The sequence below is a fragment of the Eublepharis macularius genome, chromosome 10 (assembly GCF_028583425.1).
Source record: "Eublepharis macularius isolate TG4126 chromosome 10, MPM_Emac_v1.0, whole genome shotgun sequence".
NCBI lineage: Eukaryota > Metazoa > Chordata > Lepidosauria > Squamata > Eublepharidae > Eublepharis > Eublepharis macularius.
The window spans coordinates 56,668,981-56,912,773 of record NC_072799.1 but is presented as its reverse complement, the minus strand read 5'-3'; the positions used below and the strand labels follow the sequence as shown (position 1 = coordinate 56,912,773).

General features: G+C 40.3%; 3 protein-coding genes and 1 non-coding gene across 12 annotated transcripts in view; 2 read left to right on the top strand and 2 right to left on the bottom strand.

Moving 5' to 3' along the window:
- Positions 1 to 8,112: 8,112 nt before the first annotated feature.
- On the top strand, positions 8,113 to 98,923 carry SH3D19 (SH3 domain containing 19). 7 transcript variants are annotated; one of them, XM_054989992.1, is made up of 22 exons: positions 8,604 to 8,624; positions 38,579 to 38,618; positions 49,101 to 49,141; positions 52,535 to 52,577; positions 53,700 to 53,742; positions 57,641 to 57,788; positions 57,999 to 58,206; positions 59,468 to 60,445; positions 68,599 to 68,703; positions 75,539 to 75,648; positions 77,822 to 77,880; positions 80,618 to 80,876; positions 81,102 to 81,170; positions 81,255 to 81,395; positions 82,163 to 82,235; positions 84,282 to 84,412; positions 87,352 to 87,410; positions 90,551 to 90,738; positions 91,641 to 91,693; positions 93,660 to 93,846; positions 94,121 to 94,209; positions 94,630 to 98,923. In XM_054989992.1, the coding sequence occupies exons 4-22, from the start codon at positions 52,562 to 52,564 to the stop codon at positions 94,738 to 94,740; spliced, it is 3,027 nt and encodes a 1,008-aa protein (XP_054845967.1). In that variant the 5' UTR covers positions 8,604 to 8,624; positions 38,579 to 38,618; positions 49,101 to 49,141; positions 52,535 to 52,561; the 3' UTR covers positions 94,741 to 98,923. The 7 variants fall into 7 exon arrangements, 5 of the variants coding, with proteins under 5 accessions (XP_054845966.1, XP_054845965.1, XP_054845968.1 ...); XM_054989991.1 differs by lacking the exon at positions 52,535 to 52,577 and having other exon boundaries at positions 8,113 to 8,624; positions 81,258 to 81,395; XM_054989990.1 differs by lacking the exon at positions 52,535 to 52,577 and having other exon boundaries at positions 8,113 to 8,624.
- Positions 98,924 to 99,924: 1,001 nt separating this feature from the next.
- On the bottom strand, positions 99,925 to 104,116 carry RPS3A (ribosomal protein S3A). Its single transcript, XM_054989995.1, has 6 exons — positions 104,017 to 104,116; positions 103,106 to 103,209; positions 102,201 to 102,388; positions 101,890 to 102,098; positions 100,361 to 100,470; positions 99,925 to 100,083 (listed from the first exon to the last, which is right to left on the bottom strand). Exons 1-6 carry the CDS (start codon positions 104,076 to 104,078, stop codon positions 99,962 to 99,964), a joined length of 795 nt encoding a protein of 264 aa, XP_054845970.1. The 5' UTR covers positions 104,079 to 104,116; the 3' UTR covers positions 99,925 to 99,961.
- On the bottom strand, positions 100,241 to 100,307 carry LOC129337192 (small nucleolar RNA SNORD73). The gene has a single exon (XR_008597787.1). It is a non-coding gene; the product is annotated as a small nucleolar RNA SNORD73 (small nucleolar RNA).
- A 33,306-nt stretch (positions 104,117 to 137,422) lies between the features above and the next one.
- LRBA (LPS responsive beige-like anchor protein) overlaps positions 137,423 to 243,793 on the top strand; it is a 602,029-nt gene continuing 495,658 nt past the window's right edge. For all 3 annotated transcript variants that reach the window (XM_054990072.1, XM_054990073.1, XM_054990070.1), the window contains exons 1-22: positions 137,423 to 137,718; positions 138,132 to 138,529; positions 197,206 to 197,437; positions 197,566 to 197,666; positions 199,115 to 199,210; positions 201,446 to 201,567; positions 201,679 to 201,805; positions 204,317 to 204,436; positions 205,789 to 205,935; positions 208,052 to 208,249; positions 208,666 to 208,799; positions 210,997 to 211,105; positions 211,208 to 211,360; positions 211,677 to 211,845; positions 214,388 to 214,467; positions 216,919 to 216,981; positions 219,529 to 219,626; positions 232,262 to 232,354; positions 233,913 to 234,021; positions 235,248 to 235,329; positions 237,599 to 237,722; positions 237,991 to 238,183. In XM_054990072.1, the coding sequence (XP_054846047.1) occupies positions 138,290 to 138,529; positions 197,206 to 197,437; positions 197,566 to 197,666; positions 199,115 to 199,210; positions 201,446 to 201,567; positions 201,679 to 201,805; positions 204,317 to 204,436; positions 205,789 to 205,935; positions 208,052 to 208,249; positions 208,666 to 208,799; positions 210,997 to 211,105; positions 211,208 to 211,360; positions 211,677 to 211,845; positions 214,388 to 214,467; positions 216,919 to 216,981; positions 219,529 to 219,626; positions 232,262 to 232,354; positions 233,913 to 234,021; positions 235,248 to 235,329; positions 237,599 to 237,722; positions 237,991 to 238,183 (2,790 nt within the window). In that variant the 5' untranslated portion in view covers positions 137,423 to 137,718; positions 138,132 to 138,289. The remainder of the gene's footprint in view (positions 137,719 to 138,131; positions 138,530 to 197,205; positions 197,438 to 197,565; positions 197,667 to 199,114; positions 199,211 to 201,445; positions 201,568 to 201,678; positions 201,806 to 204,316; positions 204,437 to 205,788; positions 205,936 to 208,051; positions 208,250 to 208,665; positions 208,800 to 210,996; positions 211,106 to 211,207; positions 211,361 to 211,676; positions 211,846 to 214,387; positions 214,468 to 216,918; positions 216,982 to 219,528; positions 219,627 to 232,261; positions 232,355 to 233,912; positions 234,022 to 235,247; positions 235,330 to 237,598; positions 237,723 to 237,990; positions 238,184 to 243,793) is intronic.

Below are 243,793 nucleotides of genomic sequence, written 5' to 3'. Positions count from 1 at the left end.
GTTCATCACCTCTTTTAGGAATGGTGCCAGTTCATTAGCCATTGTCTTATAAAATTTAGCCGTAAGTCCGTCTGGCCCTGGCGCCTTTCCTAGATTTGCGGATTGTATTGCCATATTTATTTCCTCATCAGTTACTTCACTGTTCAGCTTATTTCTCCAAGCTTCCGAGATCTCTGGAAGTTTGGTTTTCTCCAAATATGATGCTATTGATTCTTTGTTTACTTCTTTTTTATTATACAGCTTAGCGTAAAATTTATAAAAGGCTCTGCTAATGGTAGTCTGCTCCAAATACGTTTTGTTTTCTTCACAAATTTTATTTATTATTTTCTTTTCCCTTTTCTTCTTTAATTGCCATGCCAAATATTTCCCAGGTTTATTAGCACCCTCAAAAGCTTTTTGATTCAGTCTTTTAAGGTTCCACTCCAATTCTTTGTTACTCATTGCTGTTAACTGTTCTTGAAGAATTTTGATTTCCTGATGTATTTTCTTTTTCCCTGGTCTCTTTTTTAACTGTACTTCTTTGGCCTTTATTTTCTCCTCAATCTCTTGTCTTTTCTCCTCTTTCTTTTTCCTTGCTCTACCATTTAAGTCCATTAGTATGCCCCTTACAACCGCCTTGTACGCGTCCCAAACTTTACTGGTTGGTACTTCTTTATTCACGTTGTATTGTATAAAAAACTTAGTCTCTCTTCTCAGTGTTTCCATATTCTCACTTTCCTGTAACAGGTCCTCATTTATTCTCCAGGCTTTCCTTTTTCTCCTTTTTCCAAATTTCCACATAATTGGGTTGTGATCTGAGCCTACCATCGGCATTATTTCTACCTCCTTAGTCCATAGCGCTAAGTCCTTTGAGGCCCAGATCATATCAATTCTTGATAATGTAAGATGCCTTGCAGAATAAAAAGTAAACTGTTTGGTTTCAGGATATTCTCTCCTCCATACGTCTTCGAGAGTTTCTTGTTGAATCAACTCAAAAAAAAGCTTTGGCAATAGTCCTCTTTTCTTTTGTGCTTTTGTAGTCTTTTTGTCTAATTCCAAATCTGTCACTCCATTGAAATCTCCAGCAAGAATTATCTGGTCATATACAAGATCATCTAGGTGCTTCCTTAAGTCCTCAAAGAAGCTTTCCTTTGCACCGTTAGGTGCATAAAGTCCGACTACCAACACTCTCTTTAAGTTCCAATTACATTCCACTGCTACAAATCTAGCTTCCACATCTCTCATAACAAATTTTGGCTGCAGCTCCTCTTTTATATACAACACCACTCCTCTTTTTTTCTTGTTGGAAGCCGCTACAAATTCTTTGCCCAATTTTCCAGATTTTAAATATTTTACATCCTGTTTTCTAATGTGGGTCTCCTGCAAACAAACAATATCACATTTTTGTTTTAGTAGCCAATGAAAAATATTTTTTCTCTTATTCGGTGAGTTTAGTCCATTTACATTCCAAGATAATACTTTACACTCCATATTCATGGTTTTGTTGGTAAGTCTTTTTCATTGTCCTTGATAAATCTCTCCATCTCCCGCTCAGATCTGATGCGTTTTTTTGCCCCTCCAAACTCAAAGGACACTCCTTCCGGTAACTCCCATCTGTATCTGATATTCATGTCCTTCAAAGTCTGAATTAGCACTCTATATTTTTTCCTGTCCAATAACACTGATCTGGGCAGTTCCTTCATTATAATAATCGTCTTGCCATCAATCTCCAATGGATCTTGAAATTGTTTGGTCACAATCCTCTCTTTCATATTTCTAGTTGTAAACTGCACAATCACATCCCTTGGTAGTTTCCTCTGGGTTGCAATTCTCGAGTTCACACGATACGCCACATCTAGGATAGCCACAATTTCCTCCTCCTCCTTCCCCAGGTAATCAGCCAACACCTCAGTCATCTGTTCTTGCGCTGACTTCCCTTCCACTTCTGGCAGACCACGAAAACGAAGCTGCTTCTCCATGTGTTTAGTTTCTGCAACTGACATCCTCCCCTTCACCAGCCTCATCTCTGTTTGTTGCGTGTCTATTAAATTCTCCATCGCGTCTTCTACTGTTTTAACTCTCTGCTGCGTTCCTTGTAATTCACTGCTAATCGTTTCCACACCTTTTTTCACTTCTGACAGCTCCGACTTTACTGTCTGTGTAACTTCCTTGACCTCTTTAATAAGCTCCAATTTCGTGTCCTTAAGTTCTTTCATCATGTCTATAAGTTTTTTGTCCAAGTTTTCTATTGCCGATTGCCACTCTTTTTTCGACATCGTGGGGCTTGCTTTAGCTCGCTCCCACGAATCTGCTCTCTTCCTCAGCTCCGTGGCGTATAATTAAACGTTTTCCTTTTTTTTTTTAAAAAAAGTCCCAATCTTTGCCAAAATTAATTTTTTATATCCAAAATGTCGGGCGTCTTTTCTCTATGGTTTCTCTATGTTATTATAATCCAAGATGGCCTACTTCCTCTTCCGCTGAAGCCACGACCCTTCCACTTTCAAAGATGGCGATTCCCCACTTCCTGTCCTTTGGCAAGGGCCGCTTCCCTCCAGCCACTCTATTGTTGTTACGCACTTCCTGTCTCCCGTCTTCCCACAGCAGGTCTCGCGATGGTGTCTTTTTCCCACAGCTCCAAAACCACAGGTATTCAAAACAATAGTCCGGTTTTTGTAATAACTTCTTTAAACTTAGTCTCTTTTAAAATACAACTCCTGCCGAGTCTTCACCTCCTTTTCGCTAGTCTGTTGCAGTTTAAAAGTCTACTTTCTTTCCTCTCTGTTTTTGTCAATCTGTCCCGTTTCAAGAGATAGCGATCTTTACCTTCTCTCCAGCTTTCTCGGGTTGTAATCGCTGTTTCGATCTTAAATTCTCCTCTCGACTTCCCTCCCCGATCGAAGCTTGGGTATGTAGGTCTTATGCCAGCCGAATTGGCCCCAAAATTGCCGCAGAGATTATAGCCGACCCGTCGCAAGGTGGGACCTCAAGGATCGGGGGGGAGACTCCTTGTGTAGAGCCCCCCCTCGTCCGAGATCTAACTCACCCTAGGGTCTTGAGCGTTCTTTGCCTGCTCCCCACCTGAGAGCAGTCGGCCGCGGGTTATTTTCACCCCTCCGGCCGGTTAAAACGGCAATCCGGTCAGCTCCACAAATGGAGCTGCGTTAGACCTCCATGAATCCCAAACCGGAAGTCGCATCCCTTCCAAATGTTGATACATTAATTTCAGCCTTAGGCTGCCTTGCAACCAGAAACTGAATTAATATTTAGGGTACATAAGCAATTCCTAATCAGTGGCAGCTCAAATAATTTTGCTGTCACTGCTAAATGGATCCTTGCTGCCTTCTGATTTTAGGTCAGCCTGCTCTATTTTTCTAGAAGGTCAATTTTATGTTCTTATGTTAAAGTTAATTCCCTGTTTTCCTAATCTCCCGTTAGCAGTCCTATTGGGTATAATTCCTGAATGCTTCACAGTTCTTGTGGCAATATAGCAGTCCTGGAGGGAGGTGGAGCTCTGGTTCAATATTCTAAGTTCGATCAGGTATATAATATGGTAAAACTTTAAATCGTAGCAATTTATGATTCCTAATATATACTTTGATACTATGGCACAGTGGTAGAGTATATGCTTTGCATATAGGTTCAGTTCTCAGCATCTCCAGATAAATCAGGTTTAGATGTGAACCTGAGACCCTGGCGAGCTGCTGCCAGCTTTAGTAAGAGAGCCAGTTTGCTGTAGTGGTTAAGAGTGGCAAGACTCTAATCTGGAGAACTGGGTTCGATTTCCCTCTCCTCCACTGGTGATCTTCCTAGGATTCCTAGGATCTGAGTGAGGGAATGTTTTTCCAGCTTAGATTTGTGTGTGTGCGTGTGCGTGTGCGTGCATGCACGTGCTGTTACTCACTTTCTGTGGTATACTTCCTTCTCCTTGCTTGTACTGTGTTGTAGGATGAACCTTTAAAGGATTGGTGGATACATCTGTCTTGTGACAAGTGGCTGAATTGCCAGAGGGCCTTTTGGAACTTCTATGACTCCATTGAATGTTTTATTTCTAAACATTTTTGCACAAATCATATCACTTAATGCAAACTATTAGATTATGTGGATGCATATAAGTGGCTGTATAGATGAATATGTATTAAACTGCACATAACAGCCTTGAACTGCATAGAAGAACTGCTTTGTGATTATAGATACTCATGTAGTTTTATGTGGTTGTATAACTCAAAAATCTTTGCACTTCTTCTGGAGCTGGGACTTATTCAGTCTTTCTTTAGCACTATTAGCAATAAATAAACATACCATATTGTATTTGCACTTCATCACACACATGGACAAGAGTAGAGAGTCTATATATGGGACAGGGAGGTTCCAGTGTTTGTTTCACACACACCCCATTTTATTAAAGTGAATTAAATAAGAAACTTTCTTCTGTGACTTCTCATTCATTTTTCTAGTATAGAAGAGTGGTTAGTGTGGCTGGACCTAGCGATATATTTAAGACAACATGCACAAAACTGGACTGCGCAAAAATTAGCAGAGTCCTCAACATGAGCTCAGCAGAAGGTGTTAGACTGGCCACTATTATTTTGCCTTCTTGTCCTCCATCTTCTGTACAACTAGGATAATACTTGCCAGCCTTACTGTCTTGTATATTCTGCCATTTATACTTGAAGTTGTAAGTAAAAGTAGTATATAAATGTGAACCTATACATTCATTTTTAAAAGCATCTCATGCTAAATTCAATAGGACTTACTTTCAAGTGTTCACAGGACTGTAGGTTTTTATGTTTCCCCCCCTATGCTTTAGCTTCCAGCACTTAGTTTTTTCCACCTCTCATTCTTCCATCTCCAATTTTCTTTGCAGTGTATTTTAGCATGAATTAACCCTATACACAACATCCCACTTAATTTGGGTCCTCATTTTATCTATCCTTTCTTCTTGCTTTCTAAAACTGAAAGCTGTTGTACCTTTAAAAGAAGCCTATTCTAATCGCCCAACAGCTGCAATATTAGAGAGAGGCTTAAAAACCAAGGCTAACCTCGAGCTCCAATCAGAATAAACAAATCCTTCTTTTACACTATTTCAGCCCTAAGTCCCAAAACAACATAGCTAGAACTTATTTGCATTGCTGCTCCAGGCTCAAATAAAGCAGAAAGGGTAGATGACAACATACGGACAAATGTCAATTATCAACGAAAAAGCTATACAGCAAGACAAAACATATTTGGCAACCTAACAATGGATTCCCATGCAGAGTAACTCCAGTCTAAACTCACTGGAATCAATGGTACGAGGGGTGTGTGTGTGTGTGTGTGTGTGTGTGCACTTGCACAAAAGAGCAATTAAAATGATTAGGGGGTTGGACTGAGTACTTAGCTTTTGAGAAAATGTAAGGATTGTGGCAGGGTTAATTTAGAGAAAAGAAGACTAAAGGGTAATGATAATGATTTTCTGTTTTAAGCTTGCTTTTGGACCTTGATTACAGCCCCTCCTTACTTTACCTTAAACTTTTACCTCAGGGCTCTGGTCACAACCAACACTCCCCCTACTCCATCCCAAGCTTCAGGCATTCTCTATTTTACCCAGGTTTTTTACCTTGAAGATACCTTCCCCTTGGGATTTGAATCCCACTGCTAACACCACCTATGAAGTTTTGCCCCCCTTGTTTGACCTATATATTGCTGCTTCCCAAAAGGTTTTCACTTTCAATCTCTTCTGTTTAACTGGTTTTATGGGAAGGCTTTGTTATAAATGGTAGTATGACAGAATGGTCAGTGCATGGGGGATGGCTGTGAGGTGAAAAAGGGATCCTTTTTTGTTTAACCAAAAGTAGAATTTATTTATAAGTACATAAGCATGATGATTGCAGAGTACTGATAAGCATATTGGTTTCAGAATAGTTCTTAAGCTTCCGGAGGAGTTAGCCATGTTAGTCTGTAGTAGCAAAATAGTAAAGAATCCAGTGGCACCTTTAAGACTAACCAACTTTACTGTAGCATAAGCTTTTGAGAACCACAGTTCACCCGGCTTGAATCAGGCGCAAAGCAGGTGGCAATGCCCGCCCTCCCCTCTTTACTTGGTCAGGATCAGGTGCTGAGGAGGTGGCCATGCCCACCCGCCCTGCCTTCATCTAGCTGGGATCAGTGATGGAGGAGGAGGGAATTCCTGCCTGCCCGTCCTCCCCTTTCTAGAGCCCATTGCATTTTTTTCTCACAACAGGATTTGTTGCTAGTGTAAGAATGTTTCTGATACCATGAATAGTCCAGTGTTGCATGATCTTGTATCTTTTTCCTCTCCTCCATTTCATCCTCACATAAACCCTATGAGGTAAATTAGGCTGAACGTATGTGACTGGCCCAAGGTTACCAGCAAGCTTCCATAGGAATTCAAATCCAGGTTTCCCATATTTTAGGCTGACACTCTAACCACCACACTGGCTCTTATTTATAACTAAATATTCTTCCTTTCAGTTTGCCAAATGTAAACTCATTAGTAAAATTCACAGTTGGTTAAAATTTGCTGACTTATGCTTACAAAAGTAATGCTTCTGATTTCAATGGGCTTAGGCTGGAGTAGCTCTTCTTAAGATTGCACTGTTAGGAAAACAGAGAAACATCCATAGTTGTTTTGCATATCTGTTGGATTCTAGGTGTTGGCAGCTGCTTTATTGGCTTGATGGAGAAAATTAGAGCGTGCTTTCTTTTTGCTAATGTCGCTACCTTTTCTGACTTGCTTGTGTGCTGTCTTGTGCAGATCTGTAAGTCTTTCTTTGATTTCTGAATGTAAGTAGCAACATACCTATCTTGCTACAAGGAATGACTATTAGAAGTGGCCCATTTGGATGTAGAAATAGGGAATTTTAAGCAGTACTGTCTGAGCTTTTTGATAAATTGCTACTGCTGAACGCTGCTGTGGAATATATAGAAAAGCATTATAGTTACAATTTTTATGGTGCTCTTACAACCACCAGGCACTTTGAAATGTGGCAAGTCAAAGTCTAATGTAACCTCCTTTTAAAAGGATAATTTCTATCTCTTTGATATGCATTTAAAGTACTAATGATTAAAAGCAAACTTTAATTTTATTATGCCACTATGTATGGTAAATGACTATAAACATTTGCACACAGCCAACTTTCCTGGGCACATGAGAATGGTATGCCCCTTTATACTAAAAAAAGCTATCACTTTGTTTTATATCTTTTATTCTCTTGAACAAGTACTACAACAAATGACTACTATGTTAAAGGCACCTGTATTGTGTTCCTTTTTCATTATTTGCAATCAACCAGTCTCATGCCGTATTCTCAGTAGTCTTGTCTAGGCTGCAAGGCCTTATCCATCAGTGTACCACTGTTAGAACTGCTCCCTGTTATGAACTGCATGGTGAAAAGAACAAAGCTCTTAATAATTTTACGTCACAAAAAAAAAGCGGTGTGCAGTCTGAAAAGTGTATGACAGGATTTCGTACAGAATGGCAAAGATTGTGGCAGTTGTGCTCAAGCATTCTCTGAAATCCTGGGGCCTGCTATTTGGATTTTGTTGTTCATCGCCTTTTAGGGTGGCAAAATGTGTTGGACTGGGGTAAGAATGATTCTGCTGGTGGTATTTGTCTCTTGTGGAAAAAATTGCTTACCTTTTGGGATTGTATACTGGATAGGCGGGAGGAGAGGTGTGTGAGTGTCTGTGTGTGTGTGTGTGAGAGAGAGAGAGAGAGAGAGAGAGAATGAATTTGCTGGATTGTTGGATTATAAACAGCATTGACTATGGATTCCTGCCAAAGCAAGAGAGACAAAAGACACACTTTCCAAGATTCTCTCATAACATTGCCCGCCCTGTCTTCTTTCAGCCAACTCTCTTTTAAATAATTGTTGGTTGTTGTCATGTTTTGCACTGAGAAGGGCATTTTAAAATCTCCCTCGTGCCTTTTGGGAAGAAAGAAAGAAAGAAAGAAAGAAAGAAAGAAAGAAAGAAAGAAAGAAAGAAAGAAAGAAAGAAAGAACCCAGGGTATTCTTGGGGGCCACTAGAACAGAAAACCAGCTGCGCCCAGCAATCCCCTTCCCCTCTTCTCCTTCTCCAGTCCTGAGGTCGCTCTCCCCTCCCACTGCGCGGCTCTGGTTGCTGCCTTCTTTGCCAGGTACCTCCCCCTTCTCCCTTTGTTTTAGTGTCAGGCAGAAGCCGAGTTTCCTGTTGATACCGGAATATTGTGAATGGGCAGGAAAACGCCACCTTCTTCTGCTCCTTCTCTCTTTCTTGGCTGTTGCTCGTCTCTCTTTCTCGCTCTTCTTTTCTCCACTCCTCTCTTCTCTCCAATTTCCCCGGAGTTGTTCTGTGAAAGAGAAAGCAGAAAGGCCTAGGCTGAGTCGGAAGCACATTTTAAACTTGAGCAAGAGAGAGCGCGAAGAGAAGCAAGGGAAGCAAAAGTCAGACAAGAGCTGGAGCTCTCCGCGAAATCGCCTGAGCTGCAGGTGCAGGCACACGCAAAAAAAAGGTCGGACAGAGCATACAATGAAGAGGACCGATTCCTAAGAGCATTTTTTGTGCCTGTCGCCGATGGCTGAAGCCTGGAGGCTGGAAGAAGACGAGGAAGAGCTGAAAGAGCTCGGCAGAAGGCACAGGCGAGGCAACTTAAACCCCGCGAACGGTAAGTAGGGAGCGGAGCCTCGGCTATGCTGAGGTGAGAGAAAGGAAGCTGGTTGCGTGGATCTTTTGTGACGTTTCGCACTCGGGGCACGTTTTCTAGTTGGAGTTGGGAATGGGGAGGGACGTGCTAGATACAAAGTTTAGGAAAGTATGACTGGGGCCTGACACCCTAAGAACTGCAGGCACCCGTATTTATCTAGGACTGTTCCTATTTTTTTGTGTGAACTCTATCCTTAATTTTTGACTTTTGGGATACATTATCTTGTCAGTATGAACAACTGCTGTTATTCTCCAGTGTTCCGTTCCCATACCAAGGGTAGAAGTGTCATTTCTGAGTAGGATGGTGAATTCATCTTGTTCCTAATGTACATGCCTAAACATGGTACGCGCATGAATACTAAGGCACTGTGTAGGGCAAAGGCTGTCATTTCAGAAGTAGAGGAATTTTTAAAAAAATCTGTAGTAGTACATTATCAGACAATATTTTCCTATGATATATTTAATCAGCAGAACAAACACTGCTTTGGCTTTTAAAATCAGTAGAGGAAAGGCTGTTGCAGAGTTCTAAGCAAACAAATGCCTCATACAAACCATAGAGCATTGCGTAATGAGGGAGGGGGCTTCAGCAGTGAGCAAGAGGTGTGTACAAGTGTGTCACTGTTTTCATCTCTGAAATGCAGGGGGCTGTGAGAGCTTCTGGTTTTATTTTTCTGTCCAGAAAGCAACACACTGAGTTGCATGGGTGAAACTACTTTTGAAACTTAAGGGTGTTTCAAAATTAGTTAAAAGTATGGCAAAGCTAGAGCTCAAAAAAAAAACCCCACCCCAAACTTAAAACTGAGTAACTCTTTGAAGGGTTTGATTTATACTTCTGAGTGATGAATGCATGTTTTAACTAAAAATTTATCCTTTGAATATGGATTTTTTTTACAATACTATGTGTGCGAGTAGATAATGGAATACTGGTGTAATGTGTTCCTGGCACATATCCAATCAGGGGAGAAAAGCTGGCATTCTCTGCCTTAGCTATATTCTACCAGTATAATGAGATCCTAGTGTTCTGGGGGGGGGTGGCTTTTAAAGCGAGTATTTCTGTTCATGGTACCCTCTGGAAGTCTTGCTATCAGACCATGCAGCAGTTTGACCCAATGATTAGTTTGGTTTCAAAGGCCTAGTACAGAAAGCTTTCAAATGGCCTTGTATGCTACCAGTACTAGTGTTTGACTAGTGGTACAAGCACCTGAGAGTTATGATACCTGTATTCTTGCCAATTGACTTCCAAAGAAAGGGGGGGGATCATTTTCTAGATCTCTTCAGTAGAATGCTTTGGAATCACCTTGCCTCTTATCTCATGGTGAGTAAGAGAGTACACGCATACTGCTGGGTCAAATTCCAACATGTTTTATCTTTCTAGGTGGTGTAGTCTCTTTTAACTGTATGAGTGGGAAATGGAATTCAATATGAGTGCATACAAAATGGTACACATTGGGGCAAAAAAATCCTAACTTTAAATATACATCAATGGGGATTGAGTTGATTGTGAGTGACCAGGAAAAAGTTCTTGGAGTGATGGTGCACTGCTCAATTACTATGTCAGTTCAAGGCAAATTGGATGCCTGGACTATAAGGAAGGAAATGAAAGCAAGTGGTAGATCTGTGGAATGTCTATATTTGGAAGACTATGTACGGTTCTGATCTATGTATGCCAAAAAGGATAGTATGTTCAAAAAGGAACAGAAAAGGCTAACCAAAATTATGAAAAGGCTAAATAGTTTAGGGCTTTTTAGTTCAGAGGAAAGACTACTAAGTAAGGACAATGTTGGAGATTTATAAAATAATTGCATGGGTTGGAAGGGGGTTGAGAAAACTTTTTCTATATCTCCCATGATACTAGAGCTCAGGGGCACTCAGTGAAAGTTGATGGGCAGTAAATTCAGGAAAGACAAAAGAAAGTACTTCTTTAGGTAACACATAATTAACTTGTGGAACTCACTGCCACATTATAGCCACTAACTTTGATGACTTTAAAGGAAGAGGCTATTAATAACTATTAGGCATAATGACTAACTAGAACCTCCATGTTCATAGGCAGTAATCCTCTGAATACTAGAGGTAGGAGGCAGCAACAGAGAGAGGGTTTGGCCTCCATGCTGAACACCACTTTAAGGTTGATCCATCATAATGAACCTAACTGTTGTTAATAAAATAACCAAGGAGATTTTTTAACTGCACTGAAGTGATCTACCAACTTAAAATAGATTTTAAGGGCAAAAGAGAGACGGTATATTATATCAATACTTCTCCTGAAAGGAATGCTGGCAAAAGAAGTCCTACATATTTGGAGAGGGAACAATGAAGAATCATCTTAAGTCTCAGCTTGTCATACTTGAAGCTTTGTACTTCCTTTGAGTTTGCTACCTTTGCCAAATCCCTTAAACTATCAGCTAACCCCATGTTTGCACAGCAATGGACTGTACTTCTGCAAGTCCATTCCAGGGCCAGTCATACCCTTAAGGTGGGTCTTCGGCAGCTGTGGTTGTAGGTAGTGGGTTCATCAGCAACTGTAGGGGCAACTGACAAGAAAGAAGGGAAGAAGTGGTTAATGAACATGCAAGGAAAGCAGGAAAATGTCTAAGGTTAGTTAATTTCAAAGGTGTTTGTGTAGACATTCCAGCAGGAATTCGTCCTAAGGTTACAATCCTAAAGAAAATTATTTCAGGCATAATCACTACCTTAAATTTGCAGCTGCACTTTCTGTTTTTTTAATCAACTGGGATTTAATTGTAGCATTGTGGTGACCATGAATGTTGCAAGTCAGGCTCTTGCTGAACAGATAATCCCCCATGCTATATTGTTGTTCAGGCCTGTTCCTTTTACAGTTACTACTTCTTTTTTTCTTTAAAGTGCATTAGTTGCCTTTCTATAATTCAATTTTGCAAGTATTAAAGTTCTGGCAGGCTGATGTGTTTTACAATTTGGGTCTAATTTCCTCAGAAACTACATCCAATGTACAATAGCTTTATTTCTTCTGCATTTGCACATTAAAATTTGTACCGACTTGTTTTGGATATTGAAAATGGTAGCTGGGTTTAAAGTAGCAAAACAAGATTGCATCAGAAATGTTAACTCAGCTGTCAAAATACTATCAAGGAAATTATAGGGGTGGAGGTAGGCTTGCTTAAATAAAATCAGGTTTGGATATGACACGAAGTCTCACCACACTCCCTCTGTGTTTGAAGATACTTTCAAGTTTCCATTCCACACAAAGCTTTGGGATGGATCTCAGAGAAACACCTTTGGAATGATAGGTCCCATTTTTCTCAAGCAATTCATTAGACCTGGATGTGTATATGTAGGAATGCTGAACCAAACACAACTTCTGTTAAAGAATTTAAAAGTGTAGTTGATGCTTTACTGTGGCATTGTATTGTTTCTTTTATTTAATTTTCTGATGCCTAATTGTGTGGAAGTGATGAGTGGGGGGGGTCCCTTCTCGCACTGCAGCACCCTCTAGCGTTCTGCTCCCTTGGTAGAGGCAGCCTCTGTGCAACAAGAGCAAGCTTGAGGGAGGAGTTTCAGACACATTTACTCTCTTTTTGGCTCTGCTTGGCTGGCATCTCCCCACCCCCCACTCCCTTTTAAGAGCTCCACCCTGTAATAGCAACGCCCAGAGCCTGTGGGACTCATTGCAGCAAGCTCACCTGGGAAACTCCCTGGGAGGCACTCTTGCTATTGGAGGAATCCCCACCCATCTCCCAAGGCCACAAGGCCCAGCTGGCTTCCTCAGAGGTGATTGTACCTCCCTTTTCCTTCCCCTCACCAGATGGGTGGGAGCAGCCCCTTGGGGACAAAGGTGCAGCCAGGTGTTTCTACTGACTCCATGCTTGTCACACAAGTCCACATTCCCTTGAGGAGTGGATCCTCCTTGCCTCACTGCCTTGGGGTGGCATGCCCTAATGCTTCTTAGGTAAGTCAAGGAGAGCAGAGGCAGGTTCCGGACACTAGTATTAGACAGCAACTTTTCTTTCTGACAGTAATATTAATCCAAGTTTCTGTTTTACCTGTTGCATGCACTAATGACTTGAATTTTTGATGGAAACATCTCACTTTCTAGCTAGAATGGATCTAGACTTCCATCTCTATGGGTCAGTATGTGGTATTGAAAGTTGGGTCCCTATTTTATTGAATAAAATATTGACATTTTGTTTAAACCCTCTTTTGCCTCCTGTTTGAAAACTAAACTGGTGTTCTTTGGCAGTTAAAAACCATAGCAGGTGAGAATCAGAAACCTACAATGAAACACTATCCCTAGTTCTGTGTTCATTCCATGTACTTGTTTCTCCTAGCAGTCCAGAAGAACATTTTCCTGGGATCTTCTACAGTATATGTATTAATTTTTTAAAGTTTCAGTTGACATCCTTCACCACAATTCTAACAAAGCATTATGCTATACCACAAAAATTGGCAAAAAGGACACATGTAATAAGAAGTACTGAGCTTGCACAAACAAATGCAGCTGCTTTAATTTGGTGCATATTGAAAGTAATGTAAAAAAATCTAATTATGCAAATGCATTTAGGAGTAATTATTGTTAAAGCTTTTCAAGGCCATTAGGCCCCAGGAAAGTTTGTTTAGAGTCTTATTTTTCACGGTACTATTTTAATTGTATTTTATTATTATTGCCTTAGAGGGTTACTTGCAGAAAAAATCCGTAAAAATAAGAATACAACTGGCTACTAAAAGTTCTGTTATTTCTGAAATTGCTATTATGCAAGCTGTTCTGCCATCCAGTCTCAAATGTCCCATTCTTGAGCAGGTTGGTTGAACAAGTGGTGGCTGGACAGCTTCAGGGATTCCTGAATGACAAAGATTGTTTGGATCCATTCCAGTCTGGTTTTAGGCCTGGTCATGGGACTGAAACAGCCTTGGTTGATGACATGTACTGGGAGAGGGACAGAAGGAGTGCTACCCTGTTTATTCTCCTGAACCTCCCAGTGGCTTTTGATACCATTCAGCATGGTATCCTTCTGAACCACCTGTCAGGGTTGGGAGTGGGAAGCACTGTTTTGCGGTGGTTTCAGTCCTACCTCAAAGGAAGGTTTTGGAGTGTAGTGCTGGAGGACTGCAGCTCTGCCCCTTGGCCTTTGGGGTCCCATGAGGTCCTATCTTGTCCTAATGCTTTTCAACGTGAGTGTAAAGCCGCTGTTAGTGGTCATCTGGAGAATTGGGCTGAGTTGCCACTAGGGGTGTACCCCCAAGAAAATTTCCATTTCAGTTTTAGTTCCAGGGGTTCTAGAATAATAGGGCAATGGCAGCAGGGTGCTTCCAAGCAGGAGCTCCAACCAGTGCAATGCAGCAACGTTAAAGAAAATCCTGCTTCATGTTTGCTTTTTTCTTTTTCTGTAGTGCCAATAACTTACCACTAGAGGTGGGCACGGTCCAGAAAACGGACCAAAATTTTGCATAGTCCGATCCGGTCTGTGGTTCATGAACACACAGTTCATGGGACTCACTTTTTTCACGAATGCTGGTCTGTTGGTCCTTGAGTCCAGACATCCTGGCACTGATCTATCAATTCCTTAGGCAATGGAGAGGACGTCTGCTTTTCCAGCCGTTAAAAACTTAATAGGCAGTTCTGCCTGCCAAGCAGAGAGCTCCCATTCTGCTCTATGGAGCAAGGAGCAAGAATGAATTCCCTAGGCAACAGAGGAGTGGACTTTCTGCAGCCAATCTTAGCCCTCAAAACCTTGATAGGCAGCTCTGCCTGCTAACCAAAGAGCTCTCATTCTGCAAGGGAGGGGTGGACGTTCTGCAGCCATGGCAACACCTATCTTAGCCCTCAAAATGTAGATAGGGAGCTCTGCCTGCCAACAAGAGAGCTCCCATTCTGCTCTATGCAAGCAAGGAGCAAGAATGATTTCCCGTTGCAACGGCTGGGAAGGTGTCTGTGTGGTGAGTGAGGCGGCTCTTCCCCCACCCTTTTCTGTTTGATTTTGCCTCATTGCAACTTTTTGGTGTTGCTAGCCAATGCTATCCAATTGGCATTTGCGACTCCAGTATCTACTGGAAGTTTCCTGGGACAGCCGCTTTGGGGGTCTGTAACTTGGATGTCTGAAATGCAATCTTGACCATACTTAGAGGGTGGCTGGAGGAGAGGCTGCTGAAAACTATTTGGTAGCTATCCAGAGAGCTGAGGATGGGATTTTGCAAGAAAAATCCACCAAATTTGCAGAGGACCTACTCATAACTGTCCTGAAAATATTAACCAAATTTCAGGGAGATTGGACCCCTGAACAGGGGGCTCCCAGCTACTCCATTTGTTCCTACTGTGGGGGGGGGGAGTCCAAGCTGACTCCCACTGAAGAAACACATGGACCAAGGCTGCCATGGCCAGAGTCACACCCCCAAATGCAAGTTCCATGCAAGACAGTCCAACATAACCAAACTGATGCCTCCCCCCAACCTCAGCAATCCCTGACCAGGCTGACCAGCCATTCTCCATTGTTCCCAATAATGAGCACTTTTCCAAGTTCTTTCCCAGGGGCACATACACACTGGGCAAGGATGCCACAGCCAACAGGAACTTATAAATGCAGGCTCATCCCTGGGGAAGCTCAACAGAACGCAACTGATCCCCCCCCAAATACCCATTGCCCCCTGACCAGGCTGACCACTCACTCTCCATTGTTCCCTTTGAGGACCAACATTGCACCAGATAATCACCCAAACCAAACTGAAGCAAGGGAATATAATCCCCCCAGAACTAAAAGGGAGCAAGGGGAGCAACTTCACACCAGAGAATCACATCAATTCCATCCAAACCAAACTCAAGCAAGGGACACACTTGCGACTTAGCCCAACAGAGCCAGTGTCATTCACAGCAGCCACACACTGAGTTCAGCCAGCGGAGGAACACCACAGAACAGAACCAAGCAGTATGTAGACACAAGCACAAGGCAACAGCGAGCATGCACAGTTGCATATGATGGATTCCACCCACCACCTCAGTCTGAAAGTGAAAGTGAGGTACTTGGAAACCTTCCCACCCTTGCAATGAGGAAAGTTAACATTAGAGCAACACATTGTATACATTATATTACACAACAGCATTCTTCATTTGGATGTTTCTGTGGGTTTTCCTCTGTGACACATGGGGTGCCATTCTCTACTTTCACTAACATCTCTCTCTGGCTTTTCCAATCCCTGTGTGTGGAGAAGGGGTCCAAACTAGAGTGTTCATTTGTTGTGTCCTTCTCCTGCTGGTTTTCTACCTAACTTTTAAGTCTTGGGAAGAGTATTTTTCCCCAGCTCCCCAACACAGATTTCCAAAGGATGCAGGCCACAAAGTGGGCTCACCTCATTCACTCTGGAAGTTCAGAGTTGGGAAATTGAAGAGCGGCATGTTGAGCTTCAGGAAGACCAACTGCTCAACTCTCCGGGGGACCAGGCAAGTGCGAAGTGAGCTGACAATGTTGCTCACATGGGAAAAGATACGGTCGCTGTGCACACTCAACGGAGGGCATGAGAGAGGCTTCTGAGCCTCAAGAGAGAGGTCTGGCCAGACCATCTCTTTCTTGATCTCATAGTTCAGCAGATCTTTGGAAAGCAACTCACGGGGCTCTTCAAGGTAGTCTCTGACTATTGCCTCTGCTGAATCCTGGCTCATGAGCCTCACATTTCCAGAAGGACCAAGGGCACGCCGGAGTATCTCCATCTCCATGGACATCCTAGACCAGGCTATGGGAGGAACGTACTGAGCAAGGGACAGGGGGACTAGCAGAACTGGGCTCCTCCCCCACCCCACTCCTCTGCTGGCAGGAAGTCACTCTTGCTCTGCCTACACTACACCTCTAAAGAGAGGTTGTGATGCCCTGTTGCCGCCTTCTCATGAGCGTGCACACTCCTGGAACAAAGACCCAGGGTTGCCATGTCAGACAAGACCACAACAGTGAATTCCTTGAAGGGCCTCAGGACCTCCACTGTCTGGGAGATGGTGAGCCAATCCTTTGGGCTGAACTCACCTTCCCCCCTCCAAGAGTTGCCAACCAAGAGCCACGCCGTGAGGGTGTCCTGCTGCTCCACCAAATGCTCAAGCATGGCATGAGTGGAGTTCCAAGTGAAAACATCAGAGATCTGGTGAAGCTCTGGCACACCTGTCTTAGCCTGCTTCTGGCACAGTAGGTGGGTTGGTTGAACATACACTTGTTAATTAAAGAGTTCTCTAGAGAGATGATTCCCCACATACACAGCTGAAAGAGCTCACTCACTACCCCCTCTTGCTGCCTCTCTTCAAATGCTAATTCCCCCAAACTTGCAAGGAGATCCCCATTCAGGTAACAACCCGCCACATCTCAACCCCTTCACCCTCAGTAATCTTCTACCTACCCTAGACATAGTGTGTCCTGCCCAAGCACCTCACAGGAGGCAATTCCTGGGGTGTCCACAGCTGCAGGACAGCATGGGCTCCCCCTTGTCCTCCAACGTCTGGGAACATTTCCAGAAGATGGTAGACCTCTGATATGCACAATACCAGCACTGTAGGGCCCAGGTCAGTCAAGGGAAGGAATTATCTCTCAACGTGCAGCCTCAGGAACCATATGAGGAAGCTCCACCAGATGGGAAGAGAGAGAGAGACTGGCACATGGTTGCCAGCAAGGGAGGGTGGGTCACCACACAACCCCCTCTGGTATTCTCCCCACCTCCAGGTTTCTTGCAGGGAAGGGATGGCAAGCATCTCTGCCAGAGATGTTTGGTGCACATGGCACTAGCATGCCAAGAGAGGGGATCCTGAGGGCATCTAGGCTTGTCAATTGGAAGATTGCAGAGATGATTGCCAAAGATGATTGCCTTTCTCCATAGCAGAGGATTTTGGCTTCTGAGGGCTGCTCCAGGTAGTCTGTCATTGGTACACACTCCCTGATCGCACCACACTGAGTAGGACAATGGTTTCCTGCCTTTACAGTATTGCCAAGGAGCACAATTGTCTCACGCTGCCATGAGCACTGTGCACTTCATGTCAGACATGAAGTGTCTGACCTCCATCACAAAATGCATACCTCTTGCTTACTGCACACTGGTGGCAACCTGATGATCTTCAGGGTGGGGGTTGGACAACCAGCACAATGCAGGACCAGATGGAAGACTGCTAGGCTGGCTACTGCAAGACGTTGCTCCATGACGAGGTTCTTGACAAAGTGCACACAGTGGAAAACATTGCTGTTGCCACTGAGAAGAAATTTGCGGACTGGGTGGGTCAGACAAGCATCACCATGAGATACATGGTGACTGATGATGGTGCAGACATGAAGACAGAGTGGGCCTCAAGCACATTTATTGTACAGCCCACAAACTTCACTTCATGGTGATGTGCTTGATCTGAGTTCCTCTGAGGAACCTGTAAAGGACCCTGCAGTTCATGAGTTCCAGTATCTTCTCCAGAAATGCCGGTCCCTTTATAATTAAGGGGTCTGTTGGGCAACATGACAGTAACATTAGAATGTCCCTTAGTGGGTGGATTTGTATAATTCTCAGCATCTTGCTGATGATAATTGAAATTACATATTAGCTAGAGTGTGTGTGTGTGTGTGTGTGTGTTTAAAGCCATTTTGATTTGTGTTTTGCTTTACCTGCATCATGTGCTTTGGTTGTCTTCTTTAAGTCATGTGGACTTGTTCTCTAGCAGTGGTGAAAACAGGCAGCCCTATAGGTATATAATGCAATCAAAAGATTATGATAAATTGGTAAACTGTACAATCTATAGTCATCACTGCTCAGCAGCTATCTTTACAGTACATGTTTTCTTTCCTTGCAGCACTCTGTGCTCAGGTATGCACAGGTTGATTTTGTAAATGACTGGTGGGTATATAACCTTCTGGTTAAAGGAAGGACTGATTTAAATTCTCTTTTATTCCTTCCACTTCTTTGATTTTATGATTCACAGTTCTGTGTAGTACTATGTAACTATACATAAGCTTGAATACCTGATTATGTCTGAGCAAAAAGATTCTCCGAAGTCCAAGGAAGCAAGTCAGGAATACTCCATTGAAGTCAACTGGCTATAGACCAAGCACTCTTAGAATAAATTAAGGATTTTAACAGAGGCTCTTTTGCTGTTATCTGTGGCTGCTTGTCCTTGGAAAAAAACCAACATTGCTAAGCATAAAGTCAGTTTTTATTTTTACAGACAAGTTCTTGTCTGGTGTGACATTTGTACCAGGGGACAAATGGAACTGTTAAAAGTTGTATTTTCTTAAATAACTACAGAAATTGAAACAAAATGTGATTTAGAAAAATGTGATTTAAGCTTTTAAAAAGGGATAAAGTTGTTCTTGAAAACAAAGTAAAGACCTAACCCCTGTTACAAATATATGATTGAAAGTAGTTTAGTTACCTACATACTGTTATTATCTGGCTGCAATCAGATGTCATGGTTAACCATGGTTAGTTTAAATTGCAGTTTATCACACTAACCATCATTAGTGCAGCTGATTTGCTCATATCTTATCTACTGCTAGTGACAGCAAACTATAACAACAGTGGCAAGGATTTTGTTTTTGCTTCTTTACAGTTGCCGCTCTATGCCTGTATGGTGGTGGTAACATGCTGGATAAATCAACCAACACACCAGGGTTCATAAACTAGGATGTAACTCTGGTTAAGAATCCCAGTTTGTGGCCTTCTAATAACCAGTGCACTGATGTTGTACTACACTGGAGTTTAACTGCAGTTTGATTAATGTGTTTATTTTATATATTTAATTAAAACATATAGTGCTTTTTCAGAGATATGCTTAGATAGCTCATCAAATAAGATAAAATAATTAAAATTCACACACATTACAAAGCCAGCCAATAAAAACCCAGAAACATGAAACCCCATCCTTATAACAGTACTTAGGCTAGAAGCAAATAGCAAAAATAATTTAAAAGGTCAAACTCCTCATTAAAAGCTTTGATAAAAATAAATATTTTGGTCAGGTGCCTAATTGAGAGTAGGAACACATCAGGTGAGTTTTAAGGTAGAGGGCATTCCACAGGTGAAGTACTACCGCTGAAAAGCTATGTCTGTCCATCTTACCTCTGCAAGCGGGTTACAGAGAGCAGGGCTTTTGAGTAAATCTAAGTTGGTGGGCTAGTTAGTATTAGAAGAAGTGGTCATTCAAATACCCTGACCCTGAAATGTTTACGGCTTTATAGATGAGAACCAGCCAAATGGTCTCAGAAACAGATGGGCAGCCAGTGCAGATCTTTGAGCACAGGAGTGATATGATCCCTCTATCCTCCCCCAATAATAGTCTGGCTGCCACGTTTTTGGACTGAAATTTCTGGGCATTTTCCAAAGGCAGCCCCACTCAGAGCTCATTACAGTAATGTAACCTGGTTGTGATTAGAGCGTGCATAACCGTGGTTAGGTCACATTTTTCAAGGACCAGCCATAGCTGACATATTAGCCAAGTCTGATAAAAGGCATTATGAACCATGGAGGAGACCTGAGCCTCCAGCTATAGGTCAGGATCCTGCAGCACCCCCAAACTATCAATCTGTTCCTACAGGGGGAGTACAATGCGCTCCAGGATAAGCTGACTCCTCCATCCTCAAGCAGCTTTTTCATTGACCAAAAGTAGGTCAGTAGTTCTTGTTTGGAATGACTTTCAGTTTATTGGCCCTCAGCCATCACATTACTTTCTCCAGATACTTTATTCAGGACTTCTACAGTCCCACCCAGCTTAACTGTAAAGGAGAAACAAAGCTGAGTGTCATTCATATATCCATGTCTGTCCCCTCGGGCTTGTTGGTGTCTGTTTGTCTTAGATCCAAATGGTCCTCTTTTGAAGGTTTGCCTGGGGAAGTTCCAAGAAGAGCATTTGGAGTCTTGGTGAGGTCTGGCACGGCAGACAAGATGGATCCCTCTGGGATCCTACAACATGAATGCCCCATGGCCGAATAGCAGTCCCCCAGCACTACTGTGGAATCAGCCAGTTAAACAAGAGCAGAACAACTGAAGCACAGTTCGCATTACTCCTAAGCCAATAAGCCTCTCCAGAAGGATACCATGACAGATTGCATTGAAAGCTGTCAAGAGGTTCAGGAGAATCAACAGGGACGCACTCCTCCATCATTCTCTTAGTGCAGGTCATCAGTTAGGGCAACCAAGGCCATTTGTATCCCAAAATCCAGGCCCAAATCTCAATTGAAATGGGTCTAGATGATTTGTCTTCTCCAAGACCACTTGAAGCTTTGCGTGTATGTGTTTATGCCATCAAGTCACGTACAATTTATGATGATAACTTCAAATTAATTACCTCCAAAATGTTTTATTATGAATTAATGACCTTTAAAACAACATGGGTCAACTAAAGGCCATAGCTTCTTTTATTGCAGGGATTCCCAAAGAGGTGTCTGTGGGCACTGTGGCACCCGCCAACATCTTTCCTGGTGCCCACCAAGTGTTTTTAGAAAGTTGGTAGTGCCCAGTGGTAATGTGGTGTCATCTGCATATCTCAAATTGTTAATGTTCCTTTCTACCAATTTTTGCTCTATCTCAAGCTAAATCGAATCCAGTTCTCTGTATATATTCTGCATATAGATGTGACATATTGTAGGGAGAGAAAATACATCCTTTTCTAATAACTTTGCCAATTGGAAACCATTCTATTTCCCTGTATTCTGTTGTAAAATTAGCCTCTTACTCAGAGTACAGGTTGTGCATTAAAACAATCAGATGTTGAAGGACACCCATTTCTTTTAGAACCATCCATAGCTTTTCGTGATCCACATAGTCAAAAGCTTTTTTTTGTATGTATGTTATTTATTGTATGATATTTGATACGTTATTTATTGATCTATTGGAAATGATATATCGGATGTTGGATTAGATTTGTATATTCTCTACCTTTATATTCTTCGTATAGCACTTTAGCACACTGCACTTTTCAAGAAAATATAAATTATAAATATTTTAATTCCATTATGAATGTGTAAGGTATATTTGTTTTACCTCGGGTTAGTAGTAGTTTGTGTTAGTTGGTAGCTCTTTTGATTCCAGAGGAGCCCTTCTGTGGTTTTTAGTTATGCCTAGGAAAGTAATGCAATAGTCTGATAGTTGCTACAAATAAACAACTGTTGGTGGTCCCTGGCCCAAGGGAGGCCTGGCCTCGACCAGCGCTAGGGCCTTTTTGGTCCTGGCACCCACCTGCTGGAACTCTGTCTGAGGAAACCAGGGCCTGGTGGGATTTGTTATCTTTCCGCCGGGCCTGTAAGACAGAGATGTTCTGCCAGGCATATAGTGAAGGCTAGGTTGGGCCCCCACTGGCCACACTAAAGTCCACCGCCCTACATATGAGCCAGGGCTTGAAAAGCAGTATTTTATTGTTGCCATCTGAAGAAAAGCTGTATTGTATAAAGTTGTTTTAATGTCATTTGTATAGTGTTTTATCTGTTTTTAACTATTATTTATGTAAATTGAAATGTTGTACTCCGCCCTGAGCCTTCCTGGCGGGGAGGGCGGACTAAAAATCTAATAAATAAATAAATAAATAAATAGAGTGATTGTTGCAATATTGAATCCTAGGTCTTAGCCATGGCTAACAGACTACAAGCTCTTTAGCTTCTGTTCTTTCTATACTATACTACTATACTTTCTATACTATACTACTGCAGGGCTGTTTTAAACATGTATATCACATGGTATGATGTGAGAGGATAATATCTGAGAAATAGGCTCTTTTAAGCTCAGTATGATAGTGTTATTTGCTCTTCCCTCCCACTTTCATCAGCGGTTTGCAGAAAATGGTACATAGTTCTTCAGTCTTAAAAATCTACCATGTTTCTTATTCCATCCTTCTGTTTTTGCATTATGGACAAATTTGGTTCCCATTTGGCTGCTGAACAGCATGTTCCATTCCACTTCAGGAATAGCATTACTGAGGAGTGATTTCACAGACTCAAAGTAAATGCTTTTTATAAATCCATTAGGTGTAAGAAACTATCTTGTTAATTGGAGCTAGTTAGGAGGTGGGGGAGTTCATCTTGCAAAATCTGACAAGGAATGATAGGCTGTAAAAATAATTATGCATTATGGGCCTATGCAACATCTTTTTAAAAGATCAATATTTTTACTGGACTTGTTTTATTTCTCCGTGTGGAAAATAATCTCTGCAGTTATGGTTTTACTAAGCTTTCCAGCACCTTGTTTTGCATACTAGTTTCCTCTCTCTGTTTTCTCACTCTGTCTGTAAAAAGGTGTTTCCTTTTCATTTCCTAGACTCTGTTGTACTGACAGAACAATTTTTCAAACTGTTAAATATCTTTAATGTTAGATAAATGTGTGTGACTGTAAATTCCATTCCAATCAGTGGAATTTCTTGAAAGTAAAATGTGTCAGGTACAGTTTCTAATACATTTTTCACTATATTTCACTATAATACATATTATAATACATTTTTCGCTATATTTTCCATTATAACTAAAAAAACCTTTAATGGTCAACAAAAAGCTGACATTGACTTAGCATTAATACAATACTCTGCACAGTTTATTTTATTTTTCCATAGCAGATAAATATATGATTATGAAGAGTAGAAAATAAATTACTTCCAGATACATGGTGTGTGTTATACTTAAGAAACATAAGAAATTCTTTTTCAAGTGGGTAGCCATGTTGGTTTATAGTAGAAAAACAAGATTTGGGTCCAATAGCACCTTAAAAACCAAGTAGATAAACCAACTAAATTCAGTTACATTTTTTAAAAAGAAATGATGGACTATTGTTACTTTTTCTGTTTATAATGTAATATTTTAGAAATTCTGCAAACTGTTGCAGAATTTGAATTGGTGTAATGGCAGTTTGTTTTTGCGATTGCTTACTGATTTTATGTTTATCTGTAAACAGAGACCCCTGTTTCCCAAGGTTTTTTTCCCATGTTACCATATTCTAAGATTATTTACCACTTCCATCAGAACTGTGTTGGCACAATATTTGAACAACTTCAGAATGACTTCTTCTCAAGTGATTCCAGCAATTCACACAAAGTAGTTGTATGCAATTGATATGATTATTTCCCATACTGTGTTCCACTCGTAAACAATCATGTCAGTCAACAATCCCATGTGGCCATTTGCTATATATTAGAGCTATGGTAGGAAGTGACCGCATTGAAGCTGCTCCCATGCAACTGATTAAATGAGTCTTACGGAATGTTTGTTTTGTGTTTTATTAAACAGGTGTCTAGTAGCACCTCAAAACCTTAACAAAATGTATTCCATCATAAGTTTTCATGAGTTAGTGCTCACTTGATCATATACATAGGCATCTAAATACATCAGGCCCAATTTATATACAAAACAGACAGGAAGGAAGAAGTTACAAAGAAAAGCTGGTTCAAAACAATGTCAAATCAAAACGAGTGATCAGTTCACTCAGCACTTCCAACTTTTGCTAGATAGTCAAAATGTAAAACCTAGAGCTGGATGAAATAGGATAAGTGGGTACAATAGGAAGTATTATACCACTGTTCAGAACACACATGCTTTGAAAAGCATGCCCAGGTTAAACAGTTTCCTGACAGTAGTGATCTCTGCTAGCATTCTCGGGAGTCTTTAGTGGCTGCTTGAACATGAAACAAATAGTCAACAATGGGTCTTGTTGGAGCCAGCTTTCTCCTTTCATTTAATTGAAGAGTCAATTGAATTCCATTAGATATAAGCTAAGTTTCAAAGGTCAGTATTGTTTGTTGTTTTTCTGCTGATGTATTTAGTGGAAAAATTGCAGCAATCCTGAAATTGTGGGTGGAATAAGATTGAAGGGCACAGTCCAATAAATTCTTCTGCTTGCTCTTTATTAATTTGAGTGGGAACAGCATTTGTCAATATATCTTGTTGTTTTAAACCCACCCATCCAATGTTCTGTCCTTTCCCTGTATTGTAGAGTTTATGAAGAAATGAACATATAATGGAAAATCTCAAAATTGCTTAAAATTAAAATTCAGAATGAATATAGTGTCTTCTTTATTCTGCCGTGTTTTCCACCAGTATTACTGGTTTAGCAGTTGGTAGCATGGGAGAGGCCAAGCTCATTGGTAAACCATGTAGAAGGTCCCAGGCTCAGCCGCTGGTATGTCCAGGATCTTAGAATCAGATAGACATTCGGTATGTTTTAAACATCAATGTTGTTTATTTGCTGTTGAGGTATGAGGTAATGTTTTTCAGGAATGCTGAGACTGTGGGTGGGGTAAATCTGGTCTGAAAATACCTCAGTCCGAGACCTTGGACAGTTCCTGGCAGTCAAAATATGCACTACTTAGCTTGATGGACAGTGGTCTGACTCAGCTTCATAGGTTCAGAGTATACAAAATGCAGATACTGCACTCAGCTTCCTGATGACGCTTCCAAGTTGTTGTCTGTACACCATTATTTTTAATGCCTCCTAATTTACCAACTCTCTTGCTGCACTCTAAGCTCTGATTGTCTGACGAAGGATTTGTATGATGTTTTCTTTTAAGCGGGCAAGAGGCTTTTGGAAAAGGTTCAAGTCCATTAGTGGCAAAAGAAACAAAGATTCTGAAGACAAGGGCTACTGGCAAATGGTGAAAGTTTTTTTTTTTTTTTAAAAGTCATATTATTGTACTACAAGATTATATCAGTCTATAAGACTATAGAATCTCCAAAAGCTTCAGAGGTCACTGAAGAGTATCCCATTTATATTTTTGGTGGGTTTTATTCACATTCCTTATGATTCATTTACCTTATTGTGTCCCTTGCTTCCTTTTCTCTGTATATATAATAGATAAAAGCAATCTATTGATGATGATACCGTTAGATTTGTGAACAGCTTTTGGCCTGATCATAATATTTTGGTGGATTGACTACAATCTATTTCTATTGCTTTCATCCTTTTCTTGCTGGCAGGAAACAAAGAGTTTCCATAGGACAGGGGGTATCAGCTAGTTGGGACCTAATGTATAGGGGGCCCAAAGAGCCCATTCACGCTCCAGTGCTGTTTAACATAAAGGTTAAAGCTTTGGCTGAGATCATCAGGAAGTTTGGAATGGGTCACCTGTATCTCTTTATCTAAACTTCTGGAGGCAGATGCAGAAGTCCTGGTCCAGTTTCTTGAGGCTATGGTCATGTGGGCTTTATCTAGATGAGACGGAAGTGATGTTGGATGTTTTCCTGGTGTTGATCTACCAGACCAAAATCAAGTTAATTTTCCTTGGTAGCTTTCTTCAAATTGAGCACTTGGGGATGAGCACTACTATAACATCTAGATTTGACTACTTTATGTGGGACTACCTTTGAAGACATGTTGGAAGCTTCAGTTGGGACAAAATGTGGACCAAGATTCCTGTCAGGACTCAAAACATTTAACTTCAGTGCTACGTCAATTGTACTTGTTACCTATTTGCTTCTAGGGCCAATTCAAAATGTTGGTTACTACCTTTAAAGCCCTTCCTCATCTCTATTAAACCACATTTCCTAGTATACTCTGATAGCCAGCTACATTCTTCAGATAGCCTTCACTTTGTAGCACACTGTTTTAGGACAGTTTGTATGGCAATAGTTAGGTCACAGTCTTTCTCTATGGTAGGTTAAATCTTCTGGAGTGGTCTGTCAGGATGGGTGCAAAGGGTGGCTATGTTTAGGAAGATGGGCAAATGGGTGAACTGTTTCATCAGATTTAGCTGTGTGTTTTTAATCTGCTTGTTCCTATTTTGTTAATGAACTCTTATGTTTTGTGTCCCTGCAGCTAGTTGTGCTTTTGATTCTAAGGTGAGCTACGAATATTTTAAATAAGTGGATGAGGAGCTGCAATTGCATCTACTCTAAATGGGAATTGTTACTTTCACAAAGTTGAATATGGGCTATCACAAATTGTATGCCACCCAGAACTCTTGGATCACCCATTGACTTCTTACGCTTACTCACCTGTTCCATGTACTATTTGCTTCTAGGGTTGGCGCTTGGAAGAGTTTAGAGGGGTGGGGACATGCAAATAGGAGTTGTGCCAACAATGTTCTGTGTCCCAAGTATTCACTATTCAGAGGTGTACTGCTGATTCCCTTTATCAGTCATGGCGGATGATACTGATTGACCTGTCTTGTAAGAACTATATAGTCCTTAATTTAAGCTATTATAGCCCTATTTATGCTAGTGGCCATCACTGATTTTATAGTGGAAAATTTTATAAGTTAATTGTGTTGTGTGAAGAACAGTTGCATATGTGAGATCTTATACTTAATAAGCCCTCAAGAACTTAACCCTGGTCATTAGTAATGGTTAGAGATAAGTTCCAGTACTAGAAATTTTATTGTTAGTACAAATTAAATATAATGGCTGCAGTCAGCTCTTCACAGGCGATTTCTTAGCTATAAATGAAATGTGATATTTAAGTACAAGTCTAGGATGATTGTTTAAGCCTGGTCTGCTCCAATCACATATAAAATGGGGATTGGGGGTGGGGGGAGAGATCCTTGTTTAGAGGAAAGGGTCCCTGTGCGAGGGCTTCCCTGCAGACACATTTTTTCTTCTCAGTCAAGCTCTCTTCCAGCATTGTAGCTTGGTTAAGGAGGAAAATGCTCCAGAAGTTACTGCAGAGAATTAAACAGCATGGAGAAGTGGATTAAATACTGTGCAACATCTTCCATCTTCTGCTTTATATCGGATGGTGATATACAGGGCTTTTTTTCTGGGAAAATTGGTGGTGGAACTCAGTGGGTTGCCCTTGGAGAAAATGGTCACATGGCTGGTGGCCCCGCCCCCTGATCTCCAGACAGAGAGAAGTTTAGATTGCCCTCCGCACTGCAGTGCGGAGGGCATTCTAAGCTCCCCTCCATCTGGAGATCAGGGGGCGGGGCCACCAGCCATGTGACCATTTTCAAGAGGTTCCGGAACTCCATTCCACTGCGTTCCAGCTGAAAGAAAGCCCTGGTGATATAGTTGAACAAACACATCTACTGCCATCATACCTAGTCACAAAGGTGCCAGTGGAAGTTCCAAGGATCATTATGTAAGAACTAGAGAATATTTTGTTTATAAAACATGACCAGCATTGTGGGTCCAAGCTTAGGAACACTGCCTTTAGTAGAAAGTGATTTCTGGGGAGACTCTTTGAGAAGTTTTATGAAAATGGGGTTTGGGTGAGACCTAACTGGTTCATTCTTGGGAGGAAGAGAGACACAGAAAGAGAACCTGTGAAGGATAAACGGTTTTTTTTCTAAGGAGCTTCTGTGATTTCTGCTGGGAAAGTGTGGTTGTTTCAGAGAAGCTGGCCAATAGAAGAGTTACCATGTTCTTAGAATCATAGAATCACAGGGTTGGAAGGGCTCCCCTAGAGTCATCTAGTCCAACCCCCTACAAAATGCAGGAAACTCCCAAATACCTCCCCCCCCCAAACAGTGACCCAGAAGATGGCAAAACTCCATCAGGATCCCTAGCCAAACTGGCCTTGGGAAAATTGCTACCTGAACTCAAGGTTTTGATCGGCCTTTTATGGAGTATTATGCTTTTATTACATTTTACTTTGTAAGCCAGCTCAAGCTGGATTTCTGGAAAAGCAGCATATTTCTTTATTTAGAAAATGTTTACGCTGCTTCTCCAAGGAACCTGGCTCAGTCAACTTAAAAAACAAAATAAAAACTAAAAACATTAAATATTGATTAAAAACTGTAATTTTAAAAACACAGCAATATGAACATGTAATTGAGCAGCTGGAAATATTCCAAATGAATAAAGTTCCTGGTTTGGAAGATCTAAACCCCAATTTGTTCAGGTGTTCTATTGAATGTAGGCAATCAGGAAATCTTTAGTCATGCTCCAGGAGCATGAAGGGAAAAGGAAGCTGGGACTGCATAACCATGGCCAGGGCTCATTTCGAGGGGGAATGCACAGGAATGCAGTTCCAGCAGTTCCCCAAAGAGGACACATGTCAGGTGGCCCTGCCCACCTGACTCTTGGCCATTTGGGGCCTATTTCGGCCTGGATTGGGGCCAAAATGGCATGGATCGGGCCTCTGATGGGTGGTGGATCACTCTCTCGCTCATCAGTGGCCCGATCTGGACCATTTTGGGTCCCTTTTCAGCCATTTTCAGCCCCTTTTTGCCATTTTGGGCCCAATTTCGGCCCTGAATGGCCATGATTGGGTCCAAAACAGCCAGGATAGGTGATGTCAGGGGGTGTGGCATATGCAAATCAGTTATACTAATGACACACTTCCGGGGATGGCAAGAGGTGTGGCATATGCTAATGAGTTATGCTAATGAGTTCCTCCCGCTCTTTTTCTACGAAATGATCCCTGAACATGGCTTTTGCCCATCTCAAACAAACAGGTTTGTTTCTGACAGATTCATACAGCCAAATGAGAGGAAACTTAATGCCTGCACACTGTGGCAATATATTCAAAATAAACCAGGTAGCTTCTGTCCAATTTGTAGTCATCTAGCCACCTCCTACCATCACGGCCTCTGTATTACCCCCTTGCTCCCTATGGGCAAACTTGTGACTCAACAGCAACTGCAGCCATGCTGTAGCACCAGCCTCTGTCCACACAGGTATCTTTTTGGCTGTGAATCTTTTCCAAGCAGAGAAAATTTCCAGTTTCCAACTTTCTTGTCTGCTACATTCCCGTCGCTTATTTATTTATTTACTTTCCATCTCAAGCATGACTTGTTTTTTATCATTATTTTTTGCCCCCAAACATGGCATCTTGATGATCTGTGCACTCTGCAATGAGAGCTGTAACTGCTCACTCCCCCACAGTTTATTCTTTGCCTGCCTTTGTGAGTGTAATGGGCTGGGACAGACAATAGCAGTAGCACAGCAGCTTGCCCACCTGCTGCTGTGCTATTCCTACTGTCAGAGCCAACATTTTAAACATAGGATAGGCAGCTGAAAGAATCAGACTGGCTATGCTTCTCTTTCTAGAAGGGAGAACCATAGTGCAGTACTCTCACAGTGGAGCATGCAGTGCCCTGCGACCTGGTATGAAAAGTACAATGAAAAAGAGCACAAGCACTGTACTTCGAGGTTGTTGGCAGGGGGGTCAGGCTGTCCTTGCAAGACTGATGTGACTGTGATAGTGATGAGAAAGAAGACGCAGGAGAGAGTGTGTTTTGATGCTTGTTAGTTCAATTTAATATCTCAGTTGTTCTACAGAACACTTGCATGATACGGAAATCAAAGAAATGAGGAAAATACGGAAATCAAAGAAATGGTACAGGCTTCATCTATACCATGATTGAGAGATTTGATGTGGGGATTTTCATTTTTGTGATATTACAGGTTATTCAAGATATGGGGTTGGATCCAGCTTTGTCACTCAATCTTGTCCAGTTCCTCTCCTTACTACAGCCTTCATCTCTCATGGTTTTTGTGCATTCAAGTCCCATGACTCCCAGCAGAACCTTTTTTAGTGGTCAAAGGGGACCTCTTCCTTTTATACCAGAAAGAAAGCTTCATGGATTCAACCCATTGTTTAGCACAGGTTGTATCATATACATGTTGCAGATTTTCAAACTAGCATAAAATATATGCTTTCAAAGCATATGAAAGGACTGAATGTTCTTGAACTGTTTGACCTAGATTCCAAAGTTTGTCTGCATAAGGACTCTCCATGTTGTTGGTTTGCGGGACCAGCCTGAACCGCAGGAATTCACCAGGCAGGAAAAAACACGCTGACGCTTCTTTTGGAGAAAATTGGCCACAACTTTATTGGTTATAGAATCATGGCTGCGTAAGGGCACGGATCCCAGCATCGGCTGACCCACCTGCCAGGCGATGACCCCTCACCCCTTCAGCCGACCCGCTGCAGGGGGAAAACCACGGGATGACAGTTAAGGGAGTCACACTGGGCGGTAGCCTCTGCGTGGCTCCCCCGTCACCTGAACACAGGCCTGGTCTGTCAGCCTCCCGAGCTGGGCTTACCACTGCCAAGCCTGGTCCAAGATCCCTTATGGGGATCCCCATCCATGGGAACACAGTGCCGGCCGGCACTGTTTTTCCCAATGGGATCGGTGCCCCACGCTCAAACCGCCAACAATAAGTTGTGACAATTAACGCTAACAAAAGTTTAATTTCAATGCTCATACATACGTCATACCGAACTAATTTTGTCCTCACTATTACATTAACCCCTAACTGTCCTTAAGCGGAGGGTGGGCGGGGATCGCTGCTCCGAAGCCGACTGAACTACGGAAGCCGGCCCAGCCCTATAAGCCTTTGGGGAGGACCTGAGGGAAAACTTCCCCTTTCAGGTCGGTTGACTACCTTCTCCCCATTGGCTCCCTGGCGGCGTCCCCGATTGGCTGGCTGGGCTTTTCAAACTACCCAGCTCAGCCTCCTCCGGAGCCGCGCGCCTGGGCTGGGCCGGCAAGAAAGCTGTCCTGCCTTCCTCTCCTGCTTTGCGGCCCCGCAAACGCCAGCGCGGGTAAGTTCCGCACCGGAGGCTTATGGTAGAATACTACACTGGAACTATGTGAAATAGTGATTCCTCAAAAGAAGGTTGTGGCATATATTCCCTTGAAGTGATTTGCTTCTAGCTCTCCTTGTCTGTAGTGAGAGAAAAAGATTGAAGGCAGGGCATGTACGCCTTGGGCTTGTAAAATATTGGATTTCTTTAATAAGCACATAATTTCTTTTTTTTAAAATCCCATGCAGATTTGCTGAAGCAGTGCCAAAAGGTATTCTATTTAGCCATAATCAGTTTTTTCAGCACGTTTAGGCAAGAGCCTTACGTTTTTGCAGTTCTTGGAAAGAAATCTGTCTCAGGTGATAAGTGAATCAGGCCACTGCGGCCTGTGGAGCGTACAATTCTTATATCTGAAAAGAGTTTGCAAACATGGAAACAGGCAAAATCTGGTTAAAGTACCTTTTACATCCCATCCCAGCATGGTAGCAAAGGCTTTAAAGATGTGTGCTATAAAGTTCCCTTCAGGAGAGGCTTTGTGTAAGGTTGCCAAGTAACTAATCCTGTCCATGCTGTTCAGATTAAGGTTTGAAAAAAACCCTGCTAGTGAACATCTAGTGTCCAACATGGCTTTACTCTAGCTTTTTTTCCTCTATGTGAAAGGGTTCCTAAAAATTATACATTCTAGGCTGAGGATGAAATGTTTAGATGAATCATATGATGTTTGCAATTGATTACAATAAATATTCATGTGGAATCCTTTTAGTATTTATTTTTATATCACCTTGCAATTTCTTATTTGTCAATTTCCATAATTTGCCAGACTGCATTATGGCCAAATAGAAATATCTGTTCAGTGCCTTATTTAGTTAATTTTAGTTGCAAGTAAAGTAACTATGAGCCTGTACCGGTGATACAGATTTTCTAGAAAAATTAGATTCCAATTTTTAAAATTTATTTTAAATATTTATTAACTGCCTTTCTACTTCAAAGCACTCAAAGTGGCTTACAATAATAAAAAAATACATTAAATAATAAAAATATATTAAAACAGCATTTTAAATCACTAAAACTAAAAACTATCAAATGTAATCCTAAACAGAGGTGGGCACGATCCAAAAAAAATTACCGATCAAGCTGATCGTGGATCCACTCCGGCAGCGACCCCAAATCACCGATCCACACCGATCATCTCCCGTTTCCGATCTGTGGATCGGATCGGGGAGGCCAAAGCAGAGGGGCTCCCCGCTGTTCCCAGCTATGTGGGAAGGTGGGTGGTGGTGGCGACCGCCGGGCCCGGTGGGCACGGGAAGGGGACGTACACACACACACACACACACACACACTTAGAGCAGAGGGGGGGGGAGTTTTTAACCCGTCCCTACCTCTCCAAATAGAGAGAGAGAGAGAGACCCCATCAACATGTTTCAGCCAGCTTTTAAAAAAAAACAGGGACAGAATCCTCCATTCCTCCCCACCCAATTTTAAAAGCAAGCAGCCAGTCTTCCAAAAGCATATTTTAAACACACACACAGAGCCATGAATGAGGTTTCCCCACAAAATACAGTGTTTTAAAAGCAGGTTAAAAACAGAGAGTGACAGACAGAAAAACAGCCATTCCTCCTACAAAGTCCCATTTTTTAAAAAAGCAAAAAACGTTTGGAGTGCCCACGGCTACAGAACACCCCCTTCCCCCTCCCTCCCCTGGGTCTCTTCTCCCAACTGGTGGTGAGTGTGTTGCTGCTCTGTGGTTGGAAGGAAGCCCTGCTGATCAAGGAAAGCTGGGCTTCCATTCGGGTTTCCAGGGCGACAGAAGGAGGGCAAACACAGCTCAGGCATTCCCCTGGCTCCGTTGCCCCGGGAATAGATTACTGGCGCCTGATTGTCTGCATCCCCGATCAGATCCTGATGGCCTGAATCAAGCCCCAATGACCCCCCCCCCGAATGCTGGATCGGTCGCCATGGACGGCACCAATCCGCTGGGTCCCAATCGCGCAAACGCCATTATCATGGGTATTTTTCTATTGTAATGCTGATCATGCCCATCTCTAATCCTAAATAAAGCTGTCTTTAACTGTCGCCTGAAAATTAACACTGAGGCGGCTAGACACCCTTGCTTGGGGAGCTTGTTCCATAATTATAGCACTGCCACCAAAAAGACCCCCTTTCATGTACTCACCAGAAGACCTTCTCTGGTTGATAGGAGGACCCCCCCCCCTCATATACCCAATGGACAAACTTCTCTGGTTGATGGGAATGCCCCCTCCCATTTACCCACCAGACAAGCTATTCTGGTTGACGGGACAGCCAGGAGGGCCTCTCTTAATTCCTGGGAGGAACATACGGGAATAGACTGTCCTTCAGAAACCTAGGTCCCATGTAGGGCTTTAAAGAACAAAACCCACACCTTTACAGAAAATTATACAGTGCTCTAAATAAGCGTGAACTGATTTAGCATGTTAATTTTGACTTGTATTTAGTGAACAAACTAAAAAGTATCTAATGTTAATTTAATATGTCAATAGCAACAAATGTTTGAACTGAACTATTTAGTTAGGGGAAAGAATCAAGAGTAGTTTAATGTTATAGTCAAACACATTCAAAGCTTTATTGGAACAATACTCAGAAAAATTCAAAAACAATATAGTATTGTGACTAACAGGTTAAGTTCCAACTTCTCCTAATGAACAGGTAATGAGAGCTGATAGAACGTTGGGGCTGGTGGCAGTTGAATTTCATTAGGACAGTTAGTTAGAGCGGGAGAAGAATGTTAAGCTTGTAGGAGAAACAGCCTGTATAGTCAGCTACTGCTGACAACTATTATATTATAAGCATTCACCGTTATAAGAGTTTGGGATTAGAAGTTCACATTAGGAACAATGTATCCCTGTGTCTAACTAACTCATTCCTCTTCTGTTAAACTTGTAAATAAAATTTTACTTTTTCTCTGTTTAACAATGGCTAGCTAGAAGTTGTTGGCTTAGGGATACAACACACACACAAACACTAATCATTCTGGTCATGACCAATGTGTCTAAGGAACTAAATGGTGGCAGCATATATGAAAATATTGAGTTCCCTTACTCCAACAGCCCTGGGTGAGAGGTAGTGAATTAATTGAACTGGTGGAACATCTGTGAAGAGGAGAGAGGGGACCCTGTGTGTATTAGGGCTAGGGCTTTTTACCTGATAAATGAAGCCTAGACAGGTGGCTAATTATGATTGCCCTGAACTGCTTGTGAAGCCCAAAACCTGAAGAGTGAGCTATATAGTGGGTGGCAGTTTGTAAGGGGTCACAAGCATGTACGTCCTTTGCAGTTCAGTCTTAAGTAAAGTTACATCCTTCTAAACCCATTGAGTTCTATGTACTTAGAAGGGTTAAGCTCTTCACAGAGTTGTACTGCTAAATGATTTAAATGTACAAGGGAAAATGAAGGCACTGAAAATTGTTGACACAATAATTTTAATCACTCAGAGAACTGTGAATGATATGCAGTGGATGTGGTTGTCCAGTCATCTATTTCAACAGAATTTAACACTCTTCCATGGAGTTGCTGGCTCTGCAATCCTAAACAGGGTTACCCATTCATTGAAGTGAATGGGTTTAGAAGTGTGTAATTTTTCTTAGGAGTACACTATGGAGCAGCTTAGTTTCACCCTTTGTAGCATCCCCTGCATTACTTTGTTATTCCGTATCAGATTGGAGATTGTACATAACACACCTCTAACACATAACACATATCTGTAATCTAACATTGGCCACTCTTTCAATCTACTTGAAAAAGAGAATAAATGGGAATAAATGCAAATGGTATCACTCTGAAACCAGTGGAGGAGCAATTCAATTTCTCTGGATTTTCAATAAGAAATTTAAATATTGCTGTATTAGAGTTTCAAAGAAGAACTCTGGTGAGAAGGTGCAGAGTTGGGGAATTGATGGAAGCTTGCTGAGTAAACTTGAGCTAGTCATATAACTCTTAGTTTAACCTACATCATGCGTTGGTTGTGAAGATAAAATGGAGGAGAACAATATGAGCTGCTTTGGGTTCCCACTGGTGAGAAAGGCAGAGTATAAATAAATAAAACAAATAAATACTATCAGACTTACATTAATGGGGACTTGGGGTGGTTCACGTTACAGAAGTAGTTGTTCCTCCTTACTTGTTTTGATTCAAATTCATTTTATTTTGCCAGTTCATCATTGTATGGCCTGAACACACTTATTCTTTTGACTGGATCTTGTTTTAATGTGTGTCTGTGATACAGTTTTATAGACCTTTTTCTGAGAAACTTAGCCTTCTGGGCTTTTTCTGACATAACCACCCTCCTCTTCCCTGCCCTTCTGCCGTGTGTAGCTTTTGATTTTAAATCTACAAATTTAAATTAAATTTAAATCTACAACCTACAAAGTGGGTTTTGGCTCATGAGAGTTTATGCTGCAATAAATTTAAGTATTTATTTAAAGTGTTGTACACTTCTCTCTGTAATGTGACAACCCCTCTGGGTTTATTTTTTTTCCTGTAATAGCAGAGTTAGGTACTAGTGGTAGAGATTTAGTTTGCTGCTTGCTAACTGAGTAAGTCTTGACTATGATCAAATTTCTACTGAGTCTATTGAGTTGAACATAAAACATCATGTTGGGGGTTGGACTAGATGACCGTAGAAGTCCCTTCCAACCCTATGATTCTATGATTATAGTTTTCATCATATACTGTCCTGGAATATACAACAAAATACATAGGTATATACAACAAAATAAATGTATGTAGAAGTTTCAAGCTTAATGAACTTTGTACACTTTTTTCCATAAATCCTAAATTTGAATGATTTGATCTAATTGTATGTATTCAGGAGAAATTACAGTTGCCCCTCTTCCCAAAAAAGCAGCTTTACTTTGAATTGCTTGAAATAATGCCACAGGTACTGTTTGTCCTTGTACTGAATGTATGATATTCCCTGCATCTTAAGGTGATTTGCTTCCAGTCCGCTGCGGTATGGAACAGGCACAGTCAGGGCTGGAAAAGCAGGCAGAATTGTAGGCCTGACTCACTGCTATAACCAGGCCCACAGGCATTCCCTGAAGATTGTGACACTCCTGCAGATAAGCTGGACAGCCTGGAAGGGCTTGGCTACTCTTCTGCTTGGTTCTGCTTGTCCCCAGAGTTTTCCAAAGTCATAGAGCTTTTCATATGCCCTGCAGAATGGAATCAAGTGTAATTTTGTGCCTGTAACGCTCTGAGCAAAGTGTTTGGTGCCACTGTACTAATTGGTCTAAAAAGATACTTGCTTTTCAGGAAAATATTTCAGATTCTTACATGTCAGTATCACAATTTTATATGTGTGTGACTTTTTCCAGACCTCTATTTATATATGTGGGAGAGAAGGTAGCATGGGATAGCCTGATCTCATCAGATCTTGGAAGCTAAGCAGGCTTGATATTCAGATGGGAGACCTCCAAGGAAGCTATGTAGAGGAAGGCAATGGCAAATCCCCTCTGCTTCTCACTTGCCTTGAAAGCCCCTTGCTGTGATTGCCATAAGTTGGTTGCAAAATGACGGCACGTACAAATGTATTTATATACATGTGTTGCATCTTGGGAGCAAAATAACTATACACCTTACATCTCAGTGAATCATTCTGCTGTATGGAGCTGGAGATCTGAATAAGTGGATCTCCTGTAAAAGTAAGATTTTTCTTGTGTGTCACCACTGAACTTAAGGAAAACTAATACGCATTGCCCTATATCAACCCATATATATTATGCAATTTTAAAGTTTTTGGTCTAAAAAAAAAGTGCTGCTTTCTCTAAAAGCTTTTATACAGTTGCGTGTTTGGTGCTATTCTTTTTCTTTTTTAAGCAGTGAATTGTGCAACTCTAGCTGAACCATTTCCTGTTTAAACAAAGAATGGAAGGGAAAAAGGAATAGCACTAACTTCCTGAATGACAGCATTCCACTTCTCAGACTGGCCACGATGCAGCTGCCAATCAGAAACAGGCCTAGGAGGGAAGCGCTTGGATGCTGTTTACATATTCTGAGATTGCTCTTGCTCGCTTCTGATGTTGTACAACTTGGAAACTCCTCTTTGTTCATTGCTGTTACATGCCTATGTGACAAGCCAAGAAACTTTAATCCCAGTATCAAATAGGAAGCAAACAAAGAGAAAACATCTGTAGTTTCAGGTAAGGTGACTAAGAAGAAGTTTTTTCTTATGTGTCGAGAAGCTTTTGTGGTTATAGCTTGAAAAGTTATGTTGCTGTTCCACAATGATTTTAGGTTTGAAGAACTGCAGTACAAAGCTCACTCCAGAGATAAAAGCTGAAGTATCATGTTGTTACATATTATAGATGCAAAGTTAACCTTTATGAACTGAAAATGTATTCATTGCTAGGGAATAATTGGGTTATAATAATACTGTTAAGCAACACACAAAGACTAAATAGCAATATGAATCTATTGTTCAAAGACTAGTATTTTAGCTCTTCATTATAGTAACTTAGATGGATGTATTCTGTGGGTGGGTGTTGTCAATCAGTGCATTAATGCTCAAATGCATGATAGTGAATTCCAAGTACAAATCAAATTTGTGAAATGGGACAAGATATTTTTCATTGAAGTTCAAAGTCCTTTCGGAAGGTCTGTTTGAATACAGATACGATGCTGGTTGATATATATTTTATATATAAAATATAAATTATATTTATAACTACAAGGAAGCTAGGAAGTACTACTTTCTATAAATAGATAAATATTATATTTTGAACAAAATATAATGTTATCTAGCTCTCTATTAGTCTTTGTGGATTTTCATGCACTTTGAAGAAACTTCCTATAGAAAAACTACATCCTTGCTACATTTTGAGAAAAAATTTGTTTAGTCATTGTGAATCACTTCTATTTCAATGACATTCTCATTTTTTTTAAAAGTATGGATTTTTAAAACTGCAAAGATGTTTGTTTTGTTGAAGAGTATTACTGTAGTAGCAATAAATCTGAAGGATCTCAACCTGTGCCATGTAGTTAATCAATATATTAATCTTATACCTTACATTACTAAAAGACTTTCCTGAATAAAGATGTTTTTAAGAGCATGAAAGGGCTTGGATGCCTATAAGTCCAAAGAAGGCTGTCAGTTAGTGGCAGAGTCAAATTACAGTCCTCCTGGTGTGTTGACAGAAATTGTTGCAACAACCAACTACTCCTCCCATCCTTCCAGAAGAAGCTGCCAGCTGTGATTCATGGAATGATTTTTATGTACTGAGTAATCCAGCGGTTTGGCTTTCCTTTGCTCTCACACTTTCTTTGCAAAACAAAAGTCTCTTCATTTTTTTAACAGAGTTACATCAATAATCACATACAAAAATGTTTTTCAAAGTGCTAACTTTTTTCTTCAGCAAGCTTATCCCTTGAAAGAGGGCAAACAAAATCTTCTAAATAGGAGAATCTAGCTTTTGCTTTTGAATAATCTTATTTTTAAAATGTGCTGTGACAGTGTAATTTTAGCATCCCTTAAGTATAAACCAGTTAACATGATTAGTTTTTTATGCTTTTTCTTTTCTAGATCGTACTGAAAGAAATAAACCTGATCACCGTTCTTCAGGGTGAGACCTCTGTTCTTATTTTTATTTTCTCCTTCTTCGGCTTTCTTTGTGTTTAATAGGAATTGGGAAATTAGGCAATTAACCCTAAAATTATGGTGATATATATTAGATCTGCTCTGGTAATAGAAAGTAAATACAGACTTTTACAATGGACCCAAACAGTTGTATTTTTCCAAATATATATAGGCTTCATAGGATCTAGATGTGTTCTCTTTCCACTGAATTTTACTTCCACTGTGCTGGAAAACAAAATATTTGTTTAAAAGTGTATGCAAAGTTGACCAGATGTACTGAAATAATTTGTTTAGGGCTGAAATCCCATGCATACTTAATTTGGACTTATTTCTGAGTAGACATGCCTAGGATTGTGCTGTAAATGTTGCCGTGAAAAGCATTCCAAATGCGGGTCACGAAAACCCCAAATTTACATCATTAAGCTAGACGGAGATCACATGAAGAATCTTCTATTACTCCAAGGTTTCTTATCTGAGTTTGTGTTTTACTTTGAATAAATCAAGATTATTGTTAACCCATAACATTTATTCTATCAGTTGTATTATTTCTTCTGCTCATAATTATCTTTTATCCGAATATATTTTCCTCTTCCCTCTTCACTTACCTGCCTTTTGATCACCTAACTTGCTGAGTCATAGGAAGTGTAAAGAATAAAAGGAACAGCTAGAATAAAGATGGTGCTTCATTCAGCTGTACTCCCCAAATATTCATTCTTCTACTTAATTCTGGGCCAAATAATAATTGGCTTCTTCCCAAAGTCCAGTGACTTGGCAGAGGGTGAGTGGGGGGGGGGTCTCATTGTGAACTTTTGGTTGTGGGAGTGAAAGGAAGCCCTAAAGATGCATTGCCCTTGTCACAGCTGCTGGGGCCCAGGGAAGCTATCTGTAGGCTGCCACCACTCTGGTACAAGTTTTCTCGGAAGGGCCCAAAGCACCCAACCAACCCCTTCTGTCTACTTTTACAAGTAAGATTGATTTATTATGTGACAAAATGAGGCGTGAGGACTCAGGCAGAATAATAAAGATTATACAGGTTACAAAAATTATGGTGCAGATAATACAGAAAATTAATACTGAAAGATTGCTAAACTTACTTGGAAACTGCAGTTACTTGGCATTTGCTTTTCCTACCCCATCTGGTACTAGCAGTTAGGTGTATGCATAAAAGATTGCTCTCTGGCTGTCATGCACAGCATGTGCGCACGTACACACAAAGGGAGAACAGCTGCTTCTCTATCTCCCCCCTTCCACATGTATAGAAGTTCCTGGCCATTCTGGGTTCTGAGACTGCAGAAGCCCACCAGAATGCAGTAGCCAATATTCAAGCAATCCTCACATCAGAGGAGCAAGATTGGAGTCTTAAAGACCAACAAGAATGGAGTAAAGCTCCCATCATCAGCTTCATCTGATGAATGGCATTTGAGTCTCAGAATGTTGTTGATCTTTAAAGTGTTACTGGAATCAAATCTTGCTCTTCTACTGCAGACAAACTCAGAGGGATTCCTAATTTCCCCTGCAGGATGTGAAACCGTTAATCTGGGAGAAATTAGATGTGTTTTAGCCTGGATGTCTGTCAATTGTGGTTCATCTCCATAAGTGACAGATTTTCCTGAGATGAAACCCTTCCTTCTGTATTCTTCCATGACAAGGGATACCCAGTCTGGTTTGGCTGGAGGTGAGAATTTATCATGGCTAATTGACTAGATTTACTAGATCCTGAGTGACAATTGCCTAATCAATTGGCTGGCAACAAGCAGGAGTACTTTGAGGGCAGGGAGCAATATTGCTCTATTTGTGAAATTGCTCCCTGCTGTTTGCCCAGCGCCCACAGGCAAATGGTAAGCCTGGTGTGACCATATACTGTTTTCATTGATGAATGCTTGCTCATAAAAGGGCAAATGTATCAACTGCTGTGAAATAGACTTACCTGTTTGGTTAAGGACTCTGAGTTGAAATTAGTCATATGCTTGCTTTTTAATGTCATGCGTTTTCCTGTGCTTTTGCAGGAAGTTTTCTCATTCTGGAAGTCAGCAAGTACTACCTAAATTTATTCATTTATTTATTAGTTTATAGTCTGCCTTTCTCACGGAGACTCAAGGCGGATTACACAGTGTGAGATTAGTTCAGTTAATATCAAGAACGTTTCCATAAACAATGTCATAGGGTAAATAGATACCAGTTCACAAAGACATAACATTAGCAGGAATCCAATACAACATAGTGGTAAAGTCTATGGTTCTTAACTCATTAGCGGATCAACTGAGATCCCCTCCCTGCAATATAGCCCTCCTATCTGAGTAAAAAGCCTTTTTGAATAATTCAGTTTTGCATGGTTTGCAGAAAGTCAGGAGAGTGGGGGCTCTCCTGACTTCATCAGGCAGGCCATTCCACAGGGTAGGGGCCACCACAGAGAAAGCCTGTGTATGGGCTGCTGTTGATTTATTTTACCTTTGTTCTGTAAAGTGGTAATTCTGGCCAGTATCTTAGCTCCTCTGTTGAATTGCAATGATCAGATTTAATATTATCACTACTGCGCTGCAGGTAATAGGATGTAAACCCTGTCATTTTCAGGACTGGCTGCCCTCTCAAGTTTTTATTTTCTAGATAATGGATTTGTACCAGTTAAAGACCCTCTTGGGATCAAAAAAGAGACAATTTTATGAGATAACCGAGGACAGGTGTGGGCAACACGTTCAGTGAGGTGGTTTGTCATTGTATTTTAGGGCATCCATCATAGAATCAAGCTTTCCTCTGCTGCCATTGGCTAAATTAAAAATAGGCTTATATCAGGATTACGTTATTCTTAAGAAGCATTCTTAACTCCGCTTAGGGGAATACATGAAGTCCATGACTAAGAAAAAGGGTCTTCCTGGCATCTCAGGATGGTTGGCAAACATCAGACTTTGAGCAGAAGTACTCTGCAAAAATGAACATAAAGATCAGAGCAAATGAATAATGATGAAACAAGGAGACACAAGGCAGGGGAACTACACAGCAGTTCCATTTCTGTCTGAAAGTCTATTCCATAAGATAGTGTTAGGGACTTCTGCTCCACCCTTGGCATTTATCTTATTCATACTGCATGTTGAATCTTGTCTTCCATACTTTTTAACATGAAGTTGTGTTCATCATTTCATTTCAAGTAACAGAGGGTTGGATTATTAATGAATTCATGATTGACCCAGTGTGTGACAGAGGTAAAGAAGGCAAACTTCCTCTCAGGAATTATTAGGAAAAGGATTGAATGTAAAACTGCCAATATTGCAATGTCCTTGTATATGGCTACAGTATGGCCTCATTTGTAATACTGTGTGCAGTTCTGGTTGCCACATAGCAAAAAGGATATTGCAGAAAAATTGCTGAAAAGCTAAAGAGGGCAACCAAGATGATTAAGGGGTTGGAGTATCTTTCCTATAAGGAAAGTCTGGAGAGTCTGGGGCTTTTCAGTCGACTACAATGAAGACTCAGAAGAGGAGGGAGGGGCAGAGACATGAAAAATGTTTATGAAATTCTGCATGATGTAGGGGAAATGGCTACAGAGAGCTTTTCCTCCCTTTCCCATAATACTAGAATCCGGGGCACCCAATGGAGTGGTTGAGAAATAGGTTAAATGCAGAGAAAAGGAAATATTTCTTTACTCAACAAGTAATTAAACTTTAGAGTTCACTTCCAGTAGACATAGTGATAGCATGGAGCTTTAAAAGTGGGTTGGATGGATTCGTGAAGAAGAGATCCCTCAATGGCTATTAGCCATGGTGACTAGAGGAAATTCCTTATACAGAGTCAGTTATCCTCTGTTGTTTGTGTCCAAAGAGTTGTGCGTTCATTCTGATATCTTCAGTAATGTTTGGTTCTGGCAAGTACTTGGTATAAAGCTCTTGACTGAGGTTTGATTCTAGGGGCAGAATCGCACATTCCCCTGCAAATCATTGAATGATATTTAACTGTCTCCATTGGGGGAACACTTTTTTAAAAATCTTAAAGTTTTGTTTGTGGAGTGTCATCTGTGATGGCTTTATTCCACACAAATCATTTATTTATTTATTTGATTTATATACTGCTTCTCTTCAATTAAGAGCTTGAAGTAGTTCACAATTACCTCAGTTAAAACCAGTACACTGATGACATTACATAGCAGCATGGATGTTCAGTTTTTGAACTCTTTAGTGGAGGAGGTCTCCTTTTCCTTCTAGAGGCTGAAAGGGACCCTATTTTTCTATATACTTGGCAGTTCCTATAAAATAACAGTGCAAGACTTATGAGTGCACAGATAGATTGCTTTCCTAGCCCTGGACCTTGGAAGTATAGTGCTGTAGCACAATTGCCCAGAAAGGCTGGCTCTTTAGCAGGAAAGCTGCTTATCTATTTTCCTCTCCCCTCACTGTATTTACATAGGTGAAAGGTAAAAGTAGTCCCCTGTGCAAGCACTGAGTCATTACTGACCCATGGAGGGATGTCGCATCACAATGTTTTCTTGGCAGACTTTTTTGTTATGGGGTGGTTTGCCATTGCCTTCCCCAGTCATTTACACTTTACCCCCAGGAAACTGGATACTCATTTTACCGACCTCGGAAGGATGGAAGGCTGAGTCAACCATGAGCCGGCTACTTGTACCTGGCCTCCGCCTCCGCCAGGATCTAACTCAGGTCGTGAGCAGAGCTTGGGCAACAGTACTGCAGCTTACCACTCTGCACCACAGGGCTCTTATTGGGGCAAGCCACTTCTTAATTTCCCTCACATGATCATTCTAGGATAGAAGTATGAGCTATTGCCCTGACCTGGAAGGCCTAGGCTAGCCTGCTCCCATCAGATCTCAGAAGCTAAGATGGGTTGGCCATTGTTAGATGGGAGAGACCACCAAGGAAGTTGGAGGTCACTGTGCAGGGGCAGGCAGTGGTAAACCACTTCTGAACACCTCTTGCCTTGAAAGCTGTACAGGGTCGCCATAAGTTACCTGCAACTTGATAGCACTTTCTACCTCCAGTATAAACTATTAGGCGCCAATTTTCCAATCCTTGATGATAAAGTGAAAAACTTCTCCTTTTAATCCTAATTCATCTGTTTTTATCTTCAAAGGATCTTGGATCCTTTAGGAGCAATGCTTGATTTCCTCTTTCCTAGGATACCTCAAGCTCAGTTAAACCTTGACCCTCCCCTACTGATTCTCAAATGCTGTCAACAATTTATGGATTTTGGAGGGTATGGAGCATGCTCAGTCTTTCCACCTCACTTTTTAATATTTTAAAATGGATATTTTTCTGTATATCTGAGCTGTTTCCTGAGTATGTAGAAACCTTACTTGGTCTATGGATATCCCTGTTTCATTGTATTGCTGCTAGGCACAGGTAGTCTCCCGTCCAATTATTAAGCAAGGTCAACCCTGCTTAGCTGCTGAGATCTGATGAGATCAGGCTTACCTGAGCTATCCGGGTCAGGACTCCCATCCATTAAGGCTCCTCCAATTCTTTAAGGACTCTTTAAAAAATCTGTTTTGAAAAGTATCAAAAACAATACTTTCAGAAAGCATTGTTTTAACAGAACCCTGTGGAATATCACATAATCTTTGGAAACCGATAAAAGAATAAATATGAGGTTAATTTTTAAGATCACTAATCTTAATTATGTCTGTTTAAAAACATAATTAGAAGTTTAGAAATTTTCAGCAACGGATGTTTGAAATAATGTTCAGTATATTCAGCTCCGTTATAGGAAGCATACTAAACAACACTATAGTCACATTTCATTTTGCTTCTAGCATATTATTAGATATGCATGTGGTTTTACAGAACAAAAATGAATTGTTATTCCTTCCCTAGTATTTTATCTTAGAATACAGTGCTGTATATTATTATCTAGTTGAGATGACATTCAAATAACTGCAATTTTGTTTGAAAAGCATCATTAAAATGAATTGAGAACTGTAAGTTTGGAATGCAGAATCTGGAGCAGAAAGGAAAGAAAATTTCTAGGTCAGATTATTTGATGACCTCCTCGCATCATGAAATAGAGGGCCTCTCACAGCTAACACTTTATGAATCTGTTTACTGCAGGCAATGTTACTTTGTGAGGACTGCATCAAATATACATCAAGTGCCTGAGGGCACCTATGCATTGTATATTTGATGCATGTAATTAACATAATTTTACATCATTGCAATTAATGCAGTGCATGTCAAGCTGCTGCCTGTGGGCATGTTGTTGCATTTGTCCAGAAACTCTGTATGTATGTAGAGAAGAAATAACACATCATATCATTGATGCAGACTTGGAAATTACTATGGATTTGCTTTTTTGTTTCTACCCACTCAGCATCATCCTGCCCTCAAATATATCTTTACATTCATAAGTGCTGGTAATATATCTGTTAGAATGTTTACCAGTTTACCAGTTCTCATATACTATCTCATACGTTTTGTAAAGTGGAATGTTTTTTATGAAGCTCACCAGGATTCATGTATTTTTGCCATTCACAGTTTCCTGTATATAGTCATTGGATTCAGTTATATTTTGATGTATATTTATTACATAGGTTTGTGTGTTCACTACTAATAGATTTTTCGCTCATTTTTCATTGTTTGTGGGTGTAGGTTTTTGTTTCCCTTTGCGTGGTTACATACTCTTTCATAGGTCCTTAAAGGGTTACCTTTTGTTTCACACCGCAACAGCTTTTGGCACATTAAATTGGTTGATATTTAAGGTGCCTCAGTACTTTTCATAATTCCAAATACTTATTTTCTTTCTGTAGTGCCTGAAATGTGTGGAACACCTAAATTTTTGTTCCATGATTTGTCTACTGAAAAAAGCCCAAGCTCTGTTTGTCATTACAGTGATGTTCGTGTGTGCATTATAATGCACTCTTATAGAATTATTCATGCAGAATGGAAACACCCTTGTGATGCAGAGAATCCAAAACGTTTATAATCCCAGTTGGCAATTAATGTTTAACTGGGATCATAGTCTGAACTGAGATAAGGTTGAAGGTTCAGGAAGCTATCCAGTGACTCATTCCTGCATACACCCACCACTGGCAGAAGACTGTTTAACCCCCCTCCTTTGCAATGTGAGCCGTGCCTTGGCTGCTGCTTTGCTGTGAATAAGCGGAGGTGCACAAGGGATGAATTATGGCTGAAATAGTGTTGACTTGAGACTAAGGAGGAGGCTAGGGGTCCTTTTGTATGCATGTCACATACTTACCTTTGATCTGGGGAGGCAAGAGATAAGAATACAGGTTTTTTGGACAAAGGTTGATACACGCCTAGCCCAGCAACATTGCCTACTTTCCATAATGGACTAACAGATTTTGAGATCAATTGATCATTAATACATTTTATTATGGTAGAATTTTAGAAGGAGACAGATACAATCATTCCAACTCTTAGAAAATCAAATTCCCCTTAGGAAAACCTATTCTTTATGAAAAGATGGCTTTACTGGCTTCACATGGTAGAAGGTAGAACCGTGGCTGCGTGACCTGACCATGGGGAGTGCCTGTCTCCATAAAGTCTAAGAATTGATTGTGTCATTTGGACTTAGAAGCACAGCATTTTTTTTGCATATATTCAGATGTGATGCCCACACATTAATATTTTTCAGATACAAGAGTGAACAGCTGGTTCCAGTTGCCTGGTGTTGTTTATCTGTGTAAGCAGATTATCTGTGACCATGAGAATCTGTGCACAAGATTTAAGGGCAAACATTTTCGGTGTTAACATAAGAAACTTCCCCTGAAAGCCTTGTTTCATCCATCTTTTTCTTATATAAGTGGCCTGTAGCCAATAAAAATATCAGTTTCTCAAATTCTTACATCAGCTTCTTGCCTACCTTTTGTGTTTCCCTGTTTTGGAGACTAACAACATTTTTCCTGTGTCCATCCCATCATCCTGATGTCAGACTGTGTGAAATTTATGTTCAGCCTCATTTTCTCACTGGTTATCAATATATACATACAAGAACACAAAAATTAAGCTGCCTCATACTGAATCAGACTTTTGGTCCTTCAAAGTTAGTATTGTCTACTCAGACTGGCAGCAACTCTTCTGGGTCTCAGGAAGAGGTCTTACCAACTCCAGTTAATTAGAGATGTTGGGGACTAAACCTAGGACCTTCTGTATGCCAAGCAGATGTTCCTCCAGAGTCCAGTATTAGAGGGGCCTGTCTCTTTAAAGCCATATGTGGATGGGGGACATGGTTTAATTTGTACACAAGACGCTGCTTTCTTTTTCCACTAGCAGTGCTCTGTCCTGGAACATAACCTTAAGAATACGTGGAGGTGTACTCCGAAGTTGCAGGATTCATTTTTTTTGATATCAAGTAGCAGAAGGAAGTCTTCATTCATCAGTGATTAAAGGAAGCCCTTCCAGATTAGAAGGAATTGTTTTCAGATAAATTTGGCACTAGCATCCCTGCTCCTAGAAATTAACACTCCGGCCAGGGAGAACAGTCCTTGGATTACCATTGCTAAAATAAGGTAAATCCTTGTTGATGAGGGAACAATGAATAGGTAACCTTGTGATGAGTAAGTGGGGAAGACTCCATCTTGGTGAGCTCCAGATCCACCAATTCCTGTTGTCCCCACTTACAATTGGTTCAATTCCTGTTGTCCCCACTTACAATTGTGTGTGAAGACTGTACCAAGATGTGTCTGACTGTCTCCTGGAAGAGCTCAGGAAGGAAAAGGGGAAGTGGGGATAGTTGCTTTATGTACTAGGTTATAGACCTGCCCTGGCAAGTGTCAGGAGGATTGGGGTGGAGGTACTTCTCCCCATTGTTTTCTTCACACACGTGTGCAGATTCCCATGCTTCTGTTGATGATGTCACTTCTGATGCAACTAGAAGTGACATCATCATGGCAGGACCAAGTCTTTAAGAATCAGCCCCGGTGAGATGTTCAGCAGCTTAAAATGATATCAATAAAACAGTCCTCTGGATAGGAGCAGACCATCAGAAAAAGATGAAACACCTCAGTTAAAAGCCTAAGCAAAAGTAAATGTTCTTGCTTGGCATCTGAAAGAACAGTAGAGGAAGTGTCAGGCAAGCATCAAGGGGGAGGTAATTTCTAAGGCAAAGTGCCAAAACTGAAAAAAGCCTGGTTTTATCCACCTAGATTTCCACTGGGACAAGGAGAGGGTAATTTTTGCTGATCCCTTCCTCCCATGGGATGCTGTTGCTTCATGTTGCAATGGAAGTGACATCATTGGTGGAAGTGTGTGTGCAGCCATTTCTCAGTCTGCCTGCCAGTCCTCCCACTGATCGCAGAGGCAGGAATCCCTAAGGGATGCTTGCCACTGGAGAGCACCTAGGAACCCTATTGTGCACATGTGCACACAGTATACATTTGTCAGGCAGTCCTGTGACCTGCCTGCCATGCTCAGTGATGTCTTTTATGGTGGGGGATGGGAGATGGATGGTTTGCATCTCTTCCCTATTCCAGCTTTCCCACTAGGAATGTCAGGGCAAGGGGCGGTGGGCTAGTTATACTCTCCTCTCTCCTCCCCCCTTTTTAAAGCAGAAGTCCGTTAGGCTTGGCACGCGTTTCCTAGTGTCTGTGATACTCATATTTGTGTGTGTCTTTTGTTAGCCAAGGGAGAATTAAGATCCTGTGTGTTGCAGTGGTTGGAAGGTTATACTAGGACCTAAGATACCCAGGTTCAAATCCTCAGTCTGCCTTACCTTGCTGGGTGATCTTGAGTGAGTCACTCTGTCTGAGTCTTACTTCACAAAATTGCTGTGAGGTTGAAAGAGATTAGGAGAAAGATAATGCATACCACCTGAGCTTCTTAGAGGAAGGACAGGATAAAAATGCACCAAATGTTGGGTTGGATCCTGAAATCCTTTAGTAGAAGGCATTGGCTGTCGCCAGCCTTCACAAGTTTTTTTCCTCCCCCAGTAGTCCTTTCCAGTTTTAAGAAAAGTTGTTCTTGGAGAAACAAGAATCTTGTGGGGTGATAGCCATGCAGGTTAGGAGGCTGCAGTGGGGAGGAAGGGAGGGGCAAAATTGCTCCCTTTCTTTGCCATCAGTAGAGCTCCACTCAGTGCAGCCTCATGGTCCACATGGTTATGACTTCATGAAGGGCCTTGTACCGGATACAACCCAGTAAATAAACAGCATATTTTCATTGTCCGTGTCTTATTCCAAACTGTGTTTCAACAGAACCCACAATATGAACCTTAACATACAATGAAAAGGAAATAATTGTACTTCAAAAGAATTGCCACTTAACTAGAAGTCCTTCAACTTGATAATGTCCTTGTTTCCATTGCAATGTGGATAGATGCTCAGCAGCAGTTCAAGGAACTTTTTTAAACTGAAAAAGCAATTTCCCTTAGCTATGAAACACAAAACAGACCATTTAACAGGTAGGTGGAAGTGAATGTCCTGTTTTTATAACTTCACATGCCATGAGTTACTTTGTCTACTTCTTCCTTCCTGAACAATGGGTACTGATGGTTTTTTCTTTTACTTTTCAAGCCAAGGTCCCCTGTCATCCATTAAAGCAGCCATCAAGAGGAGTAAGTATGCTTTCATACAGTTTTATCTACATTGGGGGCACATGACTAACTTTTATAAGCAAATAAAATTATTAGGTATTTTATAGATTCATTAAGCAGCCTGCAAATATATTTTCCTTTGTAGTGTTGTAAATCTTCTGGTTGCTGATAATCTCTTTTCTGTTGCAAAACTGTTTTTTCTTACTTTATGTTTGTAAATACTTCATATTTCAGAAAATCTCCCGTCATGGTTATACATAAGTATAGCTTGTGTTACTTGTATTTGTCAATGGCAAAACACTACATTACCTTGTTTAAATTAGTTTTTGTTGAGGGTTTTAGGGGTTGGAGTTGGTATGGTGTTAAGAACCAGTATGATGTAGTGGCTGGAATGATAAGACTAGGATCTGGGTGACCCAGGTTGGGTTCCCCTCTCTGCCATGGAAGCTCACTGGATGACCTTGGGCCACTCACACGCTCCATGTAACAACAGGGTTGTTGTGAGGAAAAAATGGAGGAGATGAGAATAATGTTAGCCGCTTTGCGTCCCCATTAGGGAGAAAGGCAGAATAAATGAAGTAAAATTTTAAATATACAAAATTACATTTAAAATAGGCTACTTATATGTAATCTAACCATAAGAGTAATAATATGCAAAGGTCTAGTCTAGATCTGTCTTTCCCCAACCCTTTAAAGTAATTATTTCTCCTGACCTCTTTTTGTTAGCATCTGTTGGCTTGAGTCTACATTGTTCATTCCTGATGTCTTATAGGCCTAGTATTCTGTAGTTTGCTGGTAGTGGTGCTGTATACGTGTTTTATTGTGTTTGTAAAGCCACTTTAAGAACCAGCATTTTGTTGAGGGAAAGATAGAAACATTTAAATAAGTAAGATCTTCTTCTGAGCCCTGGTCTCAGTGTCTCTTGCCTACAGAACTGAGGCAAACAGAGGCTTGGATCCTACCTAATGCTTACCTTTTGTGGCAGCCAAAGCACACCCTGCTCCTGTGTGCTTTGCCCCATGAATAGCTTGAGGGAGGAACTGGCGTATCCCATGGGAGGAAGGGATCAGCAAAAATTACCCTCTCCTTGTCCCAGTGGAAATCTAGGTGGATAAAACCAGGCTTTTTTCAGTTTTGGCACTTTGCCTTAGAAATTACCTGCCCCTTGATGCTTGCCTGACACTTCCTCTACTGTTCTTTCAGATGCCAAGCAAGAACATTTACTTTTGCTTAGGCTTTTAACTGAGGTGTTTCATCTTTTTCTGATGGTCTGCTCCTATCCAGAGGACTGTTTTATGGATATCATTTTAAGCTGCTGAATGTTGTTTTATGTTGTGTTTATGCCCTAGCTTGTTCTAATATTGATAAATCTTGTGTTGTTGCTTGCTATTATTGTGTTTTTTTCCCTTTGAATCACTTTGAGCAGGCAGCATAATTTTCTAAATAAACAAACAATGGAATAACAAAAATTGCAGTTTTGGGGTGTTTAGAGAATGATTTTGTATCCTAGCCTCAAACACGTTTTATATTGGTGGTTCTTGTTCTTCCCAAGTTTCTCTAGAATTCACTTACCCCACAATGTTTTAAAAGTTGATATTTTTGGTGCCTTACTAACAATATTTTACATGCTTCATAAGTGGATTTCCCTTGACTGTTTTTGTATCAAAATACTATTTTAATATCACTTGCCTGTGTATATGTGATTGAGTTTTATGGATTTTGGCCTTCATATGTTCTTCATAGGGAAGTTATTCATACAAATTAGATATTGGAATTACTAATGCATGCATAATGCATAAATGTTGAGAAGGAACTTCATAGCATATGTGATGTTAAAAAGAGGGAGAAACATTAATTGCATTACTGCAAAATCTTGCACAAACTTGCCGTTAGCCAAGTATTAAAAATACGGAGAACAATGGCGAGTCTCCTCTTTTTTTTCCCATGGAGATTCAATTCAATGTGGAAGTATGTGGCTCTATATAATAAAATCTGCCTGGTACACATTGATAGGAATAGATGGGTTTATAGTTCTGTTAAATGTTTTCCCAGTCTGTTCCAGAGAATCAACAGGCTTTATTATTTATATATATCATGTTATGAAAACTTTTGCTAGTTATGGATTGCTGTGCTTGTTATTGAGTCAACTAATTTACAAAAAATCATAAAGAAGAGCTCTGCTGAAACAGATCAGTGTGTCATCTACTCCATCAGCATGTTTGAAAGGCCTACAGGCAGTACACAGAGGCCTGTGTCTTCCCCTATTGTCTCTAGCAATTGGTATTCAGAAACACACTTCCTATTAACACGGAGATTCCATTTAGCTGTTGTGGCTAATTGGTACACTTGCCTTCAAAATGCAACTAATCTGCTTTTAAAGAGTTAATGGCTTCATATTTGTTGTTTTACTGCATCGAAATTAGAGCCCAATGGGGTACTTACCTCTGTTTGTGAGCACCCATGTTTCCCTGTTGTGCCGGAAAATGATATCATTTCCAGTGTGATGAAGGAGCTACAGGTTTCACTGAATACAGATTCATTAAAAATCGCTTCCAAACACACGCTTTTTAATTAATCTGGCTTCAGCATGACCTGCAACTGCAGAAGACCATGCGTGCTCCCCCCCACATGCCTCCCACCCCACCAGCCAGGTCAGGAGATGACGATTGGGGGCAGGGATTCCTTCACCCGAGAAGGGCGTGGCGGCAAGCCTACTACATCTTTATCTCAAGAATAATAAAAACACTACTATGAACAGTCCTTGAAATGGCATAATCATGTGTTAGCACTAGTGCACTACCAGATTCAACTCACATGGAAATTAAGATTATCACTAGATTTGTACTCTACATCTTCCCGTTTAAGATATTAAAATGTTCTACCCTTTGCTAAAACCCATCATTACCTCTGTCATGAAAAAAAAATAGCATCTAGAAGAAAATCTAGTCACCCAGATAACTGGAAACCAAAATACTTTAGGTTGAATTTGCTGCCATTGCAGATAATTTTTATATGTGATTTGCATGTGTACAGTGGGTTGCAAAACATACAGATTAGTATGAGTAGCAGAAAAAAATCTGTGCTTAAACACAGCATCTTGGGAAGATGGTTGAAGATAACCATCTCTATTCCTTTGGCAAAACTGGGTCAAGGAGAACTGGAGCTATTTATCTGTGTTGTTAAGATTAAGATGCTGATGTAAAACACATAAAAACTACATTAAAGTTAGTTCCATTTTTAAACAGGCATATTAAACAATTGCTAGAGTTTTTCTTGGGAAGAAAAATACTATACTCTCCTTGTGCAACTAACAACAGAAATCCAGTGATCTTAACTACTAGCATGGTTTATTCTTTTTCTCTTCCCCTTTTCCTCTTCCTCTACCGTCCATAACCCCTTCTTTTTCTCCTTCAGCACTCATGAATAGTGCACACATCAGATATGCCCCATGGAAGAGGTATGTCTGTGCTATCCTTTCCCGGCTGGCGCTTATACTGATTTTCACTATGAATCTGCAATGGCGTAATTATGATAGTTTGCCTCTGTACAAGAAAATTAGAGTTTCTAAATCATATGCTATGCAAACATTCTTTTACTTTACTTATTCTTTTAATTATAAAAGACAAATTGGAAAGGTTACATTCAAATAAAATGTTAATAATGCTAATAAAAATATACTGAGTTGAAGCTGTAGTGGATTCATTTTGCTTTAATAAAATTCCTAATATCAGCATCATCATTTAATGTTTGCAGTACTGCCCGAAGTACATTAGGGCTGCACTTGAGTCACTGCAGTGCTAACAGTAGTCTACCCATTCCTGGACTCTATTGGTTTTTGAAAGCTCAGGCATGGGGTAGAGGTCTCAAAAGATTAGTGCAAGAAGTAGATAATTCCTCCCCTTCCCTGACCCCCCCACAAACATTTTAAAAAATTTACTAGGCTGGATTAAAACATAAGCATGCCTAATTATTTTATTATAGGAATTGTGAACACATAATGAGATTCCCACACTTCTTGGGTTGCCTCGTTGATTTCAGTGGTAGAAGCAGCTCTATTTTTGAGCATACCATGTAAGCTCCTCTTCTTCCTCTTTTGAATTGAATAGGGCAGCTCATGAGGATTGTGCAAGCAATGGAGGACATCAGATTGGGGGTGCAATCTTCCCTGATTCTATATCTTGGATCAAATCCAAAGGTGTCATTCTGCTCACTGAAAGACACGCTCCCATCAATAGAAGGGCACCTTTGCATCCAGCCCAACATTTTAAATAATCTCTTTGCTGTTTGAGCACAGTCAACTAGATTTTGATGTTATAACCAAATCGTTGGATTTCTGCCTGTCTTATTGCCTTCTGAGCCAGACAGAATGCTTTGTTGAGCCACTGAAAAAATACCTTCCAAAGCAGAAGGTTTGAGAAACTTCCTGTGTTTTATCATTATTCTTATAAATTATTTTGCTAATGATCAAGTGTCAATTACAATCAAATATTTTCAATTATTTGTTAAGAATCTGAGAATTGAAATATTGCATTAATACTAATTCCAATTAACCGTTTGTTTCTTTTTAAAAAAAAATTAGCTTCCCGTACTTCCAACCAGAGTGAACAGCAAAGGGACAGAAGGTATGATGTGATCATTGCTATTTTATTTACTCAACAGTAAGAATGTGCACAGACATTTTGTTCTGGTTTTCGTTTGAGTCACGTTATTAATAATTTTGTTCAGGTTTTTAAATGTAACATTGTCATGGTTTGGATTAATCAAACCATTAATTGTTCCCATCAGTTGAAATGGCGCACTTATGTCTGCCTTCCCACCTTTTTGGTAACTTTTCCTTCCCACCTAATTGGGAAGAAATTCTTGGGGACTGTACTACAGTGCCCCCGCGCCATTTATATAGAAAATGAAAGGCACAGTATGTTTCGGGCTCTTCTTTTCCATTATCTATCTGGGACAAATGGATCTTCTTTCCAAACAGAGAAGAGAAAGGGTCCTATTTTGCAGGCTATTACAGGTCTCCTTTGCATCACAAACACGCAAAGGCACATGACAAATTCTTTCCTCCATACTTTTCTGTTACTGGGATCCTCATACAGTAAGAGTGAGGGGGGTCTATTTTTTAAAAAAGAAATGTGGACTCTAAGCCCCTGCATGCATGTTTGTGCGCACACAAAAATCTTATGCTATCATCATTCATTTAGCATTTTTCATCGAGTCCATGTCTAATTTAGCTTATTTCCTTGCCTCCTGTGACAGATCCTCCCCTTTACTCCCCCGCTGTGAGGCAGGTTTTCTCGCCAAAATTCAGTTTACCTGCTTGGGCTGAGCAGCCCCAGTAGCACGTTAATCTTTGTGGTTTGAAAGTCTGTTTGTCCCACTCTGACAGTCAGATATAATTTTGGCTTTTTAGCCCAGTCCAGGAACTTGCTAGGGAGAGGCAGGAGCCCTCTTCTTTTTTTGTGGGAAATGACAGTGGAGGCTATATAACGTTCAAAAAGAAAATAACTTTATTTAACAAGCAAGGATTGAAATAGTGTAGTCAGAGAATGAAAGTGCTGAGGTAAAATTTTGCTGGTAGTACAGAATACACTTTGAGTAACAGGCAAAATAACTTCTTTGAAGCTTAGTTTCTTATATTCTTGGTTCTTAGCAGTGAGAGGTGTTTTACTTAATACTTTAGTTACAGCAACAGTGTTTCTTCATAGAGTTTTCTGTGACAACTCAAGGTTTCCTGAAGTTAGTTTAAAACTGTTTTCCCTTCACAACAGACCCAGGGTCCTCCTCAGAGCCAACCCCCTTTTAGAAACTGGGCAGGAATTGATATTCTTCTTCTAAGAAGATGCACCCTTCTTCTTTTGACTTGAAAGGGAATTTCAACCTACTACCCCAATCACTCTTGCCAAAACACGCTCCCAGTTCTACAGTGTCTGTGTCAAATGGGCTTCAGTTTATGCTGATATTTAAGAATTCTTCTTCAGGACAGTGATGTTACAGTTAAGGCAAAAGATTCCTCTTTCCTCACTCTGGAGGAGAACCCGCCTGACCTTTCCTGTTAGACTCACTCACTGAAAACCTCTCTCTGAACAATCCTGTCAGAAACCATCTGTCAGCCCTTCAGCTGGGTTCTAACTGACCAATCAGAGAGGAGGGAGCATCCAGTCAATCAGGTTCTCCATTCCAAGCAAGAGTTAACTCATTCCCTCCCAGCTGTCTGAAGGTGCCGCGCTTAGAAAACCTGCTTTCAAGCCTAGTCTGTCACACACCCCTTGTGAAGCCAGCAGGTTTGTTGGGAGAAAATGAAATGCTTCAAACAGCATAGTATGCAATATGAGACTCAGAAAGGTGTGCTCTTTTCTTCCAATTTTGTAAAAAAAAATATATACACCCAGTGTATAATGGTTGCTTCAAGTTAAGGGGAGGTCTCAGATCCTTATTCAAGGGGGGGTGGTCTGTTACATATAGAGATTTACTCTGGTCATGGATATCTTTCCTCATGCCTGTGTGTGTGTGTGTTAGTGTGTTTCTTTTCTTTTTAAAAACTGTTAGTAGGGAGCCTTCAGCACAGCTCTGCAAAATTGTTAGGGGTATTACTATACAGAGATGAGTAGGAGTCCATTAAGACTGATCTTTGTCTCTTTGGCTGCCGTCCTGCCCCAGCAGCTCTTCCCACCTTACAGAGCAAAGCCTATTCCTGTTTCCCGGAATATGCCAGGCAACAGGCTGTAAATGAGCAGAAATTATATGAGACATTTTGTCTTCAATCAGGTCCAAGAAGGAACTGCGTGCTTGTAGCAAACATAGCAGACCAGGGGCCCATTTAGTCCAGCATTTAGTCCAGCACACAGCAGCCAACCAGTTGCCCTGGAAGGCTAACAAACAAGTCTTAAAGGGTAACTGCCTTCTAGCACTGGTATTCAGATGTTCCCTTAATTCATCGTGGTGAAGTTGACATTAAAAGCATCCAGAATAAACAATGGCTTGATCCAACAGATTTCTGCAGGTGATTTTTGCTAATTTCCCCCTCTTGTTGCAGACATGTTCCCAGGGTCCATTTTCCCCAGGAGCAGCATGGGCGGGGCGGGGCGGGGGGGATTTGGGTCTGCAAGATGAAAGATGAAGCAAGGAAGTTGCACTTCATGGACAGAAATAATTGACATTTGTGTCAAGAAATGAAGCCAGAAAATGCTCAGCCTCCCAAACTCTCTCGGTCTCGCTTTCTACCACCGTCCTCCAACACACCATATTAATCTGGGTTGAAAATATCCTAATTTAGAGCTCTCCATAATTTTTTGTGATATCCAAAATGACCACTTGAACAAATGGTAGTTTGTTTCTAGCCTGAGAACTAGGATTCTAAACTGCAATTGAACTCAGGTTTAGAATCTTGGTTTGTAAGCAAGGTATAAATTGCAGTTAGTTCATGTACTCAGTTGAGATGCCACAGCAAGTTGTGGTTATTTCTAAAGAACATAGTGTTGAATCTCTGAACATTGCATAAAGGGAAGAATCACCTGAGCTCGAGGATGTTCTGGTTCATTTTCATCAAGACGTAAAATTGTGTGTCATTTATCAAACATGTAGTATTTTTAGTGAGTAGGTAATTAGCATCAATGCAAGGAAGCAAAATGTAATTACAAAATTATTTAATGTTAATACAAACTATATTCTACTTTTTTTCCAGCCGTAGCCCTGCTATAGCTTGTCTGCAAATCACCCCTTCTGTCTTGGGCACTCAGCTGTGGTATGGTTTCATCCCCACTAGGAGAGGGAAGGAAAAGGAGGTGTCAGTGAGGGACCAAGCGTTTTTATTTTGCTGTTTCCTTCCTGCCCTATAGCTGTTGCCTTCTCTTGCTGGACATAAACACATTCCACTGCCAAATGCCAGAGATGGAAGAAGAGGAGACAGTAGCAAGTGTTGGTAGCATATAACAGTTACACACACACATTAAAAATACAACTTAAAGCATGTTCACAAGTACTGTGAACCTTTTCAGTGATCTTTTGTATACAGCCTCAGACTTCCTACATTTAGAAGTAGTGAAACACCAATCTTTCTGACTGGTGTATTGCAAAAGGAAGAGTCTTATATTGCAGGGGCACAGGATGTGTGTGTACACTACAAAGTGTGCCTATAAGTGATGTATTAACCTCTATGACATCTGTGTTATGCTTGGCATTATGTAAGTGCCATAGTCTCAGATGCCCTACTAACCATCCATCATGATCAGAACAAACGTTTGTGTTTCTTGAAGGGTGTGGGGGTGAGGATGAATCTTTGAGACTGCTGTTAACTTCCATATGTGTGCCTGCTAAAATACATGCCATCAAAATGTCAAAGAAACACAAGGCTGTGAATAATCCTGTTCATGGAGTTTCAGTGTTTCTATGATGGGAGAAAACATTGTTTGGCCCACAGGGGTTTAATGTCTTGCCTGAAGAGCTAGGAACAAATGCGAAGTGCTCTGGCTCCCAAAATACTTTAGCAGTCTCGGGCTTAACCTTGTTCATTTTTTCTTTCAGACGCCCGGAAATCACTATAGTTGCGGCTGAGCCTCTTAGGCCATCTTCCTGGTTTCCAGGTGGAAATCATGTCTCTCAGCAAGGCCTAGTTTTCCCGTCATCTCCCACCCCAGCTTCCTGGAGGACAAATGAGCTTGTTCCTGCTGAGGTGAGCAATCACAAGGTTTACTGCTTTGGGGGTGATTTTAATGCTTGCACTATAGTGTTATTAATGGAATATCAGAATTTCATCAGCACTCAGATCACAGAAGAAATTTGCTTTGTCTGTTTTTTAAAAAATAATTTCAGACATATTTCAGTTGTAAATGTACTGTATTTCTGATGCACACAAATTAGATGTCCGTTTTTTGTTTTTCAGCCACCTTCATATGAACAGGTAATAAAAGAGATCAGTCAAGTGCAAGTCAGTACAACCGGTAACAACAATGTTGCTGGTTCTACTAATTCCAGATGTACTGCTACATCATCAACACAGACTGACTTTCCAGAGGAGATAATCAGCAATTTGCCAGGAATTAATGTGAAAAGTAATCTGCATGCTCTTTGTGAATGTGAAACCGCTCCAGGTACATAACTCTTAAATGTACTTAAATGATATTTTGAAACAATTTGTAATTGGCATAAAACTCTCCCCTTTTTATAGACATGTTACATGGGTTTCTGTGATGCTGGTTACTGCTTAGCAACTCCAATAACTGTTTCATTGTCATCCAGGTTGAGTATTCACAGATGGTCTTGCATTTGGCAATTACTGAGTTCAAACTAGCACAAGGTTGGATCACAGAATTTCCAACCTTTTTTAGTTTTGGACAACAGAAAACTGGGACAACAGAAAGTGTCTGAAAATATCATTATGCCAACTTTGCTTTTTCCCAAATTTGTAACCAGAGAGGTGGGGAAATGTGACTATGGGTACTCATCATTTTCCTTGCCTATCATCTCCAGTGTTTAAGGTCCACAATCCTTGACATTAAAGACGTGGGAGTAAAAAGTTATTAAACAGTATTAAAATAAAAATATTTCTGGTTGAGGTAATTTCATAGTAATAGATTGTATCATACTGCTCTGTTCAGATAAATGTGGAACTGCATACTGGCAGCAAGGAAGGTCCATGGAGGTTGTCCTGCTCTTACCTGAGTGGAGTGGCAGGATACAGCCCAGTGATGGCTTTTAACTGTTGTTAAGGGACCTCGTTTTCCTGAGAATACTGTAAACTGAAGTTTTAATCTTAACTAGATAGCGAGTGTAATGAGATCTCTGAGATGACACGTAGAGTTCCCATGAATCAAATGTCTTTTCAGTCTTATGCAATGGAAAAGTGATCTGCTTTTTCTTTCTGGAAGTTAATGTATTTTGATCTTTGAAGATGAGAAATATAAAAATTTTGTGCAATGACTTTTGTAAACAGCCCCGTTCATAAATTTAATGAGTGCTTTGATGGTCACATGGAACACGATTGTGTGGGGGCCACTATATGTTGCAAGCCATTTTGTAAAACTGTTCTCCGTGTGTTTTTCGTGACTTCAGCTACATCAGTGTATATTCTGTATGTGTTGCTTTGAAATGACTGAAATGGCCGCAGTTGCATGGGGAGCTGGTTGATGCAATCCTTTTGCCAACCTCTTGCCATGTCAGTCAGCTCCCTGCATGGTTATGGCAGTTTCACAACTGGTTGTGTTTTAAACAGCAGTCAGAACAGAATCACAATTAAGTGAGGTAAATGAAACCACAGGGCCTTTGTCTGGTTAGGATGGGATGACAGGAAGCGTAAATAAAAGTGTTCAGTTAAGCTAACTACATTTCAAGCACATTTATTTCTTTTCTCAGCTGTACAAATTCCTCGCAAACCACCTAGACCATTGTCAGCTTTGCTGAACAACAATCTTTCCAAAAATGAGGACTTCCTAGTTGTCTTGGAAGAGCAGACATGTCAGGAGAAGCCTAATGCTGTTGTATGTCCAGTGCCAAAACCAAGATCAAAAGGCAATCTGAAACCTGTTGTTAAAGAGACACAAAATAATACCGAAGACAATCAGGAAGAAACAAGCCAGTCAAGAGACACCTCCTCAATTCAGTTGGTATCCCTACTAGATGATAGCTTGTTGGATAGTCATGTGGTGACGGACAGTATGGATACAGACAAGAACCAAAGCAGTATAGTATCACGGATCAAAGCTTTTGAAACGCAGGCAAATACGGAAACTTCAGGACTAGCAAAGAAACCAGAAATTTCTCCACGTTCATTAGCCCCCAAGCCTATAGTTAGTGTAAAAAAACCTGTGGTTGCGCCAAAGCCAGGAGTTATCAGAACTTCCGGTGAGTGGGATTCATGGGCAGAAAGCAAACTGAAGGTTGTTTCCCAAGAACGACACCTTCAGCCTCAGGAAGCTGGGTGCAACATTACAACCAAGCCTGAACTGCCAAAGAAACCCAAACAAGACATTGTAAAAAGCAGTAGCAATGGGCCACTTAATACAGGGAGCAAATTGACTTCGGAGAATACTGAAGGACAGAAAAAATCTCCCGTTCCTGCTCCTAGGCCACTTGCACCCAAGAAGTCAGTGTCTTTTGAAAGTCCTACAGTTCCTCCTCTTCCACTGCAGCCATCTAGTTCTGCTCCCAAACTCTCTGTAGCTGTCCAGGCAAATGCATTCAGGTCTCTGGGGGAGCCAACTGCAAGCAATGTCTCAGCACCTCCACGGCAGAGCTTGCCACCTAGGGAAGGAGATCTTATCAGCTTTGATGATGATGTTTTACCGTTTAACTCAGTTGGGGCTGTTCAAGAGTTAACCCATTCAGAATCAGGTAAGATCAAAAATGAAGAGAGGAGTTTGTAAGAATTATTACAATGGTGTATGTATTTTTAAGCACTGTATGAATTCATACTCACTTTTGGCATGCATATTAGACATGGCTGTGTATAATGTGGAATTAGGCAAGATTGGCTATCAAAACTTTAAGTGAAGGAATTGAATACATGATAAGTAAAGTAACTTTTGTGCTAAAGCTCAGTTAAAGTACATGCTTTGCATGCAGAAGAGTCCCGTGTTCAGTCCTGGCACCTCAGATAGCACCTGGTGGAATATTCTTTCTCTGACTGTCGTCCGCTTGCCAGGATCTTGGGCAGAATGGAATAATCATACGGCTAAACCAGCGACCTGTCTCAGAATAAGGCAGTTTCATATATTCAGATAAGTTTAACAACAGTAATATACAATACTCTATAATATATATTTTGACCTTTTTCAGGCATATGTATATGGATTTTTGCTTTGGGCACATATTGAAGTCTTTGTTTTTCTTACCCTGAATCAATGTATAACACACTTGTGCACTTTGAGTCTTAAATGTATCCATCTGCTTGCAGTGTAACCCTGGCTTTTAGGAACAGACCTCAAAATAGGGCTGCCTGAATACAAGAAATAGGAGCTGTGATCAGAAGTTTCTTGATGGGACTTGGTTTTGAATCCAGTGTATCTGTCATGTAAATTTGCATAAGATTTATATCTTAGATTCCATGGAAAATCTGCTAATGAAATGTGGGAATAATTTTCACCAATTCACTCCTCCTAGCTACAGACCTCTGACTGCCCCCCGCCCCAGGCTGTTCCTGACTGGGGGGCCTGTTTGGGGACTGTTTTGTGCTGTAACAGGAGCCTGGTCACAGTCTGTCCTCTTCAGCTCAGCCTCCTCTGCAACAAGAATGTCAGCAGTGCCTCTTATCATTCTTTTCCTCTAAGGAAGTATGAGTCAGTATTTAGGAGCAGGAGCTTGGTATTTCACAGTCTGAGAGCAGCAAGGATCAGATATGCTAGGCAGTTTCAAAAGGAACAGTTCACACCCATCAGCTTCCACCTATTCCCCTCTGTAGGGTTCAGGCATCCCAAACCACCTGTTTTGGATGCTGAACATAGCCACCCCAACAGTTGGTGAGGTTAGGGCAAGTGAGGTGCCGTAACCTTTTACTTAACTGGACCGAGAGCTCTGCTTTCACCGAGGCCTTGACTCTCCAGTCCACGCATTCATTGCTGGGTTCATTCATGTCTCAGTGAGCAATTCCAGACATTGCTTGATTAAAATACATTTTATTAGCTTAAGAGAGTGTTGCAAGGCATGAAAACACTCAGAGAAACAGGCAACAGATATTAACAAATATTTACTGTTGCTAAACTAAAACCTGCCTAATTAACACATTAAGAGCTTGCTAACTCAAGTATCTCTGCATCTCTAGTTGGCATCCAAAAACTGTTCATCTTACCCATCTGGTAGCACATGGGTCCTCTCCATGCTTGGTTGGTGCAGCATGAAGGCTTGCCAAGCTGAAAAGAATGGGAGGGGTTGGTAACTGTACTGAAAGGTCATCTTTCCTAGCCCTCGGTGTATCCACAGGCAACTCAGGAGCCAATCAGAGGCAAAGCGGTTAATTAGCGTTACTGCTATGAGAACATTCAGGGAGGATAGATGTCTCTGAGACTGGACTTCAAGGTCGTTTCACTGGAGATTCAGAGACCACTTGCAGGTGTTGTTGATGAGCTGAGCCGGCATGTTTCCAGCTAGGCCAGAGCCTGCAAACACTGACTGCACTGAACTATACTGAACCAATGTCCAGCCATTCCTATGAGAACTCTGGGCCTTGGGTGCAACTTCCACACGCCCTCCCCCTTCCCTTTTGAGCTTCACAGCAAGTCAAGCCACAGACAACAGTGAGAGGCTCCTGTGCTTCCCTCACTTTTCAGTGCTCCAGTACAGGTTGATGATAGTAATAATAATAAACCAGCCCCTTTTGTCGCTGACTGCAGATAAGGTAGAGAACTAGGTTTTTGCAAAACCAAGCAAAAGCCGGACATCCCTCATGCAATTCTTTGCGAAGACAGGCTTTTCTTTTATGTAGCTGCTGGAGGGAGCTGTTGGGTTAGGTTTTTTCCCCTTCCAAGACCCATGACAACTTCTGTCCAGAGGTATATGGAAAACAAAATGAGTGTTCAAGGGGAAGCCAGGTGTAGACTAGGGGGTGCCTTTTGTAGCTCAAAAGCCAGTAGGAATGCCATGCCAAAGGTAAGTACTGGGAGGCACAGGTGAGTCTTTCAGCCAGTCATTCAAAGATCTGGTTGCCAAACTCCAGGCGGGGCTTGGAGATCTCCAGACTACAGAGGCCAGGTCTCCTGGGGAAAACAGCTGTTTGGGAGGATGGATTGTACAGCATTATACACTGCTGAGGTCACTCCTTCCCCCACTATCCCCAGGCTCCACCACCAAAATCTCCAGGAATTTTCTAACCTGGAGTTAGTAACCCTGTTCATGTGTCTTGTTTTGTTTATGTGCACAGGCACGCCAGGTTTTTTTTTTTTTTGGCTTTTTTTGGCTAGGTGGAAGGAAAAAGAGGAGAACTGACTTTGGAATTGGTTGTGAAACATTTGATTAATCAGGAAAACAAACTGATGAAAAATAACAAGCTACGTATAAAATGTCTACACTGGATGGAGAGTTTTGTTGTTATTGTGGTAGTTTTTCTGTGCACGGCATTTGCACTTGTGATTCCATAAGAACATGAAATGCTTTTATTCCTCTGCCCTTGTTAACAGCTTTATCTCATTGGGAGTTTGTGTGTTAATAATAAATGATCAAGTAGATGCTTTGGTCCATAGCAAAACCCAAAACCAAAAGCTATTTAATAGTTTTTATTAAGATATACCAAAATAGCAGCGTGCAAGCTTTTGAGCTCTCCAGAGTTCTTCATCAGGCTTGACGTTTGAAAAACAAAGAAAGAGAGGATGAGAATCTATCCAAAACCATTTCTTAAGGAGAATTATAGCTTTACCAAAAGGTACTCCTGCAGTTCTTATGTGAGCACAGTTTGGTCTGCCCTCAATCAGAGCCAGTGTACATCTAACCCTGCTCAGATTCTGAGGGAAGCAGTGTAATAATACATTACAATCCATACACATAAAACACATAAAACAGTCTAACACATAACAGATACTGAGAGATTAAAATGATCTAGGCAGAAAATACCAGTCAGATAAAAGCATTGCTATCACTGGAAACAGCTCTAGCCTGAATTTTCTTGGCTGCTAAGGCGAAAAGAGAGACTCTATAAGAAACAAATGCAGCAGTATCAGGCAGGAGAAAAAGAAGCTTCTCAGAGTCTGAAGAGAAGTTTAAACCAATTAAAAACTCTGCTAGGAATTTATTCCTTGGCTCTGCATAGAGTGAGCAAGATAGTAGGTAATGTGGCCTTTGGAAAATATAGCCATTTCAGAAACTTGGTGAAACATTGATAAGAGATATTTTTTCTTTTAGAATGAGTAAAATGCTTCTTAAGACAAGGCTTTTCACACTCAAAATGTGTAACATGAAAAAGCTTAAGGACTCTTTCCATTTTTCCGGTGGAAGAATGAGGAAATTTTGAGGACCGCTGGAAAAAAATGCCTAACAAAGCATTTCTCTCATTCCCAATATACAGTGTGAAAATTCTGTGGACTTTCTCAGTTGGAAATTTTGGAGAGCATTGAAAAAAAGCTCTTATATTGTAGACATAGACAATATTTTCCAGATTTGTTTTGTTTAAATGTAACAATTTTGGCAACAATTAATAAGCTATAATAAGTTTAATGATAATACATTATTAAAGAGTTAAGTGTTTTAATAAAGTTAACATTCAAACATGATTGCAGTCTTACCTACATTTCAATTTCCCTCCAAATTTTTGGGTTTTTCTCTGGAAAAAGAGGAAGAATTCCTCCCCTCTTGGCTTCAAAATTTCTGAACGCTTTTTAAACATTTATTTCTATTTGATTTATATTCCTCCCTCCCCATACCAGCAGGCTCAGGGCGGATTACAGTCACATACAGGTTAAAATACATACAACTGTTTTGTCTCCTGCATCCCTTGCTTTCCAGTCATCCAGTAGTGCTGCCAGCTTTTCAGGTCTCGACTCATTGAGGGTTGAGAAGCCCCTATGTTGTGAAGTACTTGGAAGAGTCTTTCTGTGCATGAAGCAGGGAGCTCAGCAGAAAGCTCACCGAACCGCAGAATATCTATTTCTACCTGTTTGGCGTTCAGGGGTTCAAAAGATAACTGGTCGGGGAAAGAGGTCAGCAGCAGGAGGTTTAGAGCAAGAGCCTCTGACTCTTAAGAAGAGAGCAGTATAAACAGGCTGGTGCCTCTTGCCTAGCTTTCCAGGGTAAGAGGTCTGCCTTTCCCAGCAGGAGCTCTTGTCTTGGCTATTCCACAGTGATCTCTGGCTGAACTCAGGACTTGCTTTGAAACCAGTCTTCTTAGTTCTTGGATGTCTAGTCTTGCTCTATAAAGTAAGCGTGAATCAGCAGGACAGGAAACAAAGGCAAGAGATTTTAAAAGGGTGAGGCACCTCTCCTTGCCTTCATACCTGCATACCTATCTTTGACTCACTACTTCTTCCTTGAAGGATTTGCCTTGGGGAAATGTGGGTCATAATCACTTGCCACTGGTCTGCTGTGCCTGAAAGCTTCTCTCCTCATTGAGATTCCTAGTCTTGCTATGGGAGAATCTTTTAACTTCGATGGCAAGGATTGTATCTGAGAGCTTATGCATGCAAAGCATGTGCTCTGCCTCTGAGCAGTGATTGTTACTTTTTGATGGAATTTCTCTACAAAAACTTGATTAATTTCTTGTGTGTGTGTTATGTGCTATCAAGTCACCTCCTACCTATGACAACCCTATGAATGGACCTCCACAAAATGTCATACCATTAGCAGACTTACTCAGATCTTGCAAACTGGAGGACATGGCTTCTTCTATTGAGTCAGCCATCTCATTTCAGGTCTTTCTCTTTTCCTACTGCCTTCCACTTTTCCTAGCATTACTGACTTTTCCAGAGAGGCTTGTCTTTTCATGATATATAACCAAAGTACAATAGCCTCAGTTTTGTCATTTTAGCTTCTAAGGAGAATTCTGGCTTGATTTGATCCTAGGACCCACTTACTTGTCTTTTTAGCCATCCATGGTATCCACAAAACTTTCCTCCGGCACCACATTTCAAATGAATCAATTTTCTTCCTGTCAGCTTTCTTCATTGTCCAGCTTTCACATCCGTCCATAGTAAGGAGGAATACCATAACTTGGATTATCTTGGTCCCCAGAGAGACATCTTTATCTTTATCAATTTCTTAGAAAAAAGATAAATGAGTATTGGTGGGTTTCGTATTTTATGGGCCAGAAATCTTAGCGCTTTGTTCTCATTTAACTGAGCTGGAGACATGATAGTCCTACCTAAAGTAGGTAGGCCAGCTTAATATAATGTGCAACTGCACTGCTCGGTACCTAAAGAGAGGTTAGCTCTTTTAGTTGAGCCTTCCTCTCAGATTTTTATAATACTCCTAAGCAAGTATGCAGATAGATTAAACTGTATAAACAGTGTAGGACTGATGGTGGAAAACTTCAGACATTTCAAGCAGTATTTTGTTGTTGTCAGAACTGACTCTGATCATCATTATAACAAGGAGAAGAACTGGGGTTCAAAGTAAATATATATTAAAAGGATTCATGGGCCTCTGCTGCCTCCTAGAGACAGAATAACATCACTACAACATTTTTTTATTTGTAGGGGTTTTAAAGCAAATAACTCAGTCCTGCTACTCTAGAAGATACGTTGCATAACCAGGTTGCTATCTGGATGATACGCTTGGAAGCAGAAAGCCAGAATCTGTTTATATGTGCAAATAATTTGGGTAAATGTATGGTATGGAAGGGATTCCAAGTATATCTAGATAGTGGTGCCAAAAAATAGAAATAGGCTCATCAATACTCTGCAAGATGGTATAAGATACTCTCTGTCAAAGCTTTTGTGGGACAAGTTTGCCAAGTGCCTTAATAGCTAAAGGGAGGGTAAGAAAAATCTTTGGGGGAAATTCCACTTTGAAGAAATATCTGAAAGAAAAACGATTAGCCGCATGCAACCTGTCTAATCTTTCCCTTCCCTATAAAATCTTTATTTACAAAATTTATATCCTGCTTTTCTGACCTCATGAGGGTCACCAAGGCAGCTAACAAATTAAAATGACATAAACAAATAAAATAAAAACACATAATAATGTATGTTCTCCTTTGTATACAAGAGTAGGTGCTTTCAGCCTTACGAATCCCCCTGAAATTACCAAATTATCGCAGACAGTAAGCAGGGAACTCTTACATACTGAAGATTCTCTTGGAGATTTGTTTTCTGGAATGGGCAATAATTTCGTGCAGAGGTCAGAAACATTTCATAATTAAAGAGCAAACTACATCAAGAGAGCAACAAAGAGCCAATACAGGAAGGTCCATTTACATAACTGAAGGCATACAACTTGGTATTACTGATAACTGTCATGTTAATTAATAATGCACAGAATTTCCACAGCCCAAGGGCTGGTTGTTGCAAGTCCTTTATTGGGTAGTGGTACACACATGCTCTCACTGTGAGTAATAAAATATACATTGGAGCACACTGCTGACTACTTTATTGCACGGACATAAATCTGTGCGTGTTTTGCTCTTGGATTACTGGCTATGGCTGTCATTTCCCTTCCTGTAAAGCATTTCTAAGAATAAAATCTTTTCTGTAAAACAGTCTCCTTACATTCTGTTTATACACTGGTTATTCTAGCATCTCACCTACCCCTCCAATATAACGAATAGAGTTCATATTCTTTTAAAAAGTCTCATATTTGTTTCCATACTGAGCCATGTTTGGTTCTAGAGCTATAGATTTCAGATTCCTGATTTAGTGAGCATACTAATAGTTTTGCTTTCACATTTTTATGACTCATGCTCAAACTGTCCCTCAACTATGGTTTCAAAAGCATTCAACTTTTTTAGATTATCAAGATTATGGTACAAAGCAATTTAGTAGTTTCCAGAGCTGGGCAAGGGGTAGACATTAATTCATAAAAGAATGTTGCAAAATAAGTTTAAAGTAATCATGAGGATGCAAGTATTAAATGAGAGATGAGGACAATTAAATTTTCATATGTACTTTATTTAGCTTAATACAACACAAATGACTAGTTGAGTAGGACTCTCTGTACAATGCATTGTGCTGTTTGAGATTCTTGAAAAGTAAGTAATGTAGAGATGTTACTAGCTAGCAGCGCGGCTTTTTATCTAAGGACTTTGATGGGTAGAGCAGTGGAAATGGGGAAGTAGCTGACCTGCACAGATCTGCAGAAGCCTCTTGTAGACAAACAAGAGTTGTGATCCTGTTGAAACACTCTGACTGTTCTCATGGTTGCACTATTATGGCTGCGTTCTGTTGTGATTAATTCTTCCCAGATTATAGCAGAGGTTGCATAATGCGTATCTTCAGTTCTCCAATATTGAAAAGAGTCCAGTAGCACTTTTAAGACGAACCAACTTTACTGTAGCGTAAGCTTTCGAGAATCACAGTTCTCTTCGTCAGATGCAGCATGCATCTGACGAAGAGAACTGTGATTCTTGAAAGCTTACACTACAGTAAAGTTGGTTCGTCTTAAAGGTGCTACTGGACTCTTTTCGATTTTGCTACTACAGACTAACACGGCTAACTCCTCTGGATCTAGTTCTCCAATAGTATGACTTCTTAATAAAGCATTGATTTAGTTCAAAGGAAAGCAGGTAAAATAAATGATTCTTTCAGCAGACATTCATGAACAAAGGATAATGTGTCTGGTATTCTAAACAGGGTTTTACGTCACAATAGCTACAAAGTGAATGTACAGTAGAGGTATTATTCATATTTCTGTCTTACAGATTTTGTCCTCCCTGTAGAAAGCCATATTTTGTATAATGTCTGTGTGTATGTACATGTATCTGTATATGTATAATATCCTATATAATATAATAATATTCTATAATATATACAATTATATGCAATGTAATATAGTGTGTGTATGGTATATTTAATATCCTATAATCTATGTATCTTGAAATAAAGGCAATATGCTGAATTTTGTATTTTCCTTAGATCTAAATTTGGCTTCTAAAAATGAACCTACAAAAGAACAGGTAATCCAACCAACTGTTGTGCGGAAACCTACTGTGATCAGAATCCCATCAAAAGCAGCAAAAGGTAAGTTTCTTTATTATGCTTATTATGGTACTCCTTACTCTACAAAATGGACAAATTAATTTTCTCAAGATTTGATTTTGAAACAGGGTTGGAACCAAACTGGTCCTTGAACACAAAGGGCTTTATGTGTTCCACAGCTTTATTCCTCCAGCTGCAACCTTCTGTTTCCAAGGGTCCCTAGACAGGATCAGCTTTTCTGAAGGTGTAAAGTAGGTTACAAGAGGAGGAATTAGGTAGAATGTTGTTTCATGAGCAGAGCTTCAATTGTGATTCTCTGGATCCAATCCCTAGTCATTTCACTTAGGTGCCACAGCAAAGTACTATTGCATAAGTTTGCCTTGCTAAGAGATTTTTTAAAAAATTTATTAAATTGTGAAATAGGGATGTCTTGAAGAAAAACAGCTGGAAATTACATCATTTTTAGTCATTATAGTTGTTTAAAAAACTTGTATTCATATGATTACAGCCCATTTCCCCATGTTAAAAAATTCTTATTCCTAAACATATTATTTTTTTCTTTATAATTTACTTTTTAACCAAAAGGAAATTTTCAAGGAGGTCCAAAAAACAGAGTTGGCAATCCTGAAAGAACTGAAGCTGTCCTGTGTTTAGAACAGAAACATGTCCATTGAGTATTCATTAAAATGTTCTCTAAGCCAGTATTGAAATGAACATGCTTTTAAATTTGATATCTAAATGTCAAAGTTCTGAACAAGAATTTCAGTAGTTCTACTCTAAACTTGTGGATTGCTCTTGGTTGTATAAATGTTGTGAATTCAACAATCTGTTGAGGCTTGTTTTATTTCAGATGTATTTCAGTTCTGTAGTACATAAATGCTCCACTGCTCAATCTTAGCAGAAATCTGTTTGTCTCTCTGCAAAACTGACTGCCCTTGTCTTTCAGCACAGAAAAACTTCCACAAGGATAGGGAATTACAGATAAGAGCCACAAGAACAGTTTTTGTATTTGTTGCAACATTCAAAATGTAATTATGATTTTTCCTCCTTTTTCCTGTTATTTGGAAACTCTTAAATTAGACTAACCTTCTCTTGTGGTAGGGACAACACAGGTTATAGGGGAGAGTAGGGCAATTGGTAAACACCCAGGGGGACCTGTAAAGTGAGGAAAGGTTTTCCTAAATCAACATTTTAGGGCATAGGGAAATTGGTAAGGGGGCTCCTTTGAGCAGAGCAGAACTCTAACCAATGTGGGAGGAGGACATGCTGTCCGTTTCTCTTGGCACAGCTGTTGATATGCAAGAAGTGAAAACACAGACACAGAGTCACTTGTGCTGAGCTTTGACCCAGGTGGATTTGCCTAGCATTCTGGGCTGTCAGAGAGCTAATCCCCAGAGCAGCAGTTTTAAAACTAGGTTTTTGCTGCTTCAGGTCTTTGTTTATAATGTTAACCCTAGTTTATTCCAGTATGGAGACTTGTGTTTTTATTCTGGGATGCTAGGGCAAGAGCAGTTTGGGTATGCATGGTCACATTCAAAATGTAATTATTTGATTTCTCACTCCCTTTTTCCATTTTGCTAGAAACTTCAAATAATTTTATCAACTTTGCCTTGCTAAATTATGGCAGAAAGAAGCACTGATGTTTAGCATAATTGTAGTAAAAATGTTGGTAAAGGAAGTAAGTATTGATTCTAGGGTTACCAGTTCCCTGGTGGGAGTGGGGGATCCACTCCCCCACTCCCACCCTCCACCCCCTGCCGCAACTCCTGGCCAGTGGGGGAAGAAGGCTTGGGAACAGACCTCTCAGGTCCACTCCCAGGGCAGCACAATGATGTCACTTCCCGGGAATGACATCACTGCACTGCCCAGAGAGTGTTCCCACACTTCACAGTGGGCTGATTTGGGCCCCAAACAAGCCAGTCAAGCCTGTTTGGGGCCCAAATTGGCCAATTGCGAAGTGCACGCACGCTCTCGTGCCTGTGCGAGGAGCAAAGACTGTGCTGCCGCCCCCCTCCTGCCAGGAGGGTAAGGAGTCCTGGCAACCCTAATTGATTCCTACACTGACACTTATTTAATAAGAGCAATATTCCTTCGTGCATTGTAAGATTACTGAGTAAATCTGGAGATATTTGTTCTGAAATAAACAGAATATTATCCCTTGGCTCATACCTTGATATTATTTTACCTGTGGTTCTCTATACTCCTTGTTAAGCTCCAACCAAAAACTGAGCCTTTCTGTATATTATAGAAAATTCAAATAATTATAAAACCATAAAAATACACCAAATCCCTCTTCAGTTATTCTGCTGTGCCTAGCTTGTGCTCAGTAATACACAGACAGTCCCAAGATCTAAAAATACTCTCCCCCTGCACACACAAACCATAGGAAATAGAGAGCGTGCTATATTAATATGCTGCCACTCACACAACAAGGGGGCTTATGGCACCTAGAAGTCTAACAACTTTTGTGGTCAGGTGTGTTAAATATTGCCTAAGGGTGCATTAAATATTGCCCTCAGTTTTAAGGAAGATAGATACAAAATTATACACAGAAGGTCCAGTAATGCGAGATGTGTTATATTACTATGCAGAGCACAAATAAAACAAAATTAGTGTGGACCATTCCTAAATGGTGATGAATTCACAGAGGAAGATCATTAATTTTTGTATTGCACTAATCGCTTCCTGTTGAGCCCAAGTTTGACTGCATCAAATTTGCATATTAGTAATCAATAAACAGGGGACACACAGCGACTTGCAGGGGGCATTTCATTTCCCCATCCCCCACTATTTCCTTTTTTCCTTTCCTGAAAGACAGTGCAGCTTCCTCCCTTGTCTAGAACAGCTTAGCTAATTAAGTGCTTGCACTCAGACTAGGTGGCCTTGAGAGACAGAAAGCTTTGCTTTCTGCACGGCCTCTGTCTTAGTTCTCTGGCCAGCTAGCTTGATATCACACTGTGCTCTGATTGGTCGATTATGTTTTAAAAGCTAGCTCTTCATGTGTTTTTTTTTCTTCCTCTTGACACAGTCCGGCCCAGTGATAGGCCGTATGAGCACTTGAACCAGGGGTCATTTTGTAGAAAAAGAACTGCAAGAACTCATTAGCATAACTCATTAGCATGTGCCAGGCCACTTGATGAGGCCAAAATGGCCAGGATTCAGCTGCTGCCAGATAGGGGAGTGTTCCCCCACCTGGCAGTGGCCCGATCAGGGCTGTTTTACCCCCAATCCAGGCCCAAACAGGCCCAAAATGGCTCAAAATGGTCATTTTGGACATGTTTTGGCCTGGATCAGGCCCAAAACGGCCCAGATTGAGTCAGTGCTGGGCAGGGGAGGCCATTTGGGCCCAGATCACAGCTGAAACAGCATGGACCAGATCAGTGCTGGGCAGGCGAGTGTTCCCCCACCTGGCACCGACCAGATCCTGGCAGTGCTGGCCCCGATCCCGGCAGAAAATGGCTGAAAGTGGCCATTTTGGGCCTTTTGGGCCAGGGCCAAAAAGGACCGGATCTGGTTGGAGCTGAGTGGGGGAACCCTCCCCTGCCCAGCACTGACCCGGTCCAGGCTGTTTCGGCCCAGACCCGGGCCCAAAAGTGCCAGAAATGGCAATTTTGGGCCCATTTTGGCCAGGATTGGGGCCGTAACGGCTGGGATCAGGTTGGTGCCGGGAGGGGGACACTTCCCCCACCCGGCACCAACCTGATCCGGGCCATTTTGGTCCCAATTATGGCCGTTTTTGGCCCCAATTGAGGCCTAAATGGCCCAAAATGTTTTAAAATCAGGTGGGCGGGGCCACCTGACTTGGGGGAACTACCAGAACAGTGTTCCGGTGTGTTCCCCCTCGAAATGAGCCCTGACCTGAACTATCGGAGTATGCAAGTTAGTAGTCATTTGTCTAGTTAGATTAGATTTCTAGCCAGATTAGAATGAAGGTGTTTTTTGTTTTGTTTGCCAATTGCTTCTGCCTTGAGAGTGGCTACTGCTATCTTCTAAGCACTCTCTTAAGTTAATAAATAACTTCCTTTGTTTCATGCCTGTGTCTCGAGTGTCTGATTTACTAAGTGCAGGGTCCCCCACTTAAAAAACCCAGAGACTGGGGAGTCTCAAAGGAAATGAGGTTGTTCAACCTCCAAGAAAGGCTGCTAGGAGTTGGAGCGGCTGTGGCCAGCGCTGGAAACAATAGCTGGGGCAGGGGGGGGAGGGGAGGTTGAACTTCCCGACACCCCTTTCCCTACTTCTCTCCTTCCTACCAGCCAGCCTATCTTTCCCTGCACTTCTGTTTTCAGCTTTCCTATCTTCTCTCTCTTTGGCAGCCTCTACCTGGGAAAACTATGGCCCAGGCCCAGGCCCAGGCCAGGAATGGTGCTAGCCACTAGGCCCAGTTGCAGAGTGGGGTAGCTAATTATGCAGGGTTTTGCCCATGTTCTGATTGATCTCATTCTTTGATTGGAAAGAGCTTTGAATCAGAGATTGTGAACTTTTTTTTAACTAATAAGAAGGTTCTAGTTAGGGGCCAGTTGGGCAAGGATGGGAAGAGGCCTGGAAAAACTTTCAAAGCTGCTCATATAAATAATAATAATAATAAACCCATCAGCATCAGACGCAACCTGAATTTTAAGTAATGTAATTGAAAATCATTTTTGGCTGTGGATGCAAAATTCCTTGGAGTTAGAAGAAAGCAAAATGAAAACCAGCCGTAACCATTATGACTTTGTCAGGCTGTTGCCTCATTGATATCACTCAGTCAGTTAGCACAGAGGTCATCATCATGCATGCCAGGATCCTCATCTGGGACACTGAGCCCCACTCGCTGGGTCTCAAGCTCCTATAGAGCTGCCATTTGTTTCTCTGTTTCCTGGAAGTCCTGCAGAAAATGTGTGTGTGCGAAGAATGAGAAGGACTTTTATCCTGGCTGTTGAATGCGCACTGAGGGGAACAACAGGATGAGCAAAGCAGGTTCATAAGCTCTGGCTTTTCCTCTTTGTCACATGACAGTGATGTCATGGTTCCTGTCATGTGCTTAGTGGGACACATGCTGCTATGAGTGAGAGTTGGGTCCCAGATCTAGAAAGTAAAGATGACTGAATTAGCTCTCCTAGGGCTGAATAATTGTTTGCTAGCAATCCATGTGCATGTTTTCTGGCTGGTGCTCTATAGTGACCTGGAAGTTAGGAGACTGCATATGGTGGCAGCTCTGTGAACTTGAGGAGGAAGCCAATTATGTCCTCTTATCTTGAGGTAAAGAGTCCTTGCTCCAATTCTAGAAAACTAAGAAGGCTCAGATTTCACATTTGCCAGATGACAGAGAAAAGCTCACTTTTATTCCTTATAAAGGACCCGTGGACCTTCTGGAGCACTCTTGAGGACTGACAGCAGGTCCCCAGACTTCTGGTATAATCCATATAAAATAACATAACTATCATGGTTATCAACTTCTGGACTATTTTTTGTCAGGATATTGCTCATGCCAGTTGGATTTAGCTGATAGGATGAGACATGCGTGTCACCTGATTTATGCACATAAATTTACATAATTTTCAATTAGATCATATAAATTAGCTACAGACTCATTTTCTTTTTCCCTGGGCACCCTTGAATGAAGCTGTTTCCCTTCTTTTTCATCTTAAAAGAGAGAAAATATTATTTCTAAAGGTTTGCTGTACTGATTTTCTAAAGGAAATTACCTCACTATTGCTGTGTCAGGATGGAACTCAAAATTGTACTTACCTAAATCTCAAATTTTCTTTTCTTTTTTTTAAACACAAAGGCTAGTTTAAACTAAGAGCATAGTTTTTCTGCAATTTTAGGCTTTTAATTCTCTGTACATAGGCTTATAGAGACAACACAAACTTATACATTGAAGCGTTGTCTTTGTTCTGTTATGAATTACTGTCTCTAGAGTTCTCTCTCCAGATCTCCAGGGAAGAGATTTTAAGATGCTTTTTCTTATGAAGTCATTCCGTGTAGTAAACACTTGCTTACTACATGGAATGCCCTCATGAGAAAAAGCATGTAGTAAACACCTGCTTAGGGACATGCAAATATATGCAAATATTTTCGTAATGCCTGGTAACCCAAATAGCCCAGTTTAGCCTGGGCTCATCAAAGCCTGGGAGCTAAGCAGGGTTGACCACAGTCAGTACTTGGATGGGAGACTGCCAAGGAAGACTAAATTGGTTGCCACTCAACAGCACATTCTTCTCTTCTTGAAATAATACTGTATTTGTTAATATCCAGGTTGACTTAAGGAAATATGCAATTTGTTTGCAAAAGCCAATTTTAGACAAAGACGGACAATATTCTAACCACAGAAGCAAGAAATTTAGACTAGCACTAACTTAAAATTCCGATGCACTCCAACACAGGGCTTTTTTTCAGGGCGAACGCAGTTCCGGAACCTCTTGAAAATGGTCACATGGCTGGTGGCCCCGCCCCCTGGTCTCCAGACAGAGGGGAGTTGAGAATGCCCTCCGCGCCACTCAGCGGCGCGGAGGGCAATCTCAACTCCCCTCTGTCTGGAGATCAGGGGGCGAGGCCACCAGCCATGTGACATTTTCTCTGAGGGCAACCCACTGAGTTCCATCACCTCTTTTCCCCCCAAAAAAGCCCTGCATATATTGGAAAGACAGATACAATGCATCTTTTCCAGTGGAAACCTTAATAGAGGACCAAAGCTTGCATGCTTGACTCCTTGGTTTTATTCCAGTATTTTCCAGCATTTTTTGTAGTTCCTAATGATAGATGACCCTGGTCAAGATGAAGGACCAGTGGTTGCCAAGATGTGCTGCAGTTTTATTTGATCAATAATATCCACTGTTGTTTTACTACCCTTGTAGTCTATGTGGTAATATGTACAAATTACTAAAATATTTTTCAGTTTTAAATGAAGTTCCAGAAAGTCCTCCACCACTTCCTGTTGAGAAGCCTATTGGGAACACATCCAGTGTATCAAGCGCAAAGCCCGATAATATCAAAACAACAAAGAAGGTAGTACATCTATTTAAAGATTAAAGAGAATTGAAGAATATATTAAAATGTATTTTAAAAGTGATATTTTAAAATCACAGCTCTTAAACTATTTGGATTTATTTTCTTGAGGAGTCTTGTTTTGCTAGATTCCCAGGCTATGCAGTATAATACAATAATGTGCTAATGTGCCACAAGAAAGAATTAAAGCCTTCTTGGAGTCCAAAACTGCCACCCACAATTAGGGCAATTGCTGTATCTCTTCATGATTTACTGCACTGTTCTGGCCTCTCCTCCTACTAATGCAGCTCTGCTGGGCAAATGTAATTCTGTCACCTCTCTCATTGGGTATGGCTAGACCATTCAGCCACAGAGGCTGTTTGGGAGGGCTACATCTGACTTTCTAGAGAGTCTAAGAGTCTCTCTGTGTAAGACATCTTACACAGAGATGCTCAAGTGTAGGGAGATGCAACATTAGCCAGGAAGCATAGTTTAAAAAGACACAGCCTACGGAGATCACTCTTCAGAGGGCTTATTAATTTAATCTTCGCCTCCCCTTCAGGGAGAAGAAGGTGATTTCTGCTGGCTCTGTCTTTTTAAACTACCTTCATGTAGAGAGGTGAACTTGACATAGCCTTCAAGGAGGCAAAGATCTCCGCCATCTCTGTCTTTTTAACTTTGCGTCTCCCTACACTTGAGCATCCCTATGTAAGATGTCTTGTTTAGAGAGACATTCCTCTATTTATACTTCTGGGTGGGGGAATTGAATGTGTTCATGATCAGTTATGGATAGACAGAACAAATGAGTTCTCTGTGCCAGAAAACAATTAATGAGTTTTATCATTTGTAGTTTCTATGTTTTTTAGTGGTTGCAGCTGTTACATTAATTTTCAAAGCTCTTCATAGTACATTTTCTAATATTAATTAAATGAAGAATTTTCCATTCACCCTTTCAAAAATATATCGTCTCTCTCTTAAAGAATGGAAACATCAGTCATCTCTATGACAGGGAAGAATTTGACAATAGATTTTGTTCAGACTCATAGTGCCCTCTAAATTACAGTCAACAAGTTTCCCCCATATATCGTTCTATTGGGGGAAAAGCAATATTCTCAAATGTGTGGCCCATCTAGCAATGTGCTAGTAACACAGGAACAAAACAGTATTTCTTCTTGACAGAAAAAAATACTGTTTTGAAAAGATTTTTGGGGGGAGGAAATAATGAAAATACTTTGAAGAAATTTATTCTCAGTAACGAATATGTAGAATGCTAATATCATAGATGTGAATTAAAATGGTGACTAGAAAAGTGGCGCTATTGTAATGACCAAAGGATTTCTATGAAAGGATGTAGAATGTTGCAGTGTGTGTTCTTGAGTAGCTTTTTAAAAAGACTCTCAGAGCTGTTTACCGAGCTATACAGGTTCAATTTGGTTTGTTTGTTTTTTGGAGGTTGTCTCGGATCCAGGAGAAGATTCAAAGTTCACCTGTGCAGTCAGGCCATTGTCCTTTGGCAATTTTCTCTCTTGGTTCCCTGTCTGTTAAAATAATAGCAACTTGCCTCCTGTGTTTTTCATAAAGGCAAATGAGATAATAGATACTGAGGGAACGAGCACCTGTTCTTGGCACTGAAAACTCATCAAGCTCCACATGAGGCATACAGCTGGGAAAGAGAGTTCTAAAGTTCAGGAGCCACAACAGAGTTCCTGTCTCTTGCGATGTCCCACCTTAATTCAATGGGGCAAGCAGTCCCTTAGATACCCTAGTTACGGGCCATTTTTGGCTTGAAAGGTAATAACCAGGAATTGCACCTAGAAGTGAATTGGCAGCTGGAGTACTTTTTTAAAAACCAATGAAGTATGTTCCAAGTAGGCAACACTGGCTAGTAGTTTCATTGTCATATTTTGTCCTAATTGAAGCTTACAAATCATCTTCAAAGAACCATGAAGAACATTATAGTTATCTATAATTATTAATTGTTGTCAGAGCATGGATAAATGTGGTCAATTCCTTAAAGCCTTCTGCAAATTTTAAGTGCTGTAAATGTATGGGTAGAAAAGAATGGATTCTCTGATGGAAGTGAAGTACTGCATCTACACAGAGAAGGAAAATTTCTGTTCTTTCTTGACTTAAGCTTTTCTTTAAAGAATAATTATTAATTTTGAAATGTGTATTTCATTTTATGACTTCACAGGAATCTGAGTGTTCCAGTTTGACACAGATGTCTAAGAATGAACCTGTAATGCCCCCAAAGTGAGTAAAATATTATAGTCACAAAAAATATCATTGCTGAACTGTTATAAGAGCTGTGGGGTGCCCCTGCCCTCTTGCTGGTTGCCAGGGGGGACCTGGCAACTCTACTTGTACCCCAGTTGTGAAAAAAACCTTTATTTTCTTTTAATTATGTAAGGGAGTAAGGATTATACTACCTTTGAGGACACTTTCTCCAACTATTTCTGCTCAGGAGAATAAAAAATGTTATATGCTATCTCTTTCAAGCAAAACATAGAAAACAGCATTACCTTCTGGCAATAATTTAATGCCATACAAACACTGGTCAAAGAGTAAATCATAGAACCGTAGTAAATCCAGCAATAAACTAAAATGAAAAATGGCATGCATGAAGCTACTTCCAGTGTTATTCTGGTGCAGGCGTTCCCAATCTTTTTGAGACTGTAGGCACCCTTGGAAGTCTGAGACATGATGGTAGGTGCAACCACAAAATGGCCACTGCAGGAAGTGGAGGCAACTGTTAGGAAATGAGGTTTTAAATAGTCACTGTAGAGTTTGTGTAATGGGGATCTGAGTCCTATGGAAGTTTTTATGAAGTTCTGCTCTACAGAACCGTGCTAAACCCTATAAACAGCAGGTATACCGTAAATTGGAAATACAGTGCTGATCTTCGTAGACTGCTCGCTCTGTTTATGGAACTGGATCAGTCCAGTCTAGCATATTAGAAAAACAAAGCTCTTTCTTTTCAGTCGTTAAGAAGTGATGATAATAGGAGTAAGCTCTAGAGGGTTGTTTCAGCAAGATTCAGCTCATCTCAAAGGAGATGATTCATTATTCCTGTTTACATAAGAATGGCTTTTATTTTTTATTTTTGTATGCTTAGTATTACATGTTTGATGGTTTTCTGTTTAAGAGTCTAGTATATATAAACTATGTCCTATCCTTTTCCTCATTTAAATGCTTTCTGATTTTGTCTTTTAAAGGTGTAAAAACAAACAAAACAAAACAAATGTTTAATTGGTAATTTGCCAAAATGATGGAAAATTGCTTTTACAGAACCTTGCTATTTAATTGAGTTGCTTAATATGGGGGGGGAGGATAATGTGTGATGGGCATGGATATTAGCTAGAGAAATTTAGTGTGAAATGGGTTTTAGAAGGGCATGTAATAGAATGTATGTCATGGAACAAAAATAGTGCAAAAATATTTAAAAGGTTCTGATTATAATAAAAGAGGAAAGGTGGTGGAAAGCAAGACAGTGCAAGATTTCTGTGCAAACCAGTTGAGTGAGGGATTGAGGAACTGGTGTACAAACAGTAAGATATTCATTTGTAGCATAAACGGCACTACCTAGACAGTTGAATATCAGTATATGAGCTGCAACTTTATGTGAAATCAATTGCTGTATGACTAGGAGAATTACTGAAACAAAGCTTATCTGTACACAAGGCCGCTACTACAGAGCCAGCAACAGGAGAGGAAGAGCGAGCGGGATTCCATTAGGAGGGGGCAGAGACACATGTGGGAGTAGAGCTGTGAACTGTATCTTCCTTGGTCTTCTCACGAAGAAGTATGCAACACAAGAACAAAACAGAATGTGCATTCCCATCCTCTCACTCACAAAATTAATGTTTGGTAAAGTAACTGTGTTAGGAAGGTGAAGACGCAGCTAATACGGAGAGCGCTGGGAAAAGAGGACAGTTTCAAAACTCAACATGTTCTGAGCTGCTAAAAATGTGCATGCCTGTATAATCAGAGTTGGATCAAATCTTTTTGTTGCTTGAGGTAAAAAAAATTCCAAATCCCTCCGTCCTGAGGATTTAAACATAATCATTAAATTAAATGACATGATGCCTTTTAATAGTACCCCAAAATCTCTTGCTAGAAGTTGACTGCTTCACATTGCCTAATGGTAAGGCTGACCGTATGTTTTCCTTATAGTTTTGATTACCCTTTGAAACAACAGCAGCATTTAGATAATGCTTTCAGTGTTCAAAGGGCATAAAATACTGGAGGAAAGCCACGTATGGTTTCAAACATAATACAATACAAAAGCAGAAAGATTTTTTGTACAAATAGGATAGCAAAAGATGTTTCTCTCTGTCTGTCTACCTCATACTGCTTCTTAACTTCTTCTTAACTTATAATTTATTACTTATTAACATATTAACTACTGAAATGTAAAAACTAGACCACAGTTGAATGGCTGTGAAAATCAATCACAAGCACATAAAAATTAATAACTGAAAGAGTGATGGATCTACTATTATATCTTCTAATACAAGAGGTAAAAGATGTTTCTGCAGAGACACCTGAACCACCTATTGATCTTCTGATTGAACAACTGAAGCATGGAGCACTAGTATGCAGGCGTATACTAACCTCTGCTAATAACCACTTGCAGTGTCTTACTGCTGTTTTCACTGTTGTCTCATTAAAAACATGTCAGTACAATTTTACTGATTGTTTTAGTTACTCAATGAAAAGAAATGTGGGGAAATCACCTATTTGTTGTTAGAACTTCCATATTGAAATAAGTGGAAGCACAATTATTAATGTTGTGTAAATGGTTTTTCTAAAGCCTGTTTATAATTTCCTAATATTCTGTCCTGTTGGCTCCACAAGCCTTTAACTTCAGACAGCTGAGCCACTGCACATCCATCACCATAATCAAATTCTACATTATTTGTTTACATAAGTATATTAAATATGCGTTTGTTATATTATTGTAATTTTTTGATGCTTGGTTAACTTCTAGATCTGTTGAGGGAAAAAACATACCAGCTCGACCTCCTCCACCTAAAGGCGCCCCAGGAAGGCCACCACCACCAAAGTCCGCTAAGACCTCATCAAAAATGGATAACTTTTGTCGCTCATCATCTGACACAACCCTCCACAAAAAACACAGCAAGTTTGGCTTAGGAGTTAAGAGGGCAAAGAGTCAGATCACTAAAAATCAAGATCCAACATTACCTCCTCGACCTAAGCCAGGTCATCCTCTCTACAATAAATATATGGTAAGGAACGACAATGGTGTACTGTAACTGTAGAATAAAAATGTGGTTCATGAGCTGAGGAGAGGAAAACCATTGCAGTAGAAAATACTGGGTAGATTGTCTGACTCATAAGAGACAGCTTCTAATGTGTAAATATTCATTTATAATATTTGAATTATTTGGTAGATTTTGTTGACTTTTGGTAGTGCTTGTGTGTTTTAGTAAAATATGAATAATTGTCTTCAGCTTCCTGTGCCCCATGGAATTGCCAAGGAAGATATTTCTCCCCAAAATACTGGAAGCCTTTCATGCAAGGTAAAGCAGTTCTGTTTCTTGTGGGTGCTTGTAGATATATCTGCCTTATAATCATCTGCCTTATAATGATTTTGTATTTTAAAGCAGGGTGATGTCCTTGTGCTTCTGGATCACATTGACAACAATTACATTGAATGCCAAAAGGGAGAAGGAACTGGCAAAGTACGGTTATCTCAGGTGCAAATAATAACACCAATTGATGAGAGTTCAAGAAGCAGACAAAGGGTATGCATTAACGTATATGTCAAGAATTGCATCTAAAACATTGAACAGAAAGTAGCCACAACAGAGTGATCTGTTCCTCATATCTTAATACTAATTTCTATAGTGCAGTCAATTTTTCCTTTCAAAATAATTTTCATCGGAACAAAGCATCATAGTCTGAGGTTGCACTGAAGTAACAGTTGGTACATTGCAAGACTAATCCTCTTTTTGCTGACATGAGTATGGAACTGTTAGGCATTTCATGATTTTGGAACAATGTTTTAATTGTTCTTTCAGAAAAGTTCTAACAGGACTTATCTGTAATACTAAAAATAAAATGTATGTAGACTGATTCCTAGAAAAGACTTGGCAGTCTTGTGCTAAGTCTCTACTAGGAATCGGAACTGCTAATGATATTATAGAGTTAATACCTCCGAGAATTAGAAATCTTCCCAAATGTAGAAAAGCTTACACAGACACATATCTCATTTACAGTAACCAAGTAGCTGCATGCAATTTCCAAAGACTTGATTTTTCTCCCCCGCTGATGCATGTACTATGCTGGTTTAAGACCATTGATTTTGGATGAGATCAGGCAGTATTAAATCAGGATTAACTGAGAAAAGAATCAGGCCTACATTTCATGTCTGGCTGGCAGATTCTTTGAAATTGGCATTTAGAATCATAAATCAGTAAAGGATCTGTCTGTGATGGCTGCTGCAAACAGGCTTCTCGGCAAAATAACATAACATCAGGCATTATAATTTTTAAATTATTGTGTTTTTAAGGATTCACACAATATGCGGAAGGTCTCTGACACAAGTGCTCCTCATGCAGTAGTGCTGCATGATTTTCTAGCAGGTGAGTACAGATTAATTTTTTTCCATTTATGTGATTGTTGCTTATCATAGTCCTAATTTCTTCTTCTTCTTCCTTTGGGAAGCAAACCATTGGAATCTGAATCACTTGGCAATCTGTATCTCTGGTTAAATTGCATGCCAGGTGTAATGAGTCTCCTAGATAACCCAGGAGAGCCTGATCTCATCAGATCTCAGAAGCTAAGCAGGGTCAGAGACTTCCAGCGAAGATGGGAGACCTTCCAAGACCCGGGTTGCAGACACAGGCAATGGCAAACCACCTCTGTTTGTCTCTTGCCATGAAAACTCCACCAGAGATCACCATAAGTCAACTATGACTTGAGGGCAAGATTTCATTTTCATTTGAACATATGCTAGGAACCAGTGGAGTGTAGTTGAGATTGTTGTACTCTGATGCAGGAGATCTGGGTTCAAACCCCACTCCACCATGAAGCTCACCAGGTGATCTTGGACCTGCAACATATGTCTCAGCATAGCCTACCTCATAGGATTGTTGCGACAATAAAAATGGGAGGAAGAACAAGGGATGCTGCTCCAAGCTCTTTCAAGGAAGGATGAAATAAAAATATACTGTATAACTAGAGATAGAAACCAAGAAATGAAAGAGCTGAAGGAATGCAGGATTGCATATTAGAGTCATAGCAGTAGTTTCCCCCATGAAACTTCCATAGAAATCGTTAACATACACCATTGCCACAAGTCTGCTGAACCTGGGGAGATTTTGGAATAGGTTTCTGGTGGGGGTCTTCATCACCTGAAAAGAAGAACAATGCTTCAGTCAGATAACTTTTAGAAAATACCCACAGCTAGAGGTGGGCACAGACTGGAAAAACCCCATGGACTGTTGGACCATCGCGTTTCATGGACCATGAACCACAAACGTTTAATGGACCCACCCCATTCATGGACCAGTTTGTCAGTCTGTCACTTCCGGGGGTCCTAGGGGCCCCCCTTCGCACTCAGAGATGCCAAATTCGCAGCAAGACTTCAGCAGGCTCTCCTCCAGCCACCTTCCAAGTTTGGCAAAGATTGCATTTCAAAGGTCCGAATTACAGACTCCCAAAGCTGCCACCCCCAGGAAACTTCCAGTAGATACTAAGAGTCACAAATGCCAATTGACTTGCATTGGCTTGCAGCACCAAAGAGTTGCAATGAAGCAAAATCAAACAGAAAAAGGTGGAGGAAGAGCCCCCTCACTCAACATACAGATGCCTTCCCAGCCGTTGCCTATGGAAATAATTTTTGCTCTTTGCTCGCATAGAGAAAAATAGGAGCTCTCTGGTTGGCAGCCAGAGCTGCTTATTGGTGCATTCCCAGGGCTGCAGAACGTCCATCCCCTCTGTTGCCTAGGGAATTAATTCTTGCTCCTTCCTCGCCAAGAGAAAAATGGGAGCTCTCTGGGTGGCATCCAGAGCTGCCTATCAAGGTTTTGAGGGCTAGGATTGGTGTGTTCCAAAGGCTGCAGAAGGTCTGCAGACATCCCCTCCCTTGCCTCTGGAATGGATATATTGGCTCCAGGATGTCTGGACCCACGGACCAATGGACTGGCCCAAATAGACCAAAGTTTGTGAAAAATGTGGTCCCTTGAACCATGTGTTCATGAACCACAAACCAGGCTGGACCGTGTCAAATTTAGGTCAGTTTTCTGATCCATGCCCACCTCTACCCGCAGCTTTAAAGCAGCTTGCCTCTGAGGATATTGGAAAGGCCTGTATTGGCAAGTCAGTTCCATATCCCTAGACACAAAATCACTCTCTCCTTGGTGAAGTTGAAAGGGCTGTGAAGACTTTCGTGGCTGTATAGTGGGGACTGCATTTCACATCACAAGCTGTTCTCCAAACCCCAACACAACTGTCTTCCCAAGCTTTTCAAGGATCTTTGTGGAGGGGGTGGGGGGTTGGCAAGCTTGTGTTTGTTTTTGCGTATTAAATAAGACCTGTAAAAGAGATTTTACTTAGCAACACCTGCTGCACTAGTCATTGATAATAACAAATAGAAAAATTATTTCTCTCTGTCTCTCTCTTTACAGAACATTCTGATGATTTGGGCCTAAATTCTGGAGAGACTGTTTATCTTCTGAAGAAAATAGATGATGAGTGGTACAGAGGAAAATGCAAGAATCGCACAGGGATCTTTCCTGCCAGCTTTGTCAAAGTTATTGTAAGTAGGCCACTTCTAGTGAAATATAGCACATTCCATCTGTGTACACATCCAAATTCTAATTTAATTTCTCCCCTGTGCATTTTATTGAGCATGCCATGTAATAAATCTTGCCTGAATGCACAAAGCAGATATCAACTTGTTTGTGAGGTGCTGTAAGCCTGCTTAATCTTGCAACTCTGCCTGGCTGTTTATGGGCATCATTTTCATGATAATTTCAAGTTAAGTGAGAACCCATCCTTTACTTAATTCAAGAGTGCTCATAAATAACCTTGGAGCATATTGTGCTGTTTCTCACCCTAACAGTTTTCTTTTTTGGTTTTCTCCTTTTCTTCCACTTGTACACTTAATACAGTAAGAGTGGGTCAGTATGTTTCCTTGGTGGGTGAACACAAATGTTCTAATATTGTCACTGTGGAAACCTGGATTCCAAAATATGCAGCAGTGCTAAATGTCAGGGGAAATTCCATAAGAAATGACATGAATTTTAGGGTACTATTGTTGTGTATTTATATTTTGACACCCTTTTTAAAAAAGTTATAGAGGCAGGATTCTAAACAACTAGTGAAAAACAGGAGGGATAAGAAATAGCTGCTCACATGAGACTTCAAGCTAAGATAGAATTAATACGATATATCAAGATAACAGCTTTACTAATTCTTGCGGTGTGCTGTGCATTCAGCCTTAACATTCATGAATCCATGGAAAGAGTTCATAACATTAGAAACAGCTGGGTACATCCATTAGTATTTTCCTGGATTGATATAATATATCAAGAAAACAGCTTTACTAATTCTTGCCGTGTGCTGCAGTTCTTCTTGGATTAATACAGTATATCAGGATAAGAGCTTCACAGATTCTTCCTGGATAGATGCCTGATTATCTTCCTTCCTGCCCTGTCTCAACAAGTATGCGAAATTAGCCTTCTTCACCCAACAGCGCTGCATTGCCAAACTATTTAGCAAATAGTATCTCTTTCAGGCCATGCTTTCTGTTTAGAGCAAGCAGCAAAGGCCGTAGACAAAATACTTGGAGGAGGTTTCATGTGTCAGAGCATTCCATCTGAGAACACTGGAATTTGTTAGCCATATGGACCTGTATAAAACTCAGAAGAGCTGTGTGTTGTGTTTCAGACTCTTCTGCTCACATGTGCCTAGGAATATTTTAATTCTGACATATTCCTTGTTTGAAAGGGGGATTAGACATCTGTTCCCTACAATTTCCTTTTCTAAAGAAAAATTGTATGTCTGTTTTTGTGTATATAACTGATAAATATTTGTCTGATCAGAAATGAGAAATCTATACAGCAGTTTACAGCTTAAAAATATAGGATTGGATCCAGTGATCCATCAGTGCCAGAAGAAAAGATCTTGACAGTATTTTCCTCCTTTCCCTTCTGAGCCTGGCCAAGCTGATTCCCAGCGGTGTGTGATCTTTGTGGACTCTTAGCCACATTGTTTGTGGATGAATTTTCTGACAATGAGAAATCACTCCCTCTTCTGCAAGCACAGTTCCACCCATGGAAGATCAAGGAGAAGCAGTTCTGCCCTCACCCCCCTCTTCAGTGTAGTTCCCTGACCTGCAGACTGTTTATCTACTTGGGTCCTGTGGCCCTAGGAATACACTTTCCTGAGGTTGGAAGGGACTGCTGTTCTGTATTCAGTTGGCCAATGTAACCCTCGCACACAACTTTTCCATGTGTTGCAATGGAAGCAACAGTTTCATATTTAACAGCTATTTCCTCCATTGAATTGGAGTTATATTTTATATAAGCATTGGACTGTATGAAGAGCTATGAACTGAGAGCATTATATAGTATATAGAACTGAATGATCTGAAATACAATTAGACCTGCACGTGTTGGCACCATTTCTGGTCATAGCTTTAACTCTTTAGGGTCTTAGAAGACAAATTGTAGCGTGAAGTTGTCATGTGCCTGGATCAGCTTGCAGTTCATCTACTCACTGAACAGCAGCTCCATGATGAGAAGTTACAGTTGTTCACACACCTGTCTCCCGTGGCCTCTCAAACACTTGCTGTGTTTAAAATGATTCCTAAGCAGAATATTATTCTCTCTATACAACCACTTAGTTATTACATCTTCAGTATTATTAATTAATTCCTAAAACATTTCTGTCAGGCACATAAATGGTGTTATAGAGATGGGGGCACAGATATATCTAAAAGTAAAACAATTAAGTCCTTTCTAATGCTTTTATAGGAGCCTGTCCAGATTATAAACCTGCAATAAAACTTAAATTTACTCTTCTTCAGAAAACTAAAACGCAGCTGTACTGGGCGATAGGAAATATGGCACAAGATGGTAGTCACTCTTATTCAGTAGAAGTTTGCAACAGTCATTCTAATATTTCTGTAACTATTTCTAACACATCTCTGGATGATGTTATACGTTTGACATTAACATTATAGTAAGCCAAGTCCATGGGTGATTTACATTTACTCTGTATCTTCCTTCTCCAAGTTCTACTTTTGTATGAATAAAGTTTATTTGTTTTGGCTTGCAGATGGCTATATAGGAGTTCAAAGCCCTGGAATGGATGTGTCTGCATAATAATTCTGACTATTGTGACTTGCATTAGCAGATAATGGGCTGTAGTATCAATTAGGAGCAGGAGCCAAAGGCAACAGCATGTAATTACACTCAGTTCTGATTTCTGCCAGTCACACATGCAGCCAAGAGGACTGTTCATATGGAAATAGCTAAGAGAACAAAAAGTATAGAACACTGCAGAATACCAAGTCACAGAATTATCATCTGGGTACGATCAGCAACCAAAACGTTCTTAGTAATTGAATGTTGCCACATGAAGGATGACATTGGAACTGCAGTTTACTTAATCAGTTAATTTGCTTTTAAATTTAAGAAGAGCAAATATCTGTAAGTAAAATTTTAAATTTTTTCCCTATCTCTTTGCTAGGTAGATATTCCTGGAGAAAGTAACAAGACAAAGGTACAGTTTTCATCACCAATTGTTACGTAAGTTTTCATCCAGGCAACTATTGTTTTCTTTTGTAAAAAACGGAGGGTGTACACTGCATACACTGTATGTTGAGGATGTATACAGGTACAGAAACTTGGAGAATTTGCAACTGAATCATGCTAAACCAACGGATACGTTATTAGAATGTTGTAGCACTGCAAAGGATTGGGTTCAGTTCCATGGAGAGTTTCCATTAAAGGAAGGATTTCCACTGGTAGAGTTGCTAGCTGAAGGATTTCTATCAGTGGACTGGAGAGCAACTTCTTTTCCTCCTCCCTCTGCTGTAGCCCTAAATACTGCCTAGAGCTATTCCTGCCCCCCCCCCCGGGCTGTAACATTTGGGGCTGTAGCAAGAGTGGGGCGCTGAGGAAGTTGCACTCTGTTGATGGACATCCTTCAGTCAGCAGAAACACTTTCTTGGCTCCAAACTACAAAGCAAATGTGGCATGCACCAGCATTTTGAGCAGATATGCACACCTTATATGTTTAGGATTGGATGTCTCAGCTTGTCAAACAGCAATTCTGTTGGCCTTGTACTACTTGATATCTGCAAAGAAGTTTTTTTCAAAATACGACTTTGATTTCCATTCAAAATCAGTTTATAACGTAGGTAAAGAGCAAGACATTTTCTGAGTGTGTAATATAAACATTAGCTTGACTTGCTATGATTAAAGGAATTGGCAGATGGTTTCATCTCTTAAATGACTCTTCCAAGGATTGATGGTAATTTGTTCTAGATGTGGTGCTTGCACTTGTGAAATATAGGCAATAAACTATATAAAAGAATGGTAACGAATTTTGATCAAGATTACGATTAAAGAGTGAATTACGGAAGGAAGGTAACAACTGCAAACTTTTTCTATAGCTGTGAGGCAGCTGCTGAATCAAAGCAGTCATATATATTCACTTCAAATATTGCTATGTAGCATTTTTATGTTGCAATTAAAGTACTATATTAATTGATTTCAGTTGTGGAATGCCTGACTGCTATAAGATTACCATCCAGTATAGATCTGTGCCTCTTATTTTTCCCTAACTTAATTTATTTTTCTTCAATAGATTGCAGAAAATTAAATTAATACATACAGCAGTAATTCAGTAAGGTGATGGGAAAATTTGTCTTCTGTGATAACCCTTTTATTTATTACAAGTTGCTACTGTAGGGGGCAAAAAAACCTATTTTATCATAAGATTAGGCTTTTATGATGGATTTACATTTCAAAAAGACAGAATAAAAAGTGATTTAAACTATTCCTATTTATTTTTAAAATAGATATAAAGTACCTGCTACTACTTTGCGGTCTTTGACTGTCCCACTGATTAGCTTTGTGACTATGCATCGCTTTGGTGTTTACTTCACCTTCCACATCCACAGTATTTAGCTGCATTTCCCCAACCCCACCATCCTCGACAACATGGACTGCTTTTGCAGAAAGGGGTGATAGAAGCACTACTAGCTTCCCCAAGGGCTCTTGAGTTCTACTCTTCACTCCCATCCCCAAAAGACAGAAGTCTCTGCCCCATTCTTAACCTCAGAATGGTTAACCAAGTATATCAGTCCCAAGAAGTTCAGAATGGTGGCCCCCGTGTCTATCCCCAGTGTCTGTCCTTCCCCTAATGCTGCCTTGCTTCTGTTGATCTCAAAATACCTAGTTCCACATCTGAATCCAATCCTTTAGGTGGTCAAGGGAAACATCAACTATAAACACAAGTTGCCTGCATTTACCAAACATATTGCAGTAATAGAAATGCATCTCCAATGCTGTTTTTCCCTACACTGGAGACACTCCTCATGTCTTCATCTTGTCCGTCCCTTTGCCGTCATGTGTGAATTTGCATTCTTCCTTGGGCCTATATGTCAGTGGGAAGAAATCACACCACTTTCCCTATAAGGACCACCCAATTTAGAGGGACACTTCTGTATTGTTTCAGGCAAAGCTTATTTTCCCTCGGATAGGGCCACCACCTGGTGAAGTCTTTCCTGCAACATTTGCTACAGATCCTGGAGGGTCCAGTTGATGGTAGCCTTTGTAGTCATTGTCCAGTTTGCAAGGCAAGAATAAGACTTCTCCAGTGCTGGTTCAACCACAACTTTCAGCTCATTCTGGTTGCTTGGGAGAAGCTGCTGAGCATTCCATCTTTGGTGCTCAAATATTAGAGGGTCCTTGTCATTGTGTCATGATTTGAGATAATGCTCACAATGGATGCCTCATGTTGGGGGAAAGGTGCCACTGTGGCAGAAACACCCTCAGCCAGCTGTAGTTGCTACAGGAAACACAGCTTCACATCAGTCATCTGGCGTTCCTGAGTATCTCCAATTCACTTTGTGCATTCCTCCTTGAATTGCAAGGCAAAGTAACACCTTCTACTACATAATCAAGCAATATGGCACTGCACTTGCCACCTTGAACCATCTGGCCTGCTGGAAAAGATGTATTAAGAATAACATCTCTTCATCCAGTATGCCAACTGAAGACAATACCTTGGCAGAGCCCAACAGGTGCAAGGGGACAGTCAGACAGGAGTGGTCCCCGAGTGTCATGACTACCTTACTGTAAACAGAACATCCTGAGCTATGTATTACTAATAGTAATTTGCATTTTGGGTAGCTAAAGTACTACCAGTTGATGGCAAATGAAGGTGGGGGAAGATGCTTTTGCCAGTTCATGGAGGCAGGCTGTTTGTTCGATGTCATTCACAAGCAGTTTGCTCATAAGTACAATAAGACATCTACTTGTCTCGTATGAACTTGTTCATTTCTTGAGATCTGGTTCAGAGGCCTTATTGCAATTCTTTAGAGGGCTGGTGGTTGGCAGTTGAGGGGAGGTCCTTGCACCTCCCACCCAGGATCTCTCTTTCTGGGGACCCGTGTATGACACTAACTCTGTTTCTTTGTGATGCCAGGTTAAAACAGTTTTATTGTCCAATACGATTTGTGGCAGATTTCTCTTGTTGTTTGTGTCTATTGTTTTTACCTGACATATTTTGTGATACTGTATTGGTTTTCATGGAGTTTAAATAATTGTAAGTATTTAGCAGAAATAAAATATGGTGATGGTTGATATACAGAAGTTTGAAAGTATTTTTAAAAGAAAACCATTGCTTTTTAATTTGTTTTATGGTTTATTTTTTGTAGAGGCCCTAGATGTATAGCTCGATTTGAGTACATTGGAGATCAAAATGACGAATTAAGCTTTTCAGAAGGTGAAATTATTATTTTAAAGGACTATATCAATGAAGAATGGGCTAAAGGAGAGCTGAGAGGTGCTACTGGAATTTTCCCCTTGAACTTCGTAGAAGTTATTGAAGATCTCCCAGCACCAGGTAAAAAGTAAAAACGAAAAGCTCACTGATGTGTCTGGGTGCTCAGAACTCACATAGCCAAAAAGGTGACCTCACAAAGAAAAGTGTTTTCTTATGAATACTAAAATAAACTGAACTGAAGAACCTTGCAGCTGGAAAGAATCACATAGATTCACATAGTGCAGAATTCTCTGAGTTTTTGTATATACAACTTGAAGCTGTTTCAGAGATTATGATTAGGTTCATTGCAAATATATCCTAAATGTGAGAAAAATTAAAATTTATTTACACACTACAAAAATCTGAAGCTCCAGCTTAGTATGAACACACACTGTGTAAACCTAGTGAGAACATTAATTTATTTAGGCTTATCTGCTAATTTCATATAAAGGGATGCTTGATTGTGTTAGATATTTAGGGATTTTCCAGCCTGATCCTAATACTTGCTGAATCTCAGAATAAAACAAGTTCTAAGCACATTATGCAAAATAACAAACTCTAATGCCATGTCATGTTGTATTAGTGTTACAACAAATTTGGTGCCAAATGCTTATCTAACCGCATATGGGGTGGAGGGGTGGTGGTGGAATTATAGAGTTGTTTGACAACATAGCACGGTTGCAAACACACTGTAAACACACCAGTCCATGGAAATTTAACTTTGTTGACATTCACTAACATGGTAATCCTAAACAGAGTTACGCCAGTCTAAGCCCATCGATCTCAGAGGGTTTGGATTGGAGTAACTCTGTTTAGAATTGCACTGTAAGTATATGCCCTTGGTACACAGTTCTTTTTTTTCCAAACCAGATGAGAAACAAAAAATAGTTAAATAGGAATCAAAGAAAGACATCTAAAAATAGTTACCACTTTTCAATTTGCATTAGTATTACTGGCATTAAACTTGATCTCTTTTTATAAAGATGGTGGAGCAGCACTGAAGAATAAGAAAAATAACTGCCAATCAGTGACACAGGTAGGCTACTTAATAGTGGAGAGTGTGATGCATCTGTTTTTCAAGTGTGTTCTTTAAACATGTTGAAGGGCGCGCGCGTGCGCGCGTGCGCGCGTGCACGCACGCACACACACACACCCCAACCCAGTGCAGCCTGCAGTGCTCATTGAAATACAGTTCCTGGGGTCAGTAGATCCTCAGGAAGTGTGAGGGATGAGTAGTAGGAGGAGAGTGGATGGGAAGCTTGAGCAATCAGAAATGCCACTTGGATATGCAAAAGAAAATTTATAGTGTTGTTACGGGGAATGTATTTTTCTGAAATTCACTTTTAGGATATAGCCATTGATCCCTCTCATTCTTTTTCTTTTCAAATAGTGATTTGTTTCATGTTTCTTTGATTTGTTTTTGAAGAGAAATCCAGTGCATCCTTTTGTAGCTTCATTACTTGTAATTGTTTTATGTTACATACCACGAGGTGATGATCTTATAGAAAGTCTGGGGAAGACACTGCCTGCCTCTGAACATGTACTGAGTGAAAGTCAGATTTTTCAGACTCTCTTCAAATTTCTCTTTGATCAAAAAGGAATTTATTAGAAACAAAAGTCCAAATTCTGAAAAAGAAATAGAATGCAGAATTTCAGGGAAAAATTGGGTAAAGAGGAATTAAGACAATTTTTATTAACAACCTTGGAAAGTTAGGATCCAGTCCTTGTTTTTTGCCCTTCTTCTTTTTAACTTGCAATAGATGGAGTGGTGCAGCACCATTGAACGGTGAGGTGGGGGAATAAAAGGGGATTATGAGATGAAAGCTAATTCATGGTGACGTCAAATATTCAATCTAGTAGCTAAACTTCGATTTTCAGAAGACTATTTGAGGAAGCTTGATTTTTTTGCAGCAAAATAATTATTATGATGCACATTGTGTAATCTACATTGAGTCTCAGTGAGAAAAGCAGACTATAAATAACAAAAATAAATAAAATAATAAAACAAAGACTGTTGAATAAGTGTTTAGGTGAATGCTACATTATTGAGAACCCTGAGAACAGCCTCTCTCTATAAGCAGCTTCTATTCTTCCCTTTAACCTGTCATTTTACTGATCTATTAAATTTTGAGAATAGAAAGACATTTACTAATGCATGTTTGGATATTTTACAACTGGCAATGTTAAAAGGTCGTTGTAATGGGGTTCCATATAATGAACCTGTCGACCCCTTGAGATCAGAGATCCACTGAGGACCGAGCCCATATGGTTTTTGGTGCCCAAGAGTCATAGCAGAATACGAACAATATCTTGAGAATATTTTAGTACAATATCCAGGGAGCTCAGACCAGAATACACTTGTAATATTGCTTGCTGACAAAAACAAATGGGTAACATCACAAATGGCAAAGTTTACCACTTGGGTTATAAAGACTGTCAGAATCCTCTGTTGCTAGTTCAGCTAATGGATAAATTGTGAGTACCGTGCTGGGTCTGATGTGTGAGTTCTGGGTTGGATCTGATACATTAATATAGGAACAGTAAGTTACTATTACTTTTCCATTTCTTGTTATAATTTAAATTATTATGTATTTTAGTTTAATGGACATTTTATGGGTTTTAACTAGTATTGGGATTACCTTTATTGTTGTTTTCTTTTGGTGCTGGTTGCTAAGGCTGTGAACTAATGCTAAAGTTTATGAAGTGAAGTACTGAAGAGTTCAAGTTTCCACCCATTATGTTTCTTGTTTTTGTGTCTCACCAACCCGCTCAGTGCAGGGAGCTGTCTTTCAGAAAAGTTTAAAAATATGTTCTTCAACTAAGCTCATCATCTTTAGCCTGAGATATGGTCAGGCTCTTGTATTTCTCTATTGTCAGCAATTATTAAAGTATGTGTATGGAATTAATGGTTACTTTGATTTCAAAAGATCACTAGAAGAGCTCTTCCTCCTTCCACAGCCATGCTCGCTCAACAAGCCTCCTCTCCCTTTTTAACTTCACAGCAGGAACAGCATCCTGGAGAATGGTGTGATGCGCTCCATGATTTCACAGCAGAAACCAGTGAGGACTTATCCTTTAAAAAGGGAGATCGCATCTTGATATTGGAGCACTTGGACTCAGAATGGTACAGAGGGAGACTAAACGGAAAAGAAGGAATTTTTCCTGCCATTTTTGTACATATTTGCTCAGGTACAGAGCTGAAAGAAATATGTAAACGTGCATAAGAAGACTATAAAAGTTGTAATACACTTTATGCTGTTTCTTAGGTCTATTTCTTGCTTGCATCTCTATTTGCTACACCGCACTACCTTAAACTCAAGCCTAGTACTTCCTCCAGATCTCTCCCGCCTCTTCTTTAAACACACACTCATGTACACAAGTTTCTACTTTACTTGATGATTGTCAAAAGTTGCTTTTCGTTTCCAAAGCAGCAATTAAATTGTAATACAATCATGTTCTGCAGAAGGACCAAAACCTCCACATGGGAAGAGAAGAAGAGGCCAGGCTATGTATGACTTTCATGCAGAGAATGTAGATGAGCTCTCCTTCCAAGTGAGTAGAGCCAGCGTTTGCTCATTTGCCCATACTGGCATGATACAGCAGATGTGAACTTTTTTTTTGGCCTCTCTTCTTTAACAGTAAAGAAACTGAATGAATATACTAAGAGAATTTCCCTGCAGTTAACATCTGAAGTCTGTTTTTAAGTCATCAAAACTTTTCTTCTGCAACTCCTGACATGATCAGTTAGCACCCACACAATGTGGATTTGAACATCTCCATATACTCCAGTCCTACATAATTCGCTTTTTCAGTGGGTGACATTCCATTTTGCTCCATCTTCACTTCAGTCACCCCCCCCATATTTGTATTATAAACGCCATACTGAAGAATTTATGACTATGTTGTCAATGAGTATCAGTGATCTAATAGTTTAAAAGATATTCTATTAACTTTTTTACTCTCTTTTTGCAGGTTGGTGATACAATAACAGAACTAGACTCTGTAGATGAAGACTGGATGAGTGGAGAGCTACATGGCAAGTCTGGAATATTTCCTAAAAATTTTGTCCAGATTCTGCAATAATTCTAAAACTGAAATCCATTTCTTAGGAGCCTGGTTATACGTCAACAATTTTCCAGCACAAAAGCACATGATATTCCAGGCTGCAAAGTTTGCCATCTATGATCACTAGATATAATCGTTGACTATCAGATGCATTTTTGCACTATTTTTATAAACATATATGAGATTGTACAAGATCTTAATTTTTTAAAAAAGAAGTGCTACCTTAGTATTGTACCAAATCCTGCTACTGGGCAATATAAAGTAGGCCACCCAATCTTCCTAAAATACAGTGAACTAAATATGGCTCTCATTTCATCTCTTTATTCCCAGCACAAATTCTTAGTTGCACTCAACTGTAGGCATGCAGCATATTTAGTACAGACTAATTACTCTTAAAACAATGCATAATGGGTATAAGGCATCTTATTACTTTTAGTCAGTCCCTTGAAAGAGCTGGATTTCCTCGAGAGGCCTGGCTCACATATGCAAGAGGTGGCGGCAAAATGGACAGCACCACTTGTGACTTGCAGGTGAAAAATCGTTTCTCTGCTCTGCCCCTTGGAAACCAGCACAACAAGCAAAGAAAAAGGATATAACCTTTTGGCAAACCTTTAAAAGCTGGAATCCACCACTTGGAGTTATTTTATTACCTCATTTTGCTGCTTGTATGAGCTAGGCCTTGGTTTACATACTCATCCTTTTCAACTCTTGAGGAGGGACTCCACAGCTTCCTAGATAACTAATTCAGTTACCCAACATTAGTTCTCCAGTGTATCTGTTCATCATAAATGTATTTTATCTTTTTCTGGTATTTTTTATTATACCTATCATTTCATCAAGCTTTTGCTTTCTAGGAACAGGTATGGTTAAAGGATAGCATTTTAATTTCATGAAACTTCAGACATTCATCGTATGTGAATGGGAAAATGCAATCACCACCAATTATCATTAATGTAGGAACTGAACACAGTTGCAATTTGAATGGCTGCATCTGCTTGTTTTCCTAACTTTGTTGTCTTTAATTAGATTTTACTTCTTTCGGTCTCTCAAATTCAGAAGTGTATATTTAACACCTGAGCTATATATTGTCTGAACATAACAAGAGCTTGGTGGTTCTTTACTTCACACAATTCTTAGAAGTTTAAGAATAGCAAACAGATGGATACAATGTACCTATCATCCTGTTTGTAAAATAGATCTAAGTAATTTTTATTTTATCTTCTAATTAATGTAGGAAACCTGCATGTATGCGTTAGAAATCTTATTAAACCAGACAGTAAGAATAAATTTAGCCTGAACTCCAAAAGTAGTTGCATTATATGAACAAATTGGGATTAGCTACCATTCAAGAGTTTGAAAACCAGACTTCTACATCAGAGGAGTCTTCTCCATTATGTTTCTAGTGGCATAGTCAAATACTTTTTCTTCCTGCTATGCCCAAAGTTATGGTGGCTGAGAAATACACCAAAATGCTTCAGATTCTCTAGAATTCAGGACTACTTTTTGCTGCTTCCGAGTTCTGTAATTCCTTGACTACTGTCTGGGTAGTCAAGGAATTGACTATCCAAACAGTAGTCTGGGTAGTCAACTGACCAGGAATATCCACTAGTACTACTAGAAGAAAATAGTTCTGAATGAGAACTGAATAGGCTTGCTGCAGCATTCAGTTCTAGTTTGGAAACTGGCCTTATAAAGGAGTCTTACCTTCAGTGAAAATTTAAACCCTTATCAGAGCATTAATGAATAGACTAAGATGCAATAATACTAATATTTAACTGGACACATACCCCTTTCATTAATAAAGGTGGCTGTTAGTGTACACATAAAGCCAATGAAAAGCGAACTTTATTTTATGCAATAGTAAACATGCTTTGAAAAAGATGAACTTTTAAAATCCACAACTTAAGCATCATAAAGGGAACCCTTTTGAATGACAGGATGTCAATCTTCTACTGTCCTGTTTCCCACTGTGAAAACCTGATGTTGTGTCCAACATTTCCTGCTAAACTTGGAGATATAACTGTTCCTTTTATTCAGAAACTTCAATCAGCAAAATTAGTAGCAATTGCTTATTAGCAACAATTCCTGTTTTTTTGTCTGCTATACCCATTCTTATGAAGAACCCATGGGCACCATGTGGCCCTCTTCCAATTGGCTGGTGATGGATTTTTAAAAAAAATTTTCAGGAGCAGCCACCACCATACACTGTTGGTTTTATTCTCATTCTTCCTTCCCCACATTTTGTTAAATCACCCCACCTCCCTTATCCCCAACACTTGGGCTTCCTTTGTGTATGGCCATTTTATGGTTGTGCCCACCACCCTGTGTCAGAATTCCAAAGATGCCCGCAGGCACAAAAAGGTTGGGGACCCCTAATTTACAGCCAGAGCTGCAGTTCAGTATCTTTCCAACAATGGCCATTATAGAATACATCCTTCGTCATGCATATAATGGGAAATCCTATGGATTTTATATACAGGGTTCCCGCCGCCCCTATACACAACAGTAACTTCCAATGAGGTAGTGTGAAAGAAATCCCCAACAATTATCATGACAGGCAAGTTTCTGAAAACAACTGACTCAAAGTAATCCTGCAGGTACAGGAGCATTTTATTGCACTTAACACTGGCCTCCGTTTTAGGTACACAGTCTCACTATGGGTTGGCACCAATACAAAATTGCCACAGTGGAGCTCCTGCATATGCAGAAATAAAACAAAAACACATGCCAAGTCAAACTCACCATATCCTCACTTCTTTACACCATAAGGAGGAAAGTGCTAGGTGCTGCACAAGATCACGAGCAAGTAGATCTGTGCCTAAGTACTTTTGTTTCTGCTTGTACCTCACTGGATCCAAGTCTATGTTTTGACATAAAACATATGGATAGGACTGAGCTGCATCTGTCTACACCAAAACCAGATGTGTATCTCATGGAATACACTCATCTGCCTACTAGCTTCAAACAGTTGTTTCTAGGTACTCCATCTTCAAGATGACTTTCTTCAGTGCCTTTGCATGCATAGATACTGTTTAAGTGCCCACTTGCTTTTGGTCTAGGTATGGAGAAAATACTTTAGTGCAACATGTGGGCTGTACAAGTCGAAATTTGGGATTACTCTCCCCAGAAATGTAAAGGCCCTACAGCTAGTCCTAACCTTGCCATGAAGCTTTTAGATTTGCAAGACCTATTTGTGCTTTGTAGTTTCCCGTTTCCTTATGAGAAGTTTTGTTTGGTCCCTGCAACCACCACCACCTTGCACTACATAAAAACGTTGGTTGCTGCATCACAGCCTCAAGACTTTCCCAATGCATACTATTGTCTATATTTTGAAAAGAGGTATTGACACAAGTTACTGGAAGTTAGAATATTCCAGATTGTTAGAGTGCAATGTTTACTTATTTGTTGACTGTGTGTTCCAATGAATTCATAAAAGTACTCTGAGCAAGTAGTGATTTAGACATTTACGCTAGTGGAGAATTATTGTTTAGTCTTGTTAATGAATAAGCATTAATTACTATTGTAAGACAGACAATATGGATAAATATTACATCCATTAGCATTTCATACATTTAAATAAGCATCTGGCTGAGCAACCCAAGTATTCTCAATTTTGTATATCAAGACTGACAAACGCAGCAACTTCACTCCAACAGTGCCATCTAAAGGGCTCTTAATGTATGTGTATTAAATGTGGGCTACACTTGAAAAAAAACCATTTGTATTTAAATGTATTTATCTAGTTGACATCTTCCTAGAAAGAGAGCATAGGTTTGGGGTTACACACTCTAATCTTTGAATATAAAGACAGTTCTGTGGATGGATTCTTTTCTCAATTGGTTTATAAATGAATATTATGCAATCATGAATGTAACAGACTGTTTTAGTACTAGAGACTTTGTTCCATGTAGCAGCTTAGATCCAGAAAACTACAATCCTACCATCTCAGTGTGAATTTTCCAAAGGTCCTATCCCCTTCCAATGGTTTTGAGGTGGGCTACAGCAAGAAGATGGTGGTGAAAAATCTGCCGTATTAGTTTCAGATGTACTTCTCTGGAGCTAAGCTTTTTACTTATAGAATAATCTGTCCATCAATGATTTGTGCACAAATGCTATTTTTGTTTCCTAGAAATTACCATTTTACACTGATCTATTGCACCAGTAAAGTTTGTATTAAATCAATAAACATTTGTTTGTCTGATTCATTTTTGAGAAGAGTCGGGTATAGATCTACAGTGTCAAATTTATTATACTGCTATATATTCAGGACTGGCAACTTGTTGAGTAAAGGAGAGAGTGGCATTTCCTGGATTTCCAGGACTACATAAATACAGAAAGTGTGCAACTGCTTTCTTACCAACTAAAGTACAACAAAATATGACCTACAGCTTGGCTATGAAACAAGATGAATTGCAGGAACTGGTATTAAAAAACAACAAACCATTACATGAGTCAATACTCCAACTAAAAGCAGTTCTCTTCAAGCTAATGCCAACGCATTTTATTTGAACGTGTCTTATGAAACAACCACCCAAGTGAAGTGAAAACTCGTACTGGTAGACCTTAATTAGCTTTCACTGCTAATATCAAAACTTACGAATTTCTTCCAAGGGAAATAGTGTACTTATGCTGAAGAGGCACAGATGCTAGACTATCCACAAAACAGTACACACTTTCTGTGTAAACAGCAACAGGCACATTCATTCTAACATCTGACTGACAATAAGTAATCTTTCCTTAGATGCAAAAATGGCTCAAATGTATCCCCTTTTATTTTATTCAAGGTGGTCCATTTTAGTAATCTTGTGCTGGACAACAGCAGTTACAGAACAATATTACCTTGAAGCATCAAAGAACTAAGTCTATTTTAAAAGTTACAAGCAGGCTCTTAGCAAACCAGTTAAATCATTCTCAAACTTTCTGAAATGAGACCCATTTCTAAGCTTACTGTATTTTTGAACTTCTAAACTAATAGCCATTTGCTATGTAACTTCTTAAAGTACTGTCTCCCTCTCCAACACAGTTAACATTGGATCAGTTTATAAATACTATTATCTATAAGTCTATTATCTCATACCATTCATCCTGGCCTTGCAATCTGAGTCACAACACTGTTGGGATCTCAACCCAGTTTTGAGAAACACTGGCTTGATTTAAAAGTGTAAGTACCACTAAGTATTATTTACAAAAGCACACAACCACTTTGTTTATATTAAATCTTTTATTTTTGGGTACAGCTTTAGACAGATTCTTGCACAGGGGGTTCATACCCATCAGCTCGTTCTACCTTAGCGCCAGTTTCATCACCTGACGGCTTGCCAGCACCACCACCTTCACCATGCAGCTCCATCAGCTTGCCCACTACAAATAATAATGAAACAAATTAAATAAGTATTGTCAACATACGCTATTTTTATAAACTCAAACAAAAGTGCAATTTCTATTATAGTGCTCTCAAGATAATTTGTACCAAATCTTTTCCAAAACCAGTAAGAAGTTTCACTCTTTGATTTATGGGAATGTCAGCATTGGGAAAAATTAATCACTTTCTCATATGGGACCGAAACACGTTGTCATCATTCATTCCCACATCAAATAAAACACAGAACCCTGTTTTGAAAGACACAGGTGTGCTTACATTCAAACTTGGGCTTCTTAAGCATCTTGACTTTCCGAACATAGACATCATGAAGGGGATAGATGGACTGACATGCTTTCTCTATGTCTTTACCAATGCTGTCTGGGATCCTAGGATGGCAAAATTCAACCATTAGTATTCCTCAAATCCCTAAACCAAATGCAATACTTCCCACTAAACACCGAAAGGGCAGCGTACTATTTTCTGCTTCTGACGTCTATTAGAACGCAAGCAGGAGTATCAGAGTTACTTCACCCAACTACAGTCAGAAAGGATAGCAATTCGGAGACTGAATTTCAGTCTGAGCCAAGGTCAAGCTCAGTTACAGCGCTTTAAGTAAAATTCATGTTAAAATGAACTTGCAAACTATGCTAAAGAAAGTACACTTACGCTACCTATTTCAGAGCAATATCAGAGACAGTTACAGATAATTTGATAAGTCATTCAAGGAAGTGAAATAAAAATTAATCCAATGATCTAGTCAGATAGGTACAATGGTGTGAATTGATCTATCAGGACTGGAGAGATTGGGCAAGGAAAAAATGTATGGCAGAAGGAACATAGAGGTGAAGAAAGATTTGACTCTGTAGACCACATCTTTGACTTGTGCTAAATTTTCAAAACTAAGAGCTGAATTGATTTCTCCATTATTTAATCAGAATTCTCTCCAGAACTAAAATCATCTTGGCTACTCAGAGACAAAGATAAACAAAGTACTCTCTGTGTGGTGAAATTTTTGGCAGCTGTTAAGTTACACGATAACTACCTTTTAGGTTCTCCTCCCATGGGATGAGGGTTTGTTGTTTATGACTTAGGTTGTAAAAAGAGTAAGAAGTAAAATAAAGATTTTTGAAAAACTGTAAAACACCTTATGGAGTCCACAGAGCAATTAATATCCCCTGCATAAACTGGAAGTTCCTTGAACTTTTCTCTTCCATCCCCTTAAGTCCAGACTAAGTATGCACATCATATGGCATTTCTTAAAAAAAAAAATGCTTATAACAGTAAATAGTAAATACAACTAGAAAATAGATGAGCCCTTACTAATAATACTAACCAACTGTAAACTCCAAATACAGTCTTTTGTTTGATAATAAATGCCAAAATCTTAAGGACAAAGATTGTCTGTTGAGCACAACTAAAAATATAGTTCTGCCAGCATTAATATGTTTAAAAAACACAGTAATACAAGTGGGCCCTATTTCACTAAAGAAAATTAAACAATCAAAACACATTACTGTGGTTGTTGTGGGTTTTCCGGGCTGTAGGTGTAGGTGTAGCACCAAAGTCTTTGGTGCTACACCTCTGAAGATGCCAGCCACAGCTGCTGGCGAAACGTCAGGAACTACAATGCCAAGACCACGGCAATACAGCCCAGAAAACCCACAACGACCATCGTTCTCCGGCCGTGAAAGCCTTCGACAATACATAAAACACGTTACTGTTATATTTGTATAAACTGCTTATAAAACAAATTAATACTGAATGAAAACAGCCTTCTTTCAAAACAGAGACAAAACTCAACATACAGCTTATTGACAACTTCTTTCAGGTCATTTGTCTGTACTTCTCTTGTCATAATTTCCACCATTTTCTTCCGGATTTGGCGGACCTGCTGATGCTGAGCATAGGAAGTCTTGCGAATCTGGTTGTTTCTTTTCTTGGTGAAGCCAACACAGAAAAGGCGTAGAAGATACCCATCAGTAGTTTTGACATCAACATGGGCTTCAATCATTGTCTGAAAAATTTTAAGACTTGTAACTCTCTGCTCCTCTCTTATTAGTCAATCAGCAACAAATTAGTTTTATAGTATGACATAATGAAAACAGAGATTACTAACCTGCCACTTTTTGACCATTGAACACATTTTGTCACGTGTGAGATCCATGCCATGGAAATTTGTCAGGCAGTTTTTTCCTTGCACATCCTCTGTAATCAGTTTGAATTTACGGAAGGCAACTTCATCATTCTGTAGGTCAGCAAGACTCACTTCAAATACACGGCCTTTTAGTCCATCAGAGGCAATTTCTGTAAATACAGAACTGTGTTAATGCATTATAGGCAGTCTCTAAACTGCCCACTGATTATAATATCAAGTAAACATCTGGTAATCATGACATTATATTCAAAGTGACTTATTTCCAAATAAGCTTGCATAGTATAACAAACTAACAATGAAATACTAAGCAGGATTACACCCTAAAAATGGGGAACAGCTTTGCATAAGACCATACTTTGAAGCCTCTGAATAAATATTACGAATGGAAGAAGAGCCCAGCTGGATCAGACCAGCTGTCAATCTAGTCCAGCATGATATTCATTAGCGGCCGACCAGTTGCCCTCAAGAGCTAATGAACAGTGCAGGGGCAAAGGGCTTCCCTGATTTTGCCTCACAGCACTGGGTTTCAGAGGTCTACTGCCTCTGAAAATGGAAATTTATTAACCAAGTCCATTAATGGACCTACCATCCATAATTTGGACTAACCACTTTTAAAGCCATCTATACTCATGGCCTCCACAAATTCTGCTGGCAAATACCACAATTCAGTTATTCACTAGGAAAACAAGTCTTCTGTTTTGCCTATTCTGTACTTATTTTCCATCACCTTCATACTTTAACCACTCTGCAATTAAATATAAAATGTATGCAGGTATGCATACACACGCACACTTCAGCAAGTTGCCGACTTTAGAATAATGCCAACTGAGGGCAGAAGAAATTATATAGATAACAATATTCCTTACTTGTTCCCTGGGTCCTGGTAACCAATGTCTTGCCAATGTTTCGAATATTGAACATTGCTGGTGCCTTGACATCATACCAGTCCTTCTTTGAAAAGGGATCAACCCTGATTTTTGAGAGGGGGAGAGAAAAGGAGAGAAAATGCTTTTATACTGGCTCTCCTTCCTGCCTTAGATCCAAAAGCAAACTTATTCAAAGAGGTACAACTTTCTTAGTACCTGCCAACTTTTTAACACACACATTTACAATCCTCATTTCACTTACCTATGCAAAAAGCCATGTGAGCCACCTCTTCCTCCTTATAAATTATCATTAATTCAGACTGTGTTCATGCACTGGTTGGGACTAAAACGTCTAATTTCCAGGTGTAAAACCAGGACTGCTTCCCTCCCATCTCTATCAGTACAGCAAGAAACACTGAAATTCTGGCCACGTTGACCCGAACACCACTTTGCAGGAACAAACGATAGTATCTTAACGTTGTCCACCGTACTGCCCATAGTTCGGACGTTTTGTAAGCACGTTCTTATTTCGAGGGCAAGTGATAACACATCGTCTACCCACAAAAAGAAGTCTGGGCCTCAGTCCCAACTGGAGTCACTGGGGCCCTGCGGGGAAGCACCGCTCCGGATGCCTCCTCTCCAGCCAACTGCTCAAGCAATGCGATCGCGAGCGAAGCGCCAGCAAAACGAGCGAGGCGACAAGCGAGGATTCGGATGCGGGGGCCGCCTTTCCATCGCCTGAGCTAGGCGCGAGCCCTGCATACGGGCACTCGCCATGTCAGCGGCGCTCCTTCTCCACAGCCCCCCGCCCCGCAATCCAACCGACATCGGCGGCATCCGACACTTTCAGGCCGCGGCTCCCGCCCAGCAAGGTCCCTCTCATCCCCGCGCTTCCGCCTAGCCTCGCTTACACTTTCTTCTTGGCACCTTTCTTGCCTCCTTTCGTCAGGCGTTTGTTCTTGCCGACCGCCATAGCGCCGCGCCGGGAACCAAAGAGACCGGAACTTCCAAATCACGCGAGATAATACGAGAACGGGGTTCTCGCGAGAGTGCGACGCCTGGAAAAATCGCGAGAGTGGGGGCCGGGGCTGGTTTGGCCGTGTCTGCAGCAGGGAAGCCACAGCGACACCTGGCGCTCGCTTGAGCGGGAATCGGTTTTTGGCTTTCTCCGATAACGGGAGGAAAAGGCGGAGGCTAACAAGAGGCGGGGAAAGCTGAGCTCCCTTCAGTAGCCTCGCTCGGTGAAAAATGTGAAGCGTACAACTGCACGGTCTGCAAGTGTGAGGAGGAGGGGAGGGTTTCATGAAACTCTTGTTTAACACCGTATTTCCTTCATGACAGAATCAGGAGACTGGGTATCTTGTTAGTCTCTAAGGTGCCGCTGGCCTCACATCCTGCTGTTCTGCAGATCAGCATGGCAACCCACCTGAAACTGGGTTGATACCCCCAAAAGGTCTGTGGGATGTTTTATAAACTTTAATTGTTAAGGTGTTTTCTACACCGCCCCTTTCTCTTTTTTCTCAATATCTGGCAAACTTCAAGTGGTATCAAAGACTTTGACTACGTTAGACGGTAGAACTCCAGCATACAATATATAAATACTTTGCTACCGTCCTGAGTGTAGGCTGAAACAAAAGTAACATAAACATGTGCGGTGCTTCAGACACTCCAGGCTTAAAAAAGGATCTCCCAATTTGAGCAGCAGTGAAGCTCATGAACTGAAATAATTGCAAAAATCTATTGAAAGACAATTCATGTGAGCCCTCTGGGAACAGAAATTAAATTGATAAAGAATACCAAAAGTATCTCTTGCAAAGATAACATCTCCCCAAGCCCAGTTTATATGGTAACTGTAATGAAAAGCCCAAATACCAAAATCAATGCCCCCCAAGCAGGGGTCATTTCGTAGAAAAAGAGCTGGAGGAACTCATTAGCATAACTCATTAGCATATGCCATGCCCCTTGACATCACTGAAAGTGTGTCATTAGCATAACTGATTTGCATATGCCATACCCCCTGACATCTATCCTGGCTGTTTTGGACCCAATCCTGGCCATTCAGGGCTGACATTGGGCCCAAAATGGCAAAAAGGGGCTGAAAAGGGGCCCAAAATGATCAGGATCGGGCCGTTGCTGAGTGGGAGAGTGATTCACCACCCGTCGGAGGCCCGATCTGGGCCGTTTTGACCTCAATCCAGGCTGAAACAGGCCCCAAATGGCCGAGAGTCAGGTGGGCAGGGCCACCTGACATGTGACCTCTTTGGGGAACTGCCGTAACTGCGTTCCTGCACATTCCCCCTCAAAATGAGCCCTGCCCCCAAGAAAGAATTCACAATCCACCTTGCATAGAATTGCCAACTCTAGGTTGGGAAATGCTGGAAATTTGGGGACAGTGCCTGAAGAACTGAGGTTTGTGAAGAGGCAGGAGTTCAGCAGGGATGTGATGCTGTAGAGTTCACCCTTTGAAGCAGACATTTTCTCAAGGGGAACTGATAATCGTACTCCGGAGATCAGTTGCAGTTCTGGGAGAACTCCAGGCCCCAGCTGGAGATTGGCAAGCCTATCCTAAACTGGTTTTAGAATGGCACTTACAATCACTTTACATATAACCATGGTGTGAAAATGTTATTATAGCATCTGGTGACCTTAAAAGAAAAGTACACTGATGGCTGAACATTTTTTTAGAGCTATGACCTTCAGTGGTTAAAGAATTCATGCCATTAATATGATCTGGATTCATAAGAACAGCCTTGCTGAATCAGACCAGTAGTTCATGCTATCTTAACATCCTACCTTGTACAGTGGCCAACCAATTACAATGGAGGACCAACAAGAGGGAACAGATTGCATTTATTTAGAGCCCTTCCAATAATAATCTCAGATAAAACCTTTACAATTTGACAAACTAAAATCAATAGATTTATTGGGAACAGCAAAAAAAAACCCCCCCAAGGATTTCCTTTGAAATACTAAAAAGACCAGCAAATATGGGAGGCTTAGATGTACCAGACCTCAAAATCTGCTATGAAGCAATTCACCTCAAAAACATAGTTATGCTGAATAATTCTATAAAAAATGATTGGAAGGGCATATAGAATCAACATATACAGAAGGGAAATCCCTTCAGGAAAGCCTTTGGAACAAAAATACAGAAAGCCCAATCTGTTACAACCAATCAGTTCCTTAATAGTGATATTAAAATCTGGGACACCAATAGGGCCAGACTAGTCCAACTATTTCCCAAGTTTCACCCTTTGTGGGACAAAAGCGGTTTAGGCCAGCAGAAAGCCCAAGCTCACTCAGCTGGTGGAGGCAGAATAACAAAATAACAATCAGAGATTTGACTACAAAAGGCCTAATACACAAAAAAAGCACATTTTGTTGCCAGGGCCCCCCCTCCTCATGTTATGGGGCCTGCCATGAACTGTGTCAGTTTCCTGTGTTGCTGTTTTATGAATTCATCAAAGGCTCTGTTTTGGGGCAGCATTGTCCATGCCTGTTTCCTGTTCTCTCTGCTGCAATGGACTGTGCCACCTAAGCCTGTTTCCTGCCTCCTTGGGCACCTATCTCACCTGGACCCAGAGCCATGCTGCCAGCAGCACAGTGCCAGCCGGAGGGAATCTCCATGAGCCTGGCCAGGCACCCCCTGGTCAGTTTCCGCGGAGAGGCCCTTGCAGGATGGTCACTGAGTCTACCCTCACCACTGGGCAGCCTGCTAGGAAGCCCAAACCATGCCAAGGGAGAAGCCATGTTTCCCAGGCAAAGAAGAACCACTATGGACTGTGTGCTCTGCGGCAGCCATTTCCAGACCAGGCTCCTGTCACATCCACGGAGCCCAGCCTCACCCTGATATGCATATCTCTGGAAGCCACCCTGAGATGGAAGCTACATGCCAACTGAACATGCCAGCTACATGCCAGAACACCTAATGGATGCATATCAATACAGCCATCTCATTCCAGGCTGATCCCATCAAGACAGTTCCTGCTTCCTGACAAGATCCAATCAACCCACCTGGCATTTCTCCCCTTCTCTTTTGTCCCCTCCCTAAGGGTGTCACTATCACACAATTAGACACTAAAGTGGCCCATCAGGGATAGTTGTAGACCCATTAAGCCTTTGTTCCCCTTTTGAGAACCACAGGGAAAGGCACCAGCCCCAGGGTACGTTTTGGGGTATTTAAGCAGGCTTCCCCTGCCATGAGGTGCGCATGCCATTCCTCTCCTGATCCCAGCCAGGTGCGTGCCATTCCTATCCTGAACCTCCGTTGCCTCTCTCTACGGGTCTAGTGCAGGCATTAGATACCATCACACTTCGCTGCTACATCTTTCTTCCACGCCGTGACCAGGTGAGTATACCCAGTTCCATCGATCTCAAGTGGGCTCTCCTGCAAATGCAATTGGCTCTGTTTTTCCTACTCTGTATTTCTTAGCCTCTTGTGTGTACCTTGTCTGTGTGTGCTAGTTAGACATACGCAACATTATTAGTAAAAACACGTTTATTAGTCTCGCCTCTTTATTGCACGAGTGTTCTGAAAGAAGGACTCTGGTATAGCTGGTCAAGATCTCGCACTAATTTAAATCCAGACTGCAAGCTAATTCCCCCATTAAAAGAGCAGTTCTGGTAACAATTTGGAAAAGAACTCTGATTTTCAGGGTTCCATGGTTTGAATACTTGCAAGTAAAACACCTAACAGAAAGCCAACAGGCTAAATAATTTTTTTTTAAACACTTGCAGACTTTGAAAGACTGATAAACTGGGACATGGGTTGTCAATATTTAAAATATACTGCATTCTATTAGAAGTGAAACAGGAAAACAAAATCTTTTCTTACCAAAACATTTGGCAGAAAGAGTGCAACATTGACCCATCAGAGGATAACTGGAAAAAGATTTGGCACTTGCATAACTTTGCATCCAAGATTATCAATATCAAAATGCAAACACAGTCAACAGTCTTATGCACTGGTATTTGACACCTGTTAAATTACATCATATAAGCAAAATAAGCTCTCCTAAATGTTGGAAACAGTGTGGTGAAGTAGGAACTTTTATGCACGATGGTGGTATTGTAAACAAATAAGAAACTTCTGGTATAATGCAATTAAAACAATAGAAGCCACCACAGGGTATGGGGTACCTAAAGGTTATATTGTTGAATCTTTGGTCAGATCCTTCTATACCAAGAACTAGAATCAATCTTATCTTAACCCTCTTATCAATAGCCAAATCAGTTATTGCTTCTAAATGGAAACAAAAAAGTTTGCCCACTGTTACAAACTGGAAAGATCGACTATGGGACTATTTCATAATGGAAAAGCTGGCATATCAGATAGCCCAAATGGAACAACAAAAACACAACTCCCATTTCTTGGAGCAATGGCTTCCAGTTTTGGAATAGCTAACTAACAATGAATCCACAAACCAAATATCCCCAAGAATAAAATGGAATACTATCAAAGGCTGGCATATCTTTGACTATGTTAGAAGTAACTTTTTCCCCCTTAGAACACTGTATAGTTGTACATCTGTAAATACTTTGTAAGTATTGTATACTACTTCATCCATATTGTTACATTTATGTTAAGGAGACAACTACATTTTCAAACATTTTAAATCTGTTTAATTTTTGTTTATGATTGTAAAACTGAAAAATTACTGAATAAAATATAAATTAAAAAAGAGGGAACAGAAGTTGAAACCTTCTCCTAGCACTGGTATTCAAAGGTTTACTTCCCCTGAATGAAGAGGTCCTCTTTAGTCACTATGACTTATAGTCACTGATTGACTTATCGTCTATTAATCTGTCTAATCCTCTTTTAAAGCCATCTATGCCTGTGGTCATCACTACATCCTCTGGGAGCAAATTCCACATTTTAATCACTCATTGTGTAAAGAAATATTTCATATTTGTCCATCTTGAACATCAACTTCAGTGGTGCCCCTGAATTCTAGTATTTGGGGTGAGGGAGAAAAAGTTTTCTCTGTCCACTCTCTCTTTTATAAACCTCTGTTATGTCCCCCTTTAGTTAGTAGTCTCTTTCCTAAACTGAAAAATCCAAGACTTTTCATAGGAAAGGTGCTCTAACCCCTTAATCATATTGGTTTCCTTCTTCTGTACTTTTTCCAGCTGTGTAATGTACTTTTTGAAATATGGTGACCAAAACTGCACACAATATTCCAAATGAGGTTGCCACAGGGATATTGTAATATTGGCTGTTTTATTTTCAATCCCTGTTCTAAGAATCCCCAGTATAGAATTTGCCTTTTTTCACTGCTGCAGCACACTGGGTTGATATTTTCACTGAACTGGTCACTGTGACCCTCATGTGTCCTTTCCTCTCATCAGTCTCAGCAAGTTCAGACCCCATTAGCACGAACTTAAATTGAGAATTTTGTTCAATTAAACTGCTCTAGGTTAACAAGTTGTGATGTAACCCAAAGCCAACAAAACTACTTAACTACTTAGAAATAAATATTCATACTGAAGCACCTGGCATACAAGCCCCTAATTCTGTTGGTATTTTTAAAATTTAAGTTTATTTAAACAATTTGTATCCTCCTCCTCCATCCAGTTAGGACCCTCATGGCAGCATACACCTGTACCTTCAAAGCTTCAGCAATAGTTTCAGATGATGACTGTCCTCTTATTTATATGGTGTACGGAGCAGCTATGCAGCGTCACCAGAAACTTGCTTGAAGCAGCTCACTTAAAAACAATAATACGAAAAATCTTAAACACAAACAAAAATCAGAAATAAAACAAGCAAAGAGCCCACTAGGGACATAAAAGCAGCATAAGAACAATATTTAACAGCATAAAACAGACTTCCTAAAAGAGCCTTCAGGCTAGTAAAATAACAAAAAAAAGTTGGAACCTTTCAGATAAAAACCCTGCTAAAAATAAATGTTTTTGTCAGGCATCTAAAAGATAGTGAAATAGGGTTCAGGCAAGCCTTAAAGAATAAGGACATTCCAAATTAAAGGCACCACCAATGGAGAAAGCCCCACCGCCCACCCACCTCTTTTTTTTTTTTATAAAAGAATTTTTATTGGATTGTATGGGTTTACAAACAAACATAAAAATCATTATCATTTTCCATCCCATTACATTTTCCCCATCCCCCCCTTTTCTAGTGACTCCCAGCAGTTTTCCATACCCAACTTAAACTAAAGAATATATCATATACATTTTTTACTAATCTAATCTATTTACTTATCTTAACCATCTAAGCTTAATATACTACTTATCTTAATTAAGAGTGTAGAAATTATTTAAGTATATAGTAAGTAGATATACTAACTAAAAAAAAAGATACATATATATGTGTAATATACTATTCCTTAAATACTTATTATCTATATTATAGATCTTTCTATTACATCACTAAAATATCATATATACTCCCTATAGCCTATACAACCTTATTATACCACCTCTTTTAAAAAAAATTTTGCAATCATAGGTACAGAAAGCTGGCCAGAGTAGCAGCATTCTCTCTTTTATTTATTTCATCATTTTAAAGAATTTCTCACTCAGAAAGAGATTTGCACTGTAATCCTAAACAGTCACACCCTTTGACTTCAATTGACTTAAAAGCATTGCCTGCAAATCACTGAAAAGGTGAGGGAAATGTCATTTAGCAGGAATAACTTCTTTCCCTCAAGTTTCTTTTAAATGGAGAGAAAGAAGTGATATTCAACTCACAAGGTTACCATGGGCATACAAAAATATGCATGTTGATTAATTAACAGTGAAGAAGCAGTGTTGGTGTTTTAACTACGCACATCACTTTAATACATCTACTTAAAAATACTTGAAAATGTTGCTGTGTTTTTCAGTGTTTACTCTTTTTATTAGCTGAATTACTTTTTCTGTTAAGCACCAGTAAGACTACACTGATGCAATTAGACCTCATTCCCTCCCTCCAGGGATATGCATAGCATGAGTTTTCAGGCAAGTCTCAGTGGGCTACACTTATCAGTGTGGCTTCGGAAGATCAAAAGACTGCATGGAAAAGTTAAATTGCCATGTTACCCACCCATTCCAAAGACATTTCTACAGGTCACCATTCTACATATTTGACATATACTAACATTAGTATATCAAGTTAAGTAGCTCTTGTGGGGGCGGGGGGTGGGGCAGTGTTGTGATGGCTGGCCTGTTATGGCCACCAGCCATTTGATATGATACCATCAAATTCTGTCCCTTGAAAAGAAGGGAGTGGTGCAGAAGATGGATAGATAAAGAGTTTTACACCTGAGAAGCCAGAATTTCTGGAGAAGGGAAACTGACAAGTGAAATTTGAGAAGTAAATTCCTCAGGTAGCACATAATAATAAGCACTGTTAAGTTGAACAGAATGGTTTTCAGCGTAGTACTGAAAGAGATTATTGCCTTTGGCCTTCAAAACAATTTACCCTCACTTTGTATATGTTTAAAACTGTAATATATTCTTAGTTACAATATTACAAGTGAGAGTCTCCTCAGAAACTTGATCTACAAGATGAGACCAGCGGCCCATCTCGCCCAGCATCCTGTTTCATACAGTGGCCAACCAATTGCTTCGGAGGGCCAACAAATAGGGGATAGAGGCTGCATCCTATCACTGGTATCAGTGGTTTACTGCTTCTGGATGTGGAAGTACCCTTTAGTGATCATGGGTAAGTCTATCTGAGCATGTAGCCATCATTATATTCACCACTAGTGAATCCTGCAATTCAGTTACTCATTCGGTTAAGTGCTTCCTTTAGACTGTCTTGAATTTAAGGTCCATTAACGTCATTGGGCTCTGGCATTATGGGAGAGGAAGCAAAAAATTCTCTTTATCCACTTACTCCATCCAATTCAGAATTGTATAAGTCTCTATAATTTTCCCCAATGCCTTTTTCTAAACAAAACAGTCCCAAACTCTTTAGCTTTTCCTCATAAGAAAGTTTCTCTAATCCCTTAATCATCATGCTTGCCCACTTTAGCACTTTTTCCATCACTGAAATATCTTTTTTGAGATACAGTGACCAGAACTGCACATGTTATGTATGTGTAATGGGCCATCAAGTTGCTTCTGACTTCTGGCGATCCCATGAATGAAAGATCTCCAAAACATCCTATTATTAACAGACTTGCTCAGATCTTGCAAACTGGAGGATGTCACTTCTTGTACTGAGTCAAGCCATCTCATTCTGGGTTCTTGTCTTTTCCTACTGCCTTCCACTTTTCCTAGCATTACTGACTTTTCCAGAGAGGCTTGTCTTTTCATGATATAACCAAAGTACAATAGCCTCAGTTTTGTCATTTTAGTTTCTAGGGAGAATTCAGGCTTGATTTGTTCTTCACGGCCTTGGCCCAGCATACTTAAGATATGGCCTCACTTCTTTTGTCTCTCCATGGCAGCTTCACTCATCTGAACAGGGTCTCTTGCAGGTGCCAGCCTGCACATGGGCAAAATCAACAGCAGCCCGCACATGGGCTTTCTCTGTGGTGGCCCCTATTCTATGGAATGGTCTGCCTGAGGAGGTCAGGAGTAGAAATGGGCACGAACAGCAATACGAACCAAAAAAAGCCACGAACAGCCCAATCTGCTGTTCGTGAACAAGCTGTTTGTGAGACCCCGTTCTAAACGAACAGGTGGTCGTTGCAAGCCTCATTCATTGCTGTTCGTCAAGCCAGACAGTCTGGCACCTGCAATCAATTCCCTTGGCAACTTAGGCAGGGATTGTCTGAACTCTGTCTGAACTCCTGCTGTTGCTCTGGAAAACCCAATCTAAGCCCACTTTAGCTTGATAGGAAGGTCTTCCTTTCAAGTGTGGAGCTCCAAATTTGGAGCAAAGACCAGGGAGGAGAGGAGCTCCCAGCTCTGGCTTTGGAGAGGTAGAGACAGCTGCTGTTGGCATTTTGATTGGAGCTTGAATTTTCTTTGTGTGTGGTGGGATAGGGATCTACCCCTTCAAGTTCCAGGGCTGCTGCCAGGCTCTGGGGCCAAGCTGTTATTTATTATTGGTACCTTTCCTGGTGCCTGCTCAGGTCAGGTTTCTGGGAGTGGTGCAGCAGGGATCTTGACTTGGATGATGGCTGGAGGAGAGCCTGCTGGCCCCCAAGAACAGCCAACCATGAACATGTTCATGAACAGGGCCATGTTCGTGGTTGTTCGTGAATCCCTGTTTGTGGATGGCAACAAACAACGAACATCATGTTCATGTTTTTTTTCTGTTCGTGCCCATCTCTAGACAGGAGAGTCCCCGCTCTCCTGGCTTTCTACAAACTATACAAAACCAAATTATTCAAAAAGGCTTTTTACTCAGATAGGAGGGAAGTTTTGTAGGGAGAGCATAAGATTGCCATTGATTTAATGTTTCAATTCTTGCTTGATTGGAGGGAGAGCATAAGATTGCCATTGATTTAGAAAAAGGATTTCCAGTTTCACTGTCTAACTTTTACATCCATACATAGTAATGGGGAATACCAAAATGTGGATTATCTTGATCTTGGTACCTAGAGAGACATCCTTATCCTTAAGGAATTTTTCTGGTTCCCTCATGGCTGTTCTTCCAAGTCTCAATCTTCTTCTGATTTCTTGGTTGATGATTGAGCAAAGGAATAGAAAACGGTTAACAATTTCAGTTTCTTCATTGTCAGCTTTAAAACTACACACAGAATTCCTTAGTGCCACACCACCATAGAGCTACACAAGGGCATTAAAATATTGGCTTTTTATTTTCAAATCCTGTTCTAATAATCCCCAGCATGGAGTTTGTCCTTTTCACTGATGCTGTGCCAGGGTCATCATTTTCATTTCACTGTCCTCTACAACCCCAACATTCCTTTCCCTTTCAGTCTCCACCAATCCCCATCAGTCTATATTTGAAGTTAATATTTGAGGGGGGGCGTGTTCCAGTGTGCATCACTTTGCTTTTATATACACTGAACTTCATTTACCATTTAGGGGGAAATGGGGGAAACATACTGACAGCCTTATAACTTCAGCATAATGTAGACTAAAATATTTGTAGTGGTTTTGATGCACAGATTCTTTTTCTAGCAGCATAAAAGTTGAGGAAAACTGCTAAGTTTTGACAAAAATTGTAGGTCTTTGTTCTGGTCTATTTGAAAAACATTCAAAAGCAGTAGAGAATTTGAAAGCTTGCTCAACACTTTGTGAAATTGTGGCTGGCTCTCATAAATGGTGCTACACAACAGTTGTTTCCATTTTGTTCCAGTGACAAAATAAGCAGTTCACTATGTTAAAAAAAACTGACCTTACTGTAGCCTCATTGAAATAAGTTTGCTGTCTTTTGTTTGGTTTCAAAAGGAAAATGTTAAACAAGTACATAATCTACTCACTGAAAACAATAGGGCATAAAATCACAATTTTAGCCTAAATTTAATAGAAGTGAATTATTTTTCAATCATCCAAAAGAATGGATGATTGAAAATTGGCAAAGTGAATTAGTTTTAATTAAATTTTTTATGTGGTTTCATGGTGGAACTTGGTCAGTAATGTTCTGGTACTCAAGCCTCAATGTGCTTTCAGCCATATTAAAGGATATAATAGCTAGCTTGCCAATTGGTTTTCTTGGACCTATAACAACTTTGTGCCGCTTATTATAATCCAAAACCTTGATTATAAAGGAAGCAAGCTGCAATAAAAGGTTTCTTATTTAATTCTATTAGTCATGTTCCTATCAAATAAGCATAAGCAAAGCTACTCCAATTATTTTATGCACTGGTGGTGAGATGTGTACAGATGCTGCTGTTTCCATGCATGCTTTTCAAAGTGAGGAAAGCTTGTCTTGATTTGAGTGTGGGGCCAGTCTGGATTGGGCCTGTCACCAACCTACTCGAAAGGGGGGGGGAATCCCCTTTGAGTGCCTTGTGTGTGAACCCAGTTGGAAGCAGTTGGCATACAAGGTATTAAAAGAGAGGGAAACTTTAATCCCTTTAAATAACCTATGTGCACACCAGTTTGGATCAGACCTCTGCAGGAAGAAAGCTTTTACATGGTGCGTGGTTCATGCCACTTAGTAGAATTTTGCCTTTCAAGAACTGGCAACCCTACCCTCTTCATTATGTTTGTAAGTACAGTCATAGTTCAGATATGTACTTACTACAGTCAGATGTGTATTTACAACGTTCATGGCAGAGAACATTTGTCAAGACTCTCTGCTGTGCTTAATTCCGGAGGGGTTAGTAGGCGTATTGGTCTGCTACAGTACAGTTAGGCTTACTTAAAATGTTTTAAATAAATAAAAATAATTTATATTGTATCACAAAGTCTTAAATTACTTCTTGATGTTAAGAGATTAATTCACAATTTGTATCCATATGTAAAATCTTTCATCTGTACAGGGCTGCTCATCACAAGTAATTGTTTGTATGCCCCTGAGATAAATATTACTTGCAAAGTACAAAAAGTGCTTGCAGCTCAATGCCAAGTATGTTTGCTCAGAAGAAAGTCACAATGTTCATTGGGACATAATCCAAAACTCATATGCATAGGATTGCAGCCAACAGCTTTGTTTGGTCAGAAGTAAATATGCCTGATGTCAAGGCTTCCTGGCTATAGTTCAGTGGGTCATAATTATATGCAAATTTTTTAGTTCTGATATATTTAGACTCTTGTCACATTTAAATTTACTTTTGTCATTAGTATCCAAGTACAATTTGTTGTATATTTCCTATGCATACTTGCTTAACCTGAAATCAGATCTAATTTTCTCAAGTATATCCAACTAGTGTCAGATCACAAGAAAGAGTGAAAGCTGCTCCCAACTCCAGGCAAGTTCAGGTAACATAAGACATTAAAACATGCTAGTCTGCATACACATTGCAAGAAAATGACACCCAAATGGCATCCTGTTTGTGATAACAAATAATTAGAAATAAGACTGAAGACCTATTCCTATATGAATTTTTCTAACTTACTTGCAGGTTTATATAACAAACCACAGAAAGAATTCTCATATCACTCCACATCACCTTAAAAACATTTTTGTTTTAACTCAGTTGACCGATTTAAGCAATCAAGTGATGCCGGATCATTGGAGAACCAGGTCTTGATATAAGAATAATTTGCTCATGAAAGGGTAACCTCTTAAAGGAGTCTTGCTCCATCAGCAAGCCATCTCTAAACCCATTAAGTGATGCCTACTTTCTAATGTCCTGACCTTGATGGCAATCCTGACCTTGGAATCTAAGCAGGGTTGGCCCTGGTTAGTACTTGGATGGGAGACCACCAAGGAAGTTCAGACTTGCCATACAGAGGCAGGAAATAGCAAACCACCTCTTTTGCCTTGAAAACCTGATGGGGTTGCCATAAGTCAGCTGCAACTTGACAGCACTTTGCCATACCACCAATTTGGCATAGATTGGGTTTCTAGTAGTTCAGGTTTCATCATCTGTTAAGCAGACCCACTGGCTTCTATAGGCTCTTTCAGTTCTTTCAGGTCCATCTTTGGGGTGTGCAACATACAGTCCATGGGGTACAAGCAGCCTGACAGACCCACTCACCGTGACCTATATGGGAGTCAGTGTTTTGAGTCTAGGGTTGTCTGAGGGGAAAATGTCCTGCCCCCTAAATAGAGCCTTGATGGAGTGGTGGAGAGTGCCCTCAAGTCATAGCTGACTTATGGCAACCCCTGGTGGGTTTTCATGGCAGGAGACTAACAGAGGTGGTTTGTCGTTGCCTGCCTCTGCAGCCCTTGTCTTCGTTGGAGGTTTCCCATCCAATGACTAACCAAGGCCAACCCTGCTTAGCTTTGGAGATCTGACAAGATCAGGCTCACCTGGGCTATCCAGGTCAGAGCTAGTGGGATGTTGTTTACATTCATGCTATGAAAAGCTTCAGCTGCGCATTTCCACACATTAAGCCTCCAATAAAACAACAGGACATTTCCCCACAGCCCTGTTGGCAACCCTAGTACTCATCTCCCCCCACACAAAAGCTTCTTGCTGCATCTCAGCAGGGAGTGATCAGAATGCAGACATGCAGCTGGGCATTCGTATTTGTTTTCCTCTCTTCCTGCTTATCACTGCATCCCTCCTGGAATGTAAGAAGTGGAGGAGGGATCAGAACATGAATGCCCAGTTGTGCATTGGCATTCTAATCCCGCCCCCCAGCTTGTTCCTGAGCCCTGGCAGCATCACAGCAAACAATTTCCCCCGTTTGCTTGCCCTGGTCCATCTGAATAAAAGCAAACACTCTGTGTAGTATTTATTAACAAAGATATTGTCAAATCTTCAATACAGCTCTGCAGAGCTGGACTCTTCTGTATGCACATGTGTATGCATATGGAGGTGGCGGAAAGTGCCGTCAAATCATAGCCTACTTATGACCCACACACACACACACACTCATACTCTTTCAGTATAAGGCAGCTTCATGTGTTTATGGCTCTATTTTCATGATCGTAATTTTGGAAGAAGATAGCTTTAAATACAGGTTTAATATTTGTTTTAAAATATATGTACTCCATGAATTAGAAGCACTAAATGCAATACTTAGCATTGTTCTACAATCAGTTTGAGTGACATTTCTCTTCTTTGTTCCTGGAGTGGAAATGTTAGGGTGAACAGTAAATTTATATTTCTTTAATTGCAGTCTAACATCTTTTGTTTGTACGTTGATTTTTAATTATACCTTGAAAACATTATTTCAATAGTACTTGATGAGGACATAGAGTTAGTTGTGACTTCTAAATTGTTGCTTGGCGTGCAAACGAGTTTGGAGAGTGCTTTATTGGTTCAAATGTTACAGAAAATATCCTTTCAGAATTCTACCTCAGTACCCTATACCCATGCATTCTTTCAATCTTTTAAGAGATTTCAATTCATTTCTGTAAGTGTACGTGTATTCTTGTTTTTATCATAAAACTGAGAATGTATAGTTTCATTTAAAATTTATTTTGTCCTTTATATTGACACTCATCGATTTTTTCCAAAGGCCCTTTTGTGTGCACGCACATGTGCTCTTACTAATGTTGTTGCTTTATTTTGTTCTTTGAAACAGTTCTACTGTAAAAGCAACACTGTAAAAATGTCATGAAGTGTGATATAGCACATTAGAGGCTGATTCGTTTATTTTGGCGTGAACTTTTGTAAGGAACTCTATATTTCAACAGAAGCCCTTCCTACAGAGTGGTAAGATGTTCTATGGACTAGGGCTTACCTGGGTTTGTTCCTTGAAGGAGAACATACTAGAGAGTGATATTTGCTTTATTTAAAAATATACAGATAGCGCACACGTGGAGGCAAGGAAGTGTGCCAGTCGGTCTGTTATTCAACATCAGATCCCCAGAGAGAAGACCTGCTAGGTGCTTCTGCTCACTTCTGTGCCATGGCGTCCTGCTTCGCTTTGTGGCTCTCTTTTTTTCCAATTTAAAACCCATACATATCTGCCTTTCGCTAGAGATGAGATCACTTACCACTTCCAATCCTAATGGCTGCTTGGCCAGAGCCATTAAGGCACATTGTAGCAGGGAGTGGGGTGGAAATCTACAATCATTAAGAAGCATTACTATACCCTCTTTGTAATATAGGATAGACTGAGGGCCAAACTAGATGTGACATCCGCCATGAGCTGGGTCAGCATTCCATAGCCTGACTTATAGAAGAACATTACACTGAGGAACTAATGTTTCCAAGCACTTTGGGGCATGGTTTGGCTTGGGAGCATGGTAGCAGGGGAAGAATGGCTTCAGCGTCTCCCTCCACTTTTCCCAAGCCAATATGGCTGTGGGGAGCCACATTTATGCCCAGGTCACAGAAAGCTTGGGAACAGTAGTTCTCTGATGGAATATCTGTCTCGTGGCAGATGTAATGTCTAGTTTGGCCCTAAGTCACAACCAAGCTACTTACAGTTCCAGTGTCCTTCACCCTTACATGGGAATAAATCTAAAAAGATTTCCAGAGAAGCACGTATCAGTTTGCTCTGTGATGCTGCAGCATTTCCTCCGTCCTTGATGCCATAGACAGTTTTCTAAAATTTGATCATGTGCGCAGTCTTCATTTTAGCCCTTGCCCTGTCCTGTGGACATAATATTAAGGATTCTTTTCAGATTTTCAACACAATCATAGGCAGGTCTACTGACATTGTTACCCAAATTAATTGAGGAATTATCATTATAGAGGCAAGCAAGAGGGGATTAGAAATCTCCACCAATGTTTATGGGTATTATTCTGATAGAGAACTCTCTAATGAATCAGGCAGATGTTCAACTGGAAAGGGTTTTTTTTATTACAGAGAAATAAAAGGCAAATGTACAGAAGACCACATACGGTACACATGCAAGGCTAACTAAGAAAATCAGGGAAGATTATGGAAATTTGATTATGGAAATTGTGCTTATGGAATATGAGGAAGGGGGTTTATGATACTTCATCTATAAAATGCCCTCCTGCGTGAGGAGGGGTCTGATGGCGAACAACATGTACATCACATAATGGTCCATGGGGCTTACTCCCAGACCAGTTTGGATAGGGTTATTAACTTTTGAGTCCCATTTAGAGTTGCCAGGGCCCCTTACCCTGCCCCACCGGTGGGAGGGGATGGACCTGGTACTCACCTTTGTGGACTTCTTCACGCATGCTTTCCACACACTCCCAAGGCCACAGAATTATGTCACTTGTTTGGGACCCCAATCGGTCCACTGTGAAGCACAGGAATGTTCCCAGGCGGCGCAGTTACATCAGTGCCAGGAGTGATGTTGTCATGGTGCCCTGGGAGCATGCCCAGGAGGCCCATTCCCACACCTCCCCCCTGCCAGCCACGTGAGTGGTGGCGGGAGGTGGGAGTGGGGGATCCCTCGCTAGAGGAGCTCGGATACCTACATCTATTCATACATTATGTTCACGATGACTTGGTGCACATGGGGTAAACCTAGGGTTGCCAGGTCCCTTCACTCTCCCAGCAGGAGAGTGGGACACTGGCTCATACCTCCCCTCCTTCTCCTTATCTTCCTCTCACACGCGCATGTAGCACATGCGTGCTCCCAGCTGGTGTGATGTCACTTCTGAGAAGTGAAGTCCCTGAGGGTGCACCCCCCCCTGCTGGCCAGGTAAGTGAGAGAAGCGGGTGGAAGATGGAAGCAGGGGATCCCCTGCCCCAAGCAGGGGAATGGCAAGCCTAGGTGAACCTATGCACATTCTGTGAATGTCTATATGAAGCCAATGTCCAACAATGGTATATGTGTAATCCATGCAAGTTTTAGGTGTGGTGGGGGGACGGGACTTTCCACTGTGATCCTTCTATTCTCTCAATATGCATGCATTCACCAAAGATATATCATCGAAACAGTGCTAGCAGCCTGATCCTATGCATACTCAGTCTGCCATCCTGCTATATAAAATTAAGTTTACTATCACATAAGTGTGCACAGGATGCAAGCTTAGTTGCTGTATTGACTGGAAGTTCAGTGTTCACAGAGACATAAAAATCTCACAAGTATAAAAAGGGAACCTATTTATAAATTGGTGCGACTTTTAATATGCTAAAGAACAAATTATGGAAAAATGAGTAGCTTGAATCTGAAAATTCTATAGAATGGATATAATCCTACATTTATTCCAGTTTGCATAATTAATCATTGTGTTCCACAATTGCTAACTCCATTCAGGTTTGTAGTGTTCTTGTTGTTTTTAAATGCCATGCCCCATTCTCTTACTTGGATCCAAAATGGGTAACAAATCATCATCAAAATAATGCAGCAGGGAACTTCTTTTTAGAAGCTGAATGATATCTGGCCTGAGCTTCTGTTCTTCCTCAGTTGCAATTATTTAGCCTGGGTGTAGCTAGAAACTGGAGCAGAAGGGCTGTTGGCCCAGTGCAGATTTAGTGTACTGTGTTGATATTTTTTTCTGTTTGTATATTTATATTGTGATTTAAATAAAACCCATTAAATGTTTTAAACGCCAATTAAAAAAAGAAAGCTTAAAATTAGGCCTAAGAGCAACACAAAAGACCTGGGAATGGGTAACAACAGAAAAGGAGAATGATGGCCCCTGATGAGTTAACTTCTACCCAACTACTTTCAATTTTTCTTTAGATTGGAAAGAAAATTTTAAGCTGCGCATATTTAATCCTTCCACTTTTAATGTGATAGTTCTCTTGCGTAAGTATTCTGGACATGCCTGTTAAATTTATTCAAGCTACAATGCGTTAACTATATTTCTTTTGGAACAAAAATCCATCCTGGCAGTTTGATAACACCTTCCTTCTCCGCTACCTGCTGCATTAGCCTGTGTGCCTTTGGTGATCAGACTTAATAAGGAAACATCATTTAGCTCTAAGAAATCAGCAGAAAATCATAGGATTGAAGGTGGCATTGCTGTCTGAAAAGGTAAGCTGTGTTATCTAGCTACTGAACTGTGAAGTCTGAAAGACTTGATGAACATAGTAGGGCACTTGAAAGTCATCTTGTTTGTAAAGCTCAGCTTCTGAAAAGTTAAGAACCCGTGCAGTATGAGACTTTTTTTCTCTAGTTATATAAATTTATTTAGGCCTCAGTCAGTCATAGACATCCTGATCTGAAGGACTGCCTTCTTGACATACTACTGATGCTAGTATGACTTCCAAATGGCTACTTGGAATCCTATGCAGGGAAATGGTAGAATTAAATAAAGAAAAATCTAGGCCAAAAGAATTAAGAATATAGCAATAGCACTGGAGTCCATGACTGCCGGCACCAGTGACTGCCACTAAACATGGACAATTGCTTCTGTTTTAATCATACATGGAAGGAGATAGGCAACACTGCACACCTCTCTGATGTGCATTCACAAAACTACTAAACTTGGGGTGAACTAGGCCAAAATAAGACAACATGGATGAAAAAAAAGCCCTGGGCAAATCCAAGTGAAACTGGGCGTGGCTAGTCCGAGAGATGGGTACCATTTTTGTATGGGACATGACAAAAACCACAATCTCTATCTTTGCCCTCCATGAGACTTAATTATATCACCTTGACCTAGGTTTAATGTGCATCAATTTGAAGCTGGGTCTCAATACCAGAACTGGTGGTAACAAGAGAACTATCTGGACAGAGTGCAGAGAGGCACAGGAAGAATGACAGCAGTTGCAATAGACAAGACTGCATACATGGTGGTGGGTTACAGAATTAAGTAGTGCTCAGTTGATATTCTTCCTATGCTTCCTATGCTTCATCCCTCTTGGTGTTACCTGCATTTGGGGACTTATCTTTTGGGGAGATGGTTGCACAACTATTGCATTCACGGGGCCAGTGGTCACCTAATCCCCGTAGGGAGCTATGCTGGAAATCTGTCTGCAGTTTCTCCTGGTGGCACTTCATGGGACTAGGCTCTGATCCTGCAGGCAAAAGGAGTGATGATGAGTAGCAGCCAGCAGTGGCAGTGATCAGATTAAAGTGGCTGGTACTGATCCAGAAAAGTGGTGGTAGCGTTCCTTGCTTCCCTCAGTGACATTGTGTTGTTGACGCCAAGATTGCATTACCCAACTTTGCTGTGATGTTTTGCCAGCATATTCCAAGATTCACCTTTCTGTACTTTCTCTGCTGACCTATGCCTTTTGTGGGAGACTAAGGCAGTAACTGCTGAAGGATGAAGGGCTGCTAAGCAAGAGCACAGTAACCCCATATAAAGAGGGAGGGGAGGACACCATGAAAGACATTTGCAGTAGTCCAGCTTTGCAATGTGGAATCTTCCACTATTGTGTAAACACAAGAATCTTCTGTGTGTGATGCGTTCTCCTTTGATCCCCAACTGGAGAACTGGAGAAGAAATTCTTGTTGGTGTCCTGTAAATGTTGTGAGGAAACAAGTATTGGCAATATGCTAGCAACGCTTGTTCTCATCTCTGGCAGTTTGTGCAAAGTGTTCCTTTTTCTGTAAAGTGACCTTTATCCAGAGTTCCAGTTACCCAAGTTCTGATGTATTCGATAAGAGTTTAAACCATGAAGCTGGAGATGTGCCCCTGTGCCCTATGAGCAGAGATATGAGTATTCTGGCTATTGTTTATATTCAACTTCAGTGGAATCCTAAGTTCTCCTGGCTGTATAGATGAGGGAAGGATGAAATTTTTTCCTTCCATTGAATTCAGTGCGAGTAATTTGATTTAAGCCGCCTTTTTAAGCTGGTGTCATCGGTAGATCCCTCCCAATTAAGCTCTACTCTTCTGAAACCTCATATGATGCCACCCACTTCTGCTGGTGTAGTTACACTGGTGTTACATTGGTGTGGCGTTGTGCCAATGTTTCACTGGTGTATCTCCATATGTTGGTATAGCATGGCATAGTTGCCATCCTAGGCTTCTCCCTGCAGAGTGGGTTGCTGCCCAGGAGGTGTATCAGAATTACTAAAGTGCTTGAACAATGGATGGATAGCTGAAATTTGGTATGCACAATAGTCCATGACACTATAATAATTGCAAAAATCTGAAATGGAATTTTTTATATCTGTTGCCCCAAACTTAAGAGGATGAAAACTGCCTCTTTAAGTGTAGCCCCAGCAGAGAACAAGTCAGGTCCCATTTCCCACACAATGCTGAATGGAACCTTCTCTTCTTACACTTTAACTATAATTAGATTGGGGGGGCGGATTTTCATTGGCTGTTAAGAGTAAGGAGGGCACAGGAGTTCCTTCTCCATACAATGTAAAAAATCCTTGGAATGAGAAGGGAAGGAGGAAGCAATTTGCAAACATTGTGCTTGATGAATGCAAGTGCTAATTCTGCAGCTCCAAGAAGGATATACATAACAGTATATCCAATATCAGCCATAAAAGGTAAATTAAAAACAAAACATACTCCAACTTTCCTTTGGAAGAGAACCTGAAGGAAGCTTCTGGCAAATCTATTAAAAGCCACCAGCTAAATACAGAATCTATAAATGAAACAGGAAATATAATATGAACCACAAATGTATTCCAAGTGTTATATACCAATAATATTTCCAAAATACTTATTATAGTTTCTGATATTACCCATTGTTAATCGGTTGGAAAGTAAAGGTGCCAGCCTCCAGCTCTCCCAGAATTATAGCTGCTCTCCAGACAACAGAGATCAGGTGTCCTGGAAAGAAACAACCGCTTCACCCTTCCCTCCCCAGACCCTGCTCTCCCCAGGCTCTGCCCCCAAATCTCCAGGAATTTTCCAAAGTTGAGTTGGCAGCCTGTTAGGAAGGCATGTATAGTTGCTGATGAGGATACAGGCAACTGAGTAATATGAGGCAATGACTTAACAGAATGAATAGATGGAAACCAAGTCCTAAGAAAGCATAGCAAGCTTTACAACAGATAAATAAAAACATGGATTCAAGCTACTTTCTAATAAAAAATCAAGAGTACAAACCAGAGACTGAAATAGTAACTTTCTGCTAATCAAAAATTAAAAATAGATGGAAGGAATAACACTGTTCCTGATGTTATAGACATTTGTGTAACTTCTTCTCAATAATATATTTGAGGGACATGGAATTAATACTGCGATCCAAAGAACACCCTCCTGGGAGTGAGCCTCATTGAGTAGACTTCAGCAGTTGACCTTTTTAGGATTGCACCTAAGTTGACCTTTTTAGGATTGCACTGTAAATGACCAGACTTTTGAGGGATAAACACAAACACATAAAAAATAGTGTATTTGAAACAACATTTTTGAAGCTACATTATTTAAAAAGTACACCTTGGCTCTGTGCAGAATACATGGCTGTGTGTCTTCATGCAAGAGCATCGACTATAGAGGAAAAATGAAGAGATGTCCCTGTATGAAGCTTGGGCATGCAGGTCTTATGCCAACCAAATTGGCTCCAAAACTGCTGTAGAGATCTTGGCAAAACCTTTCTTCGGGTGGGACCTCAAGGGACGGGAGAGAGTCCGTTGCGCGGGACCCCCCCTCGCCCGAGATCAACGCACCCTCAAGTTCTTGAGCGTTCTCCGCCTGAGAACAGTTGGCTACGGGCAAATCCTCACCCCTCTAGCCTCCAAAACAGCAGCCCGGACAGCTCAGCTCTTAGAGCTGCGTTAGACCTTCATGGATTCCAAACCGGAAGTCACCATTTTGTGGTACTCTTGTTCACATAAGATGTACTTTTTTGCATCTGTTGTAGTACACTGGAATATTTTCTCAGAAGATTAAATCAGGTGAAATCCTAAAAGTAGACTATCAGCCAGTATTGTACAACAGACTCGGTGGAGCTAGAACTCCATGTTTATGTGCAAATCAAGATTCCCCCCCCAAACCCTCTCATTACCAATTTATGTGGAATAGAGTCATTATCACAGGTCTCCTTAGTCTCTTGATATTTAAATTGTCTTATTTCTGCAGAAAACATTTGACAGTTAATGTCTTTCTCAGAATAGTAATGTTAGGTATCATACAAATTGGGGAACAATGTCAGTATTTGGCAATATATTTTTAACTACTCATGAAAACTCTTTGACTGAAATTATTGAAAGAATATTTTTGAAAGCTGATATAGTATAGTGGCCAAAAGTGAGCAAGGAGGACAGATGGGGAGAAAAATTGTTGCTATCTATGCTATTCTTCCTATCTCAGTTATGCCCAAGACCCAACGGCCTCTTGGCCCATGGCTCTTAGCATGTGGTTTGTGCCCTGTGTCCAGGACAACTGGCCTGTGAGACTCTGGGCCGGACCCAGAACAGAGCTTTTTCTTGTTTTCATATTGTATATTTAAATTGTATTTTAAAAATTTTACCTAATTGTATTTTTATTTATTGTAAGCTATTTTAGTTCCCTTTGTCCGGGGTCTGGGTCCCAGCCCCCAGACTTGGTAGGAGGGAACAGCAGGTCAACTGGGCGGACAGGCATACAGAGGGGGCAGCCAGCAGCCAGCAGGTCAACTGGTCAGCCAGCAGACAGCAGGTCAACTGGTCGGCCGGCTGACAGCAGGTCAACCGGTCTGATTGGCAGGCAGAAGGGGCAGCTGGGGGACAGCAGGCCAACCCCTCCCATGGGCAAATGGGGCCAGAACCTGCCAGTGCCAGGGGCAAGGGGCAAAGGCCCAGGGCCTCAGGAGGCAGGGGGAGACAGAGAGAGGCCAGCGAGTCCCACTCCCCTAGGAAAAGAAAGGGGACTAAGCAAGGCGGAAGGGGGCAAGGGCAGAGGGATTGGGGGCCCAGCAGTCACCCACCCAAAGGCCTTACCTGAGGAGAAGCAGCAGCAGCCCCAACAACCCAAAGCCACGCCCCAGCTAGAAAATAGTAGCCTGGCCCAGGAGTTGCCAAAAGCCAAGCCACTCCAGGTGGGGCTAGTGGAGGCACTCGGCATGAAGCCCTGGGCAACCAGCCAAGGAGCCGCAGCTGGACCCACCTTCAGCCATCAGCTCAGCCAGGGAGGCCGGGCTGCTAGCCAGGGAACTGCAGCTGGACAGGCCTTCAGCAATCAGCCAAGGCAGGGAGGCTGGGCAGCCAGGGAACAAGGCACAGCTGGTGCTGGTCAGTGGGGCCAGATCAGCTACCCCAGCTGCAACTGCTTGGTGCAGCCCAAGACCAGGCTGGAAGAGGGGTGGGACAGTAGAAGGAAGCCCTATAAAAGCTGGCTGGGAAGAGCCCTGTGGTGGTGGGTGTGAATGAGGAGTGAGGACGTGGAGTGAGGACGGTGCAATGCAAGAGTGGAGGTTTGGAGGAGAGTTCTGGAAGGAAGGGATGAAGAAGGACACAGGGGGCAAGCAGGCCAGGTTGAGCAGGCCAGCGAGTGGACTGAGAGGGAGTCTGGGTGAGGTATACCGCCCCTCCTTCCACAGAGCAGGGTCCTGCAGAATCCCTGGCCCCCCTATGACGTCAGGAGCAGACCGCCCAGGGCCACACCCAGCGGCAGCGGCGGCACGCCCTGACACCCTTTTGGGAAAAAGCAGTCAATAAATACCACTATAAGAATGTAATCTAGGGGATTTCAAGTTCAAATCTCACTTCAATCATGACCTTAGTAAATAACCTTAGGTAAGTCATTGTATCTCAGTTCCAGCCTCACACCTGCAATATAAAGGTAATTTTACTGGCCTACCTTACACATATTACTGAGCAACCAAATCCTAAGGGATGCTGTGGTGGTTGCAGCCAACCACTACCAATCCATCATCATAACAGCAGCGCAGGTCATATTTTTATGAACATTCCTCAGGAGGAAAAACAACACAGACACCTCCACAAGTCACAGATTCCCTCCTGCCACCTGCCAGCTGATAGTTTAAAGTGCCCTTTCCTGCCACGCACAACGGTCAGGGCCCTTTAAACACCCCACAAACTGACCTTCCCAATGTCCAATACCTACCAAATTTGCAGGGGACATAGTCCTTCCTGTCCTCTGAAGACCCCCCAAGTTTCAGAGAGATTGCATCCCGGGAAAGGCATGATCCACGGGTCTCCCTGTTGGCGGTCATTCTCTCTTCACAGTGGCAAAAACGGGACTCTCTGCTGGAAGTACTTTGAAGGGTTAAAGCCAGAAGGAGTTCAGACAGAGTTCAGTCCATCCCTGCCTCTGGTTGCCAAGGGGATTGATTGCAGCAGGTGACAGACTGTCTGGCTGCTGAAGGCAACGGAGGCTTGCAACGACCACCTGTTTGTTTAGGATGGGGCCTCACGAACAGCTTGTTTGAGAACAGCAGATTAGGCTGTTCATGGGTTTTTTCTGTCCGTAATGCTGTTCGTGCCCATGTCTAGTCCTGACATCACCACCACCATGTGGTACTGGACAGACAACGTTGCAAGGATAGGCATAGCTCAGTGGAAAGTCACTGGGCTAGCGTGGCCTTGTTTGATCCCCACAAGAAGTCAGCTAGGTAAAAGTGCTGAAACTGAGATCTCATCTAGCAAATCACAGAAGAGGGAACAGGACAGCCCAGCTGATGGGCAGCCATCATTTTGGCTAAGACACCCCTTCACCATTTATCTGTACCACATCCTTGCAACCTGTTCACTTTGACCCCCACGCACACCTGTTCCATACTGCCAACCAATGTGGCTTATCAAATGCCAGCTGTGTTGTAGGGAAGTATGAGACTCAGAGACTCACGTTATCCTTGCTAGAGAAGACACCTCTCCCCTCAGACCACCACCAGCCTGCTCCCTGTGCAAGTTGCACACAGAAGAGTGTGGAGTAGGAAAAGGGTGAGGATTGTAGAGGGGCAGACATTTTAGTCTGATGAAGTGAACTGAAATGCATGAAAGTTCAGAGAACTACATGTCAGAAGCCAGTTTGGTATAGTGGTTAAGACTGGCAGGACACTAATCTGGAAAACTGGGTTTGATTCCCCACTTCTCTGCTTGAAGCCAGCTGGGGGACCTTGGGTCAGTCACAGCTCTCTCAGAGCTCTCTCAGCGCCACCCACCTCACCAAGTGATTGTTGTGAGGATAACACACTTTGTAAACCGCTGTGAGTGTGGCATCAAGTTGTCCTGAAGGGCAGTATATAAATCAAATGTTGTTACTGTTAAGGTGACAGTGGCTTGTGTTATATTTTGCAGCTAAATAAAACAGAAGTCCAGCAGCACCATGAAGACTGACAACATCAATCCCCACTTGAGTCTCCCTGAGTTAGTGTTCACCCCTCAGATGTGTGAAAGGGAGAGCATTCTGGGAGGCACAATGGGGAAATCACAGGAGGAGGCAGAGAATAGAGGGTTGTGAGGGGTGGGGATAGGAGTGGGGGGGAGCAAACCTCGTCTGCTCAACAACAGACAGGGACAGAGTGGTAGATCACTGCAGACTTTACTGAACAGCAGCAGGGAAAGAATAACAAGGTATCCAGTACAGACCCTTTGACTCTGCAAGCTGCATTTCACCTTTCCATTGCATGGGCGTCTGTGGGCTATGCTGCATGTTTTTGTTGGTTTGGTGTATGTGTGTGTGTGTGGGGGGGATATTCCTCCGCTGGGGTGGCTTGGGGAGCTAACTCCTGCCACTCCCCTTGGCCCACAGAGGAGTGTACCAGCAATAGTCTGGTGGGGATCAGCAGGATAGGAGTGCCGGCAGCCAGCTGTAGCACAACCGTAGTGAGGCACTATGCTGGCAGAACTCCAAGCTTCACCAGCACAGCAGCTGGTTGGCTCCCTGAGTGCTCACCCCCCCCCCCCATATTGCGCTGTAAGGCATGGTTCATCTGTCATGATAAAACCATAGTTTGTAGTAATTTGGCTTCTAAAACATCGGTTAGTGTTCCAAATGCACACAAGGAACTGTGATTTATACTCTTTGCTTCCTTTCTCACCAGAATCCTCAAATTCTGACCCAGGTAGCTCAGCCTTGCCTCTCCTCTTCCAGGTTAGCTTTGTCTTTCTATAACACTGCATCCCATAATAAATCATTTGGGATCTTTAAAAAAAAAGTTGGATGGAACATGTTTGTTTACTTCATTTATAGTCTACCTTTCTCATTTTGACTCAATGTGGATGACAAAATGTATAAACAATATAATAGAAACAGTATAAGACATACAATAATAAGGCATTACATAATGCAAATACTGGGTTATTGAATTCAAAAGCAAAACAGTAAGAACAAGGTTAATGCATACAATAAAGAGGGCAATAAACTACAACCATAGTCTCTTTAAAAATGGAGCACCATGAATAATTCTGTTTTATAACAACCCTATTTCATATTTATGTGTGTGTGTGTCTGTGTGACTGAGAGTTGCCAGAGTTGTTTTATTTTCTGTTCCTTCTAGACTGCATCTGTATGGTTATACAGCTTCCAAGGACAGAGTGTTGTCTCAAGCTGCAGCGCGATGATTTGGATATAATGCCAAACTACAATCCGTTGAAAGTGTAACTTGCAAACCTCTATTTTAGATTCTGGTTGGGTATACACTACCAAGCCATGTTGGAGGACATGCAATGACAAAACACAGTGGTGAAAAATTGTCATTTGCCATTATATGTAAACGAGAGTCAGCATGAAGCAGTTGGTAGAGTGTTAGACTAGGATCTGAGAGACACAGGTTCAAATCCCCACCCTATCATAGAGACTAACTAGGTAACTTTGGGCCAGTCACACACACTCAGCCTAACCTGCCTCACAAGGTTGTTGTTGTGAGGATAATGGAGGAGGGGAAATGATGTTGCAAGCTGCTTTGAGCCCCCATTGGGGAAAAATGGCGATATAAATATCTGAATAAATAAAATGATACATGTACTTTATACTAAATGCTCACACTGCTCTTTATTTTTTATTGTTCATCACTTTGGGGATCCAAAGTTGGGTTGAAACTCAGTTTTAAAACATTTAATTAATAAAATAAAAAGTAGCGAATCAGTGTTCACATCCAGCTGCTTTAACAGAATGATAGGATTGCAATAATTATTTCTGTTTTTATGTTATATGATTTAACAGCAGATCAGCAAACCCCTACTATAGTAAATGGCATATTTTTGTTTTTTAGAAGTATAATTACAATTGACACAGATTACACCTGCCAGAATTCTCCCTCCAAAATACCTATTGAATATACAGAAATCTGGCCAACCATGTTGAATTGTGCTGTAAACAGTACAGGGCTACATCACAGAAAGAACTCTTCTGTCTTAGAAGGCTACACTGATGGGCTCCATTTTGCATAGATTTATGGGCTCAAGCATCCTATTCATTTTACTTTCAAGAAGCAAGATAACATAGAGATGGGGAGGTTATCATTCAGTACTGAACTCTTGATTTAACAGTCAACAATAATGGGACATCACAAGCTTAAAAAGCATGAATAATTAACAAAGATAACAGTGGGCAGTATTAACTTTAGCACTCTGAGAAACTGCATTAAATTTTAAACAACAGTCCAAAATAAAGCTAAATATGAATATCTATAGGTTCATGGGAATCTGTGTGATTACTGTCACATTTATTACAGGCATAGCTCAGAGGGAACTTCAAGGAAGAAACATTGCTATGACTGCCGTAGAACAATCCCACCCCAATATTGGTGTGTCAAAGAACATAAAGTATGTCCGGCACATAATAAGGTCTGGACAGGGAAGATCTGGATAAATGAAACAATACTGCCTACACATACATTTTAAATCAGCCTGGTACATTGGGGCTCTCTTCACTGGGCCTTTTCAAGGAAAATTTATGTCAGACCTAAATAAAATTATGGCAAATTGTCAAAACAACAGTGCTTGTGGAACATTTCTCTCACCTCTAGAGTGAGAATATATTTCCATATATACTGTTTGTCTTTCCACAGACACCATCTGAACTGCAGCTTCCTTATTTCCTATTCTCATGACAAATTCTGACGGAGATGTACTAATCCAGACACAGCGCTCCACAGCACTATTTATGGCTTCCAGATTGCTTCAATAGAGTTTCTTCCAAAAGGCCTTGGACACAAGCACTGCATAGTGTTCTGTGCTGGTGCAAATGCCTTTGGGCAGCATAAGAAGTGAAGGAAAGGAGCGATGGCCACAGTCATTGCTACAGTGGCAGCTGGTTATGAAAACTTTGACAGGGATAAGGAACTGTACTAATCCTTTACGGACAATGTACTGTACATGTTATCAACGACTGTCTCAAAATACCTATTCATGATAGAACCCAAAAGTAACTAAAATGAACAATCGTGAAAAACAAAAGCTGCAGTTTACTTAGCAGTACGTGGCATCAAAATAAATGGCACTTGATTTCGAGTAAGTATGCCTAATATCCATTGGCTTGTATATTAATAAGCAGTTAAGTTCTACTGAAAATGGGAGCACTGCTAAGTCATTCAGTACAGCAAGCTTTGCATGCAGAGTAGAACAAGTATCAGAAGCCAGAATAGCAATGAAGCTCTTGCTGAGTCATAAGTTTCCAGAAGGCCCACCTCCGACCCAAGATACTTGGCCTATCTAGTCCCACAAGAACCATGGGAGCTTTTTCTAGGGAGCTTTGTGACAATTTATTTGCTAATGGTAGGGATGCCAGAGAGAAGCAGCAATTGAGCCACCTTGTGTTGGAGAGACACTAGGGAGATGGAAGCCAGGATTCTCTGCCCCACCACCCCCAGAGATGTATATGATGGGTTTATGAGCAGATGTATGTGAGTGGGGTAGATGGTGTAGAGGAGGATGGCCCATGTCATGTTTTAATCAGGGGAGCACTGAAGGGTGTCTTGCGCAGGGCCCCTAGAACCTGGACCCAGCCTGTCATAGCTAGCCGCTCTGGTCCAAACACTTACAATTGAACTCAAATGTACTAATAGAGCTTGGATGGCTTCTCATTGCTTCATCTCCCTCTCCCTCAACTCATTTAGCTTTGCTTCTAAGTAAACATGGCTGCATGACCATATTTAAAATCTTCCTTTGATGCTTTACTCTGCAGTTGGTCACTTTCAGAAAATCTGCTTTATAGTCAAGCAGAATTAAAGATGTTTCTGGTAGTGCTTCTTTTCACACTTCGTTGAAATTAATTGATACCATAGCGTCATGTCTCTTTAATCCATGCCATTTGTTTATTTTGTCACTGATGCCACCGTACATTGAATGTCTAATGTTTAACCTGCTGTATTCTCTCAGTAGCCATGTTCTTTTCATATTATAACTGTCTTTCCTCTAGCCAGGATGGGCCTCATGTTATCTTACAGAACTATGCACCTCTGAGCTAGAGACGACCTTGGAGATTCCAGACGCTCGCTTTTGCTACTTTGCTCAGATGCTGGGAATTCATTGTTGTGTACTCTCTCTTTAGCCATAACTATAACGGGTTCTCACAGAACCAGTGTAACCCTGCGCGCCAAACCGTAACCGTTACTGGAACACAGGAAAACTCAAGTATAATATTGACCTGTTGTTTTGAATTGCCACTTTTACCAAGCTCTGTGATGAAGTTCAGACCTGAACTGTGAAATCCTGAATAAAACCTTTTCTATTGGAACCAATGTGTGTTCACTGGAGAGGGACTGAGGGATTTACCTGCCAGGAACTGACACAGTGTGAATTTTTGTATATTACTCTATTTTCGGTATTTAGTGCTTTCACTTTTCAGAGTGCTTACAGCATGCATTGTGTTTGTGTTATTTATTTAGTATATTTTTAGCCTCAAAGGAGCTCAGGATACTGTCCTCTGTTTTATCCTCGGAACAACACTATGATGTATCTGGGTTGGCTGAGAGAGTGACTGGTCCAGCGTTACCCAGTACACTTATTAGCAGAGAGAGGATTTGAGCAAGATCCTGGTCTGACGCTCAGACAACTACACCACACTAACTCCAGTGTGAAACAGGACACTATTATACCCACTGACATGTAGGGAAGTAAGGTGAGTGATAATAACTGCAGCTGGCCACACAATGAGTCTATAGCAGCAGAGGGAACAATGGAAAATCTAAAAACATCTTTCGGCCTGTACTGGAGACTCCCTTCTGTTGACTATCAGCAGCACTTGGGTTGCATCCTAGAGGATAAGCCCACTAACGATGCATTTTCCTCTAATGAAGGATAGTGGAAGAGCTCATGGGCAGGAGGAGAACACCACAGTTACAAGAAAAGCTCCACAGGCCCCAACTCATTATGAGCAGGGTTTTAAAAATCATAATGTGCTGGGTCCTGAACAGAATACAGAACTGGCACAATCACTCAGCGGGGCTGAAAGCCAAACAAACTGCCGAGAACGGAATCAAGGTATTGAGTTGGTAAATGCAAGGGTAGACAGATGAACCTGGAGGTTCGTAAAAGACTTGGAGGAAACATAGGTTATTTATTTTATTTAAAACATTTATATCCCACCTTATCTCCTCAGACTCAAAGTGGCTAGCAACGCAACCCCAGATTGCAAGGTCACACAAAACAAAAGTCTAATTCACATTTTTTTAAAACGCACATATTAGAAACACCTGAATTAAAAATAATAAATTATAGATTGAAAAACAGTGTGTGTGTGTGTTTTTAAAGAATGCAGCCAAATCTGAACTGCCAAATGCTTTCTAGACTATGGTTGTTGTGGGTTTTCCGGGCTGTATTGCTGTGGTCTTGGCAATACAGCCCGGAAAACCCACAACAACCATCGTTCTCCGGCCGTGAAAGCCTTCGACAACGCTTTCTAGACTGATGCGATTTAAAACATTGTGGATCAGACGGATTTAAAGGAGGAAATGGAAAGAGAGCACAAAACGTAGGCAACGGCACATGCATTGGTCAAAACGTATGATACAAGGACACTCCAAGGGAGCATGGATGTCTTGCATTCCCAGCATTCTACCGACAAATCCTAGTGAGAGAGCAGCAGCATATATTTTCCAGGTCAAAAGCCAGTGCTCTTAGCCATAACTGGGAACTAGCATGCTATAGGCACCCTGAGAAGGTTGAAGATCCTTTCTACACAGAATAGTTCGGAGGAAAAAAACTGAATCGAAATCAGCATTTGATGAATTAGATGTAAGACTTTCAGAGTTCAAGTGCCTCCTCTTTCTAACGGTAGGTTTCAGCGTACAGTGCAGAGTCGGTGATCAATAAAACACACCAAGAACCACTTAAATATCTGGCAGGAAACAAGCACATAAAGAGACATTCATTAAATAATATTGAATGGAAGTAGAATGTTTAAGAATAGTGATGGTCTGGTGAAGAGAATGAGCGTCAGAATGAACCTCCGTTCTTGAAAGATCTGCCGCCTACCTGGTTTCCAAGGCTTCGTCAGTGGAGTCTATGTGGTCTGTTCAAATATGATGGTTTCAGTCATATCAGTTTTTTACCTGAAAGTTAACCTCATTGAATGCAAAGGAGCTTACTCTTAAATATACATTCAATTGAGTTGCATAGCTGGAATCCTATGCACACTTTACCTAGAATAAGCCTCATGGAAAATAGTGGGACTTAACTTTCTGAGTAAACATGCTTTGCACATCCCTATTATTCACAGCACTATACTTGCTGGCTATACTTAGCTTTTTAAAAACTTCCTTACAGACTTACACAATGTTCATCCTTTACCTTTTGTATAGTTTAAAATACCTAGGCTAACATGCTCAACTTGATTTTGTGATGTAAACATAATTACCACATATAGCAGCAAGCTATTCAATTGAATGTGTCGTTGTGTAACTGAGGAGAGTTTGCAAGAACATATCCTGTGTTTTTTGTTACTGATTTGCAGATTTTTGAACACACCAAAAAAAATAAAAATAAAACAACAGGAAGTTCTAGAGCAGTAACATGAAAAGACACTCTATGTGGTTACACTCAAGGAGCTCCTCCAAACCACGTGTGATCTAAATTCATATATAATTGCCAGGGTTTCCTATGAAAAATGTAGCTTTGCAATCGCTCACATTTTTGTGCTGAGAGGTTGAACCAGAATTGCAAAAATATGAATTCATATTTTTGTGAAGGTCACTTGCTGCTATACACTGTGAGTTTGGATCTCTGAACACCACACGAGGAAAAAGCTTGAAGGGGGGAAAAACCCAAACATCATAGCGGTGATGATGATGATTCAGTAGTTGAGACTGAGTCAATTGTTGCCTGATGTGAAGGGTGCTTGCTAAGTTATTGGAACTGCTCTCTTCTGGATGAAACACATAACTAATTTATAATATAAGTAAGACTCAAATGTATCCTAAGTACAACTTTTAGTTATTCATACACAGCACTAATAAAGATCTTGATAAAGACAACGGAAACATTTTACTGCAGCACATTTGATTTAATTTTTCTGCACTGCAGGCAGTTAAATCTTTCCTTTCTAGTGTGACTTAACTCCACCAGCACTTACAGTGCCTTCCTAAGAACACTTTCCTGGGAGTAAGGTTCATTGAATAGACTTGAGCGGGATTTTGAGTAGACCTGTTTACGATTGCTCTCTCAGTTGCTTTTTCATTGCTAAAAGATACAAATGTTTCTCTAAAACTCTGTGATATATGAATATAATATACAGTCAGATTAAGTGATGTTAAATAAGTTCAGGCTCATTCATTGGAGTTTCGACAACAATTTTCTTTTTCAAGAATAGAGCTATAATTTGTGGTTGAAAGAAAAAAAAGTGTTGAAAGAAACAAGAAATTGGCGAGGAAAAAAAGACAACAGTGCGTGGCATTATCAAATAACTTCTACATGTTTGAGTGTTGCATCCCTTTACTTATGTGTTGGCTGTCAAGACAGGTCACATAGTAAAAGTTTCCTATGTAGAAATAATCACTCTAAAGGAGAATAAAAATACTGTTTTGGAGGAAAGTTCAACGTGACTATGACTGTGTGCCGTGACTGGACAGTTGTGTCTTTGGCTGCCCAAACAATCGCCATGGTTCAAAAACTTTGTAAACTGCTCTGAGTGGCTGTTAAGTTGTCCTGAAGGACGGAATATAAATCAAATATTATTGTTATTATCCTCACATTTGTCACGCTAAATTCATAATTATCTAAGCAAAGATGTGTCCATTATGCTATAGTGGCATGGCGCATGGAAACATACAGAACACAGAACACACCAATGCTCAATGTCTTTTAATCCGGTCATGACTTCTTTGCATTGTACTCCTATTCCATGTCTGCTGTTCTTAATTTAGTTATCGCAGTACTGTATCACAGGATAGCAGATGTGGCCATCAGTAAAACCTCTGGAGTTAATTCTGAGCATTTTCATCCATGATATACAGAGCCTGATCCTAAGCATATTTATTCAGAAGTTCCATTGAGTTCAATGGGACTTACTCAAAGTTTAAGTGTGCATATTATATTGCAGTCTAAAAGAGGTTTGAATTTTTTTTGTGCTCTTGTATGCATGTGCTATCGCTAGTGCAGAATAAAATGGGGAGGGGGGCAATAAAAAACCTAATTACACATTCTAGTTGATATGGGTTTTTACATTTGTCTGTTTCAAGTCCAAAAAAGTTCTTCATATTGAGTGGAACAGCTGCTTCCATCCATTCTAAACCCTCGAGATCAATGGCTTTAATATTTACTTGGATCCCTATTCGTTTAATGCGTCAGACACTTCACGTACACGTTTTCCATGCACTGTTTAAAAGCAGCAACTGCAGTTTGTGAACCCCAAAGAAGCTAATATTTCAAGCCGAGCCTTATTCCCTCCCTCTCAGCCTTCCCGGACTTCTAAATACTGGCTGGCCGCTCTAGACTCAGAGCTTACTTTAGCTGCCTAATCCGAAGCTAGAAAAGGATTAGAGCGGCACTCCTTCTTGGCAGCTGCTCACAGAGGCCTGGCTGAAAGCTCCCTCCCCTCCTGCAGGCGTGGAAAAAGCAGCGAGACCTTTCCCCTCCCTCCCTGCCTGCTGGGCTGCGCCTGCCGCTCACCTGGCCACACCTGGGCTCACCTGAGCCTGCGCGGGCGCCGCCTTCCCCGAACGCGCGACACCCCTTCGCCTGCCGCCCCTCCCGTTCCCGGCCGCGCAGGCGCAGTGCCGCTCGCCCGGCAACACTCCCGGGGCTCTGCTCAGCGCTGTCATGGCGGCAGAGAGCAGCAGAAGCAACTGCTGAGGCGGGCAGGAAGCGAGCGGCGGCGGCTGCGGAGGGAGGCGGCTGCACAAACTTCAGGCTCCTCGCCCAGGGCTGGCGCGCTACCCCCGCCTCTCCGCGCCGGGCAGGCAGGGCCAAGGTGGGGTGTGGGGGACGCGCAGGAGCAACACCTTCCCGCCCCTTGGAGCGCCTGGCGTGAGAAGAGCTTTTCGCTCCCCTTTGGCCCCGTTGCAGCCGAGGCGAGGAGCGCGGATAGGTGAGTCCGAACTTCCTCGCCGGCCCTGCGCGGTCCTTGCACCTGTGACGAGGCGAGGGGCGGCGGGAGCGGCGCGCTTTCCGGTGCCTCAGCTGGTGAGGTGCGAGGAGGGGAACGGGAGGCACTGCAGAAAGAGAGCCGGAGGAGGAGCGCCTTCTCTCTCCGGGCGTCCAGCGCCGTCCTCCTTGCGAGCAAGTTTTAACGTTCTACCAAGAATGCAGCAGGGAGGTGCTTACCTGCATGATGCGGTTGCGCCTGCCCTTACTTCCTTGGGAGCGGAGCGGAGCGAGAGGTGGGGAGCGGGTGTGCGCAAAGGGAATGGAGGAGAGTTGCACAGTTAGACGGCGGGCTGCTTTCCGGTCTTTAAAACCGGGTTTGCCTGTGTAATGGTTGTTGCTCTTTGGAATCTTCAGGTGCCACCGATCCCAGATCCCCCTGGGCGAGGAAGGAAGGAAGAAAAAAGATTTCCAGGGCTCGGGACCCTTGCCGTGAGCTCAGGACCTAGGCTGGAGTCTGAGCTCCCTTCTTTCTGAAGTGCTGGCTTCCTTTGGCAACTTTAAGTGAACTAGCCATGGCTAGTGAAGAGAAACAGGCTCCTCCTCCCCTCCAGCCTACAGGTGATGATGGAGGAGGGGGAAGTGATACTGCTGGAGGAAAAGAAAAAACTACCACTGAAATGGGGAGCCAGCTGCAACCTTTGAATCCAGGAATTCCTATCCGGGGTATCCGGATGAAATTTGCTGTTCTGACAGGACTGGTGGAAGTTGGTGAAGTGTCCAACAGGGATATTGTCGAAACTGTATTTAATCTGGTAAGTCAGTTTACTTCTGAACTGCTCCAAGAGGAGGAAGAGCTTGTAAAAAGCATATATACAGGCTGGTCATATTTGCATTGCTTTAACCTTGCACTTAAGTGTAAAAAAATTGCCTGTTTATTTGTTTTTCATAGGGCAGTGAGTAAGGCAACTTGTTATCCTAGAAGGCATGCTTACATAGGCCAGGTGATGAGTAACTTTAAGACTGCTTTACTTTCCTGCTCACTTTCCTTTTTTTCTTTCCTTCTCTTTTCACTAATACGTTCATTCTAAGGTGCAGCTTCTGTCAAGCAATTTCCCTCTTACACCCAACTTCATAAAAAAGTAAAGTGAGTGCTTAAGTGCTGCAGACTAGTATCTTGGATCTAAACTGATGTATTTGTACTGCTGATGTAACATTTTTAATATTAGACTAATACAGAAATTGGAGTGTATCATTGTAAGGTGATAGTTGGTGTCTCAGGTTTTAATGATGTGGTATAAAGTTCTGATCATGCAAAGTTATGCTTGAGTTCTCCCAATATGATTTCCCCCCAGAACATTATTTTTAAAATTTTCACAGCATAGCAATATCTTATTCTAGTAGATCTGTATGGTTTGGACAGAGCTCAAAACTTTGCTTTTCCATGTTTGACTTGAATGCAGTAATGTTATTTCCTAATAGTGAGTGTTACATTGGGAAAAAATAGATATAAACTTGCAGACCTAAGACAAGAAGAATATGCTTTGTGAAACATTGACACTGTATTTGAATGCTACAGTCTTGTGGTATGGAAAAATAACCATGTGATATTCTGAATGGCTCTACAGATCCCAAGTACATTTAAAAGAAAATATGAGGATAGTTAGAAATTATGGGAGATTTATCTCCGATTAGTCTCCATAATCCAAATAGGAATTGGCTTGATATTTACAAGCTTGTTTGGGGGAGGGGAAAGAAGGAGGTTACCTGTTTCTAAGAGTTTCACTAGCTCATGTTGTTGCTTATAGAAACATAGAGCTGAAAGGTTCCTTAGAAGTCATCTAGTCCCACCACCTACACAATGCAGGAAATTCACAGCTGCCTCCCCCTATCATGTCCCCCAATGACCCCTGCTCTGAGCTCAGAGAAAGGCCAAAAAAATGCCTACTTAATTGCCATATTTCCAACCATTCCCCAAAATCATAACTTAGAGCTAGGCAGAAGCCCTCAATGGGAGACTTAAAACTCCAAGGAACTGAGCAGACTGTGAGCTGTTGCTTCATGGAACAAAGCTTTGGGAAACTCACAAGCATGGGTAATATAGGATTAGTACGATCTATGAACAAGTTTGTGGAAACTCCCCAGTTCAATCAAAAAGAGTCCAGTAGCACCTTTAAGACTAACCAATTTTATTGTAGCATAAGCTTTCGAGAATCACAGTTCTCTTCGGCAGATGCATGGAGGGCCAACAGAAACTGGTCAAATATAGAGGAGGAGAGGGGAGGGGGGGAGGAGAGGGGAGATGCAAACAACTCCTTTGATATGGAGATGCAAACAGCTCCCCAGTTCAAGTAAGCTGCAACTTATGCAGGAAATCTTTCTGTCCTCTTTGTAAGTCTTTCTCCCAGTCATTGTGGTTTCATTAAACTGAGAGCAAATCTCTAACTGCATGTGCTCTAGTACTATATAATACCAAATATGACAATGCCCAGACTACTTGTACAAATAAAATGCTTGTGCAACATGAACTTCAGAGAATGAAGGGTTAAGAGGGAACAAGAAGAGCAGAGGGACACATTACTTGTTCTTTTCTGCTTGGAGGGTGTTGTCTGGGGTGGGCTATAAATGGCTGGGTATCTAATAATGAAACTGGACCTAGATATATACAGTTGTTCAAGTTACAGGAGTGATTTCTTTGTGAAGGAGCACAGCCGGAATCCAGGCAATAATCAGAAGAGATCCGGAGAAGAAAGCATGTGCTATAGGATTAGGTTTGAGAGGGAAATTAGGACACGCAGTTCTAAAACTGAACTTACGTTGGAATAATGGAAACTGCTCTTGTTAAAGAGTTCAAAACATAAGTGGGGAAAGTTTAATTTTCCCAGGCTTGGTGGATGACATCAAGCATAAGCCTTCTGATTGACATGTAGGGAGACTTCAAGTTGTGAGAAAGTTTATCTGAGAGGGGCTTTCATTGTTGAAGACTCTTCAGATAAGGAAAGGCCAGAAGGGAGAGGGTAACAGGTGAGCAAGGTGCCAGCTGTTGGAGTACAGCTCATTACCTTGGAAGCTGAAGTCATTGGGGTTCTTTTTGTTATGTGAGGGTAAGGCAAGACAGCATATCATTATGCCCCATGACACCTAGATCAGCACGCTTATATGATAATAAGTTGTAGAACTGACTGTGTCTGATTGCAGTGTCTGTCCAGGGCCCCCTTCTGCCTGCCATGAGGCCCTCCTCATACTTCCCTTTCCAGCCACCTGCATGTCTCCCCACCTGGTCATATTTTCTTCTCCTGCTCACAATTCCTCCAGCCACCTGTGTACACCACCATTGGCACCGCATTCATGCCCAGCAGCACTGGCTGGTGTGTGTAGCTGTTAGTGCTGCTGCTGGGGCCACGAAGCATGCTGCCAATGTTGAGAAGCTGGGAGTATGGCTGGTGGAGCGCTTTCAAGCAAATGGACAGGGAAGATGCACAGGTGGGAGGTTCAGTGGGCCCTGGCAGCTGTCTTTGGCCCGGAAGCTGCCCCACCTTGGGGTATGCTGATGCTGGCTCTGTTTGGGTAAGTTTCTCTTTGGGTTTTTCCTATGCACCAAAACTGCACCCTTCTGCTACTGAGTTAGTCAACCGTTGTATTTTGTGGCAAAAAATGATCATGTAAAGTGGTCTTTTCCTGCTTATTCTTCTTCCTGACTCATCTCCTTTGTACTAGTACTTTCAGTTAAAACGATAAGGTGAAGAGAGAGACCCATACTCGAGACTATGGAAAGCCACTGCCACTTAGAATAAATAATGCTGACCTTGATGGACTCTTGGTCTGATTCAATATAAGGTAGTTTAATGTGTTCAAATACTCTCTGGAACAACTCCCAGACAAAGGCCAGACCTTTCTGAGTTGGGCTGGACACAGATCAAGGGACAGAAACGGATGCCAACAAAATGGAGGCAGAATAGTCATGGTAACAGAGCTCTAGATACCAGTCCATTTCATACCTTATCATGCCAAAAGCAGTAATTGGTCACATGATATAGATGGGAGGCACATGTCTCAGTAACCTTGCTGGTGCTGAACATATCTGGTTAGTGTTTGTAAGCAAGACATGGACATTCTCTAAGTGCTGCCTGAAATTCTTTGATGAAAGGAAGGTGGGATGTAAATGTACTTCAACATGTAGTGATGTCCTCACTGAGGCAAGCAAAGTAACTGGCATAAAATGCGTCCTTTTAACTTTTTTCTGAAAGCCTTGCGTTAAATGCAAACCAAATAACTTTACCCTTACAACCGTAGAAATATATTTGCATTACTGCAGCTAGGAAGGCTCTGACTACAGCTGGGGCTTAGAGGGGGCGTAAAAAAGGCTCTTTGCTTAAGCTGCAGCTGACTTGTGCTGTGCAACTTCCTCAAGCTTTGTCAGACCTGCAGAGGGATTTCACCCGAAGCTTTTCTTTATGGGCCAATAGTAGTGGGACTGCATAGTTACTTGGTGCCTTGAGGCCTTTTGGAAGCCTTTGCTTGAGCTATAATTAGCATCCAGGGGTTGGCCGAAAGATAGACATAGAAACATTTTCAATTTTGTGCTGTTTTGCTTATATGTGCTTCTTAGATTTACCTCTCTTAAATCAACTTTTACATATATGCCTACAAAGCAAGTTTGTCAGCATGAATGCTGTTTTGTAGATGTGTGAGCAGAATTTTCTTCTCAGTCTGGAAAGAAACTTCTGGTAAACTACATAATAATCTGAACATTATAAACCGGACAGTTCTTATTCCCATTAATGTTATGGAAATTCTTAGTAAAATGGCTAGTAAGAGTTGAATTGGCAATAAAGAACACATTTCAAAATTACTTAAAATTCAGAGCTGGCTTTAGAAAGGGAGACCCTCTGACATAATGTGTAGTCTTCCATATTGGTGTGATTCTGGAAATTTAACTCCTGGTCCTTCTTTTGTGAATCAGTGAAACCACTTGTGGAACTGAAGTGTGTCTAGAACTGGAACAAATGTAGCTGATTATACAGGCTTGATAAGTAAGATCCACCCTAAGAAGTAGATCATTGACTTGGTTGTGTTATATGATACAGCTTGGGTTACATGAAATGGTAATATTTTACCTGACTTCAAAGTTGGGAGCAAAATCCACAAAGGCAGATTTTAGTACATTTTATGGCTAAAGACATTAAAATATAAGAAGGGTACCCCATCCCGTTTGTATTTGTTATTGTTTTGTTCTTCAGTGAACTGCTATTTAGGATAGTGAGTACTGGGAAAAGAAGCTGCATATTTGTATACATGCATTTAGCCCTGTACTATCATGCCAAAAATAAACTTTTCAGGTTCTTTTACTGGCTGCAAGCATCAGTCAGAAATGTGTTTTTGAGAACAGATTAGAGAAGATTGCCATAGGAGGACTGTGGCCTAGGCCTGCTCTAGCATAAGCAGTTATCCTGGGAAAGTGCGGTAGAAGCATGTGCTGGGGGGCTCTAAGGCCTTTGCAGTGGCTTTTTTGTTGTTTCCCTAGAGCAGGAAATGAACAAAGGTGGTCAGAATATTGTCAACTCGAGTGATAAAAAATAATAAGTAAGCACACTGTTTTGTAACTGTAACTTAGTTTTAGGTATAAATATCCATTGAAAGACTGCTGTATGTTCAGAGAGTCTAAAAATGTGAGTACTCTTTTCTAAAGTTTTTTCCCCTATTGTCCTTGTGTAGCAAGATGGGAGTTTTGAATTAATTGATTAAAATGAGGTCTGTAAAAATGCTGTCGGTGTGAAATATTTACTCCTGTGGAAATATAATGTGAAATTGCTGTCATGTTTCAGGTATTGAAGTTAAAAAAAATCAGTTTTATAGTAAGAAGAACATTGTCTTCACAGTTTAGTTCAGAACACTTAGCCTGAGATTTAAAAGTAATACTCTAGATTTCATTTTAAAACAGGTGCCTTTAGAAATAAGTCTCATTTAGTCAGTGCCAAAATACCACAATTATGTTCTAGAGAATATACGGACATTATAACACAAACATGCATCATAGTGAGTCAGGCTATTAGCTCACCAAGCCCAGTACTGTCTACTTTGATTAAGAACAGCTCTTTGTGGTTTCTTGTACAGAGGTCTTTCTTCATAGAGGCCTTTTCTGAGGTCCTTGTAACTGACGGACCACAGATTGAGCCTGTGACAAAACCTGTGGTCCACCACCGAGCTCATAGCAATAGGACGTTTGGGTTGTTTAAGCAAATATACTTTCAGTGGTTTTAGGAAACATGATACATTTTAATTGAGACTATGTCCCTTTATGTATAGATTTCATAAAAATGCTAGTCAAATTTGAATTCTTAATATAGCCATCCTCAGAATACAACCTGTTACTAATGCAGACACAGGTCTCTTGAAACTTCTTCATACTCTGTTTCTCCCATAGCACCATAAAATTTGTTTGCATTAATCAAAGCAGGAAGAAAGATTCTGAATGATTACATGTAGTTGGTGAAAGTAGCATAGTTACTAAGACTGCAGTTTGAAGAACACTTTCCTGGAGGTAAGCTCCATTGAATAAAATGGGACGTACTTCTGGGTTGACCTGCTTAGATTGCTCCCTAAGATTGGACACCGTATTAGATTCCTTGCTTCAAGTTCCTTTGAGTTTCATGAAGATGAAGTGCAAAGGCTCAGTTGATTAGTCTTTCTGGAGGTACTTCAGTACAAAGTGGTAATGGGAGCTAAAATTATTTAAAATGTATTTAAAATATTTATATCCCACTTTATCTCTTCAGACTACAGACTGCTAATAAAGCAACAAGAGTTGCAAGGGCACAAAGCAACATAGCAGTCCATTGTCCATCATCTCTGATAGTGGCATGGTATGGTCTGCTCCAACAGGGACTCGTTAATCATGGTTTGCACACATTCAGGGTACTCACGCACAAGGGTTTTAAATGCCCTTATTCTGCACCCATTTCACATGCATTAATGGCAGGCATTTCACTAGTTTATTTATTTAGTAAGCATGTCTTGAACATCATCTCTTTGTAGTAATTGTACACGGTGTGTGTGTGTGGGGTGGGGGTGGGGGAGTTATTTGTGAGCCTTGGAAGTTACATTTGTTGCTTCTGTTTTGGTAAATATAATCTTGGTGCAAAAATGATCAGAAAACAGTTCAATACTGATTCCAGTACTAAGGTTTACTTTCTAGAAGAGGTCTGGGTCCCTATTTAAAGTTGGATGTGTCTTTATTTCTGTGTCCATTTCACTTAGCAGAAGCCTAGTAATTATTTCACTCTTTTGCACATTTATATTTTGGAAGTGAAACTGATTTTAAAGAAATTCTCATTCAAAAGTGATATTGGAAAAGATCTTGGACCTGGTGCTTTGACAATAATATCAGATATTAGCAACTTACTAAGAAAGGTCATATCCCTGCTTAATCAACTATATAAGCTGTATAGGGCTGGGAAAGATTATATAATGGTTCTTTTATATTTTCTTACGTGCAGTTAGAGGATAACATTGTGTTCTGCAAGACCATTTTTCATATCTCTCAATTATGTACAGGTCTGTTTGTCAGAGAAACAACAAAACCACTTGAAACACAACTCAGCCAGTTGTATTTGGAATAAGGCAGACCTAGGACTGAATATTATGATGTGTAAGTTCAGTGCCGTGGCCCTTGCAGATCTGTTCCACTTTCCCCAGGAGTCCCTCAGAGCTGATACTGGGATTCAGGTGAGCCTTGATGACAAAATGCCATGGGAAGCTACAGTGGAGGAACTGGACCAGATTACTCTTCCTCTCTCTTCTCCTTCTACTGGTACATGAGAGAAGAAGATAAATTTTGCCTGGTTCTCATTCTTTCCTGTGGCTTCCTGAGGCGTTTTATCTATGAGACTTGCCTGATCTTCCCATTCTTGAGTGGCTTGATTCAAACAGGACTGAAACATTCTTACCTCATACCGTCTGCCAGATTAGGTAAACTTGATTTGAGGGTTGGTTGGCTATATCTATGATTGTGCCAATGTTTGCTTAGCTTTGTGTGCTTTGTGGAACACAATAAGGCAGTGCTGTGCCTGGACTGAAGTTTTCATTGCGAAGTCTCCGTAGAATTGACAATACCCATTCATATCGAACAGTTTTCTTCTGTTATAGTACATAACTGTTTCAGCTTCCTCCACTGCTCTTATTCTCCTTCCTTCTAGTATTAACAGATCTTGTAAATGAACCACCTCATAAAGACCAGCTGAGAGACTCTTAACAGAATGTATACAACTCCTAGGAAATGTAGACTTAAAAGTAATTATGAAGCTGTCCTTTGGGGCATATCACTTTTTTGCAGTGTTTTGTCAAATGCAAATGTCTGTCTCTTTCTGAAATAATTACCTTCCTGTTACCTTAATACTCTACCTTTAACATTAGACTTTGCAAGTCTAGGCTCCATTATCTATTTATCTTACTTTATTTAGAAAATTTTTATGCCCCCTATCCAGGATCCTGCCTGAGTTGGTTTAAAAAATAAAAATAATAAAAACAAAAATCTTAATCTTACAAGGAATCGTAGCTAGATAATCTCTTTAGCATATTGACAATGCATCACTTAGCAGATGCGCTCCCTTCTAAGTTCAATGAGTTCATTGCACTTAAAGTTATAACTACTTAGGGCTGCACTGTAGTGAAATCTAGTTTCAAGGGCAGAAATCTAGTTTCAGAGGCATCTACCCAAGATAACTTTGTTAACATTGGCTAATTGGTTGGTACAGATCCCTAAAAATTGATTCAGCATCTCTAAGACTAGTGTCCCCCCTCTATTTCTTTGAAAACAACTGTCTGAGTCTTATCTCTAATGCTATTCAATCTTTATATAAAGCTCTTAGGATAAACCATTCATGGTTTTGGAATAAGCAGTCATCAATATGCCAATGACACTCAGCTTTATAGCTTTTTATCCAAATTGCCTGGTGACTTGTACAAGTCCAGAACTGGTGTTTGCTGTGTGGCTAAGGACAAATAAGTAGAAACTGAATCCTGAAAGGCAGAGGTAATATTTATTCGGAAGGCTGAGGTCTTGTAGAACATTGTCTTTCCCACTTGCAGTGGGGTCCAGATGATGCTTACTCAGTTAAGAGCCTAGGGGTTATACTGGATCCAGCTTTATTGCTGGAGAAACAAGTTACTGCAGCTGTAAAAAAAAGGGGGGGGACATTCTTTCAGCTTCACTTATTTCAGAAGATGACCCCTTGGATTTGACTGATCTGGCCTCATGGATGATGACGACGACGACAATAACAACAACATTAGATTTATATACCGCCATTCAGGACAAGTTAACACCCACTCAGAGTGGTTTACAAAGTATGTCATTATTATCCCCACAACAAAACACCCTGTGAGGTAGGTGGGGCTGAGAGAGCTCCAGAGAACTGTGACTAGCTCAAGGTCACCCAGCTGGCTTCAAGTGGAGGAGTGGGGAATCAAACCCAGCTCTCCAGATTAGAGTCCCACGCTCTTAACCACTACACCAAACTGGCTCTGGATCCATGCTATACTTGACTTGAGGCTAAATTTTGTAATGCACTTTACATGGGCCTGCTCTCAAAGTTAACTTGGAAGCTCTAGTGGTACAGAAAGTTGCAGTCTGGCTACTATCATGCACAAAGCAGACACTGTCCAGAATGACTCCACCGATCAGTTCAAGGATCCGGTCAACAAAAGCCCTTAGTGGCCTTGGACCCACATACCTGCAAGACTGCTTCTTCTGCTATGCCTCACTGCAGCAGCTTAATGCTTTTGAGCAAAGGCTTCTGAAGGTGCCATCCTGCAAATGGGCAAGATCGGCAACTGCCTGTTCACATGGATTCTCTTGTGGAGCAGCTGGCGGGAGGTGATCAGGTAGCCCACCCCTTCTGTCATTTGCAGAATACACAAAACAGAAATGTTCAGGAGGGCCTTTTAAAAAGGATTAGAACCATAATATAATGGAACAGTTTAGGAGATCGCTTCTGTTTGGAACGGTATTGTAGTCCCTTGTAATGTTTATTGTACATTTTGCCTCCCCTGCTTCTATGTCATCTACCTTTGTAGTCCCTTTTCTTCATTATGGTGTGTTGTGCCTCTGACAGCTTTTGTTGCCTAAGACAGTTTCTGTTGCTCTGTTTTCTAGTTCTGTAATCCTATCCTACTGCATTGTTTATTAGAGGCTTTTGCCGTCTTACTGAATTGTTTTTCATATTTTGTAATCCACCTTGAGTCTTACTGGCGAAGGTGGGCTATAAATGCCATCCATTTCCTTGGACAACTGCTGTCTTTTGCCTTTCTTACAGAGAAGTAAGTAGTTGTATCATAACTTAGTAATTTCTAGTATTAGTCTGATGCTGTGCTCAGATGTCACAATTAACCATGGTTCATACAGCAAAAGATGGAAACTAAAGTCTGCTCCCAGTTTAACTGTTGTTGGTGAAAGCTGACTGCAGCAGGAAAAGCAAGGGTGATTTTTTTTTTGCTGCTCTGCAGCCAGGACTGTGCTTGAGGGATGGTGCTGCTGAAAAGCTAGGATTCCTCCATTCAGATGTAACAGCTAACCATAGTTACCATAAATCAGGATTCTTAGCGCTTGGGTGTCATGCTAAAGCAGAGTCTAATCAAGCCAATGTGCTGTCTGAATGCAGTCATAACAGTACCAGTGTAAGGCTAGTTAGAAATGTTAGAAGTAATTTTTTATCTTTTGCTTGTCCATGAGTTGTCTTTTCCCTTTGATGCTTTCCCACCACTTGGCACATTATTAATAAAACTACTTTCCTGTATTCAGGGGCTCTAGACTGAAGTTCATAAATGTATTGCTGCTCCTAACCGCTCTGAAACATACCTGACTTCAAGAGAACTGAGTGTAGGGTAGGCTAAGGAGACTGGAGGAACACCAGAGGTTGGAGCTTTCTCAAAGCAATGCCGTCAGGAAGTCCTTTGCATCTGTTTGAAAGCAAGTTGTTACAGTATTGAGCTAGTAGAAGCCAAATAAAGCTCTAGCATATAGCTCTAGTACATAAACTAAGTATTCTGATAAAGCAAAATCTAAAAAGAGGGCAATAATTTCTGTGGGTTCCATGACATATATTGAGTAAGAATATATGACTTAAATGAAAACACATTTCCTGTGTATTCAGAGCATGTTTGTTTGACGACAATACAGTACAATATATTCTTGAAGCTCTAATGCTAGGATGTAATACAGATGTGATTTTTTCATAAATTAAGCTTGTCTTTAACTATGAATGAGGCTGACTCTGAAGAAGTTACTTCAAAACTTATAAACAGAACTGCTTTCCTTTGTTTAAATTTAAGTGATTGTATAATAACCTGATAGCTCATGTACCTTTCTTCTCCCTTCTTGTATGAAACATAATGTAGAAATTGTGGTTGAAGTTTAACTTGGTTATCTGTGATATTTAAATGCCAGATGCATAATTTAACTGGAGTTTCCCTCCACAAATTAGGATTCTAACTCTGGGTTAATCCAACCTTTGAATCCACATTTGTACGTAGGAAACGGATTCTGGTTAAGATTAGAGATGGGCATGGAACAACAAAAAACAACTAGGAGGTTCATGGGTTTCACGAACCACGAACTGCGGAACTGGACCAGTTACGAACCAGTTCGTGGTTCGTGTGGTTTAAATGCCCCTTTCTGGCCTTAACAGCGGCAGGGAAAAGGGGCATTTAACAGTTTAAAGGGCCCTTTCCTGCCTTGCAAGCTGCAGGTCCCTTTAAACTATCAGTTGACAGGCAGCCGGGGGATCCCCTCCACCCTTAAAGGGGCAGTTTAAATGGCCATTTCTCTGGGGAAATGGCCATTTAAACTGCCCTTGTAAATATGACCCAACAAACCAGTATACAGTTTGTGGAAGTTCCGTGAAAAGGAGCTTCCACGAACGCTGGTTCGTGGGGGTTTTGGGGTCGTATTTAGGTTCATGCCTATCTCTAGTTAAGATGTGTGCTGAATGTCGTACATCATAGGGTAACGAGAAGTAGCTATCAGGTAGGATTCCTTTATCAAGATCTGTGCAAGAAGGGGAAAAGTGAGGCACTTGTGTGAACTCACCAAGAAGCTGAGTTTGTGCACATTCAGGCTTGAACATACATCTGAATGCAGCCATGGTGTTTCTTGCCCTTAGTATCCTGGCTATTTGGTCTCTCATTTTCTTTTCCTTGTCTGTTTCAGGCAGAGCCAGAAAACTAGTTTTGCTGCAGGATTTGGATGCAATAGGCACCTGGAATCCTAAGACACCAAGGGGAGAAAAAAGAAAGCTCTGAGTAGAGTTAGGACTTTTTTCTAGTCTTTAAGTTGTTTGAATTAATGACTTTAAACTGATGCTCATATATACACATATGGTGGTGGAGAGTGCCCTCAAGTCATAGCTGACTTATGCTGAGCCTTGGTGGGGTTTTCATGGCAAGAGACTCATAGAGGTGGTTTGCTATTGCCTGCTTCTGCAACCCTGGTCTTGGTTGGATGTTTCCTATCCAATTACTAACCAAGGCTGACCCTGCTTAGCTTCTGAGATCTGATGATTTTACCTGAATTGGTCTCCTTACTAGTAATTGAATTTGTGGGGGGAAATAGCAAGTAAGGAGGACAGCTATGCGAGAGGCTGGTAACTACGGGATCCTTTTCACCAATAATTTACAGAGTCCTTTCCCACGGATACAAACACACGAAGCCAATGTTCTCAATTAAAGGGGTAATCTTTATTCAAGGGACAAATGCATACACACCCACAAAATTGCACGCAAGCATGCAAGAGGCCTAGGAAAGGCTGTGTTGAAGATGGAATAGTTTTGAGGGATTGCAAGGCGATCATTAGCTATCTGGAGAGTAGGGAAGTCCGTAGAGGGAGAGCTTCAAACATCAGTGTTCTCAGCCAGGAGAGCAAGATGCTTAGGGCAAACCTCAAGGGAACAGTGCTTTGGATCTGATAAGCGTGTACACTTTGAATGGGACCGGAACACTACCTTTATAGGGTAAAACGTGCACTGAGGTGGGGTGGCCCAGCTAGCTGTTAAAACAAAGGCTCCAACAGTCAGTTCCTGGGATTAACAAAAGCTTTGTTTACCTTGATTGGTAGCTGCTGGGGCATGTGAAAGAGAATGCAAAATTTGTTCTAGCGCTGCACAAAGGGGCAGTTAGTTAATGAAGTCCACTGGAGCTAAGTTGATGAATTTAGTTGGGAAACGAACTGTAAATGCTTATGAATGTCATTTGATTAGCTCCTCAATCAAGGACAGGCGATCTCATCATGGACGGAGGGAAAGGAATGTGTTAAGTGGGGATGATTCTCTGAGACCTTTGTTGCACTGGATTCCTTAGGGGCTGGGAGGACTGCAAAACTCATCACCCCGAATCTCTCTGCATTCCTATGCGGCATTCTATTCATGCCTGGGTCTCCTGGGCAGGGCTCAGCAACTGTTAGCTGGCAGTCCTCTGGCTGCAATACAAACTGCCATTTAAATCCAGAGGCCGGGTGCCATTTAATATCACAGGGCAGCCATGTTAAAATGGCTCTTAAAGATGGTGGAGGCCGGGCCAACTGCTTACAACAAGATCAGGCTCACCTGGACTATCCAGGTCAGGCCATATACTCATATACAGGCATGTATATCAATTATCCAGGAGCATAGTATAAACCCTTCACTAGAGTCTTGTCAGCTATCTATAGATATCTGCTTGTACAGTTGGAGTGACAGCTGTACAGTTAGAGTGACAGGATGTGACAGCTGTGTACTGCAAGCCTCTATGCAAATGTTATTTTAGAGTAAGGGATGTGGTTGGAACTTTATTAAAAGATAATTTCTGGATCAATCCAAGTGTCAACCTTATTGGTGAATTTTAGAAAGTAAGGTGAATGCCCTTATTAGAAGTCTGCCAAATAATTAACCAGGTAATTATACTTCTATTCAAGTGTGTAAAAGCCTGCTGGAGAACATATTCCTTATGTCTCTTATATGTGCTCGTTCTATTTTTTCAAAATGAAGTTTTTATAGAAAAGCAGTGGGTTTTCCTATTTGTTCTCTTTTAAAAAAAATCTGTGAACATTTTTTCAAATTCTGTCTCAGCTTTTTTTCTCTAAGTAACATTTAGCTACCTCTCTTTAAACTTACTGTCAGTCTTCAGAGCAGCACCATGGTTCAGTCACAACGGCGTTATATAGCACCCAATCTATTTTTCCAATGTTTACTTTTACTATTCTTTCTACTAGCTGTCTGATGTTCTTTCTACTAGCCGCACAAGTAATTTTTAAAACACAAAATGAGAACCTCTTGTGTTTTTGCATTGATGAAATGTCTGTAAACTTTCATTATGTTGTTTAAACTTTCTTCGGTTGTTGCTAAATGAGGAAAATCAGTTAATATTAATATGACCATTTCAAATGGAATGAAAGTGTGCCTTCCTACCATTGCACAATCTCTTCTAGGTCATTGGTGAATATACACCTCCAACTCTGATTATCCTAGTTCTGTCGCTTCAGTCTGTGTATTGTGTCCATTACAAAGTAATGCTCGTTTGCGCTAGGCTAGCTTCGTAGTATGAAATTACAGTGACTTGGTTCAAGGCTTTTGTAGTGGTGTGCCTGTATTCAATGAGGTATACAGGTAGAACCAGGGGAAATGCTTTGAAACATATCACCAATATACTTTCAAAAATCTTTCTGTAAAGATTTATAAAAAATATTTATAGGTATATTCTTGCTAATGGAAGGTTTATTAACATTCAGGAAGTGATTTGCAATATTATCTGAAGTCTGAGCTAGGCCCACAGTTTTACGTTCCTTTCTGCACCTGCTCCAATGTCTCTGTTTTGTATTAGCAGTAAAACCATCACTTATTAATCCTACCATGCTGTGTGGCTTGCTTCTGTCTTCCCTTCTGCTCTATGCTGCCACTCCGTGACCCATCCCACAAGGACAGTCTCATGTTGGCTATAGGCTTTGGGGACAGGATCTGTGTGGTTGCTGTATACCTTTCATAGGCTTTTGGCGCACAAAACATTAGCAGAAATAGATGACAATATAAGAATAAAAGGGCTGTAAAGCAGTGTAAGACAAGACGTACATACTTGGATGCAGTCCAGTAACTTTAATAGGTATTTTTTTCTTATTCCCCGTTTTGAGAAGTGTTAGGAATGGAACAGAACTGCAGGGAAAACAAGCCAATAGATAGGGGCAGTTACTCCAATCCCATTTTGCTACTAGCACCTTGTGATGCCATTTAACTTAGGAGCACAACATCATTATTGAATATAGTGATATGAAAGAAAAAAGTTTAAAATTTAGGTTTATCTAGGATAATTAAAAGAAAATAAACTTAAAATGCTTTGATCTTGTGATATTACATCTTGAGATATTTGCAGCTATTTTGAATAGCCTGGCAACTATTGAGTGAATAGTTGATCCAAAATAGCTGCCTCAATTACACTTTGAAACTGGAGGTGAGTTGGTAGGGAAGGAGGAGTGGGGAGGCAAAAAAGACGGTGATTGGGAGTGACAAGGAGCCTTGAGGTATATGTAGGGTGGGGGAGAGGCTATGGGCCATATTCAGTGCAGTGCAGCCCCTCTTCCTCCCTATGCCATGGTCCCAATCTGAATGGAACCATTGCTTGTCATTTGGAATGTAATTCCTGGAGCAAACTTGATGCAGTGAGATTTCTATCCCTGTGGCAGCCACATAGCGGAAGTCATGTCTAGTTTAACTCAGTGAAGCCATGATTCCTATATAGCATCCTGTGTGTTCTACTTCCCATCGTATTATGTACTAGAACTCTGAGTAAGCAACTACATGTGTATTTTCCTGATACTCATTAAGAATTTTAATTGTCTCCCTTCACAGTAGAAATTAAACTTCTCCATGGTATGATGTGCAATTTTAATGGTTTCAGCACTGTTGCAAATTTCCTTTCATGACTGTCTTGTAAAGTTACTATTTTGGATAAAAGAAGTAAAGCTCTGATAACTCTGAATAAGCCCCAAGCTTCAAGTCAACTGTATTGTTATATTTTGTTTATTAACTAAAGTAATTTGTAAGCACTGAATGTTAAGATATAAGCTGTTTCTTATATCATTCTGTACACACACCAGCTGTCTTTTTAAGTTGTATTCTTTTATAAACTCTTATGTCTTGATAGACTGGGTTTTTTTTCACCTTTGGATTCTTTAACAGTAACGTTTTAAAAAATTCTAAAATTGATCTCTAGGGAAGTGACAGTAACAATTTTTTTCCTGATGGTGGTGATTTGGGTCTTTTAGAAGTATACTTCCTCAAGGTGCTTGTCACCATCTGTGCTTCCATATGGATCAGTGTACAATAATTAAATTAGATCTTCAAGCTGTCATTAAGCAATAAAGATGATTGTATATATTTTAATGAAGATGCTGGGTTTTCAGTGGTTAAAATATCTGTATTCAGTGGAATTATGTCAGTTGTATGCTGACAGTCCAAACTCTGATAGTCTTCTCTGGCTTTGTACAAATGGCCCTACATAACCTAGAGCCCCCCAAACTTATGACTTGAGGCTGTTAGTCTCAAAGGACTATTCCAGTTGCTTCAGGTCTCTAGAGATACAACAAGGCCTCCTTTAATCTCTCAGGAAGATGTCTAAAGAAATCAGCACATGCCTGGTTCCCCCCATAGTTCTGCAGTACCTCTAACATGTGAGCCAGCTTTTCATTGCATTCTGCTCCCTATTTCATGCTGTAGCTGCAAGTCAACCAGCCAAACACTTGCACAAGCCTTTGGGACAGAAGCTGAGTTGTTCACGAGAGTATGCCCTAACCCTAAGAACTGCTTTTAGATCAGCAGATAATTTTAACTTGTGCTTTAAAAATTTTTTTTTCTTTCTTTCCTTGCACCAGTCATTCTGAACTCTTGTGTGGTTTCAACTACGTGTGAATTCTTAATACTTGATATGCTTGAGATTATAAGTACCTTTTCATTGCTTTTTATGAACATGCATGATCCCTGCCTAGCTCCTTGATGTTGCTTTCCTTAAATTGCCTTGAATGAACTGAGAAAGGGACGTGTTCCCAGAATAAGTCTCTCCTCTGAAAGCCAGGAGAGTGTGAGTCTTCCTAATTTCCTCAGGCAAGTCATTCTGTAAGGTGAGGGGTCACAACAATGAATGCATGTGTATGGGCATTGATTTTACTCTTTTGCTGGGTGGCACCTGCAAAAGGCCCTGCTCAGATGACCAAAGCTCATTGTGAGCATAGGGAGAGGCTGTCCTGCAACTATGGACCAGGGTCATGAAGGGCTTTATATGAGATAGCCAGTTCCTTGAATTAAGCCCAGTACATGATGGGCAGCCAACTGAGTGATTACACAATGGGAGTAATATACATACTCCATCTGCCTCTAAATAATGACTTGAGCTGCAGTGTTCTATACCCTCCTAATTGACTCTGAGGGGAATCCTATGTAGATTTCATTATAGGAGTTTAGTCTCAATGTTACTGTTGCTTGGATCCAGGTGGTAGATTGGCCGTGTCATGGTACAGGGGCATCGTGCAGGCTAGACAGAGTTGGAAGAAAGTATTTTGAAGCTGCATTAACTTGCTTCTCCAGCAGCAATGCTGGATCCAGGATAGCCCCTAGGACCTTAACTGAGTCATGAAGGATCAACTGAGCCCCATTGAAGGTGGAAAGCACAATGTCTTCCAAGATCTCTTCCTTCCCAACCAGCATCACTTCCATTTTGTCTGGCTTCTGTTTCAGTTTATTTGCTTTCAGCCTCTTGACCACAGCAGTCAGACAGCAGCTCAAGAACTCTACTGCATTAGCAGGGATTTGGATAGAGAGAGAGAGAGCTGGGTGTCACCTCCCCCCCAATGATGACATCCAATTCCAAAACTAGACTTTGATTGCACCTGTGGGATCCCACAGGACAACTCCCACATTGAAAATAGGTGGTCTCCAGTGGCAACCCTTTGAGTCTGATCCATGAGGAATGATTTAAACCAATTGAAGGCACAGCCACTTCTGCCTCCAAATGCCTTAGCTGGATGGCACAATCTAATGTGTCAAAGGCTGTAGTAGATCCAGGAGGCGCAACAAAGAAGCATGGCTTTTGTCTACATTCAAACAGAGGTCATCAGCTAAAGCCATTAGAACTGTATCTGTCCCTTTGGCTGGCCTGCAACCAGACCGAAAAGGGTCCAGGGCACATGAGTTATCCAAGAAGACCTGAGGTTGGTCAGCTACTGCTCTCTCAATCACTTTGCCAAGAAAGGGCAGCTGAGAGACTGGGCAAAAACTGGCCACATTGTTTTTCAGTGCGGGTGGGTTTTTTTAAAAAAAAAACACAGCCAAGGAAAGGCTCCCCGAGATAGTGACTAATTTATGATGGTCATCAATGGCTCATTAATGTGGTCTTTACATGATTCGAGCAGTCAGGATGGGCAAGGGCTGAGTGCGCATGTTGTAGCCTTCATAAATCCCTGGGTCCCCTCAGCTTCCATCACAGTAATTGGGTCAAAATAGTCCATAAGCAGACCAGACTCTGTATTAAGCTTTTCTTCTGCCTGGCCTATATTGCAGCTGGCATCCAGATCAGAGCATATTTGTGTTATTTTATTAGCAAAAAACCTTGGAAAGGTGTCACAGCTAATTGTCAGTTCCTGTGACAGTAAAGGTTCAGATTTAGGAGTCAGCAGATGTCAAGATACCTTAAACACTTGGAATGGTTGTGAACTAACTGATGCTATGGTTGCAGGAAAAAGTTGCTTTGCTGTTTCGTAAGTCTTTCAGTAGAAGATCTCATAGAAAAGGAGAGGGATTATTTCCATATATTTTCAGTCAAGATGCAGCTTCCTGCATCACATTTGCATTCCCAAACCTCCAGGAACAAAATCCAGTGCAGGAGGGGGTCTCAGGAAGAGTCTAGGGAACTGTTGGAGAAGAGCAAGTTCTGTAAAATTATGTAGCCTGTTTTAGATTTTCTTCAGTAGACATTCTTCAGACGGTTATTTGAAGCTTTTTGAATTGTATATTTCAGTGAACCAGGAATTGGCATCCTATAACTTTTAAAGATGTATTAGATTAAAAACAAATTAGACATAAACCTGCTGTGATGGCAAGCTTTAGACTCAACTGAATATCTTTGTATGTGAAAAGACCAAAAATAGTTGGGGATTACTTGGTTTTAATTAAATGAATACCATTAAAATGCTCCATTCCCATTTGAATATTTGTTAAATATGAAAAATATAGATTTCAACAACATAAATATGCAAGATTAAATTAAGAGCTGGATCAGACCAAGAGTCCACTTACTCCAGTGTTTCAGAAGGCATTAGGCGTCCCTAGAGAGCTCATAAAGAGAGCAAGGTGGAGCAACCAGTATGTAATACAGTACAAATGTTTTTGCTTTTTCAGTTGAAAAGAGAATTAAAGTGAGCTGCAATAAAAGAGTACCTAGTGAACTTACTTCAGTTTTTTAGTCTGTAAGGGATAGGGTTACTTATTGACAAGAATCTTTCCTCATCAAATATATGTTATATATGCTTAGCTGGGTGTAAATCTCATTGAACTTCTATTCTACTATTCTGGAGTTCATATATTCTTAGTCTCTGAGGTTTGGATTCTGTGCTTGAAGAAGCAGATATTTCCGGCTTCCTCCTTGCATCAGCATAGAGTTGCCAACCTCCGGGTAGGGTGAAGATCTCCCAGAATTACAATTGATCTTCAAACCACAGAGAAAATGTCTGCTTTGGATGGTAGACTCTGTAGCCTTATACCCTGTTCTGGTCTCCCCATCCTCATCAAACCCCATCCTACCCAAGGCTCTACTCCCAAATGCACAGGAATTTATGAACCTTGAATTGGCAACCCTATGATCTCCCCCTCCCGATTACTGAAAAACTGATGCTGGGGGTCAGAGGGAATTCACATTTTTGTTTGTATGGTCATTTGCACTACATGGCCTTTCGTCCGTGAGGATTCCTGGAATCCCACCCTTTCGTGGCTCACAAAAGGTATGATTCAGAGTTCAAGTATCAGCATTTATTGTAAATAAATACATACTTACAGGATACATGAACACTGGATTCTGTGAGTAAAGGGGGAGACTTATTTTTGGGAAAAAAATGGGAATTATTTCTTAACGTTATTTATTATATATTTAGCCCCCTCAACTGTTGGAGGCCCTAACCCAAAGCAGCTTGCATTGTCCTCCATTTTTATGCTTACATGAGGTAGATTACTATGAGTTACTGGCCCAAGGTCAGCTAGCAAGCTTCAAGCTTCCCCTTTCTGTATTGCCTTCTACCTGTCCTAATGTTATTGTCTTTTCTAGTGAGTCTTGTCTTCTTATGATGTGACCAAAGGGCAATAGCCTCAGTTTCACCATTTTAGCTTCTAGGGAGAATTCTGGCTTGATTTGATCTAGAACCCACTTCTTTGTCTTGCTAGCTGGCCATGATCTTGAACTCACTCCTTTTTCTTTTTAGCTGTCCATGGTATCCGTAAAACTCTTTTCTAGCACCACATTTCAAATGAATCAGCTTTCTTCCTGCCAGCTTTCTTCTTTGTCCAATTAAGTGGTTAAACATTAAAGAATAAACTATTTGCCCCACTCTGATACTGTTGGGAAGTGTTCTTTTTTCCTGGTTTCCAACAACATTGCGGTGGACTCATGAACCTCCTGGGATTTCCCCAGCTTTTCTCTGATCTTTCCACAACCTGTTTTGCTTTGACGTTTGGGGGGGCGTTTTGTTTTTAAAAAAAATGATATTTGAATATATCATTACTTTATACAATGATATGTCTGTCAGGTTCTCTATATTCCTGACTTTCATTAAAAAAAATTGTGTGTATAGGGGAGCCTCCCTTATATCCTTCCATATTGAAAGGAAGAACATATGAGGCAAACAAGAGAAGGAATATAACTTTTTAAAATGAGCACCTGTTTTCTAATCAACAGCTACCCACTACAATGACCCAGTGTGCCTTCACCAATTGCTCCACCAAACAAATAAATTAAAAAAATTCAAACCTTAATTGGATCCTGAGTTGGACTATGCATAATGATTTTTTAAATTGCTGACTCCCCTCCTCCAAGTGAAAGTTGGGATTTTTTGCTGATTTTATCTTTTGATCTTAAGATGACAGTTCAATTTTTGTGTGCTTTGTATAAAAAAATGGTGGATAATGATTACAACATGTGCCTTCTTCATCACTGTCTTTGCAATTATGCTTTGCATGTAGCTTTTTACGCTCCCACTATCTGCTCTCTTTCACCATTCATCTGGCTGGTGGGGAGGTGGGGGAACAGGCCTTTCGGGCAAGCTCCCAGGTGGTGCAATGATGTCACTTCCAGGAGTGATGTCATTGTGCCACCCCCAGAGCTCTCCTGTGCTTTGCAGCGGGCTGATTTGGACCCCAAATGGGCCCTGCGGGATGATGTTACTTCTTGGAAGTGGCATCATTGTGCACCCCCCCCCCACACACACACCCCAGAGTGCACATGTGTTTTGCTCATATGCGGAGATGACAACAAAGGTGAGTGCTGGGTCCCCCTTCCCTTTAGGAGAGTCAGGGGACCAGGCAACCTTACCTGCTTAGTAATAGCCAAGCCATGCTGGAATTCCAAGGTCAGTGCTGTCTGTGACATTTGCTTCCTTATTTCAAATGCATAAACAGAGCATTCACAAATGCTTGGACATTAATGAGGTTGCTACTTGGTGGGAGGGCAAATGAAGATGGAGAATCCTTGGTTGCTTACCCTAGTCCAACTTAACCTAATATAGTCCTGAGAGGTAATATTTTTGTATCTGTATCTGCTGTGTTTATTACAGCCAAATCTGTTTTAAACAAGAAGACCCCCTGCAGAAATAGTGAATAAACTTAGGCTAAATACAGATACAGCTGTGCTTAGGAGCAAAATGTGATTGCTCAGAATGAAAATGAGTTTTACTAGGGTGATCAGGAATTTATAATAAAGTTTACAAATATTCTAGAATGCCTGAAAATCACCTAGGTTGGTGATGCTCAACAAGATGCTTCCAAAGGGTTTTCTGGTGCCCCATTTGCCTCTTCAACAGAAAAGTTCTTCCCTGAAATAAAAAACTAGTTCTGGTTTTGCTCCACCTTATTAGAGTTGGAGGTGATTTGGAAAAGAAAAACCCAGAAGGCATTGCCTTTGTGTCTGCAAGGAGTACCCTTTCAGAAACAGCTGCCTCCATCCTTGGAGTTGTAGTTTGCAACTTGATTGGTCCTAGCACCCCACAAACACACATGAAGTTGTGTTATACTGAATTAGACCATTGTTTGTCAAGGTTAGTATCAGCTATTCAGATTGGCTGCAGCTCTGCAAGGTCTCATGCAGAGGTCTTTCATATCTGCTACTATCTGATCCTTTTAACTGGAGATGCTGTGTATTGAACCTGGGACCTTCTGCATGCAAAGCAGACATTCTACCTTAGAGCCACAGCTTGTTCCCTAACAGACAGTCCTGTAGCTCTACACATAGCTCCGTGGCAGCCATGTTGTGATTGCTCCTTGTGGTAGCCATTGTTGTCATGCTGACTCCCTATTCTCAAGACTGCAGAAGTGCCCATAAGAACAGTATGGTGCTTCCCCAGTCTAAGTTATTTGTCAGCTTTTTAAAAACAGAATTTCTTAATTGCAGTGTCACCCCCCGCCCCCCAATCTTTAAAAGACATCTGCAGGTGTTTTGGTTGTCTTTTCATGCAAAGTATTGTTTAAATGGAACAAGCAGCGTTTAAAAACTTGGAATAAGGCATTTTTGGGAAAGGAGGAGGCACAAACAGTGTTAACAAAATGACAAGAGATATCATTGTTTGTATTCTTAACATTAGGATTTTAAAATATGTAGTTAAAATAACCTTTGCTTTTAGCTTCTGTCTTAAAATACAGCATTTGCAACTGTATCTGTCTTTACTTGGTTGTGTGTAGGATCATGGAACTAGTTTTATAAAAGCCTTTAAAACAAACACTTCAGCAACCCTTCCTAGTATGAGAATGCTATATAAAAATCTCTCTAAATAAATAACAGCAATTGTTTGAAGTAATAAATGCTTTAAGCTGAATTTTGGCACAAGTTTGTCCTAAATGGATATTGGGTGCAGTGATGTGACATCCTATAAAGCAGGTTGATCGTGTTTTAGGTTCTCCCTTTCTTCTTATATCCCACTATGCTAAACTTACCTTACAGTTCTAATTCCATTACAGAATGCTCTCCTTCTGTTTTGCAGTTTTGCGGAATGATAGTACTGTGGGAGCCTTCCTGACCACCTCAGGCAGGCTGTTCCACAAGATGGGAACCACCCCAAAGAGTGTGCATGAGAGGGCAGTTGGCAATCTTACCAATCTGCAGTGAGGAATCTCCAAAAGCTGGTGTGGCAGGGCATAGTAGGAGAGGCGTAGGTATTTGGATCCAGGCCATGAAGGGCATGGAGGTGATAATAACCAGTACTTTAAATTGAGCCCAGTTACTGACTAGTAGCTAATAGGGTGACAACAGGATGGGTGTGACGTGCATGTTCTGCTGGACACTCACTAGTAATTGTGTTTCTATGTTTTGTACCAACTGGAGTTTATTCACTGACGGCAAGAACCATGTAAACTGCATTACAGTAGTCTAGCCACAAAGTATTAATGGCATGGGTATGGGTGGCTTGGTTGGTCGATTTTAAGGTAAGGGGCCAACTGCTGGGCTACTTTTTTTGCCAGTATTTTGGCTTGTGCTCTGCTGGCTTGGGCAGTTTGCTGTTCACATTGTTATTCAGTTTTGGTTGTTGTGGGTTTTCCGGGCTGTATTGCCGTGGTCTTGGCATTGTAGTTCCTGACGTTTCGCCAGCAGCTGTGGCTGGCATCTTCAGAGGTGTAGCACCAAAAGGCAGAGATCTCTCGAGATCTCTGCCTTTTGGTGCTACACCTCTGAAGATGCCAGCCACAGCTGCTGGCGAAACGTCAGGAACTACAATGCCAAGACCACGGCAATACAGCCCGGAAAACCCACAACAACCATCGGTCTCCGGCCGTGAAAGCCTTCAACAATTATTCAGTTTTGTTTTCCTAGTCCTATTGCACTGTTCTTTGGATGTTCTAGATTTTATGATTATGATTTTTCTTTCTTGACTCTGTAATCTGCCCTGAGTCTCAGTCTGAAAGGCAAGCTACAAATAAGCTAGTCTATTTATTTATTTAGCTTACTTGTTGCTTGCCTTTCACACTGAGACTCAAGGCAGATCCCTTTGTCTTTTGTTAAATTAGACAAAACTGCTAAACCAGTTTAAAAAGAGAACTTCATTAATAGTCTTTTTACAAAGAGTCCCATTTTGATTAAACCACTTAATCTTCAGTGGTTATACATTTTTACCATTTTTAAATAAAGGTAAAAGTGAGGCAGAGAACATTTCAGTGACTACCATAATCGCATTGTGAGTTAGGTAAGAAATAGGAGAACTTAAAGCAATGAGGACGCCATGTCATCCTAGTTTTGAATCTTTGTGCAACTCTCAAAAGTTTGGGAGTTGCTTCTGTGAGACCTCAATTTTTTGTGTTCTCAAAACCTCTGCTAACCTTTGCAAGTTCTGTGGATTGTTCAGTCTGCAAAATACCTGAGAATACAGGCAGGAGAAGGAAAGTCTGCATACTCCTGTCTGCCATGCTCATTTATGTTAATCCTAGTCAATATCCACTTCCTTGATCAGCATCTTAAAGACCAACTCTATTTCCAAGTTACGAACTTTCGAGAGTCGTCTTTAAAATGCTGCTGGACCTGAATATTGGTCTTCTACTATAGACTAACCTGAAACTGTTTTACCACTAGTCTCTTTGAAGTTATGGTCTAAACTAGCATATATGCCTTGAATGTCCTGCTTTAAGTCTTAACAAGGGGGCACCTCTGAGGACTTGCAGGGAGTCGAAATCCAATTCTTCCCCTCCCTGCAATGTGTCAGTTTTCCTGCCCCTTGCTAAGTGGCCAGAAATGGGCATTTAAACCCCATGAACCACGAACTGGTTTGTAAACTTGCCCCAGTTCATGCCAGTTCGTGGTTCCTGGTTCGTGAAAACCCATGAACCTCATGGTTCAGTTTTTGTGTGGTTTGTGCCCATCTCTACTTACAATGCCAACATTTATTTGTGAATTTTTATAAATTTTTGTCAACTTTTTAGGAGTTAAATTCTACTGATATATCATTTTAAATACATTTTCTTTTCGTTGTAAACAAATATAGAAAGATAGCTAAGATAAAATATAATTCTACGCTTCTTTGTGCAGCTCGAGTCCTAATACTGTATTCCACTTTTTCGGAAAAGATGTTGTTTACAGATTCATCTTAATATAATGTCATATTAATGAGAAAAGGTTTACCACTTTTAAACCTGAGCTGTTCAAATTCAGTGAGATCTCTTAAAACCAAATTGCCACATAAATGCTTATCTAGAAGTTCTTAATCTGCAAATACTCAAAGGCGCTGATTTGACCATTACTGTCTTTCCAGACCTGATCAAGGTTACAGATCTCTACCATTAAGTAGAGATCTGTAACTATCCCAAACTATTTCCCAATTCCTGCCAGTGGGGAAAAATATATATCCTAACAAGTTAGTAAATTATTTATTACAAAATTATCTGAGTTATAAATCCTTTTTCTTTCATCTTTACTGAGCCACATAAGTTTAAGAGGCAACTTCATGTAAGCTTGTTCAATAGCTATTTTAGAAACATCCACCCTATCCAAGGATCACCTGACCAATCATGGTAGCTTAGCAGCATCATGATAAATTTGTATATTGGGAATGCCTAAACCCCTTGCAATGGGAGATCATCACAGTTCAGATTCATTAATAATGCTTTCAGCTTTGGTTTTGTATCCAGCAACTTGAGTACAGATTGATAACATCATGCAATTTTTTATTTGAAGTAACAACATCCATCAAAAGTAAAACATATCATCTGCATACAAATTTATGAATCTGAGACCCAGTGCTAATGTTAATTACAAAGTTAATTGCTTTCCTAATACTTTCCTAATATTTGTGGTGACATGCCAACCTGGAATAAATCTTGTCTGATCTCTCTTTACATCCTTAAAGACAATATTCTTTCTTCTATTGGCTAACAGAGTTGTTTAGATCTTACAGTCATAGTAGATATGAATTAACATTTGTAAGATCTCTCCCTAGTTTTAGTATTATTATCATCTTTGAATCCATCCACTGTGCAGGGAGGTTTTTTTGACCTAAATATACTATTAATAGTGCCGAATAGCTGACATGAAAGATTGATATAATTCTGGTGTTAAGCCATCCAATCCTGGTGATTTTTTTTCAGACCCTTTATAGCGTTGATTAGTTCATCAGTTTATGGGGAGATCAATTAACAATTAATTTACGATCATCTTCAGGCAATTTGAGAATGCTCAGATTTGCTAAAAAGATATCTATTCTTTCTTCATCTGGATTTTATGAGGTATATTAAGTTCTCATAGAATTCAGTAAATTCTTTCAGCATCTGTTTAGTATTTGTTGTAACATGACCTTCTGTTTTTATTGCATTAATATTACTTTTTGCTGATTTTTTCTTTAATAGGCAAGTAATCTTCCGACCTTATTGCCTAACTCAAAATATCTTTGTTTAACATAAAGCAGATTCTTATTTATTTTATTAGTATCACTCTGATCTTGCTTCCTCCTCGCTGCTTGTAATTCTAGATGAATACGGAAATTATCACTTTATTTATGTATTTTTTTAAACTCACTTATTCTATTGTATAACTTTTGCCTTTCTTCGTGGCTTTTCCTCCTCATATTTGCAAGGGTACAAAGTATTAAAGATCAAAAAGTATTAGAGATCAAAGTAATTGAGACTAGATAAAGTATTAGGGATCAAAACTATATCAATACGAAAGTAAGAGTTATGAAGTACTGAAAAATAAGTGTAATCCTTAAGAACAGGGTTGCATACATGCCAAATATCTACTAAATTAAACATTTCAAACGCTCTTTTTAAAAGTTGTCTCAAAGTTTTGCCAGATTTTATCCTTGCTTGTCCATAACTACATCTTTTCTTGCTTGTCCATAACTACATTAAAATCTCCAGCCAAGATTAGTTCTCCTGAACCAAATTTCAAAATAGTCTCTGTAAGCTTTTTATTGAACATTTGTTTTGTATTTGGCATGTAAATATTTCAAAATGTAACTAAACTTTCTTTCATGCTACATTTTAATAACAAAAATCTGCCATTAGGGCCTGTACAAGACTCCAGTACTTTTATATTTGCGTTATTAACATAAACAGTAACACCCTTCAGTTTTTGAACTGATGAAGTGGCAAATAGATTACCTAGTTTTGGATGCTCAAGCAAATTCAGTTGGTGAAAATTTATGAGTATTTCTTGCAGCATTATTATACTACCCTTCTCCATTTTTAACCTGTAAAAGAATTGCCTAATTTTGTCTGGGTCATTCAAGTCTTTAGCATATAGAGAAAAAACCTTTATCGCTTCCATGCTTTATTTACTTGCTCAAAATAGTACAAAAGAGGAGAAACAAAGGAATGTGAGCTATCAGATACAATCTACAAATCAAAAAGTTGCTTGCTTAGTTTCTTAGCTTCTGTAGTATTTTTCATATTACATACTTTACTCTTAAATTTAAATTGTAATCTAAATTGGAAGCCCCACCTATATGGAATACTTTTATTTCTTAATTTATCCATCAGAAATCTTAAATTTCTTCTTTTCCGTAAGTTCAAGGGTGATCTGTAAATATTTGCACAGTTTCAACAACTGTTTCCAGAGGAACTTCTCTTACAGTGCTGTCATGAGACCTGCTGGCCACAGGCACCTGCATGCCTATGTAACTACATGCCACCAGTCCGCTCCCTAAGGACTTTGGCAGGAGAGCTGTACCCATGGCCAAGCCCAGCAAGGTGCAGCCAGTAGAGAATGCACCCTAGTTGTCTTGGCAACATGGGCAGAATCCACCAATTGCAAGGCAGATGTAGTTGATAGCACCATGAGCGGCAGGGAAAGGCATAGCCAGTCCGCGGACTGGGCCACATTTGCTGCCACCAGCTGCCAATGCTACTCCCCCACTCTGCAGTGAGTGAGTGCAAAGAGCATAAAGACCCCTGCGATTGGGCTTGCAGCACCTCAATAGAGGTGCCTGCCTTGAGAGGAGCCATGCCCTGTGGGGGGAATTACATTGAAGGCACAGACAGGACATCCATTCAGACAGGACACCATCACTTGTCAAACCCCCATTTGTGACAACTGCCAGGCTGGCAGCTGAAGCACTGCTCTCTTGTGAACTCTTCACCTCGCCACCGCTGCTCCGAGAAACATGCACCCCCTCCTTGAAAAGTAAGACTGGAAAGGCAGCAGGCCTTGGTGACAGTTGCACTTGCAGCTCTCAGTACCCAGGATCAGCCCCTCCCCCCAAGTCTCAGAGACGCAACTCCTTAGCGCCAAACCGGGAGGGGGGAAAGGAGATTCCAAGACGAATGACAGGAATGCTCGTTGGAAACAATGGAAGAGGCGATTCGGTTTCGTTTTCCCGGCCATGTCGGACGTTCCTCTCCGCAGGCTCAGGGGGGAACTGTCTGAGCAGGCTGACTGGGCGGTTGTCCCGCGAGGGTTAACCTCCAGGGCTCCCGGGGAGGGAGCCTGGATCCGGAGCGCTGCGGGAAGAACCCCCTGGAAGCAATGCAGGGGGTAAATTGCCCATTTGCCCCAACGGAGGCCGGCAGACTTGCGCAGCACCGCGTGTGCGGCCGGGCCATGGAGAACGGCAATAAGCAGATTTAAGGTGAAGACCTGTAAGTAAGCGAATCCCTTCTGATTTTTAAGCGTATGCGAAGGATCGGTGGGAATTGAAGCTAAAAGGCGCAGACTTCTTCCCCTGCACCGAGTTTCGGAACTAAGTTGGCGCCCCCCCCTCCCCTAAGATGGCGACGAGAAAGCAGAGCCCAGCAATGAGTAAATCGGTGACGGCAACGCTACAAGGGAAGGGGGAAACGCTGGAAGAGCTGGTGAGACGAGCAGTTTTCGATGCTGTGCAGCCTTTTGTAGCGAAACTGAATGAAATGGGGCAAAAGGTTGATTCTGTGGAGAGCGAGGTGAAAGCCATTAAAGAAACAGCGACCGGAGCAGAGCAGTCTGCACACGAGAACGCAGTACTCATGAAAGCAACAAGTAAGGAAGTGAAGCTTTTGGAGAATCAAATAATAGGATTACAGGTGGACCGTGCCCAAACGGTATTGCGTCTTCAAAATGTAAAAGAAGAGCAAAGTGAAAATTTAAAAGATTTAGTGTCTGGACTTTTGGCGCCATTCGCAAAGGCAACTAAAGAAGAGATTAAAAACGACATCTTGGAAGTCCGACGGATATCTTCAAAGTATGCAATGAAGCGGCAGCTGCCTCGCGAGATAATTATTGATTTTTCATCTAAGAAGACTCGGGACACCATCTTATATAATTCGTATAATGTGGACTTGGACTATTTGGGCAATAAGGTTAAAATATTGAAGGACGTTCCATTTTTGGCTCGTAAAAGGAGATTCAAGTACAAGGGACTTGCGGCTTCCTTGAGGAAATGCGATATAAAATATAAATGGCTGTTTCCAGAAGGTGTCTGGTTCAGATATAAAGATCAAACCTACAAGATTACATCGGATGTGCAGCTGACAGAGTTTTTGTTTAACCATCAGGAGTTTCAGCAGGAAGAAAGTTCGAAGTCTGAAGGGGAAAGTGGGGGGGAGGAGAGAGCGGGCGCAGCTGCTCCAGCTGCGCAGAGAGAACTGAGACCGAGACGCAAAGGGGGGGGGGAAGAGGTGCTGATCCTGATTATAATTTGTATTGTATAAGACCTACCAATCTGATAGCATATTAGAAAGTTAACTCTTAAGAAAAATTGCAGTATGAAGGGAATACAAGACATGTAGAGTAGTGTCTGTTGTTTGTATGTTGATTTGTCCTTTTCCCAGTTTTCCCTTCCCCCTTTTTTTTCTTTCCCTTCCCCTTTATACTTTTGTAGTTTTCTGTAGTTTTTTATGTTAGATATTGAAAAAATAAAAAACTTTATTAAAAAAAAAAAAAGGAAGAGGCTGGGAGGCCCATTGGATATGATGGGAGCCATGAATGCCTATCCATTTGAAACGGCTCCATCAAAATACATCATTGCATCAAAAAGATGCAAGTGGAATGCAGGGTGGACCTTGCGAAGCATGCTCAGATGTTGGGATGATGGCCCCCAGAGTGGAATGATGGCCTCTGGGACCAGAGAAACTGCTCTGGGGGCCGTCATAACATCCCCAAGCACAAGAGTCTATCCCTGATGCCTCAAACAGCAAACAGTCCCCCTTGTGGGGGAGGAGCCCTGAAAATCCCAGGACACTGCTCCACCCTCCCACATCCCAGCATCAACCTTGCCTCCCACATATAGCAGTCTTCTGCCTGGCTTATTAGATGCCAGCAGTGCTTTCAGAGAATGAGGGTCCTCAGTGACACCCCCTCCCACCAGATACACACAGGCAATGCCCCAAGTCCCATCCTGCTGCCAGGGTGGAGGGGGGAAGGGAAGTGGGTGGGGCTGGAGCCTCCAAGTTGCCATTGGACACCTGCTCCTTTTGGCAGCAGAGCCACACAAAGGCACAGAGGCACTTGGAACCTCTTTGGGGCCTCCTCATCTGTACCAGCCCAGAGCCATAGACCATTTACTGGGGCGTGTGAAAGGGCAGCCCTGTGGGGAAGTGGAGGGGGGGGTCTACTGTCATGCACAGGCAAACAAACAGACAGGGAGGGAATTGTTTGACCCAGACTTTATAGAACTGCCAAAATCGAAGAGGATGTCCGGATGCGTGTTGCTGACTTCCCTCGCCCAGATAGGGAGCTACGCCTGTTAGCACAGCAGTCAGGGATGGAAGAGTTTTTCCTCATGCTGCTTTCTTCCGAGTGTGGTTGACTGGGGAATTGCTCCTGGGACTGGCTTGAATGGCAGTCGAGAAGGAATACTGGGGGCTGGAACAGCCATTCTCCTTGTCCTCCCTGATAGGTCGTGACCTGCCTGAAAGGGAAATGGAGATACGTATGGCAACAGGCCTGGCCTTGTGCAAGCCACAGCCATGTCTGCCACAGCTTGGGAAAGTGTCCATGGCCAGGGGTGGTGGCGGCTCCATCGCCACAGGTGCTGCCAGCAACTAGATGATGGATGCCTCTCTGACAAGAAAGAAAGATAGGTTTATTGTTGTAGCCATAGGGCATAACATCCCCACATATACATCAACATAAAACAGTGTACCACAGCAAAAAGTTAAAACATGTTTACATAAGACTAAAACTTAAAAGATGGCAAAAGAGATAAATACAAAAACCATGAAATGACATGGAATTAGAATTTAGCAAAAATTCTAACAGAATTAACATGCACTTGTTTCTTCCTTATTTTTACAGATAAAGAGATAAAAATAGCCACTTTGAGAGTAACAAGAGAAAAAATATTAGCCAATAAGAATTTAATACATTCCTCATCTGAGCTAGAAAAATTCACACGTGTGGTAACAGGCCTGGCCTTGCACAAGCCACAGCCAGGTCTGTCATGTCCTGGGAAGATGCCCATGGCTGGGGGCGGTGGCTTCATCACCATAGGTGCTGCCGGCAACCAGGTGGTGGATGCCCCTTTGGCAAGAAAGTGGTCCTCATTTGCATCTGGATGTTCCGCTGCTGTGAGGCTGCTTGGAGATCTGATCCTGTGAGGGAGACTCTCCCGGGGTTGTACGTCTGCCATTGCATGGGAGTTGCCAGGAACAAACACCCATGACCACACTTCCTATTCTGCTTGAGGAGGGAACCTGGCCGAGGGAGTCTGAATGGAGCCCTGACATGGATTGCTGGAAGCCCCGCCCCCGAAACAGCTGGGTTGAGCGTAACTTCCTAGGTGACTGCCTCTGTGGCAGGCATAGACTGCGTGCCTCCAGGCGAGCCTGAACCGCAGAGGCTGGTGTTGAAGGGGGCACAGGTGAAGGGAGAGGGGAAGCTGGTGTGAACGAGCAAGCCGGCACCTGTGAAGAGTGGGAACAAAATTGTCCCCTGTGAAGAGCGGGCGTATGCCTGCTGCCAGGCATGATGACATCACTCCCAGAAATGACATCATTGTGCCATGCTGAGAGCGTGCACACGAGAAGCCTCAAACCCTAAGTGCTGGGGCCCCCACTCCCCTGCTGGGAGGGGAAAAGATCCTGGCAACTCTAAGCCTATATACCTGAAGGACCACTTATTCCTATATGAACCTACCTGACCACTCTGGTCATCTTCAGGTGCCTCACCATCTGAGGCTAGTCAGGTGGTGTCAACACTTTGGAATTCCTTCCTTAAGGAGATTCATCTGTCGCCTTCTAACATTGTCTTACACCAGCAGTTGAAGAATTTTTGTTTTGTTTTGCGTTCTGTCATGTCTTATTAGTCTCCTCCCTCTCTTTGTGTGTTTATGTGTTTGTTTATTTTAGTAATATATATGCATTTTGAGTGCTTTTTAATGTTTGGGATGTTTTATGTTCACTGACTTGGGGATCCTGGATTGGGTGGAAAGGCAGCACAGAAATGTTTTAAACATCCACAGAATCTTCCAAGATGTATTTGTGGTGTGTCTGCTGCAGAGCCTTGCAGAGACCTACACCTGCAACAGCTTTGGAAATGACACTAGGATCATTTTAGTCTCAATTTGCAACCTGATCTCTCCCCCCATCCTGGCTTAATTCTTGTTAAGATTAATCTAAGACTTACAAATAAGAATTCAAGAAAAATAATATTTTGTACCAGTTTAGGCATATTCTTTCTACGTGTTTTAATCTAACTTGACAGGAAGTGCAATTAAATTCCAGTAGGATGTTCAGTAATTGGTTATGACTGCATTTAGTGTCAGAAATTTTGACCATGGTAGTGAATTCAGACAAAGATTTAGCATTTTTATCATTATGGATAATGAATACCTGCAAATGCTTAACATAATTTGGATGAGTTCTTATGTATTCTTTCACTTCTTATAACTACTTTCTGACTTTTAACAGTGAATAAACAAAGCCTTGTCAAAATTGATTTCGCTGTCTTGTAGGCCTTGCATCTGATCTCAATTATCCATTTTCAGAATTGTCTTTTACATGTTCTTGGTGACTTTCGACCCCTTTTCATGTTTTTCTGTTACAGTTGTATGGGCTAATACAAGACATCTTGTCAATAAATTGTACAGCTCTGTGTAATGAAGTAACTTGTAGTTATCAGACCTACTCAAACAGCTTAATTGTTCACAAATCTTTCCGCTCAAGTGCTGCTCTAGAAATGAGAAACCAGAGCGTAAATTGACACTTAGATTAACTGACTTTTTCTCATTAGTTGTCTGTCTTAGTCTAAGCAGACCAGTGCTTTACAAAAGATTTAGATTTTCAGTTGAACTAAGCCTACATAATCGTACATAAATAGTCTCTAAAATATTTTTATTCCCTTAGCAAATAGAGTAGGCCAGTACAACATGAAGTCCCAGGAGCGGATTTTAGCTTCAGCGTATGTTACTAGTATGGGATTTTAAGTTTTTGCATTATTCCATCTAGGTTGGGGTTTTTTTTGCTGGTTCTTTAGAAATAGATTTTCAGTGTGTGTGTGTGTGTGTGTGTGTGTGTGTGTGTGTGTGCAAGTCACATTGCTTAATCTGGCATTTTATGGAATGCAGGAATGATCTCAGCTGTAGAAGCACAGAGGGAATCTAAAGCAGGCTTTGTAGCTGGCAATTGGAAACATGGCTGGCATTTGGAAGGGTGATTGTTGTCTTACTTGCCTCTTATCTATTGAGATTAATCTGAGCTCTGCTGAGAACCAAGTTTGATGTGATGTGTCTGTTTAGTTGCATGTATCGACCATTAATTTACAAATCAAGATGGGGGTAGGGGTGAATAGAGCTAGACCCAGCTCCCTCTTTATCCTTTTCTTGCTGTGCTCTGTTGCTTTAGGTGTGTTTGTCTCCAGCCCAGGCTGGAAGAAAAGTATTTGAAGTGACTGAGGTAGTGATTAAGCTTCCTCTCACCTACATGAATCATTAGGTTATAAAAATTAGATTCCAAACCCTCCCCCCTGCTCTTTTATGTGAACAATAAACCTTGCTGTCCCTTGTTCTGCTTAGTTTGGCCTTGAGTCTCAAAGTCTCTCTACACAAGACATCTTACACGAGAATGCTCAAGTGTGGTCCAGTTAAATGGGAGGTCCTGTTAAAACATCCACAAAGGGTCATAGACCCTTCCTGATTCCAAAATGCCTTGGGGGATTTTAGGATTCCAGATACATGCTCCACAGAAGCTGCTGTAGGAGTGTGGAACACAAAGCTCCTTGAATTTATTGATGACATTGCTCCTTGTCAACTTCTCTGGCTCTTGGGATGGAAGTGGCACCATGGTTTACCATGGAGTTGGCTGACCTGAAGAGGGCCAGAAGACTTCTAGAAAGACGCTGATGAAAAACTCACATGGAAGCTGATAGAGCTTGCTACAGAACTCACTGGAGGACCTATGAAGCGGAAATGAAAGTGGCAAAGAAACGTTATTTCTTGGCAACCACTGCATCAGCTAGTTCACAACCGTCCCAATTGTTCAGGATATCCAAACACCTTCTAACCCCTACATCTGAACCTTTACAGACAATTAGCTGCGAGGCCTTTGCCAAGTTTTTTGCTGATAAAATAGCACAAATACGCTCCGATCTAGCTGCTAGCTGCAATGCAAATGAGATAGGAGAAATCCTTAATACACCGGCTTGCCTACATTTGGACTGCCTTGAACCAATTATAATGACATACCTTAACAGGATCCTGGCATCTATGAAAGCCACTACTTGTGCGCTCGATCCTTGCCCATCATGGCTGTTAAAATCAAGTAAAGATCACATAAGTGAACCACTGAGATCTGTTGTAAATAAATCACTTAATTCAGGGCTCGTTCCCTCAGCCACTCAAACAGACAGTTATCCTCCTACTAATTAAAAAACCATCCCTAGACAAAACTGATGTGGCCAATTATCGCCCAGTCTCTAATCTACCCTTTCTGGCCAAAGTGATTGAGAGACCAGTAGCTGACCAACTCCAAATCTTCTTGGAAAACTCCAGTGCCCTGGACCCTTTCCAGGGCATAGGACAGAGACAGCACTAGTAGCGTTAGTGGATGATCTCCCTCTGAATATAGCTGAAGGCCATGCCTCCTTATTGCTTCTCCTGGATCTGTCTGCAGCTTTTGACACAGTAGATCATACCATCCTGTTGAGGTGTTTAGAAACAGAAGTGGGCATCAAAGAAAGTGCACTGGACTGGTTTAAATAGTTTCTTATGGAACAGACCCAAAGGGTTGCTGTTGGAGATCAGCTGTCTCCAAAACGGGAACTATCTTGTGGGGTTCTACAGGGAGCAATCTTATCTCCCGTGTTATTCAACCTCTATGTAAAACCTTTAGGAGAACTCATTCACAGCTATGGAGTAGGATGACATCAACATGCAGATGACACCCAACTCTACATCTCGCTATCCAGGTCCCCACAGGAAGCAGTAGAAATTTTAGATCGTTGCCTGACAGCTGTGGTGAAATGGCTGAAAAATAACAAATTGAAATTGAACCCAGATAAGACTGATGCTTGTTGGGAAGTCCAAGATCTTGAAAGACGTTGTACTCTCCACTTTCAGCAGTTGATCTGACCTTGCAGATTTGGTTAAGAGCCTAGGGGTTATACTGGATCCAACGCTACTACTAGAAAAACAAGTTAAGGCAACCGCAAAAAATGCTTATGACAATCTTAGTCAAGCCTGGAAATTGACTTCTTACCTTGACAAAACTGACCTGGCCACCTGGATCCATGCTATGGTAACATCAAAACTTGACTACTGAAATGCAGTATACATTGGTCTCTCATCTAAGTTAACCAGGAGACTCCAATTGGTGCAAAATGCTGCAACTCGACTGTTATCAGGAGCGAGCAGGAGCATGAACATCACTCTCATCCTACCGCCACTGCATTTCCATACCTATCAGTTACTGTGCTCAGTTCAAGGTATTGATTATTAGATTCAAAGCTCTTCACGGCCTTGGTCTGGGATACCTACAGGACCGCCTTTCTCCCTGTGTCCCTCCACGACAGCTTCGCTTATCCGAACAGGGCCTCTTACAGGAGACTCTCAGTTGTGAAGTACTGGAGAGTTCCTATATGTGTAAGGTGGTAATGGAGTAAAAAAAAGGGAATAGACAGTCTCTGGAGCTTTGGTTCAAGAAAAATGTGGGATGTTGGCTAAAAAAAGAGCCTTTTTTGAAAGCCTCTTTTAAAAAAGATTTTCTCTCTACTAACTGGAACAAGCAGCCTGAATAGACCAGTCTGGTGCAAGCTTAAGGCTTGGTAGCTAAGCAGAGGATCCGCTATGATCAGTACTTGAGAGACCATCAAGGAAGACTGGGGCTCTATGCAGAGGCAGACAACGGCAGACCATTTCTGCTCACCTTGACTACCCCATAGTTGGGGTTGCCGTGAGGTGGTCATGACTCAACAGCACGTCTCTTTTTCAATTGGATGTAAAGTAATATTCTCATGTTTTTGAATAAATCTCCTTTATCAAGTTTTCTGTCACTCGATTAACTGAGTGGGACAGAATCTACCCCCCCCCCATTTTTACTGAGGTTATGTTTGCTGGTGGCAGGTATAACTCATCTACAAATAAAGGTAGAAGTCTCAGGGTGACAGTAGGACTTACAGTTCCAAAAATGAAGGAAATGAGATAATCCTGGCACAAATTAGTTCTACAGCATCCCTCTGTTACTTGCAGTGGGATGTTTTACATACTAATCCTATTCACATCTTACATCGCATGCAGGTGCAAGCTGCATGTACATGCATAAAAGGATAGGGACTGTAGATTCTAGCACTATGTACTGTTTGTTGCTGTAAGTATGATCTTACTGGGTAGTTTCTGTGTTTAATATGTCAGATTTAGAAATTGCTTATGCTCTGTTTCAGCATTGTTTCAGTTCTGTGTGGGATTTCTGCTTGTTTCCAAATCTTTGCAAATTTGTATTTGTATATGCTATTATATTACTTTATATGACTGTGCTGTTGATTGTAGTAACTTAAACTGTGTAATATGAGTTCTGTCTCAGTGAGAAAGGCAGACTATAAATAAATAAATAAATAGCTCCTGATCTTACATAAGAATCGTAGAAGTATAATTAATGTTTATTTTAAAAACTTAACATGTCTCATGAGATGTGTTTTTAACACACTATGTGGCACTTTTACTTGCCCTGCCTGTCAAATTTGGTCTCATTTTAATCAACATACCTTTCCTTCTCTGCCATGACTTCTGCTTTCTACAATCCCCTTGGTGTAGTGCATACATTATGGATTGTTTCTTGGGAGGGAGGAAACCAGATTAATTCATTCTCCCTGTCAGAAAAATTTAGTGGTTCATCTATTTAAATAGATGCTTTATCTTCAGCTAATCTGAGACAAACAGTGCAATCCTAAACAGAATTAATCCACTTTAAACCCATTGAAATAAACTCTATTTAGGATTGCACTGAAAGTCCTAATGGATTTAATGCAACCTACTTTTGAATAAGTATGCATAAGATTGCGCTAGATAAATGCAATCCTAAACGTACTAATATATTCATTTGTATGTAGGCTCAATATAATAATCTTTTCAGTGAGTGTTATAATAGCGCTGTAAAAAGACTCTAGACTGCAGCTAATCTGGGTAGACTTAATTTCATAAGGTTCAAGATGATCTAGAATGCAAATGTTCACATCTGAGAAGTAAAACTTATTAATTGTATGTTGTTGTTTTTTTTTAAAAAAGAACGTATGGCATGGACATGATCTAAATTACTATTAAGTTTCACTTGGTATAATTAAATTGATGGCATTTTTAAACGTAATTGAGGATAGAACAGAAATAAAGGTTTATACCAATACTGTTTTATTTCAAGATATCAGTAATTCCAGTAACATATGGCTGACTGAAAAGCTGTAGTGCTTCTTGCTAGCATAGCCTCATGTAACCTGACTTATTTAAATGGGCTTATACTGGAGTAACTTTGCTTAGGATTTCACTGTTAGTGCATTGCACCTTTTCTTTTTATGCTTTTAGGAGACAGTAATTAGTGAAACTTTACTATTGCCATAGTGTGAATTTCTATGTGTTTGTGCCATGTAGATACATTTATTTCAGTTGCTTACAATGGTGAATTGAAATATATAAAATAGTTGGGTTTATGATAGTGTGTGTGTGTTAAATTAGCTAAGCCCTCTTGAGTCACGTACAGTATTGGCCCATTAACTCTGGGGTGAGCCACTGGCACCATTCCTAAAAGAGGTGATCAATGGAGTTTTAAAGGATCAACGGATTCCAGGTACTTGGAATGAAGCGAATATATCATTGATCCCTAAAGAAGGCCAAGACTTGACAAACGTGAAAAATTATAGACCTATATCGTTACTTAATAATGACTATAAAATCTTTGCGAAGATACTGGCGGAGAGACTGAAGGGGTGGCTTTCGGAAGTTATTGAGGAGGAACAAGCAGGCTTTTTGCCAGACAGACAAATTAGAGACAACTTGAGGACAGTGATAAATGCTATTGAATACTATGACAAGCGTTGTGATAAGGAGGTTGGTTTCTTCTTTGTTGATGCTGAAAAGGCGTTTGATAATTTAAACTGGGATTTTATGTTTGCCACTATGGAAAAGCTACAAATGGGAGAAAGATTCATTAGAGCAATAAAGGAAATTTACAGAGACCAAAATGCAGCAATTGTGGTGAATGATGAAGTGACTAAGAAATTCGTTATAAGTAAAGGAACAAGACAAGGTTGCCCGCTGTCTCCGCTGTTGTTCATTTTGGTATTGGAGATTCTGATGATACAAATACGACAAGATGAAGAAATCCGTGGAATAAAAATAAAGGACTATTCTTATAAGGTCAGAGCATTTGCGGATGACATAATGCTAATTGTGGAAGACCCAATGGAGAACATGCCAAAAGTGATAGATAAGATTAAGGAGTTTGGGGACTTGGCGGGTTTTTATATCAATAAAAAGAAATCAAAGGTATTATGCAAAAACATGACTAAGCAAAAACAACAATTGCTAATGGAAATAATGGAATGTGAAGTAACAAATAAGGTGAAATATTTGGGAATTGAACTGACTGCAAAGAACATAGATTTATTTAAAAATAACTATGAAAAACTATGGACTCAGATAGAGAGAGATCTGATCAAATGGAACAGATTGAATTTGTCATGGTTGGGAAGGATTGCAGCAGTGAAAATGAATGTGTTACCAAGAGTAATGTTTTTGCTACAGACAATACCAATCATCAGAGACTCTAAGCAATTTGAAAAATGGCAGAGGAAAATATCAGACTTTGTATGGGCAGGCAAGAAGCCTCGAGTGAAAATGAAAGTTTTACAAGATGCAAAAGAAAGAGGCGGAATGCAACTGCCCAATCTAAGACTTTACCATGACGCAATCTGCCTAGTGTGGTTGAAAGTGTGGATGACGTTAAAGAACAAGAAATTATTAGCCCTAGAGGGATACAAAAAAATATTCGGATGGCACGCATACCTATGGCATGATAAAGTAAAGGTGAACTCGATGTTCCTGCATCATTATATACGGAGAAGTTTATATACAATCTGGAAGAAGTACAGAATCTATTTACAAGAAGGAACCCCTTTGTGGGTAGTTCCATATGAGGTGATAGACCCGAGAGCTGTTGATAATGAGCAACAATGTTTAACTTACAAAGAAATAACTAGAACTGAAGCATCTAAACTCAGAATAAAGACTCAGGAGGAACTATCACCTTATTACGACTGGTTCCAGTACAGACAGATTAGAGATTTATATAACTCGGACTCTGTAAAGGGAGGTATACGAACAGAGAATTCGGAACTAGAGCAGACCCTTCTTAAAGAGGACAAGAAAAGAATATCCAAGGTATACCAAGTACTGTTGAAATGGTATACTGAGGACGAAATAGTTAAAGTACAAATGGTGAAATGGGCCATAAACTTCAACAAAGAAATAACAATGGAGACATGGGAATACTTGTGGAAGACTACAATGAAGATAACGACATGCACCAGCATTAAAGAGAACATTTATAAAATGATTTATCGTTGGTACATGACACCAAAGAAGATTGCGCTAGGGAATTTGAATACTTCTAATAAATGCTGGAAATGCAGGAAGCACGAGGGCTCCCTCTATCATATGTGGTGGACTTGCGAGGTAGCCAGGCAGTACTGGGGGGAAATAATAAGAGAAATGAGTGAGATTTTACAATTTCAAGTAAATAAGAACCCAGAACTCCTGCTACTAAACCTGGGAATGGAGGGAATTCCAGCCCACCATAGGACGTTGATATTTTACATGACGGCTGCAGCTAGACTTTTGTACGCGCAAAAATGGAAAGTACAAGAAGTGCCAACTATTGAAGATTGGATTTACAAATTGTTGCATATGGCAGAAATGGATAAAATGACAAGAAAACTGAGAAATCTGGACCCAGGACAGTTTAACACAGACTGGAAGAAGCTGAAACAATATTTGGAGAAGAAATGGGAGGTGGGAGGAGAACTGTGGCAGTTTGAGAACTATTGAAATATAATAAAATGTAGAGGGGGGTGACTTTACCGGGGGGGAGAAGAGGTAAAAATGAATCTCTAAGCAGTTATGTTATTAGATTGATATATATAGAATAATAAATAGAATATTGATAGAAAATAACTAACCACAAGGGTTAATTATAAGGATTGACTAACTAATAATATTTTCTTTTTGATTTTGTACAATGTACCAAATTGAATATGGTAATATGAAGGTATATATGAGTCAAATTGATTGATATCATATATAAAATATTAACGTAAACTAATATAATTAAAACAGAAAGAAGAAAATAAAATGAATAATATATAGAGTATAAGTTAAGTTGGTTGATATATATGATTGTATGGTTTATATAGTTTATATAGTTTATGTTATTCAGAAATATTTGAAAACGGAATTATGGGATAAATTGTTTATCTATTATGGGTACAGAGTATTAATAATAGTCAAAGAAGTATTGCTTAGAATAAAAGGAGAATACATATTTGATTAGATAGAGGAATATATAAAGAGTAAGGGAAAAGGGACAAAGGGCTGGAAAACTGTTGGAAGTCAATAAAAAGGGGGGGGGAAAGGGAGGGGGTTAGAAATTGGTAAATGGGAGAATTGATTGTAATGTGAAAATAATTGATACTAACCCAATAAAAATTTTTCAAAAAAAAAAAAACTCTGGGGTGAGCCACCTGAGAAACTTGGCAAGTGGCCTTCTTCACCCCCCTAGCTCAAAATCGTGAATTACAGTCTTAATCTGCTATGTAATATATGAAATATTATTTTTAAGATACTACTTACCCAGAGGCATTTCTCTGCAAATTTCAAAGAATGCTTTTTAGATACGATCAGAGGCTATAGACACCATTGGTGCCTTGTCAAAAAAAAAAGTTCATGAAATGTATCAAATTTGCTTTTAAAAAATAGTTCCTTTAACAAATGACCACATCTTGTTTTCCTCTTAGTATTTGCCATGGTTCCCAACTGTGGTTGGTGTTTCTCTGCCAAAAACAGAGACTAGTAGCTTTCCACTTACCTCTTCTATGGATACCTTTGATAATGATTAACTACATCATCAATGGGTAACTGTTGCAGTGTTATAATCATGTCCCTTAAGAGTATGTGTCCAAAGTGCTAGCATGGTAGCAGGCAGATGTTTGTAATCTGAACTGACAGACAAGCTGGTGTCAGAGTCACTGGGTAAAATTTCAGGTCAGTGTGTAACTGTATTAATGGGTATCAAATACTTCAGTTGGTACAGGTAAAACAATCACTTAAAGGAAAGTAACTATGTTGACTGAGTCAGGGAGAATAATCGAGCTAAAACTTCTGGAGTTCATTGTTTTTGTTGGTGCAGACTAAAAAGTAAGTTTCTTACAATGGGTCACATGTGTACAGATTTAGGAGGAAGAATATTGCAGAAAAGCTAAATACATTTCATACATACATTTTGCTCATCTAATCATAACAATACTATAGCAAATTATATTTGCTAAGATCAGTATTTCGTTCATATAGATTTGTCTAAATGATATGTTACCTTGTATATATCTTTGCCTTTTAAATTGCTACCAGTTTGGAAAGTTGTAACTAAAACTGAAAACTTTTTTGAAAGTCAGGATAACGTTTAAACAAAACCCTCTGACAATATTCCTACTGCACTTAAATTATTGAATTCATTTTAAGTGCATTTATAAGTACGTTTGTCTCTGAATAGGGAACTTTCATGTGTCTTTTTTGTCAAGTTCTGAGGATTGTGTTGGTTTGGGGGCATTCTGGAGAATCATGTAGAGATTCTCATGCTTGAATATCAAGAAATGTACTTTTCAGCACATTACCTCCAATGCCCATGAGATGGTGCTCATCACTTTGCTTTTTATGTAGCGAGCATATTGTAAGATATAGCAATACTCATTGTGTCATTTTATCTGAAGACAGGAAGGTATACTATTAATGTAAGCTTGTAGGAGTTACACTGTTGTGTCAACAGAAGATCTGAAGATGTCATTCCTTCTCAAATTCTAGATTACTGTTCTAAACAGATGATTGTAATTAGATGGGTAAGTGAACACAGAATTACAATAACTGCATTAATAATTAGCGATAACCACCACTGTATGAAAATTTAAGCAATATAAATCTAATGATTGATAAAATAATTTTTAAAATGTACAGAATGTGCTTTTAGATTCAGCTCACTGAATTATTGACTCCTGAATAATATGAAACAATGCATATTCCTAACAAATCCTTTGGTCTTCATTAGCGCTGCCCACTTTTTAGGTTACCTCTTATTTCCATTTTTTTTGTTTCACAATTGCTGATTGCATAGTTTAATAAGAATATTTACTCTGATATCCTTGGTGACTAAAACCATTGCATTGCATTTGTGAATCTCATTTTAACTTGCTGAGGCTTCAGATCAGCACAATGCAATTTATTTTTATTTTGAAAAAGTTAATTTTGTTTCTAATTGCACAAGTTTAGCAGTGTCTTGTCTCTGTTTCTTTACTAATTATGATTATTATGACATTTTTAGGATAGCTACAATTTTTGCCCTACACACAAATACCACTTTCCATATTTCTTGATTTTAATTTAATATACAATGTTGTTGATTATTAATGAGGTTCCTCAACATGGAATACCATTTAATAAATGCTGAGAAGGTACTTAGTTTGGATCCAGAAAAAGGGGTAATTGTCCAACCCATTATGTCTTAAGGGTGCAATCCAAAATACTTACATAATTTTGTAGTCATTTTTCCTCTAGGGAAATGGCATAAAAGAAATTGAATATGAGAATGTTATTATCTAAACATCATCTAATCCAATCCCCTAGTCTAAAATAAAATTGCCTATAAATCCACTAATACAAATGATTCTAGATGGGCCATGTTAAAACACATGCCATTTATGGTAGGCACACATCAACACACTTCCAATTTCATGCATCATTTCACTGTCTTCATCCATGTTCCTTCTGTAAATATTTTTCTTTGCACAGTACTTTGTCCATGTTATTCTGTACATTGGAGTAGGGACATATGCATAAACATGTGAACTGATTCATTGGGAAAAAAATGAAACCAAACCTCTATAAAGATTTTCATATGTAGTTTGTTTTCTCATAGTTATTGCACAAATATTTATGGAGAGAGATAAAGTTGTTGGCTAATATATAAAGGTAATCTGTGATTCAGCACTGTGAAAATGCTCTGTTCTTATGTGTTTTCTTTTCTTGTTCTCTCTTCCCATCATGATCTCCAATAGTTACTTTCTTTTTAGTTCAGTGTATAGCTTGAAACTACATTCACACTATGGTTTGTGATTGCTCTCCAAACCATGATACCAATCTTTGTTTGGAAGGCAGGTATAAATGTAGCACTAAAGTATGGTTTGTGCTAAACATAAAGTAACATTTCAATGTATTATGGGAAGAAAAGTGGGGAACACATTAGCACACAGTTGATTCTTACAAAATTATATCATCATTTGGTGTTATTTGTGAATAGATGCCATATAGTATTGATAGTCCTGTGCTTCTGTTGTTGTTAAACTTCTTGTTGACTCATCAAGCCAGAAAGCTTGATGAGTCAACCAATTTGTGCTTTACCTAGTGCATGACCAGCAGCATGAACTTGCTAACTTGTATCATTTGAAAAGGTCTTTATGTTAACACAGCACAATCCTAAAGAGAGTTATTCTACTAAACCCATTGACCACAGTGGACATAGGAGGATATAATTGTTTAGGATTGCATTCTTAAAACTGTTGTAAGTCTTGTGCATCATTATGGTGTGCATGGATGCAGTCTTTAATGTCTGTGTTAAGCATTGTCATAGTGTGCATGTATTCAGTCTTTAATGTCTACGTTAAGCTGTTGCTCTACTTGACGTTCTGGTGCAGTCTTCACACTCAGCTAACAAGTCATATGACTTTTATACTACAATGAGCATATAATATATATAATTTTCAAGAATATCCTCAACATTTGTTCAGTACTTACCCTCCAGACCTATTTCATGTTAGAATAATGGGTAAAACATGACCTGTGGCATATTTTTCTTTTATGATATGCTGAATAAGTTACTCTTTTTGCTAAAATGAGGCAAGAAAGGGAAGAGCATTATATTAGGAAACTCTAGTTAAGTAATAGCTATTGCGGTTTAATCTTTTAAAGGATTAATGTGACTTATTTCTCTACTAAACATACATAATTCTGCTAAAAGTGTGGCTCCTTTTGATTCTTGAACATTATGGATGTTGCATTTCCTGACCCTTTCTCTTGTACAGGCTGCAAAACAAAATAAAAACAAACACGCTCAAATCCAAACAAAACCAACCCCAATGCCAAAATGCAATTTGAGAATCTGTGTAATATAATGAAAATTGATATGTACCAGTATAAAGGTAATAGAGTTTGCAGGATAGTCTTGCTTTTCATATAGATTTTTTAGTACTGAACTTCCTAAAGAAGGGGTGGGGGGAGACCCTTTGTTTTTGATTATGTAAAGCAAGGATGGATTTTCAAGTTCAGCTATTGCAAAGAAACCCCACTATAGTTTATTAGAAAGTTAACTGTATATATTTTGGAACCTCTAAGGTATAAATATTGGCACTTAGTCCTCTCCCACCCATGTAGTGGGATTAATTATTTTGTTTCTTGAAGGCTGTCTACTTCTGTGCTGTCAGTCAAAATTTAATGGGGTGGGTTTGGGCTTTGTTAGACAGTAAAGGCCATTACTGAGGTGTTCCCTTACAGCAAACAGATACTTCATATTAAATAATTTTGTGTGTCCACTAACTTGAGAGAATCTGATTTTTGCTTTTCTGTAATAAGGAATAATGATATCACCAATTCATTAATCCTGACAGTTTTAAATACTTGGTTTATTTGTCTTTAAAGTTGATAGAGTGAATAGTTTTGTAAGTTTGAAGTCACTGAAATTATTGGACTGCCTACACATTACACAGTGTAAAATGTACACAAGCATAAAATTTCCTTTTAATTTATCTTTTGAATCTAAATGATATTGTGCTATGAATGTTGGGTAACTCTCTGTCTTTTAGACACACATGCTTTTTAAATATTTATTGTTCCTGTTTAAAATTTTAAAAATAGGGGAAATGTCTTTTACCCACTAAGAATGTGCTGTTGGAACTTTACTACCCAAGTTCCAGACAGAATCATGTCCTGTAATGATAATTCGTCAAATATGAACATAAATGTCCAAGTTTGCTTTCTGCAGCCCCGGAAGTGACCTTATGCTGCCCCAGGAGTGACCTTCTGCTGCCCTGGAAGTGATTGTTTTCACAAACCAAATGAACTGGTTTGTGAACCGGGTCCAGTTCGTGAAACACGATGAACTACAAACCACACTGTTCGATATTTTTCTGGTTCACACCCACATCTAGTTATAAACCATTTGATCTGATAGTTAATCACCCACCACTGCTATCTGGAGTTGGCCAAACAAGTAAGAATAATACGACTAAAGCATGATGTCCCACTCTATGTTGGGAAATTGTTGGAGATTTGGGGGTGGAGAGCAGGGTTTGGGAAAAGTAGAGACTCTACCTGGAGGCTGGCAAATGTACCTTAGTCCCAGCCAAACACTATCCAGAATGATAACTTGGTTGATGATATTAAAAGCCACCAAGAGATCCTGGAGAATCACTCCCATAGTAGACAACCAGCCTACCTTGCCCTACATGAAAGATGCAGAGAAATTCTTCCTGAATGTGTTGGTACTGTAGAGTCTCAGGAGATGGGAATAGAGTCAGAGGCCTAGTCTTTGTCTCCCTACTGGGAAATAGCAGTAGAGGCTTAAGGATTCTTTCTCACAATGATAAATATTTATATGTGCATGTATACTCAGTGGTAACAAAGAGTCATATAATCCCTCCATGGGAGAAGAATTGCTAATTCTCTTAAATGTATTTAAAAGCTACCCTAGGGTACTTGATATGAATGAGTCCTTACATTTTCATATCCTGTGGAGTTTGTATATGTCTGTCTTTTTAAAAAATGAGCACGCAAGCAAGGGGATCTAACTTTGATAGCCCTTCTTGACCCCTACTATCTGAAGCTTTTTTCCTCAATACTATTCAATTTCTAGTGGAAAAAATGCTGAAAGATATGAAGTGTAGCAAGATAAAGTGCAGAAGAGGAGAGAGTTTAGATCTCTTCGACGTCATGTTCCATTAAAAAAAATACCGTAAAAGAAACTCTTCTCCTGTCCTGTTTAAGGATGTTGTCCCACTCACAAAAAGCATACTTTTGAGCTAATCCATGCCATTTATGTTGCTGGGCAAGTGAGAATTTTAATTGCCTATAGAATGGGCATGCCTGTCTCTGAAATTAGGGAGGTTCCTTAGGTGAAGAATAAAACTACGGAGAATGTCATTGCAATTGTGGACTGTGAACAATGGAAATTTGAAACAAATGGAAATAGCTATTAATATGATTAGCTTTATTTCTTTTTCTAACTAAATAATTTGTTCTGAATGCTAAAAAACAACATAAGAATGAGATCCATTCTATTTTTGTCCCCCTCTGTTTCTAAGTTGTTACGAATGAAAATGTTAGGCATTGGAAGATTCTAACTGATTCTCTTTGGAAATTACTGCTGTTGCACATCACCTACTTTGTCACAGAAAATCAAACTTCACAAATATTTGGTGCAGAACTGTGGTTTTATAACAACAACAACATCTAATTTATATACTGTCGACAACTTAATGCCCACTCAGGGCGGTTTACACGCTATGTTATTGTCCTCACAACAATCAGCCTGTGAAATGGGTGGGGCTGAGAGAGCTCTGAGAGAGCTGTGACTGATCCAAGGTCATCCAGCTGGCTTTAAGAAGAGGAGAGGGAAATCAAACCCCGTTCTCCAGATCAGAGTCCTGCTGCTCCTAACTAAACTGCTAATAAACCAAACTGCTAATAAAATCTAGGTTTTCTGGTGGTGCCTATTTAGGTTTAGATCATCATAGCAAAGCAGGCCTTGAGGGGGAACTGCAGTCTCTTGAATTTGAAGGGGTTCTCTGATGGTATGAGTGGGATGAACACTGACTCCCCCCGAGCACTGACGGTGAACAATGTGGCCTCGATGATGTTCCTGTGGAGGGCTTTCACTCACAGTCTGGTGCCATTGCAGAGTTTGGGTGGGTTGAGGTTCTGGAGCAGCATCACTGGAGCCCCCACTTTGAGGAGAAACTTGTGGGCTGGAAAGCCAGGAGGGTTGAGCGTGTTGAGGAATTTCATGGGGTAGTGGACCACATCATCCAGTTGCACCACTGAGTCCACAGATCTATACTCCATTTCTGCCCCTTCAAGGGAGTTCAATTGTGTTTCATTAATGATGGCAGCGTTGTTGTTCTTGGAGGTCAGAGTAGCACACTTTCACAGCCAGGCCAAAGTCTTTTCCACGACAGTGACAATATCATGGTATATCATGGCTGTTAGGCCTGCTAGAGTCGTCACTACTGTGCCCAGGTCCTTGGACTTGGGATATTCTCTGTCCTGTATTTTTAGTAGGAGTTCAGAGAATTCCCCAGCAGACACCTTGCCTCTCAAGTGGACCCTCATGTTCTTTCTTAGTGAGAGTTTCCTGATGAGAGGCCATAGATACGATGTCTTGACACACACAGTAACCTTGTCAGCTTGAGTTCCCCTTGAGACTACTGGCAAAGTCTGCCAGAAGTCTCCAGCCAGCAGCACAGTGACTCCCCCCATCACTCTCTCGTTGACCCTGACATCTTTGAGGGTTATGCTCAGTGCCTCAAAACACCCCTTTTTCCTTTTAGATTTGGTGTACCTTGCACAACATCTGCCAGGAGGCTTCTTGAGGGCAGTAAAAGGTGATTGTTGCAAGAGATGTGAGGTGGAATTGGACTGATGGAGGGGTGGTGTGATGGGCACTTTGGCAGGTTCATGTGAGAGGTTCCCATCAAAATGGCCCCTAGAAAGGTTGTGTACTATCTTCCCATGAGCATTTAAAAACGTAATTGCCATACTGACATTTATATAAAACCCCTATTCAGGAGTCTTGTACTGTCTGTCTTCAACTGTCTGCAGTTTTCTTGAGCTGATTATTACCTCAGAATACAGAGTTCCACCAATCAAGGCCACATATGCAAATGACCTCAGGGCAGAATGGCTGAGTTGGCAGTTGGTGAGGGGGGGGATGAGCAGCCTCCCAGCCACACAGGGAAGTTTGTATCCCTATGGAAAAACACACTTTACTCCTTTTTACCCCCTTAGGGGGTGAATTTCTTAAAATCCCTTCTTAGTGAGCCCCTACATCATGAAAGGAATGTTCTTCCGAAATTTTACATTTCTCGGTCCAAGGGTTTGGGCTGAGTGTTGATGAGTCAGTCAGGGACACTTGTCTTTCTATATATAGATGTATAGCAGGCCTGAATGACTTGTGAACCATAAGGCGACTTGCCGATGTATTGCAGTGTAATAGAGGTTCAAAACATTTTCTGTTCTTGCAGCCTGATAATAGGAAAACAGATTGACAATATCTTCACCGGCCACAGTAATGGCTAAGGCTGCATTTGGTTTTGGGTGTCATAGGCCTGTTATATAGCAACTGCCTTAGTAACCAGGATGGCAAATGCTGTTCATGCAGTGTTTTAATTCATCCTTTTTTCCTTCCACCTAAGTGCATGCAGCTCCTTCAGGACACTGAGAAGAGAAAGATGCTCTGGTAGCATGTTGATGGATAGAGCTAGATTAAGTACTCTGTGCAGGAATTATGTGTCATCATGTAACTGAGGAGACCCTGCCCAATTATGATATTGCATACCAGTCATGGGAAGGCAACTTTGACAAATGGACATTTGGGAGAGAAGTGCTGGCCTACATTCAAACACAAATTGAAGCTCATACGGGCTAAGACATAAGAGGCAGTTTAGTCAATGGCTGTTGAAAGAAGCCATACTGTAAAAGAAGAACACACCTCGCTGAAGACAACGGAGCGGGGGGAAACTCTTATAATGATTAGTGTAATGATCTGAGAAACCATGGTAGGATGAGTTTACAGTTAGAACATCCATTAAATGATAGATGGTTCTTACTGTTTTGCCATTAGTTCTATATAGATCATGACGGAATAATCTTTTATAAACATGAAATGGCCTCTGCTTTCTTCTTGTACTATGCCATTTAAGAGACACACTTCTGATCTTGTACTCTGAATTTTTTGTAAAACACTTCATAGCATATGTAACTATCTGACGAAGGGAGCTCTGACTTCCAAAAGCTCATAGCCTGGAAATCTAGTTGGTCTTTACTGGACCTGAATCTTGCTCTTCTATCTCTTTAAAGATAGAAGAAGATTGAACATAAATATTCAGTTTTCTCTGACATGCAGTTCCATCCCATGAAATAGGAAATCTGTTTTGGAAAGCTCATTTCATTCAGTTTTAAAGGTTCAACTGGACTCTTCTATTAAGTTTTTAAAAAGCAGAATTCTTTGCAATTGTTACTTTGAGAGTATGTGTACTGTTTTCTTTTAAAACTTCTGTTATGGGAATGTCTTTAAGTGTAATGATTTCAATTTTTTAAAAATAGGGGCTGTTTTGCCATCTTTTTTTCTTGCATAGTACTATGATCATAATGAAATGGTGAAGAGCCTCTTATAGTTTTCAAAGTTGTGACATAAGTGTGGTAAGAAGAAGTAGTTGCCTTCTTTCCCTAGAGTGAGATAAATAGTATGGAAACGAAAATGAGCAATATGGTGCAGTAGTTTGCTATGTGACTTTCATATTACACAGTTTAAATTTAGAGTAATGCAACTTGAACTGACTTTCTAGTAGATGTCATATAGTGATGGATTTCTGATTTTGAAAATATGTCACGATCATAAATCAGTTGCTTGCAAAGATTGCTCTAGCACGCCATTAAAGAACATGGCAGTATTTACTGTAGGTAAATGCAAATTTTAAAAGGGTCTGTGTATCATGATTTAAGTGATTTATTGGCTTTCAGTGCTCATGTATGAATCTGTGATGTAATGGATTTTGGAAATCTCATTTCCTGTAGGAAGGTGCATGCTTTGCATATGACTTTAGCCTCAGTTTTTACCTTGCGTTACTTAAGTCTGGTTTTAAAAAGGCTTAAATGCTGATTGCTATGGACGATCAAGATCCAAATTAAGACGAATGTCTGAATAAAAATGTCACACACTTCTTGTGTGTTTTAACTTAATTATGATATTTAAATTAGAATTGTATGGAACTTGCCCCTACTTTACTCTCATTTCTGCTATGTAGACAATTTGGATGTTAATGCTTCGGTGGTATTATTAACAGTGCACCAACAAACGTAAGGCCCTGAGCTGGGTTTTTTTCTTGCTCTTATTAGTTGTAAGTATCTAGGGCCATGTTTCATATCTCTGCTGCTTCTCTGTAGTGTTGTTGGTGGCTGCATCCTAGTTCTCCTGATGCTTTTTGATAGCTTAATTTTCATTTGTTGAGCAAAATTTTCACCCAGGGAAAGTCATATTTAAACTCTAAAGATTTTTATGTGGTATCTTCCATTTCTTCCATTAAATGCTAAAAGATTTGGCCCCGAAATTATTGTGGTCTTTCTGAGATTCAGCATATCTATTCTTATCACACACACCAAAGTTCCCCAGAGAGAATGGAATCACTGTTCTCCCCTGCGCTGTATGTCTTAGTTGACCAGGAATAAAACTGTATGTTATGTGATTCTGCTTGCATTACTCAGGAGAAGGCATTGTGATATACTGTTCCTTTAAATTGTATCCCCTCCCTTGATTTGTTTCCTCTTCTGCTTTTCTTGGTCTGCCACTCTTACTTCAATAAAGAAGCCATGGATGCCACATTCCATGTGTTTCTACTGTGGGAGTCTAGATTTTCCCACAATAGAAGCCTAGACTGTCTGGTGGTGTGTAGGGATGTGCACTTCAGGTTTCAGAAACCTGAAGCAAACCCAAATCAACCCCAATTTGGGTTGATCTGTGATTCCCGAATTGGCCCCAGCAGAGCCGTCCCAATTCGGGAAACCCAAAGCAGAGCAACCCGAAGCAATTTGGGTTGTTTCGGGTTGCTCTGTGAAGTCTTTTTTCCCTTGCCGCAGCAAGAGGAAAAAGCCTTCAAAGAGCTCTTCCCTCTTCCCCCTCCTGTGTTTAGGAGAGGGAGGGGGAGAGGGTGGTGACTGGTGAGTGGTGGTGAGTCAGGGAGGGGACTGATTGGCTGAGATAAAGATCTAGTCACTGCAGCAGCAAGCAGCTCTTTCCTTCCTGATTGGGTGATTCTCTGGGAGGACATTATCTTTTGAATTTTTTTTCAGTGCTGCTACAGTGACTGGCTGGTTTGAATTGGGGGCTTGTCTGACAAGCCCTAAATCCAAGAAATAAAATTCTTAAAAATTATTTTTGGTGTGTGATTCTTTGGTGTGATGTTAGATTTTATTTCAATGTGAGGCTGTATGTTGTGTGATTTGAATGTGCTGTTAATGCTGTTACCCACTCTTAGCCTGCTTGTGAGGAGGGTGGGCCAGAAATCCAAGAAACAAAATTGTTTTTGGTTGTGTTTTTGGTTCTCTGGTGTGATGGTGGGGGTTGATTTAATCTAGGACTGTACATTGTGATTTAACATTGATGTGATGTTTTTAATGCTGTTACCAAGAAATAATTTTTTTAAATTAACTGTGTGTGCGCGATTCTCTGTTGTGATGGTTGGCCCCATAGAGAACCATGGAGAGTGGCTGGCCAGACTGCTCTGGGGGTGCTGGTGAATTTTGAGGTGTGTTTCTTTGCTTCTGTTGTGCTTTCCCAGGGATGAGCATGCATTCAGGATTGTGCCTCTGCTGTGGCACCTCTACTCTGTGCATAAGTGCCCCTGGGAAAGACATTTTAAAAGCTCTCGTCATAGAGAAACATGGGAAGTGGCTGGCCAGCCAGCTGTAGGGGGGGGGGTTGCTGGGGAATTTGGGGGAATTTTTCTTTGGTTTTGTTGGGCTGTTGGGGGGTTGATTGAAAGGGGGTGTCTGCCTGGGGCCATGGATGCCACATTCCATGTGTTTCTACTGTGGGAGTCTAGATTTTCCCACAATAGAAACAAGCAAGTGGGGTGGCTGGGGTGGTCAACTTTCTTTGGGGGGCCATTACATGGTCCCTTAAGTCCAATCTCCCTGAAACCTGGGAGGCCATAGGAGGAGGGTTGGGAGAGGGTCCTGTGAAGGTTTGGTGCATTTTGCCTCCAAAATGTCACCCTCAGCCTCCTAGAACTGCCCATTTAGTTTGGACTGAATTCAGTAAATGATTCTCTGGAGAGAAGTTGATCGCCTTTCATCAGTTTGGCTGTATTGAGGGATGTTGATCATTAGTTCACTTCTAGTTGCTCACTTACTTGCTTCATATGGTTTTGTGTATTTTTAATCAATTTTTTCTTATTGTGGTTCTCTGGTGTGAAGTTAGTCCTCATAAGGAATAATGCGGCTGGGGGACCTTCTTTGGGGGGCCATAACATGACCCCTGAAGTCCAAGCTCCCTGAAACTTAGGAGGCTGTGGGAGGAGGGTTGGGAGAGGGTCCCCTGAAGGTTTGGTGCATTTTGCTTCCAAAATGCCACCCCCAGCCTCCTGGGAACCTTCCCCCCAATTTTTCCCATAGGAAACAATGGAGATAGGTGCTGGCTGGGGGGGCCTTCTTTGGGGGACCATAACATGGTTCCCAAAGCCCAATCTCCCTGAAACGTTGGTGGCCATGAGAGGAGGGTTGGGAGAGGGTCCCCTGAAAATTTGGTGTAATTAGGGAAGAAAGTGCCCCCTCCCAGGCCCCCGAATAGCCTGGGCAGCGTTTCCCATTGGAAACAATGGACGAATCTTCCCTAATAAACTTGAATCAGCTTAAATACCCGAAATTAATTAAAACAGGAACAATAAATATTTAAAAGACATTTGGGAAATGTTTGTCTTTTATCTGCTAAGGATATGCTTTTGGAACTTTACTACTCAAGTTTCAGCCAGAACCATGCCCTGTTATAATAATTCTTCAAATCTGAACAGAAATTTCCAAGTTTTTAAAGTGGTTGTGAACTGTTTGATTTGATAGTTAATCACCCAGCACCACTATCTGGAGTTGACCAGCCAAGTAAGAATGATATGACTAAAGTATGATGTTCCACTCTTCGTTGGGAAATTGCTGGAGATTTGGGGGTGGAGGGCAGGGTTTGAGGAAGGTAGGGACTCTACCTGGAGGCTGGCAAATGTACCTTAGTCCCTACCGAACAACACTATCCAGAAGAATATCATGGTTGATGGTGTTGCCATCAAAAGGTTATGGAGAATTACTCCCACAGCAACCAGTCTACCTTGCCCTACATGGAAGATGCAAAGGAATTCTTCCTGAATGCATCTTACATCTGTTTAATGTGATTATAAGTGAGTTAATTTACTCCATTCATATCTAGCAAGGCTATCAGTTAGGGCTTTGGAGATGCGAACAGTATTTGCATCTCAGTTCATCTGAAACAAGTCTAGAATTTTAATAAGGGAAGTTACTAATGACTATCAACACTCATTTGAATATATTGTAGTGTGTATATATTATATGTATCTTGTAAAATGTTTATCTTGTTCCTATATTTGAACCTGACGTAAAAGGCATAGGTATGTCTTGTAATGTACATACCTGTCATCTGTAAAGCAATCTTCAATCTTCAAATGCTGCCATTCTTTAAGAAGAAAAAAGAGATCTCAGGCCATGTTGTTCATTCACTTTCTTTCAAGGTGAAGTTTGACAGTGTGCATTAGTCATGCTGTATAAAGATGCTCTGAGATGCTTTGTGTTTATAAAATCATGGTGTCAAATATTTATTCAATTTTTTAAAAGCATATTGGCTCCGCAAACTTCAGAATATAGGATTTTCTTTTGTTTGTAATATAACTTGAATTGCATTTTTGTCTCCCAGTGACTAAAATCTTAAAATTGTATGCTTAATAATGTTATTTATTTATTATTAATAACATTATTTATTTATTATTATTAGTTCTAATCTGTTCTCCCCTCAAACAGGCTGAGTTTGTTATAGTCTCAGTATTGTTTCCAGTTTATTCTCTGTAATTCTAAAGGCAACTACCTTGCTGTTGTGAAACTTTAAAAAATGCTTATTTACATAGACTTCATTACCTGAAAATAAGCAGACTAACCATCCAGTCCTATGCAGAGTTACTGCAGTCTAAAGTAATTGAAATAAATGAACATAAACTGAAGTAATTGTACATAGGATAACACTTTAATACTAACCATGCTAGGGAACACAGAAGCAAGTACCATTTCATTGGAACTTCCTAATAAATATGCTTATAGATGCAGTTTTAGTCAGTCTTAGGTTTACAGCTTGTCCCCTTGGAATGGTATAAATCTGCTTATGACTGAGCAGAGCTTAACCATTAAAACTATTAAATGCACCAAATGTGATTCTCTCCTTTTAATGTGATAGTGAGCTAATAGCCAGTCTCTTTTTGAAGTCCACATAACTGCTATTTAATAGTGCCACAGTATTAGTATCTTTATTTTTAACTCAGCTAATTCTTGTAAACATGAAAATATTATTTCATATATATAATAGTTTAGAAAAGTTTGTGAATTATATGTTAAAGGTGTGTGTGTGGAGTGGGGAGAGTGGGGAATGAGACCTGTAATCTGCAAATGTCAACCACAAAAGGTTGTCTGCTCCTTGAATTCATTCATATATTGATATATTTATGACTTATTTGAATTTACGAATAGCCAAGGCAAATATGAAAATGAAATGTAAAACTTATGAAGATGTATTTGAATGCTTCAAATGTGTTGCTTTAAAATCATTGCTGTATGCTTACACATTATACCACAATCCAGAGAGAGAAAATATTATGTCACCCTGTGGGTTGTTATAAAGATTGTTTATGAAGTTGAGCCTAAGACTTAAAATACATTGAATTGAGGAGTTCTGAAAAATGAACTGCATGACACGGGAGACCAAATCATGCTAAAGTGCAGGGAAAGACTATACATCAGTTCAAAGGCTACATTATTCAAAAAAATACAACCATAAAAAAGGTAATAAGATTACATTCTCACACTTCATGGCTAGTAAGGTACATTAGGCTGCTCAGATATTCATAACTTACTGTGACATTTCGTGAGATTACATTTTGCTGTGCACAGCCATTACTGCAGCTTGGGTAATAACTAGCTGGTGCATGGGCCTGGATTATGATCCCTGTCTTTGGCAACAAATTTGTCTTGAAGGTTGATCAGCTTCAAATTGCCATTAGAAAGGGTTAATATGACCGACTGTATAGGTGTGCACCCTTACGTGCATCTATAATAGGTTTGCATATGAACAATATATCAAATTCACTACAAATTTCATGTAACCATTTCCCATATTTTCTTAAAGTAATTTCATAAAACACTTAAATGAGAAATGTTTAGCCTGGTGTCTGGTCCAAGGAATGTACTATTTCTAATGGCTAGTGAATTATTTGCGTTTTGCAGATTAGATAGGAAAACTAATTCGTCTGCTTCTTGGATGAGTGGTTACTGACAACAGAACATGTAGCCAAAAGTGAAAGATGGGTGGTAGAGAACTGAGGTGAAGGTGAGGTCAGTCTACTTAATAGCAAAATGTATGTCCTATACATTGTTGGCAAAATAGTTGATGGTCAGTTAGACCCAAATACATTAACTGATAGAAATATACTTTAAGAAGCCAGAGAGCCAGAAATTTTGCCTAATGAGCTATGGCATTTGCATGAAAGTTGAATAATTCCACCATTGGTTCATAAGTTTAAACACATTCATTGCTTCCTTGTGATACCTGCTTTGAAGGTGTTGGCAATTGTTTTCATTTATAGTCCCTGCTTTTCTTTTAAGCTGTAGGTATCCGTATGCTTCGTTGCTGCTGTCTGTATCAAATTTAAAGGGCGGGTGTTCATGCTTGGTTACTGATAGTCACATGATGGCTAAACAGTCAGTAGGTTGATCTCTGATCTTGGAATTGCAACAGGAAGTAGAGAAGATGAGATTTGTAAATCAAAAATAAGTAACTTCTTGAATTGTGCTGTTTGTGTGATGCCTCCACTAAAAGCAGCTTTCAGACATTTCTCAAGGTCAACACCTATCCTTAATTGATCAAAGAGCATGTGGAACACCATTGTTTCCTGGATTCCATCTACTTACACCCAATTCACTGCCATCTTAGCTACACCTTGACTATTAGAAGTTGTTTCTTGGCCCATTCTTCCTTGATCATATCCATATGAAAAGAGTGAAAAACATAGAAATCTTTGAAGTGTCATTTATTTATTCTTTTCTATTATCTGTGTTCTAGTTGTGAATCTCAAATACATCCACTGTAGCTTTTTCATCTTCAGATGCTTGACATCTTTGCTGATTTATGTCAAATATGTTGAAAAATGTGCTTCCTAACTTATATTTCCCCAGTACTTCAGACCTTGAGTAATGTGTAGGAGCTGCTGGGATTCATGGAAAAGCAAAGAATAACTATTCTGGTGAATCTTATCACTCAATTGATATATTTTTAATGAAAAATCATATCTGAATCCTTGATCAGTTTTTTTAAAGTAATAGATCTCAGTCACTAGCTCCATATACCCAAAGGATGTCATTCACTGCATTAAATACAGCTCTTGTGATAGCCCCTGTCATCAGACTAGCTGGTAGGTGGTGTTATAGACTGAAGATTGTGAGACACATTCCTTGTTCATCAGTTTGAGGACAAGCAGGTGCCATGTTCAAGAAGAGAGCTGGCTAGTCAGGCTAGGAGGAGAGAGTGGATTGAAGGGATTAGTTTGGATAGTTATATAATTTAATGGTCCCAGTAAATCAGTGGGATAAATGTAAATTGTAATTAATTGAACTTATTCGTTTTAATGGGATGTGTGTGAACAACTTTATTTGAATTAGGGAGGTAGTATCCATGACTGAGAGATGTGCATAGTCCGGATATTTTAATTTTAAACAGATTACCACAGAAGGAAAAGAATGTTAAAATACTGTTGCAACCAATTTAGTATAATTTTAAAACAAAAATAGTCTGCACTATAACATTATTTTCTGAGTTCAGTTTTGTATGCATGCTAAACAGAAAGTCAGCAAACTATTTAAATGTACTGCAAGTAAAGAAGGCTCTTTATTACTGTGGAAATCACTTTATTCTGTTTTACCTTTCCACATATGTTGTCCACTGGTCTTCAGATACAGCATCTCATTAAATTTCTTTGTCTATATTATGTCTGTATTGTTGTCCCTATTTGCATATATCTTTTATTGGCATGACTACTCTTTCATCCACAGTTACTCCCACAGAAACTTTTTTAAAGTATTTAAAACATTTCTAAGCTGCCTTTCCATGCAACTTAGGGAGCCCAAGGTGGGGAACAAATAAAAACATTGAAAAAGCTTAAAATACTTTTAGAGATATATTTTAAAAATTAAAAACAAAACACATAGACACATGACACACAGACTCTTCACCTGCTGGTGGAAGACTGATAGAAGGGGACAGACAAATTGATGCCGTGACCAATAAGGCCTTTTTGGGGGTTGCTGTCTGTCAAGCCTCTGATAGTGGGGGCACCTGAAACAAGTTCTCCAAACATGATTGTAGTGGTTGAGTGTGTTCTTATGGGAGTAGGTATCTTTAAGCCATGCTGGGCCCACGCCATGTAGGGGCCTGACAGCAAACTGGGACCCAGTGTAGCTGGAACAAGAGTGGAATGATATGATCCCTATGACCCATTCTAATCAGAATTCTGGCCACAGCATTCTTCACCAGTTGTAGCTTATGGATAGTCTTCAAGGGCAGCCCCACATAGAATACATTGTAGTAGTCTAATCTAGATGTTACTAGGGATTGCACCACAGTGGCAAGATTTTATGTTCTGTAATTAACAAAACTCCTGGCCTCTTGAAAGGCATATCTTTTGTATATTGTTATATAAAGATGCAATGAATAGCAGTTGTATGTATGGAAGCCTATTCATATACTTAGGCTAATATGGGAGAGACCAAGGATACGGTAGCATCAGCAGTCAAACCAGTAAAGTTACATGTAAAAGTTATCATGATCTGAAGCCTCTTTTTCCAACAAATATTTTTTAAAAGTGGCTTTTCTTTCTGGGAGGAGAGGTTCTATTTTTAATGCAGTCTATCAAGTTCTGTGTCATTTTTCATTAACTGTTGTTAAAATATGAGCCTGCCACTCTAAGGATCCGTTTTCAGGTTGTGCACTTAAAGAGGGTGCAGGTTTTTTACCAAGGTCACTATAAAACATGTTACCATATCAGTAGGCGTAATAGTAGTAACATGGCTCAGACCAGGAATTTTTCATTTTTTAAATAAATGTATACTGGGTGTTTTATTAAAAAATAATGGCCCCTTTAACAACTCATTCATAATTAGAAATCATAAGAATGGTGAACTCTTGAATATATTAGTAGTGCTACTTGAGCTCTGAAGTATGTTTATATTAGCACCTTGACCTGTATATCAACGTTCTATGAGCCAGAGTAGTCTGGTAGATATTTTTCGCTTCTCATGAGCTATGCCTTGGTATCTGTTGGTGGGTTACTAATATGAAATCTAGAATGGTTCAGTTGCTTAATTGATTGACTAGTTGAAACTAAAGTTACTAATGGAATCTACTCACGTCCCAGATTTGCCAGTAAAAAAGTGCTACTACTTAATGTTGCAAACTTTAAATATAGAATTCTGGTGAAGAAAGAATCACTAATGTTTGTTCTTTTTCATTAAAGCTTGTAGGAAGTCACTTTGACCTGGAAATGAATTTTATTATACAAGAAGGAGAGAGTATTACTTGCATGGTGGACTTGCTGGATAAGTGTGATGTCACTTGCCAGGCTGAAATATGGAGCATGTTTACAGCAATCTTGAAGAAAAGTACACGAAACCTCCAGATTTGCACAGAAGTGGGTCTTGTTGAGCTAGTGCTCCAAAGGATTGATAAGGCTGAGAATATGATTGCAGGTATGACTTTTTAAACACTTGTGGAATTGGAAGTAACTGTGGAAGAGTCTCAACAGATAACCCTTTCATTACCTTGTCTTAACAATTTACCATCATCAATTAATATTTTTATAACCATCTTCTTTTAGATCTCCTAGTTGATATGCTGGGAGTATTAGCAAGCTACAGTGTGACAGTTCGGGAATTAAAGCTATACTTCAGCAAACTTCAAGGAGACAAAGGAAAATGGGTAAGTAGAACTCTGCTCTGGCAAAATCTGATAGCTTTCATATAGTTTATCTCACTGAGATCCACGGTGGATTACATATTGAATACAATATAATCAATAGCTAGGATATTCCCAGAGCAAAAATATAGTATGATCAACAGCTAAGCTTAGGAGTGTGCATTTTGGATTTTCAATTTGGATTTTTAACCCAAATTGCGCCCGATTTGGAATGATTCAGTGTTTCCAAATTGACCCCAGCATTGCTGAGCCAATTCAGAAATACCGAAGCAAAACTTTCTGAAGCACTTTAGAATGTTTCAGAAAGCTTTGGGCAGAGCAGCAGCAGCTGCATCTCTTTTCTTGCTGCTTCCAAACAGAAAGAAAATGCTGCTTTCAAGCTACTTGCTGCCTTTTTTTACCTGATGGGAAGGGGGAGGAGGGGGTTGTAGTGACTCACTACAGCTCCTCTCCTCCTCCCTCCCATTGGGTAAAAAAAAGCAGGAAACTCAAAAGCATCACTTTTCTTGCAAGAAAAGTGCTGTGGCCGCTGCCGGTCTAGCCAAAGTTTTCCGAAGCGGCTTAAATATCCGATTTGGATTTTTCCAAATCTTTTTCCCACTTTGGTAAACTCAGAGTGGGAAAACTGAATCTTTTTGGGGTGTGTACCCCTAGTTAAGACGTTCAGTAAGAGATACAATAGTGTATGGTTGCTGCGAATTTGAAAACTAGCTTAAAGCCAAACACCTAGATGAAATCTTTCTGAATTAAAGTGTAAGTAGTTAATGTAATATCTTTAGCAACATCAGAATGCCCAAGAGGAGCATGTCTACATCAGCAGACAGTACCCAATAGCCTAGTCTGTAGTCCTTGTTCTTTACCAAGGTATCTCTTTGAATTATTTCTTATGGTACAGCAGTATAATCTGAGTAGAAAGCCCTCCAGAATAATTCAGTTTTGTATAGTGTGCAGAAAGCCAGGAGAGTGTGAGCTTTCTTGACCTCCTTAGGCAGGCCATTCCACAAGGTGGGGGCTACCACAGACAAAGTGCGTGTACTGTCTCTTATTAATTTACCCAGCTGCAGGGTGGTATCTGCAGAAGACTCTGTTCAGATGAGCAAAGCTGCCACATAGGGAGAGAGACTGTTTCACAGATATGAGGGGCCTAGGCCATGAGGGGCTTTGAATGTAATAGTCATGACTCTGAACTGAGCCCTGTAACTGATGGTTAGCCAATGGAGTGACTGCAGAATGTGAGTGATACACAAGCTCCATCTAGCTCCTGAAAGTAGGTGAGCTGCAGCGTTTTATTTCAGCTTGAGTCTCCATGTTAAATTTGAGGGGAGACCTATGTAGAGCGCATTATGGTAGTCTAGTGTTGATGTTAATGTTCACTTACATTCAAACACCTTTTAGTGGAAATGTTATTACATGAGAAACTGGCTAATGTGTGAAATAATTTTTTTGAATAGCCACCACATGCTGGAAAGCTGTTGTCCATATTAAAGCATATGCCTCAGAAGTATGGACCCGATGCCTTCTTCAACTTTCCAGGAAAAAGTGCTGCAGTAAGTAGCTTTTTCTGTATTTTCCTGTTCCTTGTTTGTACATTTATATCAGTTGGCTGTTTTATACACATTTCCATTTGGCTCCTTTATTCTGTACATATTCAAATAGGAACAGCCAATAAAAATACATATAACATGTACAAGAAATCATAAACCTAAAATGCTTTTGCTAATCAAAATTCTCAATAAGGGCTATTTATTGTACATTAACTGTGCAAAATGCACATTTTTACCTTTGAAAATTTTGTATTAGAGGTCACCATGGATGGTTAGATCAATTGATGTTTTGGGTAGGGAATTAAATGAGCGCCATTTCAAATACCTGATAGATTGGAAATTTGATGAATCAATATATAGTGGCTGAAAATATCTCAATAATATGAGTGTTTTGGGTTTCCAAACCAAACTAAACTGTCTGTTCTGAAGAGTCTGCAAAAAACAAACAAACCAAAACAGAAGCTGATTGGTTTATTGACAATGTATGTGCACCTTGGATATTTTTAAGTATTCAGAATGAGAGTACTGCTCTGTGTTGACTGATATTTTTGGATTATGGTTTTGCTTCTTTCTTATGCTTCTCTGTATCATGAGACATGTAGACTAACTTTGAGCCAGTGAACAATATTTCCCTTAGTCCGGAGGAAAATCTTATAAATTTATACAATTTCTAAGCAAATAATCTTTTTATCTCTTCTGTCCTTCAGATGTTTTTTTAAAACTGTAAGAATATCCCTTGATCTTAGAACAACAGAAATATTACCTGTATAGATGATTTGCCAGGTGATGTAGTAGTAAAGCGCTCCTGCCACTATTTGATTTGTATTTGAAGCTTTCATTGTGGGGAAGAATTCTTTTACGGGTTTCTTTTTTATAGAAAGTGTTGAAGCTACTGAAAACATTCTATAACGTTCCCTTTGATGATTCTTTTGTGCTACCATATTGGCTACTTCATGGTTAATGTTTTTTTAAAAAATGAAAGTTTCCTATACAGAAAAGTTTACAAACATTTCAGTAAAGATTGGAATAACATTGGTTAACACTCTTGGTAATGTTCCAGGAAAGTCACTGCTGTGGTATACATACTGATAACTGGTAAATCCTCTCTAGAAGGATTTATGGTATTGTGTGTGCGCAGGAATAGGTGAAGAGTTTAGCAATGTCATGTGAAATCTGCTGACATTCAAGTTCTTAGATGTTTTTTGTTCATTGATATTGATCATCCAGGCAGCAGCTATGACCATAGGATTTCTGAAATCTCAGCTGAAATGTACATTGCGAGTCTGTGAAGTGCCGATTGTAATAACTGTGTAATCTTCCCTTTGAACAAAGAATTATCCCCACAATGACAGTAATATCGATATAACCATTTACTATTTATAATTTTTAAAAGTTTCATGATCAAAATATTTTTGTGATAATTTTTGTTTTGTTTTTTTCATTAATGCATTTCCCCCCACCAATGGCCTTCAATTTAATGTTACTACTAGACGTGTGCACCCCCAAAAAATCTGGATCTGGGTTTCAGGGATACCAAAAAAAAATAAAAATTGGTACCCGTGCAGTCTGTGTCAGATTCTCTGCTCTGGTTAGAGAATCCCAAAATTTTCTGGCCATTATTCCCTATGGTGAAAACTGTCCAGGGTGCTTAGTGGGGCATTTTTCAAGCAAACCTCACCAAATTTATAGGAAGCCTAGTCTTGACTGTCTACTGAAGACTCCCCAGATTACAAGAAGATTGGACCCTGGGGTCCAATTCTATGGCCCCCTGAACAAGATGGTCCCAGCTACTCTGCATTATTTCCTATGGGGAAAACATTTCCAAGGCTTTTAGGCAAAGGAAACATTTAACAAAGGGTTAACTCCTGGCCAAAAGCTAGTCCCAATGTAAGTCTCACTCCCATGCAAGCTTAACCAACAAAGCTCAACATAACCAAAATGGAACAATGGAACAATTTCAAAACAGAGAATCCCAGTGTCAAATCAGAAAAACTCCAATGTTAACACAGAGAATCCAGACCAAAACTGAATTGGGGGATGGGGGTTGAGGATTGACAGAGCAGCATAGTTTAAAAAGTGGCCAGCGGCAGCTTGAATGGCATGTTTGGAGCTATTTTTTTAAATATACATGTTTTAAAAAAGGAAAAATAGGTCTTTGTTATTAATTAATTAATTTATACCCTTTCCAGTCCCATAAAGATCTACATTATAGTCACCCATGTATTTGTTTTATTCTAGGCAATTGCCTTACCTCCAATAGCCAAGTGGCCCTACCAAAATGGATTTACCTTTCATACTTGGTTAAGAATGGATCCTGTAAATAATATCAATGTAGACAAAGATAAGCCTTACCTATATTGGTATGTACTTTTATTTCACATCTCAAACTTTTCCATCTACATGTACTTTTAAAGACCCCCCCCCAAATGTGAATAAACTGCAAATATAATAATTTTAATAACTTTTTTCAGTTTTCGAACAAGCAAAGGACTTGGTTATTCTACTCATTTTGTTGGAGGCTGTTTGGTTGTGACCTCAATTAAATCAAAAGGAAAAGGCTTTCAGCACTGTGTGAAATTTGATTTTAAGCCACAAAAGGTAAGTTAGAATGAGCTATTCTATAAATGCCATCTGTTAATACATAGAAATGGTTATAATTAGGCATTTGGGGTGCATTTTCTGCTCTACAAGAATGAATGTCCATTGGCTCTGCTTGTCAGGGTAACAGTGGTTTTCATCTCTGAAGCACTCTGAAATAATTTCATCTTCCAAAAATAAAAAGAAGATACTGTTGTAAAAACAACAAATCAGTGCCCTTGAACCATGCCATCCTAAGCACAGTTACCCCCTTCTAAGCCAATTGACATCAGCAGACCTCACTCTCCTAACTCTGCTTAGGATGGCACTGTAAAGCTAGTTGAAAAGTGTTCCTTAAAAATAATTACACAGGGTCTAATTTTAATGTCACTTAAATATGAGCTTACTTTTCTTCAGGTAACTAATATATCTTTTTTGTGGTGAACATTTTAACCTGAATGGAAATGTAATATTTATTGTAAGGATTTCTACTCCATTTTTGAATTATTCCAGTTTGCATACAAAACACACAAAACTGGTTTGTTAAAATAGTATAACAATAAGGCAGTGAGACAGTAAACAAATCTAGCAATTAAGCATAGTATAACCTTCAGAAACAAAACCTCACAAACAGCACAATCCTAAGGGGGGAGGCAAAAATGCCCTGGGAGCCTACTACAAGTTACACCAGTGTATCCTGGACTTATGATGGCGTAACACCCGCCCCCCCCCCCCATGATGGCCCAGTGGCCCAGCACCACTCCACTTGAGTCCTCCGCTGGTGTTCAGCCTTGGCAGTTGGACGTAGGTGTAACTGGGGCATAGGTCCATGCGCCAGCAGGCTGGAAGTGGGCCGATGGACAGGGTGCAAGTTAGTCAACTCCTTAAGTCATTATGGACACAGGAATGCCCCCAGAAGCAGTGGTAATTTATGCCATGAAAAATGATATTATAGCCCGTAGATGCCCATTACATGGGAAAAGTCAGTCCCCCCCCAGCCCTGCCCAAGCAGCTCAGAGGAGTACAGGATGCCAACTACTGTGTGGTCCAATACAGTTGCACCCCATGGTGGCCAAATCCCCTCCTCCTGGCCAATCAGCTCCTCAGGCACCCTACATAACCTCCAACCAGGGCACCCATGAGCCCAGGCAAGAGGGGAGGTGGCTGGAGGTCCTGCCTGATAGCCCCCTGACATGGGGACTTAGAGTGCAAGGTCGAAGAGGATGCTTGTGGTAGTGGAGCAAGAGTGCACAGGGGGAACTTAGTGCTCAACACAGCTGTTTCAGGGGGTCCTTCCAGCAGCCTGTCTCAGGACTCCATTGGCTGGGCTCCCCTGGGCAGAGGAGAGAGCACAACTGTGGGGCAGGGTGACTGGATGCTTGCTCTTGTAACTCCCCTGTGATGGCAGGTGCACAATCCTGTAACTGTCTCTCTCACAGGATCAGAGCTCCAAGCAGCCAAGCAGCAGTGGAACATCCATATGTAATGGAGCACTTTCCCACTGGAGGGGCAGCCCCCTGCAACCACATGGGGGTGGCCAGGTGGGGGAGGCCAGCCCTGTCCAGCAATGTGACCTGGGGGATGACTCCTAGCCTCGCAGGAGGGACCAGTGACCCGGGTTCTGTTGGGTGGTTTGGCACCCTCAGCAGCGCTGGGGGGCTGCGGCCATGGGACTGGTACAATCAGTGATGTGGGCCAACTCTGTAGTCTATGACCATGGGGATGGGTGTAGCCAGGCTGCCCCATGAATGCCCTCCCCAGCAGATCCCTCTCCTCCACATAGCAGTTGCCGAATGCCCTCCTTGCCTCCTCTGACATGTGCCACATGCCCCGCCTGCTGCTCAACCAGGCAGCTCCCCCACCCCTACCCCTCCATGTGGATGCCATGACTGTGGGGGCACGTCATCCCTATGTGTCTGCTCTCTGGCGGGTGAGAAGGGGATGTCGAAGGGCAGCAGGGATCACAGCCCATGCCATTGGCTGTGCCTTTTCTTGCCACTTGCACCCATCATGGTGGTGGTGCGGCTATTGGGGGAAGCTGGAAGGGTAGTCAGGGAAAAGGTAGGGTTTGTGCTCCCACCACACCTTACTGGGCTTGGCTGACGGTGTAGCTCTCCAGTGAAAGTCCTTAGGGAGCGGATGAGTGGCACTGCAGGTATGTGGGTGTAGGGGCAGAAGAATCATGGTAGACCTCAGGATTGCACTGCCCTTGTTAACATGGTCAACTTTTACTCATGTTGATCAGATGTAGAATTTAGCAGATCAAGACAAACTGTAGGTTTCAAACTCTCTGCTCCCTGACTTCTAAATGCCAGTTCTCACCATATCACAGGCAGATTGTAGTCTTTGCCATCGCCACTGTTCCAATTAAGATATATTTTGTTTTTTAGATTGTTAAGACTGTGCATCCATTTACATTTTAACATTTTTGATGCTAGTACTTTTACTCCTAAGTGCAGCACAATTTTCAGCATATTAAAAAAAAACACCATGGTTTTGAATTTAGTCTAACATATCTACTTTTTTATGTAGTGGTACATGGTTACCATAGTACATATCTATAATCGCTGGAAGAACAGTGAGCTTCGGTGTTATGTGAATGGAGAACTGGCATCTTATGGCGAGATAACATGGTTTGTTAATACAAGTGATGTAAGTAATTCTACACGGCTTTAAAATCTCTCTCTGTCTTGTTGCCTCTGTTTAAGTTGAAATTGATACATGGATTTGGGGACAAAATCCCACCCTTTTACTATTTTTAATCACCAAGAGAGTACAGCAAAATATCTGGTGTTTGAAGGGTATTTAATTTGAACTGTGATCCCTAAAATATTTATCTTGAATAAACTATTTTTCGCACTGTTACGCTATGTAAGAAAGTGCTATCGTTTTACTTTAATTTTAAAGAGTTCCTGTGCCCTGATTCATTTTTCACAGTTACTAAAGCGGAGTCCAATGTTTTCTTTTATCATAAGTACTTACTGACAATGTGCACAAGATACACCTTTTCTGAAGTCTGATTGTGAGCTGATGAGCACATTGGTTTAAAGGCAAGGCACATGGTATTAACTATGTTTGCATCTTTAGGAGAGTTTGGATTGCAGAATTTATAATATGTTAGACTGCATTAGACGTATTAAATATTACCCCAGCTTTATTTTGTGTTAAATCACTGTTGTGTTTAAACATATAGAACGGCTATACTGAGTTAGATCATATCCATATACTCCAGCATTTACTGGACTAGTTCTTGCCTAAAATCAGTTTAAGAAATATACACCATGAATTGAATCAAGGTCATTCTGCATGTAAAGTATTTGCTCTACTACCCAGCAATAACCCATCCAGTTATCTAGAAATTGGGGTCACCTAATGAAATTAATCAGCAGTAGATTCAGACCAGGCAAAGCACTTCTTCATCATACACTGGCTAATTGGTTTATGAAATTTGTCTGAAAAACGAATAGGCCAATCCGTGGAGTCTAGGTCTATCAATGACTCTTAGCTGTGATGGGTAAATTTATCTACTTTGAAAACTTATAAATGGAACCTTCATATTTAGAGTCAGTTTTGTACTAGATACTATTTACTGGAAAGGATTCCTGGGTAATCTGGTTGGGCCAGTTTATGAAAGTATACTGAGGATTAGATGGGCCTTTGGCCCCATCTTTTAGGTTTCTTATGTTCTTAGTAAAAAAGAAAGGTTCATCACAGCAAGTTGAATTTTGTAGGCTGTCTCCTCAGTCCAAAATTATCTGAAAGTCTGCTGTGTACAGACTTTTTTCTTGTTGGAGATGTTCAGACATGCCCATAGCTTTCTGTGATGTGAATGTGAATGTCCTGTGGCCACAGAGTTCCACATTTGTTCCATAGCTGTCCACCACACTGTGCACTGTAGTGTACATGCACTTTCAAAACCGAATGCATGTACCCTCCCCACATGTGTGACAGAATTGCCCCCATTTTTATTATCATGTAGCTAAATATTTTATGTTCTTTCCCAGACTTTCGACAAATGTTTCCTGGGCTCTTCAGAGACTGCAGATGCCAATCGAGTGTTTTGTGGCCAGATGACAGCTGTTTATCTTTTCAGTGAAGCTCTCAATGCTGCTCAGATATTTGCTATTTATCAGCTGGGCTTGGGATACAAGGTATTTCTTGATTTAATTATATTGAGGTATTTATGGATCTGAGTGAAGGTAGCTTTACAAAAAATGGGTACATTTCTAAAGCATTGTCATGCCCATGAAAGGTAATGTTCTACTCAGTGTTGGTGTCAGTCTTCTACAGAATTGCAAACAAAATCCTTATTTTAGAAGTAGCAGACTAGTGTCATATGGCATATTGAAATTTTTGGATGCATCATTGAAAGCAATCAAATAATTCATAGTTATTAACTTTTCACTGATGTTCTTAATAATAAAAATAAATGTAGGAGAGGAGCTGTGAAAATAAAGATAACATTTTTGATATATTGCCCAGACCTGCACGACCCAGTTAGTTGAATCAATCTTGGAAGCTAAGGAGGGTTGGACCTGGTCAGTATTTGGATAGGAGACCATGAAGGAAGGCCAGGATTGCAAGAAAAATGTCAATGGCAAACTGCCATTGGCTGCGACTTGACAGCACACAAAAAATTTGATATATTAATGTTTTGTGCCCTAATGGAAATTGTAGAGCCTTGTATTCAATCTGAGAAAATGCTTTAATTTGCCACTAACATGCACTTGCCAGCTTTATCTTCTTCTTTTCCTCCATATTCTTTCCCTCTTTTTCCCTCTTCCCTCATATTCTTTTTCCCTCTTCCAGCTCTTCCTCCTCCTCATTCTTCTACTTGTTCTTCCCCCCTTCATGTCCATGATGATTTATTGAACACATGGTGCTTTAGAAGATGTAATGTAAATGGTTGAAAAACACTAATGAAATAGTAGCTTCTATGCATATTTTACTCTTTTATCTGAAGATGTATTTCAAAAGTATTACAATATATATAATTTTTATTAAAATAAAGTACTATAAATCAAGCTATAGCTTTATTGTTATTTATTTATTATTATTATTTACTTTATCATTCACCTTTCTCTCTGAGACTCAAGTCAGATTATTTTTATTTATGTTATTGTCTGCCTTTCTCACTGAGATTCAAGACAGATAACAACATTGTGTAAGTCAATATGATCAACAACTGAGACATTAAAAAGTACAATAGGGTATTCATTGCAAAAATATGAAAAGAAGCATAAATTCAAATACAGGAATACAGAGATGGACCTTGCCGGAAAAAAACAAGTACTTTGACGTGACATATTAAACTATACGTATATTACCCAGTAGGAGCATATCTATATCAACAGACTTGTACTTGATAGTATAGTCTGCAGTCCTGTCCCGAAGCACCTCTTTGAACCATTTCCTTGCAGCATTACCATATTTCTTGAGTAAAAAATCCCTCTTGAATAACTCAGTTTTGCATAGTTTGCAGAAAGTCAGGAGAGTGGGAGCTTTCCTGACTCCTTCAGACAAGCCATTCCATAAGATGGAGGCCACCACTGAGAGTGTGTGTGTGTGGACTGCTGCTGATTTTGACTATTTGCAAGATGGTATCTGCAGAAGTCCATGTTTAGATGAACAAAAATGCTGTGGTGAAGTATAGAGTCAGAGGAGGTAATGCATGTATGAGGGGCCAAGGCCATGAAGAGCTTTGTATGTGATGGTCAGAACTGAACTGAGCCCGGTAACTAACGCTCTGTCTAGCTCCTGACAGTAATCAAGCTATGATGTTCGGTACCAGCTGGAGTCTCTTGAGTTGACTTTGAGGGGAGATCTACGTGGAATGCATTACAGTAGTCTAGCCTCAGTGTTATCGTGGCATGAATCCAGGTGACTTGAAAAACAATACTTTAGCAACAGTGTAATACAATGTATTGTCTAAAGGACTACAAGTAGGCTTTGCTTGTGGAACACAATCTCCCACTTTACACTGTAAACTCTGCCACTCTTTGGTAAGTAGCTTCTGGGTAACAGTGTGGTATGAAGTATGGGGATCTGCTGTGGGAAAGAAAATTGTTGATCATCTGCCCCTTTCCACACACATAATTGGAAGTGCCTTTCCATTTTGGAAAACAGATTTTGCTTTTCAACTTACCTTATAGATTAGGATCTTTTCTTATGCCATGAGGTACTGTTACTTTCCCACTGTATGCTAGTTAAAATGTTATTAATATTTTTTAAATGTTATTAATATTTTTTAAATTTCTTCTGTTTTAGGGAACCTTTAAATTCAAGGGAGAAAGTGACCTCTTCCTTGCTGACCATCACAAACTGTTACTGTATGATGGGAAACTTTCTAATGCTATTGCCTTTACATACAATCCAAGGGCTACTGATGCACAACTTTGCCTAGAATCATCACCCAAGGATAACCCTTCTATCTTTGTACATTCACCACATGCCCTCATGCTGCAGGTATTTTGGCATTTCTGTTTTAGGAATTCTGTTTACTCTCCTTTAAACATTTCTGTGTTATGTTTTGACTGTTTATCCTTTAGATGAATTGGGGCCCATCTGCTTAATTTACTTATTTTTATGCATAGTCTCTTCTATCTCAGTTTTTTTTGTGGAGTCATGCACTTGTCATCTCGTTTTTTTTAATTCAGAAATTTGATATATTATTCATTGTCACTGCTATGTAATATATAGATATAGATATAGATATAGATATAGATATAGATATAGATATAGATATAGATATAGATATAGATATAGATATAGATATAGATATAGATATAGATATAGATATCACCTTCATGTCATATTACAAATGCTTACTAGTATCAACATACAGTTTTTGTTTTAAAAAATGTTCAACTTGGCTTTGACAGGATGTGAAAGCAGTCATCACCCATTCTATCCAAAGTGCAATGCATTCAATTGGAGGAGTGCAGGTTCTTTTTCCTCTGTTTGCACAGCTAGACTACAGCCAATTCTCTCTGGACCAACCTGACACAACTGTATGGTAAGAGATTTTGTTCTCATTTTAACCTCCCACTTTGGGGTATAAAGGATTCTTATGCCTTCCCAGGATTCTTATGACTGCCCTTTCAATTACACTGAGTTAACAACTGTAAATAGGTTAACTTGGGAGATGTTTGTCTAGATAAATAGAGTATGCCGAAGATAAAATACACACCAAAAGATGTGTTATAAGTAGCCAAAGTGAAGATGTATTGGTAGCCAGTTTAGCTTTAAGAAAAAAAATTATCTCCAAATAATGCAATTATATTTCAGCATTGGGGATATTATTTATATTTTCAAGGTTAGATCATGTTAAATTTCTTTTGCGGAGAAGACCTTGAAATGAAATCAAGATTACTGGCACCAGATCTTCTACACAAACGTGTACATCATTCAGTAGCTATGTAATTTATGGAAGGGGGGGTATGGAAAATCTCTTTCAGGGATGAATTCCTTCCTGTCAAATATGTGTATGGTTTTTTTTTTTTTTTTTTACACAGCTGCTGGTTCTAACCAAGGAGAGTTTATCTTCTCAACCCACTGCTTGATCAATGAAAGATGTGTTTTTTACGCAGGCTACTTCAAGTTCACTAGGGCACTGTAGGAAACAAAGCATAGGTGCTTTCAGAAGACTAATTATGATGTTTCATAGTAGAGGCTATAAAATGTCTCTGTTATGGCATTGTATTAATGCAGTAGCTTTCTGGCTGTTTTAAAGGATGTTAGGAATGTGGAGTGTATCTTCCAAAATTTCTTAAATATGGGAACACAAATTCCTTAAAATATAAATATTAGAGATATTATCTCTCCTTATATAGATGAGCTTGCCAACTCAAGTGTGCCAGTGAATTTATCTTGGTGAGTCCTTCAGTTTGCCAAACGTGGCTGGCCTCAGTGGCTTCAACCCTTTTTTGTGATGGCCCTTACACTCTTCTGGGGGAAGTTTGACTTGTTCCTTCCCCTTCTTTATTTCTAAGAGCCTATGAGATTGTTATTTTTTTTTGTAGGCCTTTTGGTTGAATAATGTTGATGATAACTTGGTGTTTTAATTAATTATAGTGCTGTTCTTTTTGTTGCTTGTTAATTTTTCTGGCTCCTTTTAATGTGTTTATTTTAAGCCAATTCAGACTAATTCAGAGAAGAACAGTATACATTTATAAATAAATATTATTTATAAATAAATACATTTAAATAAAAGAACCCCGTGGTGCAGAGTGGTAAGCTGCAGTACTGCAGCCCAAGCTCTGCTCACGACCTGAATTTGATCCTGGCGGAAGCCGGGTTCAAGTAGCCGACTCAAGGTTGACTCAGCCTTCCATCCTTTCGAGGTCGCTAAAATAAGTATCCAGTTTCCTGGGGGTAAAGTGTAGATGACTGGGGAAGGCAATGGCAAACCACTCTGTACCAAAAAGTCTGCCAAGCAAACATCGTGATGCAATGTCCCCCCAAGGGGACGTAATGACTCGGTGCTTGCACAGGGGACTACCTTTACCTTTTACCTACATTTAAATAAATATTTTTCAAGCCTTTCCTGCTAGTCCATATTTCTGCTATAACATCTGAACTTATTCTTGTAGGTACACCAACTTTCCAAATGTTATTGTAAGTTTGACCTGTGAGCCTCACTTCAGATACTACAAACCAAAGCAGTAATTGAAATTACTGGGGAACTCTTGACCTTTAGATGGCAAGCTAATGGAACAAGAGCATTAGATTTTTCATACTTTTAAGCCGTCTTAAGCAGTTTGGTGTAGTGGTTAAGAGAGGCAGGACTATAATCTGGAAAACTGGGTTTGATTTCCCCACTCCTCCACTTGAAGCCAGCTGGGTGACCTTGGGTCAGTCACAGCTCTTGTAGAGCTCTCTCAGCCCCACCCACCTCACAGGGTGATTGTTGTGAGGATAATAATAACGCACTTTGTAAACCACTCTGAGTGGGCATTAAGTTGTTCTGGAGGGTATTCATTCGATATGAATCAAATGTTGTTTTTGTTGTTACTATTTTTATTATTAATTATGGTATCTGGATGTAAACCTGACAACTGTAGTTGACTGTACAAGTTCAGTCATTTTATTAGACCAGTCAAATAATCTAATAAGTAATATTAGACTGAAGGAAATAATAGATCATAATCCCGATAATGTGTAACTGTTGTTAAATATAATGCTTTTAAGATAATGGAATATGTGTTTTTCAGTTCCATTCTCTTGGCTTTCATTATGGAATTGCTGAAGAATTCAATTGCTATGCAAGAACAAATGCTTTCTTGTAAGGGCTTCCTTGTGATAGGATACAGCCTTGAAAAGGTAAATTAAAACAATTATAACAACTTTTAAAACTGTTAATGGGTTTCAAGTTGTGATCCATACATGCGTGTTATATTAATATGATCTTTTATTTATCTGCAGTCTTCCAAAGCACACATTAGCAGAGCTGTTCTAGAACTTTGTCTTGCCTTTGCTAAGTACCTAAGCAATTTGCACAATGGTGTGCCCTTGCTGAAACAATTGTGTGACCATATCCTACTTAACCCTGCAATATGGATTCATACTCCAGCCAAGGTAATAATTTCCATTTGTATATCACTTAGTAGGACTCGGTTAGGTCATTTAGATATTGGAGAGTGAAGGAATCAAATATTAAGGATATTATGGTCAGTTTACATGTGAATTTACCTGGCTGTCTTTTGCCATTCTTGAATTGCTTATATGTATGTAATGTGAAAAGTGAATTGGTACCTCAGAATATACCATCTTTTCTTTCTCGAACTAGAAACATTTTAAACTGTAATTTTACAACTTTTACAAGTCACTTGCTTTAGCTTCACATGTGTATGAAATCTTGGTTAACTTTTCTGTTCTTAATGTATTGATGCAGGTTCAGCTGATTCTGTACACTTACCTGTCTACTGAGTTCATTGGTTCAGCTAACATATACAATGCAATACGACGAGTTGGGACACTTTTGCTGGCAATGCACACTTTAAAGTATTACTATTGGATAGTGAATCCTCAAGATCGCAGTGGAATTGTTCCCAAAGGTTTAGGTATGTGTATATTTTTTGACTTTTATTAACAAACACTATTCCAAAGTTTAAAAGTTGTCTTTCTGTTAAATTTGGTGTTTATGTGTCATATTTAGGATTATAATTACCACAGTACTCCTAAAATGTCACAGGTTTGGTAGAGAAATAATATTTGAGGTACAAACACAAATCTCTTCTTAATTCCCAGTGTTATTCCTGCCCCCCAAGTAGGAAACAATACCCTGATAAACAGGAAGTTGATGTGGTTTTTTCATTCCTGTGAAAGGGCTTGTGCTGCTGTTTTCCTGTTTGTGATAACTAGCTAGGATAAGAACAAAAAGAGAGCTGTCTACCCCTCTGCTCAGCTGAGTTCTTTCCTCCGGGCATAAGGAGACTTCATGCCATGGCAAGAGCCTCTTAATTTAATTTATTGCATTTCTAGCCCGCCCTCCCCGCAAGTGGGCTCAGGGCAGGTAACAACATTAATAATGTTAGAACAACATAAAATACAATATAAAATCCATAATATAATACAAGATATAAATCCAAGCGGCAATGTGTGATGCTACTATACCTCATCAGGAATTCATTAGAGTAGAGAGGAGAGGTTGTAGATGTCTCAGCTAAACAGTGAACCAAGGCCATAACCAACCAAGAAGCCCACCCAAGCCTCAACCACTACCATAGGCCTGGTGGAACATCTCTGTCTTACAGGCCCAGTGAAACTGTAACAAGTCCCGCAGGGCCCTAGTCTTGACAGAGAGGGAATTCCACCAGGTGGGTGCCAGGGCCGAAAAGGCCCTGGCCCTGGTCAAGGCTAGGCTGAATGAAAGGCCCTCTGGGGAACATATGGTGAGAGACAGTCTTCTGCAAGCACAAGAAACTTTACAGCAGTGAGCTTTTGTGTCAGACTGAATTGGTAAGATATAACCCAGCAATTATAAATTTTTTTTAACTTATGCTTTTGATGTATGTGCACATGACACTTGGCTGTCTCACTGTTGAGATCTCCCTCTTCCAGCTCAAACTGCAGTAGCGGCATGCCTTTCATTATGAAAAATGCCCTAACAAACAGTCTTAAAGGTTGAGCGTTTTATCCATTATTCTAACAGAATTACAATGCTACAGTGGAGTACTTAGTTGCTAGGACAGTTGTCCACTCTTCTACATTTTTTTAAAGTCCTAGTAGTGCCCCTACAAGTTACCCCATTGTCAAAACCATAGCATGTCCATTTTTTGACAAAGCTACAGCTAGGAGTGATTGGGCATATCTCTATGTTTCTTATTAGCAGGCATATTCATAAATATACTATATTATAGCTTTAGACAATGCAGTAGCTTTATAGGAATTCTGAGTAAGGTACCCTGTACACCTCATGACATTTATAAATAACATGGTCAACATACACATTTACTCAAACATAGAAAAATCTGTTCCAGCCAGTTTATGTAAGACCCATTCTGATGTAATAGCACAATGGAGGAATACACATGAAAAATATTACATGGGAGTAGAAATGGGCACGAACTGAAATATGAACTAAAGTTTGGCACAAACTTTCATCAGAGCCCACAAACTTTAGGCTGGTTCATTTGGGTAGTTTTTTGGTTTGTCACTTCAAACAGCCTCGTGCCGATCAATCAGTTTCCTGATTGTCAACAGGGGATGGGCTTTCAGCTGACCCTGAAGTGACCTTCTGCTGACCTGAAAGTGATGATTTGCTGACCTGGAAGTGATGTTTTCACAAACCAAACAAACCGGTTCGCAAACCAGGGCAGGTTTGTGAAAGTTCGTGGTTCATGAAACACGACAAACCATGAATCTCATCGTTTTTTTTCTGGTTCATGCCCATCTCTATATGGGAGTAAAAGGTTAAAAAGGTAGATTTTTAAAAAGAGATATCCTTAAGCTAACAATGGGTATGAATCTAGATGTCTCTTCATGGTACTTTCCTAGAAAGTGAATTTTTTGATGCAGTTCTTTCCACGTGGAAGAAAATGTTTTGTGAAAATCCAGTCATTACATTGGAGTTATTGTGGATGAAATTTTACTTTGTGAGACTAGGTTTGCCTTTTTTAAAAAGTAGGGTTTTAGAACTGTATTTAAACAATATCAACAATGCTCGAAATGTATTGTCGAAGGCTTTCACAGCCGGAGAACGATGGTTGTTGTGGGTTTTCCGGGCTGTATTGCTGTGGTCTTGGCATTGTAGTTCTTGACGTTTCGCCAGCAGCTGTGGCTGGCATCTTCAGAGGTGTAGCACCAAAAGACCGAGATCTCTCAGTGTCACTGTGACACTGAGAGATCTCTCTCTTTTGGTGCTACACCTCTGAAGATGCCAGCCACAGCTGCTGGTGAAACGTCAGGAACTACAATGCCAAGACCACGGCAATACAGCCCGGAAAACTCACAACAACCATAATGCTTGAAATATTGTTTTAAGCTGAAAATGTGAACTGAATTTCCCAGTTTGTATGTGGAAGAGGGGGAAGTCATAATTGCATCAGAATCATCTACAGCTATGGAATATGTAGTGTCAAATAACGTCTTTTTCCAATTAAGATGGACCTCGACCTAATCACAAAGAAATTCTTTCTTTGAGAGCCTTTTTATTGATGTTCGTTAAGCAGCTGGTGATGAAGGTAAGAAGTCTATTAAACAGAGTAGGTGCTCTACAAGTTTTCTTTCCTGTAGAATGCATGCTATTGTTTGCAGTTTGTAGTGAAGGTTTGCAATGAACAGCACAAGTTTTATGGAAGAAGAAGAAGATAAAGACAGTTTCTGATTAGATGTGGGAGGAAGGGTATGTTTGGGGGAGCAGTGTTTGAAAATCTTCCCATCATAGCAGAGCTGTTCTACGCTCTGGTTCATTTTCAGAGTGATGACTAACATAATGTAAAAGGCGGCTAACAGTATTAGTTCATTTATTTTATTTATTTACTTTATAGCCTGCCTTTCTTACTGAGACTTCAGGCAGATTACCAAATGTAAAGTAATGCAATCAGATAGCATGAGACATCCAACAAACAGTGCAATAGGACTAGAATCACAACAATTCTAAACAATACAAAAAAGAATCAGACATGATATGTCATATACAGTGCAAAAATGAAATCACAAAAGTAGAAAACAGTGCAATAGGAGTGAGATAATAAACAGTGGTCCTTTTATAAAAGCACCCTCCATTCCATTATACTACATCAGGTGTCCCCAACCTTTTTGAACCTGCAAGCACCTTTGGAATTCTGACACAGGATGGTAGACACAACCACAAAATGGCTGCCACAGGAAACAGGGCCAACCACAAAAAGGTTGTCATAAAAGGTGGGGACAACTGCAGAATGTCAGGGAGCGATGTTATGCTAACTGTAATTGTAAACATTTCAGGGAGAAGCTCCATTTAACAGCATGACTTTAAAAGTAAACATTGTTTTAAAGGGGTTGCTTATGTGCTGCTTATCTTCAGTCATGCAGTGAAGATGTTTGTGCTGTGATAGCAGCTGCTGCCAAAGCAATGTTTTTTAAAACCTTCATAGCCACTCAGAAGCAATGCAGTGGAAGAACTCCATCTGGTCCCACCCACTTTAAAAAAAAACAGACCCCTGAACTGCATGCAGCCTTTATTGAATTGTCCTCCTGTTTTAAGCTGTACTACGGGCCCCTTTATGAAAGTAACATGAACCATCTAGCAAATTGACTGCCAGTTCAAGCTCTCAGTCTTTCCCTTCCACCCATCTCCTCACTCTCTCTATAACTTTCTCATTCCCTAGTTCATTTCTGTTGCTGCTTTTGTTGCCTCCTCTGGCTGGACAAAATTTTATGAATCATTGGATTTAGACTGCATAGGATTTTCCTTTCCTTTTTTGGAAGCTACTTGGGGTCTAGGTATTTTCATGTAGTTGAACACTTCCTGTATTAGAGATTTCTATATACATGAGTAATGTAGTGTAGTGTTAAGGAAGGAGTGAAAATGGCCTGAGTCCAGCTATGTTTTTTACTCAATCTTGTCCAATTCTCCTCATTACTACAGCCCACATTATACAGGATTTTTGTGCATTCAGGTCCCATGATTCCCAGCATAATCTTTTTTGGTGGACCAAAGGAGACCCTTTGACCAACCAGAACAGCTAGTTGAATCCAGCCTCACAAGCAATAGCATAGTTTTGCCTTAATTAACTGTAAATTACTGCACAAAAGAGAAATTATTCCAGTAACCACAAAAGAGTGTATATCAATGCAATTTAAAAATAAATATTTAATGAATTAAAGTTTTTTAATAGTTGATACTAGAAACTCTGTTCAGAGTCTTACTAAAAACTGTGGAGATCTTAATTTAAAGCTGCATGCAAAACAGTGGTATGTGCATTGTCTCTAGCTCAGAAACTTTGAAATGGTTGTGTCCCTTGTAAGAGGTTAGTGTTCTGCCTTTGTGCCAAGGGTGAGCATCTTCTTGCTCAATTATCTTTTGTTTGCCTTATTTCTTTCCTGCCCATGCCACAACTATTAGCGAAGTTCTTTTAAAATCTTTAGTAAAGTTTTAGTTTTCTTTTCTATCTTTTAAAAAGCTTGAACTATAATGTATAGAGCTGCTGTAGCACAGTGCTTAAGTGGTTTGGCTGTGCATTAGCACTCTGCTGGTTCGAATCCCACTACTATCATGAGCTCAGTATCATGAGCCTTGGGTAAGCCACTCCTCTCAGCTCCAGCTTCCCAGCTGTGGGAATAACACTAACTTGTTTGCTTCCTTCCCATACTTGGAAATTCAGTTTTGCTCAACTGTGTCAAAATTACCTTAAATATGTTCACAATAAGGGAAACATTAATGAATTAGTATGTGCATGGCTTGAGATCTAATGACATAATGTACTGAGCCTACAAAAGAACTATTATTTATTTTAAGGGAAGAGGAAACCCATAGAGGAACTGTACAGTAGTACCTGGTAGATTTGTTTTCCAAATGATTTGGGGGAAAATATATATGGGCATTGATTTTGTAGTAATAAAAACTACTTTAACATACATTCTTTGTATTATAAATTTTTTTCTTACATGTGATTTGTTGGTTTATAGAACTTCTGATTTTAATTTTTAAGGATCATGGAGTGAAAGAAGATGAACTACAGGGTATCCTCAACTATCTGCTCACAATTCATGAGGTAATATTTCAAATATTTTGCTACCAAAATGTCCTTTAAACCTTTTTGAATAAAATATTCCCACCTGCCACAAGATGGCTCTGCAGTAAGAAAAAAAAAGGATATAGTCTCTAAAGTTTTTGAGGAGTAGGGTTCAGGGTATTGTGGTGAGCGGCGATTTAAAAGCCCTTTTCCACTAGTGTATTGATGTTCATTTGCATAGCTAGTCCTGATAGTTTCTAATTCAGTTCACTGATCTGATACACCAGAAAGCGGGAAAGCCCAGATGGCTGAGTCTATAAAGGTTTGTTTAATGTGGTTCAAGTAATGTTACTCTTATTTTGCTTTTTAAGTACACTAATGCTTTCTGAACGTGAATTTAAAAATAAAAATGTTAATGAACTGAAAGCAAAGCTTGTAAATTTAATTGGAAATAAATGTTGGTTACCACAAGAATATCTACGTCTTCATATTTTACCTCCGAGCACTTGATGCCAGATGTAACATCAAAGAGTTGGGAAATGGGGACATAAATCTAACCAAACTAATTTCTTTCAGGGTGCTTGGAATGGGTAGAAAAAAGAAATTAATAGACTTTTGCTTCAGGAAGTATAGACATTTTTGTTGCTAGATTTTCACCTATACTCTGTGACTTTTGTTTCTTATATGATTGCTGGAGGCAACTCCTGAAAGCAAAGCTACCTCCTTGACATTCAGGTGATGACATCATAGAGAGCCTCTAAAAACTAATGAAGTCTTCAGAATGTATTCAAAATTACATTTTATAAATAAATGTTGTACCCTGACATCTAGTTTCTGAAATGGAGTTAGTTTTGGGGAAATAACACAAGTCATATTTTAACACAGCATTGCTTTATCCTTTGTTGATGGAAAGTGCCATCAGGTTGCAGGTGACTTATGGTGACTCCATAGGGTTTTCAAGGCAAGGAAGGAATATAGGTGGTTTGCCGTTGCCTGCCTCTGCATAATGGACTTCCTTGATGGTCTCCCATCCAAGTTCTAATCAAGGCTGATGCTGCTAAGCTTCTGAGATCTGATGACAGTGGACTATCCTGACCCATCAAAGTCAGGGTGCTTTATCCTTTAAACACCTGTAATATTTTAACGATCCCCTTCTAGTATATTCTGTATTACGTATAAGTGCCAAATGTGTTTGCTGTGCTCAAAGAACATTTTCCATTGGAAGAAGCTTTACAAAACTTCTTCACCAAATATGCACTTTGGGGGGTTTCAGCAAAGTCTTGTTAACTTCAGGCTGCAATCCTGAAATTGCTTGCCTGTATGTGGTTTTACTGATCGTCCACTGGGTTTGTTAAGCGGTTTCAGAGTTGGAGCTACAGTTTGCAGTGGCAGTGCTGTGCAGATTCATTGATATCAGTAGAAGCTGTGCAGATTTGGAGACAGCTTCATCCATCCGTCCATCCATCCAACATTTTATTTGTTTTTATTTTATTTTATTTATGCCCCACCTTTCTCCCTAATGGTGACCCAAATTGGCGTACATGATTCTCCTCACCTCCATTTTATCCTCACAACAACTCTGTGAGGTGGGCTGAGACAGTGTAACTGACCCAAGGTCACCTAGAGAGCTTCCATGGCAGAGCAGAGATTTGAACTTGGGTCTCCCAGATCCTAGTCCAACACTCTAACCACTACACAATACTAGCCCTCCTGTATCATACTGGCTTTCGTTATGGTAGCTATAATTCAAAGTGCTGGTTCTTACCTTAAAAGTTCTAAATGAATTGGGATCATGATACTTAAAGCACTGGCTCCATCATATTGTCCAGCTTGCCAGAAAGGATCTTTCTCATAAGTGCCCTCACCTTCAAAGGTAAGGTGAGTGGCAACCAGAGACAGAGATTTTTCAGTAATGTCAGCTTGCTTGTGGAATATCCTTCCCTTTGAGGTTTGCCTGGCACCTTTGTCACCCACTGAGCTTCCATGGCTGAACAGAGATTTGAACTGAGATTTGAGATCTTAATCCAACTCTCTAGCCACTACATAACACTGCCATATGCAAGTTGGCATTCTCAACTGTATTAAAAAAATCTTTGAGGAGCAGATATAACACAACATAAATTTCAAAACTGGTTTTCTGTGTGGTATAGACAGTGGTATTTGAACAATTTCAAAGCTTCCTTGAGTAAATAAAATTACTTGATATATATATCATTTAAAGCTTTTTTGAAATTCTGCATGCCATATAGTTGGCTTTGTTCCTTGTGCTTGAGCCAGAGAGAGGTGTTAGCCACTGAATAACTAATTCAGATTGCTTTTTCATCTTCTCCAGGCTTCAACGCCCCCCCCCCCCCGTTAACTAGACATTACATTGGGTTTTCTGGTAGTTGATGTTTAGTGATCACATGTATTTTTACAATAATATTTTTAAATTGATTACACATATTCTCTCCAGTTTTGTTAAGTAGATTTTCTGTAACTGATATGTAGTAATTAAAAATAGTGATAAAAAGAAGCTTTGTCATTAGACCGATACATCAATATAGGTTACTTTTTAGAAACAATATCTCCATTTTTATTTAACAGGATGACAATTTAATGGATGTCCTACAGCTGCTTGTTGCTCTTATGTCAGAGCACCCCAGTTCTATGATCCCTGCTTTTGATCAGAGAAATGGATTACGGTAAGAGATAATGATTACTAGAAATAGCTCCAAAAGTGTATTTTAATCATCTTGTTAGTTATTGCTTTTTACTTGGCTTGCTTTTTACTTTTACTTGTCAAATTACCATTCCAGTCTCTGATTTTTTTCTTTGATTTAATTATGTCATCTTCTTATATATGCATTTTGAGTCTCATTAAGTGTGGAGTGAGTGTACTGGTTTGGGTGAATACAAGATGACCCCAAATGGTGAGTTAGATCTGATACTAAATCTTAAACTCCCTCGCCCCCGCCTCGTACTCACGTTGCATGTGTTCAACACAGCAAGTGTACAATCTTAAAGATTTTTACTCCAAATGCCTCCCTTTGAATGCAGAGTCAGTGCAGCTTCCATCTGGGCATACAAAACTTTAGTGTATATATGGAGCTAGAGTTTATGAGATAGATGGAGGCTAATCCAGATGCATTAGAAACTGATTTAAAGTATCTGCTTCTTGGAATTTTTAGCTAATGGGTTAGCAACACTAGTGACTCCTGTGCTATGGGCTCAAGGTTCTTCCCTGTTGTTCTGGATTAATGTGAAATTCTTTGTAACTACTGAAGTGGATTAAAATCTCTATTCCAGCCATGCTGATTAATTTAAACAGATTAAGAAAAACCCTATCACTTTATCATGCTAGCCATCCTGATCATGAGCACAACTAGGAGGTTGAAGATAAGTATTGAATCAGGATGTACAGTGCCATCCTAAGCAGGTCTATTCAGAATCCTGAATAGTCTATTCAGTTAGGCTTATTCGCATAATAGTGCTTTTGGATTGCACTGTAAATTATCTTCATTATGAGATCTTGAATTCTAAACACTTTCCCCGTCTATGCTGCAGTCTTCTTTCCCCAAACAAACTCTTGAGCTGCTTGGCTTTCACTGAGTCTTCTCTTTTATTAGGGGGAATGGAGGGTTCATATACAGCCATCAACTTGAGGGATTCAGTAAGAAGCTTGGAGGCTTTGTATATCACAAATGGCTCTACAGTTAGACAGGGTTAAATATAAGCCATTCAGGATGTGGCTATTGACTTGTGTTGGTTTCTACCTAGTACTCCTTTTTCTCTCCAAGTTTCTATTCAGAAGACTTGCTGAGCCCAACCTAAGCTTGTGCCACCACACTTTTTTCTTATTTCTATTGTTTATATGTGTTTTAACAAATTGTACCTTCCCTACAAACCAACACAGTATATTGGCTGGCTCTTTATCCTTTTCCTACTTGCATGTACAACTGTTTATACTATTAGTGGGACATATCTCAGCTGAGTTTGAAAATGTCATCATTTGTTTATAACTCCATAGGTGATCACAATTTTGGACTTTTTTCACTTCAATAAAGTCAGTACTGATGCCATGAGAGAACACAAACATACAGCCAAATAAGATTCTTACTGTTAGAACAGTTTTGGGAGCAGTAATTCATTTGCTGTATAAAAATATTCTCATATTACGTGTTTTGTCACAACTACTGGTTAACCTTGGGTTATATCATATTACTTATTATATGTTTTCCTGCCTCAAGAGTCACCTGATCTTGTTCATAATTGCTTTCTTCCCCCTCTTTACTGCTGCTTCTTTAGTTGTGGTCTTGGCTATTGGTGATCGTTTGTATGGTAATGTGGTATGTGCTAGAAAGTAATAAAGCACTCTGAATAATGAATATCATATGAGGTTTCTCATGTATTTGTTTTTACTTAAGTGATGATAAGCATTGCTTTTTTATTAACTAGACCAGAAGAATAAGTGTACAGCAACCGCATTGTGAGAAATCAGTTATGTTCCTGTATCATTTATTGTAATTTTTAATAATTGTAGCTTAGCTTTTATCTGGCTATCATGTTGGTAGTTTGGGTTTTTTGATGTTCTTAAAAATGTCAAATATGTGTGGTGTGTGTGTATGTGTATATATATAAAATTGAAAAATGGCTAGATAAGGAGAGTAAGTGTGTAATGAATTGAGTGCCAAAATAGAATCTGGGAGACTTGGGTTCAAATCCTCAAGTCTGCCACAAAGTTCAAAAAGTGATTTTGCAGTAGTTGGTTTTTAACTTCTGACAGTATTGTTATAATACAGTGGGGAAAGGAAAACTGCTTATGTTGCCCTGAGCTCCTTGGTGGGACAAACATATGCTAGATAAAGTGAGGTATAGCTTTTTAATATTTTCTGAGGCTTACTATATCATGGGTCATTCTGCTTTGGGAACCGTTGTGTTTACAAGCATCTTATAAATATAAACAAGCCACAAGGACTTGCAGGGGCATATTATTTTCCCTTGTATCCCTTCCCTCTCTATTTCCTTCCCAAGCATTCCCATACCATCTTCCTTTTTCCTATTTCCGTCTGCCCTTCCCACTTACCAGTCAACCTACCTTTAGCTGTCCCCCCTCCACCCGTCTTCAGCTTTTCCACCTTTCCTCCCCCTGTCAGCTTCTCCCTGGGAAAAGTCTGGCCAAGTTGTAGAAATAACACACTTGCTGCCAGACCCAGATCACCTGCTGGCCACTGGCGCCAGGCAACATGATTTGGCATCAGTCTTGACCCTGGGTTGTTTTGGCCTCCCAGTCCACCCTCTGCTTCTTTCCATGACTTTGCTTTACAGAACCCAAGCATTGGAAAGCCAAGCAATATTGTAGTGGTTGCCTGGAAACCCCAAATATGGCCACTGAGAGTTCATTGGGCATTCATTTATTAAAGCTCCACTTTTTAAAAAATATTTGTGGGGGAGGGGGCAGCATTCTCCATGTGTTTTTTAGTTTTAAAAATTTTCTGTAAACCTGGAACTTCAGGTTTGTAGAGAAATCAGTGTCTGTCTTTGCCTCCATCCTGTAGATTTTTAAAATATTCTTCATGGCCATGGTCCGGCATATATATGGGACCACCTCTTTCCCTATGTTCCACCATAGCAGCTTTGCGCATCTGAACAGGGCCTTCTGCAAGTGCTACCTTGCACATGGGCAAACTCAGCAGCTGCTCATATACATACATTCTTAGCAGTGCCCCCCCCTTATGGAATGGCCTATCAGAAGAGGTCAGGAAAGCTCCCACTTTCTTGGCTTTTCCACAAATGGTACAAAGCTGAATTATTGAAGAGTATTTTTTATTTTTGAGAGCCAGTTAGGTGTAGTAGTTAAGAGCACGGGACTCTAATTTTGAGAATTGGGTTTGATTCCCCACTCCTCCACTTGAAGCCAGCTGGGAGACCTTGGGTTAGTCACAGATTCCAGGAGCTCTCTCAGCCCCACCCACCTCACAGGGTGTTTTGTTGTGGGGATAATAATAACATACTTTGTAAACCACTCTGAGTGGGCGTTAAATTGTCCTGAAGGGTGGTTTATAAATTGAATGTTACTATTATTCAAATAGGAGGACTGTTCTGTAAGGGAGTGGTCTCAGAGGGATGTATCAGTAGAGGGATAGGAACTGTACATTTTACTATTTTGAGCTACTGTGTTGTAGCCCCGACCCTTTTACAACCCAGTCTTCTTGCTCCTCTTTCCCATAGAGGTCACCAGACAGAGTAGCCTCGTTTCCTTTTGTTACCACCCCTCACCCAGCTGCCCAGGGCTATTGAAGTCAGGGGACCCAATACTTTCCCCCCTTATGCATGCCGCTGTAGTTAATTTGGTTCCCTGGCTGCAACCAGAAAGCTTGGGTGTGCTCTTTTTCCTGAGCCACTAGACATCCAGTTAACAGGGTTTAAAAAGAGAAAGGGAGTTAATTTTTGTTTACAACTTCCATAACATTTGGATGACTCAAACTCAGAGATACATTGTTCCTATTACTTGAACTTTTGATCCCAGATCATTCCACCTGTGGATAATTAAAAAGTATCAGTTCTAAGAAGTTAGCTATAACTCAGGCTGGCAGGCTACTTCCCTCACAGGCCCAGAATCCTCCTCAAACTGACCACTTTCCCTCTTCTAACAGCTGTTCTTAACTGTTTTTAACTGCCAGCCTTATCCCAACATTCTGTCAGTTCCCATTGGCTGTCCCTGGGAGAGGCAGGACTGGACCTGTCCATCATATTCCTTCATTAATGTTTCCTACCCATATCACTAAATTTCAGTCTTCTAATCTGTTGTCATGTATATCATCCAACCGTATGAATTTTACTGTTATTGCAGAAGTGAGCATAGTTTAGTTAGACTGTAAAGATAGGGGAAGCAGTAACTCTGACATGTACTTGATTGCAACTGGCTATCCTGACCACTCTAAAATGTGAGGATCTTTGAGACTTTCCAAGACCTCCAGGTCTTGCTGATCAGTTTTTAACAGTATGACAGTACTGTTACAAAGACTAGCTCAGTTTTCAGGAAACAGTGCTAGCAGAGGTGCTGCTGCCAAATAATTTATGACCTCAGTCTGTTCTTCCACCTCTCCAGTGCATATCTAGTGACACTAGGAGATATTTCTTTAGGACAGGAAAAAGGTTCATAGTGCCTGCTAAGAAGCACTGGAGTCAATAAAAATATAAAGCATATATGGAGTGAAGCAATATACCTATCTGGGTGCATGGTACACCATTGACCCCGGGACAATTGACTTTCTAAAGTCTTCAGATGAGGAAAAATGGAAGTGACCGAAGGATAAAAATTTTAGTGGGAAGCGCTGGAACTGATGGAGAAATTTAAGGGAGGTATAAGAAAGATTTGCCTAGTTCACCATATCTGCAAATTACCTTTGCTGAGTAATCTCCCTTTCCCCACCTATGGTGCAATCACCAAAATGTAATTTAAACTAGTAGATAAATCATTTCAAAAAGAGATGAAGGTATCCTAGCACCCAAAGAGTTCTTTGGGGCACATAGCACATGGATGATTATTTAAATTTCATCCCTAATCACATTTAATACTAACAGCTGTTAGTCTATCAAAACTTATATAACTGATCCTGGTTTATCTGCTCCTTATTTCCTTTTCCACCTTAAGCAAACTCCCTGGATGATGTCCTGAGTTACCTTTGCAATGTCCAGCAGTTGGCATTTGAGATTAGAGAGTGCTGCAGCTGCTGGCAGTGACACTGTGATTGGGAATGGGACAGCAACCATGTCTTTTTGGAGATCATCAGCCGTCTTCCCCTCCCCTTTCTGTAGCTACAGTTCCCTGTTTTACTCTAGTACAAAATTAAGCTTTTATCCCACTGCTCCAAGCTCTTGTAATTTCATTACATTTGCCGATCTGGTTTTTTCCCTCCGAAACAAAATAAAATCTTGGAGAGCAAAACATTATTATGGTCCGATTACTCATCTGTACTCTTCTGGAATATGAAGGAACATTTGAATGGGGAATTCTTATGGCATCACCTACTCATATGAATGAGCATAGAGAATTGGGACAATATGGCTTTGTTAACAAAATAAGCTGAGGACAACTACTGTTAGTTTATTTTGCCCCCCAAGATGTGCTTCCGCCCCACATGAAGTCCCGATGTGCATGTAAAGCCATCTCTCTTATCTGGTGTCTGTTGTTATGCCAGATCAAGATTCTCACTTCCTCCTTCAAACACATGAGGTGTTCCCATGATTGAAAAGGCTTTTAGCTATCCAGTCCTGTGGTAAAACACAAAGTCCCCAAAGTGGCCCAAACACCTCTCCTATGCTGGTTTCTGGTTTCCTATTCTGGAATGATAAATGTTACTGAGCCACAAAGGAAATGTATTAACTAGACAATTATTAAGCAGCATCTGCAGGGGAGTCTGCAAATACTTGTGGGAAATTAAAATAAAAACAGGTGGTGTTTGGTCTGGTGATTACACTAGTGAAAGTTCACTTCAGAGTCTCTGAGCAATGTGAGGCACGTGTCCCAGAGATGCTATGCAATAAACCTTCTGATTTCAATTGTCTGATTTGTATTATCAGATGAATTTCGCTGAATAGATTGGTGGGTGCTCCTCCATAGAAATCAGAGGTAACTTTAGCTAATGTTTGAGGCTTGGTGGCAGAAGGTGGCCCAGGCGCAAGTAATCAACAAACAAGATATCGCCTTTTTGGGGAACAACAGTGTTTGTTAGTCAAGGAAGATATAGAGAGAACTTCACTTTGTTCTCTGCAAACTTTCTCTGCTATCATTCACACGTTGCAGTGATGGTAATTATAATTATTTTGCATGCCTATGTCAGCTGCTGTTACAGGATCATAATCCATGGCTGTAATTCATAAATCAGCACAGTTTTCACAGCAGCCCTGTAGGCCATTGACTAGAGTCCAGCTTGATAGCCAGACATGAAGCCTAGAAGATAGCTGTTGTTCCTGCACACCTATGCACTGGCTCCTGGCAATACAGAGCTCTGAGATGACCATGTTGCAGTCATGTCTCCTCTTAGTTTCATTCCTAGTGCTGGGCAGACACCTCTAGATTGTGTTGTTGTCCCAAGGCAGTAAGGGTACCTCAAAGCCTAGTATCTCATTCTGGGCCCCCAAGACGGATCGTATCATCTAGGAACAGTTTGTGGATATAGCAAATGACTTGGAAGATTTCACAAGCTGTAGAAGGATAACATTGCAGATGAGATGGATTTTGTTACCACAGTTGCTGTCTGAGGAGCTTGACTCCTGAAAGCTTGGAAAATCTCATTGGTCTTTAAGGTGCACTGGACTCAAATCTTACTCTAGATTATCTTCTGTGTCCTGGTGAGCAAAAAAGGAGCTTTTTCCCTGGTAATGTGGTCAGAAGTGTTCCAGTATTGTCAGATGATGCCCATTATGTGCTCTTCGTTCCATTCTAGGTGACATCAGCACCAGATCTTTCTGCTGATGCAGAACGTTATCTATTGCCTGCTTCATGGTGGCTACTATGTCTGCAGGGATATCCTCGTCAACCAGGTTTATCTCCATAACCTTGGATCTCTTAGTACAGTACATTTTTCTGGCACCACTTTCTTTGTGCACTAGGAAGATGCCAGGAGCCAGTGCATAGGTGTGCAGGAACAACAGCTATCTTCTAGGATCCATGTCTGGCTATCAAGCTGGACTCTAGTCAATGGCCTGCAGGGCTGCTGTGAAAACTGTGCTGATTTATGAATTACAGCCATGGATTATGATCCTGTAACAGCAGCTGACATAGGCATGCAAAATAATTATAATTACCATCACTAGGAGGATCTCTTGGTGTGCTTGCTGGGCAGTTGTAGGTTGCAATTGGCAGGCTCATCTGGAGGAGGTGCCTGGGTGTGTTTTGAAGATGGCGGACATCAGATTTTCCCAGTCTTTCATGACTGTTGTACAGATGAATACTAACTCTCATTGGTACTGCTGTTGCCTCATCTGGCTGTAACCAGATGGCTTCTGATCCTGCATGGTTGTCCTTGTCACCAACTGTCTGAAGTTTAAGGCAGATATAGAGGGGTGCAATAGAGGAGGTCAGGGTGATTTATGAAGACATCTTGAGGATGCTCCAGGTAGATGCAGGAATCACTGCACTGGAAAGAGACATAGTGATTGGCAGAGTCATCCAGCTAACTCTGAAACTCTTGCCACTCCCAGTGCTGTGCCCTGGAGCCATGCCCCTCCTCTCGAATAGTATGGTAGTGAGCTTGTGATAAAAAGCTATGGTCTTAGGATCAATCCTGGATACCTGTTGTGGATTGTGACTTTGAATTTTCTTTGTTTTATCACATTGCCACACGAGACAGAGGTGTGCTAGTAACTTTTCTGGGCCAGTTGACTGGATAACCAGTTGTAGACTACTTCCAAAACTGGTTTTATAGGCCCTTCTGCATATAATTACTGATCCAAACATTAGTCATCAGAATTTTGTGTGGCATTTTCTACATGGGGCAGGCTTGTGTAGTTTCTGTGCTGCTGCTGAGGTTGCTAATACAGTACATTAGCAACAGGGCTTCGATGCAGCAGGTTTTCGCAGGAGGTTTTTTAAAAAAAAAATTGGTTATTGAATACTGTGTGTATGTGTGTAAGGTTCCCTGAAGTACAAGATTTCATTTTTAAAAAGTGCATCTCTAGTACCTTTTACCTTGGAAAAGGCATGTGCCTTTCCCCTTACTTCTCCACAATAAAAGAGGTTAAAGACTTACTTTTTAAAAAAATGAAAACTAAGAATTCAGGGATCCTGGTATAATGGTATATAAATATAACATTATTCAGTCCTGATTTTTAAGTAATAAAAAGCCCTAGTGTCAGAGTGTTCTGTTTTCAAGCACCGCAGTGAGCAGGATCTCATTAACAACTGGGATTTTGGGTGGTCTGGAGAGCAGGGTCTGGAGCTAGTGTATGACAGCTGGAGCTTACTGAACTGGCTGATCCAGCAAGAATCTGTTCTCAGCAAAAGGTTTAAAGAGAGTGAAAGGGAAATAGCTCTACCTGCTTGGAAGACAGCTGCTAGGAATCTGTTGTGGGGGCTAGTGATGGTCCGGCTCAGCAGCTGGGTTACAGGCTGCAAGTGTGGCACTGTGTCTCCATTGGGTTACATCTCTATGGGACTACATATTTGCCAGTCCTGCTGGGTAGGGGCAGAGCATGGAAGGCTGGTGGTCTAGGATATGGCCTGGTATGACTGAGAGGTGGCTGTCAAAGGATCTGGAGCATCTACCGGAGGCCCTAGTGGCAAGGTCCTCTTGACTTCAGGCTCTTTGGTTGTAGTCTTGGGAACTGGAGCTTCTGGATCAGAGGAGTGCTGGGGTCACCTCAGGTCCCATGTCCCTCTTCAGACATGTTCTGTCTCCTCTTCCAGCTTATATTTCTCCTCATAGTCTGAGACTATGGCTGGCTCAGCATCGTTATGACACACCAGGAGGTAATGGGTGGGACCAAAATCCAAATTTTTCCACTCATATGGTAGCCATTCTGGCTTTGCTACAATCTTTCTGACAACTTCAGAGCAAAACAGGTTTGAGAGAGACTGAAGAAAAGCTGAGAAAACTTCAGGAGGTGCACAAATGCTCCACAGTGGTGTGGGGAAGCAGCCCCTTTCCAACAACATTGAACTTGGGGGGCAAATAACAACCTTTTGAGTTCTGGCTGTACAGCTGCAACTTGGAGCAGGGAGCCATGATATAGGTTGTGTTAGTGGCAGAGAAGTCAAGCAGGAATAGGTTCCCTGAACAAAGGCAGACCAAACCTCTTTGGAAGGAAAGAGTGGGTGTGCATTTTCCAGAAGTTCTAGGGTCTTCAAAATGGCTTTTGTGCAGAGAAGACACATGATTTTCTAACTTAACCCCTTAATGTGTTAGGTGTGTGGCAGGTGTCCTGAAGTGTGTCAAGGTATGCCTCTTGCATGAATTCTAGCAAGGTGTCTTAACAGACTCACAAACCACTTCAGCAATCAGTTGTGTTTACTTCTCCCACCTTTCACAGATAAAACCTTCCTGCTGTTCAGAGACTGTTTAAATTTGTGAAAAACATTTTTAATGAGCAGCTGTCCTTTGCAAAAGGTATGACTAGTCAATTGAATTTCTATGAGAGATTCTACATTTATTAAAGCTGGATTTCATGATACATATTTTGCTGTTCCTAGAGGTATATTGCATACTGTGTCTGTTGAGCCATATGCTTGCCTTTCAGACCTTGTAGAAAACTTGACCTACACACACACAGGGAAATCAATCATTTGTTGTAATGTTGGCTTATTTGGGGCACTTCTCACATTAAGGGTCTGGACTGATTTGGGATCCCTGTGACAAGTTTTATTATTTTAATTATCCATTTGCAAAACTTGACACACTGGATGAACATGGCTATGATCCTAAGGGCTCGAATAGATGCTTTGTCATCCCCAAGTCCACCATGAGGATACCTCTGCCATTTTAGAGATGAAATTCCCTCTCTTTACAAATGCTGTGGGGGCCTGATCGTGATTGGTTCAAGGGGGGAGGAGGGGCTTCTGTCATTCCCACCATTGCCAAGAGCCTAAATTCCTAGGATTCGGGCTCTTAAAAACTGTGTGCAGGCAAGGGGAACACATACCCCTCCTCTCCTCCATGCTGTGGTCCTAATCAGGACTGGGGCCCTGTGACATTTATAAATAAAGGAAATTTCATCCTAAAAATGGTGGAGATGGACTCAGAATGTTGTTGCACATAGTTGGGCTCAGTGGGACTTGTCATTGTTTTTATAATATGTCATGGGATACTGCCCTTCTAAATGAAAAGACAGTAACCATATTGGTATTGCCAAAGGAGCTCTCTTGTTTGTGGTTTCAAACCTAGTCTTGTAACAATATTTTGAACTGCAGTGAGTAGTGTTATTCACAAACCATGAATAACCAATCTTTTATTAATTTTAAACCTTTATTCAATAAGTTTTAATTAGCTGTAAACTAAATAAAACATGGAATAGAGATTTACAATGAAGTATTTCTTGTCTTAGAATCAGGTGCTACTGGACTCTTTTTGATTTTGTCTTAGAATGCCACTTATGAGTCATCATGACCCAGTTCTAGCATTACTTTTACAGCATGTGACCAGCTTCCATGTGATCTGATTCCTTGCCTATCTAGTAACAGAACCATATGGTTAGGATTCCACATTAGCATGAGATGTGATTGTCATTTCCCTTTATTTATGCATATTGCTGGGGGCAGAGGACCAGAAGATGCTCCGAGGCTGCAGAATTTAGATTTCAATTAATCTTAGATCAGCAATGCATTAAGTTCAGCTCTGAGGAAAAAGTGCATAATCATTTTGTCAAATATTCTGTGTGGAATGGTAGAGTAGTAATGTGAATGGAAGAGTGAATATTTTCATGTCAAATTTTTGACAGCATGAAATTCAGATAAGTGACTGCTGTTATGTAATATTTGCGAACACTGAATGTATAGAGTTTTCACGAGTATGTCTGCAGGCTGTCACTTTTAATTATAGCCAAAAAAGGATGTTTTGCGACAACCAAGTTTACTCTGTGCATATGTTGTAAAATACTATTGTCGTTCACACTTGATAGGAATTTCTTTTAACAGCTTTCAAAATCTGAGTGGGGAATCTGGTACTGGAAGGATAAAAAGCAAACTTATGATGTATACACAAAGCTAGTACAAGACAGCTTTGCAAAAATTCTAATATGTCTAGTATTAACCTTGTTTTTTCTTTGATAATTTCAAGCATAATGTGCGAGTGAAATGAAAAGGATGTCAGTTGACACCATTAGTTTCCCCTACTCTTCTGAAAGCTGTCATAAATGACTAGCAAGGGACACATATCAAACATTACTGTTAGCATAAGTTTTCCCTTTTCAAGAGACTGAGAGCTTTTTACTCTGTCATTTTGAACACAGAACTGCTAACAAATTTTCTTACACTGTGAACTGAGCAAGGGGGCAATATTTGAAAGGAACCAATAGCAAATATAGTGTCTTGGAGAGCTATAGTGTTCTGGAGAGCTATGATTTTATAATTCATGCTATTTTGTAATTCTGTAAAAAAAAAAAAAGAACAGTCCATTGTGTGTTAATATGCATTTTTTTGACATTTTGAGCAGAGACAAATTTTTTATGTTGCACTTGTTTAGCTGTACTCCAGGTAATATTAGCCATGGCCACATTTCCATTAATGGGAGTGGGGCTTGCGCTAGGCTGTATTTGGGTGTTACACTAAATTATGGATTGTTTAAACTTCTGTTTGGTGGGATTTCTGAATGCATGCTGTTCCACTAAGTACAAGACCCACTAGGTCTAGTTAGTACAAGAGTACGAGACTTAACCAGAATTGTATCCTGACTTGTGAATCTTAATTTATAGTAACTCTGATTAGTCTTTTCATCTGAATGCAAGAATCCTGGCTGCATTCTAGTTTAAGTAGCACCATATCCAGGGCATAGACATGCTGCTCCAGAGCCTGTTGTAATTTGTTCCACCGGCATCAGAGAACCCAAGATTTCTGAGGAAGCTTTGGTTTGATTTGATTGTCTGCCACACCAACTGTGGTTCATTTTTATGGCTTTTTAAATGTTGAGTTATGAGATTTTATTGTACAGTTTTATTTTGTGAACTGCCTTGAACAGGTCTCTGGAGAGGCAGCAGATACAAACAATGCAAACAGTCCTTGGTTAATCATGACATTTGAGCGCTATTGAGGTGTGGAGGACTAGCCATTCAGCTTACACAGAAAGTTGTTGGTGAGCTGCTGGCAGCCAGAAGCAAGCAGAATCACACATCTTTTTATTACTTACATCAATGATATTGCTTTAATGGCCAGCTTGCCACAAGCAGCAAGCAAGCAGAATCAATGCCTCTAGCACAGAAGCTGATGTCACCAATAATGAAAGGCTCACTTGTTGCCAACAAATGGCAATGCAGGAGGAACTAATAGGTGAGCCAGTCAGTGCCCATTGTTGATGCTGGCGGTCTGTGCAAAGTGGCCTCTCCACTGCTGGCTTGTAGCACTGCAGGGGTCACTTAGCTTGCTTGCTCCTGGACCCTTTTAATGTACCAGTCTGCTCCTGGTGCCACCTTAGTAATGAGTGAGTTAGTACCATTGGTTTTAAAGACATGTGCCAATCAGTTCTGTGATTGTTTGTATGGACATAAGGCTCATTTGATGGATGTTACTGGTAAGTGTATACAGTCTTAATCATTCCTAACTGTAGCTGTCTTGGTGCTTATGTACTGTTAATTTTATAAAGGTAGCCTTATTTTAATAAGGTTTTTTCCTCCTTTCCCCACTTAGTGTCGTCTACAAACTTCTTGCATCAAAAAGTGAAGGGATCAGAGTACAAGCTCTAAAGGTGCTGGGATACTTCTTAAAACATTTGGCACCCAAGTAAGTATTGGATAGACTACAGGAATAGATGCTATTAACATATTTTGTGTTAAAATACAAAAAAATGTTTAGTCATAACAAATTTAAACACATTTCTCCTGTCATCTCAGATTCAAGCTGCAAAAGCTTCTCTTGAATATTAATTGAGAGCTAATTGCATAACGTTGCTTTATCAGTGGTTTTGAATTTTTTAACTGATATTAGATATTACAAATGTGGGACCTGCAAAGACTGTAAGGGGGGGGGTGTTCCTCATTTTTCCTTCTCTGCTATTTCCTCTTTTCTCTGAAAGCCCCCATAGCCTCTCCTTTCCAAGCTTCCTTCTCTTCTTCCCACTCGCCAGCCAACCTAACTTTATCTGCCCCCGTCTTCAGCTTTCTCTCCTTCACTCCATGGCTGAGTTGAGCAGTGCTGAGCTGATCACTTGGCAAACCAGTAAGGATTTGTGAGGGGCACCTCACTTTCCCCTGCATCACATTCCCACACTAGATCTTCTTTTCCTCCTCCTGGCAGCTCCCATATCCTCACGTTCCCCTTCTTCATGCTCTCTCCTCTACACATCAGTCAGCCTACTTTTTATCCCCCCCCCCATGTTCACCTATATTTATTATTTGCTTACTTCAATTAAACCCACCTTTCTCCTCAGTGGGGACCCAAAGCAACTTATATTGTTCTCCTTTCCTCCCTTTTGTCCCTTTGAGGTAGCTTAGACTATATAACTGGCCCAAGGTTGCCCAATGAACTTCTTTGGCAGACTGAGGATTTGAACCTGGGTCTCTCAGATCCTAGTCTGAAACTCTTAACCGCTACACCACACTGGCTTTGATGGAGGTGGCTGTTATTAAATACTAGCAAGCAGTCTTGGGTGAGTTATGCAAGTTACATGATAGCAAGTTGCCGGTGGTTGCTGACTGGCCTGCCCCGGAAAGGGCCCTGCCCCTGCACTTGCCTTTTACTGATAGAAGCCAAGGCTTGAAGGCTCACAATACTGGGAGCATTTGCTTCTTAAAGCTACTGGCACTGCTTCTATCATTTTGGAGGTTTTTTTAAAAACAAAAACAAAACGTGATTTCAGATTTTCTTCAAAAGGCTTGTAGAAAAATCTGTCTTGTCTGTTCAAGGCTGCAGTCTCTGGATTTAAGTATCCACAGAGCAGGCCACGTTGAGAATTGATGTAGCTGTCAGTTTTCAGGAGAAACTAAGGTGTTGTTCTCTAACCATTTTGATGAATTCAGTGATTGTAATCTTGAGGCCTTTTTGCAAACCTGACAACCTGTATGCTATTCATCAGTATTAGTGTTTATATTACGATTCCTGTTTTAAGATGAAACTTACGGTTCCATTTTTTTCCCAGTGAGTGATTTTGTTCCCCATTACTGTCACAGGAAGAAAATGATAATTCCAAAATTGAGGGAAAACAAGCCAACCTGGGGATGAGAGCAGAGTAGTAGGATTCTGGTCTGAATACCACATTAGAACTGACCTTTACTGGAAAATAGTTGTGAAATTAACAGTGTTACTCATATTTGTTTTTCTTTAATCTGTCGTATAATTGCAGGAGGAAAGCTGAAGTCATGCTTGGACATGGTTTATTCTCATTGCTGGCTGAGAGGCTTATGCTTCAGACAAACTTAATTACTATGACCACATACAATGTGCTGTTTGAGGTACTACTATTATAGGCTATAGTTAGAATCTGCTCCTCTTAATTACAAAATTACATAGGTACTGTTTTAAAGTTGATTTATGTTTTGATGCTGATATGTTCCAAGTAATAGTGGAAATGTGGGTTTACATGCTCATCAAATTCAAGGAAGCACTGCTTAATTTACATAATATTTTTCATTTGAAAACACAATAGCAATAATATCTATTATTACAATGAAGCTGTAAGCTTGAAGTAGTTTGCTGGTATGTGCCTTTCTGTTACAGATTTCAAAACATTTTGTATTTGAAATTCAGTTTGCTAACTTGTTTTTATTTTGCTATTAGATAATTGTTGGAAAGTTATGCTCTTTTTAGGGGGGCTTGTGTGGGGACACAGCCTCAGATAACAGGAGAATTGAGAAAAAAGAGTTGTTTCTAAAATGAAAGTAGAAGTAATACAAGAAAACGGTGCATAAGAAAAAAGGGACCCACAAGTCTATTTTCTTCTGCTTCTCTTGATTGGCTTTCCACATTCTCTCTCCAGTTTAATCCAGGCTTCCCCCACCTGCTCACCATTTCCTCCCCCCTCCTCCAATCTTTTTTCCATGCCCATTTCATCTTGCTCTGGTATCCTGCTCTGTCCCTGGTTTCCACCCATATTGTTGTCTCTGTTCCCTCTTTGTCACCCTCATCTCCTGCTTATTCTAAGCACTGTTGTTGCTGAAGTGATCCCTCACAATGACAGATGCCTCATTGATGTGGTGGGTTGTTTTGACACCCCAAAATGGCAACCAAGGCCTCACAAGGAATTCGTGCAAGATCTCAGTGGTGAAGGAACTATTTTGTATTTGTGAAGTCAGTACATGTGCAGCCATTGCTTGACTGATTTTTTTCAAACCTATGGTTTGTATTTTTTCTGCAGAAATTTCTGCCTTGGGTTTGCAGAAATTTTTCCCTGAGTGCCCCCATGATGTATTTTTTTATCTTCAAAGGGGCCTTACTTAACTTACTTGATATAAATTGAGTCTCAATAGTTTGGGGAGAAAGGTGAGTTAATGAATCTTGTAATTAAATGAATAAAGGAATAGAATATCATTACTAAAGATGACTTTCTAGAGACCACATGAAGAAATTGGCACAATTGTAGATTTGGTTCTGTGGTACAATGCATGTGTAAGAAGTTTATCTGTTTATCTGTCAGATTAAATTTTACTGTAATGTCTCATTGCTTTCCTCCTTTTTCCAGATGCTTATTGAGCAGATTTGTACTCAAGTGATACATAAGCAGCATCCTGACCCAGATTCAACAGTGAAAATTCAAAATCCTCGTAAGCGTTGTGCTCTTTTATATGAGACTGTGACCATTGGATATAATCTTATATGCAGTCTTTTAGGCCATTATTTCACTTGAGTTAGTTAGGAAGTTTTTGTCTGCCTTTAGAAGGTTATTTATGTGTATTTATGAATCTAAGTAAGTTAATCCTGGCCATATTTGGATAGTTGGATGTTGCTGCTATGAGACAATTATTCAGAAGCAGAATATTTGATATTTGGACTCTAGCATTATTTAGTGATGTCAGATAAAGGAAGAAAGCAACTTTCATCCTAAATTACATTCTATTGAATAGTACTGTTTTTGAGATCTTAGGCATATGCAAACTCTGCTGGATAGGATAAAGTTGTATTTTTTTTCTCTTTTGGGTTTATATCTATTTTCTGAAGTACTAGAAAGATAGATTTTTCAGAGCAATGTTTTGTTTGATTACTGAAAATTTCTGCAATGTTAACAGCTAAAAGTTAAAGATAGGAGTTGGAAGCTTCTGGTTCAGTTCTCATCTCAGCCTTGCAGTTGATTAAATTGCTTTGGACAAACTGCTATTTTCCCAATCTTTCCCTAAACCCAGTGACAAACAGACCCTGACTGACAGGTGGTTAAGAGCACGGGACTCTAATCTGGAGAGCCGGGTTTGATTCCCCACTCCTCCACTTGAAGCCAGCTGGGTGACCTTGGGCTAGTCACAAGCTCTCTGGAGCTCTCTCAGCCCCACCCACCTCACAGAGTGTTTTGTTGTGGGGTAATAATGGCATACTTTGTAAACCGCTCTGATTGGACATTAAATTGTCCTGAAGGGCGGTATATAAATCGAATGTTATTATTATTTTATTATTAATATTGTTGTAAATATTACTGAGATAACGTATATGAAATTCTTCGAGCATTCAGGAAAAGTGCTATATAATCTATGAGAGCCGAATGTTTCTTAGAGTAAAGAGATTTTACTCTAAACAGCAATAAACAGATTGAGGAAGAGTATCCTATACATAGAGCAAGCAATACAGGTTTTACGGTACCAGTATTATAGTTGGTTCTCAAGTGTGCCTTGTGTCTGATTCTTTTTTATAAGGATAGCAGAAATATTTCTATAAACATGAATGTCTTCCTGGAAAAGTATTCTGGGAAAATTAATGGGCTGCAGGGGTGAGGAAGGGAAGTTCCATTCAACTAATGGAAGAGCCTTCTGTAAGTGGATATGGTAATTGGAATCCAGGCCTTGGTTTTGCATTTTTTGTTTTCAGGGGGAGACTGGGGGGAGGTATGGGGGGGAGCTATTGGGTTTATAATAGAGTTTCTGACAAAACCTAGAGAGGCATGCCATCACTTCTGGGTTTTCCCTAGAAGTGACATCAGACCATAGGCCCTATGGCCACTTTTAACTTTATTTTTCTCCTGCTACTGCTCTGAGTGGGAAATGCAAGCTGGGGACAGGGGACCCTCCTCCCCTAGTGGGGCACTGATAACCTTCCCTATTACTGAATCAGAAAGGGTACACAAATCACAGCTCAAAATTTTGGCTTTAATGGAATCAGTTAGGTATTTGAGTGGATGAGAGTTTCCTTCATCAGTAAGGGTGGAAGAAATGAAGGTTGAGTTTAGAATCTCCAGTTCCCTGTGCTTATGATGATGCTGTCAATTTATGCAGAAATGACACATAATACAGATAGCTAATTCAGATAAGGATGTGTGACAGTAATGAAATCTAATTGCTGTTTAATTGTAAAAATGATTTAATGCTCACATAACCATTGAGTAGAATTAAGCCACAGAGAAATGTATCTGTATAATCTTAGAAGAAAGTAACAGATTATTTGTGAAAAGTTTATTTGTATTTAGACAAATCATTTGGATTGACGGATTTGTTGTTGTGCGAAACTACCTGTAATTGGAATTTCATGACTGGAACTTCAGATGTGCTTGGCTATAAAGATCATGGGTAGGGGGATGTGGGTCCAAGACTAAGGTCCAGGGGAAAATTTTTAAAAAACTCTTTTCTACTTGCCATTTTCCTGATTTCCCCTTATAGGGGAAAAAAGTAACCATAGTAGTTAAAACAGTCTGGGGAGCCCTTTTTGATGGACATGTAGGGAGGAAAGAGATCCGTATCTTAGCCGCTGCTTTTTTTTAATGGGCAAAATATTTCTGGAGTTAGTCATAGTACTCCAAACATCGTTTGGTTCTAACTTCAAGAAACTGAAAAGGAAAGAATCTGACTCTAGTTTTCAAATGTGTTAAAGCTATTTTGTTGACATTTTCTTCAGAGGTTCTGAAAGTCATTGCAACCTTGCTACGTAACTCTCCTCAGTGCCCAGAAACTATGGAAGTCCACAGAGTTTTCCTTTCGGATATGATTAAGCTTTTTAATAACAGCAGAGACAATAGGAGGTAAGTGGATACTTATGCACTTACACTTTGGATTTGGAAATTATATCTTCAGTTCATAAAAAGCTAAAATCTTTTTTTTTAAAATGATAAAATAGGTCTCATTTGCTATTTCAGATTTTCCACCTTCATTCTAGAAAGTTTGCATTAAATGTTTCTGAAACATCATTCTTGCAGATTTTTATGGTTTTCAAACCTTCATATATCTTTGAGGTGTAACATGCTTTCTTTCTTTTAAAGCTTAATTTAACAATACATCTCAATGTTGCAGGAGTTTACTGCAGTGCTCTGTATGGCAGGAATGGATGCTTTCCCTGTGTTACTTTCATCCCAGAAATTCTGATGAACAGAAGATAACAGAAATGGTGTACACCATTTTTCGAATTTTGCTTTATCATGCAGTAAAGTACGAGTGGGGTGGCTGGCGCGTTTGGGTTGATACCCTAGCAATCACACATTCAAAAGTAAGTAACACAAAAAAGTCTAGATCTTTTTACAAAGTATTCACCATTTGAGGAATTTTAAATTTGTGATGAGCCAGCTAAGGAAAGGAAGTTAATTCTCTGAACAGATAACAAAGAATATTTTTTCTCAGAATTTCTAAACACAGAGTTACTGATCTTTCAGAAAAGTGTACATAGCAAATTTTTTATTTGTGATGCATCCTGATGTCTAGTTATATAATGTGCTGTAAGCCACAACCTAGTGCAAGATTGGCTAATTTGATTTTTAACAGAGCTTTGTGTTTCATATTTTGTGTGCAGTAAAATTACGTGCGCTTGAAACACAAGGTGGCGCACCTTGTCTGTTGGTAGGCCAAAAGGGTGCCCTTTAGTAAATCCAAGTGGCTGTGCAACAAATTGCTAAACTGGACTAAAGAAACATGAACAAAATATGCTTTGAATCTGAACAAAGGAGAAGAAAGGATGGCGAATTAATAGTTTTCTTTATTAATAAGGGGGAAATATCTGGATACTTTTGTGCTACCTAGGTGCGAAGAATTTTAGTAGTCGTCTTTTTCATTTAACTGAGGATAGGACTTTTGTATATGATTGTAGTAGCTACTGCAGTATTTCCTTTTCTTTTTGTTTTCCTCATACATTTTATGACTATACTTTTATTCATATTACTTCATAATGAATTATTACAAAATAATTTAAAGGGGTTGATTTTCTCTCGAATATTTTTGTTTCCCCAATATTTTTCTTTCCAAAAGACTCATAATACAAAATGTATATCAAACCAAAAGATACAGGTAGTAATGTTATTCAGAAATTTATCATGCTGCCAGGTAAATATCTATTATGTTGACATGCTACAGATAAATGCTTTGTTTTCATCTTGCATCCTCTGCCCTCCTATACATCATTTTAATCAAGAAAGCAATTGTATAAACTTTCCTTAACCAGCCCAAACCAAAGCATAATCTTTGGGTCCAGTGTTAATGGGTTTCTCTTATTTTATTCACTACTTGTATCAAAAGAGACTGAATTATTGGACAAGGCCAGAAGACATGATATAATCCTGTGTTGTCCTCCTCACACTTACAGTCTTACAGATTCAAGATGTGTGTGTGTACATATACACATCTTGAATCTGCCAGGTCCCATAACTAGGGAATAGGAAAGCAGTCACAGGGTGGGGGAGAAATTAAGTGACAGGAAAATCCTCCCCTCCCTATCTGAGGTCTCCAAAGGAAGAGGAGATCAGAGGAGCATGGCTTCAAGGCAATGGCAGTGAACGCTGCCCTGGATCTCCAACACCTGGGTTTTCCTTCTTGTATTTGCAGAGTCAAGTCTCTATACATATGTGTACATGCATATATGAAGAGGCTAAGACAAAGGCTAAATACCAATTACATTGCAACTCTAAAAAATCATATTTACATTAATCAGATCTTTTGTTACAAGTCAATAAATTAAATATCTGTTGAATTTTTACTTAAAACTTCTTGAAAATATAACACCACTTCTTGCATCCATTGTAAAGTATGACTGCTATAGCACCACTATCAGCTAGAAATAGTGGTCCTGTGCTGGTTCCTCCAGGCACCCATCACATCAGAAATGAGAGATCACCCCAGAGGTTCTAGAATCATTTTAGGGACCTCCAGAGTTCATCTTCTGTTTCTTAATGGGAGAAGCACTGGAGGGAATGAAAGAGTAACTAGAGTGCTTCCTTTTACACTCCCCCCCCCCAGTGCTTTTTTCTGGGGGAAGAGGTGGGAGAACTCTCACCCAGGGCAATTCCCAGTAGGAGGTGGCACACGCGCACACGCACCTCCCAGAACTGCGCGATTAAGTTACTTCTGGGAAGTGATGTCGCTCCCCCAGGACATAGAAAGAAAGAGGAAGGGAGGGAGGGAGGGGAAGAAGGGAAGAGGAAGGAAGGAAGGGAAAGAAAGGGAGAGAGGGAGGAAAGGAGGAAAGAAGTAAAGACATGGAAAGAAAGAAAGGGAGGGCGGAAGGAAGGAAGGAAGGCTTCAGCTGGGAGGGGATGAATCCTCCTCCTCTCAGCTGAAGTTTAAAGGCTGTTTGGGGCTTCCCCCAACCAGCTGAAGAACAAGGATTAAAGATCTCCTTTCCCACAGCTTGCCAAGCAGAAAGGAGCTCTTTTAACCCCCGACCAGCTGAAGAGCGGGGGTTAAAGAGCTCCTTTCCCTCACAAGCTGGTCAGGGCCACCTGAACAGGTGACTACTTTGCAGAGCTGCCAGAATGCCATTTTCTACATTCTGCTAGAATGCAGAAAAAAAGATCTGCCTCCCCCCCCAACCATGGTGGCACTCTTTTCTCTACATTGTTCATCCCATCAGGAAAAAGGAAATATGCCCCAAAGCTTTTGTAATATTGCTGGAGTCAGGTGGGATATTCTACAGTTTCCTAACAGCAGAGGAGTTCATCTGTTTCTTCTTATCGAGTACCATCAGGTTCTCTTTCCATCAGAAAACAGAGAAAGTATTGGTGGGATGCTGTCTCCTGGGCACCGGTGAACCTTGAGAAATAACCAACATTGCCAGCCCCTGCTATCATTTGCCCTTCCTTTCTCTAACTAGGCTGTTTCCATTTCTCTTCTGTGTTGCTCTGGCTTTGGTTAAATTGCTGTTCTCTATTGCTCTCAGTAATATTTCAAGGGCTAGCAGCAGACGGCACCTAGTAATTGTTCTAATGAGAGATGTGTATACAAATAGGATTTACAAGATTGGTGAGCTGAGGAATTAATTCACTCTGATTTTAAATTCCTTCTTTCCAGGATATTCCCTTAATACCATATGATTTTAACCTAAGTTTCTCTCTTGATATTGTGAGGACAAAGGGTCATGAAAATTGGTATTTTTTTCTTCATAAAAATATTGAAAGTTGCATACAGATGCTTTTTATTAGATTCTAATATTTCTGCAGGGATACGAGTTAGAAGAACTAGAGGGCTATATTTTTTTCTTATAGGTTCAATGTACTATGTGGAACCTGGAATCACTGTGATATGTTTTCTAAAATTTGTTACAGAAATAACAGTTGGAAGGTTTTTTCATCTCTGTATATCGTGCTAATTGAATAGGATTAGAGCTCTTTTTATTTTTACATCCAATAATAATTTAGAGTCCTGTTCTCTGATAAAGAACTTGGGTATAAAGAACCAGTGTTGCAAAATTGGATAGATTTTGCAGAGCTACACATCAAGATACATGCAGCTGCTATAAAAAGCCAGAGAAACTCAATTGCAATTTTATTGTCCAGTTTGATAGATTTCCTGCCACCTTTGTAGCAGGGAAGCTGTTTGTCACTGTAGCCCTCTCTTCCAACAGCTGCACTACGCTTTATAAGCAGTGATGGCTTTTGTAGCGTAATTGTACTACATTGGTTTCTTTTGCTCTCAGGATTTAAAAGGTGTGCATAATCCTCTTAAAGCTAAATTCCTTTGTGTTGCCTTGACCTTTGATTTTTGCCTCCAGTTTTTCATAGCTATCCCCACCCCCCAACCACAATTATAAGGAAACATATGGCTTAATATGAGGGGTTTTTTTAGTAACAAGTGTTAGCACAATTTTAAGCATTTAGAGAATCTTTAAAAAGCCCCTGATTCTTATCATGTTGTCTCATATAAGTTAGACCTTAAGCATTATCACTATGCTGCCTTTGGTTGCTGTTAACTGGAATCCAAATAAAGAATGGTGGACATATTGCTGTACAGTTACATGATCCTTTTGTTTTCACAGATATTCTGTGTTTACTTCTGTTAACATCCATTCTTTAAAGATGACCCTTCAAAATACTGAAAAATTATTTTTTGAAATGATTTTAATAATTTAAAAAATGGGTTAGGCTGTGAAGTATATATTTGCAAACGTCAGCTGTATACCACTTTGAATTCTGAATCCCAGTTCATTTAAAAGTGTTTCACGACCAATATGCTGGTTTTAATCCACTTAGGTATGATATGCACCTCAGTCTGCCATGGTAACTTGCTGAGTGACCTTAGATCAATCACTCTCTCAGTTTAACCTACCTGTCAGGGTTGTTGTTGTAAAGATAAAATGGAGGAGAGGCGACTGGTGTAAGCCTCTTTGGGTCCTCATAGGGGAGAAAAGTGAGGTATAAATATTTAAGACTTCTTTTTCACAACTATGCGTTTCTTGGAAATTATCTTCTGTCTGAACAGTAAATAAAAATAAACTGATGTTTTTTGTTATAGAAAAGTATAATATTCAATAAACTATCATTCAGAAGAACTGATTCCATAAAATTAAGTTCAATTATATAGTTATTTGCTTGACTGCTCATCCTTATAGATGTGGACAAATTGAAAAGAGATCAGGAACAAAAATGATTTGTTAGATAGGGTAATTGATTTATGAGGGAAGATGAAAGAGTTTAAAGTGTGAAGGGAGAGATGACTGTGTTGTATAGTGGCCAGCTTTATTATTGTTTACCACAAAGGCTAGAAATCTCTGGGGAACTGTTTGTTTTTATCCTAATGGATCAGTGCAGAATAGCAGTATTAGAACAAATGTTCCCAGTAGTTTCAGTATTGAAAATGCCATGAAATGAATTTATGATCCTTAAAAATCTGTTAAGTACATCTGGATCGTGTAAAACAAAGTAGAGGTTTGGGATAATGAGTTGGATCCAAAGAACCATACACTGTGCTCTGCTCATAGATTGGATCCTTGCCATTGGCCCCTTTGTGCTGTAGCTTTCTGAAAGGTTGTTCTTGAAGATCAAGTGACCGTCAAGAACAGGATTGTATGCCCCATAGGGGATTGCAGTGGGAAGGGGGAATCAACTGAAATCATTCACCCTTCCCATACTAATGGAAGTGTTACTCTAATTAGTACAAAGAAATAAGTTTATGAAATAGGATTTTGTCATCAGCTGATAGCCTAAAGCTTTCTACTTTAAAGCCAGTCTTGATCATCTACATAAGTAGGACGTGAGGGAAGAGTTTGGAACAAGATAGGGGATGCTTAGGAATAATAGATGGTATAAGCTCAGAGTGGTAGTGGCCCGGTATATATACAGGGCTTTTTTTCTGGGAAAAGAGGTGGTAGAACTCAGTGGGTTGCCATCACAAAGAGCAACTCTTGGCGGGAGGTAGTGCCCCTGGTACCACATGCACACACACACAAAGTGCGCGCATGCTTCCAGGACCGCACAATGACATTACTTTGGGTCAGCTGGAACAAGGGGGGAGTTTTTTAAAGTTTAAGTCATCCTTGGCGAAAATGGTCACATGGCTGGTGGCCCTGCCCCTTGATCTCCAGACAGAGAGGAGTTTGGAGCGCATGTGTGGAGGGCACTCTAAACTCCCCTCTGTCTGGAGATCAAGGGGTGGGGCCGCCAGCCATGTGACCATTTTCAAGAGGTGCCGGAACTCCGTTCCACCGCATTCCAGCTGGAAAAAAGCACTGTGTTTTTTATATATATATTTATAGATAGATAGACAGATAGATAGATATAGATATAGATATAGATTGATATATTGATATTGTGTGTGTGTGTGTTTGGGAGGTGTTATTTAGGGATTTAGATTTGCATTGTGGAGTTTCTGTTTTTCTGTGAACAAATAGGTTTAAATA

What these genes read in the sequence shown, in the direction of transcription:
- RPS3A (XM_054989995.1), bottom strand. Translation starts at nt 104,078, where the DNA reads ATGGCGGTCGGCAAGAACAAACGCCTGACGAAAGGAGGCAAGAAAGGT. An exon ending in AAAGAAGTTGTCAATAAGCT is followed by an intron (nt 100,471 to 101,889) that starts GTATGTTGAGTT and finishes TTGCCATCCTAG; the next exon opens with GATCCCAGACAGCATTGGTA. An exon ending in TAAGAAGCCCAAGTTTGAAT is followed by an intron (nt 100,084 to 100,360) that starts GTAAGCACACCT and finishes TATTATTTGTAG; the next exon opens with TGGGCAAGCTGATGGAGCTG.
- SH3D19 (XM_054989990.1), top strand. Translation starts at nt 8,534, where the DNA reads ATGGCTGAAGCCTGGAGGCTGGAAGAAGACGAGGAAGAGCTGAAAGAG. An exon ending in TGAATGTGAAACCGCTCCAG is followed by an intron (nt 58,207 to 59,467) that starts GTACATAACTCT and finishes TTCTTTTCTCAG; the next exon opens with CTGTACAAATTCCTCGCAAA. An exon ending in TTTTGTACATATTTGCTCAG is followed by an intron (nt 93,847 to 94,120) that starts GTACAGAGCTGA and finishes CATGTTCTGCAG; the next exon opens with AAGGACCAAAACCTCCACAT.